The sequence below is a fragment of the Salarias fasciatus genome, chromosome 8, assembly GCF_902148845.1.
Source record: "Salarias fasciatus chromosome 8, fSalaFa1.1, whole genome shotgun sequence".
In the NCBI taxonomy this organism is placed as follows: domain Eukaryota; kingdom Metazoa; phylum Chordata; class Actinopteri; order Blenniiformes; family Blenniidae; genus Salarias; species Salarias fasciatus.
In genome coordinates, this window is record NC_043752.1 from 17811035 (window position 1) to 18094575 (window position 283541).

Below are 283541 nucleotides of genomic sequence, written 5' to 3' on the forward strand. Positions count from 1 at the left end.
CTTTGTCAAGCAGTGACCTTGAATACTTAAGAGGCCCCTGGGTGGAGGCTGGAGGGTGGAGGACCCCCCCCCCCCCCCACCAGCTCTCTTCACACATCAGTGCCATGGGACTGAGCGATATGATGGCAAAAGAAGAGGAGAAGAAAAAGACCGGGCGAGTGACAGCGAGCGCCGAGTTAAAACAGAGCAGGGTGGGGAGACGTGGGGATGCGTGTCGGACGCTCTCGGGGGAAATCTTATCAGAGGGGGAGGCGGCTCTCCACTGGAGTGAAAGATTGGGAGGGACAGATCAGAGGCAGGGGCCATTTGGGGATTAGCAAATGAACAAACCTGTTGTCTTCTCTTTCCCTTTCTGCCCCGTCCTGCACTTTTTTGCCAACAGGACATGCTCTATATATTCAGCGAAGTCCTTGTGTAACCTCGCCGGAGTTTTTATGGCCAGCGTGTCTTTTCACAAGACCTGTTATTGGATTACAGCTCGCTCCAAAGACTCTCTTCCCTTCTCTGATATTCTGACTCTGCGCTCTCACACATCTTTTCAGTTCCTCGTGTTCCAGGAATCCTCGTGTTCGCTCCTTCTCCCGAGGCACGAGCACGAACAGAAAAAAAAAAATAAAAAAAACCCCAGTAAAACACAGAAGAAGAAGAGCCAATCCGCTCCGGTCTTTCTGGATTGGCACACCTTAGGTCACTCCAGTGGCCTGATGTCGCCCATGATATCAAGTGACAGGCCCGCTTTCCACTTGGACAAGCCCGTGTCCTTAAAACGGCGGAGGAGCGGCAGGCACAGCAAAGACACGAGGAGGAGAGGCCATCAAAAAATAATCAACCAGTGGTGGTAGTAGACATGGAATTTTAAAAAAACCCAACCCAAAAAAGAGAGTAATGACGAGGCTCGGAAAGCAGTGCTTTCATTGGATCAATTCCAGCCTGCAGCGGCCCAGAGGTCAGCTGTTCTGTAACGGATCCAGTGACCTTTGAGAGCAAACTTTGATGTTAATGTTGCATGATTTGTTTGGCTGAGAGATCGGGAGGGAAAGAGAGAAAGTCAGAGGACTGTGTTCCTGAAACTAGGCCAGTGGCTGTCTAGAAATGCGGACGCTCCCGTTTCCAAGCGTTTCCCCGGAGGAGCGAGGCCGCCCGACGTCTGCCGGCACCGAGCGGCCGGCTCGCCGCTCGCCGCGCTGCGTTCGCTGGCCTCGTCTGCCCTGCTCTTCCTACCGTCCAGTGTTTAAACCACTGAACTGATGGAGAATTAGTCATAAGCACAAGCTCATATTGGATGAGCCGTTATGGGCGGAGGCTCCCAAACTCCCGATCATTCAACAATTATAGAGCTGCGACACACTTTGGTAGGCGGAGTCGAGTTATCAGACTATTTCATAAGGTCCGTCTGCTGCTGTCTGCGTGCTGCCTGTTTATTTCCACTGATTTGTTGTTGTTGTGACTCTATTGTTCATTCATGTTTTCTTTTTAAATATTTTTTCCTCCCTGGTGTTTTGCCAAATTCAGCATGACTCTAGCAAATCGTACCGCGGCGCTCGCATGCATGAGATTGCTCGCAGTTGAAAACCAAGACCCTGCAAATGACTCATTATCTCAAACGGACCAAAATAACACGATCGTGCCAACATTTGACCTCCGACTAACTGATGTAACCTCAGCCGGATGAATCAGTCGTCAGACTGATCCGCGCAGCTCCGACAGCTCGGTTAATGCGTCACCGCAACACGACCGAACGCACACAATTAGCACTAAACAGGCACGACGACTGTTTTTTTTTTTAACAAGTTCACCCTGTGTTCAGCTAAACAGTGAAGTAACTCCGTAGCAAATAGTCAGTGCATTCAAGGTCTAATGAAAAACAACCTCAACTTCCAACATTTCAGTAACTAACGTCAAGTGACGAACACATTGCAACAAGCCAGACATCCCCTCGTCCCTCATCAGTCTGATTCCACTGAGGTGATTTCGCTGATGTGATGTGAGTTTTTCCTGCTTTTGCTAAGAAGCGGCCCAAAACATCTATTCTATCTCAGAAAAACACTGGATCCTTCATCTAGAATTGTAGCTATACGCCACAGTACTTTCCTTTCCAAAGTGATTCGTCACGTTCACTTCAAAAGGGATTCAAATAAAGGTGCAAGTAAAATTAGGGAAAATAGCTAAAACCACAAGAAATGGGGAAAAAAGGAATAGAGCGGCTTAAAAAATGTGAAATGTCGAGAATTTTTTCAAGAAGAACATAAATTTGTTTGGGGGGAAAAAAGCGTGCAAAACTGCTTAAAAGGAGATAAAATGGTTTAAACTACTACAATTTCAAAATTGTCAACAAAAAATGCTTGAAAAGAGGATTAAAACTGTTAAAATCAAGTCCAAAAATAGGTTCAATTTAATAAAATGTTCACTATTTTGAGCCCTAACTTAAATGCATCATCAGATATAGTTTTTGTTTGTGCATCAAAACTATATAAACTTCCTGAGCTGCATTCGCTTCATTTTAAAGGTTAAATGTGTTTTGCGGCTCCAGAACAACTTGACTTGGCTGAAAGTCCCAAAAATGGCTCTTTAGATCATGAAGGTTGCAGAGCCCTGGGTTAGCCGAAGTTTACACACGTTTTAAAGTAGAAACCGAAAGCTTCAGACAGATTTTGGGTGTCTGTTTACACGACGACGCTGCTCAGAGACACAAGTTTTTGAAAACAGTTGCCATGGAAACGGGGGGAAACGGCCCTGCAGATGTGAGTGTTTTAACGTGTGTGAAGAAGCATTAGAGCCGGGTCGACAGCTGCCGGGCCGGCCTACCTCTGCCTGGCAGTGCCAGCCCATTAGCGTCGTGTAGCTCCTGGCGCACGGCCAGCTGGGACGGCGCGACCTTAATCCCGTCGCCTGTCGCTGAGCTCCGAACACATCTGGCCGCCGTCGGACGCGGCGTTGATGCCCACGACGGTTCTCCACTGCTTTCACTGCCTCCTCCCAACACCACTACCGGGTCAACATTTATTAAAGCGCTCTCCCTCATCAGCTGTGTCTCGGACATGTGGTGGATTACAAGGAAAGGCGGCGCTCTGAGTCACGGGCCTGATGTCCGTCCGTCCTGCCGTCCTGCCACTGACGGCTGTCATTTAGTACTCCAACTGGTGATTTATTGACATTGTTCCAGTTTATTACGTAGTTCCAGGATCTCTCACACCTAAAACGGTGGTTTCCAACCTTTTTGTGAAGTTTTTACCGTTGCTGTTCGTATTGTTCAATAATAGAATTAATCCTGAGGTATAGAGCCTGCCGAATAATAACTGTGCTCACAGAGTTGTTTCGAAATGGGTACTTTCTTTGAAAAGGTAATTCAAATTTCAGTTGCTCTCCACACACATTACTAAAATATCCTTTTAAAGCTTGTTTCTTTATTCTTTTCTCTTTTTTTTTTTTTTTGAAGCCCACACAAAGTTCTGCTTCCTGTTCTCATCACCCCCCGACAGACACCCAGACAAACCACAGTGTAGCTGGTAGAGACGACAGGAAAAAGCAAGGCTGGTGCTTCAGTGAATCAGCTCCACGTCGTTAGCAGAAGTGAAAAGAAAAAGAAAAAGAAAAACACTGTATAAAATATGACTCCTAAAATGGTTCAAATCACTTCTCCTCTCACGTCCTCGCTGTGATGTTCTAATATTTATGCACAGTTTTTGAGCGTCCATAGTTAAATCGCAGATTAAGGCCCAGGGGAGAAAACTGTTCTCTCGCTCATCGGTTTCAGCTCAGACCTCTTGGTTGTAGCTTCAGGCAGGTCTAAACCAGATTACCATCGTGCTGCTCTGGTTATCTCGCCGCTCTTGTGTTTTTCTCCCTCTTGCAGCGACTTCGAGGGCGGGAGTTTTCCCTCTCCGCCTCATTTGGACGGGATCAGTGGAAGGCTCCTCGTGGGTCGCGGGGAGACATTTGAGGATTACGGTCGCTCCTCGCTGGCTGTCTCTGTCCGTCTCCGTGCAGCCACTTCTGCATTTGCAGCCCTGGGAAAGGCGGTAGTAGTCACAGATGAGCAACATCTGATCCCCGGCCATCATTATATATGTGGGTATCGTTTCCCATTTGCGTGCCATTGCGCGATGAGTCATACTGACAATGAGTCAGCGCGCCAATATAGAGAGAGAAGCTCATGAGCGACATGTTTGAACTCATGCTCGCATGTATAAAATTGGAAATCAAGGCTTTTATCAGATATTTAGCACTTTAAAAATGGGTGTTGTATTTTTGTATTTCCTGTTGGAACTTCTCGTGTTGAGCGTTCCTGATAAAATCTGCCCTTCAACTGCAAAAAAACCCAAATAAAACTATGAACTACTAAATATCAAGGCACGCTGGATGGTTTTTCTAGAAGCTTTAACCTAATTGAGCAATGCTGCTGCCAGTGTGAAGAGTCTTTTAGGGCACATTACTATGATAGTGAGTTCAACAGGAAATCGGGCAGAGATGCACCAGATGATTTGGGCGGTGAAAAAAAGCTTTAACCTCAAACTTCCGTCGCCAGGCTTGTCTTGTTTTTGTCTTTCACAAAAGAGCTGCTTGACACTCACAGCAACAAACTCAGTTCGGGTGAACTTCTCCGTGCTGCTTCTCTTCCCTGAAACTTTTAAGTGCAAAGCAGCAGAAGTTCAGTCCGAGTCCGGTTAGATCCTGCTGTTTGAACCCGGGGTTGAACCCTTTATCCTACAATAAGAAAAAAGACAAAGGCAGAGGGTTGCAGAAATGACAACAAAAAGTAATATTTGATGCTGTTTTAATGACTCTGTATTGAACAACATGAAATTTGACATTGCTGCTACACGCTACATGCTACATGCTACATGCTAGAGTTTCAGTGCTCACACACCAGTGATGCTACATGCTAAACTTCATTAAAGTTACTAACAGAGAGCTGGAGTGTGTGCCTTAATTCTTCTCCTAAAATAGTGCAAACAGTGAATGAGAAATACCTTTAGCTTAGCATCGCTGTGGATGTTTCCTGACTTTGTAGCCGCATTGCTTTTGGCTTAGCTTCACGTGTGACGTGGGAGCGTTTTTATTGTTCTCGCTGACATTTGAACAAGGTGACTGAGCAGGTTCCAGGAATAACGGTGTGGAGTCGGTCTTAGAGGAAGGGAAGACGAGCCGGCTCAAGGTCAGGAGATACTCAGCAGTAATCTTAACCAGGAAGAGGTGTTGAAACCACCCATCCTGTGAGAGGGACCGGCCGCCGCCGCTTTACAGGGAATTCACACGCAGCGACCTCGCCGCTCGCGCTCTTTTCCACCCTCTGATATTTCACTGTCGCTCTGCGCCGGGGCCGTTTACGACGTTATCCGACAGAGACGCCGGCGCTCGCTCTCAATTACGGCCGCGCTCGCCGCGAGACGCGCACGGGCCTGACGGGCGTATCAGGCGCGTCACTCGACAGTTTAGACTGTGTTATCTGCAGAGGTGGTGGGAGCGGGACGTGTTGCAGGAATGACTTCTTTAGCTTTGTTTTTTTTTTCTTTGTCTATGCTTTCGGCTCCGTTTGTTCACGGCGCCTCGTTCTATAATCTCTTGACCCTGACAGACAGGCAGCCGGAGCAGATGTCTCCCATCAGCCGTGTCCACCCCCCCTGCACCATGCCAGCCTCCATGCACGGCTGCAGGGAGTGGAGGTGCGTACGGAGCGAATGCACATGCACCAGAGAGTATCTTTAATGTTTTGTCTTGATATTTTTGTCTTTGATGCTGTTTATTAGAGAGATTAAGCAGGGGAATTCACAGCGTGTGTGTTTAGATTTAATACTTTTCCTGCATTAAAAGCAGTCACTCACTGTGTCTGTGTTTTTGTATGTGTGTGGTGCAGGCTGGGAGAACGTACCAGCATGGTATGTTTTACATTAAAAGAAAGAGGGGGAGAAAAAAGGAAAAAAAAAAAAAAAATCACCATTTTTTTTTTTTTTTTTTTGAAGCCCAAAGACTCCCAGCTCTCCTCCGTCTCTCCTCTCCTCCTTTCTCTAACACTCCTCGCTTTTACAGGCTGCCATTTCCACTAAATTAGTGCCCAGGGTTTTAATTGCAGTTTATGAAGCTCATTTATTGGCGGGAGAGTCTGTGTTTGTGTGATGTGGCATCCAGCGAGGCGGGCTCGTCCGATCCAAGCCTCCCTGCGGTTTTGCATTTCTTTCCCTTTTTTTTTCTTTCTTCCCCCTCTGTTGTTTTCTTTCTCTCCCCCTTCCTTTCTTTTTAACACCAGAATGTTGCTGGGCTTAACAGTACATGCTGCTGTTTTTATAGAGAATTAGCACTTCTCTACCCGGCGCTGGCTGTGTGGCTCCACACTGGAAGTGTTGCCTTTAAATCAGCCCTCCCCTTGAAAAAACCGCCTCGGCACGTGCCAAGAGCCACAAATTCGGCGAGCGGGAGCTATAGCATTTTCTGCTGGCTTTAATCAACACACAGAGGGCGTTAAATAACGTTAAAAAGTCAGCGCTGGATGATAAATGCAGAATGTGCCCTACGACTGTGACGCACGAGAAAGGTTATCGCGCTTCCAGTCCGTACAAATAACGCGCCCGTTGCGTTTAGTGACCCACGATGAGCTTACTTTCTCTAAATTTCAGTTTCACTTCCTCTTTTCTTCCTCAACATCGTCCCCTCCGTGGCATTCCAGTGACACCCTGGAGGCTAATTAAGCCTTAATTACATTTGTTGGAATTGATTTGTGATTTAGTCTTTGCTCTGTTGTTCCAGCTCATTGGCCCCCACAGAAATGTCATTAATGCGCCATTATTTTCACGGGCGGTCTAATTAAAGGGACATACTCTCTGGGTTTCCTCTGATGAGACGCTGGGAAGGGGAGCATGTTGGCGACGGGCACCCCGATGATCCAAAATGGCAGTGGCGGCGGGAGGGCGCGCCTCACAACCTTTCGAGCGGGCATAAAGACGCTGTGCAAAACGGGGGGGCTGCCAGGTGGTCAGTCAGGGAGGGAGCGCCGCGCTCGCCTTGCTCGACACGCTCGTCTGGCCGAGACGCCGAAGAGGTGAGCTCGTAAAATCGCAATTTTCATTGCTCCTCTAACAGCTTTAACATTTAAAATCGCCGCCCTTCTGGAAAGGCTTCAGCTGCATCAGTTAAACATCATTCGAGAGCACAAACGCTCATAATTCACACTGCATGGATCATTTAAGGACATTAATAGCTGAGTGTCCCTGCAAAAAGTGAGCAAAACTCCACGTGTAGCTCAGAACATTTAGCAGAAAACCCAAAAGCAAAGCTGCTGAATTCACTCTAACCTGAACTCTCTTTATAGAATTTATTGAGAACTTAACTTCACAACTCTAATAACGCAGTAACCTCACGCTGAACGAGCAGGTGGGTTCGGTCGGTCGGTTTAGGGGGTTATGTCCTCCTCGCTGTGTGAAACCATACATTCATTTGGTGTGCACTGAGTGTGTGTTTGAGCGCCTCCATGCACTGTGACCTTGAACATGCAGGTGTGTGTTAATACATGAGAGTTTAACAACACTTTAAGCACCGCATTCAAGAGGTTTTAATCACATTTGTGCCACCAGGACATGAGCAGGCTAACCACAGGCCAGAGGTCCCACAGTTTCCTGCAGCTCGTCTGGCAGGCCTTTCCCTCTTGTACTGATAGAAGAAAACGTTAACCAACGAGCCCCGGAGGTGCTGAAAAGTATATTTTTGAACCCTGAGATTAGCCAGCCGTGAGGCTAGCCGCTCTCCCATGCTCCCGTTCCCTCCGCTTATCTAATTGAATCAACCTTGAGCTCAGGCTTCATACTTCTTGCACCAGCATGAGAGTTGCATCAATCTTCCATGTAATCTTTGAATGCCGTGCAAGAAATATTTCTTCTTTAAATGTTAAACGATTTCTCGGCCTTGAATTTACAATGGCTGTGCTATCGACGCGCAGGACTCTGCGTTCGCTCTCCACTCCTGCAGTTTGCATGTGAGAGCAGGAACGTCTGATAGTTGGGGCCAACTGAATGAAACATGTGGTGAAGTTTGATTTAAATGGGGCGAAAGTAGCAAATAATGCGTTAAAATTAATAAAACATGTTTTACACTCAGTATAATCATTGTGGATTTTGTTTAAAGTTTCCAAACATATGTGCAATGCAGACATTATTGCCATCTACTGCTCACATCTGGTTCTGCAGGTTGAGTTTTAGCGCCCCTAGTGGAGGCATTAGGAATAGCAGATATTTTCAACTAATCAAGCGAAAAAGGGGAAACTTCTGTTGCATTCTGGGTGTCTGCCGGAAGCACTGAATTCATGACCTGGTGTGCAAACAGCATCATTTTCAGCATCTCTTCTGTGTCAAACAATACTGCTTTCAAAACGTCGCTGTGAAAACGCGACACTTTCTGGAAACAAAATGCATTAACTGATGGGTTTTTCACTTGTGATTTCCCAGCGGCTGGATTAACTGTTTCCGTGGGACACATGCCTGAAACCCCCGGTCTTGTTCCTATAGGTCAGGAAGCCGGTTGAGTTTTAATCGTCGAGCTGCGTAAAGGCGTATTACAGCATGGCCCAAGAAGCGAAAACCAGTTTTCACTTTTTTCAGAAAACAAAAAGCAGAATTTGGACTTGGCAATTGTTTGTGATTCTTTTAAAACATTGGTCTTTCCTTGGGGAGGCTTGTGGGAGGGAAGCAAGAAGAAAAGAGAAGGGGGGGGGGCGAAGAAGGGGTTTGCGGTGCATTCACATGTGGAAGCTCGAAGCAGTAACAATCTTTCCCAGCCTGCTCTGGCCTCATATGGCCTATGGTATCCTGCTAACAGCCTCATAACACGAGCCTGTTCACTGCATCGCTCCTTCCCTCCTGCTCTCCTCTCACTGGCTGCTGCCATTCGGCCCTCCGTTTTACAGCAATTCTATCAGTTGTCTGCATGCAGCCTTTCTGTCTGTTATGATTGTATATAATGGGACTCAGTCCAGCGTGCTGGCTGGCTGGCTGGCTGGCCGGCCGATGGGCGTGTTGGACAACTGCTTCACAGTTGGCTCGGCTGGTGAGAGAAGGGGGAAGTACAGAGGGAAGGAGAGGGAGAGAGAGGAATGGGAGGGAGGGAGGGAGGGAACACATCAGAGCTGGAGATAGAGAGGGAGAGCAGGGAACAGGGTCACTTGAGTTTGTTGCTCATAGGATATCAAGCCTCTCTCGCTCTCTCGCTCTCTCTCTCCACCCGTTCAGTAGTCTGGCTCTTCTGCCTGTCCCATCAAAAGCGCCATCTTTGGGAGTGTGACTACAACAATACTGTCCGTCACAGTCCGATCAGGTGAAGCATTAAGCACGTCTGTGTTCCTCTGATAAGTCTTTTGAGAATCCCCAACTTCTGAAGCAAAATACGTGCTCCTCTTTACGGCAGGAAACCAGTCTGATGCGTCTGGGAGTGAACTGATCCGGGAGAATGAGCCGTCCTTCACAAAGGTGTTTTCCTTTGCTTTTTTTTTGGCAGGTCCCTGCTATTGCTGAGTCATCTGGAAAAAGCAGCACTCTCGCATTCTTTCTTCTTGGGTAATGCAGCATAAGAGAACTTCCATTTTTAGCCACACGGCAAATTACATTAAGCTACAGTTCAGTGAGCCCTAATGCTTTGAAAGTAACAAAAATCGACGGAAAGGGATAAAAGTTTTGTGATATTGCTCAGACTCTCCCGCTAAGGCCTCCTTTGCACTTCCTCCCTGCTGCCGAGCGGGAGGAGAATGGGTTAAACCCGTCTGCGGCCCACATCTGGGAATCATTTGAAACATTCCACAAGGCTTACCACATGTTTTCAGATGGACTAAATCCTGCAAAAGGCTCGCCTGTCAGAGGTTTAAAAAAAAAAAAAAAAAAAAATCATCTTTTTTTGCCAGGAGGGGAAAAAATGAGACAGAGAAAATTAAAACTGTACAAAGCTTTTTTTTCCTTTCTTTCTTTTTTTACTCTCTCTTTCTCTCTTGCAGGTGAGATCTGGCAGCGGAAACCCTGCAGTTTGCTGGTGATCGCTGCAGTGGAGGCGTCCGCCCCTGCATGCTGGTGGCACGTTATTCCAGCGGGTCCCCGGTGGAAGCTGGTTCTGAACAGCCAGTCGCAGTTCAGAAGAGGCCTGGAGGGCCGGCTAACCGTTTCCATGCAGGCCTGATAGCATCTCTGTCTTTCTTCTTTTCGCAGCCGAGCGCTGAGAAGTGAAGCAACGTGAAAGCTGCGGCGCTTTTCAGCGCTCTGGTCCAGACACACTTCAGGACCTGAGTGGTACATTCAGCTTCTGGCCGGGGAGCTCAAGTGGCATCGTCGTCTCATTGTGTTATATCCACAGAGACTCTTTCAGTAGCTCCAATCAAGTGTCCTTAAATCTCGTCCTGAAGTGCTTTTTTCGGCGGCTGCTGGATTCTTTCTTCATTACGCTCCTGTATGTATGACAGGCTCATAAACCAGAGCTGCACGGCGATACTCGGCCGGCCGCTCGGAGTTCCAAATAAATATTTGGTTTGAAGAAGGCAACCGGAGCCAGAACGAATTAAAGTAATAGACTCGGTGGATGGTGATCGACCATCAAGCCCTGGCACCAACGCCGGTCTCCAGCTCCTTGTAACGGGTTTCACATTATCCCCGCCGGCCCAAGTGAAGGCTGGAAGACTTCTACCCGGTTTTGACGTCAGGCCCCGGCGCTCTCACGTTGCTGTAATCGCCAACTGACATTTGGGAAAGTGGAAATGTTTCTCTTGGGCGAGGGTGACACCCTGAACAGCGGGGAGGGCCCCTCGGTCTCTTTCTGTCTGCTGTGAACCAGGACGTGACATGTGGTATGTGGCCCCTCGGTGGGTGGGTGGGTGGGTGGGTGGGTGGGGGGGGGGGGGCGACAGCGGGGTAGAGTTACCACCGTGTGATCTGGACGGTAAGTGGGAGTCCGGCGTTCGGGGGCGGAAACCCAGCACCTGCTGACGGGCTCACCGGGCGATCTGCGAAAAGAAAGGCAGGAGCAACGCTTTCACCAAGGCCCGGCTGTTATTTTCTCAATAAAAGCACATTGAATCAAAGCGCTTTTGTGAAAATTTTCAGACGCTGGTAACTGGACAAGAGTGCACCAACGAACACGCGCCGAACGCTGCGGTTCGGCCAAACTGTTGAGATGTTTCCTGATTACACTCGGCCTTATCTGCAGTCCTCAGAGTCCCCGGCCTGCTCGTCACACGGACCTCCCGCTGCGCTGGTTTCTCACACTCCCACCGCTTGTTATCGCCGCCGCTATCCAAACCGTGTGAAAAGCAGCATTTTGAAGCTTCCTCACAGCTTTCTAGCACCTGCGGCTGGCTCTTTGGCCCTCTGGTTCCACTGCAGTCAGGTGTCCAGCGCTGCCGTTCTGCTGTGCCCGATTTGTCTTGAAAATCACACTCTGATTTTAAGACAACCGCATGTTTACAGAACCATTTCAAGGTCAAAGAGAAGCTTGTCTGATATTCAGACCAAAGTTTTTGGTACTAAAACTCAAATCAGTGATGCCAAGCTCATTTCAGCTGAGAGGCCACAGACGGCCCAGTTTCTTCTTGAGTGCACGACAAAAATGAAATATGAATCTGTGGAAGTACAATACAGAAATAGTTTAGTATTTAGAGTTTGACCAAGGTCCAGCATCCTTTACTGACACACACTTTGAATTATTCCAAACGGAGAGCATGCATGAGGCCGGACAGGACAGGGTGGAGGAGGTCGTCCATCACAGGGCTGCTCTGGAGGGTCGTGACGGGTCGGGAGCCCCTCGTCTCCAAACTAGAGGACGCAGACTGGTACATCAGAGCATCACGAGGGTCCAGCCATGTTTAGGAGACCAGAAAAATACAAAGATCTGGAAAAGATCTGTACATGACTGAACAGTGTTTCCTCCGACTTCCCTCTTGGTGACAGTCAGATCGTGATACGATGGCGTTGCCAGATGCATTTGGTGGAGCTCAAATAGCTTTTCTTAATTTTCATAAGCAGCAGCATCGTACCATTTACAACTTTATTTTATTACAATTTAAAAACAAGTATCAAGGATAACCTTCTCTCCGTGAGGAAAGCGACACAGATGTAGCAGCAAAACTAATTTGGAGCTCACAAAGCTCCTTTTGAATAACTGGGAAGCATAATTCTCCAGAATGATCCGATGGCAAAGCACCTGATCGCTGCTGGCTCACTGATCTGAGTACAACACAGACTTCAGTGTGGTAAACAAAGCGAGACGTCTCTCTGCACCCGTGTTTCCCGGTGCAGGTATTTCCCTCAAAGACAGCATTTTAAAATATCTCATTTCCTCTCAGCTCTTGCAGTAAAGGTGATAAACAATTTGAAAATCTGGAAGCAAAACAAGAAATGTTTGTAAAATCAATTCAATTTTATTTGATCTGCTACAGGAAACGTTGAAAATGTTGAGAAAGCAGCATTATAAATGGAAGATCTCAGACGATTTCCTACATCTTGACTCAGATTAGTGTCAGGTCAGGTACTCCACAGCTTCCCTTTCATTCAGTCTACATAAAGCATGAAGTGGAAGAGGCGTTTCTCCAGGCTCCACATGTCCTCAGTCCTCAGATACATCCTGTATCAGCATCACGGAGCCAAGCTTCAGCTCCGGCAGCTTCCACTGGGAACCTGTGTACAAACAGGGAGCGCCACTGGCCTAAGGAGACCCGCGAGGCCTCGCCGTCCAAGACTCCGCGCTCCGGCTGAGCGAGCAGGGCTGAGTTCATCCGGTCTGCGCGAACACATGCTACACACACGCATGACGGCGCCGCCGCTCCACCTGTCAGGAGGCAGTGAAATCAGACGGCTCCATCGCCCCGGCCCCTCTGTTATGACAGCAGCTACTTCCACCAGCGCATACTTTCTTGCGTCTGACGACTCCCCCAGTCGGCGGACGCTCGCATGCCTGTGTGTCCCGTGTCACAACCGACCCCCCTCCACCCCACCCCCTCCTTCCACGCCGCACTGCATTCCTCACTCGTGTGGCGAGGTGACAACTGACACGGTTTAGTGCCACTCACGGCCTTTGTGCGAGGACGCCTGGAAGGCAACGGGGCAAGCAAGGAGGGTCGTGATGCTCGCACATCACTCGCCGGCGCTCCCAGGTAAAAGATGAGAAGCGACTGAGAAGGTGCCGCCGAGGCACGACGCGTCAGCCGCTGTCTCGTGGCCTTTCGTCCAATCGCATCGGACAGGGGCTTTCACATCCACCATCTGTCACAGAAACTTGACTTTTTCCAGGGTGGAAAGCAATTGAACGTTTCTGTCACAGCTGAGGGACGTAAAAGAAAACCCGAGGTTCTTCTGGCAGAGCGGCATCCAGCTGCCTGGGATGTAAACAAGCTCACAGGCAGGATCATTTGTCTACTGTACAACTGAACGGACGCATCCAAGCAACTGTGCTCACTGAGAAATAACAATTAACACAGCGTTACATGACTATTATAACAGGCTTTCTCAGAGACCAATGTACAATCCAGATGATGTGTCTGGTTTTAGAGCAGAATGCAGGCCAAGTGAGGACAAAGCAAGTCGACTTTGCTTTTAGCCGAATACATAATTTGGCTTTGCAGTGAGCGAGGACGGCGCCGCTCTCCGTGTGATCAGGTAGAGCTTTCCTCTCAGTTAGTGGATTAAACAGAAGCAGCTGACTGCCCAAATGCAGTGTGACAAAAGGGTACAGTGCAACCTGCGATGGAAGATATTTTAGAGGCTTTAATGGTGTTCTCAGCAGGACGGGGAGGCAGAGTCACGCAAGGCAGGAGGGGCCAGATTGTTAAAACTTTCATGCAAAAGATGCATATTTGAACAAAATCATGAAGCTGTACCGTGTCTCCAGTGGCCCGCTGTGGTTATATGCAGTTAGCTTTTTGTCCTGGAGCTTAGGAGAACCTTCAGTTCACATGGATGCAAATCCACACTCAGAAAATACAAAATTCTTGCATAAACATTTTTTTCTAGGATAGATATGTATTCATATGAATGTCTACTACTTTAGTGTCTTTTTGAAAATACAAAAATAATTTTTTTTGTATTGAACACAGTAAAAAAAAACCCTGCAATTTCACAAAAAGGGAAAAAGGTGACTTCCTCAGCAAAAAACATAAATGAAGCAAAACTGCTTTAAAAACAGATAAAATGGTTCTAATGACTAAAATGTCCTTCCTTCCTGAAGTCATAAGACTCTCTACCTCCTTCTGGTAAACATTGTTTGTTGTGTTTTGGTTAATTTCATACTTCCTCTGATTATATTAGTCACCTTTAAGCCTTGCACATAAACATATTTAAAAATTACTTATCTAATTGTTATACTGTGCTATTTGATATGCACCTTTCTTGTCATTTATTGTGTGGGCCAATAATTGCATTAATTTCCATCTGAGATTAATGAACTATTTCTATTCTGTAATAATAGGTAAAAAATTCTCCACAAAATGCTGGGAAAGAAGGATTAAATCATTAAAATCAGGTACAAAAACAGTTGAAAATGCAATGAAATGTTTAATGAAACTTTAGCAGCTGTTAGAATTATTTTAAAATCTGAACATGTTTTAATTAAATTTGATTTGGTGGGAAAAAAAAATCTGAAAATTATCTTTTGGTCATGAAGGTTGCAGACCTCTCCAAAACAGGACAATCAAAGAGAGTCTCACCTACATTTACACAGTTCTGAGACATCATTTAACCTCAAATATGTGCTTTTTTGGGCTGTCAAATTGAAAAATGGTGAAGATAATGATTAAAATCATAGTTTTCCTCTGTTATATATTTGGAAGGGACTAATTTAGACTGCTTTTCACTAGAGGAAGTGTAATTTCCTCTTATGCAAATTGCATAATGACACTGTTGACAATAATGACTGTGAAAGAATGTGTCTTTACTCGCAGGGAAAACACGTTATCAAACCAAAGTTACCAAACCCTGACCTTTTCGGGCGCACGTGATGAAGTTTTATTTATTTTTAATTTTTTTTTTTTTTTTTTTTTTTTTTTTTTTTTGGGTAGTGTCATCTGACTGGATTTGAGCACATCTGGGTGGGGTGGGGTGGGGAGGGGGGAGGACTGGCCCCTCAGACGGCGGGGCGGGGCCGCTGCTGCTGCCGCTGGAGCGCGAGCTCGAGCTCTCCGCCGCTGAACGTGACTGCCGCGATGGTTTCCTGCGACGCGCGCGAGCCGAACTTGAGCGCTCAGCGATAGGAGCCGGTCCGGCCGCCTCGCGCCGTCGGAGAGGAGAGCAGAGCCCCCCCCGGGGTGGATATTCCCGGCGACAGCCTCCGTTTTTTTGGGGAGCTTTTGAGAGCGGAGGGAAAACTTTAAAGAGAAGAGAAAGTCCCGCCGCGGAGAGCCTCCAGCTGCGGGCGCAGAGTCCGCGGGGAGCGGGGAGGAGGAGTCAACAGGTCCCAGGTACCGGCGCACACCTCCGGACACTGACAGCCCGTCAACACCTGTCAGCACACGGGTCACATGGAGGCATTTCCACCCGGCGTTGTCGGTGTTTCTTGCTGAGTTTGTAGCTGCTTTAGCACCCGGGCTGCGTGCACTGGATGTCTGCGGGGGCTAGCAAGGGAAGCTAACCCGGCTGCGGAGCGACGCTGCGGGGCTCACCCCAGCCCTGACAGCCGGCTCGGAGCCTCCTGCCGTGCGTGCAGAAACGCGTGCACCGATTCCCCCCCCCCCCCCCCCCCCCCCCGCGTTTCCTCTGCTATCCGCGCACGTTTTAGAAACTTTCTCGCGTGCACGTTTGGGTGGACGGGGAGCGACCACCGCTTGCATTCCTCCGCTGCGCAAACTTGATGACCCGAGACTCACGCGCCGCTTCGCTCCTCCGCCCGACAGCCTCGAGGTAGCGCTGCGAAAGAAGGAGAAACAACTGGCAGAGATCTCCCGCAATTTGTTAACACCCCTGATTATCCCCCTGTCAAAGATAATGTGGCGATTTAAAGTGTCTGCATCTCCTCCAATGACATGTCGGCGTGTGTGTGTGTGTGTGTGTGTGTGTGTGTTACGACATAACACACCCTGCAGCATGAGAAACCTGGAGTGTTATCTTGTAAATTGTTGTCTTGTAAAAACCGCAGATTACAGTGCTCGTTACCCTCCTCTGAAGGCTGTAACAAGGTGTTTCCCTGTGCACTTCATTCATTTGGCACACTCCTTCGTGCCGGGTGTGTGATGGTGCATACTTGATTTGTTTTGTGTGGAAGACTGGAGGACGAAGGTGCCTGACCTTTCCTGCGACAACCTGTGACATTCAGCCCCAGATGCACCAGAAAAAGGCTTCGCTTTTGCTTTTTCGATGCAAAAAAGTTTTGCAGACACTGAAACCGATGCAGTTCGTGAACCAGGAGCATCTGGACCGGGAGTCGTGATGCTCTGCAGGCCGCCATTGTTGTTATTGTCAATTCCTGCAGAACTCTCAGCGTTGTCGTGTGCACAGACTCCCCCGAGCCTCGCTCAGTGGGAAATCTGGTGTGTCTGAAGGTTTTCTCCCACCTCATCGCCTCCTCTCTTAGTGTGATTCACAGCTGAAATTGTCCCCTTGCCATAATTGGACAGTTTCAGGCGAGACGCTGTTTTCGTGCTTTACACCTGTGGTAATGACCTGTTTGATGTAAATGTTTTTAATCCGCTCTGGAGCCATCGAGCAGCACCAGATCCACTGTCACGCAGGTCACGCTCGTCTAAAAATAAAGCTGCAGATAAGATGTGAGCTTATCTGACAGGAACGGTCATGTTTTAGCGACCAGCCTTTGGAAATGGTGTTTTCTCTCTGTGAGACCAGCCAGCGCTGCAGTGTGTCGTAGACCAGGTATTACACAGCCGAGTGTTTTCTGTGAGCCTGATGAGCGTGGCCGGGGCGTGGGCGCTTCTTTCAAGTGAACAGTGGGTTTTGAAACCTTAACGTGTTTGGATTTTGACATGACGCTAAGTGCATCATTAGAGCAGCGGCACGCTCGCTCACTTCCCTCCACCCCCTCGGCGTCCCTCTTCTTCTTCTTGAAGTTCGTGGAAAGGATTTGCACGGCAGTCGTGACTCAATATGTTGAGTTTTTTTCTTTTTTGTATGTTTTGAAATTTCAATGACAGCTTTGCTTATCTGCCGTGGAACAAATGAACCTAGCAGATGAGCGGTGATGAGATTGTGAAGGCTGTTTGGAGTTTACACATTCAGAGACATTTCTCTGTGACTAAATGCTGAATTAAAACATACACAGGAAGGAACCAGGAGAAAAAAAATGGAAACAGATCAACAGTCCTCCAGGAATGAGTCTGAGAAAGTGTAGTAGATCATATGTGGAGGTAATTTGTTTTTCATACGGACATTCCTGCAGAGTTAGACACAGCGGGCTTATCTGAATCCATCGCTGATGACAGACCGTTGAAGAAATGTCCAACAGTTGGTCTGGTGAAGGCACTTAGTGGCTCTTAGCATGGATAAGCATCGACTCTGATAGAGAACTGTTTTTTTCTAATGACAGGCTCCTATTTCAAACTTAATATTTAGCATAAAACGGTTGTAATTATCTCATACCGTATCATTCATTATTTAATGGAGGGTTTTTAGGGGATCGTTTGCTCTGCAGCTCCATGTGGACGAAGCAGGACAGAGGAGGGACGGACAGAGGAAGACGGCTTCGTGCTGTGGAACCGGGGCTTTAGTAGATTGTTCAGCAGGACTGGCCCGTTCAGAAGTGAAAAGGAAACATTTCAGACTGATCTCTGTGACCTACCTTTCTCTGTAGCGAGTGTGTGAGGCGCTCCGGCTTGTAGCGGTCTCCAGACGTGCCGCCGCCGCCCCCGCCGCCGCAGCAGGCTGCTACCATGCTGTTGACAAGCCAGGCTGACTCACGAGGCTGTGGCGGTGCCGCACCGAGCGGCCGGGCTCTGACAGATGAGACACGCTCCCCACAATGGCAGGGCACCCTGTCCATGTCACTCGCTGCTTACTGAACAGTAAACACTTGTACCCAACCACACCCACACACTCTCACACTCACACACACACACACACACACACACGCTGCCACATTTATTTCTTTTTGGTTTTGTCTTCGGAGTAGGAAATACTTGAAGTGAAGAAAGACATAGCAGAATTCCAGTTTCGCCCAGTGGGAAGGAAACAGCAGCGTGGGCAGGATTTTTTAGAGCTTGTTGATTCATAACGCGTGTTGCCAAAAAAAGAGAAATTCAGTTTATTAGCAAGAAACTCGTAACAGGGAAACAGTAGAAGCGAGCAGGGCAGCTTTGCGCTAATAAAAGCGGGCTTGGCCCCAGTCACAGCGGCCCCGGATCCGACAGGAGGAGGAGAAGTGAATTTGGGATATTACAGTGGTTTTGCTGTGGTGCCCAGTGACGTAGCCTTCGCCTTGGGGACCGGGGCGAGTGTGGGAAAAGGAGGAGAGTGGAAGGGTGGGAGCCGATACCAGGAGAGTGTAGCCGAAGTGGAGTGGGATTTTTTTTTTTTTTTTTTTTTCCAGTGGGGTGGGGGGGGAGGAGAAGCCGCTGTGATGTTGGGATGTGGGAGCTCCACTCGTGTTGGCCAGCGGCAGTTAGACAGGCCGGCTTTTGCATACTGATTCACTTTCTGCCGCTTCCCTCGCAGCAAACTAGGCCTGCCAGTCACGTGAGGGGTGCCCCCCCCACCTCCTCCCTCCCTCCCCCTCCTCCATGCTGCCTCCCTTTATTCCTCTTTTTATGGCTTTGATGGTATTAAATAATCTTTACGTGTCAGAGTGCACGGCTCCCAGTGTTCGTGTTGGGAGAGCCAGAGAGCAATTAGGTCAGAGTGGTAGAATAACTCGGTTTCATCCCAGCCTTAAAGCGGCAGGGTACCTCGGTTCAACTTGCGTTTTATATTCACCTCAAGCCTTCAGAGTGAGATTTTCAAAGAGGTCCAAGGCCAGCAGAGTTATCAAAGCGCTCAGAGAAAAACTTTGTGTCTCTCTGTTGTAGACTCTTGTAATAAAATGTCCCAGAATGGATCATCGGTTGGGATATTTTCGGTTCTTCGCTATGTTAATTTGCCCGGAGAATCAGGCCACGTTTGTCTCCTTTTTTCCTAATGAGGCTGAGCTAAAGACCCATATAACCTATTATCCAGGTTATTGATTTGGAATGTGTTTCAAGCAGCAGATTGTTGATAGTCCTTGAAACCATTGATGTGTTTTTGCAGAAATGCAGCTCTGCTTTTCTGTTTTTTCTTTCTTTCTTTTTTTTTTTTTGAAAGAAACAAATCTTGGAGATCACACCAAACAGTAATGAGTTGAAGTGCTGTTTGAAGTGTCTGTTTGACATCATCTCACATGATCTGCTGTGTGAAGTTTCCCACAGCCGCCTGTCCCATGCCTGAGATTGCATTTCCACCGATTGGCATGTGAACACCCTGGCCCATGTCGGGGCGTTTCATTGCCCCCGTCACAGAATTTCATACTATTTTCCACACTGGTTTTGTACCTTGGCTTTTTGCGAAAGCGTCTCTGCCCAGTCGGACAGTCCCCCGGCGTGACGGCTGACATTTCCAGTGAAAGAGCGCCATTGTTGCTTCTTAATCTCCCTCCGCCCTCCTCTCCATAAAACAATGGTATCAATTGCCTCCGCTGAGTACATCCACAGCGCCGAGTGAGCGACGGGCTGGCCGGGCCCGCCGGCGAGGCTGCCAGCCGTCCTACCGGGCAGCCGGGCCGACCTCTTCATTCCCGCTGATAGCTCTGAGCTTTGAGCCACAGATTCCCCCTCAGACATCTGCACTAATATTATCTCTGCAGCGTGATAACCGGCTCTCCGCCGCAGCTGCACCGCCACCTTGTAAATGCACAAATAATAGCTTGTGTATATATTTATCTTCCCAGTGAGACGGTGGAGCAAACCGATGGCTTCGATACACCCCCCCCCCCCCCCCCCCCCCCCCCCCCCCCGTCCCTCCAGCCTTCTTAATGAAGGGTCTTCATTCTATTTTCCCTCATTTTCCCCAGGACACTGCCATTAACGTTGACAGATGATATGGTCTTTTACTGAGACGGTGATCCTGAGTGCACTGTCACTGGAAATTGGATTCGCACACACCCCACCTCCCTTTTTTTTTTTTTTTTTTTTTTCCCTTCCCTGCTCCTTGCCATTTCTCCTCTTCTCTCCATCCTCCTTTTTCCTGTTGCTGTGTCTCGGTCTGCACCGAGGGACATGCTGTTAATATTCTTCTTAGAGCCGAGCTGCCAAGTTAACCCTCTGCTGCCAGCAGCCCGACAGCCAGCGAGATAGCAGTGTCACTTACACAGCCGCCCGGCCGGCCCGCCTGCCCTTAAATGCTCCCTGATAGTAGCAGTCGTCATCCGAGCCCAGTGAGCGTCTGCTGTCAGTCAGCGTGCAGCAGTGAGTTTTTCTTCTGCATATTCTCCGGCTCGAACCCGGATTGTCTCGACGGCTGGAGGAAGGAAGCCTCCACCGCCGAGTCCAGAACAGCGTAAACACGGCATGTTGGATCGTTCCATATAATCCACTTTGTTTGACTGCAAAGGCGCATGATTGGAACGTGGTTGGCGCTTTCAACAGAAACGGCCACATCTGTACTCCGGGGTTTGTGGGCACAATTACTCCACCGCAGAGTAAAAATTACGCTAACTTTTACAAACATTTACAAATAAACTGCAGACTGGGAGAGTCCGCTGTGAGGGACTATTTGCTGGCCGCCGTGCTGCACATCATAACAGATCACAGCTTCCTGAGCGAGGCTCCCGACAGCTGTTGTGTCGGCTGTAGGGAACGTAACACGTGAGCGTGCTCTGCAGCGGCCGCTCCCCCGTTCCAAAACCTCCAAAACCAAAAGCATTTCAGCGCCGATCTCGGGGAAACAAGTCGTCTCCATTGTGCCTCCTGTGTGGGCGTACCAGGCAGTTGACAGTGCATCATCCAGCTGCTGCCGTTGCAGCTGCTTGCACATTAGCTCAAGTTGCCGGGGTCGTATTTATCAGTGTGAGAAGAACGCCACGGCGGAGAGATAATGGTCCCGAACAAAGATGATCCTGCTCTCGCCTGCTCTCGCCGCCGCTGGCCCGAACACCTAGCTCTGTGTTTAAATGGCTTGGCTCATGGCGTCGTTATCATGCTGCTCTGCTCCTTCGTCCAAGTCTGTGTAGTTAGTGAGCTGTTGCTGCTGCTTCTGCCTCCACGGGCTGTCGTCTCTGCGCCGGGAGAGCCGGTGAAGAGCCATCGCGCCAAATCACTGTCGGGCCGAAGCATGGCGGCACCGAGACTATTAGCTGACTTGATTTTTTTTTTTTTTTTTGTGTTTGCAGCTAGAGATCGAGACATAAACCCAGAAAAAAAAGAAGGGATTAAAGCAAGAAATGATCACCAAGTAGTTACTTGTGCAGGTTTATTGCCTTCTCGTTAATCTTCCACATCGTGTGCAGATAAAAGCCGTAGAGCCTTTCGATGTGCTGATAGTGTGTACATAAATAAACTTCATGGACAGTACATGTGGAGAGGGAGCTAAGAAATAACGGAGGACAGGAAGCAGAAAAAGAGGCCCCCGCACTGCAGATTTCTGATAGCGAGGCTGTAGGGCTGTGATACACATTCGCTCAGCGCGACTGCGAGGCGCCATCAATAACGGCGGATCCTCTGATTGGTTTTGTACTTCATTTCGTGTCAACACCATTTCCATTTTTCTTGGCTTTTTGTGTCGCAGTAATAATTCTGTAATATGGCGCACCAGGCAGCATATGGCTGCCATTTATGATCAACAGCCTCTGCAAGGAGGTGACTGGAATATGCAAATGTCTGCATGCTAATGGAATAGTAATGTAATGAAGAACGTCGTATATGGCCAATAATGAGCTGCGGTTATTGAGTGTTGATGGCTTCTTCTCAACCAGCCCTTTGTTGTTTCACAAGCTGCAGCTTTCTTGTTTGCTCTTTGTGGCACATGCACATAATCAAGCAAAAAGAAAATGCACACACACACACACACACACACACGCAGGCTTGGATACATGAACGTTGCGTTGTTATTGATTCATGGCATTGGCTGAAAAGCATATTGATAAATACGCGGAGTGCTTGCCCATTGAAACTGTGAAACTAAATTGGGCAGAACTGAGACAGATGCGGTGCAGTAAATTAAACAAGCAATCTTCTCTGTTGGGTGACAGCACAATGGTGATTAGGGTTTCATGTGAGCTGCCCTACATTATTTATAGCTGTGCTGTGGGCTGCCTGCAGTTGAATAGACCCACAGTCCATTGACTGGGCATATTATGGGAGGCCGGCTCGTAGCGAGAGGGGGAGTTAAAAATGGCTTTATTTCCTCCCAAGGAGGTCCATTTTCATCTAAATGAAGGTGGAAGCCCCAAGCGTGTTGTTTCCAGGCCCTGGGTGTGTGAAATGTGTTGACTGTGTTCCAGGAGGCTTCGCTGCACCACTCCGCTCTGATCCGGCGTGATTTCTGCTCAGCCCCTCATTTGTACACATCAGCCATCCCCGGTTGTCTTCGCCGCCGCTGCCTGCTCCGATCGCTGCGAGCTGCCAATTCACACATTGGCTGTGTTTTCGTCCACAGTCGTGTGTTTGGTCCCAGATGTCGTTTGCCACTGAGCGTCTGATAATTCTTTGTACTTCTCGACTCAATCTGTCAGGACTTTTCGCGGATGGGCTTCAGCGGTAGTTTCGCGGCGCCGTAATGGGTCGCAGTCGTTTTCTCCTCCATGCAGATGATTCCTCGTGGTTCGGCGCGCACGTGAACGGCATAGGAATTGCAAAGTTTGATTATAATAGCTTTGAGACAGCTGTAGCGCCACTGTTTATCGACAGTTTTAAAGTAATAACTTCCTGAATGCTAAGTTTCTGTGGAAGCATAAAGACAGAGCAGCTGTCAGTGATTTTTTATTTTATGACTGCAGAAGATGTTGAGGTTCATGAAAAATTGCACCAATCACTGAAAGAAAAAATGTTGCAATTTCTTTTCTAAAAACCCTAAAAAACCAAAAAAATAAAGAAAAACATCTATTCATATAGCCATGGCAGGATCTGCCCTCATAAAAAGCTGATAAAGTGGAAAAGCTATCCGATCTGAGGCCTAAAACCTCGAGCGCGGTCCGAACGGTGAGCTAGCGATCCGCTAAACCCCGCTAATGCTCTGTGGTCCACATTGTTTAGCATTGCCTCAGCGACAGAAAACCATGAGTATCTCCTGTGGCGGGGAGGTTTGGAAAGGATGTAAATATTTTTTCTTCATCCACAGCATGAAAAACACAGCTTCCAATGCAGCCCTTTAGCCAAACGCTGACGTTTGGAGGTGGTTTCTACCTGCCAGCTGGCTCCCAGAAGAGTCAAAACAACAGAATCTGGCTTTGTTCAATGTTCTGGTTCAGTGTTGTTCAACGTTTCCAATATGTTTGGAAGATATTAATTAAAATGGTCCAGCTGCTGCTTGTTTGGTCACAGAGCCTTCCAATTCACTGACTTGCAATGTCATTATGCATGTTAAATAATACCCTCCAATGTTTAAAGGAGGGTAATAGATTGTGATAAACAAATGATTGGAAAGGAGCAAAATGGGACGGGGCTTGACATAATTCATGAAAGATGGTTTGATTGCTTCAATTCCTTCTCTACAAATCATCCTGAGACGCAGCTGTTGCCGTTTATTTGCGCTGCAGCCTCTCCGTAAACTACCACATCAATGCAGTTTCAATATGTTTCTCTGTTTGTTCAACGTGAAACCCAATAGATTGTGTGTGTGTGTGTGTGTGTGTGTGGACTTCAGTGTAGTATTTATATTAATGAAATCTGTAAAAGAGTTATACACAGTGTGATGGAAGCCAAGGACGTTGGATTTCAGTGGTGTGTTCTGCTGTCTTTAATGCGTTTGGACGGAGGTTTTCTGCATCAACTCTCAAGGTGTTGAACCAACGTGCGTCAAAGAGTCGGCATTGTTCGACCCGACATAAAGAGAAATAGTGAAGAGATCTGCTCCACAATGCACGGCGTACAACAACACACGTTGACTCCTGTGTGGCTCCGGCTGGCAGGTACGGTGTGTTTACAGCGCTTCCAGATGGCCGGTGCAGCCTGGATCACCGTCAGTCCAGTCGACACACTCGCAGACGACGAGCTACTTTTCAGCCGTCACAAATGTAAAATAAAAAAAGTCCTTCCCTCCATTGTGATCTGGTTGTGAATAGTTCACAGCAAACATTCCGAAGTGAAAGCCAACAGTTGTGAAAGTAGGAATGTGAAAAATGAAAAGAAGAACTATTTGCAGACTGTTTGGAGCTCAGAGCATGAAAAGGCAGCGTCTTGGTTTTTTGATTAGAGTTTTTTTTTCTCCCCTCAACAATATGAAGCATTATGTTCAGTTAATAGTCGTTAAAGGAGCAGAAACATACGGTTCATATGGATCACATGACAAGGCGAGAGTTTCAGCCCTCCTGTGAGTTGGAGGCGTGGGGAATGAAAGAGAGGCAGCAGCTCTAATTTGTGTTATGTCTGTACATTTCGTCTTCAGTGGAATCATTGTCCACTTCCTGCCCATGCTCTGCTTATGAAACGTCCAACAAGAGGGCTGTGTTTGTTTTATTTGCAAAATCCTCTGTCATCCCCGCTTGATTGATGCGTGTTGCATGAGTGTGTCTTAATTGTGCTCCGCACAACAGCATGTTCTTATCCTCGCTTGGCCTCTGGCCCAAGATTCCCACTCAGACTCATGTCCGATTGTCCCGACCAACGAGACCGTCCCGAGCTGCCGTGTTTATTAGCGGGGACACTGTTGGACAGTCCTGTGGGGGCGGGGTGTTTTCTAATAAGTCCTCACCAAACGTGGCCTTTACAGTCAATTGCTCTTTTGTGATTCCCAACATGTGAATGTCAGTGTGGTTTCACGGACTCCGTGTCTTTCGATACCTTACACCCATAACCACAGGCTCTTCGTCCGCCGCCCTCTGTTGTCCTATCAAGTGAAGGTTATTTTTTAACTTGTCCCATGAAGCATGAAATAAAAGCCTTTGTATTGGCATTGGCAGGTATTTAAACTCCTGATTTGATCCAGGCTGTGCTCATTAAATTGTCAAATGATGTAATGTTTCACTGCCGCTACTGTGTGCCAGCATGGCATGTTTTTCCACTTAGGGATACTAGTATTTGTCTCTGTCATAAACACAAGGCATCTGGTTGCCAGTAGCGGGCTCAGCCTCCACTGGACTTGGACGTTGAAATGTGGCTGGGTTTCCCGAGAGACGAGCTCGCTGGTTTCTCATTTAGCGGCTCCTGCAGGTATGATGAATGTCACTAATCACCTATTGACCCTGGGAGGTCAAGCCTCTGCCCCGCTGCCCATCACCCTCCTCCTCCCCGCTGCCTCCGTGCCCTCTGGAAAGCATTTATCTGCTCAGGACATAATGTTTTCCCCTCACTCAGCTTGACCACCAACAGATACCAGGCAACACCACAGTGCACTTTTCCTTGTTTGCAGTCAGAATGTTTTCTCCTCCCAGATTTATCTTTCCAAAAGTATATATTGTGTGTCCTCTGAAATACATTTATGAGTGGATACAGAGAGAGATCCACGGCGATAGGCCCTCCTTGATGTGTTCTTGGCCTCAGCTTTGACCTTTCCACTTCTATTATCACAACCACTTTTTAAGACCGACTGAAGGGATAAGTAAATAAAGGAAAGCGTGAGATTATCTTGAAAATAATCTCTTTGAAGAAATGAATTTGGTTGAAACATCAAGGACAAGGGGGTTTATGTGCATGCACACACAATCTCACATCCACACACTCGGTATCTGTGTTAGATGGGGGGGGTTTCTGTTCCTTTTTTTTTTTTTTTTGTTCCACTGGCAGTGTAAAGAATAGCAGAGGAGCTTTTGTTCTTTTCAAAATCCACCTGATAATGTTGGAAGCTGGCTTCTTGCCTGAGCTGGTTGGCTTTAACAGGAAAAAAAAAAAAAAAATAGAAAGAACCTCAGTCTCTTGTGCCGAGCCCAGTGTTACACACTTCTACACACCCAGCACAGTGGCCCAGATTTTCTACAATCCCCAAGTGAAGCAGCTCTCATGTTTGAAGCCTTTAGAGTGGCAACTGTCATTTTTCAAGGGGTAACCCTGAGAGCGTGAGCGCTGTACAGGTAGGAATAACAATGAATGCAGCGCGGTAACAGCCCCGGGATGGTGTGCCAGGTTCTCGCCTCCGTCCTCTTCCCGCTGAAACGTTCCACACGAGACTGATTGAGCCGTTTCGTACCGCTAAGCTGCGTGAAGAGTGCTACTTCTACAATGAAAGAATACTACTAAATCAAGGCTTGACAAATCTACTTTCTCCATGTCCGCACATTGAGGGTTGGCGGATTAGGCTCTAATTTTAGTCCCACTTATCTCCTCAGCTGCTTTTAGGAATTAGTTCCAAATATAAAAAGAAAAGTGTGAAGAAATGCGAAGGGGTTTTTAGGGGGTCGGATGAGAGGAGGTTAACTTTTCATTGTCAGGGCTGCATAGTTGCAGCATTAGCGCTCAAATTTACACACAAGTTGCCAAAGAGAAAGCCTGATTGGCGTTTCCAGTCACCATCGGTCCCGCCGCAAAGTGCCTCGAGTGGCTTCAAGAGGTCACAGAGTTTTAAAACAAGCCAGACCATGAAAAATTCACCTATCAGCCTCTCCCTCTTTGGTTTTCCATAACAGAGAAGGAGATCCCTGGGCGGATGTGATTGAGGCCGAGTGTGTGATGAATGAACAGTCAGCCAGAAAGCCTCCGCGCGTGTGTGTCTGTGTGTGTGTGTGTGTGTGTTTGGCGCAGAGGTCCCAGAATTTAGCCCGTCGCCGCACGTCGGTTTAACTCCATCTCGTCTGAACAGAATGGCTTTTCTGGACGGATGTCCCAGAGACCCGGACACTCCGGGCCGTTCCATCTCGCGTGTGTTTGCGGCTGTGACGCGTCATCAATAGCAAACAGCCATCAATACCCCACTGCGGGCGGTTGCCTTTAAAACAATGGAGGACCCGGCGTCGGCGTGCATTCAGCACTCCTGAATGGCCGTCAGCGTATTGATTCTCCTTCAAGGTCGGCGTCGATTTCTCTCTGCCCGGGCCTTTTCTGCTTCTGACAGTGGATGGCAAATGCATGTTAAGAAAAAAAAACAACTTTCTGTTCAACTGAATTGCAGAGGCGAGGGGGAGAGGGGGGCAGGCCCATAAAAGCCCCCACGGCGGCAGCGTCCACTCAGAGCGCTCCTTGACGTTGAGAACGGTGTTTGGGTGTGATTATGTAATCCATCAGGGGATTACCATAAAGGGGGCGGGGCGCCGGTGTCACGGGGTTGGAAGGTAATGGCGGCGCTCCTGATGATCATCGTCTAGCAACTGCCCGGGGGCAGGAATGTTTTGTGCGCCGACGTGTCCGACAGGTGGCTCGGAGATGTTAATTGATTAATGATCACAGTGATATATGAGCCCCCACAGCCAGCCCCAACATAAAGGCTCCGAGCACCAGAGTCGCCCTAAATCATTTCCAACCAGGCCAGTAAAGCCCAAACAGTCCGCTCATTAGCATATGAAAGACCAATCGGGGGGGGGGGACTGTGCCTTCCAAGCCCTTTGTGGACCGCCTATTGTCGACACCGTGAGTCTGAATTAACAGGCTCGCATTTTATACCAGATGAATAATGACAACAAAGATGGTTTTATAATAAGGGTCACTCGGCACTAATGAATGGTTAACATCGCCTCGGTCCACGCCTTTGATATTGTGGTGATTTTTATACCTTTGACCAGAGATGATTACACTCATAAAGGCCTTTTTTTCCCCCCCTCGCTGTGTAAGATGTAATTTGTTGTTTTATTTATTATTATGGAGCATAAAATATTGCCGTAAAACCCCGGGCTGGGCGAATGAGTTTTCCCTGTGTGTTGTGGTAACTATAATTCCCAGCGCCGGCTGGGGAGATAATATACGTCCCTCCTTTACATGTGTGTTTTTGCACTCTACATCACCAAGCTGACATTTTTTCCATTCGAGCGGTGTCGGATTCTTCCTGAGTGATTGAACATTAGTGGAATTCACCTGTCCCCAGATGATCGTATTTTGTACTTGCTGTTCCGTATAACACTGTCATAGTGGATTAGATTCTCCCGATCTCTCTTTCTCTTCCTCTTTCTCTGCCTGCGAAACTGGCTCTGTCCTCTCTCTCTCTCTCTCTGGTCGTTTGCCAGCTCACTGGGGGCCTCGCGTGACCCTCCTCATTGTTTTCTTTGGATGACTTTGAAGGACAATGGCAGTCTGGAGCCTTGGCCGGCGCTCGGCATGTGTGAATCTGCATCTTTCCATTGGGAGTGCTATCCTACCATGTCAGGAGAGGTTATGTGATCTCTGTGTCACTGAAGGGGCTTTCCACCGCTGAGAGTCGGAGCCTTGAGAAGAGGGGTTTGTGTTTTAGAAATGTGTGTGTGTGTGAAGAAATTCCGCCAATGGAATTTTATAGAACAGAGCAAGTTAAAACAACACATTGTGTCTGTTTTAATATGAGCTCGTGACTCTTGCCCCAGGGCTGCCATTCCTCAGGAAACACACACTCGGAGGCTGCTGATCGTGCCGACAGTCGCGCTTGTATTTATTAGCCCCGAATCGTCTGCACCGCTGTCACGGCGCGGAGGTGAGTCCGTCCCAGGAATGAGTGATTTGACTTGAGAGATGGACCGCTTCCTGTCAGAACTTCTAAATCATCGGCCGAGCGAAGCGAGCTGGGACCAAAGCGCCGTCCCAGGCGCCCCGTTGCTCGCTCGCTCGCGCCGGAGTCGAGTCCCGGGCGGCCCTGCGGGACCGCCGCATGTGACCTGCCGCGTGTGCACCTGAGCAATCTTCTGTCTGGTAAATTGGGCTCCATTTGAAAAGCAGATGGACTTGTCTGGCAGCGCTCCAGCGGCGAGGGCGCCGTCCCGTCCCCGGGTGTCTGTATGTGTTAAAGGTGAGCGTCTGCAGCCAGTTGCTTCCACCCATCAGCAGGGATAAAGATGTGATTACCTGAGGCTACTCCTGTCCGCTCTCATCAGCGTATGGGCTCCAGGTCCGTGCGCACGTTTACGCACACACACACACACACACATGTGCATAACCTCTGTCCACATTCCACCTCATCGCCTCTCTCCAGAAATTAGACAGCTCTCAGATCCGTGGAACAAAAGAAAATAAAAAAGAATACACACAATTCAGAATTACAAAGTGAGGAAGTGAGGGCGTGCGATGAAAGAGGAAGTGACACGGGGAGTCATTTAGGGTCTCGGTACAGAACAGCCCACTGGCTGATTGTTCGTCTGCAGCAGTTTGCCACAATCATACACCGGGTGCATCAGTCGCAACTTATAAGCCAGTCAATGGTTTTATATAGTTTATAACAGTGACCCAGTTCTTTGTGTTTGTGCAGATTTCTTTTCAGTCACTGTATCCCACATGCATGCAAAGTTTGTTTTTGTTGCCTGGTATAACATTTAGTTTGTTTTTTTTAAGCTGCAGTTTTTTACAGTTGCTGTTGGTAAATGGAGCTGCTGTTTGCCTCTACTGTTCTATTACGTTCAGGAGCCGTTTGATTACGGTTGAGTGTGGAATTAATTTGCTGCTCGTAAAAAGGCGCAGTAAGGTCACGTCTGCCTGGAAGGAGGGTATTTTTTTTTTTTTTTTTTTTTTTTTTCCCCCCATTGATGTCTTGACCCTTGCAAAGAGCAGCCGTCCCCGGAGCTGCCAGGAAGGCTCTGCTCTGCGACAGCGCGCTCCTTTCTTTGTTAGCTCAAATAAAGAAAGTTGTTGTCTCGCAGAGACAACTGTAATGAAATAAACTCAAACAGACCGCAGTTTTAAATGTCACTGCTTTCTCTTGAGCGTGCTTTCGGAAAACCGTGTCCTGGTCCACAGTTGCACACAGTTAGTGTGGAGCTGGAGGGACGGTCTATCCAGGACGCTCGAGAGAGAGAGAGAGACGGTCTCTGTTTTCTCCACTCGGAGGAAGACAGGATGAGCTCACTGTTTGTAAGTGATTTTGACACAAACCAATTTTCTATTCAGATCTGATTGACTGTGATTGTTCCGTTTGGTGTTTGTGCTGAATCCGCGAAATCCAACAAAGTGCCTCCTTAACATGTGCAGACCGCCGTCCGGCAATCTTCGTCCAGTTGTTTTTGGTTAGAGAATGATCTCGCGCAACATTTTCCGAGCCTTCCAACGGCACAAATGTGCCGTTTATCAGATATCCTAAGTGCTCCGTGACTCTTTCAATTTGGGTCTGCGGCCGGACTCCCAGTAACGACGCAGCACGCACAAACAAAACGTCACTATTCACAAATAGCGCCCAGCCGGTGGCGCGAGATCGTTGTCTGCAGCGGCTATTCATCTGCACGACAACGGCCCGGCTGCTCTTCCTATGAGGGGATGACACGCCACTGTAGATTCGTCTCTCTCTCTCTCGGCAATGAAGGCGCCTCTGTGTCCCTATTTGTGCATCAAGCTGAGGGGGATTTCTGGGCCGCCACCTGATTCACATTGCCGTAATTGAGTTGTGGCCATAAGCGCTACTGTGCCTGCCGAGGCCCAAGGTAATCACGCACCACAAAAGCACTGTTTCACTCCGCTTTTCACATGATGTCTGGATACAAATGCAGCGAGTGAGAAAGTCCGATCTGCTGCAGAAAAAGGGTGGAGAGATTGCAGAGTTTGAGAAGGGGAAAAAGAGTGTCAGAGTTTTCATGTAGTGAAGCGTTTCTGTGCCAGAGAGGCGAGAGAGCCACTGAGTCTGCAGCACGTGGATAAGGACCACAAAGCTCCGGGTTTCAAATATCTCTTTCTCTCTCTTTCTTCCTCTCTCCTCAGAGCTTAGGAGCTGCAATTGATTCAAAGGGAGATTTCCTTGGCCAAGGACAGGGAGATTGACGTTTTTGGGGTAAGCCCGAATTTGTCGCTGCTGTCGACTCTGGGTAATTGGACTTTCCACGCTCGACTTTGTGCATGTGGCTACCAAATATAATCTGGCTGTATTTACATTAGTTGTTGTTTCTTGTCATGTCAGCTGCCCCGCTGACGGTCGCACTCGGAGTGGAGCTCTTGATTAGGTCGGAAGTCTTGTTTTATTTTATTTTATTTTCTGTCACGCTGCGTCTTTTCACCAGCTTTGTGCTGGGGTTTATAAACAGCTAACTGTACAGGGTTTTGACTGGCTTTTAAGGCAGTGCTGTGTCTCCTGTCCTGTGTCCTCAGCGCTGGGATCAAGCCTGATCCGGGGCCTGATTCATCGGGGTTACGGCTGGCAGCAGGTAGATCTGCTGTGTCATGTTAAAATGACAAAAACAGTTGTTAAACATTTGAAACTGGCTCCAAGAAAACATCTCTCTAAATGTAAACTGACGTTTTGGGTTCTGACTCGTCTCAGTTTTATCAGCTAAAAGACGGTTTGGCAGCATAAATAATACCACTTGACTCTGTTCTGCTTTCTTGAAACGGTTGAATGCTGCTTTAGCTGATTGTTGAAACTCCAAGCAGGAAGGAAAGCGATGGTTGATTCCTTGCAGCCAATCAAAGAGCTACATTTGGCCTGTCCGCTTCCATTTGGTCTCCTCGCGCGTTGCCTCCCCTGTCCTGTCCTTTCATGTCGCGTCCTGTCCCTTCCCGTCCTCTTCTTCCTGGCCCCGGCGGGGGTGGAAGGTGATCTCCCGCCCCTCCTCCCCTGGCGGAGATAAACACCTGCCCCCCTGTGCCAGCCTCCGAGTGGAGGCAAGCAGAATGGTATGCGGCCCGGCCGATACCCAGAAGAATGCAGACTCCCTCCACAAATCACTCCCCCGCCGCTGGATGCGAGCGCCGCGGAGGGAGCGCGCTCGGTGCACAGACGCAGATTCACACCCACGGAAGACGTGTGTGTGTCGTAAGCGGGGATGACAAGTGGTCTGGCCGACTCTCCCCTCTTGGCAACCAGTTGGGTGTTCGGCTGATCTGATGGACACAACCAGAACTGGCACTTTGGCCTCCTGTGTGTGTGTGTGTGTGTGCGTGTGTGTGTGTGTGTGCAGCTCTCTTTCCTCTTTTGTCTTTTCCCCACCGTTTGCTTTATTTTGTCTCGGGGAAAGTTGCTCCGCCGTGACGCCTCGACTTTTGTGAAGTCAGAAACTGGAGGAGGCAGCCAGAAAAACATGTAGGAATTAAAGTAGGTCAGTTTTCAGTTCGTATTGGCGCTTTCTTTCGCCTTGTTTATTCTCTCCGTCTTATTCACTTCTTCTCCTCCAAAAACGAAACGTCACACGTTTGGAAATCGTGTCATTATTCCATTAGCTGCTTCATTTATTCATCGCAGTTTTATTTTGTGAGCTGGCAGGAGGTACGTGCAGGACGTGCGCGCACTCATTTTCCCTCTCTTTCTCCCAGCTAGCAGGTTTGGGGTTTGGGTTTTCGTCTCCATGTAAAATGGTATTTAACCCCCTCCCTCCCCCTGTCGCTCCCTCCCCATCATAATTTAGATCCAGTCTCATAAGTGGGTTGGGAAGCAGCCCCGGCAGTTGATGTGGAACACATGCCTTTAATGATTCACACTCTGTGCGGTAGGTCGGCGGCGGCTGCCGAACTCTCTGCCTCTCCCTCCGTCTACAGTGGGACTCCGCTGGGCTTTCCTTTTTTTTTACACGGAAACTTGAGAAAAAAATGAAATGTGTTGTTTGTGTGTAGTTATTCCCCACCAAAGCTGGAACAAGCTGAGTGATCCACTCCTGACGAAGTGCTGTTTTTTTGCTTTGCAGCTTTGCTATAATTAGCACGTTTGACGTTTCCGTACGCTCGCCTCTTCTTCCTGAAACAAGAAAACACGACGTTTCAAGTGAAAACGCATCGTTTTGGCGTTCAGTTTTTGAGCGCCGTTGACACTCATGGTTGCCATTTATTGAGCCGAAAGCCTCATTAAGAAGCGCATCGAGCCTCTTCAGCGTTTTTACATTTCAGTGACTCGGGGTTCTTCGTCAGTTTTACACAAACCTGTCAAATTGGGAGAGTCACAGCTGAGTAACCTGCTTCGGGCTCAGCCGGTGTTTTCTCCTGCTGAGATCGTTGATCGGGAAGCTTTCCAATAGTGAGATTATGCTGCTTCTTCACTTCCTCACCGTCGACACGGTAGCAGAAGCAGATGCTCAGCCGGTTGAAGTTTTCAGTTTTGAGTGCATTTTTTTTATCAGCGGTGACCGGCGTTGACGAGACGGGCTGCGTTTCTTTTCTTCGCGTTGCCCTGTGGTGTGCGTTCATGCACTCAGCCGTCGGTTGGCCTTATTGTGTGTGTTAATGGGGAGTTGTCTGGCCGTACAGTGGAGGAGCAGCGAAACGTGCCAGCGTGTGATGGGGGAGTGGGCGCTGTCCGCCCGGCCGTCCAAACCGGCGTAAATTGCTTCCTGTTTTTTTTTTTTTTTTTTTTTGCTTTCACCCGGTACACTCAATCTCAGCCTACGTCTTTCCATCCGCGCTTCCATCTTTTGTTCTTCCCCTTTTTTTTTTTTCTTTTCTTTCGATCGCTTCCTCTGTCTCGCCATCCTGGGTCCCACGCCCCTTTGCGTGGCCTTGTCTGACCCTTCCTTCCTCTGCTCACTCACACATGCACACTGTACGCTACACACACACACACACACACACACACACACTGTGTAGACCGAACCGCCTTCTGGCAGCTCGGCTCCATCATTGAGACACGACTGTGTGTATTATTGGGAGTCGGAAAAGGCTTTTTCTCTTTCGCATTAGCGGCAGAGTAATTGAGATTTAGCTCCTATTCCCACAAGTGCTTGTACTGATGCCCACGAGTTTACCAGTCCTGTTTACTGTGTTTTTATGTGGTGGTGCTCAGTTTTTACAATACCCATAATCCACAGCATAACAAAGTGCCAGTCGTAAAGTGTTGCTTTAATGAAACTATGCCTTTGTGCTCTTTTATGTACTGGCATTTTCAGAAAATTGGTGTTAATCTGTTTGGGAGTCATAAATTAGGCTTTTTGTTGGAACCTGTTTTATGAAGTTTGGGGCTCTCGAAGCTGCTTTTTTCAAACAGCAGAGCGAGTGTTTTGGAGTGTGTGTGTGTGTGAGCGTGTGAGAGCGCTGAAATTGATGAAGAGACCTCCCTGGATTTGAGTGTAGCTGTAAAGCACCACCCGATACTGTACGCAGTAAACCCCAGTCATTCTAGGCAAGAGGGCGTAGCTAACAGTCCCGAGTAGTCTGCAGTTCCTCTTTGGGGCGCCTCCTGACAGGAACTTGGCAGCGAGGAAACATAAACAAATTCCCTGTGGTGGGCTGGCAGGCTGGGCGGCGCGCCCCCCCCTCCTTCAGTTACCATACATGCACAGCAAAGCGCCGCCCCGCTCCGCTCCGGCGAGCTTGCTCAGCTCCGAACCCACAAGTTGTGAGAAATAGATCTTAAAGGGACAGGTGCCGCCCGGCCCTCCTTAAAGGGGCGCAGGCCGGCTCACGCACTGGCGTGGGCCGAGGCGTCTGCCCTCCACCGTGTTGTTTCAGACTGACACAGATGTGTGTGACGACCTCTATCAGAGGTCCAGCGACGCCATTCAGACACGGCCGGCAGGAAAACGGCTGTTTGTGCTGAGCTAGGCCGAAGACTCGACCGATGACGACGTAATGATGGAGACACGGACTGAAGGTCGGCTGTTTCAACGCCGAATCAAAGACAGGGGACTTGGCAGTCGCAGCAAATACACACACACACAAACACACGTGCAGTATGTGCACAATCTAAACATACAGTTTTGTACACACGTCTTCTATTTTCTCTTGTAGGGTGGTGTACAGGCAGAAACTTGCATGCCTGCAGTTTTTCCTTTTCTGCCTCTCTCCCTCTTTTTCTCCCTCCTTCTCTAAACACAGTGGTGTATTGTGCAGCCTGACCTGGTCCCTGTCCAAAGGCAAAGAGAACCCAGATTGCTGAAACAGAGGGCCCACTGCTAACAGGCCGGCCAGCCTGTAGTTGTTATAGCCTGCTGTGGCCTTCCAAACCAACGGGGACTGCTCGCCCAGCCTGAAAACTGCGCTCATGCACACAAGCGCAGTCCTTTTGATCAGCCACAGAAGGATTTTTTTTGGACGGCACTTGCAGGAGCCGACATGGCACCTCAAGCGCAATTTCATAAGTGCTGGTAAAAGCATTTGCCTGACTTTTAATAGTCCTTCTTCTCCATAACATCATCCAAACGCACCATTTTCAACCGTCCTCTCAGGGCGGAGCTCATGGTGGACGGGGTCTGTAGAAAAGAAGGCAGTGGGAAGCAGGAGAGCCTTCTTTTTTCCCTCTTCTCACCAGGAAGATTAAACGCTTCAGTGGTTTCAGCCGCCTGCATGACTGGCTCATCTGTGTGCATGTTCGTTTGATTAGCAACTGTATTAATGTGGCGGAAAAACAAAGCTTTGGCTCTGGCTGCCTGTTTTTCCATTGTGTGTACTGGAACAATGGAATTTTTATTATCTGCCTGAAGTACCTATACAATTTGAAGTCTTTAATAATCCTGCATGTTCTGAGGTAAATCTGCCATGTGTGATAACATTGATGATGATGATGATGATGATGATGGTACTTGGACAAAGCAGTCATTTTAAAGAATAGGATCATTTTGGAAACTGTGTCTGTTTACACGGAAACAACATGCATGAAAACTGTGTAGTTAGCATGCCAGGCCGCTAGTGGGCGCTGTTGCATTAGCATGCAGGTCTTTGCATTATAAAATGGATTCAGCTCACTTGTCATTCATATGGATGTAACGGGCTGAAACTGCACTCAGTTAAGTTATATTACACCTCCATCAGCCCGGGGCCCGTCCCAACAGTCATCTCAATGAAATGCTTCAGACCGTCAGTAAACCTTTACGCAAAATCTTTGCAGACTTCTCTAGAACATGTAAAACGGGAAGTGTCGGGGGGATTATGTCACTGCCAGACATTTTGGTGGAGCAACTCAAACAGTGGTGTGTGTGTGTGTGTGTATGTGTGTGTGTGTGTGTGTGTGTGTGAGAGAGAGAGAGAGGATGGAAGAGCCTCTCTGTGAACAGCAGAGTTGTGGAGGATGAGACGGCGGTGACAGAGAGTCTTAGGATCAAGCTGTTCCACTGACAGAGCGCAGCGCCGGCTGCTCCGGTGACACTGCAGTGCTCCGTTAAAGAGACGAGGAGGAGGAGGAAACTGAGACGATGGCTCCTAAAGTGACTGAGAGAGGCCAGAGGAGCCGCCAACACACACACACACACACACACACACACACACACACACACACACCTCACAGGAAGATTCCAGATGAGGATGCTGAAAATAGGAGACTGAGAAAAGGAGACGGAGATAAGCACTCTTGGTGTGGCTCGGGTCTCCTGGGATGCCATTAGAGTGTGTGTGTGTGTGTGTGTGTGTGTGTGTGTCTTTTTAATTCACCGTGCTACACATGTTGAGATTTCTACCGTCTATAGGCGTCCCCCGCACTGCCGGAGTGAAAATCCCTGGCTGATGAGGGGAAGGTGTCAGGAGCCCCAGATGTAAACCCCCCCTACACCCCGTCCTCCACCCCCCCTTCCCACGTCCCAGTAGACACATCTCTGTAATGGCCCCTTATTGATCCTGAGACCTCCTTGTCCACACTCAGCGCTCATTGATCGGCACCTCGCTAACAGTCTCGGAGGGTTGCTACACACCCAGAAGAAGAAGAAGAAGAAGAAGGATCTGTTTATATATCATAGGAAGCAACCCTGCCTCTGACTTTGTAGGTCTGCAAATGTCTCTGCATGCAGGAGTGTGTGTGTGTGTGTGTGTGTGGATCTTGCTGCCATCCTTCCTGTGGACCATTAATGTAGCTGGAGACCTTCGGTGGAATTGCTCCTCTGCACCATGAAGCGAAGGCCTTCCTCTCATTAAACCATGAACGATTCAGGGCTCCGTGTCTGAAACCTTGCAGCATGAAGACATAAACACCCCACATAAAAAGACTCACTTACTGACTGCAGTCTCCAGAGAGGCAGGACAGAGAAACGGGGGGGGGGGGGGGGGGGGGGGGGGTATAAAAAAAGAGTTCTGCGCTTCCCTTGTAAAGGAAAAAAAAAACCTGATTAATCAGTCAAGCCACATGAAAACTTTGCTTGTTATTGTTGCTGCTTGATTTATTGAAGGCCTGGATTTGGGTCAAGCACCCCCCTTCTCTCTCACTCTCCTCTCTTCCTTCTTTTTTTTTTTTTTTTTTAGTCTCTGCCTTTTTTCTCCTACCTAAATAAGAACCAACCCCCCACGTCTCTTCCCTTTGTCTCTCATCTGGTTTTCTGTTTTTGTTAAAGGACACTTGATTAATGGTGCCACAGACAAAGCCCACAGTCTGCTCCGGGCCCGGGCTCAGATAGGGCTCCGCTCTAGGTAAACCAAAACACGTGTGCTCCGTCCGGCCCGCCACTGGAAACCCCTGAGGAAAGAGACAGGGGAGAGAATGGGAACAAAATTAACGGCGGTGGCCGTTGATGTATTGTATACAGTGATATAGGTCTTTCCTGCTCTCAGAATTGTGCAGCCAGAGGCTCCGGTACGGAGTGGCTGTGTTTAATATATCCAGCGCTGGCAGACACGCTCTCGGCTTTTTCCACTCTTTGTGTGGAAGAAAGATTCAGTTGCACTGCCTAACCTTCGCTGAAGTTATCCCACCCCCCCCCGGACCGGGCTCGGTTTCACCTTTCGCAGTGAGAGATTGCTCATATTTACCAGATTTTAATGCAGCGAGGAGACGTTTCCACGCCGGGGTGTGCGGTGGCTTGCCGGCAGGCTCCTCGGCAGCGACAGCCTCCTGGAGAACTGCCTCGCTGAATGATAACCACGCATGTTATTGCAGTGCATTGAGATGTTTATTGGTAGTAGTCTTCATAACGGCGGGGCCTGGCAGTCGCGTCACGCTTTATCGGAGCACACCTCGGCGTTTGTGTGTCGGCGCGGCATTGATGTGGTCTAATTGGGTGCGCTTGCTGCCGAAGGTAAACATGTTTCCTCTGGAGTTATTACCACATAGGTGCATTGGCTAATAATAGTGATGTGTTCAGCTAGATGATAAGAAACTGACTCCGTGCACCAGACCTCTGCAGACGGCAAACACTCTCCCCTGTACTGCAGATTTATATCTGAAGAACACTTGTGGCATTGTTCTGTGTCCACGCTAACGTTACACCTTGGGAGACGGGCTGTTGCAGAGAAACCCACCAAGTGATTTTAATAGTGTGTGTTTCAGTCTGATTGGAAATAAACAAGACAATCTGCATTTTGGAGGCTGGCTGTGTTTGGAGTCTCCATCCGTGACGACTCGCTGGCTAATTAGCCGCATATTCATCTACACATGGCTGTTTGTTTACATGCACGAGGCTGATTTCCTGGAAAATCAGCAGCCGAACGCAGCGGTGGATCACGCCTTTTGGAAAGGAGCGGGGGCTTCGGGACTGGAAGCGAGCTTTGTGATGCCGTCCAACATGGCGGGAGTGTGTGTCTTTGTACGTCCACGAGATGTTTTCCCAGAAGAATTAAAGCCTTTTATAGCCGTTGTTATTACTGACTGTGTATTAGTCGCATTAGAGCAGAATTATATGTATCCTTTTAGCATGAAGCACTTTGGGGACTGCTAAAGTGTGACGGTTCTGTTCTCCGGCATCATGGCGGCGAGGTTTCTGTCCAGCCAGTGCAGTCATCTTCCGCCTCTCTCCCAGACAGTATGCACTGCTGGGTTTCCGGTCCCTCCCAGTTTGCATACTGAACAATCCCCGAGCCTTCCTCCTGGTCTTGGAGGGATTAGTCGTGGCATGTGGACCTCCGGAAGTGGCGGCTGGCTGATCCAGCAGCTCTGTTGTGTAAAGCCATAAAAGGGTACGCGCGGTTTTTGGGTTTTCGGAGACTCTCAGTTCAACCTGGGACATTTCGCTCATTCCGCTGCCTTGTGGTTTGTCCAAAAAGCAGGAGGAGTGAGTGAAAGGATACTCTCAAGAATTTAACTGACAGTGAATCAGCATTAGGAAGTGAAAAGTCTCTCGAATAAACAGATGCATCCATCAACCTGCCGTCACATGAATCCGACCAAAGATGAAAGATCAGTTTGTTTTAGTCCAGATGAGCGAGATGGCAGAGATGTGCTGTGTTTTTAAAACCCATGATTTGGAAAACGGGCTTGATGTTTGTTTTGGGTGACATGTGCCACTTGTTGACTCTGCAGCCCGCCGTCGGGGCCTGAGCGGCTCATCTTCACTTTATTAAACCGAGCGCCTGTGAATAATTCCCCCTCCGCTCTCCGTGGAAGCAACACCAAAGGCTCAGCTGTGCCTGTCCGTCTGTATTTCTTGTCGCCGGACATTCAAGCCTTCTCCTTTTTTTGGATCACAGTTATTTACTCACTTACCCTCCAACCCCCACCAGGCAATGTGCACCTGCCTGGATGAGCAGACGATGCTCCGCCGCTCCAGGCGGAGAAGTTTGACTCTGCGCTCGCTGCTGTTTGATGGACTTGGTTTTTTTTTCTTCCTCCACTTGTTACCTGTGCTATAACTGTACATAGACGGTGTGTACCTGGAACCCAGTGTACTCTCTCCCCCTCCATCTCCAGGGAGTGTCTGTTCTTATAATTTAATGATTTTTGCAGATTTTTTTATTTTTTCTTCCCCCGTTGCTGCTCACCGTCTCTTGTTGCACGCCGGTGTCAGATTTGGTTATGTATGCCCCCCGCGCCTTTGATCCCCCTGCTCTCCTGTGTTGTGTTCATTGCATAACCTCCCACTGCTCAGCCTGGAGGTATACCTACACTCCCTCCCTCTCTGCCGCTCCTCTTTCACACACACTCATTCCTCTTTTACCCTGACACCACCCCCCCCATCTTCCTTTGGCTTCTTTGGCAGCAATCCAGGCCATCACTTCTTACCCCCCCTCCCTCCCCTCCCTCCTCCCTCCAATACCGAACCTCGAAAGTCTGAGCAGTCGGTCTCCTTGCCTCGCTTACTCTCCGGGTGTATTTGTCTTTTTCTCACTCACTTCTTCACCATCGCTGCTCCACTCCTTCTCCTCGCTCGTCCTTTATTTCCCATCCTCACTCTCCCGCTCTCCCCTCTCCCAGTGGTCTCATTAGGCATGAAGGAGGCTGCCTGATGTGTGTGTGTGTGTGTGTGTGTGTGTGTGTGTGTGTGTGTGTGTGTGTGTGTGTGTCTCTCTCTCTCTCTCTCTCTCTCTCTGTGTTTGCTCTTAGGCAAAGTCTCACTTGACTGAGCATGCCACTTGTACTAGTGAGGGCCCGGGCTCCATTATTACCACAAAGCTGTCACAAACAGTATATAAAGTAGCCTCCTGTTGCAGGGCTGTGGGTGAACGCAGGGCGCTCTCGGAACAACAGAAGCTGCCACTGTTCTGCTCCACCAGCGCCGGCGTGTACGCAAATAAAGAGAACCCGGCTACATGCATATACATAAACCTTCTGTGATTTTTGTCAGCACATGCTTCCCCCCACACATAAACCACATACCAAACACATCTGTCTCTTCTCTGTAATGACACCCCACCTATGTGGTCCAACCTCTGGGATGTCCTCTCTACTGAGTGAGTGAATGACTGATTATATGTGTGTGTGTGTGTGTGTGTGTGTGTCTGCCATTGTTTTGCTAGTGTCTAGTTACAGGGATGGGGCCCTGTGTGCGAGGATGGGCCCCTCCGCTGCCTGGCTGGCAGACCTGACCTCAGCAGGTCAGCGTCCATTACCACATGAAACCTAAATGTCAGGCGCGGCCCCCTGCTGCAGCCATTTGTCTTTCTCTGTGGGTCAGTCGGCCCAGGCAGGCGCAGGCATGCAAACACACTCACCTGCTCTCACTCCACCGCAACTATCCCTTCTGTGAATCATTTCCCGGCGAGGGAACTCGGGAACTCGAGAAAGCGCCCCGTTTGCAATGCGTTTCCGAAAAGTACAGCGGCAGAGACACAGACGACGACGTAGTTAGCATGTTGGACCACTAGTGGGTGCTGTTGTCTGTTTTTATAATGAAGCCACATGCTATAAACATTATATAAGGTACCTGTGGGAGGAAACTGGATTATGTGGAGAAATCTGATGTCTGCACAGGGAGAGCACACACAGAAACCTGTCCAAACAAAAAAACAAAAAAAGAGAACCAATCCTTCTGTTAATCAATAGCTGAATGACCTACTGACTCCTCAGTTACAAGGTCGCATCATGAAAATGAATCACTCACCTCTTGAGCATCAATCTTTTTTGGTGATTAACCATTTGGAGCGCCACCTCGTCTGTTCCCGCTCACCTCGGCGGCACTCGAAGTGGGGAAAAAAGCGTTTCTGCGTGCACTGACGAGCCCGACGACAGCTATTATCAGAAGGCTCGGGTGTACGCACTTACACGTGCACGTAAACATATGACTTGTTTACAGGAACCTGTCAGCCATGTGTCCTCATGATAAATAAACAGCGAAGCATCCCCTTTTTAATGATGGTGTATACAGGCCTGCACGCCGAATATTGACGGAAAGATTGAAAGCGCTCTCAAGGGCCTTTCCAGCATGACATATGGCTCTCACTCAGTATTTTTCCCCCCCCTGCCCTTCATTTTCAGCCCCCCTCCCCTCCTTCGCTCTTAGACTGCCGCTCGCAGACGCAGGAGATGCCAAACACATTCATCAGGGGGATTGACCAATCGGGAGTGCATCAAGAGAGCGAATTTGAAGAATGCGATGATAAACACAGAGGATTGCACAACCATGAGAAAAGAGGGGAGGAAAAAAAAAAAGTGAACTTGTGCAGAAGCAGAGGGCGTCCGGGACGCAGCGGTCCAGCAGATCTTTGGCAGACCCGAGGCTTCGGCGGTGGCATCTCAGGATAGCGCCGCCGCGATGCCCACCTGCATTAGCAGTCAGCCGGCGTCCCGCCGCCGTCGCTTTGATAAATGTTTCATTGTTTATGCCGTCTCTGTCTCTCTTCCTGCGCCCGCCTCCGTTTCGTTTCCCCCCCCCCCCTCCTCGCTTGCCCGCCGTCCCGCTCGCACGCCAGCGAGAGTGTTTTTTTCTGAGAGCGGCGAGCTTCTCGCCAAGTGTTGTTTCAGTGTTAGTGGCGCGTTTGATGTGTGTCTCGGTTGTTGTTCATCTGCCTCCCTGGGCCCAGATCACAGGCGGCGTTTATTAATCTGCAGGTTGGGTCTCAGAGCGGAGGGACTGCTCGCCCTCCTCACGCCTCCAGCTGAAAAACTATTAGCAGCCCTCCTTTTTTTTATTAATATTAACAATCGACCTACTTTATTAACCTAAGCTCAGCGGCATTCGTGAGTTGATCACTTTGCTTGTGAACGCAGAGGGAGTGTGTATGTGTGTGGTTGTGGTTGTGTGTGTGTGTGTGTGTTGGGGGTGTCACGGCGTTGTCGCTGTGCGGTTAATTGATGCATGCTTGTGTCACTGTGCTGATTGCTCGCCTCTTTGACCTGTTGTCTTTTTAAAGTTGCAGTTTAACCCCATTATCTGATTAGTTGGATGTGTGGCAGGTTGGTGCATGCATGTGTGTGTGTGTGTGCGTGTGTGTGTGCCTCATAGTCCTCTCACAAAGATGAAGAGCTCTCTCTTTACCTAAGGGGGATGGGGTTTGACAGTACTGTAGCGCCCTCCCGTCTCCCCCTCCCCCTGCTTGCTGATAAATGTGTTTTCCTTAAAGGAAGGAGGTGGTTGGCTTAGGAGTCTGTTTTAATGTAGCTTTTTTTTTCTGACTCTGAGGGTGTGTGTGTGTGTGTTTGAGGTGGGGGTGGGGGGGTGGGAGGGGGGGCGTCTTGCTAATGCAGTGCAGGGCTGTTCGGCGGGGCTTCAGGCAGGCAGACTCGGAGGCAGGCCTGCAACCTCGACCCCAGCATCATTTGTTTGGACGAGGGCCGTCAGCGGCTGTCACGCGGCCCATGATGAAGTGTCAGTCGGTAATTGTCCCCGCGAAGCATCCACATCTCAGGGGGTGATGGTGGAAGGAGGGAGGACGGGGGAGGCAGGGAGCTGACAGAGAGAGAAATGACACCCTGGGCTCCTCCTGTTCTCCCCCCGTTCCCTCTCACCCCTCCCCTCTGGTCTTTTCCTTTCTCTGCCTGCTCCACCTACAGCTGCACCTCCTGCGAGGCTCTGCTGCGTGCCTGGCCTGGACCGGCGGCACCCGCCGAGCCTCAGCTGCACCCCGGGGAGAACATAATGTGTGCATCTCCTGTAAATTACTGTTCCTCTACAGTCCTGGGCTCTGTAAGCTTCTGCCGCTTCACACGCTCCACATCCACAGAGGGCTTCTTTTCCTCTTCTCATCTGAAACACTTCGCTTCAAATCAGCTATTTATTTTGGTCACCTCTTCTGCCAAAACACCTTCCGAAGGCACTTCCCCCGATCGTTTTAAAAATACATACATATATCTCCCACCACTGGCCGTTTTGGTAATTAGATTTGTGGGAGGGGTTATATTGATCTAACAATGTCTCTATGTAATGAAAAGCTTTTACAGGACGCAGAGCGGCTATTTATAGTGCAATCCATAACGTGTTGCCATACTTGGAGGGCCCTAATGCACATCACCTGCACTCACGCCTGCATAAATTGTTTGAGGAGGTCTGAACTGCGAGCCCGATATGAGTGCTCCATGATAGAACGAGGGGGGGGGGGGGGGGGCACTGAGAACAGAGGGAGAGATGAAAGAAGTGTTAAAGAAAAGACAAAGGAGCAGGTGAAAAGAGGAAGAGGAGGATGGAGAAAGAGGAATGAATGATGGGCCCGGCAGGTAATGGAAATGCAGGAGGAGGTGAAGACAGACGAGGATATGGGGGAAACCACCTTGAGAAGCGAGGCCTGTACTTCCACTTCTGCAGGACTCACCCCCACCATTATTACCCCCTCCTCCATGATGGGATCTGGAGTGATCAGTGGCGGTGTTCTCCTACAGCAGAATGCATTTCAGTATCTGAGGACAAATGTTATTTCTTTTTCCTGCTCAGGAAAAAAAAAAAAAAATCCTGAATTAAATAAACTCTGGCGTCCTGGTCCACATCCAAAATACACAAGCAGATGCACAACGTACAGTTTTATAGTGCACATTACGCTACACAACAACTTTCATAATGGCATGAGTGTGGCTAACGTCGGCTGATTGGCCGAAGGACTGGCAAGAGTTTCACACAGACGAAGAGGACCTCACGTCTTGCGTTTGGAAGTCGATGTCCTGTCCTTCAGAAGCTGGCCTCAGGCTGCTCCTTTCTGCTGAATCGCGTCGCCTGTGCCTCCATGAATAAACTGCACTCGCACGGCAATCGGACCAAAGTTGATTTTAATCGAACCAAACTGTGCCAAGTGCGAATGCTTCCTGCAGAAATTATGACCGCAACCGAATAGCGAGCGGACAGAAGGAGGTCGTAATAAAGGATCGATAAGCAGAAAGCAAAGTGGAGCACTGTAACGTTTTGGTAACAGGCTGGAGGAGGAAGGTTGTCATTTCTTGGCGTGTGGCTTCCTGTGTCGCCCTCAGGACAGCAGGTGAATTAGGAGGAGGCAGATGGGAGGCTTCCCAGCCATCGTCTGCCTGTCTGTCTGCCTGTTGGCTTCAGGTGGACCACAGCCTGCCACTCCTGCTGTCTAAATGAGGAACCCCCCCCCCCCAAACCTCCTCCTCACAGACCCACTATCCCTCTCTCTTTCCCTTTAATGGGGCACTGGCCTGGGGCGCTGAACCAGCTCCCTCCAGAACGACACCCACACACACACACACACACACACACACTGATCATGCATTACAGACACTCCTGGATGCTCCTGCACATGGGGCGAAGCACACACACACACACACAGAAAAGAAGAGAAACCACAGCCCACCAAATTACGCCCCGGCCTGTGAGATGATGAATCTGGTTGGCGATTAGTCCGTTGAAGAGGGAGGCGCACTGCTTAGGCCCTTTAATGGGCCATAATTTGGAAGATAACTGTATTGTCCTATCTCTCTTGACATTTAAATCTAATCAGACCCCGCTGGTTTGCACTGTGGCCTGAGACGAGGGAGCCTGGGAGGGATGAAAAGCTGCTCGCTCAGTGGGATCGGTCCACGGCGGCGTAAGATTCCCCACTGAATGAAGCCGAGCAATAAGAAAACAAGGCCGAGGCATGCTCAGTATCTCACGCGTTCCTTTATTGGATTCTTTTCACTCACACTTCAAACCCTGCATTTCAGAGAAGCACGGCAGCTGTGTGTGAAGCTGTTTCCTCCCTGCTCTACACATGTGCCTACATGCACACAAACACCACCGGGGAGCCACTCCAAGGCCTCCCCTCTGCTCCTTATTACCGGCGAGCGAGATGCTCGGTTTGATTAACACTTCTCTTTCATCCTCTTCATTAGAGGAGGGGAGCGGCAGCAGCAGCCGCGACCCCTCGAAAAGAGGCCGTGAATTAGAATCCACTTATTCCATAGACTGCCGCTAATTCCGCACAATAGCGGTTAATGGTGGGGAGTAATAGCAAAACGGTGTTTCTAATTATTGCTTTGGCCGGTGCGGCGCTCGCTCCAACCAGCTGTTTCCTCCGGGAAGCGCCGGCAAAGTCCGGTCGGCCGCCGTCGGCCGCCGTCGGACGGTCGGACGCGACCCGCTTCGGCGGAGCTCGCCGGCAGTAAACGCGCGCAGACGAGCCAATTTCCCCCGGCGAAGCGTCCCGCTGAGTGGAGGAGCTGGGCCCCATTCAACGAGAACCACCTGGCGCCGGGGGAGGCGATTAGGGCTGGCACCGCGGCGAGCGGCGGGCTGAGACGCGGGGTCCGGCTAGAGAAATATTGACGTTAGGTTTTTGACAGCGAGAGATCTGAGCCGCCGTGTTGTTCTGTTGGTGCTCAGGTAGAAGGAGGGGGGGGGTTGGTTTGGCTGTGGCACATGTTTTGAGTTTTGACGATGGAGCTGATCGAGCTGCACATACAGAAGAGCGGCTAACCGTTCAGAAGATGAGCTCTTCAGCTGGAATTTTATTTATTTATTTTTATTGCATGGATTTGTCTGGAAATAGCGACGTTATCTGGAATCGTGCGGCCCACCCATACTGACAGGCTCTCTGGATAGAACTCCCATCAAATGGCATTCTGAGCGCTTTGTTACGGCAAGTCAGTGTGACATTAAATAAAATCGGCCTTTACATCGCTACGTAATACGTCTTGAACGCATTAGAACACACAAACCAGCCCTGGCTAGGTGATCTCCGCCTCTTTTCTCTTTTCCTTTCCTCGTCAAGAGGCCAGGAGTGGATGTACTCAAGGCCAAACGCACCATTTGTGAGTGCTTATTGTAAGGGAAATAACCCTGAAGAGAAAGAAAACGTACCAGCGCCAGCTAGCATTACCATGAAAAGCTAATCAGATCAAATAAGGGTTCATTCTTAATGGGCTCATTTACCTTAATCTGCAGGATAATTCCTGTTTAGGGTCTCGTTCTCCTCCTGTTGGCCTGCTAAAATAATAATGCACCTGTGAAAGGAGCACCGCGATATTCCCACAACAAAGTTGAAGGAACGAGCAGTCGGAGGATTCCTGTTGTTAATTAAAGACTGTAATAAGCGTTTGGTGTGGACAGTGCAGGCAGTAATTCCAGGTTTGGTTTGCCTTGTTTGAAGCTGCGTTATTGTCCAACACCTCTTTTTTTTTTTTTTTAATTATTGCCCCGATTATCTCTTTTATGTGTTTTTCATATGTAAGCATTTACCTTTCCTGTTATTATCCGGTAGAATTGATATTCAGGATCTTGTAATAAACTGGATTCAGCCTTCAAACTGTAACTATTACAGATAATTACAGTTTTTTCGAGATGCCACTCCTCTTCCTCCTCCTCTTCCTCAGAACTCCACACTGTTCTTTGATGCTTTTTTAATTTATTTGACCTTTCAGTTTCACAAGAAAGGTTTTCAGAGTTGTGTGTGTGTGTGTGTGGGAAACCCTTCCCTCAGGGTTTATCACAGCTGAGTGATTCTTGGCTCCTGGACAGTCGGTCTGATCACTTTTGATGATGGAAATACATACCACCGAGTGTGTGTGTGTGTGTGTGTGTGTGTGTGTGTGTGTGTGTGTGTGTATGTTTTTGCCATTCCATCTTCACTGACACACACACACACTCACAGGTCTGCCGCCTCCTGCGCTGATGGCCGTCCCGGTTCTGTCTGTTCTCTTGGCTCCTCTCTTCCCTTTAACTTCGTTTGTGTGTCTCCTTCAGAAACTCTCCAACTCGCCCAACTTTCCAAGTTCCGTCCTTTGTGACCTCTCCTGCCTTCCTCCTCCTCCCTGGCCCGGACTCATGCCCTCATTGTCCTTCTCTTTTTTGTTCATCTTTTAATCTCTTTTTATCTCCCCATCTCTCTCTGCCCCCGTCTGGATCTTGGCATTTAGGCCTCTAATTGAGCTGGCATCACTTGAATACTTCATGAAGCAGAACAAACGGAGAATCCCATCATTGTTTCCTGCGCTCTGCATTCACGGGGAGTAGACGGCGCTGCTCCCTCTGCGTTTGGAGGGATGGAAATAGAAAACGAGGCAGAGTCGTCACATCTCCTAACGCGTGTTGAGTGTACACTGCATACTTCAGCTGGTTTAATTAGCGCACACAGAAGATCTGTCCTGAGGTTTCGTATCCCTGAAGGTCCTGCAGTGTCTGATTTGAGGTTAACTGATCTCTCTAAAGTTTCCTAAAGATGTGAAAGTGAGTGTTGTTGTCTCTCCACTCACCCTGTGATGGATTGTCGACGTGTCCGCGGTGAACGCCGCCTTCACCCGCAGTCGGCTCCGGTCCCCCACAACCCTGAGCTGGATTGATGGAAATTGAACCTGGCACCCGCCGCTCCCGCCTCCCCATCGACGACCGCCCTGCTTGATCCCCACACCCAGTCCCAAACAGCATAATAAAGCCACAGCCTTCCTCCTAACAAAATGTGTTTGACAGGTGCATCGGGTCTTCACTCCAAAACACAGGCTGCACACACACACACACACACACACACAAACACACACACACACACACACACACGAAAATCCCTTTCTACAAAACCCCCGGCTGGTTCCAGTGTGCTGCAGAGGTTCTGATCTATCAGATTGATTATGTATGTTCTTCTTTTTCTGCTGCGGCGCACATTCCTCATATTTACTTTCTGGGTGTTGTGCAGCTCTGTGGAGACGTGTGTGAGAAAGTGAGACAGTCGGGTTGCTGTGCTTGGACTCTATCTTCCAGGGAGAGTGCTTTTTCAGGTGAGAGGCAGACGAGGAATGAGAGGTGTGTGTGTGTGTGTGTGTGTGTGTGAGTGTGAGAGAGAGAGAGATGGAGAGAAATGTTCTGAGTTCTCGAGTTGCACTCTGAAAGAGGACCCTCTGCAGGATGCCCCGCAGGCAACACACACACACACACACACACACACACACGCGCAGAAAAACAGAAATATGAAACAGTGGGAGCACACATCAGCACATATAGAACGAGATAGAGCACACACACACACACACACACACACACACACACTCTGACATCTGTGTGTGTGTGTGTCTTTGTTCTGTCTGGATGTCCTCTTGGCACGTAAATCATAATGGATCTCATTATCCAGCTGGGTCGGCTTGGTGGGGCCTGTCTGGCAGGAGATGATAGCTGGATGGCTGACGGGCTGCCGAAACACTCGCACTCTGACACACACACACACACACACACACACACACACACACACACTCACACACTCACACACTCACACACATACACACACAGTCTCACACACTCAGCGTTATCCATATATGCATGCTGCTCGCACGGCCACTGTAGGCGAATATATGTTTCACTTTCACTCAAATAACATCAGCAGAAAGCGCGGGCGTGCACGCTCACGTGCGCGCGCCCGCATCCCATCCAGACACAATGGACATTAGCGGCTCAGCTTGCCGTCAGACAGAAGGCGAAGCGATGCAGAGCAGAGGGAGGGACGGATGAAAAATGGAACTTATCCCCTCACTCCCCCTCTCCTGTCGTCCCCCTCCCTCTCCTCCTCTCCTCCTTTCTTCCCCGCTTATATCCTATCCGTCACTTGTTTGGAGGACACAGCAGATGCCGGCGTGTCCCTGGAGGTGAGCGGGGCTCTCGCGCTGCCATCTTTTCCCCCTCCTTATCGCAGCAGAGTCTGCGGCGCAGGACGCCGGCGAGGCGTGAATCACATGTGCGGGCCGCGCACAACACGCCGCTTGTGAGTCGGGAAGGAAAAGAAAAAGAAAGCATGTTGTGTCTCAGTAAATCACATGTTTTGTGAGTGTGGCACGCAAACACACAGACACGCCACGGCCATTTGGTGTGTGTGGGCGCAGCGCTGTGAGTACAGGCGGAGCAGTTGGTTGCTCGTAACACGGTTAGGGCCTCCGCCATTTGTCTGGACATGACCATTACCCCAGCCAATTACTGGCTGGTGTACAGGCGATTCGCCAACAACCTAATGTTTTCCCGTCATGCCTGCCTCCCCCAGCGAAACCCCTCCCTCTACAAACACACACACACACACACACACACCAGCAGAAGGAGGGGGGGAGATAGAGAGGAAGGATGGAGGGCCTGGGGCGAAACCCCCACCTCATCAGACTTGACTGACTGATACAGCTAATAAACTTTCATTTAAGCTAATGTTCCTCTTTTCTCTTTTTCTTCCCCCCCACCCCGCCTCCCGCTCCCTTCCCCACCTTTCCGTGTTTCCACACTCTTCATTTCCACTCTCGTCCTGCGCTCCATCCGTCTCCTGGTTTTTTTTCTGCCTTCGCGCCAGAAGACGGGCCGGTCCGAGCAATCGATGCCGGCCGTCCAGCAGCCGGAAGCCCAGTTGGCCGAACAGCGCACCACTCAATCAGTCTGAGCCTCAACACACAGCGCTGCTGGCAAACAACCCAGGTACACACACACACACACACACACACACACACTGTATATACAGCTGTAGATCCCGAGCCCGGCTCATTTCATAAATCATACACACCCACACCGCAACCGCAGTAAATGTCATACTCCAGAGTTTTATAGATCAAAACAAAGCAGAGTGAATCAACAAAGATACATCAAACATTCAAACCTGTCTGAGAAACGCTGCGGACGGAGCAGAAGGCTTTCGCACTGCGCTTCCTGTGAATTCTCCGGACAGCGCGCTGAAGTTAGCTTCGGTCTCCTTTCTGTTTCCAGCAGGTTGGAGGGTTTTGTTGACAGGAGACGGGCTCTGTTGGGCCGCGCTGTTTGTATGTCTTCTGTACGTTGACCGGTTTGGATGTGCAAGAGGCTGGACTGTCGCGTTTCGCAGTGGCATGTTTAAGATAGCAGCTCTTCGATGCCGCCGTGCACCTTTACTGAGGAGCTTCGTGAATCACGGGGCCTCTCGTAATTACTGGTATAATATGGATGAAAAGCTCAATGTCTGAATTTTCTGCTAGTTTTGGAATTATGTAGATGACTTGATAAACAGTCAAGGAGTTGAGATTAAAAGAAGCACGCATGCCGAAACCCGTCAGCCGTGACGGGACCGGAGTAGAAGTGTTGAGGTGAGGCTGAGATGCAGGATGCAGCAGCTGCATGTTTCAGCTGGGGAACAGTCTCACTCTTACTGCTCAAACACACGTTAAATGTTTGGTTTTGTCTGAAACAATAGGAGCAGTATTTCATCTTATAGCTGGAGATAGATACATAGATTCAAATATAACCATTCGTCTTTACAACAGTCATTTTCATGTAATATAATCAGTGCAGCCCAGTTTCATCTTCAGCGGGCCAGACCGGCTCGGTCGAGCCATAACAACCTTCAAGTTTTTCTTAGTTTTTATGCAGAGCGTGTGATGAAGACGACTATATTTTTGGCAAAACCAAACAATCACTAAACAAAATTACTACAATCTCACCATGAAGCCAGTTTTAATGAAACTTTGTGCAGAAAAACAGAGAAACATCCAATAAGCTTCTCCCACAGCTGTTGAAACAGGCATGTTGTTACAAACTGCATGGCTAACGGGCGTTAGCAGCGAGGTAGCTAGCGTTCATGTCAGTGGGTACGTTTACCCGGGACTTTAAATTCCTCTTTAATTCTGAATAAGAGTCAATTCGTCTTTACACTGACCATGTAAATGCCTGATAACTATTTCATCATTCATTTTTCCCATGTAAACACAAAGCTGATAAATATAATTCGGAATTACTAAATTTGGAATAAACTAATCCTGAATTAAAAGGACCATGTAACTGCGGTCAGTGTCTGATATTTCAGCGCAGGTCTCAGTGTTGTTTTTTTGTCCGCTGCTCTTGAGAAATTCCTTCAAATATTTTTGGGTGGACTGTATTGGAGCCTCTTGTGGGCCGCTTTTGGCCCATGGACCTTATGTTTGACACCTTTCATCTACCTGTTAAAGCTCATCTTGGTGGATCCCTCCATGAACCTTACAGCTAATATCTACACTTACTAAGAAACTACCAGAAATGTGATTTACATTGGGGAACTTTAACTACAGACTAATAAACTCAAATGGAAACGGGGGAAAGTTTTTGTGGAGAAAAGAATGATTTCTAAACGCTGTTGTGTGAACGCAACAGCGTTTTCACCTGAAACTCCTGTCTGTGTTGTGGTTTATTGACGGATCGCTTCATTCCAGAAGCTCGGTGATTTGACTTTTCTTTGTTTAAGACGATATATTTGATTTATAATCCGTTTGTGCCGTGCATCATCATTTCATCCTGATGAACAGAAAATGAAACAAATCCATTTCTTCTTGTATGCGAAAAAAAAAAAAGAAAAGAAAAAAAAATCAAAATAGATGTTTGTTTTCTGTGGAAGGAAAAATCCAATAAACAAGGAAACGGTGCCTTTGTGAGCCCGAGACTGCGTCTGTGGTTACGTGCGCCGCCTGTTTGAGCTGCACTGCGTTTCATTTTTTGGCAAATAAAAGTGTCATTCACGGTAATTTCCATGTGCAATTACGTTTTGGCAGGTGGGAAACTACAGGGGAAATGAGAAATTGGAGGGGGGAGAAAAAAAATGAAGAAAAAATAAAATTACACTTTGTCAATTGTGTTGTCTGGATGATATATGTTGGAAGGTCCAGATAGCACAACTTATTTCAGGAAGTCTCAACAGACTGAAAAACAAAAACCATATTGTCCTCATTTAGTAGATTTTCTTTTTTTTTAATGCATCTTTCCCCGGTGGACGGTTCATTCCCATCTAACAATAACAGGACGTATTTAAAACGAGCTGCGTTGTCTGGAAGCCCAGACCGACAAGAACAAACTAGCATTTAGCCGCGGCTAATCGCGGTTATCAGATGTCAGAGAGCGGAACACGAGGAAGGTATTCCCGACCAGATGCTCCGATCGCTCCGACAGCACCACCGTCTCGGGTTTTCTGTCTTGAAGACGGTCGTCTGGCTCGTCTCCGTCAGACCCGCCCCCTCCAGAGAGGAGACTGTGTGACGTGCGGAGCGCTCACAGGCGTTGAACCGGGGACCTCTTGGTTTTCGTCCTGCTCTGCGCGCCTCGTGGAGTGTGTTGGTGTTTATTCTCAGCTGTGTGTGTGTGTGTGTGTGTGTGTGTGTGTGTGTGTGTGCTTGAGCCCTGCCGGCTGCCCATCCATCCTGAAGGTGGAGCAGCTTCCCCTGGACGTTCTCCGGGTGGAGGCGTGCTACAGTAGGTGAGGCAGACAGGATTAGTATTTTTTAATAAGACAGGCAATAACAATAAATCCTACTGGCTAATCACCCGGTCGCCAATAACCCCCCCAACCCCCCAAACCCCCCCCCAAACCCAGAGCAATACGACATTACCCTGCCGCCGCCTTCAATTACGCCATTCATCATGCGTCTTATCTGGCCGCCGGTTTGATTGAGTGTGTGGTGGGAGGCGATGCAGACCCTGGCTCTCTGTACCTCTGTGTGTGTGTGTGTGTGTGTGTGTGTGTGTGTGTGTGTGTTGGGGTTGTTGACAGAAGTGGAAAACTCCTTTTCGGGGGTGGAGGGGTATATATATGAGTGGAGACGCTATGGGTGCGTGAGCCACATCTACTGGAGTGAATAAATCAGATATGATGGTGTGTGTTGCCCCCCCCCCCTCTCCTCCTGTACTTCCTCCTCTTCCTCCTCCTCCTCCTCCTCATCTCCTCCTCGGGAGCAGATTTGTCTGGAGGCCCACGTCTAATCTCCAGCAGGGCCGGGTGTTGGGAGACGGGGCGACAAATTTTAATAAGCAACTGGGCGCTGTAATTCGGCGGCCTGGGAGGGAGATTAGGCTGATTGATGCCGGGCTCACCTAATGGTCCAGCCTACGGCTCCCGGCCCAAATTGGTGGTAATGAAAGTTTTGTGCAAATTGAGATGGAAGAAAATCCGGCATCCTCTCATCTGGCCCCGCTCTCTCCGTCTTCATTCCTCCCGCTCTCCGTCTCCCTGTTGATTTTCTCCCCGGCTCGCTCCATCTTTTTGACAAGGTGTCTTTCTCTCCGTCTCCCTTCTTCTCCCCCGTTTTTATTTCCAATCTGTTTCACTCCCTCTGTTTCAATCTGTCCCCATTTTCACCAATTTGCATCTTTTGTCTTCCTCCCCGGTTCTTCGTACCCCTCGCTCGCTCGTCCTCTTTACCAAAATCGATTTATCGCTCTTCTGCCCTTTCTCTTTTTTTCCCACAGTCTTTCTCAGGCTCCCTCCACTCCATCCGTTACGTTATTTACTTTTATTAACTTTTATTCACAGCCTCATTTGTCCCCTGCCTCCTCTCTCTCTCTCTCTCTCTCGCCCTCTCTGTGCAGATGATTCAGGAGATGTTGTGTGTGTTGCTCCTCCGTTGTCAGGAGAAATACCTCCACACACACACACACACACACAGAGTTATGGGACCACGAGGCTGATGGCTGTGGGAATCCGACTCTTCGCTCTTCCCCTGTTTTACTCTTTCCACTCAGCAGAGCGATGGCTCAGTGCTGGTCAGGAAGCTGAGAAAGCGTCGCTGTCGCTGATTTAAAGCGTCTTTTCACGGCTCTCCTAATGAGCTGGGCGTCCTCGCCGCTGTCCTCCTGAGTCGTGGATCGCCCTGCATTTATGAAGTGTTTGGGACGCAGCTTTCCGGCCGAAATTCAAGAAGTCATGCGTGAACAATGTACTGTCCTTCCTGAACCGGCCCGTTCCTCCAGCGAGAGAGAGAGCGAGAGAGAGAGAGAGTGAGAGAGAGAGAGAGAGAGAGAGGGGGACAAACTCTCACACCATCTGAGAAAAATAACTGAGCGCGTGCTGCATGCAAGAAGAAGAACGTGGCCTTGGGGGAGAAAAAAAAATCAAGCAGCAGCCTCGTGTGTGTGTGTGTGTGTGTGTGTGTGTGTGTCGGGGGGTTGGCAGCACTAATCCACTGGTAATGGAAGACAACAGTTCTGTATGCAGCGTTTGATTTTCCGCCTTTAATGAAATCCCCTGCGAGCGGCCGAGACGTGGCGCCGTCACACGGGGGGCCGGGCGGCGGCCCCGGAGGAGCCCGTCTTGTGAAGTTTGTGCGTGTTACTGCAGAACTTGGAGCGCGTTCACGAAGACGTGCGCCGCGCGTGTGTTTGTGTGGGTGTCGTTCGACGGCCTCGGCTCCCGCTGGCCACAAACAGCACGGCTGTCTCGGGGCAGTTTTCAGCCGTCCCCGCCGTGTTGGAACTCCCACATCGCTCTCTGCTCAGTTTTTATTTTGCAAAGGCAAAGCTGACGACGCCGTCGTCCTCCTGACTGAAGGTTAGCGGGAGTTAACGGAGCCCACCCCTCCCCTGTTCCCCTTCGAGGCAACTGTGTTTCCTCACCCGTGTTGCACAACGCGCGTCTTTTTTTTTTGCAATATCCTGGACAAATGAGAACAAGAAGAGCGTCGATTCCAGAAACAAAGCAAAGCTCATCAAGGCGAGCGTCAGCCGTCAGAAGTGTGTGTCGGCGCGATGCGGCCCTTGTTGCATCGCTCACCAGAACGTGTGGCGGCGCCCCGGACGGCGCGGTGCGGTCGACGAGCCGAAGAGGGTAGTTTCAGATTAAAGACGCGGCCTCCCTCCACAGGAGCTCCGTCGGCTTCACGCTCGGCTCGCCGCAGCGGTCTGTTTCAGCCGATTGTTTATTTTCCTCCGGAGGACCGAGGGGGGGTGGGGGTCTCTGTGCGTCCCAGATGATGACGGAAACGTGGAATGCGGCTCCGACTGTAAACTCGTGGGAATGGTTCGTTCCTGATTTTCCTGCTCGCAGTCGGAGCTGATTTAAGATGTCCGCTGGTCAGGCGTGTCGCAGTCTGGCACCGCCGAGCGCGCTGGAGGAGCTTTCGTGTTAGAAGGCCGTTTTATGAAGCCCTCGGAGCGGCAGAAACAATGCATAAAGCCGGGCTGCTGCTTGTATTCCCGCTCTCTCTGCCTCACTGGGTCTTTTTCTGTTTTATTATTTAAGCACAGCTCATTTGAAGATTTCTTGTGAAGATATGGAGTGATCATAGATTATCTCCCTCCCATGATACAGGCCACTGCAGGGGCAATAATGCAGGGAGCTAAAAGCACAGGAGTAGTCTTGGTTTGCCGAGCGCTCTCCTCCCCCCTTATACTTCTTTTACGGGGGATGATACTGTGAGATATTAGATATTAAATGGGCTGACGGAACGCTTTGAAGTCCTTCCCTATATGATAGTGGGATGTGCCTGATAGTATGGGCTGCAGGGGATGGGAGGGGGGCGTCTCTCTCCTTGACTGGTTGCAGAAGATGTGAAGCAGGCGAGGGGGTGGGGGCTGGAGGAGGAAGGGAGAAGGGCAAGGTGCTGATGGGAAATAGACGAATGGCGTGCCAGTGTCAGAAGTGGTCATGTGCCGAGGAAAGAGTAGTGGGGAAGCAGAGGGAGGATGGAAGGAGGGCTTGACTGATTAACCTGTTTACCTCCCTGAAAATGCTCCGGGCGCCATTCTGATTAAAGTTCAGTCTTTCATCTATCATCGCCATGACCGGCCTGAGCTTTCACAGCTGCCGATACCCGGCACTGTCAAAACGATGGAGCCTCCTCCGACCTGCGCCGGCACCAGCGCCGCCGCACCGCACCCACCGGCGGCGGCGGCTCCAGCAAGCCTCTCACCCGACCTCATTTCAGCGCCATTTGCCTGTGAGAAACCCACCCTGCTTTTATTTCCTTCTCTTTTATTTTTCGCTCACACGCCGAGTGCGTCTCTCTTCATCTCCTCCGCCCACTCGACTCACCGCGCTGGTGTGTCTCGGCCCGTTTCCTCCGGTGACGCGCTTCCCCAACTCCAGGCTTTTAGCACCTCCAGCATAATACGATTACGCCCGTTTGGGGACAGGATATTGTCAACGGCGTTCTATAAATATCTCCCCAGTCCAGTCGCAGTCGCACCGGAGCACTACAAGTGGGCAGAGGCAGCGCCGCACGCACTGTTCTGGCCACTCAAGCACAAATGTTAGCCCTTTAAAAGCTTTTTGCTCATGCAGCGCGCGTGTGTGTGTGTGTGTTTGTGTGTGTGAGCGCAGTCAGAAGTTGGCCGTTAGGTTTTGTCCGTGGACCATAATGGTTATTGAAATCATCCAGGTGCAGCCAAATCCTGCATGAACCGTGTTTCAAGTGGACCAGCAGGTTTAGTGGCGGAGCAGCGTTTATTTAGACTTAAATGTCAAATGTGGTTTTGAGGAAGGGAAAAAAAAAAAAAAAAAAAAAAAAAATCACATGGAATCCTTTTTGGGCCTTGATCTGCTGGAAACTGTTTTGTTTATTCATTTCTTGTTCCAAAAACGTTCCATTCGCACACAGCAATGTTTTGATGGTGATCGCTGCACACACAGGAATGCAAAGAAAATAAAGCCGTGCCACTGCAGTTCGCATGCCGGGCCTCTAGTGGGCGCTGTCCAGGCATCCAGTGCGTGGACATCCTTCTTTTCTCAGTCACATCTCCAGGCCTCTCAGTCCCGCTGCAGGACACGGTGTAACCTTATTCCCCATCATCTCCTATAAGCCGTGTGAACGCTTCCTGCGACATCCCTCATCGTTTTCTGCTCTGCTTGTATCGGTTTCAAACGGCCTCCGAGCGTCACAAGTGCTGCTCATTAAGAATTAATGCATGAACTCGCAGTTGGAAGGCATGTTGCTCGTGTTTCAGCCCTCAGCGACTGTCAGCCGGAACGCAAATCCTGCCTGCTCCCATCATACAGCAGTCCTCTTTGGAAGTTTTCAGTATCACAGCGCTGGTTTTTTTTTTTTTTTTTTTTTTCGTATTCAAATCACATATTGTTGGGTATGTTGCCCTCCAACCGTGCACCAGGAGGCTTTCTTCACAGAGATGTGTTGGCCACCTTTAATTTCAGTCTATTCTCTCCCGTTTTGATCTTCCCCCTCTTCTCTGTCGGAGGTGGAGGAAAACCAGGTCAGTCTATTTGATCGTTCCCAACCAGTCGTTTTCGGCGATTTCACTCGAGAGAAGACTTCGCTCATTCCGCGTTTATTTCTCTTGGCCGCCGTCACTTCGCTCTCCTCTCCTGCTGTCAGTGCCAGTTGAGTGAAAACACATGAGCATCGCATGCTTAATCGCTTCTCTCAACACGCAATCCAGCTTTTATTAGAGTGATGTCTTTCTTCATATTTCCGATACGCGGAGGACCCTGTTGTTTCTATTTGTTTGACATTTTAGTGTTTTTCTCCATGATGAATAGTTTGATTTACCTCATATTAAAGCAGGGAAATGGGATCTCACACAGTATTTGAAGGCGTTTGGTTGCAAAAATATATTATTATGTTGTCCAAATCCGAAATGTACAATTTAATAAGCAAATTATAAATGGCCAGGTGAGCATTAATGAGCAGATCTGTTGAAATGACTTGAAAACCAGGCTGTCCATGAACGTCTCCCATCATGAACAACACCAACATCCTGCACACTTCAATATATATTGAAATGGTACCCCCACACTTTTCATAGAAATGGCATTTTCCACCCTCAGCTGACGGGTTAAGCAGGTGTTCCAGGCCGAGTGTTTTTCACTTCTGAGCAGATGAGCACATCTGTGTACACAGAATCAGCTCAGGGAGTGTTATTAGTCCGCCTGGACCGTAACCCCCGGGGGCAACAAGAAAGGTTTGGGTGATTTGACTTGAGCCCAGACAGCCTGTATGGTGTTACAGCCGCCTGTGATGGACTGATTTAATCCCACTGATGGGGCTCATAAGCAACAGGAAGAAGGACAGACATGTGTGCGCACATATACCCTTCAGTCATATATGAAGGCATAACAGGGCTGGTGTGTGTGTGAGAGTGTTAGACAGAGGTCAGCGGGGCTAACTCAGTCCCCTGGCTCTTCTCAAGGTTAATGTGAGACTGACAGCGAGCGCTATTAGCGGCCCTCAGATGGTTTCCTCCTCCCATATGCAGAGCTGATTTGTCCCGGTGGCAGCAGTGCATTAAGATGTAACAGCCTCACTCCCAGGTGTCACTCACCCCTTCAGACAGAGCCCACATCATAATTTTACGTTTCCTATTAACTCCTATTGTCTGCGCTCGGCCGCGATGGCCCATTAGAGGGATAGGTAGCGCCGTTACCGCCCCGCTCTCATGTGTCACTCAACTCTTCCTATATGTCATTATTTCATGTCGTCCCATTGTCTGTTAATTGAAATACTACAGGCACTGTCTGTATGGCCCATTAAAGGGAGAGGAGCCTTGTTCCTGAGTGTCGCCGCCGCTTTGGGTGCTAGCTCATTAATTTTGATAGTCTGTGTTTGACTTATACATGCACAGAGAGGAGTGTGTGTGTGTGTGTGTGTGTGTGTGTGTGTGTGTGTTACAGATACCACCAAGAAGAAAGGCACGCCGGCATGTCCAAGTCTCACCCAAACCATCGGCAGCTCATTTACATGTTAATGCAAAGACATTAAGCAGATGCTCCTGTCAAGCGCACGTTGATGTTTAGTAACTTGCTCAAGGACACTTCGGCGAAACAGGACCGCACCGCTAAGTGAAAACAGTCAGATGAAGCCGTTTCCTGCTTTTATAGCTTGCTGTCGCGTTTCGGTTGCGCTTCCTGTGGGCTGTTTCTGTATCTGTAATTTCAAATTTCAGCGTATTTCCCTGTAAACGGCATTCGGCTGCTGCGGCGCTCTGGTTGCTGCTGCACACACACCGACGGAGCGGCGGCGGCGGCGGTCATATGAAGAATGATGAGGTTCTTGTCTCACCACCGACTGAATGTCAATCAATCAATTAACCAATCAATAGTCATCTCGCGAGCGCCCGAGGACGCTGTGGGGAAAAAAAATCTCCCAGAAACCCTTGAATCGATGGCGTTTTGCACGAGGCGCCGGGCTGGATTCTCACTTGTTTACATTCCTCCGCTGGTGCGGTTTCTGCATGTATCCTTAAGCAACGGCCCTTCTGTGTCCGAGCCCCGCTTCCCACTGCACCACGTGCCCCGCCGCGCAGGCGTCGCGTTACACGGCGCCACGGGAGAGAGAAAAATGAGTAAATCCCCATTTTCCCCTCACTCCTCATCCCTCATCTCTCTCCCTCCTTTAATGGAAGGCGGCGTTCCCCGGCCGCCGCCAGCCGCCGCAGCGAGCCGCGCTGCAACACGGCTAATAGATCGGCCTGGCAGCTTATGGAGCCCATGCATTTTTAAATGGGAGTTTTATGACTCCTGGAGAGCGGGCATGGCGAGCGAGGCAGGAATATGCTCGATGTTTGTTTCTCCAGCGCGAGCGCCGGGGAATAGAGAGCGGGAGAGAGCGGAGGGCGGGAGCATTAGAGAGGACGAGCACAACGAGCTTCCTCCGCTGAGAGGTTTCCCGTCACCGCTGTTTTCCTCCCAGGTTTTCATGCCGTCGCTCGGAGCTCGTTTTGCCCGCCGAGCGTGCGATCCATCTGCGGGGTCAGTCTGATCACGTTAAGCAGGTCGCATTTACACATAAGCTCAATCCAGCTGTTATTTTTACATCCCTGCTATGTTTGGCCTGCCTCCAGATGTTTAATGGCTTTATGTGTGCGTGCAGAGTGTGTGCAGTCGGCTAATGTATTCTCCTAATCCCGCAGCTTTGGTATTCTCGCAATGACCTGTGGCCGGCTCAGTCATACACAAACACACACACACACACACACACACACACACTGCTGGGGAGCTAATGCATGTGTCCTACAAAGGTCAGAGCATGTTGACCACTGCTATTCATCTGGCCTGACCCACAAACCTCTGCTTCCACTCCACACACACACACACACGCAGTGGCGGTGATCTCACCGTGCCCCACATCCTGCCCTCGTTGCCCCGCCGGCCGGTGGCACGCTGCAGTGGAAACATGCGATTGCGCCGCAGGGCACAGACTGGCGTGCGGGGCTGCGGCGGCCAGAGGTCAGGGGTGCTGAACCCTGGCAGTCGCGGGCGCGGTCACATGACGTGCGTACAGTTGGCCGATGAGGAAGTGTCGCCATGGCGTGCGAACCTCTGCTGCTGCAGGACTGCAATCTGCTGAGGCGGAGCTTTCTTCGCCGCGCAGCAGCGAGCCTGTGACTCACGGGTTTGCGTTGGCCTTGCAGTTCGGGGAGCGTTGGAAGTTCTCTGGTTGATCCGAAGCTTCACATCCTTCGACGTTGGCCGCAACGTGACGGAGCGTCATCTGGCCGCTGTTGATCTTGGCCCGCAAGCACAAATACGGCCGCCTCCAAGTGAATGCAACATTTCAGCTGTTTACCAAATGAGATAATGTGGCCGTGCGGCTCTGCCTGTAATCAGACTAAACCACCGCGCTGCTCATGAACCGCCAAAAAGAGTTTTTAAAAAGAAAACTTGGACCCGTTTAATCGCACTCGATGTATCAAAGAAGCCCGAGGAAGGAACACGTCATGAGCGCGGCCACATGCGTCATTTACTGTTTCTGTGATTGCTCTGAACGGAGGCCAATAGAAACAACAAGTTCAGCGGCGCGCCGAGTTTCTGCAGCCTCCGTTTATTATTTTTCTTTTGCATTGTGCTGGTTGCTTCGAGCCGGTAACAGCGGTGGCGTAAACACGCCGTCCTCAGAGGTGTCTGTCCTTGACCGGCTTCCTGAAAGCACCCCCCTCCGGTTGGAAGCACTTTATCCCTGGATGCAGTTCATCCCTTCATGCTCTGGAGACTTCTCTGTGTCAGCGTCAGTATATGAATAGCAGATGAGGCCCAGCGAAAATGCAGAAACACACACACACACACACGCCGGTAAATCTTTCACGTAATTGAATTTCAGCTTTCTGTAAACAAGACACTAACAAGCCCTGTGGAAATACAGTGACATTTAGCGCGGTGAGTCAAACTGGCTTTTCGCCACGCGAGCACACGCGCGCACGTTTAACCTACATGCACACGGCGGCGGAATACCAACATGCTTCACACTTCCAGCGCCGCACACCCGGGTTGATACGAGTGCGGTTCCAGTCTCACACCTTCAGCAGGGAAATTATGGAAATGCGTGGAGCTTCCTCCCCCGTTCTGCATTTGTCTTGCCTTTAAACGCCAGCGTGGCGTGCTCGGGACCCGCAGACCGTCCCCTCAGAGAGGACACGCCCCCTGCGCGCGGCGGGTCTCGTTTGATCCTGCGGCGGGCCGAGTGGCAGTATAAACAGGAAGGGGCCCTGCGCGTTAGTGCGTCACTTGCTCTCCTGTCATTGGATCTTCTGTGCTGAAGTGTGCCCAAGTGTTGAGCATAACATTGTTAGGCCGATATCCTGGGGAGGTACACACACACACACACACACACACACACACACACACACACACACACACACACTTTAATGTGCGCTGACTTCCCTTACCAGAAAGCAGTCATGTAATCGCCTGGGCGAAGCTGCTCGCATGTAATCTGTCTTTATGCACATGAAATATGGCGGCCTAAGTGTGTGCACGTGCGCGTGCGTGTCTGCGGGAGACCCTCAGAGAAAATGTGGCCTTCGTTTGCGTCGGCCTCTCTCCCTCTAACTGGATCAAGACTGTTGGTGGACTGAGAGAGCGGCCCTGCCGGCAGACGGTCGGTTCCTGGTTCTAAACACACTCTGTGAGCTTCTGCCATGTGGAATGGAAGATAACGGTGTGTGTGTGTGTGTGTGTGTGTGTGTGTGTGTGTGTGTTGATTCTGTGTCTTATTCATCACCTCCATTGTTCCTGATTGCACTTGGACTCCGGACAGGCATTGTTTGATGCTCCGCCGGTCGGTCCGTCTCTGCAGCGCTTCGCACGGCGAGGGCCAATCGGGTGAAAGCAGAGTGCGTCCTGGAGGGGTCACCAGGTCATCACAGAGCTAATCAGGGCCGTTCACACACACCTGTTAACCTCAAACACATGATTCCAGGAAATAAACTGACACTTATTCTGAAAATAGAGAGACACTCGAAGTAGACGTCAGCTTTACTTAAAAACTTGACTGCAGCCGCAGTGCTCTGCAGAAACGATGCACCTTGAGGTCTGGTCCCATGAAGCACTGGGAGGACGGCGCTGGGAGGCGGGCTTGCCGGGACAGTGCCAGATGGCCGCCGAGGCAAGACGGAGTGAGTGGAAGCCACGTGTGACTGTTGGGAAAGAACAACATGCGCTGCAGACCCCAGACCGCAGGAGGCACGACTCCCTCACCACCAGGAAACCTCAGCGCTGCGCTGCTCCTTCTCTTTGCTCCTCGTTCGGTCGTCTGCACGCTCCCCTCTCAGATTCAGCGCTGCCTCATGACGGTGTTTGTCTTGGTCTCCCTCTCTGTGCGATAGCAGCGCCGCCGCCGCCGCCGCACCCCTCTCACTTGGCTCCCTTCCCTCTTTTCCTCCCGGCTCTCTCGCTCTCACCTCTCCACTCTCTTCATATTTCATATTAAGCAATCCTTTCCATGGAGCCAGCTGTGTAAACAACAGGGACCGGCCCTCTCTGTTTTCTCAGATCGGGTGAAAAATGCCGGAAAAACCTGGATACAAGGCGCTCGCCGCACGCCGTCCGCGCCGATGATCTATGGCCCTTTGTCTCCGCGACCCCCTTTGAGCCCGAGTGGGACTTTTTGGGCAGACATGTTGGTTTTTCGTGTGTGTGCGGACTGCATGGGAGTGTGTTTCTGCGGGTACGGGAGCTTTCTGTTACCATAGCCCCCTGCAAATATTGACCGAGCTGAATAGCTACAGTGAGTCGCTTAAAAGCAAACACTGCCTGTCATGCTCTGCCAAATGGGCCTCTGCTTTTGTCACCGGCTGCATTCTTACCGGAAATAAATTAACTTGCCTAATGCCTGCTCTTAACCAACGCGCCCTGTACCTTCCTGTGATTCATGCCTCCTTTATTTGGTTTTTTTGATATTGATTGCCGGGGAGCTGTTTTAGCTGTGCAGAGTTCACCCAGATGCGGCTGCGGCCTCGACCTCGGCGACTCGTCTATGTATAGCTGCATAATCTGTCTACCTGCGCTGCCAGCAGCCTTTTTTTACTCCCCTGTTCCTGGAAATTGCTGCTGTTCCAGGGATTTAACCGCCTTCATCTGATACTCTTTATTTAACAATGAGGTTGGCAGGCAACTTTAGTTGCAGGTTTTTACTGACTTTGGTTGACACAGTTAAGGAGTTTATGTGTGTGTGTGTGCACGCGCATGTGTGTGTGTGTGTGTGTGTGGAGGGGTGCATCTGTCAGGGTCTGGCTGTGCGTGCCTTTATGGGTGTGTATGCATGCATGCAGGTGGGCAGATGGTGCAGTTCTGCACGGACAGCCACACCGTGCTCATTTTGTCTGAAGGAAGCAAGCTACCGTCTTACACACACACACACACTCACACCCTCACACACACAGGCAGCTCATCCCTGGGTGTATTTTTTTTTTTTGCAGGTGCCGTGCTTGCTGGCATTTGAGATAATTAAAGGCTGACCTTTCTGAGGTGAGGCAGAAATGTCACCCAGCCCGCTCCTCTGACAAGTGGATTCGCCCCACAGGGGGCCTCGGCGAAACCGCCGAGGACTCTCGCCGCCCGGGATGTGCACTTAGCACCCTCTTTAGCCCGCTCGCACTCCTCTTTCTGACCGCCGTCGTGCAGTAGCTGTCACCCTGCGGAGGTATTCGGAGGTCATGAGTCTGCACAGTCGTGGAAACGATCAAACGCTTGATCAAAGGCGTCGGTTCAGTTGAGGCAACCCTCAGTTTATCGCGTAAACAAGAAGCGTTGTTGAGTAGTAGTTCCTGCGCTGTGAGCCTGAGCTTCCCTTCCTCTGCAGAGCTATGAGAAATATTTCAGCTGTGGCCTCTTCCTGTTGGCCTCCGCCGCCGCCGTGCGCGCCGCTCACCTCGTGACAGACTTCTCAGGTTATCTCAGGTGGAGCGGGCACGCACCGTGACCTCCCCCGACTCCCCGAGCTCCTCGCCAGCCTTATTGCGAAGCTCCCCGGCCTCAATAACTCACCTGGTGACCTGTCAGTGCGCCGTGCTGCCCGCCCTGCTCCCCAGGCGGAAGTACGAGCACGCACCGTCCGTCACCGCCAAAATAAAGCTGCACCGCTTTAGAAAGCCAGCATTAGCGTGCACACACAGGCACGTCCGCTCCTCCGCTCCTGACGTATACGTCCACCCACGCCGCCGTCCTCATGAAAATTTCAGTGCGTCGTACTGGAGCGGCGTCCATTATGTGCAGCGCAGCAGAAGCCGGAGTCAGAAAACCGCTGCGTGTTGTATAAATAAACCCGGAGCTGCCAGCCTGCGGCGACCCGGCACACGGCCTCCCTTACAGATCTAGGCCGATCGTGTTCAGGCCGTCACGGCCAAACCTAAAGACGTCACGGGGAAAACGGCGTCCGAGGCCTGTTCGGTGTGATCCTTCTGTTGACCAGCGGGTGTCCTTTCTGAGGTTAGATAGAGTAAGATAATACAATAATGAAATGATCCAACATTCAGTCCTGTCAGGAAAATAATGACACACACACACACACACACACACACACACACACAGTGGCAGATATCATATAACAAGATGGCAGCAATTGACCCGATGCTATGTTTATTGTTCTTCGATATTTGTGACCCGAGGCGGAGCTGCGTTGCATTGACAGCCCCCATAATGACCGGCTCAGTGCGCCGAGCGGCGATGGACCCGGGCGCTGGATGATGGCGGCGCAGAGCAGTAGTCTTCCCTCATCCTGACCCCTGGCTGCCGTGGCGGCGAACACACGGTGTGTCACCGTAACATACTGCTAATTCCGCCCTGCTCAGTGGCATCGGCAGCAGGTGGAGGCGTGGAGCGGACCACCAGCTGCTCCCGACACACACACACACGGCGCACAGGAGGGATGCAGATTAAAGACGTGTGTGTGTTTATGTGTGTGTTTGTGTGTGTGTGGGTGTGAAATGCCATCAAAAGGCACAGCACTGACAGATATTGTCAACAAGCAGTGTGTGTTTTCCTTTCTGGCACTGACCTCTCTGAGCTCTGCTTGTGTATGCATCTACAGATATCTGTGTGCTGAGCTGCACACACACACACACACACACACACACACACACACACACCAGAGTGTGTCACACGCAGCATTTTGCGCCCCCCCCAGCCTCCCGTGGCTGCTCGCTCTGTTGTACGAGCGCCCACCCTGACCCCGCGCTGTCGTTTCGCTGCTTTCTCTGATTATTAATTCAGTGTTTGCTGTCACAGCCAATTACGGTCTCTCATGTCCCGTGACCTCTAACCCCCCCTCCTCGCTGCCTGTTTGATGCCACACGGAGTTAGGAGCAAGTGACCCAGATTGTTTGTTTATTTTGCGCCCTACTGTAAGCGATCGCATGCATCCCCCGAGGAGCTGCTCCCCATACGGCACCTTGCGTGTGCGCTCTCCAGCTCCTCGAAGTGTATAGGTAGATACGGACAAGGAGTTCTTAGAAAATCCTTGAAAAGACGTCCGTTAATGGCTTGGTTTCAGGCCCCAGGGTCCATATGTGTTTCTATAGGCTGCCAGTGCTGCCTGAGAGCGGAGCTGCTCACTTCGTCCTCGTCTAAAGTGGCCCATATGTCAGCCACATCGCTGCCGATCCGCCGGCAAGCGTCCGTTAATTTTTCATGTCTTCTCGAAAGCACGTCTGAAGTTTACTTTTGTGTTTCATTCCTTTAAGAAGAAAGCATCTGTGTGTGAGATGTGTGTGTGTGTGTGTGTGTGTCGACCTTCACTCTGCTTGAACAAATATGAAATACGGCGAAGACCAACGAGCCTGCAGGACTCTGCATGCGACCGGGCTGCCTCGTATCAATGACCTTTCTGTGTCAGCCGCAGCGTATAGACCACATACATCATGCCGTGGAAGGAATGAAGCAGAGAGTGGTGTGTGTGTGTGAGTGTGTGTGTGTGTGTGTGTGGAGGAGATGGAGTGAAAAGAGAGGCGTGCTTGAGAATTGCGCGTTTCTGCTGTTGTCCTATTGATGTCAGCGTAAACAGGACGGTTGCATGTCGACAGGATTACAGCCGGTCCCGGCGACGTGCAAACAGCTGTTGGTGAGAATTCTGATTGGTCGGCGGACATTTGAGGGGTTTGCGTGTCAGCAGGTTTTACCCAGCGCCGGCATTACGGGCGCAGTTTCCACAGCAGATTATACATGTCCTCAGTTGTGCCTCCATTCCTCGTATAGCGGTGTGTGTGTGTGTGTGTGTGTGTGTGTGAGGGATTATACAGGTACTCAGCTGCATTCTGCTTGTTTCCACATTGTTGAGGCTTGCGGGCGGCCATGCACGGATGAGCACCAAAAGAACTGCTGATTGGATGCTTCTGAAATGCTTCAGCTGTGCCAATCAAATGTAGTTCAGATGCACCACATGTTTTGTTTTTTTTTCTTGTGGTTTTTAGCTTCAGACATGTGGGCTTCATTTGTCAGATGCTCCTTGGGGGGGGGAATAAAAACAACCCACACACACACAGAATGTATATAAAATGTGCTGTGGGATCCGTCCCTGTGCGGAGCTGCAGGACGGGATCATGAGGTTCAGGCCTCGCCGGCCACAAACACACGGTGGGGGGAGATTATTCACCGTCTGATCTGCAGGAGTTAACAGGTTAAGGTTCACATTTGAGGCAATTTTGAGCAATTTTTCTCCTTTTTTGTTGTCCTTTTTGGTTTTTTTTTTTTATTGTTATTGGGAAAAAAAAACCCTACGACCAGTTGTGATCGTTTTATTTTGACCGAATTCCCTGCCGGCTGCAGGCCCCGGGGTTCAGGGAACTATTTACATGTTTATCCAGTGGAAACATGAACGCAGACCAGAGGTCGGTGACACCCTTCTACTTCAACACGCGCGGCGTTTCTATTCACGGTTGGACTTTACTTTTTCTTTTTCAGTGTTCGTAGGACTTTATTGACAGTTTTTAGCCGTGACTCGGTCGTGGCAGTATGGAGGAGACGCCCGTCAGCAGCCGGCGGCGGCGGCGGCGGCGGCAGGAACACTCAACACTGTGACGGACTCTGCATGTTTGTTGTGGCATTTGGCTCCTGGCTCTTAGATTTTGACAGCATATATCAAAAGCAGTGACCTATTTTGTGAGCTGACTAAGAAGAAATCTGTGTATTTTTAACATTTCAGAAGAGGAGCATGAACTCAGCACAGGCCTGTTGAGAAACTGATGTTCTGTTTTTGTTTTTTTGGACCAAAAGAACAAGAGAAAACAGGCCTGGAGTAGAATAATTACACTCTCTGCATAACTTCGGTCCCTGGACATTTAATGGCTCGATCATAACACAGCGTCATTTGGATGGATGCTCGCAAATTTCCAGCGTCATTTCGGTAACTTGTTAGCCGCCGTGCTCGGTCCCGTTATGTCTGGGCTGCAGTAATGACCAGAGAGAGAAATGGAGCAGAGAAAACACACTGCGCCGACAACAATGTATTTTAATTTACCACGAACCGCTTGTGTTTTGGAATTTATGTTTTGTTTTCCTTTTTTTTCTGCTAATGAGAAAAATAAACATTTTAGTTTCCCAACAAACGCCATCTTCATATGTTCAATGAATTTCAACTTCCCATTTAAAGATGGCTGACGGTTTAGCGTCGCGCAGCCGCTCCGCTCTTTCTGTGAGTCCTCCACGGCGCCGGACGCCACCCATCATTCAGAACGGCCTCTTATGGCGCCCACGCTCGACGCCGTAATGGTAATGGCGAGGGAAGTGGCCCATTGTCCCGGTGAGTTGTAGTTCCTCGGTGAAAGGCCCGGTCCAGCGCGCGTGGCCCGTGGCCATCGCATTAAAACACATATACGGCTTTACATCGGCGCGCTGCGGCGTTCCTGACCGTCCCGATGCGCTTTGCATCATTGGACCAACGGGCGCTGTCCGGCGTATTGAAGGCGTTTCGTCCTGATTGTTGAGTCGTCTGCATTGTGCGAGCAGGAATAACATCCCGGAGGCTTTTTGCTGGGATGCGAGTCTCTTTCGGGTTAATAGGTGGCTGCTAAGAAAAGAGAGCGGCTTTAAAAGCAAATAAAACTGCGAGCCGGTCCCACGGGCTTTAAAGACATCTGTAAAAGCTTTCCGGCTAATTCACGTGCACAACACACACACACACACACACACACACACACACACCGCGGCTCCAGAGCACTCTTGGCAATGAGCAAATAAAAATCAGTCCGCTAATAGGGGGCCGGCGTATAAACGACCTGCGTCCCATCATGCAGCGGTGTCAGCGCTTCGTACGGCTGGAAACGGGCGCAGCGGCGTGTCCGGCTCCGTGGTTCACGCGCGGGCGCCACATTCCTGCTCCTGCTACGACACATTCCCAGCAGCCTCTTCGCCGCCGCGCGTTTCGTCTACTGACTCATAAAAAGGTCATTACAGAGGAGAAGACCCCAAAAAAAAAGTGATTCTCGTGTTCTGACAAGATGTTTTGAAGAAGCTGCTCCTCTTGCGTGCGTCCTGATGCTAATCCAGCGCTCTGTGATAATTGTGTTTTCTGGGCGCACGCTTGTGTCTTTTTTCTTCATGTCCTCTTAATTTAGAAGTAAACTCAGCAGCGTGAATCCCTGGTGGGTTCCAGTTTTTATTTTTTTATTTATTTTTCAGCCCAGAATGGCACCTTGGGTCTCACCTCTGGCTTCCTGCGACTGGAGTAATTAGCAAAGTTTTTTTTCGGTGTGTGAGGCTCCCTTCATTTCTGTTTTGGCTCGCCTCCCGCGGTATTTGTAGTCTGTCACTGTTAATGAGCGCGCGTGTGTGTGTGTGTGTGTGTGCGAGCGCACAGAGCTGTGAGGAGACATCACACACCCACTGCTCTCTTCACAGCTTTAACACTCCATTAGATAATTAAGGCGGATGGGGTGTTTTTGTAACATTTCAGATGAGACATTACCATTAATTAGCGTCAAAAGAAAAGAGCGGGTTTGCTTCAAGTACTTAAGTACAAAGGGAAGTGATCTCTTTACCTTGTCACTGAAGCACTAAACGATCTCTCTCTCGCTCTCTCTCTCTCTCTCTCTGTTTTCTCACAGGGGAAGGCTCTGGAGCGGCGAAGGGGGGTCCCGTCCAAGTGGAGCAGCTTTTCCACGGCGTCATGTGATCCTGGCCTCTCCGAGGAGAGGAGCGCCCGGCAGCAGCGGAGGGAAGCTGCACGTCCGTGAAAGCACCGCCGCCGCCGCCGCCGCTCACCCGCACCCGGGTCACCTCCACCCGCACTGCCCGAGTCGCCTCTTCTTGACTCAACTTGCCCTCCGCCCCCCCCCTCCTCCCCTCCATCTGGGCGATAAGGAATGGCCGTGCGACTCTCCCGCGGCTCCAACGCCTCTCGCAAATAAGGCCTTTTAGCCCGCCTCACAATAGCGGAGAAAGGAAGGATAAAACGCTGTGGAGTCCCCCTTTATCCTTCCTCCTCGTGTCTCTTTCTTCATCTTTGTTTCCTTAGTAACTCGACCCTCAACACACACACTCGGCGACGCAGCGGGGCCGTTTTTGTCCGGGTGACATCCACCGCAGCCATTTTCAGGACGACCTTTTCAACCTGGAGGAGATTTCTACAAACTTCATCTGGCAGTCTTTTGGAGTATGCGTCCTCGCGGGGGATTAAGTCGCCGCAGGAATCCCTGCTGACTCCTCCTCGGCGTCCGCACGTCCTGTTCGGGGGGATTTTTTTTTTGGTCGTTGCTGTTTGTGAGCGGAGGCGGACCGAGCCGCCATGGCTGGGAAGGGCAACCCCGTGCCGGGCCCCCACCTCAACGGCTTCCCCATGCCCACCTACTCCTACTTCTTCCCCCACATGCTGGGGAGCCTGTCGCCGCCGGCGCTGCCGGGCCTGCCCATCAGTGGCTACAGCACGCCGTCCCCAGCCAGTGAGTACGCCGTCCCGCCTCTGCCTCCTCCGCTGGGTCACGCCAGCTGTTCCACTTCCTCAGGATTCGTCCTCCTCTCTGTGTGTGCGTGCGTCCTGGTTTACCTGTGCAGCTGCGGCGCACCACTTCCTGTTCTGCCCCCCTGCTGAGTGTGTGCACGTGTGTGTGTGTGTGTGTGTGTGTGTGTTCGTACACTCCTGCTGGTAAAAGAACACTTTCATCTCATCCTGTTCAGATCATTCCTGTTTGAAATTTGTGTATTGGTAAACAGAGAAAATCAGCCACACACACACACACACACATCGCCTCCAGCGCTGTCCTTAATTTACAATCCCACACACATCAGCAGCACTCACACACACACACACACACATATGCGTGCACATGCAAACATCAGTACAGATCACGAGGAAATGAGGCAGGACAGCCAGAAAGGAGCATTGTTTATTTGGGGAACACAAATTCGTTCCAAAAATAAATCTCTCAAATGCAATGTGAGCCGACGTTCACGCTACAACTCCTTTATAAAGTCCATCAAAGGCTTCAGAGCCGGCTGCTGAAGTTCCTGCTTCTTCAAAAACACACTCGGAGAAAAGTTGTTTTTTTTTTTTTCCTCTTTTCCGAGGGAAATAAAAGCAGCGTGGCGGCGTTTTGATTCCTACACATGGAAATCAGCTTAACTGTCAGCAGCGGTGAAGGAATTATTCAGGTGCTTTGCTCACATAAGAATAACACCTGCGCGTTTCTAAGTTCTGCATTTAAGACTGGAGCAAAGCGAAAACACTAAACTGTGGAGCATTGCTTCAGCTTTCACAGATTTCACAGTAAAACACCTTGATATGATGTCGAGTTTGGCTGCTTTCATTAATGACTCCACCTCACTTCTCTTCCTGTCGGCGTCTTAATGAGTTTTCTCAGAGGAAGCGGAGTCGACCAGAGTTCGGAGACATCGGCTGCAGAACCGCCTCGAAACACAAACTACATCAAAGCACCAAGCAGCCTTCTGCTGTGTTTCCCCCAATCGGGTTTTCCTGTTTGCCACCGTTTGGATTTCCATGTGTGCACGTGCTCGGCGGCGCCGCTTTGAAGCCACGCAGAGACTCCGCCCCCGTCTATTATTGCAGGCATTTCATGAACTTAGAGGAAAGTCTCCCTCAAATAAACAACCGCGGCCTGTCATAACATTTGTTTTTGGGGGGGAAAATCCAACAACCTGAGCGTGTGTGTGTGTGTGTGTGTGTGTGTGTGCGTTGAGAGCCACCTGTGTGTGTCGAGGCACGGCCTCCGCCGCGCCGCCGATTCACCACGAGGAAGAAGAAGAAGAAGACGAGCGCCGGCGTTTCACTGTCCGACGAAGGTTTTATTCAGTAACCTGCAGTCATGAAGGGAAGCTGGATGTGGAGACATGTGCTCGGACGCGCCGCCCCAGCTCCGGGTGTGTGTGTGTGTGTGTGTGTGTGTGTGTTGGGGGGGGTCGGGTGGCTGTATTGACTTTCTATCTGGTGGAGTTTGTGTTGGCAGTGACTGTGGAGGGAAGTGAAGAACAGTCGGTGCCCAGCCCAGTCACTCCCACTTCCCCAATACCAGACCCCCCCCCACCCACAGGTCGCAGCTCCCGGCTCATTCCTCTTTTTGCAGTGTGTGTGTGTGTGTGTGTGTGTGTGTGTGTGTGTCTGTGTGCGTGCCTCCCCTCCCAGTGTTTGCCATGCGGGCCGGCGAGTCGTCTTCCCCTTTTCTGCTGGGACAAACATTTCCTGTCTGTAAACACCGGCGAGCCAGGGACACCGCGGTTTCCTGACGCGCACGGCGCGTGCGCACGCCACCCCCCCCCCCACCTCCACCACCCCTCCTCCCCGCACACGTGCGCAACATAAACACACTCTTTGCCCTTCATGCTGGCTCACTTTCTCCTACTGCCGCTCCTCCTCACATGCAGATAACTGCGGGCATAATTCACACACCGCTCCTTCCATACACCCCCCCCCCCCCCCCCACGATAGATCATTTCTCTCCCACATCTACACACACACACACACACACACTGAGAGGAGGAAGAGGTAGTGAGGGAGGGAGGCCTGAATGGAGAGAGCGGAGTTTACAGAATGTTCAGTTGGAAGCAGAGAGCTGAGTTCTGTTCTTGATGGATTTCAAACATGGCAGAGCTGCAGCCAAGTCTGAATGGGCAGGACTGTGTGTGTGTGTGTGTGTGTGTGTGTGTGTGTGTGTGTGAGATTATTACTTTTCCTTATAGATTTTAAGTACATGTTTCATTTCATTATAGTTTTATTCCTCGTTTACACAACAGCGTTTCAGGTGAAAAAGCATCGTTTTGTGTTTAGGTGTTTGTTTTTTTTTAACACCAAAACTTGCATTTTCAGTCAGTCCTGGCACCGTTACCGTATAAACACGACAAGAGTTTCCAGTTTTCACAAGTCGCTGGTGTGCAAACGGGCCGTTAATCACAGATCGGATCGTTTTTGTGTCGTTTTGTGAAACTTTTTCTGTTGCTTTAATTGAAATACCCAGAAACTGCAATAAAACCAGGAAGATTTCAGCACTATTTTATAATATTTCAATGCAATCGAACATGTTGAAGTGTGCAGAACTGACCAGCATCACACCTTTTACACACCTGACTGGATTTCTTTTAATTAACTGTTAAAGGAGAATAACCTAGATGGATAAAATGTGACGTTGCAAGTATTTCTCTGTATAAAAACTACGCATTGATTAGTGATGGACATGCTGTGTTTGCATCCTTTGCATCTGATTGGACGTCGCATGTGTTTACCTGAGCACCTGCTTTCATTTCTTCCGTTCCTTCTGACTGCAGTCCAATTATTTATGACGCCGGCGTGAACCGCAGGTGTAGAAGAGAGTTGTTGGCACTTCCTGAAGTGGGAAGTGTTGAGTAAACGATCACGAAGCCGGGCCCGACTCATCGGCCATCAAACCCTCCGCTCGGTACACTCTCCCTTTTGTGTGTCTCCTCTTTTCTTCCTGGTCTCTGTTTCTCTCCCTCCTCCTCCTCCTCCTCCTCCTCCTCCTCCTCCTCCCCTTTGGCAGAGCTGTCCAGCTCATCAGCCTCTGCCTCCTCCTTTAGCAAACCACAATAGACCAATTATTTGGACCAAGCAGAGCAGAAGGGTTAATCTAGGCCTTCAACACACACACATCTCTCTCTCTCCCTCTCTCTCTCTCTCTCTCTCTCTCTCTCTCTCTCTCTCTCTCTCTCTCTCTCTCTCTCCATCATATTATCTGTAAATCATCAGGTGAGGTGAGAGGCTGGAGCAGATCGGTTGCTGATATTGATATAACATTTATCGCCTGCAGCTTTATTAGTTAGCCAAATATTATCATGAATTGATCGCGAAACCGGTATTGACCGCCACCGGACGTCCATACCCGATGGCGTGCGCTCGTTACGGCCGCTCTAAAACAAGGATGCGCGCAACTTTCATTCGCGATTTCGATTAAAAAACCTTGAAGCCGCACGAACGCGTAACGGTGTGGCGATAACACCCCGACTATCGACCCTGTTATTATCGTTAAAGCCTCCCGCCGCCCGTCGCCGGCGCTGACGGCGAGCTGTTACATTAACGCCGCGTTAGAAGGGATCATAATAAATGGAGCCGGCCCCGCTACCTGCCGCGGCGGCGGAGGACTAATTGGCTTTTCCCCACAGAGCGCTCTTGTTTCAGCCGCGACAGTAATTGCTTGGTACGGGAACGCTTCCTACAACAGGTAACACACACACGCACACACACCAGCGCCTTCTCTACTGGCTTATTAGAGGCCAAAACGACGGCGTTTACGAAGGCAGCAAGAGGGACGTGAAAGGCTGTGTGTGTGTGTGTGTGTGTGTGTGTGTGTGTGTGTGTCTCACCCGTCCCGTAAAGAGAGCCACGGTGGAACGAACTGACCGTGAGCAAATATGGATATGGTAATGCTGGGAAGAGGGTTTGACAGGGTGTGTGTGTGTGTGTGTGTGTGTGTGTGTGTGTGTGTGTGTGTGTGTGTGTGTGTGTGTGTGCTGGTCTCTGGACAGACAGGTGGTTTCTCTCTGCCCTGGTGGTCTGCAGGGATCGGAGGAGGGGGCATGTCAGTACGCTCCATGGGTGGCGAAAACACACACATACACACACTCACACACACAGACACACACACACACTCACACGCACTCACACACACACTCACAGGAGGATGAGGATAATGGCGGTGAGAGACCGCGCTCTCCGCTGGCCGCAGTCCAAAGTGTGTGCGGATCAAGATGCTACTGCCTGAAGCACCTTCATGCTACCTTCATGCCAGACATTTATCTGCTTCAGAAACACACACACACACACTCACACACACACGGAGAGAGAAGCAGCTCCTTTGGGGACCGGGTTGTCGTTATCGGAAAGTCATTTGAGGAGTGCCGATACGTTGATGGCGAGGACGGAGGGTTATTAAACATTGTGTGTAAAACACATCTAGCATGACTGCGTGGCGACCTCGTCTCTAACGGCTTCGCTCCGGAAGGCTGAGAAATGAGCTCAAGGCCTGTTCTCCTCTCTTATTTTCAAAGAAGCGATTGTTTCCGACGCTACTCTCACATTCCTTCAGCTCCAGTTTTTCTCTTTTCAGTCGCTTCGGTTTAAAGTTCGGAGGATTTCAACTTGCGTTTCTCGTGTTTTTTTTGTTGCAAGTGAGAAAGCTAAAACCTTTGTTGCCTTTTGGGGTCATTTGACAAGACAACAGAGCTCCAAGGCACTGAAAACAAAGCTTCTTGAAGACGTTACGACTTCTGTTTCTGTGGAAATTGAAGAAGAGAAGCAGAGACAGAGAGGATGGACCAAAGAAAAAAGATTTAATTCAAGTTCAGGTTAGAAAGTACAGACTGTGAGATGTACTCCAAGACTAAAAGTAAAAGTACTCCCTGTTCCTGGAGTCAATACCTTCAAAGGTTTCTTTTGAATAAGAAATGGGTGTATGGGGAGCGTCTTGCTGTTTGGCTGTTACCTGACTCTCTTTCAGTCTCATCCTCGCCGCCGTTCCCCGCCGCAGACTTTCTATAGGGGCCGTTTCTTCAATCATCCCCGCTCAGTCGCTCTCTCCGCTCTCGTCTTTTACCTCCTTTTGTCTTGTGTGTATGAACCGCTCTGAGGGATGCACAAAGGATTCATCTTTCCTGTGTCTTCCTCCAAACTCAGGTTGAAATCAGTCGTGATGCAGGAAAAAAAAAACAAAACAAAGTAAATGGATGTTTCCAAACTGAAATCACGACAGAGTTAAGGAAAAAGATGCACGGTTGAAGGTTCAGGTTCGACCCGGCGTCATTAAAATCTTGGTTCTTGCCGGAAGTCGGAACGAGAACGATGACAAACACAAAACTTTCTGTGCCGGGGCGATCGCAGCGTCGACGGCTCACGTGGGCCGATCCCTCACGGCGCTGGATGGAGTCCAGGGCTTTTTACAGAATTGAAATCTGAGGTGCTCGTCTGCCAGCTCCACCTCCACACCCTCGCTCTCCTCCCGCTACAGAAAGGGCAAATGCAAATGAGGGGAACAGCAAATATAAACGGAATCGTGCAGAATGCTAAACTCCACCTCGCGTTGGAGATGCACGCTGCGGCAGTCATTGCTCGCTTGATCTACTTTACTGTACATTCCAGCTCCCTTCCACCAGAATCCGCCGCAGAGATGCGGTTAATTAAAAACTCTTCACGGACATTTAACGTCGCATTCGATTGGCGGCAGACGTCTCCGCGCTGAAAGGGCTTCTCTCTTTAACCACGACGGGAAAATTTCAAGGCTATTCATCATTTAAGTCTGATTAGATTACCGAGTTTTGATCTGCTCCCCGCATCATAGCGGCGGCGAATGAATCCGTCGCTCGCTACACTGAATGCGCCCGAATCTGGAGAGCAAGTCCAGGGCTCTCCTCCCTCCTTCACACCTTCACCCCCCCCCTCCTCCCTCCTTGACAGAGCTATCATTACCATGCCACCTATTTACCCGCAGCCTGTTATTTCCCATTTGCTTTGAGGGAACCTGGAGCCAAATCCCTGCCCACAACACTTGATCCCAGCCGCAGGATTTATCCCCCCCGAGTGGTTTGGCAAGTGTGGTCCACTCATCAAACCCCCCCCCCCACCAAACATCGCACCGCTCCTTTTACTTTCCTTCCTTGTCCTTCGTCTCTCTCGCTCTCTCTCTCTGTCTCTCTCTCTCGCTCTCTCTTTCTTTCTACAGGTTTTTCTCCTCCACGGCCGCTTATGCAAATACAGGCCCTCCTTTTCAAAGAGCTGTCTACCCATAATCCGATGGATGGCTCCATTTTCAGAGAGCGATGCACATTCTGTGCACCAAGAAGGGATCTCACACACACACACACACACACACACACACACACACACATATACACACACACACTGTATTAGAATAGACAGGACCGGCGCTATCTCCCATAAACACTCACAGCGATTGGCACGTCTGCATGCGGACACACACACACACACACACACACACACACACCGGGTGTGTGTGATGCCGGGAGAAGCAGGGAGAGCTTCCTGCTCTGCAGCGCGGCGGTTCCAGCCGGTGCAGCGAGCGCTCTAAGCCTCGCCTGGGCCACGGCGACTTCAAAAAACCAGCAGCAGGCTGTCGCCGGCAGCCACGCAGCACTCAGCTGGGTAAACACTGGCATAATCTAAATCTCCCTCTGATGTGCCGGAGCGAGCGTCTTTATTTCTGCTCTCTTCAAAGGCCCCTCAAGGAAGTCAAGACAAGGGTAAAGCGATAAGAACTCTCTTTTCTCCTTCTCTCCCTCCCTCTCCACGCGTCTTCCATCCTATCCTTCAGCCTACTCTCGCGCTGACCCCTTTCTTTTTTCCCCCCTTTTTTTTTTTTTTTTATCTCTTTTCCCCTCCCCGTACTCACACACTCACACACACATACATCTCTATCTTCTTATGCCCTTTTTGCGGCGCCCATCTCGTGCAGCCATAATTCACGGTGCCGCATACATTCAAATGTCAATGACTCTCTCAGAGGCATCATTCCTCTATTGTCCTTTGATAAGCGGCGGGAATGACAGCATCTGTAAAATATAGGACAGTTACCTAATGGAGGAGGCGAGGAGGCGAGGAAAAGGAGAGCGCAGGAGAGGCAGTGTGGGCCTGCCCCGCTCGGCCCGGAGAGTGATTGAATTATCAAGCAGCGCCTTGCTTGTTGTCCAAGGGGGGTTTCGGAGGGAAAGCCCTTTTCTCGGGAGCTAATGCGCTTTTTCAGCCCCGCACAATGGCTAGCTGTGTTGCGCAAAGGGGGCTAAGAGAGCTCTGCCGGGCCGGAGCTTATGGGGCCACCAGCTCGGCCTTGGCACCTCTCTGAGGGGCCCCCGGCCACACTTAACCTACAGCCTGTCCGCTAGCGTTAGCGCGTAGCCCCCTCAGAGGCACTTGTGACGGCGTTTTGCACGTTATCGGGCTTAGCGTGCCGCAGGCCGGCTAATGCAGACTCAATCGCGCTGTGTTTGGATAATCATTAGCATTCCAGAGGTTTTGCGGGCAGTTGCACTTAAACGCCGCCGCCGCCGCCGCGACCTTGGGAGAGTTTTCAGTGTGCTCCTCTGTGAAGCAGCCATCATTGCTGATTTCAGTAGTCTTGCTTCTTTCCCAGCCCAGTTTTCTCATGCAGTTACTCCAGAAGACGAGTGTCAGACGCATTTACAGCACCGGCGCCAAAATAGCCTACAAATTTAGACTTTAAAGGTTTTTTTTTTTTGTTTTTTTTTTTGCTGTGGCACGCGTGTTGGTGAACGAAAATCACACAATCTTTGGTTTTGGTCCACCGGCCTCATGTTTGACACCCCTGATGTAGAAGATTCAGATTGAAAGCTACGTCAGGGTCACGCTCATTACTATCTCAGTTATTTTGAATGAATTAACCTTTTCAGCGGCTCCTCCAGTGTCGTTCTCTAATTTGTCAGGACTGCGGTAAATCACAGAGGTTAAAAAAAAAAACTCTGCAGGAATTACCTTCGCTGTCAGTCAGCCCGCCCTGCGGTGACTTCATGAAAGTCTTAATAGCGCTCGTTCAGGCAGACGGCACATTTTGAGAGATCTGATGGCGTTTTGGAGGAGATCCAGCAACCTGTAATGAGAATCGACGCTACATTCAATCAACCGCTTGACGAAAATAGTAACATCCAGCCGGATTTGTTTATGTATCTTAAGCTCATATTCTTATTTCCTTTTTTTTTGCCTGAAGGATTTTTACAATCAGCTCAATGTATAACTTCCTCCGCTTAATGTTTTGAATGAGGAGTGAATGTTTGGAAAGGTAATTATGAGCGGTGTGGAGGGAGAAGAGACGCAGACATGTGCGCTCCAGACGGGACTGAAACCACAGAGCAGCACACGCGGTATTAAAGTCAATGAACCTCTCTGACAAAAATAAATTCCATCTGCATAATAAGTCCTGTGTGGATGCGCCGCGCGAGGCGCAGATGTGAGGTGTGAATTCCTCAATTATTCCGCGTCCGCAGGTGATCCGGTAGATTTACAGCGTCTCTTTTAGGTAAAATGATCAGAAGTAAAGTTTACGTCCTGCGTGTTTACGACGTGTGTGACGCTCTGCGTGCTACATGAGTCAGACTTTCCCCTCTTTGATTTACTGAAGGAATCCTTTTCATTTCATCTGTTTTTCCTTAATGTGGGGACTCACCGTCAACAGCGTACCTTGAGGACCTGGAGTCGTTTCTGGTTTGTTCAGACGACCGCGGAGCTGCAGGATAACCCGAGCGGGTCGTCTCCCTGTGTGTCGGGTCGTCAGACGCCCATTTCGCCGGTCCGGTCGCTTTCAGATCGGCCAGCGATCCAGATGTGTGGGTGTCGCGTCGGCCCCCGCCGGAGGCCGGAGGCCGGAGCGGCCGCCGCGTCTCGGACGGATCGCATGTAATCCTGCTGCGGTCTCCCAGTTCCTCCTCCTCCTTTACTTTTCACTGCTCTGCTTTCATTTTTCATCCCCCTCGTCTCTCTGATCTCTCATTCTGCACTGCGGCCGCTCCTCTTCTTTTCATCAGCAGAAAGCAGCTGTTTTCCAGCAGTTAGCCTGTGATTAGTGTTCAGCAGCACCTGAAACTTCTCTCTTCTTTTTTTTTTAAAGCCATCCTGTCCCCATTGCCCTCTGTCTCTCAGCTTTCCCGGTCCGGTCAGTCCCTCTCTCCCCCGTTATGTAAGTTCGCTCACGTTCTCAGGCCACTGGATGTGATTAGTGACACAGTTTTGCCCCCCCCCAGTTTCCAAACGGCCTCCTAAACAACTGCTGTGCATCACGCTTTGATTAGCTCCCTCATTTGATCGAATACAGCTGGCAGATGTTCGGGCCGTTCTAACCTCGGCCGTCGTGCGATCCTATACGCTCCTCGCTATAGGATCCTGTAAAATATTCAAGGAGAGATGAAATGGAAGCGGTGTAACGTGCGGCAGCCAACCTCAAGCGCAGAGAGGTAGGCTCATCGTGGATTACGCCTTAATTATTCTCTTTGTTGTTTCTGAATGCATTAAACTGTGCATGACTTTCTCTGTTGTTCTCGCCGGCGAGCTGCTGATGGTTGCGAAATGAGTCGGCGCCGAGGAATTCCGCCGCTCTGACATTGAGCGATCGGCCCAGATAACATCTCGGGCCGAACACGCACGGGGCTGCAGCGGCGGAACGTTCGCCGTGTCCCGACTTTACAGAACACGCGTGAAGAACGTCCAGGACGGAGAACGGCTTGGTGCAGATTTTTCCTCTCTGCTGTCGCTTCTGCGCCGCAGGGCTTTGATCAGCCGATCGCTCAGGATGCAGCGAGGATCTCAAACAGACCGAATGTTTCATCGGCAAGCGACAAATGATCACTTTACAGGAATCGGGGTGTTCTGATGAGAATAAAGCCGGTTCTGAAGCCTCTGCCCAGATCTCTCAGGTGAAATGTTACGAGGCTTCCTCTCTTTTTTTTAAATCTCCCAATAGTTTTCATATAAACGTCAAACTTTTCAAAACTCTGCTTTATTCCACATGCATCACTGCCAGAATGTGGTTGGAGGGCGCATGTTCTGAACTAGTTTGGTACACACACATACACATACACACACACACACATACACACACCCCCTGCTTTCATACTGATTGATATTCCAGCTCGACTTTTCATTTTGGGTTTGGATTTGGCATTTATTAGCCTTTATATCATTATTATTACTCATCAAGTCGGCCATAGAGATCTCACAGCACACCAGAGAGTTAAATCCTGTTAACACGCCAACATTTCCAGTGGAAAATGATCGACTTTAATAGCATCTCGGCCGTTCGTTTCCACGTTTTGAGTCGCGCTTTTTGAAACCAGCTAGCAGAGTTTGATCATAATTAACTTTCTGCACATGTGAAACAGGATCAACAACAATAGCATCAGTGTATTCCCTCGCTCTTCAGTTTCCCTCAACTGCTCTCTGCATTTTTCACCATTGACTACACCGTCACGCTTCCAGCGGTCTGGCATGGAAACTTCGGTATTTTTTTAATTTTTTTTTTGTTTTGCGGTGCCGTTGGTTGGCGATCGTTATCAGACCGGTGCCGTCTGCATCAGTTACTCTCCCCAAACAAATACAGAAAAGCTGAACCTTTTCCAGCAGATCGTTCCGGTGCCAAGGGGAGCCGACGCAGGCCCAGAAGGACGAGCGGAGAGAGGTGGAAGACGGCTACGATCCCAGCACCTGGGAGGAAACCAGGCCCCGATCAGCGCTCTCTGTGCAGACAACACCGCTCTGTCTCGGCTGGGTTTCTGCCTGTCAGGCTTAATGTGCTCCAAAAGGCCTCTTTGCACGATCTCCGAGTGTTTGGGAATACCCTGCCCAGTGTTTTTTGGTATTTATGGATCTTGTGATTTGAAGGATGATTATTATATTTGGACCAAACCGTCACCCAGACTCTGCTGGAGACCCGTTGATGGATAGTTTTTATATTTTCCATTCAGTGAGAGATCAAGATCAATTCTTCGGGATTACCTCTGAACTAAGGTCTTAGTTTTTAATTATTCTTGAACTTGCCGTTGTCCTATGCCCGTTAAGTCCGCTGGTCTCAGATGTCCTGATTCACTGAGCGGCTCTCTGGTGACTGATTACAGAGGAGCAGATCGAGCGACACGCCATACCTTAAGGTCAAACCCTAGACCTCGGTCTGTGACCCGGAGATCCCGCTAATCGCTCATTCTTTGAAAGCGGGAGACGGGACCGGAGAGGAGGGCTCGGGGCCGGGAGGGGAAGATCAAGAGAGGGAGAGAGTGGATGAATGAGGTTCCCCTCCAGGCGTCTTAAATCACAGCGGGCCCGGGCGGACCCCTCGCCGGGAATCGGGAGCACATTCACACTTTCTCCAAACGACTTCCCTAAGCGCCCGCCGCCAGATGCCGTTCGGCTTGATTGGCGACGAGGAAGTTTCCTGAAAGCTTTTCGGCTTTTCCACAACCAGCATCCGGCCCGCGTGTTTCTGCTTTTCCAGAAATCTGTTTACGCTGCTGGACGCAGTTTGGTTTGTGTCAGCGTGTTTACGCCCCAGAACTCAGGTAGAATGTCTGTGTTTACTGTGAACACAGGGAGAGAGAGGAACACAGGGAGAGGTCACCTGCTGCCAGCGATGGGTTTTTCGCTGATTCAATATTTACTCATCAAACACGACTATTTCCTGTAAGCACTTGGCTGAGCTCTGTCTCTCTTGCCGCCGCCGTCTTTCCCCTCAGTGTAGGTGTTTGGCCGGTGTCTTTTGAGGTGCCTCCCCCTGCTGAGAGCCCTCACAGGACGGCCGTCCGTCTCACTCAACACGTCTTCCTTCAGAGGAATCACATTCGTCTTTTTTTTTTTTTTTTTTGACCATTACAAATCCTCTTCTGTTTCTTGTGGGCATGTGGAACAGAGGCGTTTGATCAAGTCCAGGAAATGTTGACGCCTTTGTAAAAATGTTCTTTGTGTCTGTCTTTGTCGCACACGGCGAGAGATGTGGAGACAGTGCGTTTGAAGCTCATTGGCCCTGGCAGGTCCGCCGCCGGAGCCGCCGTCTTTTTGAAAACCAGCCTTTATGTCGAAACCAGAACACTTGGACTGAAAGCGGTGGACGAGCTCCAGGGGAAAACGCTCGGAGGGGAATATTTCAAGTCTTTATCGTGAAGGTAGTCGTCTGTCTGTCGACGCGTTTGGTGTGGTCGCCTGTGCTTTATGCCCGGGAGCTGACGTCGCTCTCCCTGGTGGCCGCGGCGCTCGCACATCTGGCCAGTCGGTGAATTCAGAGCCGTCCCACCCAGAGTTTCGGCTCCTGTGCCGCACGAACAGGACTTTTCACCGAGATATCTCAGTCTCACGTCCTGATCATGGAGCTGGGCGGGGGGGGGGTGGATGGATTCCCGTCCAGATTTAGGCTAAACTGAGCCTTGCTGAGCTGAAGACGTTGCTTTTCTGCACATTTGATTGTGTTTCCAGCATTTAAAGCCGCTTCGCTGGTAGCTATTCCTACAGAATGCCTCAGGTGTTGAGTTTGAGGACTTTAGGACTGCAGTGCACTGGATGTGAGTCTCTCTCTCTCTCTCTCTCTCTCTCTCTCTCTCTCTCTCTCTCTCGCTCTCCGCTCCTCCCTTCATAGACTTCAAAGCTCGCTGTCCCTTGAGGAACTTCAAACGCTGGGGAGGCCATTAAAAGACAAAAATTATTTTCTGTAAGGTCGTGATTTATTTGATTGAAAAATGAAACCACTAACCCGACAGACATTATTTTTCCTTTCCAGGGCCTGCTTTACCAGGCACAGCCTAAATTGCTACCAGGTGGGAATCCTCTTAAGAGCAGGGAGAGCCGGAGCTCTCCGCCTTTATTCTTTTCCTCCAGCCCCTCCTTTGACTCCATAACTCATTTTGTCTCTGGCTCTCCATTTTTCTTCATTAACAACTATCTGATTAAATGCACACACACACACACACACACACACACACACACACACACACACACACACACACCAGCTCGCCTGTTTTCGTGTGTGAGTGTAGGCCTTGCCTGCGGTGCTGGGAAGAGCCTCGCAAACCATTTGTCTTCAGAGGAAAGACAAAAAGAGCTGATGGAAGGTTGTGAGAGTGTTTGAGGGAAACGGCGAGGAGATGAGTGATGGGCCTGAAGGAATGTCGGCTGCGACGCTGAAATCTGCAAAAAATGTTGGACAGACTCGCGAGAGTAGAGAGAAGGAAAGGGTTGATCGGGCGCTCAGGTAAACGTGCGCGGTTAGGACTCCAGCAGCTCACGGAATTCACCTGCGCTTGTTTTCCAGGCTGACGTTGGCGCGATAAGAAGCAGCCTGTGAGAATGTCCTGAGCTATCCGGAGCGGTATGCGTTTTTTTCCAGCCTCGGCGAAGTGAAGGATTCTGGCGGCGGGTTCTGCAGCAGGGCCGACCGCAGGGAGCTGCTGTTTTCTTTGTGCGCTCCCTGAGGTTTCTGTGACAAGGAGTCTGGTCCTGGCTTTGTTTATCTGTGTGTGTGTGTGCGTGTGTGCATGTGTGTGTGCGGTTAGATGCAGAGATTTTCAACCAGCTGTCTTGTGATTTCATCCTTTTGGCCACTCGACTCATGAATCACTCATTTCCACCATGTCTGTTTGGGAGGATGTTGGGTCCCTCCATGTGGATATTCCCACTGTTTGTTTAGGAGTGTGTGTGTGTGTATGTGTGTGTGTGTGTGAGTGTGCAGCGCTGATGAAATTGCGTCTCATCCCCCTCCCCCTCCCCCTCCTAATGTTATCTCACTTCCTCTGGGCCTCTGACAAACCCACCAAACAGGGAGAAAATAGAGCGCTTTATTGGGACGCCTGTCAGGACTCCCCCTGGATTTATGGCCAACAGACAGCGTTTATCACTCAGCCGAGAGAGGGATGGCAAAAAAAAAACGAGGGCTGGAAGGGAGGATCGGGAAGGGGGGGGGCGCAGAGGAACATAGTGATCCTATTCCCCATTTGCATATAGAAGCGCTCAAACAGACTGGAACCGCTTCTGGAAAAAGCTCATCAAATTACTGCACGGCGAACATCTTGAACGCATTCGAAAGACAAACCGGCGCCTCCCAAGATCTCTGCTGAATTTATTATGTAAACTGTTCGAGACTGTTGAAAACTAATTGCACATTTTTAGCCGTTCGCGAGAGGCGAAGCCGGTGGAGTCAACACGAGGTGACAAGGCGCTAACAGCGAGGGAGGGAGGGAGTCCTGGACGACGGGTCTGTGTGTGATCAGCATCTGTTGGGTCTGATTATTGCATCTGATGGTCAGGAGATATATTTTCTGATGCACCTCATTCTGTCAGATATACTCCGATGGAGTTTGGCTCCTGTTTTCACCCGCTGGACAGATCAGATTATATGTCGGCCATAAAGCGGCGTTATTGTTATATTGTTCCGTTTTTATGCCCCTGCTCATTAAAAGACCGTAGTTCACGCTCATCATGTCTTCTGTTATCCTCCTTTGAGAATATAGAGCGTAAGTATACGACAAGGTCGTAGTATTTTCACAAGGGAAGCTTGATTTTGTGGGTCAAAGGTCGCCGTGACGAACACGTTTTGAGGAAAGGTTATCTGTAGGGAATTCAGTTCACGCGTTTGTTGAGTTGTGTTTAAAGGTGACGGAGACGACGGATTAGGCATGACAGAACCTCCGTGGAGGCTTTTAGTGAAGGGGGGGGGGCAGGTTAACGGAGTCATTAACACACCATGATTTAACCGGTTTGATTTAGTGTCGCGCTTCGTTTTTCTGGCATCTTCCGCCGTCCTCCTGTGGATTGGAGGGGAAAGAATTTTCTTTTCCCTTCCTTCCTTCCTTCCTGCCCCTGAGGAGTTCCCCTCGGTGGGCTCCGGTGCAGCTCCTCCCTCCCCCTTCTGCATCTTCCTCCTCTTCTTCCTCACGCTCCCTCCCCTCACCTTCGCTCCGATCACTCCTCTCATTTTCTCAGTTTCTCCATCACCTCTCCGCTGTTTGTGTGTATTAAGATTTAATGCCTTTCTGTGTCGACCCGCTGAGAGTCAGCGGGGGCGCTGTGTTGCCCTGCGCCGCCATTCGCTCACGAGCGAGGAAAAATAACACACACATGCAATCTCACTCACTTCTGACACACACACACTTCACCTGAAGACGACAATCAGGGCTGCATCTTATCAGCCTGGAGAGGTGCTCCATGCTCTGCAGGAGTGTGTGTGTGGTGTGTGTGTGTGTGTGTGTGTGTGTGTGTGTGTGTGTGTGTCAGGCCACATCCCGGCCAATCACGTCTCACCCGCCCCGTGGCTCCTCTCTCCGCGGGGGCGGGACTCCCCGCCTGACCGCCGGGAATCGGATCATGCGGCATCATGATTGGATTTGGCCTTTGATACACACATCCCCCGTTCCTCCCGCTGCTTCGGTAAGCAACCCCGGGGACTCACGCCGGCCGTGCGCGCCCGCGGCTCCGCGCGCACGCCGTGCACGCCCGTCTCGCAGCAGCGTCCCGCACACTCTCTGAAAAGCAAACAGAAACTCGGGCAGTTGTTGTCGCCCTAATCTCCCCTCTTTCTTTTCTCATATTATTCTCTCTGCTTTTTGATTTTTTTTTTCCCCCCTGAAGCCCTTAATCAGAGGAACCCCCTCCCCTCCCCTCCCCCCTCCCTTCACCACCACCCCCCCCTCTGCCCGCGGGCCGTCCCAGTTCACCAACCTGCTGAATAATTAATGCCGGCAGGCCAGGTTGATTAAAATAACACATTGGGTCTCCTTCGGTGAGAGGAGGCTGCTGCCGATGCGGCCGCCGCCGCAGCTGAGCCCGGACGGATTCCTCGCATCCGCTCACATTACTGTTTTATGGGCACAAGACCATACCAGCCCATATGTGGTGGGTTTTTTTTTTTCATGTTATGGTAAATTTTTATAGGAGGGGCACTTTGAAAAAAGAAAAAAAAAAGTGTGAAACCACAGCAGTTCCATGCAGTTGAGATCCCAGCATGCTCTGGAGCGACAGTTTGAACCCGATGGGAATAGGAAGACGTTTCAACGTAACTTTTTACAGTACAGATACAGAACTTCCGTTGTGTTTTGGATGTCTCGTTTATACTACAACGGTTCCAACGGAGCCCAAAGTGGTTTTGTTTCGTTTATTCCTTAAAGCAGAAAATGGCATGAAGGCAAGGGGGGGGCGGAGGTGGCGATTACAACTCTGTGTGTGTGTGTGAGTGTGCAAACACTTTTAATAAGGCATGTTCCCTTTTGATTTGCTGTCTTGTTCAGGCAGCGGCGGCTCGCAGTGTGTGTGTGTGTGTGTGTGTGTGTTGAAGTGGGCTTGTTTACCATTCCTAGCTGTTGTGAACAGCAAGAGGCTGACTGCTCAAACACTCCTAATGAGCTCCTCCTCAGCCCTTTTTCCACGTGCACGCACACACGTGCACGTGCGCACCTCTGCCCCTGTCTGGTCGGAGACATCACAGCAGCCACTGGGGGTCATTGTTCCCCATAGCTCTGTCTCAAACTGTTGTTCTCAACGTTTTGGAGCCACTGCAGGACGTGTGTGTGTGTGTGTGTGTGTGTGTGTGTGTGTGTGTGTGTGTGTGTGTGTGCGCGCTGGCGCGTGTGTGTTAGTGCACGTGTGTGTTTGTGCCACCTCTTTAATACATGACAACCAGCGAGGCTTAGAAGTGCCTGCAGAGGGAAACGGGATCTGAGGTTGTTGCTCACTTTCAAGGATTTATTCATTTATGACCTTGTTGCATTTTCAATTCTAGCGCGTAAGCACTTCACTCGTTCACTCCGAGCGCTGCCTCCTCTCCCTCCTCTTCTCCTCTTCATCTCTGCTTCATATCCCCCCCCCCCCCCCCCCTTCATCTCCGAGCTCATTTCAATGCGGCGTCTCACTGATCTCTTCCTCTCATCGCCGGTTTGTTTTACTCGTCCGTGTTTCTGCCTTCTGTTCGGTCTTCTCCTGCCGTTAGCCTTCGCCTCTCTGATGTTTTCAGGTAGCAGTCGGTGTTTAGCTCACCTGGTACGCTTGTTTTGCTCTGCTTGGCTCAGCAGTTTGCCCGAGTTACCTGACCCCACACGGGCTCGCACCTCCACAGGTGAGTTGGAAGTCTATACCGGCTATTAATAGGATTACCGCTTGACCTTTGACCCCCCCTCCTGGGCAAGCTGGCTAAGTATACAGCGTGCACATGATGACTGGCGGATTAATGCCTGATCCTGGGAGATCCTAAGCTGGTCGGGTCAAGAAAGCAACGCCGCCTGGGCCCCGCGAGCGAGCGAACGAACAAACCTACACAATCATGGAGATTTAGAGACGAGGCAAATAACGCACACCCGGCAAGTCGCCGGCCAGGACACTAACCGACACCGAGCGACCGCATGTTGTTTTTACAATTAGCTCTCTCTGGATTGCAGCTCCTCCAGTCCTCTGACGGCCTCGCTCTCATCACACAGAGCGGCTGGTTTACGAGGGTCTGGCCGCAGTAAAAGCCAAGGGTTGCAGGGGGGCACAGAAGGCTGTCAGAGAGGATGTAAATTACACAAATAAAACCCCACACTGGCACTTAGCCTCCCCCAAGAGGGACACAGAGACCTGGGGGGGGGGGGGGGGAGAGAGGAGATATATTTACTATAACTTCAGAGGGCGAGGCAGACAGAAGGAAGAGCGAAGGAGGCAAAGGTCAGGATCTGCACGGGGATCGGCGGTCGCAGACGGGAAGGGGAGACGTGTGGAAAGACCCGATTACGGCCGAAGATTTAACCGCTGTGGCTAGAGGGAGAGACGTGGAAAAAGTTCAGAGATAGCCATCATTCAGCGGCGTTCATGAGCTCTCTGACAGGTTCCCTCACTGCCGTGGCGCCTCCCATCCTTCCCTCAGCATCCCTCCCTCGCCTTTCCGGCCTCGTGCTCGTCGCTGCAGATGGCGTCCGAACAGCAGTTCCCGGAGAACTGTAGACACACTTTTTATTTTATTTTTACCTCCAGCGGCAGCGGCGGAGGGCGAGTGACCAGCAGTAGGAAATCGGCTGTGCTCTGTAATGGGCAGACGTTATTTTGTAGCTTGGCAACATTAACAGTCAGAGGAAACCCGACTCTATAACGGGGTTTCCGCTCGCTCAAACCAGGCAGTGAAGAATGGACGTTGGCTCGCCACGGATTCAGTAGTTCCATTGTGGCGACACGTATTTCTTCCATAGTTTTGTTCTTGAACAACAGTTCCAGGTTCGCACCTAATAGCTATCAAAAAGCCAAAGACAATCAATTAAATTTAAAATGTACCGGTATTAGAGGTGGATTTCTCGGTGCCACCGTCACCGTGTTTCAGATCCTTCTTTCCACTGCTCAACCGACCGAGCAGGAGTGTATGAGGCGGCGGCGGCGGCGGCGGGCTCCCGTGCTCCTGCCTTCCCGGGTCGCCGGCTGCGGCGCCATAAGCTTGAAGGCGTGCGGTCGTGTGACCGGTAAACCTCATGGCAGCTTGGCGTGGCGACAGACGGCAAAGCGGCTAAGTTGATTATATAGAGTTGTACGTTCATCGGAGAGCTGAAGAGACGCCGAGCGAGCAGGAAGGAGAGCGATGAGATACGTGAGAAAATGTTCAATTCAAGGTCTGGACGCTGGAAACACTTCAGGCTGCACTGTATAAACTCTAGAGGGACTCTCTGAGTCAACTCTGACCTCTTAGACCAGCGTGGAGACCTGGAGGACAGTGTGAGTTAACTCCTTCCTCCCTGCACGTCTCTGCTTTGAGACCAGACCAATAAGCTGAATTAAAAGAGCAGCTGCCGCCACGCTTCTCTCAGGTGCTCCTGACTCTGGCCTGGCGAGAGGAATAAACGGCCTCATTATTTTTATTATTATGATATCTTCGATGTCGCTCCGGAGGCTGCTCGTTTCAGCTGGACAGATTTGACCCTGTAGCCCTGGCGCTTATCCATCCATCCATCCATCCATCCTCTACACCGCTTCCTCCACCTTCTGGCCGTGGGCGGCTGGAGACAGCCTGCTTCATGTGGGCGTCAGCCTTATTGTGCAGGACAACAAAAATGCTCTTAATGATACGTCCCACTCAGCTCTTTTGCCAGGTGACTGAGTTTTTGGCAGAGAGAGAGAGAGAGAGAGAGAGAGAGAGAGAGAGAGAGAGAGAGAGAGAGAGAGAGGGGGCATGGTGTCTATTGTCATCTCTTTCTCTTTGCTGGAATGATCGTGCACCTGCATGCTGCTGATGGTGGGATTTGCCTCATGCGCTCCGATGGGCGTCGGTGTGACTTTGCCTCATGCAGCTCCGTTCTACCAGCCGTTCGACGCCCGGTCTGGTTCCTCCTGTGCGATGGCTCGGCGCTACTGTCCTCCCCGGCCGCCGACTGTTTGCCCACAACTATTGACTCAGCCTGTTTAATTAGTGAGATGCGACTGACTTTGTGTGTCCGTTTACAACCTGTCTGCATCTGCGTCCCACTCCGCAAACGGCAGGTGCACGCCGCTCGTCCGGCCATTATTAGGGCGGCGTCTGCGGGGGCCTGAACTGCGGCTGCGGCGATGCGCGCCGCCGCGTTACTGGCCATTGTTATTCAGGAGGAGCCTCTCCGACTCAAATGATGATCATCACTTCAAGTCCAGCCTGGAGCACTTTGGCTAACTGCCTGCATCTGACCGTAGAATTCAGAGCCGCAGTCGTTCAGCGATCTCAGTGACAGGCCTGCAGGGCAGCGCGCACGCGTGTGCATGCATGTATGTGTGTGTGTGTGTGCAGATATATCGAGGTATTCATACATGAAGACCTCATATCGGATGTGAATTCTCGGCAGACGCGTTGGTCTGTATTTACGAGCCTCATGCATGTTTTCTTTGTTGTTGTTGTTAAAAAGACACACATCTCCCGTGAATTTGCATCCTCCTTTGCGTATGAAGCCTGTTTGTTCACACCCCGGGACACAATTTGCCCTTGTTTAGCTGCCGCGCGTGTATTTGCATGCCGCTGGCGCTCTAACGGGGTTATTTTATGGGAATTTCATTTTGGGACAGATGAATGTCAGCAGATCCATTATCCTTTATCTGAACTCCCCAGAGCAGGGAGGAGAAGAGAGAGTGGATGAAAATGGCTGGATGGATGGATGGATTGAGCGTCTGTCCTGTGACACATTGCCTGTTAACTGTCATTTTCTGCCCTTCATGAATTATTCACACATAGTTTCTTCACTTCCTCGATGCTATCACCTCCGCTGGAAAAGCTCACACACTTGAGATTCCCTCACACGCCGAGGCACGTGGCTATAATGGATCTTCATCCTTCCTCTCCATCACGGGCATTTCAAATCCAGATTCCTGTCTTATTTTCGTTCCCGTTGTCAGTGTTTACATCTATTACGTTCAATCAAAGAAAGCTGTTCCCGCGTGTTGCATTTCGCAGAATCAAATGCATTTTAATGGTATTGTCAATAATAATATCACAAAGCAATGTACCATGCGATTTATGGTGCCATTACATCAATACGATTTGCAATAAATCAATAAGGATGTGAGCTCCGCTGGTTGTGGTAGTTTATTGTTATATTGCCGGGATGTGTTGAGGCAGAGAGGCTGTTTGACCCGCGCACTGCTGCAGCAGTTGAGGTGGAAATTCACACGAGAGGGACCACAAACAGCAGCGAGGTGTGACCCGAGCTGCCAGCAATCTGCAACGAAGGGAAGTTGCACCCAGCGAACGGAAGTGTAGAAACGTTGAGTCACTACTGTCGTATGTTGTTTTTTTTTTTTTTTTCAAACATCGCTTACTGTATTTTGCCGCTGGGACGGTACCGTGTTTATGTCGAAGGCGGCGTCGGTCGGTCACAGCTTGTTGCTCAACCGATTTCAAAACACATCCGTTACCAAAGCAAGCGGCCGGACCGCCGAACACACACCCTTCTGTGAACTCGGTTTGGTTGGTGGAAGAGTGATGGGGGGGGCTTTCACCTCCTCACTTAGGAAGGAATAACACAATCTCCATTGAGATCATGTCCGTATTTCTTTTTTTTTTATTTCAGTTCCTTTGTTTTATTCATCCTTCTAACCAGATCAGCCCTGATTGTGAGCCTCGTGTGTCGTAACATCCCTATTAGCGGGGCTAAAGCTGCAGACCGGGATGCTGTACGCAAGAGAAGAGGGAGGAAAAGAGTGATGAATGGCCCGTCTGCAGAGAGCGGAGATAAAAAAAAAAAAAAAAGAAAAAAAGAAAAAAGGAGTGGGCTGTTTGCCAAGTGGGTTAGAGGTTTTACTCTTGATGTCTGCTTAGCTGCATAGAAGCTGTTACAGAAAAACACACAAAGCTAATGTGAGCAGCGTGGTCAAACACTGTCTAGACAGCCTGATGCTCGGCTGCGAGAGCTGCAGCCGTTCCAAGTGACGCCGTCTGAAGTGCTGACGTTCCGCGCTTCTGCGTCACATGATGCGGCACTGGCTGGACAGAGGCTGCGCTTTCACGCCGCGCTCGCTCTGTGATTTTACTGGTGAAAAACACAACAGCGCAACTCGCAGTGGTAACGTAGTAGCATCGCAGCAGTCTACATGCTAACCATGTCCGTTTTGGCAATGTCGCCTTTTCCACGGAAACGGACATTGTTTTTTGAAACGTTGCCGTGCAGACATGAAACACACACTCTCTTTGGGGAATCTGGACTTTGGAGATGTGAGATCAAACCAGTATTTTTTGGGACTGGATTCGACTCACGCTACCAAGTGACCCACAGCCGCTCAACACAAACTGTTAGTCGTTAGTAAGCGGAGAGGAAGTTACAAATCACCGGGTTTGTCCAGATTTCAGCCACGTTTACGCGACAGCATTTGAAGTGAAAATCGTTTTTGTGTTTTTGTTTCTGAAAAACCTTTCACGTGACAACGTTCGAAAAATCTATTAAAGGAAACTGGAGAAAGAGTGAAAGAGATGGATGTATGAGCTTGTTGCTGGTCGCGGAGCTTCAGAGCAGAGAGGCGCATGTGGAGTGAGTGAGAGGGTATCGACGGGTTCTGCTGGATGATTCTGTTAACTCCTGATGAGCTCTGACACGGCGGGCCTCCCAGCAGCCTCTGGCACTCCTGTTCTCACCTCCACACATGAGCAGGCTCATCTGTGAACCCCCCCCATCCCCCCATCCCCCCTCCTCCTCCCCGCCACTGCACCTTTTTACACATTTTACTGTGGCACCTTTTCTCAGATTAAACATGCAAACCCTGATACACAGCGATCCATGCCAAAACACCCCAAGGCACGCATACACACACACACACACACACACACACACACACACACACACAGATAATCTCACACACAAGGCAGATGCACATGCGCACAGCGAGCTGCACTTTCTTACATCGCCACTGAAGCTTAGCCTTCAGTTTTTCTTTGCAGGGTCTGTTGGCAGCCGGGATGGAAAGACGGGGGAAGCTCCAGAGACGGACGAGTGAGGGAGAAAGAGAGGAAGGGAAGAAAGGGAGGCAGAATGGGGCTCTCCATCATGCTGTCAGCGAGGTGCAGCTTCAGACTTAGCAAGGAATAAAGAGTGTTTTAAAAGGTGCTGCGAGGTGCAGCAAAGATGAGTCGGATAAATGACTTCTCTTTCATTCAAAGAGCCCAGTAAAGCCCAAAGGTTCAGTGTGTGTGCGTGTGTGTGTGTGTGTGGACATAAAAAAAAAAAAAATGTGAGAGAAAACCTAATGTGTGAGCAAGTGATGCTGTTCGCCCGGAGTTTGAGCTTGAGAAAGCACGCAGAACGCAGAGTTTCGCCTCGGCCGGCCGACGTTTTTGTTGCCCCTGACACTATAACATATTATGTTTTTCTGGCTGTTGCCCCTCTCCTTTCACCACCGAGTGGGAAAAGTAATGTAGTTCGGAGGAGGCATGTAAAGTGGGACAATGGCTCAAAAATATTGAATAAGGGGTGAATGGGAGCCGCGGCCTGAATGACAATGGGCCAGAGCCGAGGCCGAGGACTGATGATGCTGGGGGGAGAGGCTCCAGATTGATGATAGATCTCCACTGGTTAAATATTATCAGCCTTCTTTTTTTATGTATCGGCCCCCTCCTCCTGTCCCGGTATCACACAGAGAAAGGCAAGATGTGGCCAGCTAATGATCTGCCTTTCTGGGCCATTCTCTTTTTGTATTAGCCGATCTACTTACTTTTCAGCGGCTCCCCTCTCCGTGGGCTCACAACGCAGATGGTTCGGGTCGCCATAGAGACTGTCTATGGATGCCATCAGTCCAAAGCCTAATCTGCGTGCCTTTATTTTCAGTTTTGAATGGTGCTACAGAGATAGGCCCAAGTACTTTCTTTCACCGAACTGAAGTCAGATGGATCGGAATAAGTGAAGCAATCCTTTGTTTACTATTGTGGATTCTTTTGGTTGCTGATTAAACAGAGACTAAAACACAACGCGTTGGAAAAAGTTCAAACCCGGTCCTGAATTTCGCTCTTCTCTTCTTCAACAGTCCAGCTTTCCTTTGTTGGTATGAAAGTTTCCAGTTTGTGAGAGTCGGGCAAGAAAATGTGTCACGCTGTTAAGCAAGAACACATCTGTAGCTCCTGTGCTGAGAGATGCTGACATGTGTTTTCATGTTGTATGAACAGTCATGTGGGACTGCTCATGTTTTCATTACTTCCCCCTTTTTTTTTTTAAGCCCTTGCTGGTGTTTATTTTTGCGTTGCCACTTGAACATGTCGGGGCCTGGAGGCCTGGAGGTCGACACTGATACCAGAGTTCGCAGCTGGTTCGTCAACCTTTTAACTGTAGAAATATGTATAAATAAATAACCACGGCAGAGGGAAAATATGCTGTGACCAGGCAGTTTTAATTGTCGGCCTTGTCCCTTTGTGCCGAAGTGGAGTTGACCCGTATGCTCCTCTTGGAAATTGGCTTTTATCCATCCAATTAACTGCTCTCTTTCATTCACCAGAACATATGTGTGTGTGTGTGTGTGTGTGTGTGTGTGTGTCATATGTATACACACACTGGGGTGTGTGAGGAGGACAGTAGCACAGAAGGTGAGAAAAGGCAGAGAGGGGGGAGTCGCCGCTCCATCTCTGTTCCCCTTCCTTTTGAAATGCTGATGACTCCTCCTCCCTCGCCCTCATCGCTCCGCTCCGGAGTCATCCATTCCATTAACCCTCCTCCTGCTCCGCTCCCCGGGTCCGAATGAGGCGGACCCCCCCCCCCCCCCACCCCCCTCCCCACCGGCCTCCACCACAACACCCCCACCCCTCTGTAAAAGGCAGGGCAATAGGGGGCACGGCGGCGATGACGGCGGGGGCATTTGTCACGCTCCGAGCCGTGGCGGTCTGTTGCTCTCCCCAGGGCCTTTGTTGTCCCCCTGCTCTGCAACTTGCTGGCTAAGCAGGGGATTTCACATGTTTCATTAACATCCGAACCGGCTCCACGCATTACAGCAGCTCACACAGCAATCACACACACGCACACACACACACACACACACACACACACACACACGGACGTTTCATGGATGCTCTCAAAGCGCCATTGAAATCCTGTTTATGGAGGAACGATCGACTGGAAACAACGTGTTTTTGAAAGGTTTCCAGGACATTTCAGGCAACTAGTCGGTGCTGCCTTTTCGGTATGCGGTCACACACACAACATTGAATTTACCAAAACCCAACACACACACACACACACACAGAGATTGAGAGGACAGAGCAGCCAGTTGCATGAGAAAGCGAGGTCGGGATTAAAGCTGTATCACGCACACCCCCGCCCCGCTCCACCCTCCCACCCTCGCACGCGTGCACGCCACAGTTTCAATGATGGTCTGAATACACATTCAGCCTGCAGTTGTCTAACCCCTGTGCGCTTGGTGGCACACATTCAGTCTTTGTACAACAAGCACAACAATGAGTGTGCCCTGCCCGGTGCCGGTGTTGGGGGGCACCACTCAAGTGGAGGTCACTCGCCGAGGCGTCATAATGCTCTGGGCTGGGCACAACAAGACCGAGGGCAATCCACTTAAAGCGAACCGCTAACCTCCCCCCGCCGCCGCCGCCGCCGCCTCTCATATCCCCTCCGGGCCACCATGAGTATCACACTTCTGAATGGAAAACAGGAAATTGGTCCTCTGCTGCTCTTCAAAACCAGAAGAGGCAGAGAGAAGGAGGGAAACACTCCGATCTCCCACAGGTCAAGATGAAACCGCAAGGACTGTGGAAACGTCGCCAAAAATGCGGCGCTTGAGAATCGGTTGAGTTGGGGGATTATGGCGCTCTGCGGCGCTCTCACGCTGTCTGTTGTTTTTGTGAACTCTTGAGTTAATCCAATGAGGGCAGAGGCTGCGGTGAGGAGGATGGATTGATGGATAAACAGAATGTAGGCTGACTTGTAATCACATCAGTGATGCCAATCGGACTGAGTTTTAAAGAGCACGGGTCTCACGCCGACGCTGCGGTCGACTCTCAGCCGGAGGGCCGCGGGTTCGATTCCCCATCTCCCCCCTGTCCACACGTCACAGTGTCCTTGAGCAAGACGCTGAACCCCGGACTGAGCGCCTTGCACGGCGGCCGCCTCCACTGGAGTGTGAATGTGTGAGTGAATGGGTGAATGTGATTAACAGTGTGAAGCGCTTTGGGGATCGCCGGAGCCGTAGAGGTGAAACCCATTTACCAGCTCGTTCTGCTTCCTCGTGGAAATGTTCCTCTTCTCACACAGTATTTTAATTTGATAAAAAGGCGAGAGAATGAATATAGAAATTTTTAATTTCCCTTCAGCTATCGGTGATTGTTGGGTTGGAGATGTTTATTTAGGAAAAATTTACATTACACCAACAGCAGACTAAAAAAAAAGGACTTTTTCCAGTGAAAACACACAACTTTCCTTGCATTTTGCGTGCTTGTTTATACAACAGTGGTGCCAATTGCAAGAAATTGTCTTCATTTCACTTGAAACATGGTCACCTAGACGGGACCGTGGTTCAGGTTTCTTGGGGAATGTAAAAAACGCTTGTTGTCCCCACTAATCACCACCGCTCTGGGCCTTAATAAAACCCCAAACCTCCCGACGCTCAGCAGGCGCAGCGCGCTGGCGGCTCGCTGCGATAACAAAACTCACTCGATATTTGGACATTTTCCTAGATTTAAAAAGTCCTTTTTTTTTTATCTTGCAAAATAAGTTATTGGAACTCCCTGCAGAAAGGACAAGGAGAGACAAAATGGAAATCATTACTGCTGACACAGCACATTAATAAATACACTCTTCTCATCCAACTGGCTTTCTGTCCGGCGTTGCATTAGCTCGTGAAATATGAGAGATGCACAGGAAATATAGAAACATTTATATTTCTCAGGGGACAAAGCTTCTCCTGGTATTTTTTATTTTTTTTTTATCCCGATCACTTTATCAGAGGAAACACAGCTCGATGCTTCACACTATGGCCGTTAGATGGGAATATATCACACAGGGCTTCCTTTACTTTCTTTTGTCTCATCTCGTCTTGCTCCCGTCCATCCTCTGTCCTTCTTGTCTTTCTTAATAGAATTAGTCCCGCGTCCATCTGTATGTACTGAACTTCTCCCTGTTCCTGACAGCTAATGGGGGCCATTCCAAGTGCGGGATGACTGATATTGAGATATCCTTCCTCCAGGGTAACATCCATAGCAATTTTCCCTTGATTTGCTGAGTGATGGACTCGGTGCAAAGGAACATATACCTAATGGTCATTGAGGAGATGGGCTCTCTAACTCAAGGCTGCAGTGTGCACGATTACAAGCTATACAATAAGCTAAGTCTCCTCACCCCCCTCTCCCCCGTCTCGCTCCCCCCCCTCTGCTGAGGTATTTCCAGAATGCCGCCGGCCACGATGGATTTACGGGCAGGCCATACTTTGGTAAACACCGATGGTGGGCAGCTTTGTCCACCCCCCTGTGATATAGTGAAGGTCCCCATAAAAAACGGGAAAACCAGGTTACGGCCACCATAGAACCAGGCTAAACAATAAAAGGCTTTATGGGCAGATATAGGCCTGTACCATAAATGCTGGAATCTCCTGTCGGAAGGACATTAAAGGGATAATGATCGGGGGGCTGCTTTCACAGAGATCCATGCAGCCGCTAAGACGGCCTTTTTTTTTTTTTTTTTTTTAAGAAAAGACATTCAGACACACACACAGATGCAGTCTGGGGAAAGCAGAGCACCAGAGCGGAGCTCTGTGGGTCAGGGTTGGTGTGTGTGTGTGTGTGTGTGTGTGTGTGTGTGTGTATCCAGCAGATTGACAGGATGAGGTGGAAGTGACGCGGCGTTCATCGATAACTGGAGCTTGTTCTCACATGGACGGGTCGGGCCCTCATTACACATTGGCTCGCTGTCGGGGAGCACAGCTGTTGGGTTTGGCCGGCGTTGCCTGTATGGGCTGCACAAAACCAGCTGTGCAAACAAGTACACACACACACACACACACACACACACTGAGAGTGTAAAGGCAGCGAGGGGAACGGAGTGGTAACAGACAGGCCGCGGAGTTTCAGGTAGACTTAAAGCAAACATGCACCTCGGCAAAGCACGGGCTCCAGCCCGCCGGAGGTTTTATTCCGGTTTGGGAGCGAGATGAGGACGTTAGCTGCGTGAGTTGTGGGAGGCGGGGATGTGGAGGATTACAAGACTGATCATCGCCGTGGTGGGATAAAGCTGCTGACAAGCCTGCGGCAGATTCTGTCCCACGGCGTTCCAGAGAGACGGGCGGACGGGATCGCCGTCTCGGTGTCTCTCCCTGCTCGTCAAATTAGGACACATTTCAGCCTCTTAAAGTGTTTGCCCTCAGAGTTTCTCCTCCGACGAACCTCCGTGCCGCCGCGGCTTTATTAGGTCACTGAGAAGATTTGAGGAAGATAGAAAGCTTTGCCGAGGCTTGCCCCAACTCCTTTATCGTCTGGGCATTAGCCATCTGCTGGCACATGTGCGGGAGTGCTCGGGGGGAGGTGTTGCGTGAGCGCCTGTGTTTGTGTAGTAGCCACTAAAGCAGACAGGAACTCTAAAATTAGGCCCGGGCCACTCTAACTCCAACGTGTCTGGCTGTATCGTGTCAGGAGATAGCGTTCACCCACGCCAGCGATACGGGGGGTCCGCTCTGTTTTCCCCTCCGCCCCTCGGCCTGTTTACTATCTGCAGGCCTCCAGAGCCTCGGCGGAGTTTTCCACCACTTTAGGACGATGTGATTCTGCCCTGTTGTGATTCGACCATCCGCTCCTATAAAGACAACACTGTGCAGGAAGTGCCGGAATCCAGGGGGGATTTCTAGAAGCAGGAGTGTCGGCGCGCCGCTGGCTGCAGATGTTGGCGGAATCGTCTCCCAGCGTTCAGCAAAGACTCACACTCATTAACCAGACGACGTTGTGCTCCGACACTGACGACGACTGTGCAGATTAGGTGTTCTTCCTTCTTTTATCATGCACAATAATCCAAATGACCAAACAGCCCATTGTTTGTTCTAACCTGTCGGACCATCTCCTTGGGGAAGGAATGGCGAGGCGAACACTTTTTACTGCTTCCTAATGGCCCTGATTGGACTGAGAAAGAAGGAGAGTAGGGGCAGTAAAAATAGTTTGACACCCTCAAGGTCCCGCCAGCAATCTCCTCTCCACCCTTGCTCATAAAACTCTTTGAATTCCCCCCTAAAAATCTGTCCCCTCACTCTTCCCCAGCCCCCACCCGTCCGCCCACCTTCCCTGCCTCTTCACTGGACTCTCGCTCACAGCTCAGCTGCAAATCGAATGTTTACCTCTTGCCCTTCATTACGTGTCGTTATATAATCCTGTATCCCTTCGAGCCGCCTGCGTCTGCTTTGATCGGACCCCTCTGTTGGTGCGCCCGGACTTTATGCGACCTCGCGCCGAAGCTCCGGCCCTCTGAGGCGCAGCTCCCGGCGGCAGCGCGGGCGATCGAGGCACAGTCTCATTTCTACCCGGCTTTGCGGGGCCAAAGTACTTTTCCATGTTCTCAGGAGTGCGGCGCTTGTTGATGCTGGAACGAGAAAAGCCACCTGGCCTGCTGTGTTAATGTTAGCTGAACCTCTTGTGGCTCTCTCTCTCTTTCTCTCTTTCTCTCTCTTTCTTTCTTTTATTTCGGCTTCACATGTCTATAAAGGTGCACTTGAGGCCATGATGTCCCTTTCTTTCCTTGTATTTGTGACAACAGTTTTCAAGGTGTCACTCACAGGCTGGACTGAACCGGGACTCATTTTTCCACCTTTGTACTGTATTTCACCAAACATCTTCCCATCAGAGACCCCTTTCCCAGTTTCTCTGGCTGCTTGTAAAAGACAGTGTGTATATATATATTAACGCCATAATAAGGCTGCATCTCTGCCTAAAGATAAATGTTTGGGGTGGAAAAAGCTGTGGGAAAGTGACTTTTTTCTCCAGTTTAATCTTGTATTCATCCCTCCCCTAATAAGTAATGATCAACAATCCGTTATCTCTTCGCTTGTTCCATGCAGTCGCCGGGTATTACCCGAGGATGAATGCTCTCTCCCCTTGGAGAAGGAAACAGAGCCTGGAAAATTAGCATTTTCTGACAGCCATTACTCATAGGGCTAATCCTGTCAAGGAATGTGTGTCTGCCGCTATCTAATGCAGGCAAGGGGTCGCCGTGGCCCGGGCCTGCTCGCCGCCTCTTATCAGACAGGGTAAACACACTGGGGCCTGCATTAAGTAAGTGTCGGGGTGGGTGGGGCGGAGCAGGCCGAGCCCCCCTGCCAGTCTCCATGCAGATAATCCCTCCGAAAGACCGAGCGGGTCGGACCCAGCTGTGGTCTCAGGTGTAGGGAACGCGGGGGAGGAGCGACGAGAGGCGGTGCTGCAAACAGAGATTTGGTTTTAGAGCCGTTTCTCAGTCCACACTGTTCAGATATGTACATTCAGTTTCCAGCACAGAGCAGAACATTGTTGGCTCTAGTGTTTTAATGGGTCATGTTTGATGTCTTTATTTTCAGTTCTGTCGCAGTGGAGACACGAGCCGCCGTCACAATTCAGTGTCTTCAGGCTGCTCGGCCTTTCATCGTCGTCATTAGGGTGCTTGTGAGCCAGCATCCATCCTCTGGATCACATGGCGATCAGAGCTCAGTGCAAGAGTGAAAGAACAACACAGAACAACAGGAACCTCGTGATGCGTTCGTGTGAAAAACGGGACGCCGCCGCCTCCTTTCAGAGAGTTACATTAGCACTGCCTGATAAGAGGCGTCAAACACATTGAAGAACATCTTGAGTGGGTCAGACTGGTAATAGAGCCTTAACAACCTTTAGGACACATTAAGGTTTTTTAGCTCTCAGAGATCCCAGCTCTTGGCTCAGGCCCTGTTTCACTCAAGGTTTTCAAGTGAAAACACAAAACCTTTGTTGCATTTAGGGCGTCCGTTTACAGGACAGCGGCGCTCGGAGTCTCTGGAAATGCCACTTTCTGAAAACAGCTCTGAAGGTAGAATTTCTTGAGGATGCTCTGACTTCATTTAAACGGTCCTCGCGCCTTATGTTGGACACCCATGCTCCTCTGGTAACCAGGGATGCCCCTGACACCGCTGCACGCTCACAACAAGTCACAGCAGCGCAGCGTGGAACGTGACGGAGCAAAGCCTGGGGTTCCTCCACTTCCCTCCAGCTGCGTGAACAGTTGAGCGCGAGGCAGTTCGCCTCGGACGGCTTCTCTTCGGCTCTCGTGCGGGCCGAAGTGAAGCCGGGAGCCCCCCCCCGGATCCGGAGCGGCACTCGAGGAACGGCGCGACTGTGGGCGAGCAAGGTGGGAAATGTTGGATAATGTGGGATGGGAGCGAGTCAGCCGGCGGGTCACCGGGAGGTGAGGCTGCCTACTTCCCTGGGTTCAGGAAAAGTTCAGCCGCATAGCATTAGGCAAATTAGGGAGACGGCGGCTTGGGGAGAAGGAGAAAAAAAAATCGGAGGGTAGGGACTGATGAGAACATGGGGGAAAAGGGTCAAATTAGTTGGAAGGAGGAGTCCGGATAATGCGTAAAGAGGACGTAGACGCGCGCTTCCATGAAAGAGAAGCGATGGAGAAGGATACATTCCGCCGCGGCGCTCATTATGTCCACGGAAGATGTGAAAGACTAATTACTGAGCTTATATAACTCAATCATGTCCTGAAATCCGTCCCTATTTAAAGCCCCCGCCGCTCGGTCCGGGGCAGAGAGGGAGATCCGCCCCCGAAGGGGTTAACCGGAGGAGGAGCGACGCGTGAAAGGCGCTGAGGGAGGAGGGGAAAAAAGGAAAGAGAGGCCGGTGGAGGCGGAGCCAGAGAGCCTCAGCTGCTGCGCCTTGTCACATTTCTGCAGAACATGAGAGCCGCGCGGTCTGGAGTGGGGATGATTTAGGCTGGAAATCCAAACACAAGGCGGTGCTGCGCGTTTCTGGACGCCGGAGCAGCGCAGTGTGAGGCCCGGGGCGGGGGGCGCGCGCGCACGGAGGAGACACCCGGAGGGGGGGGGGGGGGGTCACCGGAGAGCGCGTCGTTCCCGGGGGCTGACAGGAGTCCACCCCGCGGCGGGCGGCCGCAGACGGGACAACCCGAGCGCGACCCGGAGGACGGTCACTCCGCTACTCTCCCGTCCGCGTCCGCGTCCCCGTCAGCGGTCGGCTGGGAGCGGGAGCGGGGGGGGGGGGAGCCGTCCTCTGCCGGCCGGGATCCTATTCACCGTGTGGATACAGCCTCCGCCAGGCCGACGGGACCGAGATATATCCCTGCTGAAGTTCTTTTCTCATCTATTTCTGTGTGTGCGTGTGCGTGCGTGTGTGTGTGCGCGCGTCAGACACAATGCAGACTGTTCTTCTAAATTATGTGTTCAAATTGAGCGCAGCCGGTTAGGCACATTTACGCACCAGCGTTTCTTTTTCTTTTTCTTTTTTCTTTTTTCTTTTTTTGGGTTTGTTTTCGGTGCGCCCAGCGCCGCGAGAAGATGCCAAATGTTCGCACGGATTTCCCACTTTTCCCTCGATTTTGATGCAGTCGCCCCCCCTCATCTGGCCCCTCTCCACAGCCGACCTCCGCCGGTGGCGAGCTGAGAACCACACGGCTCGTGCGTAACAATAGTTGGCCGTATTTTCCTTCTTTTTTTTTAAATTTTTATTTCATTTTTGATCATCTCCCGTCGCGGTCGCCCTGCTTCGTATGATGTATGAGAGCGTGGACGTTGTGGGACTGAACCCCAGCCCGAACCCGTTTCTAATGATGGATTACTACAACCAGAGCAGAGGATGCTTGATCCCGGAGAAAGGACTGGTGCCCGGCGCGCCTCACCCCTACAGCACGTCCATCAGGAACCAGCACTGGAACGGCTCCAATCACTGTAGGTGCCTCGACCCCCCCCCCCCCTTTCCCCACTAACGTGGGGAGGGAAGCCTCCCCGACCCTGTCCGTGTTGTGCATCCATAACCCATACGTCCGTGCGTCCCGTGTCACCAGCCTGTTTATTCCCCGTGTTCTGAGCAGCCCTGCTGCCTCCGCCATCACCCAGCTCCACAACTGCAACATATAGACTTGACCCACTTTTCTGCTCTCATGTCTGCGCCCAGGTTGTTATTTTTTTTTTCCTTTTCCTGAGAAAAAAGCTCAGCTCGACTGCAGCAGCAGCAGCAGCAGCTCTGATCCAGGCCACGTTATCCCGAGCTTTTGGCGTTCCTGAAATATGCACTTAATACAAGCGAGGTTTTGCAAGCCATGCCAGCGTTAATCAGATCAAACTTTCCTGCCAGTGTTATCCCCGGTCCCCTCTGGTAATCTTGGATAGCTGCACCCACAGGCCACGCATTGGCTTTAGAACTCAACATCTTCCTGCTAAGATTAATTCATTTCCAGCCTCCAGTTTATGTTTCTCAAAAGCCGGGGAATTGAATAAAATGCCTTTTTTTAAATAATTGATTGTATTTTGGGAATATTTTATCAGAAGTGATATTTTTTTCTCATGAATTACCCGACGGTCCATGTGCAGTTTCATTATTAACATGTCGGCCTTTCATGCATTGATTTTCTGTTACTGATACAGTATCTGCAGCAATAAGCAGCACTTTTATTGCAACAACAAAATCCGGCAGGGGCCCTCTCTCCCTTCTCCGGCTGAAAGGATCTGCACGGCACAAAGCTCCGGCAGGCCTTTAGAGAACAGATAGCTCTGTTGTCCTTCACTGCAGAAGGAGCGTAAAGAAGGCAGGAATCTCCACCGGCTCTGAAGGGCCAATTTCCTCCTCGTCTCAAGACTATAGAAACACCACAAAGGGAAGTTTGAAAGAGGAATTTTTGATGCAAGAGCAAACAAAGCAAGCAGAAGTATTCTGTTTATCCTCCTTTTCTCTTTATCTGTTTTCACCGCTTATTTTTTCCAAGTTAGACAATATTAGGAATTCCTGCTGTCAAATCCAACCTGTCACGTTCTGTTTCTTTCTCTCTCTCTCTCTCTTTGCATAAGGAAATATGCAGCACACTTCATAATATTTATTGAATCGGTCCAGCGAGCGGCTCTAGTGGCAGCATTGATTCAAACCATGTGAGCCGGTCTGAGGGCGACTGTGGGGGTTTGGCCCAGGAAGAGACCTCTGATCCCTCACCCCGCTCCACATTGTTTTGCTCAATGGAGGAATTGCAGGGGGAGGCAGGGTGGGGGTCGCGCGGCCGCTCTCTGCCGTGCCTGCTCCGGTGTAATAAAAAATTTAGTGCACAAGCAGGGAACACGGGCGGCGAGGCTGTTGAGGTGGATCAGAGAGGCACAACATCCGTCGGCGGCGGCGGCGTCACGTGGCTCCGCCGCTCATCGGATCATCAGGGTGGGAAATGAAACAGACAGCAGAGGAAGATTTCTTCTTCTTCTTCTTCGCCTCCTGTTCTCAGGCAGGAATTCCAACCAGTCAGGCTCAGACGACCCCAAAACATCTGTTGGCTTTATCGTTTCTGAACTTCTTTCTTTTTTTTCCTTCACAGACACTAGTCTTCTGGTATGCTCCTCAGCACGTGGGTTTAGAAACAAATTGCTGGTCGGTGTGTGTGTGTATGTGTTTTTTTTTAAGCTCCTCTGTGCTTTTCTTTTTTTGGGTCTGCTGTTTTTTTTCACCCTCTCCACACTGGATCTAAGTATTCATTATAGGCTTTGCAGACGGGCGCTCGGAGTGCACTCAGTGACACTCTGGCAGGAGCGGATCTGGCCTAAAACGGCCTTCTGGACCCACTAAGTGGCCGGGCATAAATCCAGATCATATGGACGCTTCATCCCCGGCGTTGCTGGTTCTTTAAAGATACACCCCTCCGCAGCGAAGTGGTCTCCACGGCCTTCATCCTGGCTTGTCCGGTCTGAAGCAAACCGCTCGCCGCCGGTCGAGAGCAACAGTTAGGAATGGCGGACAGGGCTCCGGCCACGCAGATTAAATGCACTTGATTTTTTCCAGCGAGCGCCTGTCAGAATCCTTACAGCGGCTCTGGGCTCATGCATGAAAGAATGTGCATGGTCTTGTTCACATGACTGTCACACACTGAAAACTGGGGGTGTGAGGGAGAGCGGGATTGCATGCTGGACTTCAATGCTCAGTAGCCCGTAGGCCTCTTATTCTTCTTCTTCTTCTTTTCTTTTTTTTTTCCTCTCCGTCTTCTCAGGCTGTTCTCAGCATACAGACCCGATCACCAGGGATTTCCACAGAGCGCGGGGAAAGCAAGCTTCTCGTTAGTTTTTCTTCTAAAAGACAAGAGATGCCAAGTGGGCTACATGAGCGGTGTGTGTCTGAAGGGCGAGTGACTGGCAGCTTAATCTGACTCATGTGGTATTTAAGTGCGGAAGTCCTCCTTGCCTAGCAGGAGACGGGGCCCAAGAAAAAACAGATGGCGTTTTATTGTTTCTCGGTGCGGCGGACTGTAAGAGCGGGATCAATTTTCAGTTGTGTCGATGGGGGCAGGACGGAGGGAGAAAATAAGTTTGAAATTTGCTGGTGAAGTGCAAACCCATGTGGTTTTTCTTTTGTGGCAGTGGCGGTATCAGACCGTGAGAGAAACCTCTGAGGCAGCTTGAACATGGGTGTTTCTCTTCTGTCGATATGCATTTCTCATTTGACGAATCTGGAAAAACGGAGGGGAAAAAAGCTGGATTGGATTGGTTAATTTCATTAAAAGGGGGGCATCATCTGCAAAAGCTGAACAAAACAAACCAAATCTGGTTTTTTGACCTCTCCACGCTGGAATTTCTGAAAAAGCTACTTACAATTTCACTCCCAATTCAGTTATGGGATTTTGTTGGCGATGCCAGGCCCGGATTTGACTGTTCCTGAACACTCAGCGTCATTGCGTTGTTTCACATGATTGTGCCCTGATGTGGCGGCGGCGGCGGCGGCGGATGAGAGAAGCTCCTCTCTGCTGTGAGGCGGAGCAGCTGGACGAGGCGAGGTCCTCGGTTCTTCCAGGGGGATGGAAGCGTCAGGCAGGCCCCTTATTGCGCCACGTCTGCCCCCTTTCAGCCGGCGGCGACAGTGATTTAGTGGCCTGAACGCCTCACAATGCGTGTGTGTGTGTGTGTGCGTGTGTGTGTGAGGGAGAGGGGGAGAGATCAGTGTGTCCACAGGAACACGCCTGCTTTCACCTTCAGGTGAACATCAATAACACATTTTGTCATCAAGGTATGTTTGCAATGGCGAAGGGGTGAATGGAGTTCAGCGGCGCCGCCGCGGCTCTCCTGGGAAGGGCCGCAGGGCGGCATTTCACAACCTGCCATCACTCGCTCCCCAAACAGCACCTTACCACCACCCTTCAAAGCTGTGGCTGCTTTTTTTTCTTTCTTTTTTTTGTTTTTTTAATGCAACTCTTAGTTTACTAAATAGAGATGCCCTCAGAGCAGGATGTTCACCCTGCTGCAAGGTCACCGGGAGCGGCTGAGGCGCGGCGCTTCACTTGATGGTGCCCGCCGTTTCCCTCTCTGGTGAAGTGTAATGAATGGGTGTGGTCCGTCACCTTGAACACCAGGCCTTCTTTTTTTTTTTGACACACACAAACAAAGATACAGCCGGGCGGCGGCTTTGATCGCTGCGCGGCGAGCATGTTGAGTGCATCAGAAGGTGAGGGGTTGTTTCTGTCCGGGCCAGTTGCTTCTTTATTTTCCTGGTTGCGTGCACGAGCCCCGCGCTCAAACCCCCACCGATGGGCCCCGGCCTGTTTGTAGAGAGAATTAGCCGGAGGCATCAGTCAGAGTGTACTGTACACCGGTTTAGTTTGACACTAAATCCCCAAACAAGGGTCGGTGTTGCGCCGCGGCGCGGGCTTTGATGAACAAAGCGGGGCCGAGAGAAAGGATCCAGGCAGCGCCATTGATTCACCGGGGGCTTAAAGAAGGCAGCTGATTGCAGACGTTGTGACAATAGGGCCGTAATCTCGCCGTCAATAATTACGTTCTGCCCGTGTGTACGTCCTGTTAACGCGCTCTCTCGCCGCGGCGGGAGGCAGATCAGAACTCCCCGGGTTAAGGGGGGGTTCACCCCTCTAAAATATTCATAGCTTCTTCATTTAAATCAATTCGGCTCTGGAGGCGCAGTCAAGCGTCAACTGTCAGAAATTGAGCCGGGCCTGTTGTAATCACTTCTTTACTTATCTCTACAGATGGCTTGTTCGCAATGGGCTCTGCTTGGCTAGCTCACCAGCACCCTCTCTCTCCCTCTCTCTCTCTCCGTCTCCCTGCCCTTCCCATCTCTCCATCCCATCTCCATGTTTTATCCCCCCACCCTCCCTCCCCGTAATGGAACACACATAAATTCATCGGGGTATCGAACCGCGGACATTCATCACCCCAGAATTCATCTGTGAGGCATTTTCATTCCCAAAGTGTCTCCCCCCGTCTTTCTCTCTGCGCTTCGTTCTTCTCTTCCTGCCCGGCTCCACGGCGTGGCGAGCCCGGGCAGGGCAGTCAGTGTCACCATTAATCTTTAATGCTCGCCTGCCCTAATTTTTCCTCATATTTTACAAGATTTCCTGCCCTCCTGCCCCCCCCCCCCCACCCTTCTTTTATTATTTCTTTTTTTTTTTTTTTTCCCCAGCATCCGCTATATATAGAGTGATTACATGGAGTGGTGCCTTGTTTCATCAGTTGTGGAGGACTACTGGCTCTCCTGTGCACTCACACTCACACACTCACACACACACACTCTCTCTCTCTCTATGACCACTAGCTCTAGGTCAAAGCCCCGGATTGTTGCTTCCACCAACACACTCCTTCACCCAGTCTCCCTCTGGGGATGTGTGTGTGTGTGTGTGTGTGTGTGTGTGTGTGTTCACCTCACATGGATGACAGCCGTGCACACCTCCAGGAGCTGGTGCGCCACAGCCGATCGCCCTCTTATTTTCAGGATGGGACGGCCAAGAAAATAGGGTAGAGGTTAGTGTGCTAAAAATACAGGCGCTTGGCAGTTCCTCCTGGGCAGAAAATAGCGCCGTGTTGCTGTCGTCTCCGCGTTGTTGGCTTCAGAGCGGGAGAGATTTCTGCCCCAGCTCGCGTGTGTGTGTGTGTGTGTCTAATGTGAGGGAAAAAATGCGTGAATCAGTCGAACTGAACCTTGTTTATCTCTGCGTTCATAAACAACGTCCCTATGGTGACAGCCGTGCTTTTATTAACTAGCAGGGCTGCTCTTGAGAAGGACGGCGTCCTCGGCGTTTCACATGATCTCACTGTGAGTAATAAGTGGAGTCTTTCTGTTTTTTCCTCGCTGGCTTTCGTTTCACCTGGCGTGGGTGTCTTTGACAGGCCCCGGGGGGCCGGGGGCCACGCGGAGCTGGTCTGGAGGACGACCAGTCCTCTCTGGACGTCTCGGTTTATGGAAGTATGTTGGGAAACTGTAGATCTCCATATTGTGTGTCGTCTGCTCTCGGTCTGTTCAGTCTGGAGACGGAGCAGCTCGGCCCGTCTGGACGCCGCTCTCCTCTCTTTCCCACAGCCGCTCTGAGTCATTTCATATTCATTACGAGCCCGGCCGCGGCCCTGCCTCCGACATTTGACTCCTAAAGACCCACCTGGGACCGGGATGAAATGGCCTGCCGGCGGCGAGGCGGGAAGGACGGGCGGAGTGCTGGACGCCGATGGACGGGCGGACGGGCTCGGGTTACGGGTCGCCCGATTCCCCCGCCGTAACCCGGTTCGCGACATGTTTATGCACGGCGCGGGCGGAGAGGCGGCTCCGAACACGTGTAGGTTAAGAGAGGTGACCGGGGCGAGGGCCCTGAATGGAGGCTCTGTGTGTGGACGGGGGGGGGGGGGGGGCGCTCCGGTATCAGGCAGCCCCTTCTCTTCAAAGAGCCGTATTGTGTAACCTCTGCCGTGACCCGCCGGGTCTTATCTGGGCCATTGTCAGCGAAGTGCCTCGGCCGAGAGGGAGATAGCGGCCTGGCAGATATCACAATAATTAAGTGTTGGTGTCAGATGTCGAGGAGCGCTCATTGTTCTGCGTGAAATAAATGTGTGGCCGCCGCTTGTTCTCCGTCCTCGGCGGGGTTAAGCTTGATGACCTGCCTTTTGAGCGTCTGACGCGCCGCTTTCAAACCCCACAGAAACAGAAATGCGCCCGTCTGTCTCTGCTCGAAGCTCGCAGCGGTCGCTCCGTCGGGTCCGGGCGGTGCTGACGGAGAAGTATGCGGCCGTGCGGCACTTCGAGCGGAGAGGGCACATTCTGTTATTCCATGAGATTTCTGACAGGAACCTGAAGAGAGCTTTATATAGTCGACTCCAAACGTCAGGGAACTGGAGGAAGAGGGGGCGTTTGATCACAATATCTGTGCCAGGAAGATTAAACGGGCGGTTTTTATTTTAATAGAAGTTTTTGCGGTCCTGTTTCACCACAGTGGTGGAGTAATTTGGAAGCAGTGGGATTAAAAAAAAGGAAAAGCGGGCCGTCGCCTCCTCTTCCTGTGTCTGCTCCAGCTCTGCAGCTGACTAATGGAAAAGGTGACAGCAGTTTGAACCGGACCTGTCGAGCGGCGCGGCGCGGCGTTGGGTTGCGCCGGGTTACCGGCACCTCGCCGCTCCTCGCCGTGCCGCCGCCGCCGCCGCCACCGCCCGGCCCTGCCCTCGCGCCGTACGTGGGAAACCTCCGGCGCAGCGCCGCTGCCGCTGTGGCGGCTCCACAATAGAGCTGGATTATTGTGTCGAGGCTGTCAGCACCTCTCAGCTGAGAGAAAATGAGAGGGGAGGCGAGGGGAGCGAGGGAGAGAGAGGGCTCCGGGAGAGCTGGCATTTTCAAACAATAATCTCTGTGGAGCCTTTCAGGGGGTTTAATGTCATTTTTAGGCTTCAGATTTTTTTTTTCGTCCTTTTCAACCCTTTTTTTCCCCAAACAAAAAGCAGTGGAGAGAGAGGAGCACTGAACGGAGGGCTGGAGCAGAGGCAGAGGCAGCTTTGGCTCTGTGACTGATATTATTAGTGTTGTAGTGCAACTGATAGAGACTTGGCCTCCATCCAGCGGCTGCCAACAGGCCGGCGTTGGCAAATTGAGTCTGGTACAGAATGACCTATATCCCCGTCCCGCTCGACACGCCGCAGCTTCCTCTATCTCGCCCGTCGCTTCAGCCGCTCGCCGCCTTGCTCCTGTCGGATCAGCTGGATCTCCCGTTTCTTTTTTTTCCCTATATGAATATTCTCACAGAAGCCTGATCCCGTCCAGCCGCATCACGTCTCCGGGTCCGGGGAGACGGCGGAGAGGCGGCCGCGCCTCGTTTTCCTTTTCGCCGGGAAGCTTCGCGTGCAATCTGCATGGCTGCCCAAATTCGCCCCTCCTGGTGACAGGCCGGCGTGGCACCGCCAACCCTCCCTCTTAACTGTGAATTATGGATTGGATGTAATGCAGCGATTAGACACACATGTCCGTCTGCAGTGTGTGTGTGTGAGAGACCGGTGTCCTCCTTCTCTTAAAGAGGGCTTTTCCTGCCCTCATGTGAGCCTGTCCCCCATCTTCCTCTCACCTCTAATAAACCTCCACCGCCACGTTAGTCCCGACGCGAGCGGCAGAAGAGCTCTGCTGCCTGCTGAAGCGGGAGGCGTTCATGGGAATCTTGGTCAGCTGACTCTAAGAAGCAGAGGAGCTGTAGAGAGGTTGCAGTCCAGCTCCCGCTCCACCCCTCATCCTCCGCGTAAAGCCTGCCGGGATTCTCCTCGGGCTTGACGTCTCCAACCCCACCTGCCCCGGCGGCGCCGGGGGACGCTCCATCACCGGCTTCCCCCGAGCCGGCCCGCTCCAGGCTGTTTGATCTCGCCCGCTCGCCTGGCAGGCGGAGAGAAGCCTCTTGATGCGCGGGGTTGGGGAGGTGGAGCAGGCTTCAGTGGAGAGGCTTAATAACTGTATTAACATGGGTCGCTCCCCCAGGACGCACGCCTACACAGCTGGAGCGGCGAGGAGGGGGAACCTCCGCTCGCTCGCTCGCAGAGCTCTGGCCTAATTTTCTCTCATCACCTGATCTCTTTTCACCTCTTTTTACTGTCGTTTCTAAATCGGAATGTATGTTAAACCAGCAGATTCCAGTTTCCTCTCCGCCTTTTGTCTGCTCTGTATTGTTTCTTCCATTTCATTTCCACTCTGTGCTGCACGGCTCGCTCGTTCTACGTTCCTGCCTGCTTCTAATATCGCTCCATCTCTCCATCTTGTCCCCCTGCCTCTCTTTTATGTAATTGTTGCGCTCCTGCTGCTGCTATTCATTTCTGACCGACATTACCTTCTCTCAGTGTCCCTTTCATCACACCAGATTAAAAAAAAAAAAAAAAACTTGTAATATCAAATTAAACCCCAAAATTAAAAGTACGGTCGTCCCTCCTCACCTGTGTACGCCACTATTCATGACAGTCCCCCTTCATCTCTTGAATTATGCATTGAAAACTGTTGAATAATTGATGGGCCCCACTTAGCGTAATGGACGGCGTTAACTGGCATCGCCGCGCGTTCCGACTGCAGTGAAACTGGGTCGCAGCGGACGGGACCCGGTCACCGCCGGGGGTCAATAACGGGGCCCGGGGTCACGGGGCGGAGGGGCAGGGCGGCCGGCCGGGGTTAACCGGACCCCAGAGGGATGCGGGACGGAGACGGGGGGGGAGGGGGGAGGGGGGGCTCACCTGAGGGCTCTGCTCAGGTTTCCTCTTTGTGCATAAGCAGCACGCGCCCTTAATGTACAGGCAGGTCGACATGTTTTCCTCTTAACCCCCAGCATTCGATACACATGCCTGCACTCACAGATGAGGCGTGCTTAAGCCTCACACACACACACACACACACACACTGCGAACAGAGGAGTGTTTTGTTTGACAGATTGAGACTTTGGAGAAGTTGAAGCCGTTTATCCCCCAACCAGCCAGCGTGTCCACGCAGACACTGACCAGCCGCGCTTCTGTGATGAACGTGAAAGATATTTTATTTATACCGACACCGTGGGGAAAGATCAACACTGTCTCCCTGAAACCAGTCCGCTGACTGGTGTGCAGCCACATCACAGGAAATGATGTGTGTTTTGTGTGTGTGTGTGTGTGTGTGTGTGTTGTGATCAAATGGCTCCCCCCAGGCTACAGTGAAAGGTCAGGGATCCATGCAGGAAATTAGTGTCTGCAGACACACACACACACACACACTCGCACACAGAGCAGAGGGAGAAGCACCGCCCCAACCCGAGAAAGCTAAACATGTCCTCCATTAAATTCTGGTCCCGTCCCGCTGCTCCTCGGTCGACTCTGCCGGCTCTCATCAGCCGTTTGTCCTGAGCTCAGAGCAGCTTAATGTCCCTATTGACAAGCACCTCTGCTTTTCTTTTCTTTTTTTTTTTTTTTTTTAATTTTTTTATTCCTGCATTAGCACTGACACGCGAGACAAATGAGTCTGCCTCCTCCCGCCCACCCGTTCACCTCTCGCTCTGCCCAAATCTTCTGCTAAGGAGCCCCCTGACACTGCAGCTCCAGACATCTAAATCAAACCTGTGCCATCGCTCATCATTAGGGTGGGCATGAGCTGCAGGGCCGCGGCGAGGGATTCAGCGGGCCGTCTTCTGCTGTGGAGGAATGGTATTATTAAAGTTTGGTCTTCGGTCGCCGTTTCCTGTCTCGTCCTGGTGAGCAGAGCCCCACTCGGCCTCTGCTATTCTAAATATGTCGGCTGTCTCCGAGGCATGCTTTGGCCATTTTAACCCCCGTCCTGACCCAGTAACCCCTTCGGGTTCCCGCCGTCGCCGAGCTCTTTAGCGGTCTCGTGACAGGATAATAGCCCGCCTGCTGCCTCCTCCCGTCCAGATCCTTTCACTTACACGTCCAGCAGAAACCCCGGCGTTCGTACTCGCCGCTCATTTACGAGGGAAGGTGGTCATTGAGCTTCTCGGGTACAGTGGAGGAATGCACTTCAGTCCGCCGAGGCTCGGAGGCGAAGGTAAATTAGTTGCGAGTTCAACTATTAGCTCCGGCTCGTGCTGACGAGCACACGAAGTGACAGAGCTGAGGGCTTTCCGGGTTTTAGGAGGAACGGCTTGGTGCGAAGGCACATTATTTAGCATCAGTGAGCGCACACACATCCCGCCCGCTGCAGTCACGCACATGCTGCAGCCGCCGCCTCGCCCCCACTCCCACTGTCACGCCGCCGCTCTGAAGTGGAGGAGATCAAACCCCTCGTAATCTATTCCCCTGTGATTGACTATTGTGTTATCCTGGGAGAGGGGGGAAAGGGAGAACATGGGTCCAGAGCGGCGGTTTAACATGACAAAGCCGGTCCCCGGTGATCCTCCCTTTTCTGACCAGATCCTTGTGAGCTCTTCTCTTTCTTCCTCCTCTCTTGATCCCTTGTTCCCCTTCTTTCTTCTCCCCGCCTCCTCCTGGCCTCTTCAAGTCTACTTCGGCCCTCTAATGCAAATAGCCCCTTTTTTTTTTGCGCTCTTCATATTTATGACCCCCTTTTCCTCCACCCGGCGAATATGCGCTTAAGAACGGAGCGGCGCTGAATGCTCGCCAGTCACTTCGGATTAGCAAGTGTCAATGAGCAGATAACCTCTCTGTTAGAGCCAGCGAAGAGCAAACACTCCAGCATACGCATTCACGAAGGTCTGCTGGCCTTCAAACGCCGTGGGACGCTGTGTGTGGCGCCCGGCCCGGCGGAGATGAATGGGGTCTGGTTAATGTGTGTGGATGTGATCCGTGTGAAATGCATTTCCCATTATTCCCTTCACCTGCGATTGTTTTTAAATGCCCAGGGCGGAAATGTGTTCGCAATCCGCCTGCTAATTTAAATCATATGTCCCAAAACCTTTTGACTGTAATGCTCATAAAAGATGTCTGGCTTCTTTTTTTCTTCCTCTTCTTCCTCTTCTTCTTCTCTCTTTTCATGCTTGCTTCAGGGTCACATGACGGTTTCCCAGCCTCTGACCCCGCGACTCCTTACTACTGGGCTCTTGTAACGCCGTTGACCTTCATCTTTATGAGAATAGAGGGAATTAAGGCCCTTTTGGCCGTTGCACTCCTGCTAAGTGGCTTTAGAAAAGAGTATCAACACCGAGCTGCTCCAGCCGCGCCGCCTCGCCGCCCTCCTCACTTCCAGCGAGCGTGAGGACGACTCGGTTTCGCAGGTGGGAGAAGCACGCACGATTCCATAATTAACAGAGGCAGGCACTCCGTTAAGCCGAGACTTAATGTTTCATGAAGCCATTTTCACAGCCGGAGCGCCAACATTAGAGGACGGTTTGTTAAGGGCCCGCGCTTTCGCTCGCGTTACGACCTTGATCTTGAATTATGCGTCACGAGGCGTCGCAGCTGCGAGTTGCTCTGCTGGACGTATTAGTTCTCTGCCGGGGAGTTGACAGAGAGGGAGGCGACGCCGCGGCTCGGTCTCACTTTGAGCAGCGCGTCTGGGAGCAAACACGCCAGCACGCAGGACGTTTATTTGGGGCCTGCTTCTGAAATGTTTGTTTTGTATGTCACGCTCCTTCCCCGGTCCTGTCGCTCATCCCCGTCCTCCGATTGGCTCTCTTTATCAGCCTCTCTCTCTCTCTCTCTCTCTCTCCCTCCGTGCTCCGCCCTGCTCGCTCTGCCCTCTGTCTCCTAATGTAGGTCAGGCGTGATACTCAGCTGATGGCATGCATCTGCTGAATGCGTGTGATCAGCTTGTGAATAAAAGGAGCAAATCTACTGTGGGCAAACATTCATTATGTGGATTAATGTCCCGGAGCCCTCTTTTAGGCACAGGTCACACCGAAGCCCTGCTCATGAGCGTTTCTCCTCCATCAGGCCACAGTTACACAACAGCGTTTGAAGTGAAAACGCCTCGTTTCTGCGTTTTAGTTTCACGTTTGCGCCGCAGCGTTTTGAAAATGACGTCATTTTTCATGTTGGACCACAAGTTGGTGCCGTTGTTCGTTTTTGGAGTGAAACCACGCACAGAGGACAATACGCTGTGAATATTAACAATAGAGCTCCAAGTTGGACTGTTGTTACGGTGACGGTCAGCTGTAAAACTACATGACTCTGGAGGAAAATGCTATTGTCCATCTAAACGCACATTTACTACGACAGTGGTATGCACATGGCCAAAAGCTGCTTTTTAATTGACTCTGAGCATCATTGTCATGTAAACGCACATCCGGAACACAGCGAAAGTTTTGAGTTTAAAACATCGTCGTGTAAACGGAGTCTCGCTCTCTGCGTTCTTTATGTTGTTCAGTCACAAACTTGACTCTGCTGTTGGAAAACGGCTCCACATTTCCAACCACTGCAGATTTCACATGTCTTTAAACTGACTCGATAGAATGTTTTCTGTTAAAGATACGAATGTTTTTCTTATTTGACAAAGTGCTCATTTAAACTTGAATGTTGCTTTGTTGTAGCAATTATACAAATAGACTTGGTGTCAAAACCTCAGCAGATAGATAGATGTTGACGGTATATATCTGTTTGTGCATGCTGATCCTGTTTGGAATGTTTGTCTTGGAGGAATGCTGTGCTAAAGTTGTTAGCACAAAAGAATAAATGCCTGATATTGAATTGAATGCTTGCGCGCAAATATTGCAACAATTTCTGTAGTTTTTAGAAAAACGGTGTCTTTTATTTTCAGTGATTCGTGCATTCATTTGTTCCACCGAGACACTCCCAAGAGCTTCAGTAGAGTCTAACCTGTGCAGCAGTGTTTTTCTGACTGGAATGTTTGTACAGCGAGCAGGACGGTGGTGTTGTTTTAAGCGATCTCCTCTGGTTCGAGGCCTGGGAGCCTTTCTGAGTGGAGTTTGCATGTTCTTCCTCTGGGTACGTCGGGCTTCTCCAGGTTCTCCAGTTTTGGTCTCCGTATCTGTGTGTATGGAGGAAATGCTGCTCCTGCACATGTGCGCCACGGTCTTAGTAAATACTTCTTTTACACCTGCAACAGTAGATGGACGACGACTCATGACTCTCGGTCCAGATTCTCCTGGAACTTGGTGGTTTTAGCGTTGACATCCACCATAATAATGATAATAATGGAACCTGGTTGTCTGTGTACTGACTGTTATAGTGTATTAATAGCATATTGTTCTCATGTGTGAATATTTGTCATATAGTTCCACTTGCTTTTCCATCTTTGGATAAAACGCGTCCCCCTCCCACCAGCCCTTCACTGAATTCCCTGTGACGGAGCGCCGGCGTCCACATGACGGCAGCGCACGTGTCCCCTGTCCGCCGACGCTCCCCGTGGCGCCCAAGCGCCACGTCCTGGCACCCCACCCTCCCCCGGCTGACTCGGGCTGCCTCCTGCCCCCCCCTGTGCCCACCACCACGTCTCGCACCATCGGCTCATGCCAGATCTCTCCGGTCACCCCGGGGCGAGTGCCAGCTCACATCGTCCCGGCGTCAGTCAGCGGGCCCAGACAGCTGCTGGCTAGAGTTACACCCTGTTACTCACGCTCGCAGGGGTGCCTTGTTGCCAGGGATTTTGTGGTCCTGTGCAGTCAGACGGCCATCTTTGGATCCTTTCAGATATGTTTGTCTTTTGCTCAATTAGACCCTTCCACATTAGCGGCGCTTGCAGGGCTTGTGAAGTGCGTTTGTGCTGCACAAGCGGCTGCGGTGGTTAACGGCAAGTCTTCGCTCAAAGTCTATCCCCTGCAGGCCTCACCTTTGCCATCTGTTCAACCAATCGCCGCCCCTCCCCTCCCCCGCCCGCGCTCCAGTTTGTCCACACATGTTCTCAGTTCTGTCTCCATTTGCCGGGGAAGCGGTGATAGGAAAACCTGGTGTGCTGTTATTCCAGAGGCCTGGCGGCGTCCAGGGGGAAGTCGTCTCGGGGCCCCTCCGGAGGAGGAGGAGGAGGACCTGGGAACACGGCGGGGGCCGCCGTGCTGATAAAAACCAGGCCCGGCCCCGACGAGAACATGCTGACGTCCACAGGCCGAAGCCAAGAGATATCGCACGGCGTGTGCATGGAAATATGCGTTGTACGTTGATGTAAAGATCACATCGATTAGCCGGTCCTGAACGCAGCCCGGTGTTTTCCCCGCCTTAGTGCCAAGACAAACAGCAGCGTTTCCTGGTTGTTGAGAAAGCCCCGCTCCGCCTTGCCCTTCGGCCTCTGCCCGGACCCTCATCTATCACCGGCGCATGTGTGTGTTTTTCTTGCCGCAACACTCTGGATGAGGGCGTTATGCAGCCCCCAATTTGGAAGACTATCCATCAAAAGCCGGTCCTGGAGTCGCGGCACAAACGCCGCGCCGTCACATCAACGTCTGCTTGCTCTGCGAAACCAGAAAATCTGCAGCGGCTGCAGAACAACTGGCTGTCGTCGCTCTGAAATTTAAACCACAGCAACCTCCTCGGAAGTGTTATTCACTCCAGCAAATTATATTACAATCAGACTAATCTCCTTAAGTGTGCTCCGTGTTTTTTAACACAAGGAGAATCGCAAAAAAAAAAAAAACATCGACCCCGGTGATGGAAGTCATCCGTCATTCCAAAATGATTATTCTCAAGTGCTGTTGCACAACGCCGCGGATGCATCCCGATTATTTTTGCTTGAGCAAACTTTGAGATTTATCAGGGACAGAGCTCAAAATGTTCTGTCCCCGCTTCCTCGTCTTCCTCTGTGTTTACATGTTAGGCTGCGAGATTTATATGTTTCAGTTTCCATCCTGCACAGAATGACGGATTATGAAGTATCCTCGGTAATCCCACTGATTTATCTCAGGACTGACCCTCCAGAATCGGAGGCAGCGTCGAACTGAAAGTGTTTTTCTTCTTTCCTTCCTTTTCCATGTTGATAAACAGAAAACACGTACATGTGACATGCTTAGCGGGATCAACATGAGACGTTTTGGCCGCATCTCAGGCAGAAACCCGAATTAGTGGTATATTTAGTGATTATAGCTGGCTTTAGCAGCAGCTGTAGTTATGATTCGGTTTGTGAGCGAGCAGCGTGCTTCTCTCTCCATCACCATCGGGACGGATCGGATCTGACGTGCCCACGCTGACGGATGGCTTCGCGCCGGCTCAGACAGACCACATAAACACTCCCAAGAATGCATGAGAGCCTGTTTTGAAGCTGGAGGAGGATGCAGGTTGTAAAGAGCAGCAGGAGGAGGAGGAGGAGGGGGGGATGTGGGGCTCGGTGAGAGGAACTGCTGGGAATATGAAGGGGATCAAGGTGAAAAGTGTTGGTGTGGGGGAGGGGGGGCAGGTGGAGAGGCTGGATTTAGTTAGAGTGGATATCTGAAGGCATGAGGCTCGATGTGAACCTCTCTACCGCCTGTGTGTGTGTGTGTGTGTGTGTGTTTTCTCCCTCTCTTTCTCACACACTCTGTGTTTGAATACAAACAAGCCCCGCCACCTCCCTCCCTTCCAGCTGTCGGCCCGTGCGCGCCCGCTGGCGTGCAATGGCGAGCGCTCGCCCGCCCTCGCCCCGGCTGGTCCTCGGGATGGCGTGCGTGTCTCTCTGGCTGTCAGCAATCAGCGCGGAGGCGGCGAGCGCGGCCCGGTTTGTTTGGAGCGGGGAGCTGTTATGACGCTCTGTCAGAGAATGGCAGGATTTCCCTGTAAGCAAGGAAGCGGTCCCATTTCCCCTTTCGGTAATTGAAGAGTGCTGACAAAGCATTCCTCTACGTGCGAGTGTCACTTTCCTGACGCTTAGCCACATTCCTCACACGCAGTCTGAATATTTCTCAGAAGTCGGGCGCTTGCCCTCCTCTGCTCCCTCGTCGATGCTCCTCGGTCTCGACGCCTCGCGGCCTCGCGCTCCCTCTCTGGACGGGAAGACAAACGCTTCTCTATACGTCCCTCCATCAAGGCTACATACCGCTCGTGTGCACGTGCATGTGCAGATAATGCGATGGAGGCCAGGGAGCACGTCGGTCCGTGATTGAGGAGGATTCAACAATGTGGGAGATTGTCAAGGCTCTTCCTTTATTTCTCTGTCTGCAGCCGTTCTCCTTTCTTTTCTTCTTTTTTTTTTTTTTTCCTTCTGCAGCTCTCTCTTCCACAGTGCAGCCAGCCAACCGGCCAGCCTGCTAATGTAGTTAGCCTCCCCCTAATGATGGCGAAATCTCATTAATATGCTTCACAGCTGGGCCCAGTAACCAGTGGGGATGAAGGTAATCAAATCTCCGCGGACTAACCCGGAGCTGAACCTCGAGAGCGGCTTCAGCCGCACTGGGCCGAGACCGCCGCGTTGTCTGGAGGCCTGATGATAGCCAGTGGGCTCGTGTGTGTGTGTGTGTGTGTGTGTGCGCGGTTTGTGTGTGTTTGTGTTTGCCCGCCTGTTGGGTCTCGATGCCTTTGAAGTGCTGATGTTCGCCAGGCTATTCCACGTCAGGACTCCAGCCGAGGACGGTTCATCATCGGAATAGATTTCGTCGGGGTCCCGCGCATATTTGTCCATTTAAGTCTAGCCGTGCGGTAATTTGCTGGAGGAGGATGTGGCGGCGAGCGCCCGGCCATCGCTCTGAGTGCACTCGTGGCTCATGATGTATGCAAAGTGAATCTGAAGAGCGGCATTACAGACCACTCACACTTGAACTTAATTAAATCACTAATGCTTTGGCTCTGAGTCGGAGAACGCCACACTACATTAGGTTATTAAGACATCTTGGGGTTTTTTTTGGGAGGACACACACACACACACACATAAACACACACACACACACACACACACACACACACACACACATACACACATACACACCGTCGTCCTTTTCTCTGTAAATCAAAGCAGGATTAATTAGAGAATTTCCATGCTGTTGGATGCAGTGTGACTTGCTTGGCGGCGCCGCGGCGCCGGGCCTGTTTCTGCTGGTAACACCTGACATGCGGAGCGGTTTATTCCCGCTGCAGGGACTGGTCTGACCGCATGCCAGGCGGCACACTTTGATTCAGCATCGTGTCTGCTCAACAACAACTGCTGCGGCCATATGGCTTGTGTTTCACCCCGCCGCCGCCAAACTACAATGGATTTCTTATCGGTGGCCGCTCCGTTTTTTTTTTTGGTGCAGAAAGCGGCGTTTCCACGGCGGCTGCTTCCTCGGCCTGCATCCCCACGGCGAATGCTCTTACTGTCTATTCAGCGCCGCTCCGTCTTGGATAAAGGAATGATATTCTAGCTGGAGCTGGAGTATTAGTTACCGTGGCCGCTCTGCGGGCTCTGGAGGGGCTCGGGTCTGGAAACCCTGCCAGACGCACAAATTTCCAGTGTTAACATGTTGCAAGGACATTGAGGAACGCTCTCCAGGCGAGCGTGACTCAGATCTTCCACTGTTTGCCTGTACGATTTCTTTTTTTTTTTCTTCTTCTTTTTCTGTCTTCATGCAACACACAAAAGGCGGTCTTGTGAGATGGTTGGTGTTGATCAGAGCTGGGATGCTTGCTGGTGTTGAATAATGCCTGGGCGAGGGCCGCCGAGGGCCTAAGTAGCTCCGTCCTGCCCGCCTCGCCGTCCACAGGCCCGCCATTGTTTTGCTTCATGCCTCAGCTTGACAGGCCTCCAGAAGCTAGCCATTGTATTTAATTACAGTCGCCAGCCCCCTCACAGACTCTTGTCCTTGTGTCCCAGATTTCCACGGGTGTGCTCATTAAGAGTGTGTGTGTGTGTGTGTGTGTGTTTTCCACTGATGGGACTTCTTTAGTGGCTGCAGGGAAGCCCCCTTATCCTGTTTAAATGTCGGCAAAGATGCATTTTTTTTTTTTTTTCCAGTTTGTGTGGGTGTTTGTCTAATGAAGGCAGCTTTAACGTGGACGGCCGGCTCCGTGGCCGCCCTGATAACGGACCGCCGCAATCGCTCCGCATCAAGCAAGGCGGGCGGGCGCAGCAAACTCAGTGTTGTTCCTCTTTTTTTTTTTTTTTTCTTTTGCTAATGAGAAAGTATGCCCTGTTACGTAAGGAGCCGCTCTATTTAAGTTTCATTTGTTTGACATGAGTGTGGTGACTGCCTGGCCCAGTGGCGTGGGGCAGAGATGGCTCGTAATGACGCCAATAAAGTGGCAGTAAGCGGTGAAGGGCAGGTGGGCGCCCCTCCCCCCCCCACCTCCACCCCCGCCTGCACTCTGTCCTTCTCACATTCGCTGGGAATGACTCCTTCACCTCCAGCACGCAAACGCCGCGTCCTCACGTCCCTCCTGAAACACGGCGGCGCGACAAACACAGCGGTCCAGACGGCGATGAACTGAGGAGAAGAGGAAGAGTGTTAAAGTCTTAAATCCAAGCAGCCAATACGGTGTCCTCTCAAAGTTTGTAGTGTTTTGTTCTCTGCATGTGTGTGTGTGTGTGGTTTCAATACAAAAAAGAAACACCAGCGCCAACTAGTGGCCTGGAATGCCAGTTGGTTCTAAAGTTTGTGCCATTTCGGAAAATTAATTTTATAAATGGAACTTTTTGGCAAACAAAATGCAAAAAACGCTGCAGTTTCCCCCCCCACCTCGACTCACACTGACCTGTTTACCCAGCGAGCCTCTGGAGGCCGCCGCCGCCGGCGTGAAAGTGGCATAAGACATCTGCGCCTCATAAACGACACGTCTTAATGTCCCCGGCCTGATTGGGTATCGCTGCGAGGTGTCGCAATGCCGGCTTTATTACCGCGTAGCTTAACTGTCCCAGTCACCTGAAACCCAGTTGGACTGGCGGTTTGTTTCCCCTGACGGCGGAGATAACAGGCGGGCGCGGGAAGAGGCCGCGTTCTGCCGCCGCCCGCCGACGTCGTGTCTTGTTATTTTTCCAGGAAGCCTTGAACACGCGTGTTTGCTCATCAGCTCGGTTTATTTTGGTTGTACTGAATGTAATCTTTCCCTCGCGCCATCTGCTGCGTGCGCACGGAGATCCCCACGCACGCACAAACACACACACACACACGCAGTGTAAGAATGGCGCTGCTGAAACACTTGACGGCCTGCGTCGCGTTCACAGCTGCGTCCGAGGGCGAGCAGGGCGTCCGTCTGGGGAGCCGTCACGTGGGCCGCGCTCCTCCACGCCGCGGTTCTGCTGAACCAGCCCGCTCTGGAGATAAATATAGGTGGCTTATTTACGTGATGCAGGTAGCTCCTGAGCTGCTTGCCAGCTCTCCAAATCCCTCCTGCGTTGAGCTGATGACAGGAGGCAGAGCCAGGCACACTTCATATCCTGTCCCTGTTTAGATCTGTTTACTGCCGCGCCGTCCAGATCCTCCTCGAATGAAACTTTGATCCAAGCATCAATTTTTATCAATGCAGAGACAATAACAACAGTAACGTAATTACTACCGATAATGTAATAACTGTTTTCCTCATAAACCAGAACTAACTGTAGACTTTAAAGAGTTTGTGTTTTGTTGGTCCGTTCAGGACGAAAACCACCGTTTTATAATCGGTTAAAAGAAAAGCTCATAAGTCCGTTTTACTCAGATTAAGACAAGCAGATTGTGCGATTGTGTTTTCTATAGTGCAAAACTTTTAACATCATATGGATGCAGAAGAGAGTCAGCTTTAGTGTTGGAGCAATCTAAATCTCACGCTCAAGCTCCTTTTCTCCAGCGCAGAATGAAAATGTAAAGCCGAACAGGAGCCGGTCGCTCTCGCTGCGCCGGGATCCTTGTGTAAAAGGTTCTGAAGGCCGTGCATTTGCAAGCAGGGATTATCCACTTATTTGGTCAACGAAAGGTCACAGGGTGAAGGTCTGCCCCGTCGATGTATGTTTTTATATTTGATTAAAGAGCCGTGTTTTGTAACACACAGGATATTGAGGTCAAAGTCCAATACATATTGCATGAAGGCAGGTTACTTCCTCATAATCCCCGGGCACTTTGTTTACCACGTTGAAGCACACACGGCTCGGTTCGCCTCGGCAGGACGGCCCGGGCGAAGACGGAGTGAATAAAACCTGCGGTTTGTTTGTGTGATTTTGAATAAGTAAAAAAAAAAAAGAGAATTGGGTGAAAACGGTTTAAAAAGCCCCGGTTTGCCTGGTCTGAAGCGCTCCTCGGTATTTGCTGCTCTTGACTGCTCCAGATGATTCATCTTTTAATACTTTGAAGTGCTCCAACTTGAAAAGGCTGCTCAATTTAAAAATAAAGGCACAACTCCAGGCCTTGTATCAGAGAAACAAACCTTTCTTTGAACCCTGCTTGCATTGCAGCCTCTTTCTCTAATGCACACACACACAAACAAGACCTAATTTGAGCTGTAAATAGGACGCTGCCGAGGCTGGATTTATTGGCGCTTTGATGATCCCCCAGTGCGTCGGGAGGCGTTTGCTCTTTGAAGGCGTTTTGCCGGAGTTCTTCCTGAAGTGGCGGATCTGAAACCACCTGATCGAGAAGCGCCGTCCTCACGTTTTTATAACCGCCCCGCTAGAAAGGGGAGCCAGTTCCCCTTCTGGTGATCTGTTATTTGGTGTTGTCAGCGGTGTGTCTGTCCGGCTGGGCTGTTCAGATCTGTGTGTTCATCCCGCTCGTATCGATTAATGCTGAATGTCTGCCGGTGATGCCGTTCGCTAACCCATCCTTCCTCTCTCTCTCTCTCTGCCCTCTCCACAGCGATAGAGACCCAGAGCACCAGCTCAGAGGAGATAGTGCCAAGCCCGCCCTCGCCTCCCCCGCCGCCCCGCGTCTACAAGCCCTGCTTTGTGTGCCAGGACAAGTCCTCAGGGTACCACTATGGTGTCAGCGCCTGCGAGGGCTGCAAGGTGAGACCGCCGCCCCTCCTCCGAATCTGCCGAGCAAGCAAGACGCCCGTCAACCCTGCCGGCTTCCGCGCGATCCCAGAGGACGACGGAGATGACGAGTCTCGCCGTTTCTGAGCATTTCGCATCCCTGTGGACTTTTTCTGTGTTTGATGCCGGAATCTGATATTGGAAACGAGTCAAAAGTCACATTCTGTGGAGAATCATTCACCGGCGTAATCACAAGGCGCCGCGCAGCGGTCCTGATAAAGGCGCCGCCGAGGCCCCTCTAAGGTCCCACCTGTGCACGTTGCAGCGCGATAACGTACTGTATGGACGTGCAGCATGCGGAAATTTGTCGAACGCTGTTGCATCTGGTATCTGCTCTGCTGACGTGGTCGCGGCGGCCATCGCCGCTATCAATACCGGCGAGTTCCAGAGGTGCTGAGGAGGCTTCCTAACTGCCCGTCTGCTCCGTTATCAGCTGATAGGTGCCGTGTGCTTTGAGCATGCATGTTCTTCTGTCAGCCGGAGCGCACACACACACACACACACACACACACACACATACATACACACCTCTTTATCTGGCTGCAGCGGCAGAGCAGCCACGGTTGTGCAAGTTCAGGAGGAGGATAGAGAGATGAGGAGGGACGAACATCTAATGGCAGGTTGCTCTCAGGTGCAAAAGTCAGGAAACACAGTTTTCCAACGGAGGAGACGGGGAGGGACTGGATGGAGGCGGACGAGGGAGGGGAGGAAGAGAAACGCCGCGGAGGCACAGGCATGTAAAGGGAAGCGAGGAATGCAGCCGGAACGACTGAAAAGGTATAAAATAGCGGGAGCGAGAGAACAGCCTGTGCCCTGGGAAGCATGAGCGGGCAGCGTGAGAGAGGCAGCCATGTTTGGAGGGCCGGCAGATTAGGACGGGGGTGCAGGGGCCGCCGCTGAACTCGGTGACACCGACAAGAAAGGCCGTCGGTGGGAAAGAGAGCCGGGGGGGAGGGGAAAATGAGGAGGGAACGCACAAATGGAGGAGAGCGGCACAAAGCTAGCCTGCACACACACACACTCTGACTTATCAATGAAAGTTAACCCTCTGATTCTTTCAGCCTGTAACGTACAAGGATCTTGACCTTTGGCTGAACAAAAACAACAGTTCAAACACAATCGAAGGGATCCGCCGATGATGAACGCAGCTGCGGTTTTAACGCAGCGATAAGGAAACGTGTGAAGTGGTGTCAGGGGGTTTGTCTCTGCGCCGCTTCCTCGCCACACAGGACAGTGCAGAGCGACCCCGTTTACACGACGACCCTTCACCCGAATCGCTGACCACAGTTCGCGGCTCCCGTCAATGAATCCACTCTGACTTTGATCTCCGGCGGATTCAAGTCTTCGTCTGCTTTTCGTGCCTCCACTGAACACGGCTCCCTCCCGTCTAGTAGGCGTTGATTAAAAAGGGCAATAAGTGAAATAATAAGTCTGGATCGCGCCTCCCCGTGGCGCGTGCGTATGAAAGTATGATTGTTTTGCGGTTCAGTGTCGGTGCGGAGACTCACGCTGCGACGCCGCGGGAAGAGACGGACGAGCGCCTTTAAAAGGTTCCCCGCGTCGCAGCGAGCGGGCGTGAGGCTGAGCTCCTCCGGGTTAAAGTGATTGTTCATATAAATTAACGTTTTTTTTTTTTTAATCATTACAGATCGTTACCAGCTTCTTAAAACTAAATGGAGCAGGTGTGAGTTCGAGTCATAATTCCCTAAACGTCCAGGCTGCCATCGCCTGAGAAGTGGGTTTTAATTTGTTTGCGTCCCAGTGGCGTCTTCATAAGAAATGAAATATTTTGAACATGCTTTACACACACGCACCCTGACAGCTGCTAATGGTTAATAAAAACAGTATAACAGCGGGAGAATGACATAAAGAGGACAGAAAACACGGAGTCGACACTATAAAGACTTTCCTGCACCTGGGACGCTGCAGAGATTTTAACTCCTCAGCTTATATATTGAAGTTTTAAAAAAAAAAAAAAATCTAAATGAGTTCATTTCATTAAATGTTTCTGCGCAGAGCGGCCGAGCCGCTCTGATTGCCTCTGTAGATGAATAGACGGCTTCCCGGATGACCCAGGTCGGTAATAGTCAATCAGCGGGAGAAGACGACGTGCGTATCGACTGATTATCACGGCGGAATCGTTCCGTCTGACGAAGCTGAGAGAAAAACGCCTGGAATACACACATCGATCAGTAAAGCAAAAAGAACTGTCATTGTGGGAACTAAAGCTGAAGACTGAGGAGAATCGGCGCTCTGTTTGATATCTGTTATCAGCGGTGGCTTTCTGACCTTTGTGCGCTCCCAGTTTTCACATGAAGCGTCGTCCTGTAAACGGGCCGCGAGGCCCCAGAAAGCCTTGCTAACCGCCGCGTCTCCCGTCCGCCGTCCGGCTCCTCCGCTCCGTAGCTGCAGTGCTAATTTGAAAAATTCAGGATTCCTTCGCCGTATCTCCGACTTCAGAGGAGATGACTTGGCACGGCACACTCAATAATTCAGCACTACAGGCATGCGAACGTATACGTCTCATCTGAGACCGGGGTAAGTCGAGGGTTAGCTGCGCCGCCGCTGCTGCGGCGTGCCAAACTACAAAGGCATTTCCTGGGGGCTGCAGCGAGCTGAGGAAGCGGGGGGAGGGGAGGGGGGGGGATGTGGAGCCCTGCGACTTGGAGACAGCTCGCTCGTTTGTTGTTTAAGTTCCGCCGCCTGCACACACTCGCTAGGATCGCACTTCTTTCTCCCCGCAGATATTAACACTGAAGCATTAAATATGCATGCCCTCCCCCTCATGTTTATGTTTTTGTCTTGGAGGCACGGCAGCGTGTAGCAGGTGATATCTTCTCCCGTTATTCACCGTAATGGGAGCGGAGCGAGGCGTCTTTTAAATCCCCCAATCGCGCAGCACGGGCGCGCGTCCGCCGCTGCCTCTGCAGGCCCCTGCTAACGCTCGCCGCTCGCTAATAGAGACGGGAGGCGTGGGTGCGCACGTGCACGGGCGCAGTAGGAGGCTGGGAACACACACTCCTAATCTGGGCATAGTGTGAAAGTCACGTAGGAGAGGATTCCTTCGCCTCCCCGTGAACCCGGCAGCCCCGGACTCCCCCCCTCCCCCCCCCACCCCCCACCTCCCACTCCATAAAGCATTTCCTGGCGCAGGCCGAGCGAGCGCCGCTCCGAACACGCACCAGGTAGACGGGAGCGCATGACACCGTCATAAACGAGCCGTTAGCCTTGGCTCCGCTGCCCCCCCGCCGGCGGCTCTCATCTCCTGTGAGCGCCGCGGGGGGGCTGACAGGCCCGCTGAGGGCTCTTGTCGCCGGGTGGATTAAGCGGTGATACAAAAAGAGGCTTAAGGGCTGCAGGAAGCAATGACTCCTAAAAGAAGAGGGTGGGGTGGGGGGGCAGGAACAATTGAGCGGCGCCGGCCAATCAGGAGGTGGTGCAGGAGGGCACCTGAGCCTCATGGTGTCAGGAGGGAGCGGGTCAATCCCCCGGCGACCCCGGGGTCAGGGTCGGGGCAGTGCCGGATCAAAGAGGACATGATACACGTCTGCATGGAGGCCGCGGCGTTCTCCTCCTCCTCCTCCTGCTCCGGCGGCGGAATAATCTTCCACTGCAGGCACTCCTCGCTCTCTTTCGGCGTTTGTTCACACTCCGCCGGTCCCTGCTGGAAACGCCGCAAGAAAATCCATATTTTATTGAAAATGGTGGATTTTTTTCCCCACCTTCCCTTCACAAAACCGCTCTGGATGTGAGAGATTGCAGCCCGGCTGCGTTTCCCTCATGGAGGTGAGACGACTTGACCTTCACGCCGTTCGCACGCTTTAGGGAATCCGTCGTCGGTTAATGGGCGCCCGCGCCGGCGGACGTGACGGACGGCCGGCGCCTCCTCCCCGCGCTCCGTCAGCGGCCTGAATCACTTCCGCTGCGCCGTGCCGGACGGGGGAAGAGACCGGTGATCCGGGAAGGACAAATTGCGGGCTTAGGTCCACCGGCCATCTGTCGGCTAGCAGGGCTAATCCCCCGGCATGGGACGGGGCTCCCTGGCAGCTTTCTGCACCGCCGCCCCCCTCCCCCCACCCCCCCCCTCCCATCAGGACCCGCCCACCACAACACACCCCGCTGCGTCACGTCGACACCGACACTGACCTGCATCACACCCACCCAGCGCCCCGCTTGCCGGGGACTCGCTCGCCTGTGCCTGATTTGCATTAACCTGGTTTTTACTTTATCTCTTTTTTTTTTTTTTTTTTTTTTTTTTGGCTCACGAGGGATTCCGGAGCAATCAGGCCGCGCAGGTTGCCATCGATTTCGGCAGCGCTGCGCGGAATGAAAGGAAACGCAGGCTGTGAAGCGCCGGGCTCTCTCTCTCTCTCTCCTTACACAGAAAGACACAAACGCAGAACATTCAGTCCTGAAATTAAAGAGGCGGGATTACCTCTGAGAAACCCTTCTTATCCCATAATTCCCATGATCGTCAGCTTGAGCAAACACACAGGGAATGTCATCTTTTTAACACAACAGATCACATATTAAACAGCACATCACAACACTTGCATTACCCATTGCTCAGATTTGTGCGTGTTGGCGAACATCAGTGACTGTAGTGAATCTAATGTGGTCAACAGAAGCTCCGCCTCCCTCCCGATCCTGAACTTGGCCTGGATCTGGGATTGTGTGTTTCAGACTGTCTAAATTAGGCTGTAAATATGTGTCACCAGCTACACCCTGTGCGTTTTTAGCCTGAAGCCTTGGGAAATGGAGGGTCTCAAGGTGTGTGTGTGTGTGTGTGTGTGGCGGTGCAGCTGGAGCGGCGCTGACCCCTCCCTGATTCGTCTCTCTCAAGACTAAGTCAAAGGTTAAATCCTTGATGGACTTAACTGTGCGTACGTCTATTGCCGCTTCACTGCAGCACCATCGAATCCTGTGTATAATATTCTGTTTTTATTAATAAATAAGTTGAGTTTAAGGCAGAAATCAGTAACGCTAGGATGGACGCCTCTCCTCGCCGTCCATCCACCCGCTGCTCACCGCCTGCCGTCTGTCCTTCCGTCTCGCAGGGCTTCTTCCGGAGGAGCATCCAGAAGAACATGGTGTACACCTGCCACCGGGAGAAGAACTGCATCATCAACAAAGTCACACGCAACCGCTGCCAGTACTGCCGGCTGCAGAAGTGCCTGGAAGTGGGGATGTCCAAGGAGTGTGAGTGGAACGCTCTTCCGTTTTGTCCGAGGTTGCTCAGGTCTGGAGCGGTGAGAATCGTTCCTGAATAACGGCAGGGCGGAGCGTGTGTGTGTGTGTGTGTGTGTGTGTGTGTGTGTGTGTGTGTGACTGCTGGTGTGTGAGCAGACGAAGCCAGGCGGCGGTGGAGACGGGCCGCGGCAGCCAGGGTGTCGCCAGGCTTGGCAGGCCTCGCTGATGAATATGTTCTCACCTGCCGAGAGTGAAAGAGCAGGCGTCTGCTCCCATCACTGCACCCCGGGGGCTGTGTGAACACACACACACACACACACACACACACACACACACACACACACACACACACAGACATACACACAGACATACACACCCGCATGCAGTCAGATTTGATAAAGTAATTGGCAGAGGTGTGACCGCAGAGAACTCAGAGGCCAGCAGGCTTTTTTACCTCAACCCAATTACACAACACACACTGTTATATACACACACACACACACACACGCACGCACACACTCTCACTGCCTGCAATTTTACACGTGGCCAGATCGTGTGTGCGGCACATATTTCATCTAATAAGAGCAAATAAAAGGTGTGTGAGCGGAGCTGTATCAGCTGAGGGTGTGTGCAGGGCAGCGATCGGAGCACACACACCTGTTTAAACACACACATGCATATGAAAAGCCCCCCCCCCCTGTCGTCCCAGGGCTCTTTACCGCCTCGCTCTGCCCCGGCGGGGGCAGGGAGCGCTCCCCGGGCCACAGCACTGTGGCTCCAGTAAAAGAAGTTATCCTCTGAGCTCCTTACCTCTGAATGGGGCCATTAATCATGGTTAGAAGGATCCCAGCAGCTCCACACACACTCCTCCTCCAGTGCACACTGCAGCATTGGAGAGCCATCTAGTGGTCAATCATCAGAACTGCAAGTGGAAAGTTTTTTTTTTTTTTTTTTTTTCCCCCCCTGAATGGAGGTCAAAGCCTGGATTTTTCTGAACGATATGCAGATTTCCATCAAACTTTTCCTGAGCTGATTCTCTTTCAAGGGACATTTTTTTTCTCCAGACTTTTAGACGATTATGTGCAGAGTGTGCAGATTGTCCGTCTCGTGGTCACAGCGGTGACTTTGGCCACCGAGAGCGGTCCGGGCCGGCCATCTGGGGGCCAGCAGGGACTCCGGGCGCCGCCTGACACCGGCGCCCCGCGCTCGTCAAAACGCACGTTTTGCATAATGTCAAATTATGCACATACAGGGTGACAAACTGATCAAAGGCCCCGAACGGGAACAGACTCCGACAGCTCCGCTTAGAGCGGCAGACAGTCGCTGTCGCGCGCAGGCAGAAGGTGGACCCCCGCGAGCGGCGAGGGGACGCGGGGGTCACCTTGTGTCTGCCGGCGGACGGCTCCAGATGACAGCGCCAGGCCGGCTGCCGGGTGGCGGTGCCAAGCGAGACGGCGTCAGGGGGAGCAGGCGGGAGGAGGGGTGGGGCGCCGGGAAGGTTACGGGGGGAACGCCTGGGAGCCGGTTTACCGTCAGCGTCACGACGTGTGGAGCCACGCCGCCATGAAGGGGGAAGAGTCTCACTGGAGCGAATATTTAAACAGCTGACGGAGCGGATTCAGTGGATTAGGCCTCATTTTTATAGCTAAACTGGCTCCAATTTAAATATTAATTTAAATATTAGTCCTCTTCATGATATTTCAGGGTGACCTTAAGCTGAAAACAGGTTTATTTAATTTGTTATTGTGCGTTTATGTGATTCAGGATTTTCATGATGTTTATTACAAGCTTATGAACTGAAATGAGTTTGAGGCCTTTTTTTAGTTTTCTGTTTTTATTTTAACAGATCATCAGAAACAGTCATGTCAATAGAAATCTGCACTGAGTCTAATTTCAGCTCCAGCTAGTTTCCTCAACTGCTGATTTTCTCTCTTCTCCCCCCCGCTTGGAGGATTATCACACGGCTCGAGTGAACATCCTCTACGCTGTATTCATGTTGGAGTTCAGAGCAGCCTCCATCCCTCAGCACCCCCCCTCCACCCCTCCAACCCTCCAACCCCCCTTTTATCAAACTCACAAAGTTATCGCCCACGTTTTCCTGGAGGAAGGTGTTATGCCGCGATAGAAAAAAGTAATAAAAGTAAAATAAGATGAGGCGCAGAATGATGGAGAACAGCACAAAGGGAGGATAGCATCAGCCAGAGAGGCAGGATAGTGGAGAAAGATGAAGGCTGCGAGAGGGAAGAGTATTGAACCCACCGCGAGAGGGAATGAAAATGTGGAGTTGAGAAAGTCAGAGGGGGGAGGAGGAGGAGGGACGAGCGAGGCTGGAGGACAGAGGGAGAGAACGAGAGGGGGGGGGAAAGTTTCATCACTGTCGTCGGCGGCGCTGCGCTGCGAGGAGCAGGGGGAACATTGACATTTTTATCTTTCCATTGAATTTAATCTGTGTGATGGACGAGCTGCCAGCGCTTTAATTTTCCTCACACGAATTATCCCTGTCTGCCCACCTCGCTCTGTCTTGTACACAGACACGCGCGCGCGCGCACGCTCAAATGCATGCACGCCATCGAAATTGTCTATTAAGTGCACGCTGAAGCTGAAATCCACTATGAGAGCCCGTGATTGAATGGGCTGCGTGTGTGTGTGTGTGTGTGTTGCAGTGGTCCATGCACGTCACACACAAACCCCTGTAAATCATTTTTATGCAATGAATCTGCAACTGCAAACAATCCGGGATGCTCGCTCCTCCATTAGCATTCATATTCTCATGATGCATTCTGGGAGAGGCACGGCTTCGGCTTGACACACTCGCAAACAGCGAAACGTGCGTTCGTGTCCGCGCAACGTGCACGTGCTTGTGCACAATAAAACAAAAGGGGGAAAAAGAAAAAAAAAAAAACCCCAGCAAGGCAGTATTTCTTTCATCTGCCTTCCCCTCCGCCTCCACCCCCAAGTTATTGCATGTGGCAATTCGCCATGACAGATCGCCAGTCGAGCCTAATAGTTCTTTAATGACTTCATTAAATTGTGTTGTGCGGCTTATGATTGTGCTGCCAATTTGTCAGCGTGGGTAATGTCTGGGCACCGGGGATGCCCCACTTTTATTTGTGAATTAATTGGACATTGACTGTGATGCCGCCGCCCCCCTCCCTGCCCCCCTCCCTGCCCCCCTCCGTCCCCCTCCCATGGCGGACAGGACGCAGATTCCCCATCAGCACTGGCCCAAATACGCTCAGCAGCTTACTACAGTTTTCATGCAACCGGCCTGTGAAGCTGCTGAATAAAAATAGGAAAACTGGAATCGTAGTTTCAGTCTAAACGCGTGCGGCGACTCGGAGCGGCGGCCTGCACGACCGGCAGCGACGCCGCGGCCAGGAATAAGCTGTTGTGACAGGAGGCGCTGCCCGAGCGGCCGCTCCGTCTCCGTCTCTGCAGTCATCTGGACCGGAGCGCCGGAGGTTAAGCCGGGATTTGCTCTGCCGGGTCGCCGGAGGTCGCGTTCGGCCTAAATTTGACAAACCCCGCCGCCGCCGCCGCTCTGGAGGGACAGGCTGTCCGGGCCAAAGCAGCGCCCGGCGTCAACAAAATGACGTGACTCGCTCGGCCTGCTTCAGATGAAGAGGCCGCCCGGGCCATCTGCTGAGCGCACGAGGACGAGCGGGACGGCGCCGGCCGAGGCCGTCCAAGGTCAAAACCCAAAATAAACACGGACGAACGCCTGTGTTCTTATTGGGAAAGATGGCGGCGACCAGGACGATTCCTTTACTGCATTAAACATTAAATTGTGCTCTGTGCTCCACCGCTGCGTCGTCTCTTTTAATTGGCGCTGATGCGTCAGCGGCGTCGCAGCGGGGTCGTCTCCTCGTCCTGTCGCTGCTCAGCAGTAACTCCTGCGTGGCGGCGGCTGCCCCCGCCCTGCTCTCCGCCGTCCTGTTCTCCCAGGCAGGGAGGCCTGTCTGCGGCCTGATGGACGAGCGGCGGCGCCGAGCGGCGCTTCCCCTCCTTGGCCCCGCTCCAGACCCCCTCTGTCACAGGCACTGATCTCCCATCAGCCCCGGCGCGCTCGCCCTTAATGGTCAAGGTTAGGATTAAGACAAGGGAAGGCTGATCTGAGGTCAGCGGCTGGGGAAGAAGCGGGGGTCTGGAGGGGGGGGGTCTGGGGGGGCGGCTGCAGGTCGGAGCCGCTGATAGAGATGAGTTCAGGATGTAAAGCGGAGGAAGGCAACTGAGGGAAGGCGAGGCGGCGGCGTGCGGCGTCTGAGGGCGGAGCAAACCGGGAGGAGAGCGAAAACGAGTCGTATAAGCGAGTGAGGGCGAGAGAGTGGAGAGAAAGCGCTGGAAGGCCTTTTTTTTTTTCCCTGTATGCTCTCCGCAGCCGAGCCCTTTTAAAACCATTAGACGCAGGATATTTGTCATATTATGTTATTAGATTAGCTGGGACCCCTAATGAAAGCTGCGGCGATTTGTCAGCCTTATGGATAGCTCCAACCCCCACCACTATTTATCAACTCACACCCCATCCACCCCCAGCCTCAGCGCACTCACACACACACACACACACACACACACACACACACAGCCTCCATGCAGTCAGGCTAAGCAGCGGCGTGGACGAGCCGGGAGAAATGGCTCCAGCTCGTAATGGGATTCCGATGCTAAACACCCCGCCTGGTGTTTTTTGTCATTTGGGGTGAGCACACTAGTCTGGGCCAGATCGCCCGGAGGGAAACGATGGCGGATTATTTCAAGGCCCCCACCTCCCTCCTCCCCCCTCCCTCCATTACCGTAGTCCTTCCAGGATGGAGCCGTCTCCAGACATTCATCATGCAGCGCGGGAGAAGGGAAGATGAGCTCGCTGCGTCGCGGCTTGCTTTTGATCTGATCTTTACGTCCAGGTTGATGGGAAGCGCGTCCCACATGGGATCCCGAGCTGTGCGTGGAAATTCGCACGGCTCAGGAGTTTTTTTTCAACAGTTTGTCCCAAAAAAAATTCACGTCTCCCTCTTGTGTCTTCCTGTAGCGGTGCGGAATGACCGGAACAAGAAGAAGAAGGACGAGAAGAAGCAGGAGTGCACGGAGAGCTACGTGCTGAGTCCCGACACCGAGCAGATGATCGACCGGGTCCGCAAGGCGCACCAGGAGACGTTCCCGTCGCTCTGCCAGCTGGGAAAATACACTACGGTGAGTGGCAGGAAGGCCTCGGCGTCCCGGGTGACGCCGCCGCCGCTCGCCGTCCACACTGACCCGTGCGCCTCGTGTCCCTGCAGACTAACAGCTCGGAGCGGCGGGTGTCCCTGGACGTGGACCTGTGGGACAAGTTCAGCGAGCTGTCCACCAAGTGCATCATCAAGACGGTGGAGTTCGCCAAGCAGCTGCCCGGCTTCATCACGCTCACCATCGCAGACCAGATCACTCTGCTCAAAGCCGCCTGTCTGGACATCCTGGTAGGACCCCGCCCTTGGCCCCGCCCCCTTCGGCAGGTGACGGTTTTTAACCCGTTCCGTTTCCCTCAGATACTGCGGATCTGTACGCGCTACACGCCGGAGCAGGACACCATGACCTTCTCAGACGGACTCACGCTAAACCGGACCCAGATGCACAACGCGGGCTTCGGGCCCCTCACAGACCTGGTCTTCGCCTTCGCCAACCAGCTCCTTCCTCTGGAGATGGACGACGCCGAGACGGGGCTCCTGAGCGCCATCTGCTTGTTATGTGGAGGTATGACTTCCCCCCCCCTCGCCTGGCTGCGATGGCGGCCGCTGGAAACCGTCGTCACACGCTTCCTGGTGTGTTTTCCGGCAGATCGGCAGGACCTGGAGGAGGCGGACAAGGTGGACGTCCTGCAGGAGCCTCTCCTGGAGGCGCTGAAGATCTACGTGAGGAAGAGGAGGCCCCACAAACCGCACATGTTCCCCAAGATGCTGATGAAGATCACCGATCTGAGAAGCATCAGTGCTAAAGGTCAGTGTCCGCCGGATGAGTTCGGCGGCGTGTTCGACGCCGCGTTGCAGCGAGTGACGGCGAGTCTCCTCCCTGCAGGGGCCGAGCGTGTCATCACGCTGAAGATGGAGATCCCGGGCTCCATGCCGCCGCTCATCCAGGAGATGCTGGAGAACTCAGAGGGCCTGGAGAGCGGGGCGGCGGGCGGCCGGCCCGGCGGCGCCCCCCCGGGCAGCTGCAGCCCCAGCCTGTCCCCCAGCTCCGCCCAAAGCAGTCCGGCCACGCAGTCGCCGTAGTGGCGGCTCCCGCCTCGCGTCCTCCGTGTTCGTCCCTCACGGCGCCGCCCCTCTGCGCCCCGGCGGAGGAGGCGGGCCTTGACCGTCAAACTGCTGAACCCCGGAGACCGGCAGAGCCGACCCCCCCCATCGCTCTCCCCCCTCGCTCTGGACGCAGCGCCCGGACCGGAGGGGAGGAGCCGCCGGGGTCGAACAGGACGCCGCCCAGAAAACCACGCCGTAAACACTGCTGATGACTCCTCCCCCGTCCCTCCCCCCCCCCTCCCCCCCCCCCCCCCCCCCCCCCCCCCCCCGCCACGCTCCCTCCTGCGGGGCGCAGCGGGACGAGGACGATGAACACAGACTGACTTGACAAACACCAGACACTTTTCCTCGTTGTTGTTCTCTGAGGCGGACCGCAACTCGTCTGAAGACCCCGCTCCTCACAGACTCTGGGGTCTTTATTCCTCCTTTTTTTTTTTTTTTTTTTTCAATTTCAAAAAGCAGATTTCGTACAAAAGATATATAAATATATAGAGAAAAATTAAGGAACTATTGTGATGGACATGTCCGGGAGAGAATGGCAGGTTGGAACGAGGACATGTTTTCTGAGCTGAGATTAGAAATTGTTGTTACTCCTTCACCGTTTGAATCCTTTCATACCCATAGAGAGTATCGAGAGACCTTTCAGTTTCACATTTGTACATTATTCTGATTAAGAAGAAGAATTGAAATGTTGGAATTTCTCTCCAGTCCACACAGACATCTACACACACACACACACACACACAGACACACACATACACACAAATGTGCACAGAAAACAAGTCGCAATGAATATCACCTCCTATTCCAGGTTGGATTTGTTTTCCTTTTTTTCTTTGTTTTGTTTTTCTTCCAGGAGAACGGAAAAAAAAAAAAAATGATTGTATGAACTCGGTTGTATGATATGGTCACAGGTCCTTTCAAGAAATCAAATTAATGAAGATTCATTATCAAGGTATATTTTAAGTAGCCTTTGAGTTTGTGTATATAAGCTGTATTCATTTCTTTAAAACTATGAAGAGTTTTAGGCTTCACCTGATTTTTTTTTTTTTTTTTTTAAGAATACCTTTTATGTGTTTTGTTTATAGGGTTGTGATTCAAGAAAAATACATTTTTGAGCACATTTTACTGAAGGAAGTACTTTTTTTGTTTTAATTGTACGGCTGAAGAGCCGTACAGACCCTTCACCAATCACTGGCTGTTCAGAATATGGCTCACAGACAATTCCAAGCATTGCCCCGTTCATTTTGAAAACATGTCGTTGATGTACAGTAGAGAAAAAAAAAAAGCTTTTCGTGGCCGTGTAGCAGAAAGAGAAGGTGTTTGTGAAAACTGGTGAGTGAGAGGCCACCTGGCTCAGGTGAGTGACCGCCGCTCGGAAAGAGAGCGCTAATGTGAAGAAAGGTGTAAATACACACTCGGCGCTCTCCGAACGGACGGATCCGCGGCGGAAGGCAGGAGACCGGATCGCAGCGGCCCCCCTCCTCTCTCGTCGGCGCTCGGCCCAGTGAGATCCCAAATGTGATGTTCTGTCAGCTCGATCCTCACCAGTCCTCCCCCCCGGCGACCAAGAGAGAAATGTGACTTTGATACCAGATCCAGAGCAACCTTACGCCCTGTGACTCACTTTACACCAAAACGCCTTCACCATGAACACACGTCATGTAGACCATCATTACTGTACACCCACACACACACACACACACACACACACACACACACACCAATGTCTCAGGAAGGAATCATTCTGTATGCTTGGCCTGTTCTTTGTATATGTCCTGTGTTGCACCCCCGAAGCCTCCGATCACAGATGCACATGTACACACACTTCTGCTACTGAGCCCCTGAATTTTGTTTTGTTTTCCTCCCTCGCTCACCGCCGTTGGGCCTGGCAGACCGGGACTCGTGCGGAGGGACGCCGACCCCTGACCGCTCGACGCGACGCAGCGTAGGATGCCAGTGTGGAGTCTTTCTGAGTGGTTCATGTGTACTTTTTTCTTTTTTTTTTCTTTTTTTTTTTTTGTACGGTCAAAGCTGCTTTTCATCATTTAGGACTTAACCTGTCCAGAACAGCGCACAACGTTTCCCTCCACAGCTAATCTGGAATAGCAACAGACACACCGTCAGTTTGAGAAGTATGGAATATGTTGCAATTTTGTCAAGATTATCAAGCGACTTTGAAAAAAAAAAACACAAAATGATAAAAAAAAAATAAAAATAAAACCAACATTTAATAATGAAACGTGTTTGTGTTGTTAATGTGTTGTTGGATGTTAAATGTTGCCTGTGCTGTATTTCCACTTGGAATTCTAAGATGAGCTTTAGTGCAAAATGGGAAGTATACCAACAGTTGCAGACTTCAACTGAAACTCCTGGAGCTGCAGTAGCACAAGAAGACAGATTCTTTTCATCCATGGAGCTCATGACAGTCACCAGTCTGGAGGTGTGGAGTGTGTTTAAGGCCCACATCCTGCCACACTTAAAGAGGTAAACCTGCTGTATGCATACCAAGAACAAGTCTGGGGGATCATCACAGGATCGTCACAAACTTTCTATTGAAGTTACTGAAAACCTGTGACAGCCACTGGTCATCGGCCAATTGGTGGAGTAATTATTAACGTTCTCACATCCCTGCTTGAAGTCTGGACTGAGGAGATTTCTCTGTACTGTTTGCATGTTGTACCTATGTGAGGGGTTTTCAGTCCAAAAAAAAACTCACATTTGAAGTTAATTGGTGACCTTTGCCCTGCACCTGGATCTGGCTTCATTGCACCAAACGCTTATCTTGCAAAACTTGGTACAGGAGATGGATTGAACGTTCTGTAAATAACTGAATACTCAGCCAATAATCATAATGCACAAAGACAGATTCAAAATTTTAAACTCAAATGATCAAGTGAATGTACACTCACATCAGTACTCCCAGGATTTCTGCATGCAAACTGATATTTCTTTTTTTTTGTTGTGTCACAGTGCTTCAGCAGCCTCTGTCTCCTGGACCTTTCTACATGGTATGGCTCATGTAGAAAAAAGAAAAGTCATTTCCAGCAGGAAAAGGGCTTTGGATCAAGAATTCCAAACATGGACAAAGCAGGTATTCATGCATGGATCTACATGAAGAGGGTAATCATCGCATTTTCAGACTGCTATCATTAGGATGATTATAGGAAAATAAAACACAGCAAGTGCATTAAAGATATCTGTAAAATTGGTTGTCGGGATGGAGGGAGCAACAAAATCAAATCAAACAATGTGTTCTCCAGCCCCAAGCATCACGTGAAGTGTTTTTAAAAGAGAGCAATTAAATCTCACAATAACCTTGTTTTAATGTGTTGTTTTTCCAGAGAAGGTAAGATTAAAACTGTGTTTAGAGACAGAAATATAAAAGAGACCCGTTCTGCGGATGAGACAGATGTAGTTTTTTCCTCGACATTAAGTCCCGCCCCTGCTGTTGCTATAAGCCCCGCCTCTTACCGACTCAACCAATCAATATGCTTCGCGCGAAATTTCAAATATTTTTAAATCACACATCGACCTCGGAAACTGAAATCCTTCCGCTAAAAATGTAAACACAATAGTTCCCATCGTAAAAGTAACAATTTCTAAAGTTTATTTCATTCCGTAACGAAACACACCAACCGGTAATAATACATACATTCCATGGAATTTCACTGAATGATTTTAAACAATAAGTGAAGGTTTGTTTTGCGTGAATGGTTTGGCGGAGGGATAACACGCACGGCAGCTCTTCGGCCAGACAACAGACACACGCGAGTGTTCGGAGTAGTTTACGTTAGTCCTGCGTCGGTGCTGTGAAACGTCCGTCCTGCTTCAGTGTGATGAAAATATCGTGAACTTATTCCTTATTTCGTCGGGACCGGTGTTTATGGATTACCAGAAGTGGACTCGTGTTTGAACGGAATTTCAGGTAAGAGCCGCATAAACGGAAACGATGCGTATTTTTACGTTTCGGCTCGTGCAGTTTTATCCAGACCGTCGAGTTTTGACTTCGTGACTATTTAACACGCACGAGACTTAATAATAATTAATAGAATTAATTTACTGTTCGACTTGTCTGTAAATTTCGACATGGCTTTTAAACTGATTCGTCTACAATTCAGTCGACATTACACGTGGGACGGAGCTGAATCGGTGACTGTATCCAGACTGGTTTAAAACAATCCCACACAGTGACTTTGACTGCCCTTAAACCTGGTTTGTTGCTGTTTTCCAGGTAACGGTGAGAAAATGCCCCTGCGTGGGAAAATCGTGGTGATTAAAAAGAATGGAGAAGACGGGACTGAGTTCCCTCTTACTTCCTCATGCTTGTTTGGAAGGTGAGATTAAAGAACACCCGCTGTCTGTTTCAAAAGATCCACTTCAGGATCGAACTTCTTGTCGAAAGATTTAAATGGTGTCAGTTGTGAAAACATCTTAGATTTCCCAGTAGAAACATTCTGAGGTGATCAGGAAGAGGTTTGCCAGACACACTTCTGCTCTAGCTTCCTTTAAATCAGATCCTAAAACACTGTTTTACTTGTGTTTTCAATTAAACTATAGTTTATTATCTTGCTTTAATGTATTTCCTTGTAAAGTACTGTGAATGGCTGTCTCAGTTGTATGTTATAACATTTTCCTTGCATTTGAAAAGATATTTTTTTGCTTGATAACAGATTTCTTTATCACTATGCTTTTTATCAGTCTAGCCATCAATTCACAACTTCTTATTGATTCCAAGCCTGGGTGTTTTTACATGCCCACAAGGATTATTTCAGATTTAGATAGAAATTGATTTACGCACACGAGACCACATATCAGATTTAAAAATATGCTGAGTGATATTTAATGGCACTGAGGAGACCTAATTCCTGTGTTGTTGACACTGTGTGATCCTACAGGAGAACTCAATGCGATATCCGGATTCAGCTTCCTCAAGTTTCCAAGGAGCATTGCAGGATCGACTTGAATGAGAATAAAGAGGTGAGAGAGCAAACGGATCGAGACCATTTTAACTTGTTTGAATCCGTCAGTTGAAAAGGTTTAGTTGTAACACTGAGGGAATAAAAGATTTATCGTGTGTCCTTTTTTTCTTCCCTTAGTTTATAAAAATTTAAACTCTAAAAATGGGTTTAAGCGATGCCAAATAAAATGGATTTAATAAACAGCTGTTCAGACTGTCATATTGCTGCCCTTCCTTATTATCAAGCCACTTTTCTCAGGGATAAATTATGTTAAAGCGATACTTCAACATTTTGGCAAATTGGCCCATTTAGCGCAATTCCTTAGTCATTTGGACCAGCATACTTACTTTTTTTGTGAGGGCGAGCTGTTGTTTATTCAGAGGTGAGTCGGGGAAGGTTTTCGGGACGGACACAATGGAAGTGAGCGGTATTTTTGTTCCCCCTCGTCAAACTCATCAAATACACAATCCAACAACCCCAGAACACTTTGGTGGACACGTTATAATCGGCACATTCACTACGCTGTGAAATATTAATGCAAAATTACCAGATTGAGTTGTTTATGTGAAGTTTGCTAAGACGGAACTACTTACTAAACATGGCGTCTGGGCGTAGTGATCTCAAAAGAAAAAGTAGTTCCCAGTATTTGCTTCAGTGTCGTAACGCTACAATATTATTTGTTGGTGTTCCACAGCGTAGTGAATGTGCGGATTATAACGTGTCCACCAAAGTGTTTTGGGGTTGTTGGATTTTGTTTTTGATGAGTTTGACGAGGGGGAACAAAAATACTGCTCACTTCCATTGTGTCCGTCCCGAAAACCTTCCCCGACTCGCCTCTGAATAAACAGCTCTCCCTCACAAAAAAAGCAAGTACGAGGGGGTACCTAGAAGTTTCTGGAATTTGGTCATAAAATACTAATGAGTTTCAACTTCTGGCCGTCAGATGTGCTGCAGGTAAGCCTCGTGCATATCTGTGAAAAAGCTGAGCTCCCAGAGTGACACTGACGCCTGTCAGGCGCTATTTATAGTAACAGAGTGCAGCAGCGGTCTGCGCTTTTTCCAAAATGGCGACATTAACCGGAAAGCCAGAGCGGCGCGCAAACATTAAATTCTGCTTTTTGCTGGAAAAACAGCAGCAGAAACACTCAGCTTGTTGCAGCAAGCCTACAAGGATGATGCTCTGGGGAAGACTCAGGTCCATGAGTGGTCCGGGCGGTTTGAGAAGGGCCAGATGTCAGCGCGTCAGGTCCGCTCAGCAGTGGAAACAATGCTGAGCTGCTTCTCCGCTGTCCAGGGTATCGTCCACAGCGAGTCCCTCCAGGTCAGACTGTAAATCAGGACTACTACATGAAGTCCTCAGACGGCTCCGTGAGGATGTGAGGAGGAAGCAGAGCGTAGTGGCGGACTGGAGCCGGTTGATCCACCACCACAGAGCGCCAGCGGACACGGCGCTGCGCCTCACGCAGTTTCTGGAGAAGAATGAGATGAATCTCCTCTCCCATCCGCCTGATTCGCCAGATGTAGCCTCCAGTGACTTTGTCTTGTTCCGGGAATTTTTGGGTACCCCCTCGTATGCTGTTCGAAATGACTAAGGAATTGCGCTAAATGGGCCAATTTGAAAAAATGTTGAAGTATCCCTTTAAAGTCTGTATGTTGAAGAAACTCCTTCATCCGGTGCACGTACGGAGGACACAGTGCAGATCGTCTATTGATCAATATTAATCTCTGAGCCAGTAAGGCAGTAAAGGCCACCATGTTTTTAATGGGTTTGGAAAGTGAGGGCACAGGAGGAGCAACTGGAGGTCATTTGATCGTAAATCCACCACTTTACCTCTGATGAAGAGCTGAAAGTCCCCGTCCGGCTGTTCTGCTGGATGGGCAGCGCCTGACCACGTGCACGAGCTTCACCAGGGACTGTTAGACCTGTCTGAGGACGGGGACGCGTGCTTCATGGATGCTGGCCGGCTGCAATTCAGTACAGAGAATTTGGAATTGATTGAGGCTTTACCTTTTATGAAACCATTGTCCTGTCCCGGCGTGTCCGTCTCGCCTCTCCAGCTGTCGTCCGCCTTCCGCTTTGAGTTGGTTGAGTTATATTCTGCCGCGTTTTCTCTTCCAGGTCATTTTGACGAATCTGAGCTTGGTGGCTCCGACCCGTGTGAACGGCGAGGTTCTGCAGCAGTCTGAACGTTTGAAGCATGGAGACATAATAACTGTTTTTGATCGTTCTTTCAGGTGAGTGAATATAGTTTAAAAATCAAACTGAAATGTACTAACAATTGAAATATTTTGACACAGGCTAGATGTAGTTCAAGCCGATGTGTGTTGAATTCAGTAGAAACACAACCTTTTACATTTTTCCTTGATTTTAGTGTTACAGCTGAAAAAAATCTTGTTTCGTTGATGCGTTTGCAGGTTTGAGTATCCTCCAGCGCCCACGCCGAAGAAGAGGTCTTCCAGAGGAGGAAAGCCTGAAACTCTCAAAGTAAATTCAGTTCATGTTTTAACAGTATTCCAGTAATGCTCAGCTTCTTCCTGTAGAGTTGGATTTATTTATAAATTCGTTCATCACCTTTTGTCCAGGTTCTGCAAGATCAGCAATTGGAGGACAAAGGAGAGAAGAGGGTTTCTGAAGAGTCCACAGGTGAGGGTTCAGCGTCAAACTGCATTTTTTCGGGAAAAAATCCTTAAATTGATCATGTTGTTTAACGTCTCTGAAACCAGGAAGTGTAAAGCCATCGATCCCTCCTGACAGACGGCGCTAACCGACGTGTGCTTTTTGAAATTTCTTTAGATCTTCTGAAGGATGGCGCCAACAACAACGATGTTCAGCAGTCTTTGGAGAAAACCGTGGAAGAGGGAAGCAGCTCGAGACAGAGCAAGAGCTCCCCCTTCAGTGACCTGTATCACATGATCAAGCAGTCCCTGGAGGTCAAGACCCCTCGCAAATCCTCCATCAGCCTTCTTCAGACCCCTTCCTCTAAGTTGTGCACCCCGAAGCCCGCTTCAGTCAGGAAGAGCGACGTCAAAGCCGCCATTTTCACCGAAAAGCAGGATGATGGGAAAGCCGAGAGTGGCGGCACGCCACAGTCTGCCGGGAAGAAGAAGAGGAGGTCCTCCCAGGGCTGTCCTGCTGGCGGATCCAGGGACGGAGCGGAGTGTGAAGCAGCTTCTCCTCGGCGGAGAAGCAGCGCCGCTCCAGAGCAGTTCTCTGTGAGCGAGGTCATTGAGAAAATCACTCCAAAACCCAAGTCACCTGTGAGGAGGCGGAGCAAAGAAGCCACGCCCACAAAACCTTCTGAGGCAAAGGAACAAGCAGAGCAGCTCCAGGCGGCCGCCCCTAAGAGCTCCACAGGTTTTTACTTCTTTTATGAATGAACCAAAATCCCGTTTCCGTGAGACAGAGCTGCGACTGAGCCCAGTGTTGCGGTTTGTTTCAGGGAAGGAAGGCTCGAAGAAACGCAAGAGTGGAGAACTGGGCGCAGACCTGCCCGCCCACCTGCTGAAGAGGAAGAGGGTTTCCTTCGGGGGTCAGCTGAGTCCAGAGCTGTTTGACAAGCGCCTGCCTCCTGATTCGCCGCTGCGTAAGGGAGCCACTCCGCGGAGGAGCTTGTCCCTCCTGAGGCCCAAGCAGTCCCTCCTCAGACGAGCCTCTGCTATCGGCATGCTCCAGGTGAGAAACGTCATTTTCGGTAGTGTATTGCTCCGTAGCCTACTTTTGCTGATTGTCTTGTTTTTCCGTAGGAGTTTGACAGTCCTGGAAAAATTAGGAAGTCACCAGCTTCCCCTAAAACTCCAACCTCTCAAAGGAAAGCACAGAAAGCCAAGTCGCCTTCTACCCAGCCAAGTTCTCCAGCCATGAAATCCCCCAAATCTGCATCTTCTTCTCCAAAAACTGCAACTCCTACAAAGAAATCCCCAAAATCTGCATCTTCCTCACCCAAAGCTGCAACTCCTACAAAGAAATCCCCCAAATCTACTGCCTCCTCACCCAAAGCTGCAACTCCTGCAAAGAAATCCCCCAAATCTGCATCTTCTTCTCCAAAAGCTGCAACTCCTGCAAAGAAATCCCCCAAATCTACTTCCTCCTCACCCAAAGCTGCAACTCCTGCAAAGAAATCCCCCAAATCTGCAACTTCTTCTCCAAAAGCTGCAACTCCTGCAAAGAAATCCCCCAAATCTACTTCCTCCTCACCCAAAGCTGCAACTCCTGCAAAGAAATCCCCCAAATCTGCTTCTTCTTCTCCAAAAGCTGCAACTCCTGCGAAGAAATCCCCCAAATCTGCTTCTTCTTCTCCCAAAGCGGTGACCCCTGCATGCCGAACACCAGCAAGATCCCCAATAACCTCAGGAGTCCCGGCGCCGACCCCCCAGGGCCGTTTCTCTGTGTCCCGCATCGCCACGCCGTCGCCGGTCGCTGAGGGAGACGGCGGCGTCTCCGAGCAGGCGTCTTCAGTCACGACCACGCCGAGGCTGCGTCTGAAGAGGAAGAGCATGAAGAGCACTTCAAAGAAGACTCCAATCGTCTCCAAGAGTGTCATCAAAGTGATGCAGAGGAGGAGTGGGATTTCACGAGCATCCATGAAAGGCAGGTGAAACCCTGACGACGTGTGTTCCTGTTTATTCCGTTCCCTCAGCTCAGCTCATCAGCCAGAAGCACTGTTATTTTAGGTTTTAAGGAGGCGGGATTCCAGCAAGATTAAAATAGTTTTTTCTGCTCTCTTTACAGTTTCAAACTGCTGGGCTGATATTGTGAAGTTTGGGAAGCCGAAGGCTCAAGTTGTCGCCCAAACACATGCAAGGATCACTCAAAAGACGACCAAGAAGACTGCGTCCAAACCACGGGAGAAGGTACCGATGCTGCAAATTCACAACCTGTATTCTCAAATTAAAAAATCCGGCTCCAAATCGACCAACAGTAACTGATTTGAATGAATGTTTACCTTCTTAAAGTGAAGTATTCTGTCTCCCTCTCTCGCCCCAGACCCCGGCGAGGAAGCTGCAGGGCCATGTGAGCACCGGACACGCGGACTCGCCCGCCACCATCGTCGTGGGCCGAGCTCACAAGCGGACGGTGAACCTCCCCAGCGGCGCGGCGCCCAGAGTCATCACCAACATCGCTCTGTTGAAGAAGAACATGAGGATGGATGAGGACTTATCAGGTACTTTAGAGAAGATCCATTCTCACACTTCACTTCTTATTTAGTTTTGTAACAGTTTTCTTTGTGTTCTGCATTTCCAGGCATTTCTGAAATGTTTAAAACGCCCGTGAACAAAAAGAAGAGATCTGTGAGCAACGCCAGCAACATCAAGACACCGACAGGAAGTCAGGCGTCTGTGATCGACCCGTCTGTCCTGAACACCCCAGAGGAGACGGGTAGGTTGTTCAATTTGTCCCAATAGACTTTTTAAAAAAAAAAAAAAAAAAGACGTTTAGGTTAGTTATTGAAATATTGCCTGATCGGACAACTTGGCGTCTCTTCCAGGTGAGATGATGGTGTCGCCTCTGAGTGTCGCTTCAACAGTGAGAGATCGACGGTACAACAGCGAGGCGGTCCGGCGTCTGCTCAACGGAGACGAGGAGTCCAGCTTTGTTAGCGACACGCCCGCGCTGGAGATCGAACCCGAAGCCACTGATCGGAAGGCGGCGTCTGTGAAGACTCCCGAACAGAAGCCTGAGAGGCCCGAGGGTCTGACTGGAGTCAAGAGGGTCATGAAGACCCCGAGGCAGAAGACCGAACCCGTCGAGGACCTGAGAGGAAAACTGCTGAAGACTCCCAGACAGAAGCCTGAGCGGCAGGACTGTCTGTCTGGAGTGAAGAGGGTCATGAAGACGCCCAGGCAGAAGGCCGAGCCCGTCGAGGACCTGCGGGGGAAGATCCTGAAGACTCCCAGACAGAAGAAACCTGAGCAGCAGGAGTGCCTCTCCGGAGTCAAGAGGGTCATGAAGACCCCGAGACAGAAGGCCGAGCCGGTCGACGACATCAGGGGGAAACTCCTGAGAACTCCCCGACAGAAGCCCGAACAGGAAGAGTGCCTCTCCGCAGTGAAGAGAGTGTTTAATACTCCTCTACAGGAAGTGGCGCCGCTCCAGGTCCTGAAGACGCCTCAAGCCCCAGAGGCTGCTGGTTCAACCTCAGATGACGGGATGGAAGTTCAGGAGACACCGAACATAAAGATCCCCCCTGAGGAGTTCCTCACAGGAATCAAGAGAGTGATGAAAACACCCAAAGAGAACAACGCTCCGGTCGAGGATCTGGTCGGAGCGAAGAGGATCATGAAAACTCCCAAAGAGAAGGGCCAGCCTGTCGAAGACAGCTTTGGCATCAAGAGGCTCATGAGGTCACCGAGACTGAGGGGAAACGCTCCGGCGGACGACTTCGAGGGCCTGAAGGAGCTCATGGAGGAACCGCTGCCCGAACCCGCCGTGGAGCAAACCCAACCCGAAGAGGAGCCCGAACCCGCCAAGCACCAGCCGCTGCCTGAGCCCGAAGAACAGCTGATCGAACCCGCCGTCCAGCAGCCGCTGCCTAAACTTGAAGAGGCGCAGCCTGAACCCGCCGAGCAGCGGTCCGAAGTCGCCGTCCAGCAGCTGCTGCCTGAACCCGAAGAGCAACAAGAAAGGAATGAGGTGAGACAAAAGCCATTTTCACTTCTTCCTCTTTAAAAAAAGAAATAAAAACCAGGTTTAAGTTGAGCAGATGTAATCTTAACTCAATCTCTCCATGAGTGAACACTTTCTCTTTTTTTTTTTTTAACAGGATGGAGATCTGAAGCCTGTGGAGTGTGACGCAGGTGTGCCGGAAGGTGGGTTGGTTTTCCTCAGAGTTTCGGCCTCCTGTTGAATCAGAGTTGGCTAATGTGCTTCTGTGTCTCTTACAGAACTGGAATCCTCTCCAGTCAGTGATGGCTCCTCAGATGTGGTTAATATTTCCAGTGTTGACGTGACTAAAGGTCAGTTCGGTCACACTCTGTAGTTTTCCTCCTTTTGGGAATTGATTCATATTAAATTATGTAAGTGGGGAAGCTCTAACTGAAGAACTTGTTCGGTGTGCTGCAAATGAATGTCGATCATTAGAGTCAACCGTGTTTTTTTATTTTAACAGCTACTGAAGCCGTTGATGAGCAAAGTCTTCCTGCTGTGGAGGAAACTGTCCCTGAAGAGAGTCTACTTCCTGAAGCAGAAACCGCTGCTGGTCAGAGCGCTGAAGCGGACCCAGATCCTGTCCAGGAGAAGAAGTCTGTTCGGGGAAGAAGAGCGAAGACGGTTGCAGCCAAAGAGAAAGAGGAACCCCAAGAAACCGCAAGACCCGTGGCGCCTGCGCCGGTCAGAGGAAGACGGGGGGTGAAAACCGAAGCTCCAGCGGCGCCCGCTGTCCGACAGACGCGACGCCGAAATGCAAAGACAGCTGACAGCGTGGAGGCCGAGCCGGTCGAGGAAGAAACTCCTGAAGCCACGATCAAGCCAAAAAGAGGGAGAAATGCCAGGAAGGTTCCCGAACGTGAGGTTGAAGCAGAGAGCGAGCAGAGCCCGGCGGCGGAAGCTGAGCCCGTCGCCGCCGCTCCAGAGAAGATCTCAGCCAAACCGAAGAGAGGAGGAAGAACTAAAAAACCAGAACCAGAGCAGCAGGACGCTTCCCCGGCTGAAGGTGAGCAGTTTGAGAGCTGGTTCCACAGCACAACGAAGTTAAACCCATTTGAAGCTAAATTAATGGACAACATTCCCATTTTTGTTTTGACTGAATTTAATTTGTTACGCTTCTAATGTGTAACTGTATTTCTTTCTTTTTTCAGAAGCAGAACTAAACACAGACGGCAGCGACAAGTTGGAGGCGTCGCAAAGTGAATCAGATTTAAATCGGCCGACACAAGCTGCTGAAGCTGAGGCAGAAACGGCTGCAGCGCCGCAGAAATCCGTCCGAGGCAGAAGAGCAAAGCAAGCAGAAGCTGAAGAGAAGCGGGAGGCGGCCGAGGAGCCTGTCAGAGGAAGGAGAGGGAGGAGAGTGGAAGCTGCAGCGGCGCCCCCTGCTGCGAGACAGACGAAGAGAGGCAGAAACGCAAAGACTGAGGAAAGCACCTCCGACCAACCAGCAGAAGAAACCCAGCCGGAGAGCCAGACGTCCGAAGACGTGGAGCCTCCAGCTGAAGAAGAAAACACTTCCTCCAAACAGGCTGCTGTCAAGCCGCAGAGAGGAAGAAGAGGGAAGCGGACCCCTGCTGAGGCGTCTCAGCCAGAGCCCGAACAGAACGAGGTGGCTGAAGCTGAAGCTGAACCCTCCGCTCTCCCTCCTCCTCCTGCTGCTGCTGTGAAGCCACGAAGAGGCAGGAAGCCTAAAGCTGATGCTGCTGAACAGCAAGAGGCTGCTGAAGACGTCGCCGTGGAGACCAGCCAGCAGCCTCCGCCTCCAGCCAGGTCTAAGAGGGGCAGGAACGCCAAGCTGGAAGAGGAGAAGATGGGAGAGTCGCAGGAGCCGCTGAAGAAAGTGAGGAGGACGAAAAAATCTGAGCAGAAGCCTGCAGAGCCAGAGGAAGAGGTCCAGTCTGTGGAGCCGGTTGTTCCTGACCAGGCAGGAGAACTCGCAAAGCCAGAACCCGTCTCCAAACCAGCTGCGAAGCCCCGGAGAGGACAGAAAGCCAAGCAAGAGTCCCAGAGTGCGTCCGCTGAGGTCCAGGAGGTCCCTGCTGTCGTCCCCGCAGAAAAGCCAAAACGTGGCAGGAGAGTAAAACAAGCCGCCGAAGAGCAGGAAGTGGCCGAAGAAACCGGAGACGGCGAAGCAGAGGCAGCAGTCGTCAAACCCTCCAAGACCAGAGGAGGCAAGGCTTCTGCCAAAACTGAGCCTCCACAGGCCACCCCAGCCAAGAGGGGGCGGCGAGGAGCAGCTCCTCCTCCGGACAACACTCCAGCTGAGGAAGCCCCGGAAAAGGCCGATCCTCCCCAGGACGCCACCGTCAAGACGTCCAAGAGAACCGTCAGGTGGAGACCAGAACCGGAGGTCTACGAAATTCCCAAAGCCACCCCGGTCAGAGCAGGACGCGGCCGCAGGTCAAAGGCCGACTCCGAAAGCCAGAGTGTCCCGAAGGAGGCCGAGAGAACTGAAGAGGAGGACCTCTCAGCGAGCGCCGTGGAGGCTCCGCCCGTCAAGAGAGCCAGGAGAGGGGCGAAGGCTGCGGAGAAAGAGGAGAGTGCAGAAACTCTTCCGAGACCCAGAAGAGGAAGACTGGTCAAGAAATAGACCTGCCTGTACATAATATCTCATCTTTGTAGTTTTAGAGCTAGAAAATATAAAGCACTGATTTGTTTTTGCTCGTCTATTTCAACATTACAGCAGGGAAATCTTTTTTTTTATGTGCTTGTTTTTTATTTTGTTTTTTTGCATCGTTTTAAATCATTACTGATGTTTTATGATGAAAAAAATTGATTAAACTTTTCTTATGAATGGAAAGAATGTTGTGCTCTTTTGATTTTAATTCCATGTCTTTTAGTAAGATGCTGTATCTGCTTGTGAAGTAAGTTATTTATTAAAGTACAAGTGACTGTAAGCTCATGGATATTAACAAGCAGAGGATTTTATTCATATTGAGAATATAAATATTTTAGATGAAAGAGTAATTCTGTTAGCCTTTTTTCTTTGAAGTGCAGCAAAGACAATCAGCCACGATAACTGTTTGGAGGTTGTATAAAATGTGGAAGTACACAAATCACAATTTTGATGAAGAGCACAGACGGGTGACTTACTTGCTTTTAGTGAAAGAAAATTGATGTTAAAAGTGGAACGAAAAGTTGCAGGAGCAGATCAGTCTTCCTGTTTTCACATTTAGTTTTAAGTATTGGTTAAGTAAAAGAACTCACAGAATGTAGCAAAGTCCGAGATGAAGGCGCTTCAAAATGTACTTAGTTTTAAAACTGAATTTGTGTTTCCAAATAAATAAATAAAAAGAATCGCCGGAACTGTGTGACTGAAGCGCGGCAGCAGCCCGGACGTAGTTTGGGGACGGACGGCCGTGGAAGGCGCGCGGCCTTGAAGTGGAGTGGCGTTGTTTTTTGTGTGTTTATGAGTCAATTTTTGATTCATTCCCACCATGTCTTCAGACAAAGACATCCAGACCACGCCGAGAGGCTTCCGCTGCGCGCTCTGCAACGTCAACTTACCCAACCGTGAGTACCGGAAGCTAACCGGGCCACGCGCTTCTCACAGCTTCACTTTATACATTCTCTGAACTCCTCCAGTGTTAACTTTCTGAAGGCAGCAGCGTGTCAGACATTTATGTTTCATCACCAAACCCATGCACACACTCACACGCCTCAACACTAACTCTGGAAACGTCTTTCTTAGTGTAAATACGTTTGTTTTATGCATGTAGCGTCTCGTGCACAAACCCACGATCAACTTGGTGGAAGGTGGGATGGATGCAGCTGTTGGGTGTTTCGTTTGTTTGAGAGAAATGTGACTCGGGGCGAGTCAGTCAGCAGCGCTGCTTCTAAAGTATCATTCTGGGATGTCCGCCAGTGGCGAGCGTGGATCAGCACGTGAAGGGGCGGAAGCACCAGACCCTCAGCACCGTGCGGACCACCAGGAAGACCCAGGAGGAGCGCAGCGTGTTCGTCAGTGGCATCACGCCTGAAGTCTCCCAGAGCGACCTGGCTGAGCACTTCCAGCAGTTCGGCTCCGTCTCGGATGTGATCATGGATAAAGACAAGGTGAGGAGCCTGAGTGGCTTTTAGGGCTGTGCAAGATTTGGAATTTAGTAAATAACTCACGTGGAAAGCATGCATCATGTTTAGTGTGTGTTTCCTCTGTGACTGTGGCATTGTGCATGTTATTACTCATTATCTCATACATTTCATCAGTCGATCCTGAACGCAGAGCCGCCGCTGACCCGGTCTCCCGTCCCTCTGTGCTCGCAGGGCGTGTTCGCCATCGTGCAGTTCGCCGAGACGGGCAGCATCCAGGCCGCGCTGTCCTGCGTGCAGCACCAGCTGAAAGGCTTGAAGCTGCGCGTCAAGCCGAGGGAGAAGAAGGACTTCAAGCTGATCCCCAAGATGAAGGACGACTTCCAGAACCTGCAGCAGCTCCTGGACAGCCTGGCGCCCCAGCTGTGCCAGCTGGGATCGGTGAGCGGCCGCCGGCCTCCGCCCCGCCCCGCCGGAGGCTCTCCCGGAAGGTTCCTCTGAGGCTCCTGTGTTCTGCAGGTCGATGCTCAGATGCAGTACGTGGTGGAGAGGTTCCAGCTGGGGGAGAACGAGAAGAAGGCCCGGAGTCTGCTGGTCCAGCTCCTGCAGGAGGTTTTCGTGGAGTTTTTTCCAGGTGACTTTTGCCACCTCACACACGCACACAATACACTGGAGTAACGCCGATAATGTGTGTGATTTGTGATTTTTTTCTTCGCCGAGCTGCAGACAGCCAGATTCTGCCGTTCGGCTCGTCGGTGAACTCCTTCGGGATCCACTCCTGCGACCTGGACCTGTTCCTGGACCTGGAGAACACCAAGGTGTTCCAGGCCCGCGCCAGGACCGCCTCGGAGCAGGTCGGACCGCTTTGCACCTTTTGAGAATTACACTCCACACACACACGCATACACACACGCGGTGCGGTGCGGTGTCACAGCAACGGCGTCGCTCCCGGTTTCCCAGGCGGTGGAGGGCGGCGCGTCGGACGACGGCCGCTCGGAGGACTCCATCCTGTCCGACATCGACCTGTCCGCGGCGTCGCCGGCCGAGGTGCTGGAGCTGGTGGCGACCATCCTGAAGCGCTGCGTGCCCAGCGTGCACAAGGTGCACGTGGTGAGCAGCGCCCGCCTCCCCGTGGTCAAGTTCCACCACCGCGAGCTCAACCTGCAGGGCGACATCACCCTCAACAACAGGTGGGTCGGGATCGGCCGGGCCCTGCGGCGTCGCGGCGTTCCTGGAGGGACGGGTCGCTGCTTCACTCCGCTGCCTTCTTCTGCAGACTGGCGGTGAGGAACACCCGCTTCCTGCAGCTGTGCTCGGGGGTGGAGGGCCGGCTGAGACCGCTGGTCTACACCGTCCGCTACTGGGCCAAGCAGAAGCAGCTGGCCGGTAGGACTTCCTCAAACACACACACACACTTATCAGCAGTCATTAATTTCTGTTGTTGGAATAGAATCACAGAATTCTAAACCTCAAAGGAAATAATCTTGTCACATTTGTACAGAAAGCAGGTTAATGTGTTCAGAGCACAATGAGAAGCGTGTTTATCTGCAAACGGCCAGCAGAGGGCAGTAGATGATCACATGAGCCTTTATTTTGCCATGAAATGTTTAAATCTCACAAACATCTGAGTTCTCAGTGATCCCTCCTCGCCATCAGGAGGGTTTAAGTCCGTGTTCACGTGTCGGTCGTGGTCGTTCTGATCAGAGTCTCCTCTCGCCGTGGTTTTTTTCCAGGGAATCCCAGCGGAGCCGGGCCGCTGCTCAATAACTACGCCCTGACGCTGCTGATCATATTCTACCTGCAGAACTGCGAGCCTCCAGTGCTGCTCACCGTGGAGCAGCTGAAGGACCTGGCCTGTGAGTCCCGGCCGGCTGATGGATCCACATCTGAAAACTCACTGAATAATCCCACTTACTGACATGAATTTAGTGCTTTTTTGATTAATGTGAAGTGTTTCTAAGCCAAGTCCAAGCAGTACAAACACGAGCAGCAGCTGAGTCTCCAGCTGAGACTCTTAACGGCGAGGAGAGCCGGGATCCTGACGCCGAGCAGCCTGCTGTTCACGAGGTCGTCCTGAGAAATTGTGACAGTCGGTCTGGAAGTGAGGGGAAACAGCAGACCGGAGCTGGAAGCTTTATTTTGTTATCTGCTTTCCTCCGTGTATTTAAAACGGAAGAGTCTCCAGCTGTGACGTGGAGGCAGCAGCGCCTCCAACATCTGGCTCACACTGGGAAATGAAGATGATGCTGGTTTTCCTTTATCGATCTGTGTGGTGTCTCTCAGGTGAGGAGGAGGAGTGTGAGATCGAGGGCTGGAACTGCACCTTCCCCACTCAGCCCATCGCGGTTCCTCCCAGCAGGAACTCCCAGGACCTCTGTGAGTCCCCCGGTCCCCAGCGGAGGTCCAGGTCCTGATGGGAGCCTCGGTGACGCCATCCTCTGTTTCCTCCTCTCAGGCTCCCTGCTCGCCGGATTCTTCTCCTTCTACGCCAAGTTCGACTTCGCCAGCGGCGTCATCTCGCCCCGCCTGGGCCGGGTCCTCCCCGTCACGTCCTTCCTGAGCCCGGCCCGGGAGGACGAGGCGGCGCAGGAGGACCGGCCCCCCCGGCCCAGGCTGGGGCCCCTCAACCTGCTGGACCCGTTCGAGCTGTCGCACAACGTGGCGGGGAACCTGAACGAGCGCTCGCACCGCGCCTTCCAGAGGGAGTGCCGGGACGCCGAGAAGTACTGCCGCAGCCTGCAGTACCAGCGCAAGTCCACCCGGGGCAAGGCGTGGGGGCTGGTGCGCCTCTTCACGCCGCACGGCGACGCGGCGGCGCCCCAAGCCGAGCGGCCGTGCGTCCACGTCCCGTTCAGCCCGGCGGCGCTGCCCGACGCGCTGCGGGAGCAGCTGCACCGCGCCGGCGACGGCTTCCGCCTGCTCTGGTTCCACAAGGTGTGTTCGGCGGCGGAGCGCGTGCTGAGCGGCGTGCTGGGCTGTGAGCTCGCCTCCACCTCCTACTCCGCCGCCGGCGCGGCGCTCAGCCAGGAGGATCCCGAGGCCATGGAGGAGCCGGAACCCGCTGAGAGCGACGCCAGCCCCCAGGGCTCGCCGGTCGCCGGCGCCAAACGGCCGCCGCCGCCCGACGGCGACTCCTCCGACTCGCCCCGAGGCAAGAAGCCCCGGCTGGCGAGGAGGCGCAAGTCCGACTCCCCGCTGTGGCTCTGCCGGCTGAGGCACGCCGTGTGGGCCGGCCGCAGGAAGGCCCGGCGCGAGCTGACCAAGGACGCCGACGCCGCCGCCGGGCCCGAGAGCGGCTGCCTGCAGCTGGAGGCCCGGGTCACCGCCCACATCGCGGCCCGGGAGCCGGAGCTCAAGGAGCCGCTGGAGTTCCGGGTCAGGCCGCAGATGCTGGGCGAGACGGAGAGCAGCCGGGCGGCGTTCTGGCTGGAGCCCAGCAGTGACCGCAGCGGCCTCTTCCAGGACTTCTTCCACTTCCTGGAGGCCTTCCTGCCCAAGACGGTGGAGAGGCTGCTGGAGGAGGAGGGCGGAGCCTCCTGAGCGTCCAGCGTCTGTTGCTCAACTGTAAATACCAGTTTTCTAAGAGAAATAGGTTTTTAAGTGTTTTCATTTGAACTGTTTTTCAAAAGAGCCGTCCTGCTGTGATGTTTGAGACTTTTGTTCCAATAAAGCCGTTCGTGCAGGAAACGGCGTGGAGTAACGGCGTCTCCTCCATAAAGCATCCTCGGTGAAGAGATTTTAGGAGAGCGTGAAGGGTCTTTATGGGAGGCGTTTGAACGTCTTCCATCGCCGTTCAGCCGGACGGTCCTTCCTCCTGCGGCGGAGACAGATGACAGTAATTACCGGGGCGGGCAGCCCGCTTTATTACGGCCGGGCGAGCGGGAGCTGAGGGATGCTGGGAGCTCCCCGCCGCTGATTAACGCCGTTCATCTCGCCTCCAAGAGGGCCGGAAGGAGCTGCGAGACGCGGCGCGACACGTTGATCCGTTGGTTTGGTGTGGTTCTTGTTTGGAATGAAGGAGTTTTAAAATGCATTCAAAGCCCTTTGTGAGCGTCTCATTCAAGTCCAGTGACGTCCGGAGGGGTGTTTTCTTTAACCCGCACCCCGCCGCGTGGACGCCGCTCAGCCTCTGGTGCCGTCCGGCTCGCCGCCTGACGTCAGAGCAACAAATGGAAGGTGAGCTTTACCTTTCCTGACTGCAGCGGCGGTCTAACAGTCGCCAGACGCCGCCGTCTGGCCGATAATCTGCTTTATGAGCCAATTACACCGACTCGGCCCGTCATCACCGAGGCGCTTTACGCATCTGGAGGAAGCCGGGTTGGTTCCTGCAGTCCGGAGAATGAACCCAGCTCTCAGAACTGGAAGAGGTGCATTGTGGGATTGCAGTTATAAGTGGTTGAAAAAACTGCCGATCATGCAGCGCATTAAGACACATTAACACACATTCTCCTGCATTCTTGTGTCGGTAAGCTTTTACTTACTGCCTTTAATGTGTGGATTTATGATGAAATACAGTAAATAATGGATTTTTTCTTGTTTTATTTCCTGTTTTCTGCTTTTCTTATTTGTTCTGTCATTTTTCTTCCTGAGCCTCCACCTCTGACTGAAACTCCAGTCCATCCTGATATACGAGCCGTCACACACACACACACACACACACCTCAAAGCCGGAGATTCTCAGTGATTGATTCTGAACAGACCCTCACAAACACCTGCTCTTTTGCTGGAGTTTGGAAATGGACGGCGGCGTTCAGTTCCTGTGATCGATCGGCTGCCGATCAGGCAGGGCCGCTCCGCTGTAATGACCTTAAGAAGTGACTCTGGGAGGTATTTGCGTGCTGCAGGACGGCCGTTCGTCAGACGTTTGGTGTCATCGATTTCCACGGGGAGGGAATCCAGGGCCCGTCCCGGAGGAGGCCTGAAATCCCCGCAGCCCGAGGCCAGTATCAGCTGTTTATGGCGAGGATTCACACCCGGTGAGTCACTGCTGCGCCGACGGCAGGCTGGTTTTCAGGGCGACGCTGCTCGGGGTCGTCAACAGCCTGGATGAAGACCTCATACCGGACCGAATACTGGAACGCAGACTGGAACCAGAAGCAGGTTCAGTCTCTGATGTGACTTCCTGTAGGAAAAATACCATTTGATCTGACTAAATCTCACGTTTTCTGAGTGTTACACGTTTCCCCCCCAAGACTAAACCCCAGAACGACGTCTCTGCGATGCGGTTCAGTAAACCGCCAACCCCCCCCGGGAGCCTCCGGGCCTTCGCTCGTCATCCGCCCGCGGTGACCCCGGCCTGCTGCTGAACCGGTGCCGGTGTTGTCGGCCCCCCGGGGCAGACGGGACCACACGAGGCATCGCTGTTTTTCAGCCCAGACCAGGGTTGATCCTCCCGGGTGTAGAGCAGCCGGCCGCCGCCGTCTGCATCGCCCGTGGACGATTGTGCCTTGCTGGCGGGCTGTAATCAAACCCCCCACTCTGCCTCCTGAGCTGAGCAAACAGACCTGCAGCCTGAAAGGCACTCTCCTCGTATTAGCGGCTCCCCGACTCTGCAGATAAGGCTAAATAAAAGCGGCTAATCATTTCCCGCCGTTCAGCCTGTGATGGCAGGAAGGACTCAGACCTTCTCCTGGGAGATTGCTCTTACACCACGACGGCTTCTGCTGCGCGCGTGTGTGTGTGTGTGTAATCTTCATATTTGAACTGGAGAAATGAAAATGGCGGCGGTTTTAACCATGTAAACTGAACACAGATGTTGAGGGGGGGAAAAAAAGCTTTTAGTGGCAGATTTTAAAGGCGTCCTCGGTAAGTAGATTGAAGTTATGCAACGTTTCATTCTCAACCAAATCACAACACGGTGGGGAAAAGTAGTTAAAACTTCAGGAGATGTGAGGGTGAAGTTTGGTGAGATGGGTGTTATCTGGGCGCTGATGGCGGCTCCGGGCGGGAGGCCGAGCCGCTCTCCGCCGGTGCATTAGCCCGGGTTTATTGGACTGTGAAAACTTCACCTGCCGGCCCTTTCTCTCTTATCGGGCCGCGTTTTACATCCTCACTGTTTCCCTGCAAACACCGCGGCCAGCTAATGAGTTTGCCTTGTGCATGTTGTTGTTTCTTGCCATTGACTTTTATGGGAGGGAGGGGGGGCAGGGGTGGATGCTGAGAGGCTGATTGAGTAAACGTTGGGGTTAGCCACCGCCGGCTGTGGGGAAATGCGCCATTACGCCGGGGAGAGAACAAACAGCGCTTCCCTTCAACTCGTCCACGGTTTAATCACTCCTCGGCTCCCCGCGCCACCGCGCCGTTATCAGCCAGCATTTACCGATCCGGGAGCCGGTCTGGCTGCCGTGCATCTGTTTGGACGTCCTGTCCAACCGACTCTCGATATCGGGCTGAGTTACAGAACAGTAGTCGCTCTGAAAGGGTCAGTGTGTGACACCGGCTGCCTCCGTGGCACGGACACACACTTTAATTGCTTGTTTTCGTCTGCAGCTGCTTGTCAGCTGGGATTTATGTCTAAATCAAGTTGTGTTTTTGACAAGGGCTTAGGGACAGACAGAGGAGAAACCACTGGGTTTTTTTTTTATGAGTCTATAAACAACACGTGAGGGGAGATGGGAAGGGAAGGCTTCCCCCGGGACAGCGCGCACAAACACACACTTTCCCTCATTCACTCACACATTCACACATTATCCCTGGTTCTGTTCGGTTCAGGAGACGACACAAGACTTCATTCGTCCCCCGGGAAATTAGTTTTGGACGTATTCATAAAATACACACACGTCAACCGTCAGGACTGTAAATAAGATCAAACATAAAAATATAGTTTTTAAGATTCATTTGAAAGCAAAGAGCTGTTTGTTTCACAGTTGTTTATGTAGAACTCAACTGATCAAGTTCTATACTCAGCGTGTATGCTCACACACACACACACACACTCACTCACACACACCTGCAGCGTTGGATAAGAGGTGCTTTCAGGCGTCATGAGCTGAACAGCAGACCGTGAACATCCAAGACAAACAGGAGTCGCTGCGCCGGACATTAATGTGACCAATTAGATGGACGACATTGGCCCCTCATTCCTAAAAGCTGTGTGTGTGTGTGTGTGTGTGTGTGTGTGTGTGTGTGTGTGTGTGTGTGTGTACTCTGTGCTGATATCAAGCAGGCGTCATCGGACCACATCTGTGCCAAACGTCCAGCTGAACGGCGTCTGATGGGTTGATAACTGTGGTGTTTCATCAACCGGCTGAATTATTTGATCCACTCCTGAAAGGAGACGGCGCCGAGGCGGCGCCCTCCAGACCAGAAGAAAACCTGCTCAGCATTTCAGTCATGAATGAGTGACGAGGTTAGAAGGCCACAAGACGGGTCAGATAATGGTTAGTGTGACTAAACCTCTCCTTTTAAGCCGTTCACTCTGAGTTATCAAATGAGACGTGTGATCTGACGTTTCGGCTCTTCATTGAAATAATGTTGTGTTTGCAGCTGAGGTGTTAAACTACACACACATTTATCAAGACCAACCTGACATGAAGTTACAATCACAGCGTGCGTGTGAGGCTGAAAAAAGGCACATGAACATGAACATGAGAACATTTCAGTGCTTTTCAGCACCTGGTGAAGCTGAGTCTGGTTACATTCACCATCACCTGAAAAATAAAGATGAGAAAAGAGAAAGACTTCATTCATCTCATGTAGATTCACAAGAAATTAAAGAAAGAAAGAAAACAAGACAATGAGAATCAGAATTTACCATATAGTGATCATTTAATGATATAAAAACATGCATAGTGACAATATTGTGAACACTGTATGTGTGTTTTTAACTTCTGTTCTTATGAATTAAAGAGATGATTCTCCAGCTCTGCCTCCTACTGGAGTAGAGGGAGGATGAAACAGCTTTAAGTTCTTCCTCTTTTCAGACCTGTTGAATCTGATATATGTGTGTCTCTGTATTAATATGTGGATATAGATAATTTACTTTGTGCCAATGTATAAAATATAGTTTATAGATGTTTTTGTTAATGTATATATAAGCAGCAGATTTGTGTGTGGACTTGTGTAAATTATATTTGTATGGAATGAATTATTAATGATAATGAAATACTCCTCGTGCCACTCGAGTTACTTTATGATGCGTTACTTTCCGCTCCACTGAGTGCAGCATGTATCTAATCAATAGTGTTGTCCTTGTGATGGATTTGCCTCAGAGGAGTAAAGAGACGTTATCGCGCGCCGTGCGTAAAGTTGATCCAGGAGGAGGGGTGTGGCTGGCGCGCTGATGCGCTCAGTGCGCATCAGGTGTCCGAGATCCAGCGCATAAAAAGTCCCGGAGGAGAGGAGAGGAGCAGGACAGGAGCGCCGGGGAGGTGAGAGCATCAGGAGCACGCGCTGACAGTAAGTCTCCCGCTTCTCTCTCGCACCTCCGAGGAAACTTCGGCTTTCGTCTCACTTTTACGCGCGCGCACAGATGCTTTGCGGCACTTTGACCCTGACCGCCGCCCTCTCTCCTCAGATGACCAACATGCTGAGATCGTGGCTGACGCTCGCCGTGCTCGTCGCGTGCCTGCTGGTGTGTCTGAGCACGTTCGCGGACGCGTACCCGCCCAAACCGGAGAGTCCCGGGAGCAACGCGTCACCGGAGGACTGGGCCAGATACCACGCGGCCGTCCGGCATTATGTCAACCTGATCACCAGGCAGAGGTGAGTCCGGGTCCGGGTCCGGGTCCAGGTCTGGGTCCGGATCAGGGTCTGAGGTCAAACAGGCTCATTAAAGATTACAACAGAACCCACCGTGCGTCTCACTGAAAGACTCATCTTCTGTTAGTGGCTCTGTGGGCTCAGCTATGGCATTTTATTCTAAATAAGTTTGATGAAAAAATGAATATTTATTCTTAGTGCTTGTGTTTTGTTTTCAGTGAAAATGAACTAACTGGAGTGTTTGGATGTGTTGTGCACATGTAGGCTTGAAAATGGACATTATTTACCCATAAATATCACACTGTGCAAAGTATTTGTCTTATTCCCAATACTGTTATTTCACAATAAGAATTATGTTTGTTATATTTTTTATCTTCTTTAATTCCAAACAATATGCAATATATCAACAGACAATTAATCTCAATATTGTTCTAACATGTTTTCATGAACTGATTATTCCAGTTATTAGAAGCGGTGGGATTTAATAAGTTATTATTTTTCCCACTCCTTTGCAGACATGCATCCAGATTATATTGTTCTGCTGTTATTTATTCACTGTTTTACAGGATATCGTTTGGTTGATTGTTGAGAACTGATTATTTTATTTTGTGCATGTTTGAAGTAAAAAAAAAATCAAAAGAAATGAAATCAATAAACACAGAGTCAAAATGGAAAAACACATCTATTTTAATAAGAGATGATCAATAATTCAGTTATTTCAAATCTTAGAATTCAGATTCTCAGCACAAGCTGAACAAGCTGTTGAAAACGGCTGTTCGCCCCATGAAGAGGGAAAATCCTCAGCGCCGCACGAAGCTAAGGAAGAGAATCAGTCATAGAATGGTGACAATTTTGGTCATACAGGATCGAACTCTTTCACCAGATAAAAGTCTGTAATGTCCCCACATTGTGGAAATCCCTCCTCAGTCACAGCAGATGCTTCACACCAGATTCCTGCACAGCTCGTCTGGTTTCCCAGTGAGGGAGGCTGCAGCTCCTCTCCTCTCCGCCTCTCTTGTAATTAAACAGACCGAGTCTGTCGTTCCAGTCAGAGGACTGTGTGCTACACGACGCAGAGCCTCAGGAAAAGGCGGGTTTCATCTGTAAGTGGTCCCACATCGATTCTGGGTCTGCCTGCCTGCTGCCTGGCTGGATGGAGGGATGCTGGGCTCTGGGTTTAAAGGTCCTGCTGTTCTTCCAGATAAATGCTCTGCTGATTTGTGATTAGGCTGCAGAGACGGACAGGAGGGCAGAGTGAACCGGGCACGTGCATATGGACCTGTCTGGTTCACTGCTCGCTGAGCCTGGACGGAAAAGCGATTCCCCTCAGCTGAGATCCAGAGCGGAGCTGATGGGCTGAGGCAGAGGGTGGTCTCACATGAATGAGAATCCGGCCTGGCTCGGCCGCAGTCATGGCTCATGTCTGATTCCCTCTAGGTATGGGAAGAGATCGAGCCCGGAGCAGGCCGTGGCGTGGCTGCTGTACGGAGGAGACTCAAGCCAAGACACCGAGCCCCGGTGAGGGACACGAAGAGCGGAACTGAAATGATTTGGAGACACGGTTTTTTCTCTGTGGTGATGTCTCCATAGCTGCTCTCAGCTCTTTGTGCTGTAATTATATGTTTTATTCAGGTTAAATAAACGTATTCCTCTCTCTTTTTCAGCTCTGACTATGCTGATCAGTGGTGAACAGCCCCTCATCCTGAACCCGATCCTCCTCAGACAACCTGCACTGGACTTAGTGGCTCTGTATATTTGATTATTTCACGTGCATGTTCATCTCACACTCTTTGTGTTCCCTTCCCTCTCTCTCAGTGGACCTAATTGTTCTTTCAATAAAAATAATGTAAATAAATTTGTATCAGAATCAATGTCTCTCTAGTGGAATAAAGTCTTACTGTAGACCTGCTGGTTTCCAGCTTGTCATTTCCGGTCCTGACCGCCAGATGTCGCCGTTTCTCTAAGAAACGCGCGCGCCGCTCGGTTTGATGCCGCTGCTGTAGGGTTCACGCACACACACACACACACACACACCACAGCAGAGCACGAGCACAACTTCACGTTGGGGTACCGGACCGGGAGCCGCGTTTACCCTGTCAAAGCTCTCCTGGACTCCGTTTGGAAAACCGGATTGGAGCGCGCGCGCGCGCAGCGGCCAATTGGCTTTTAATCAATGGAGCGATTTGCGAGCGCACGCGAGCCGTTCCCGGTGCGCCGCCGTTAAACGGAGCAGCTCGTGAGGTTGTGTGGGCTGCAGCAGAGGACGCAGCTCCTCCAGCGCCTCCGTCCAGCCGCCCTCCCGCCGCAGCGCCCCGGGGAGACGCCTCCGGATCCGGGGGAACCGGACAGGTGAGCCGCCGCCGCCGCCGCCGCCGCCGGACGGCTCTTCACGGGCGAACCGCGGAGCCGCGGAGCCGCTTCACACGACCCGCGCTCATGTCCCTCCTCAGGTGGATGGAGCCATGGAGACTCCTCCACCTGCTCATTCAGCGCCACTGTGAGGACAGACGCGGGGATGTGAACCTTATTAACCCGCTAATGGCCGGAGCTCGCGAGGCGGGCTGAGCCCGCGGCCCCCGGTCGTTTAATTACCCCCGGACCAGGCGGCCCGCGGCCCCCCGGGGTCTGGAGTTTAACGTCTGGGTGAAATCGGTCCCGGTCCACAAAGACAGACGTCATGTACCTGCTCGCTGCCACTGCGCATGCGCACACGGTGTGGACACGGCGACGCGCGTGTTAATGCGGCGTGCGTGAGGAGACACAAAAAACGCGTTAAATAGCTAAATGTTAATGCAGTTTATGTTCCACATAAAAACCCGGGCTGCGCAGCGGTGCAGTGGTTAGCACTGCCACCTCACAGGGAGGGGTTCATCGGTATGAGTCCAGGTGGAGTTTGCATGTTCTTCCTGTCCTTGCATGGTAATTTAACCCACCAAATACAATACTGTATTCAGGGATGGAGATGCTGCAGCTTGTTAGGAAGAGTTTAAGGCTCAGTGCAACTTTCCTGAAACTAAAATGCAACAATCATTTTCACTGGAAAACATGTAAAGTGACCGTAAATGTCTGTTATGCTTTTATTATTGTATAATTTTCAGGTCTGCAGTAAAGTGATGGAATCAGTCATTCGATATCGGTTTTTATGGAATATGAAAACAGTTTGTCGGTCAGTGAAAATGAGTTTTAAAAAGAGCAAAGAGATACGATTCTGAATCCTTCAGTTTTTTTGTTTCTTCATCCATTCATAAAAATCAGATGAGTGCTGACACTATTTTTACACAAATAAACTGACTTGGTGCAGAAAGATTGATACTTTGGAGAAGTTTAGACATCAAAGGTCTTATCACAGGGACGGTTTTCTACAATTTGCAGTAAAGCTTCTGGTTTCAGTCATTTTTTCATCCTATTGTTGAGTTCTGATCTCGGGCTGCAGTAGAAAGGTCTGCAGGGATTAGAGAAGCTTCTGGCCTCTTATCAGTTTGTGTTTTGGAAGAAGGAGGTTTACCATAAATTTCCCTCAGAGATCAGCAGGTCTGGTTCTGCCTCCTCTCCCTCGGATCTCTACACTGTGGGAATATCCTCTTTATGCAGCGAGATCCAAAACGCACATTAAAATGTGAGTTTCACACTGAAACTCTTCCTTTCACGTTGGTTATTCCATCAAAAAAGAAAGAGAAAAGGAAGAGAGTTTCTTTATTAAGATTCAGACGTGGTGGGATTGTGAACGCTCCCCCGGTTCGCTTCAGTCCTTCAACCTCCAGTTGATTCATAAATGGCATTTAATTTTAATTAGTTGTGCGTTGGCTGATAGTGATCAGCTGTTTTTGAAGTTTTAAATAGAAGCATCCAGATAAAACGTGCATCACATTAAAAGATCCGATGAATCCCAGTCCTGAATCCTTCCACCTTGTAGCTCATGTGGTTAAAACCTCCAGTCAGTCCCGTTAATCATTTACTGTTAGATTCCTCCGGACCGGTTAAGATCGAGTTTCAGAGAAACCTGAAGGAGCAGAAACACATCAGCGCATGTCCGGTACGTCAGGTGTGTGTCCCTGCAGCAGAGCGCCGTGAAGAGATCCTTCTAATTTCAAGCTTAATAGAACAATGTATTGTATATTTAGGAGGAAAATCAACATATAAATCCAACTCTGTGGATTAAATGCATCCCCCGGAGGGAGTGAGGAAGTGAACTGAATTTACACTGACGACTCTCATCAGCGACTGTAATTTACTGGGAGGAAAACCCCAGAAACGCTGTTCTTCTCTTCGTGTTGCTTCTGAAGTGAAATAAATCTCGTCGGCACCAGTGGCCACCTCCAGCAGCCTCGGTGAGGCTGATGTTGAGGAGTTACGCTGTGCTCAGCTGCAGCACAGCTGCTTTAAAATGAAAAGAATGTGAGTAAAAATAAAGCGTCACGCCGTTCTGTCAAAATCTCTTCACTTCACCTGTGTTTCTTTTTTGACGGTAACATGTGGCGCCTGCGAGGACGTGTCGCTCAAACCTCTTATTAGACCCAATTTTAGCTCCAACTTATTATTATTTTACGCATTTTCCCTTGTTGCCATGGCGAAGCGCCGGGGAAAACGGCGAGGAGCTGCTGGTGGTTGTCTTGGATACGCCAGTTTTCCCTTGTAAAGTAATGAGAGGCGCTGAACCTGTGGGAGCACAGGGTTATTTTTAGGCCTGACGCCAGGCTGCATGTGTGGATTAAGACTTGTTTGGTTGCCGGTGCGCGTGCGTGCGTGCGTGTGCGTGCGTGACCGTGTGTATGTGTGACCGTGTTTACAGGCTTTAATGCATCCTCACTGCGAGAGCAGCTCAAGGCGTTTTACGCTTGGCGTACAAACACCTGAGCCGCTGCTGGTGACGCCGCTGCGGGCCTGAGGAGGACGCTATCTGCAAAAAATAAAAATAAAACCAAAAGAAAGCAGCTGAAGCAAGATGTGGGATCTGTGTGTGTGTGTGTGTGTTGACTAATGGCTCAGAAAACAGAAATGGTTTGGAAGCACGAGACGGATCAGCGTTCCAGGCAGTGATTACACGAGCGTCCGTCTTGACCTCGGCGACGGGTCGCTGATGGCGCCGCTGTCCGTCCTCAGAACGCCGCACTGTGGGACTGTTTGACGCTCGATTGTAGCTTGATTATTGGTTACACATTTCAGGCTCTTCTCTCAGAAAATGACGCCAATTAGGAGGAAAACTCCAGCGGCGGCGGTGACGGCACCATCATTAGCTCCGGGCTAATTCCCCCCCCCCCCCCCCCCCCCCCCCCCCCGTCAGCCCCTCCTCCTTCCTCCCAGCCCCGGAGTGTGTGAGCGAGGCCGGGCGCCGCTCCAATCGGCTTTGACGTCTTAGCTGCCGTGTGGCGGCTGCACGCTTTTAACAAGCTCTGCCGTTTCTCGGTGCAAACGCGGGACGGCGGGGATAAACCGGGGGGAGCGCCGTGCGGCGCTGACCGCCTGATCCAGGAGAGCAGAGGCATGCAGATGCTCTGGATCGCCGGCATCTGAGGAGCAGCTTCAGTGGAACACTGGTTGAAGCACTCACAGCTGAAACTAACTGAAATCAAGCCATTTAATTCAACGGTGAACCTCAGAAACGGAACAGTCTACGATTAGCAGCCGACAACCAGAAATAACTCCGATAAATTTACACCTAAAACACACGACAGCTTCTCTGAGTCACTTCCACTGGACTCAGGTGTTACTATTAAAAATATATCATTCATTACAGACGCTAAAGAGAGCACAAATCCAGAGGAGTGAGAACCATGGGAAGGATTTAAACAGAGCTCAATGAATTCAGCCATTGATAATATACTTATCATCAAAATGAATTACTGTGACACTTAGTCAGATGGAAGAGCTCAGGGTAGCAATCCCACCTTAATCTCCTGCTTTCCTGAGCTCCCCTCATATTGATGCTTCAATAAACGTGGCTGATGCTGCAGTGTGTGCCTGTGAAACGGGCGTAATGAGCCGCCGGGGTCAGACTGAACCGTGAAGCTGAGCTCGCTCTCAGAGCCGTGGGAAACCAGGATTAATGCAGAACACTGGAGTCGACCAGACATTCTCTGGAACACAATACCTCACCCAGCCTAAACATCTGCTTTCTGATTAAATGATCTTTCTTAATGAAATTGGATGAGCAGTAACACACATTCCCCGTGGCCTGCAGGTGTTTTCCAGAGGGAACCAGGTTTTTCCTTTGTCAAGCTGAGAAACGTTCCAGCACAGAACGGCCCATTACAGCACGGCTGAGCGGAGCTCGGAGCACACTTCATATGAAATACCGTTTGAATGAGTTCCTCTGCTCTGAGGAGACACTCTGTGGCTTTACACTCCGTCTCGGGGTGTGTGGCGGCCCGGCGCCGCTGCAGCTCACACACTTTCACACTGTTTGCTAGGTTTTTTTTTTTTATTGCAAACGATACACTCCGCTCCGACGGCGTCCATTTAGACATGAGATGTGAGGAGACAGAGCGGACGACGGCGTCAGCGCGGGGCTGCGTCGTCACGGCAACCAGGAGAGCATCCCTGGATACGGCGATCCGCCTCCCGTCAGCTTCCGCGCCCCTGGACTCCTGTCCGGTTGCGTTGAAGTCACACGCTGTGTGTGTGTTCTCCACGGTGTGTGTTTCATTCAGTCCAGCTGACCTGGAGGCCCCCCCCACCCCCCACCCCCCCGCCAGCCTCGCTACGTTTACCTGCTTCCCCGCGCTAACTGGATCAATTAGAGTCAACAGAGATCCTGACTGAGCTAATGTTAGCAGACCTGCCCACTCACTCACTCACTCACTCACTCACTCACTCACTCAGCTTTTGCTAATAGTATTCCTGGCGGAGATGACGGCTAAAATTGTTTGGATGTTTCCAGAGCGACCGGCTCTTCTATTTATAGACGTTAATAAAATTAGCCGGCGGCCGTCCTGTGTGGGAGCCTGTTTAGACCAAACCGGAGTGTTTCAGTGGAGACAAGCCCATTGACTGCAGTCCTGACAGAAAGGGCTTTGAATTCTTTGTCAGGGCTGGATTAAGCCTTCCACTGATCCCCCTGTGTTGAACTTCAACCCGACTGCTCGGCTCTCAGCCTCAGATCCGTCACACGGGCTCCACATCCTGAGAGTTTTTGCATTCTGAACCATTTCTCGCCTCAGTATGTTCAGCACATCTCTCTGCTCCCTCTCCCTCTTGCAGTTGACCTGACAAGTTCTGCGGTGGATCCTGGGAGCAGCCGATTTGTACCATGCCCGTGGCAACATCCAGCTCCGACTCCGGTAAGAGCGTCCGCCCGGCCGCGATAACCCCGTCTGCAGACGGCGGCGGCATGAGGAATGAGGCACGGAGAGGGAGGGAGGAGAGTGTGGATGGCTTGTGGTTCGTCCCGCTCTCGGGATACGTCCTTCATCTGCAGAGTCCTGATGTGGCTTAACGAGCCGGCTAACGGCGCGCCAACGCAGCCGGGCCGCCCTGGATTTGCAGGCCTCCCCGCCGCTTGGCGTGCTCGTCACTCCATCGCACTCAGGAGTGCGACCGTGGAGACGTAGACACTGACCCGCGGGCGCCACGCTTCACCGTTTTTATATCGCAGTGCTGTGAAAGTTTAGTTCGACCGCAGCTCGCCAGGCTGCGCCAAGGCCAACACACACACACACACACACACACACACACACACACTCGGATATTCACGCCGGCGGATATTAGAGTCACCAATTATCCTCAAACACATGTTTCTGGACTCTCAGCGGAAACCGGAGCGCTCAGTGAAAACCACGATGGACGTGTGACTGGAGGAGGAGTGAGGGTGAGCACAGCTGATCCTGAGGCCACTGAGACCATGGAGGAAGACAGAGCGCCACCTTTCTCTGCCTGCCGGTATTGAGGGTCATATTCCAGAATGTGTGCCGTGATGGTTTTCCAAACGTTGCCAAACTGGCCGCTTTACATTTTGAGGTGCAGATATTTTTTCACACTTTGCTGAAAGGAGGATGTTTATTCTTCATTTAGAAATGAAATGGATTCACGTTGTTCATGTGTTCATTTCTGAATTCGAACCCTCCACAGTGAGCTCATGAAACACGTCCCAGCAGGACAAATAGTTTGGACTATTTCTGCTTAAGATAACAAAAACATCCTGTGCAAATATTCCCCTGTAGCAGTTTGACTTGTGCAGGACTTTGCCAGTCCCATTATTTAGAGTCGTTTCTTGTTAAACTGCCAAAGAAGGTGGCAGCGTTAGAAGCTGTGAACTGGCACCGAGCCACACTTCCATGTATTCTCTGTCCTCTGAGAGCCGGGAACGCCCGGAACACGCCGACCACGAGGCGGGGAAATGAGTCTCGGTGCATTTTACCAAAGCCAGACTCAGAACCTGATTTTATCACATCATGATACGCTGCAGGAGTCAGCGGCCGGAAAGTTAGGGTGTGTGTGCAGTCTCTTCTTGTGAGTGTGTGTGTGTGTGTGTGTGTGTGTGTGTGTGTGTGTGTAACAGCCTGTCAGTCAGCCTTCATTTGTCCACCAGCCCAGGGTTGAGACTGGATGACTGGCGTTTTTAGTAACACTCGGTAAATTGTTTCTCAAACCAATTCATGTCTTTATTTATTTATTTATTTATTTATTTATTTATTTATTTATTTATTTATTTATTTATGTTTTTGAATTTATAAAGACATTTCTGCTCCGGCTTGGCGCAGGGTTACAGAAAGGTCGTTTCTGAAGTGAAACACTGAGATCTCTCTCCGCTCCCGTCACTGAAGCAGCTCACACACACACACACACACACACACACACACACACACACACACACACACACACACAGTCTTGTATTTCTATCCTTGTGGGGACCGTCCATTGACTCCCATTCATGTCTAGCCCCTAACCCTGACCCTAACCCTAACCCTAACGCACAACACAACAAAGCCTAACCCTAAAGAAATATTTTTGCACTTTTACTTTTTTCGGTAACAACAACATGGCCAAGAAAACACCGTTTCTCCTACTTAGGACCGGAAAAAGGTCCCCACAAGGCACGTCATTCCACGTTTTGCTATCCTTGTGGGGACATTTGGCCCCGACAAGGATAGAAATACAAGAACACACACACACACACACACACACATCTCCCAGAGTTACGAGCAGAAAAAGTAAACATGAATTTCCCGGGAACTGCTCAACACTCGCAGCACATCTGCACGGCTGCTGGTGTTTCAGTATCTGCTTGTGTGTGTGTGTGTGTGTGTGTGTGTGTGTGTGTGTGTGTGTGTGTGTGTGTGTGTGTGTGTGTGGAGGGCGATAACTAATATGCAGTCTGCACTAAGGCACTCATTCTTGAAGCACACCTCCTTCCTGCGAGCCAGCCTTCTGCTGCTCTTTTCCCCACTTGACCCCCATAGGGAAGCCTGAAGAGAAAACCGCCCAGCCTCCTCCTCCTCCTCCTCCTCCTCCTCCTCCTCCTCCTCCTCCTCCTCCTCCTCCTCCTCTCTCTCTCTCCTCCCACAGAAGGCATCATACCTCCCTCCCTCCGTCCTCCCCTCTTCCCCTGTGCAGCCAGCCCTCTCTCGTCCTCGTCCATTCATGCAGGGGAGACGACGCTCGGCCAGGCGGAGCTCACACACACACTCCCGTCAACAGCAGGTGGAGGAGAGCGGAGCGAGGGAGCCGCTAAGGCAGGAGGAGGAGAGAGGAAGGGACGGATAGTGAGGGAGGGAGGGGGGGAGAGAGAGAGCCGGTCTCTCAGGCTGCCTCTCGCTCGGGGTTGGGTGTGTTACGGTGAGTGTGTGTGCCCCGGAGCGAGGTGTTGTTCTCCATGGCCGGCAGCCGCTCTGGAAGACTCTCCCTGGAGGAGGGCGGCTCGGCCAGCTCCCTGGAGGGCCTGGACATCAAGCCGGGGGGGGAAGGTAAGAGCGCGGGTACCTGCTGGGCGTGCCGGCGCCGGGTAGGAAGGAGACGCGGGGCGGGAGCCCGGATCCCAGACCGGGTCTCTGAACGGGGATCTGAGGGCGAGCTGGGCTTTTAGAATTCGCACTGCACCTGCTCCCGATGCGCTGGTTCAACGCCCCGGAGTGTGACGGCGACGAGCACAGACAGATTAGGACCCAGGGCAGCATGTGATGTGCAGGAATTTGAGGAAGCGGCAGAGATAAAAATACAGCCTGATGTTTCTCAGTATCGATGGAAAAACATCCTCTGTTCCGTCTCCTCTTCTGTTTTTTAAATTCATAAAAAAGCCGATTGTCACTGTGGATTCTGAAAGAACACGAAAACAGAATGTAAGAAGTGAACCAGAAGAGGAGCCTCTCTTGAAGGAGGCGTGTTGAAGTGAGACATGGTTTGCTCACCGGCGTGGAGCGAGGACTACTATATATCTCATCCATAATTGATGGATGCAATTAAAATTTGATGTAGCTGCGTTTCTCACAATGATGTTATGGATGCATGTACATTTTTACACTTTTTATTTATATGCTGTCAGCTGTGCGCTGCCGTCCATGTTCAGGTTTCCTTTCCTGCTGAACTTCCAGGTGACGGGAGAAGAATTAGTTTGAACTCGTCGGGGTGAATTGTCGGCAGCTTGAAGCTCAGCTGTGACATTTCCACATGTTCCACAGCTTTTCTTTGCTTTGTTGTGTCGTGCAGTGACGGCCTGTCTGTCAGTTCACAGTGCATGGATGAGTGTGTGTGTGTGTGTGTGTGTGTGTGTGTGTGGTTGTTTTGGAGATAGAGAGAGGGATTAAAACAAAGAGAGAGCGAGCTCCGGTGCATTGTACATTCATGGTGAGTAAGTAGGGGGGTCATTCATATGCAACAGTGTTCTGATCAGAGACGGCACGCTTGAAAGTGTCAGACTGCAACCTTCAAATAACTCTCTGCTCTCTCACTTTCACCTCTTCCTCACACACACACACACTCCACAACACATCGGCCCTCCTTACAAATCGTCGGCCTATCGGAGGAGCATTGTGCGCGGACTAATGAAGCGGCGTTCAGATCCAGATGACGGACGGCTGAGCGGAGTGTGTCGGCAGGATTAGGCTGTCAAAGATAATCGCCGGGTTTCAAGAGAGCGGGACAGTTTAATTCTGCTGTGTCTGAGGGTGTTCGATAATGTGGTGACACTGGCAATTATTTCAAGCGTATCGCACCCCGATGATCCCGCGTCGCTCTTTCATTAGCTGCGGCGGTGAAAGCAGACGTGCGGTCGCCGTCAAAATGTTTCCCCTCGCTCCGTAAACTCCGCTCGCTCAAGTTTTTTTCCGCCGAACTTCGCATGAGATTATCTCCCGTCCGCAGCCGGGGCGAGGTGTGATGCGAGCCGCCGTCCGTTAGCAAAATGTCAACAAATATCAGGAGCGTCGTCTCCGGCGGTGACCTTCTTCCAGCTCATAAGGCGATGCAGCCCGCGTCCGTATCGCGCCAGCTTGGAGCACGCCATCGCCATGGCGATGCGGCGGCTTAAATGGCAGCTCCAGAGTCCCCCGTCCGGCCGATTGGCCGTCCAAGTCTCAGGAATCGTTGGCGATGGATAATGAGAGACTCTTCTCAGTCCGGGATCCGACCGCCAGGCCGTTTCTAACGGGTGCCTTCCTGCAGGTCTCTCAGGAGAACCAATCAGACGGCGGCTGCATTGGCGCCCGAACGCTACCGCCAAAAACTGTTCCGACATTTAAAGTTCGGACATTAAACCGATCAATCAGTCGGACTTTGTTTGAGAAACCTAAGCCAGGAAAACTGGTTCGCTTCCATCCAGGTCTGTCGGTTGTGTTTTCCTCTCCACTTCCTGGTTTAATAAAAGAGCCGAACGCAGAGGATTCTCCCACACGGGCGGCTTTAAGTGTTTTTTGGCCGGTTGGACGTCCTCTGAGGAGTGTGTGGGCACACACACTCTGCAGCTGACTCACTCCTCTGTTAGCCTAATTTCACCCGCACAATTACGCATTAATCACCGCCGCGCTGTGCGGGCCACATATTGTTAAATTACAACTCGCCCGGTCGGAAAGACGCGCCGCGTCGAAATATCTACACCGTGCGACCGTCTCCAACTTGGTGGACTCTTCCCAGCATGCAACAGGCCGGCTTCAGCCTGCTCAAAACACACCCGTGATTCCTAAATCTACAGATATGCCGACACACACAGACACAGATTGACCAGGGGTGTGAAACATGAGGCTAATCGTCCGGCGTCGACCGCTTGTTTAATTTGTATGATCTGCCCTCCTGCCGCTCCGCGCCGCCGTCTCGACCTGTGATGAAATATCTGGTTGTAATCCGTCTCGGCCTCAAGTTAGAGGGATTCATGAATCACCCGGCGTGAGGACAAATCAATGACGTACTCTGTCCATGAAATATTTATCGGCGCGGTTCACACCTCGGCGGAACACACTCCAGATATCGCTCTCCGCCGCCGTCTTAAGCATTCATCTTTCGCTCCCTCAAGGATTGATAGTAATTATATTTATCTGCCAGCTGGGAGCAGAATCAAATCTGAGAGCAACCTTAAAGTATTGGATAACGTCTGAGGAGCGTTTCATTGTGTCGAGGCGAGTCTGACATTTCGTAGCATTTTCAGGGTCGTCCTCGCCGTGCTCCTTTCTGTCACTGTAATAGAGTGACAATGAGACGAGGCTGCGGCGACTTCCAACGGGAGACAGCGAGAATATCAATGAGTCGTTTAAGACGGCTGCTCGGAAATCGGTCTCATGTTTTCACAGAACAAAGCTGAGCTTTACCGCCGCGCTGCAGAGTGACTCAGCAGAAACGCAAACATTTACCTTTTCCTGTTGAAAGCCCTCTCAAGGCACGTTTTTTTCTTTTTATTATCGCAGTTTGTGCTTCTCGCCATCTTATGTCAAAAGGTGCAGGTTGGTTACTCTTTCATTTGTTTTTAACCACATAAAATAACCCTTCTCGTGCGGTTTAAATGACAACTGCAATAAAAAAAGAACCGACTGCAAGCAACAGAAGAAGAAAAGGCAGTTCTACTCACAGGAGGAGAAACCCTTGTGAGATGCTCTGACACTGTCCAGCCAATCAGATGACAGTTCTCACACCTGTCCACATCTTCATGGTGATGGTGGATCTTAGACTTTTACATCTCTGAGTTGCACCAAACTCTGTTGATTTCATATTCCTTCCGTTGAGAGACTCACTGAAATAAGAAATGATGCCATTTACACCAGGTTTCAAGTGAAAACACATTATTTATGGGTTTGTTTTTGTGAGTCTGAACGATAAAACTCCCGGTTGAAGGAGAATCTGGACTGGGAGTCGGTTGGTTTCCTCCCACATTTGAAAAAAACATGCATGTGAGATGAACCGGTGTTTGAATATGAGTGTGTGCGTGCGTGCGTGCGTGTGTGTGTGTTTGTTTGTTTGTGTCCCGTTCAGGACCCAGTGATGGGCTGGCGGCCTGTCCAGTGCGGAGCCGTGGTTAAGCCGGGATTGGCCCCAGTGCCCCTCAACAGGATTAAACAGCGTAGGAGATGGATCATAGAGCTTCTTAACAACAAATGAGAGTCGCAGAATTCAAAATAAGATCAGTAGCCGAGGTTACAGGGACCATAAGTAATCCGATTAAATGCTGATCTAATTAACACTGCTTCGTGGTCACACTTCTGCCGCGCAGGCTCCGCCTGATCTGACAGGAACTACAACCGAACTGCAGGAGGTGGCGCGACCTTGTTCCATTGTGCAAGGCACCGGTGGTGGACGGAGCAGACGCCGCGGCGTTCTCTCACGATGATACAGTTACACAGTGTTTCTTCAGTGTTTGTAACTTCAGGCTTGATTAGTGGTGGGAGCGAATCCATCTGCAGTCCTGGAGGACGTCCAGGTGAAGCTGCATGTGGGATCGTCAACATCACAATGCAAAGCATGATGGGATTGATCCAACGGCTGAGTCGGATTATAGCGTATGTCAGTCTGCTCACTTTATTCAAACACACACACTCCCTACCTGTTACCTGCTGCTGATCATGTGATTTTTCTTGACTTAATCTGCGTGTCAGAGCAGAGACATTTCACAGCGACAGTCCTGATGTTGGGTCGCGGTCGCGGTCGTGGTCGGCGCCAGCTGCTGTGTTTAACTGTCCCGTGAGGATTCAGCACGGAGCCACGGCAGCACCACAGCGTGTCCAGACCCGGCACTCCCCGGCTCCTCTGTGCATCCTGGGTGTGTTTCCCTGGCTGCCGCTCCATAGCAACAGTACAACCTTCACTGAGTGCTGGCTCAGAGCTCCGAGCGCCCCGCCGCGCTCCCGCCGCAAACAATAACAGCCTGGATGCCTGGCCGGCCTCCGTGACATTGACTTTAATTGTGAGTCTCCTTGGAGGTGAGCGGGCTCCGGGATGAGCCTTTAGCGGAGAGGGGCGCCTCTAATGTGGTTTTGCTGTGATCACAGGTCCTCTGCTGTCAACAAGCTGTTATTCTGCTGTGCTGGGAAGCCGCCGCAGTGTCTCGTTATCGACTTTAGTGGAGGGACACGTTTCTGACTGAAATGAAGCTTCACCTTCAAGCGCTTACGTTTGGACATTTCCCAGGAAGAGCTGGTTTTGTTGAGCGCCCGGTCTGCACCGGCCCAGTTCGCTCTGCCGTCCTTCCCTTTGTGCTCCTCAACCTTCCCCTCTTGAACGAAAGTTGTCCAGCGGTGTGAAGTTACAGTGCCTCGTGCAGCCAATTTAGACCCGCTGAAGCGAGAAATGACTCGAGCCCGACTTCTCACCTGTGAAGCCTCGCTGGAGGAGGAGAAAAATCTGACTATAATATTAAGCAAATGTCTACATGCAGCGTTGAGCTGATATAAGTCGTGAGCAGAGAGGACAGACAGAGAGAAAGGTGCAGCTTGCTGCAAGGCTTTGTGGGAAGCGTGCGCAGGTTGATGCAGCCGCGGATCGCCTTGACAGCGGTGGCATACAAGCAGAAACATTCCTGCAGAATACTGAAGAGGAGGCCGTTTGCACATGAAATCTGGTGTAAAGAAAGGGCGATAAATACAGTATCTGAGTGCGACCTTCTGACCTGACCTTCGCCCTGCATGTCCACTGCCGAGCTATCCTGCTCTGGTGCATGAGAGGAGCAACTCTTCTTACAGGCCCACGCTTCCAAAGAAGAGACGACGGCGAGACCCAAGAAGGAGGACAAGTTGGATTTTTAATAATCTCCATGAATAATAGATGGTCTCCAGTCGTCCTCGGCGCTGGACCGGGTATTATCCTCCCGTCTCTTCACACCTTCAGACGATTTGTCAGCGACCAACGGCGTCGCTGAATGTGTAAAGGCAGATCGCCGCCACTTCCAGCTCCGCGGCGTTCCTGACGCGCCGAAGCCGAGCGGCCGTCACTCCCATCCGGCTCCACGAATTTAAATATGGAAATTCTGATCATCCCGGTCAACAGCGAGGAAGAAGAGGAAGCTCTACATGCGGCCAGGCGGAGACGAACCGGCGCGGGGAAAAGTGCCGACGAAGCAGCACCAGTGACGTACGGTTTGCAGTGATGAAAGAGAATTTATGCAGGACCTGTAAAGCAGGCCTGCTGCTCTGATGGCTCTGCCAAGCCAAGATCTGGCAACTCTCCTGCTGGAGCAGGGCTGGCGTTTGAGGGGGAATAGCAGAGAAACGAGAGGAGGGCTGCACAGGACTTGTGTAACCACATATTCAGTTCACTTATCAAATTATTGGAGGAGAGGGCGGATAAGCTGCAGTCAAGGCTTTAGATTTGCTTCTTTTGCATCAGTCCGGTGTGAAGGTCCTGAGGTGGACAGTCTCCTGTCCTGATAAACACTGCCTGCGTGTTGAAATGCTTCCAAAACACAGGAGGTGTGGAACAAAAATAGTTCTTTTTCCACTCTCAAAATATCTGTTACCTCAGCTTTTCTCTTTAAACAAAGACAAATGACTGTCCTGGATTACTGCCGAGCCGAAGAAACCGAAATCATCTCTCCGCCTTTTGACAGACATCAGAAACACAAGCGACTGGATGTGAACATCAACACTTACTGTATATCCTCTCTGTCCATCCATCCACCATGAGCATGAATAGTAGTTAAAGAAGAGGAAATATTCAGTCAGGTGATGGTGACAGGCTGTAATAGATGTTTAACGGCGTTCCAGACAGAAGGCGAAGGCACAGATGTTCTTCTTTCTCCTCCTGCTCATTAAGCACTTCTTCCCATGCATCCAGTCGCTGTATTTCTGTCGTCTCTCCGGCCGCCTCTCTCTAAAACCTCATCGCTGTTGCTCAGCATCGCCACTCAGACCGAGGCTGTGTTTAAAACCTGACCACACTAATTGCTCAGAAAGCGTCAGGAATGCTTTTCTTTTCACTCGGACTAATTAGCAGGCCTGTAATCGACCCGACCGGCGTCACCGTGTTGTGTGTGTATGTGTGTTTATGTGTGTGTGTTTCTTACGGAGAGGATGCTCTGATTTGGAGCACCAGTCTGCCTCTGCTGTGAACGCTGAGGCGTCGGTATTTTTAGCCGGGACTACAAAGGGCCTGGAGTTTGTAAAGTGAGCCGCGGCAGACAGATTCACCCCGTGAGTAAAAATGGCCGCTCGTGCGACAGCGGCGTCTGCTGTGATTAATCCCCGCCGCCGCCGGGCCACGCCGGTGTGTTCGCTACCTTAATGACTCATTTTTTTTGAGCGCGTAGCGACGCTCCGCCGCGGCGCTGAACTCGCCCCGACCTCCATCGAGCCGTCGACGTCACCGAGCGGCCGCTGATTGATCGGCTGTCATATTGAGTAATGCGCCTGGTTCTCTCCCTGGATTTTTACGTCTACATCCAGAAAATTGGTCTTTTGCCGAGGCTGCGGCGGGAATCAAAACACCATGCAAATAAAATGACCTGTGACTCGGAGCGCATTAAAATTTCATTTTATCAGAGTGCAGACACGCTGGAGTTGGTGCAATATTGATAGCAGATGGCGTGGGTGATATCTGTCCTGCAGCGCCGTGCGTCCGGCGTGCGTCGAGGGTTCTGCCGGTTTATGAACCCGGAGAGAGAGGCTGGGGTCTGTGGCTTGGAAAAATAAAAATAAAAGAACAATATTGTCACCTTGGACAGGCTGAAGAGCAGAGCAAGTGACGGAGGTGAAATTGCTCGGAAAGGACGTGAAGCAATTCCTGCTCAATTTTCAAGTCTTCTCTCATATAGCTGTGAAATGTGAACTGCACCACTCTCATTGTTTCTCTCTCTCTTCTCCTGTGTGTGTGTGTGTGTGTGTTTGTGTGTGTGTGTGTGTGTGTGTGTGCAGCCATGCATCAGGCCCTGGACACCCTGAGTGACAGTACAAGCTCCACAACAGCCAACGACCTGGACCTGATCTTCCTCAAAGGCATCATGGAGAGCCCGGTGGTGAGACTTCACTGTCTTTATTCTTTATTCACTATGATAAAAGGTGTGTAAAGTCTGTCACGTGTGTGTGTGTGTGAGGTAGAGAAAGTCCTCCGGCTTCATTCATTCACTGAAGCTTCCTGTTGCTTCCTAAAAAAAAAAACTGGTTGAATTACGATGATTGGTCATTAGTGCTGCTGCTGGTTATCTTGTTAACCAATTATGAAGGTAAAAGTTAGTTTCTTGGTCATTTGCATCCACTTCCTGCTCTAGAGTCACATTGATCATGTTTTAATTGGTCTAACTGCAATATGGAAACTTTTCCACATGACTAATAACATTTGAATTTTAAATTCTGCCACAGTAATTAAGCTTAAATCCATGAAGTTCAGGCACGTTTCCATCTTAATGATCTGTTTTCTTATCAGATGAAAATGCATATTGAAGGCGTCAGGCTGCAGAGGTCAGGAGACAATCTTATGAAAACACATCTGGAAAGCAGGGAACTGAGTCTCTTTCCCTTCTGTGATTTTTTTTTTTTTTTTGTTCTTTTAGTTTTAAAGGAAGCGAACTTTAAACATTAATGGTAGTTTCTCCCCTGTTAGTCACAGCGAAGCTGCAGAAGATGACTGGGGACGGATGTGCTGCTTATTAATCAGGGAGTGAAGAACGGCTCCTGATGTAGAACAAACTGAGACCCAGATGATAGACGCTGCTCGCCTGGTGAACCTGCAGCCTCACGCTGCAGCGATGCACGTCAGTCAGCACGCATTACACTGTCGCAGTCTATAAGACTGGAGAGGAAATCCACTTTTTTTTCCATAAGATTGATTACTTTCTCCTTTCACACTTGTCTGTCCTTCTAACAAGGCAATAAAGTATTTCTGTGAGTCATAAAATACGAACAGGGAAAAACATATTCATACTAGACAAGTGCAGATTGAACTGATTCCTCCTGATTTTACACAAAATGAAATATAGGACGAGTCTTTTTCTAATGACTCGCTTCCTTTCAGTGGTGAAGGTTTCAATTGAAGGAAAATGAGGAAAAAAAAAGACATCTGATGTGATGAAAACACAGATTGGGGCTCAGCACTGCAATGCAGTAACCAGACTGCAAGTCCGTTCTTCATCTCCTTGTAGTTTGAATAGGCTTATATAATTATAATTATGCATAATTTTCACTTTATGAAAGCTAAACTGGCAAAAAAATGTCCCCAAACTTGGTGAAAAGCTTCACCGTGCCAGCTAAAGCAACTCCAGGAGTAAACAGGAAGCGTTGTCAACGCCGTGTTCGATTTGTACGGACTTCCAGTGGATGTTTGTGCAGTCTTTGGACTAAAGCTTGTCCTCTGGAGGCATATTTGTAAACTTTAACCACGGCTGCCAGTCTCTGTCTAGACGGGATTAACGGATATTTACCATCAGCAGTCTGTGCTCCCGGCGTTTCTGTTGCAGCTGATTCCCCTCCAGCAGCACTGATCCGCTCTATGAAGCTCTGTTTCCCCACAATGCACCACTGAGGACCAGATCCTTCAGTTTAATATACAATCACAAGGTGTGCTGTTTATATCTGATCAGTCAGCTGAATAATCACTGATTTCTTCACTTAAAGCACAAAGAAATACATGAAAATGCTCTTTCCTTATATAAAAACAGTTCCAGCGACCTCCTAATGTTTACACGGCGAGGAGGGATGTCTTACAGAGTACAACTTTTCGGAACAAGCTTGTTGTTGCAGGGTTTTCATCCCACTCGGCTACATTTTATGTCTCTTTCTCTCTCTTATCAGTCTTCCTCTTCATTTCCTCCGCCTGAAAGCACAAATGTCTTTTTATCAAGGCGATCGGGAGAGAAGGGGGAAAACAGCTCTTGACTGCAAAACAAGAAACACACATAAAGTTCACTTCGTATTGTTTTTTTGGAGGCGTTTCACTGAAGCTTGTATGTTCTGTCCTGCTCTAAGTGGATATAACTCCCGTCCCTCTGCGAGCGGCACTGTGTGTTTAAGTACACCCTGCGATCTGTGTGTGTGTGTGCGTGTGTGTGAGTGGATTGGTGCGTATTTGTTTGTGTGTGTGTGTGTGTGTGTGTGCGTACTGTATCCTGTCTCTCGGCGGGGATTCTTCCTCTCTCCCTCCTGCAAACAAACAAACGCCGCTGCCAGAGTCGTACAGAGTCCCACCAGACAAATCCTCCCGGGGATCGCCCGGCGCAGCGCTGCAGAGTTTACTGAAGCCAAGTGCTTTTATGGTGAATGAAGACAATTACATTTGGTTTAGAGGAAATAAAAGAGAAGGCTTGGTTATGTAATTAGGTTATACAAGCATTACCTGTAGCGTCCGATGGCGCACAAACCGTACAAACTAAAAGCGTGCAATCCCTGTTTAATGAAAGATGTCCTGGGATGGAATCTGGGTCTGTGTCCGTGGGGGCAGAACACCGGGGGTCTGTACGTCTTGCCCACCCCTGTCCTTGGGAACAGAGAAGGAAGTGAAAAATTAATGTTGCCTGAAATATTGATGTCTCTCAGCGCTCGCAGAAAAACGTAGCCGGATCAAGATTTGAGGGACTTCTGCAGATTCCTGAGCGGGAGCTGGGCGCTGCTCTCAGCAGGGACTCGGTGGGACTCGGTGGGACTCGGTGTTACTGCTCCGGTTGTTTGTTATTGCAATACGTTTCATTACAGCCCAGCCCGGCACATTAACCGCTCGCCGCACTAATGGAAGAGAGGGTAATGGAATTAGCCGCAGCAGGCCGTGTTTCTTATTCCATCAGTAAAAATGCAGGGAAAAAAAAAAGAAAAAGAGGAGTAACGCGTTTCGTTTCCGCGGACCGCCAGGCCCACGAGCGGCTGGAGGAGCCCAAGCTGGAGGCCGTGAGGGAGAACAACGTGGAGCTGGTCCAGGACCTGCTGAAGGAGCTCAGTCCGCTCACACACCGGAGCCAGGCGGCCGACGAGCTGGTCCGCATCCTGAAGGAGCCGCACTTCCAGGTGGGTCCGGCGCCGCCGAGCGTTGATCCAATCAGCAGCCAGCCGGGCTAACGGCATCGCTGCTCTTTAGTGTGCCGCTCATGGCTGACGATGCTCGTCCTGCTGCGCCGTCTCACTGCGTTGACGACGTCTCTCCGGGTTTCAGCCTCGGTAGTCTGACGCTCTGCTGTCCAGTCAGGGTTGTGATTGATCCGGTTTGGTGTCTTGGTGCTCGCAGTCCCTCCTGGAGACCCACGACTCCGTGGCCTCCAAGAACTACGAGACTCCTCCTCCGAGCCCCTGCTCCTTCATGGACGCCGCCCTCAACAGCCAGCCCGTCCCGCCGGACGCCGTCCGCATGGTGGGCATCCGCAAGGTGTCTGGGGAGCATCTGGTGAGTCTCAGTCAGTCCCATCATGCATCTGGCCATCTATCCATCCAAAGAAAGGTTTTTCAAGTACATTCAACCTTATGACCATCAGTAAACTTGGTTTCACCCTCAATAAACCTTTTTTTTAACCTTATAACTCAATAATAACTAAGTAATGTAAAATCATATTTTAAGAGACTGAATGGAGAACCACGTTTTTCCTTGATAACCTGCACTGAAGAGTCTCGGTTCTGTAAATAGAGTGTGGAGAGGAGGTGGAGGAGAAAGGACGAAATGGGTGAGAAGCCAAACGGCACAGTCAGATCAGAGGCACGGAGGCTGTTTTCATGGATCTGGATGATCTCTTTCTACCTCTGTTGTGCTCTTTACTCTCTTCTGGTGCATTTATGAGCTGAATCCGTTTGGAAAGCGAACCGATCGTCCTGTGCAGGGCAGCGAGTGTCAGAATCAAAATCTAATAGGCACTAATTCCTCCTGAGCTTTATCTGCTTCGGTCTCATCATTCTTATTCTCTACAACCTCCCCGCCACTTGTCTCTTAATGTGCCGTTACGATGGAGGACGGTGGCAGACGGCTCTCTGGGGCCCTCTAGTCTACTTAGCCCGGCTAATGAAGCTTTGTTAAATCTGGCCCGTGTGTGTGCGCGCAGGGGGTGACTTTCCGAGTGGAGAGCGGCGAGCTGGTGATTGCCAGGATCCTCCACGGCGGCATGATCGACCAGCAGGGCCTGCTCCACGTGGGCGACATCATCAAGGAGGTGAACGGCAAGGAGGTGGGCAACGACCCCAAGGTGCTCCAGGAGATGCTGAAGGAGGCCAGCGGCAGCGTGGTGCTGAAGATCCTGCCCAGCTACCAGGAGCCGCACACCCCGAGACAGGTGCTCACTTCCTGCCCCCCCCCCCCCCCCCCCCCCCCCGCGCTCCTCTAACCTTGTGCTCGCTGCCAAGATTCATATATCTGGTTCTGCTGCAGCGTGGCGCCGGCTGTACTCCCCGCCTTTTGTCACCCGTCCAGATAAAGAGGAGCTTTTCTGCCTCAGCATGATGGAGGTCCTCATCAGCTTGAAAGAGGAGACAGTCTGCTCTTTTTCTAATTTGTTCACATTACAAAGATGTTTGTCGGCATATCAAATGTAAAAAAAAGAGGGGAAAAAAAGTCTCTTTGTAGCGGTTTTCTTTGGGCTACAATAAGCAGACGAGCGTTAGCTTTCTAAGAGCTCGCCTCCATGAATGCGTGACCCAGTTGGGATTTGGGGAGGCGCAGGGGTTATCTGGCGTTAGCGGTGGGAGTGGAGGATGACAGGAAGCGGCGCACGCAGCTCCGTGACCGATCGGCCTCGGCGGCAGAGAAAAGGAACAGTGGAGCAGAGGAGGCCGTGCGAAATGCATTCCCCACACCCGGCCGGAATATACTAGGATGCAGTCTGTGAGAAAAGCACATTTAAAGCGCTCGTGTGTGTGTGTGTGTGTGAGGATTATTAGCGATGCGTTTGAAGCATGTGTTGCTGCTGGGGGAGTTTTCCACTGGATGAGATTATAGTTTGAGCCACACTGGCAGCGCCAGTCGGTCCACCGCCTTGTGAAATGATGTTGGATACAGAGGAGGCGTCCCGTCCCCTCAGTGCCATCCCGCTGGAGGTTCCATCACACATTAATGCGTTTTTGACAGACTGCTGCATTAAGTTGTTACAGATGTAAAACATGATCATGTTTTATTAGTTTTTTTTAAACTGTGGGTAACAAAGTCATGCTGGAGTACGAAAGAAAAAACAAGGAAAGAACCATTCACCTTCCTTTTTCCCCTTTTCTTGTAATAACTGTAAAAAGTGAGGAGAGTTTTTCAAACTCACAGAAGTACTGTCAGGAAAACTTTGATGTTTTTCACTTCCTGAAGTCACTTATTGAAAAGAGGAGCTCCGGAGTCGTGACTTCGCCTTTCAGAAAGCGCAGACTCGTCTGTGAGAGGAGGATTTTTCATTATGAGTCGGCTGAAGCCCTCAATAGCGTCTGACTGTTGGAAGATACTGACGTCTGGTCTGTGCTGGAACACTTGAGAGGTGTGTGTGGGCGGACGCGCTGCGTCGCGCAGCGAGTGGCGGTGATCAGAGCCGTCCCCCAAAAGTTTCCCTCCAAATAGAATCCAGCTGTCTGTGTTTAAGGCCTGCAGCTCATTCGTCTCATGGCGAATAAACTCAGCTGACAGCTCGCTCTGGCTCAGGGAGACCATGGTCCTGTGTGTGTGTGTCCGTGTGTGTGTGTCCGTGTGTGTGTGTGTGTGTGTGTGGTGTGTGTGTGTGTGTGTGTGTGTGTGTGTGTGTGTGTGTGTGTGTGTGTGTGTGTGTGTGTGTGTGTGTGTGTGTGTGTGTGTGTGTCATCTGTCTTGTCCATACAGGGGAAGCAGACTCGGCTCAGTCCAGTAGAGGCAGGCAGGGTTTTTTTTCTCTCTCTCTGCGCTCATGTAATGGTTCAGTACCAGAAAAATGGCTTCGAGTGCAGGGGGAGGGATGGTTGCCATGGCGACAGATTTTGGCTCTCTCCCTCTCTGTCTGTGTGCATCGCTGCTGTTCCCTCCTCCTTCCAGCCTGCTCCGGCTCCGTCTCTCGGACCCCCGTGTCCTGGGGGGGGGGGGGGGGGGGGGGGGGGGTGGGGGGGGGGGGGGGGGGGGGGGGGGGGGGGGGGGGGGGGGGCTCTGCTTCACGACGGAGCGGGTTTGAAGTGACGGACGCTTCCTCACCTGGTCCACCTCCAACAGCTCGGCTGGCAGGAGGAGTCAGGAGACTAGATTCAGGCCGCATGAGTTTGCTTTGCTGACGTCTTCTTGTCCTTCCGGTCCGTCCAGGCCTTCGTGAAGTGCCACTTCGACTACGACCCCTCCCACGACAACCTGATCCCCTGTAAGGAGGCGGGGCTTAGCTTCAGCAGCGGGGACATACTCCAGATCTTCAATCAGGAGGATCTGAACTGGTGGCAGGTCGGTGCAGCGCTCGCTCTTCACCCCCCCCCCCCCGCGCTGTTTTTCCATTGCTGTGCGTCTCCTCTGGCAGGCCTGCCACATCGAGGGGGGCAGCGCCGGCCTGATTCCCAGCCAGCTCCTGGAGGAGAAGAGGAAAGCGTTTGTGAAGAGAGATCTGGAGCTCGCTACCACAGGTACCTGATAAGAGCCTGCAGCCGAGCAGAGCGGCTCCTCTCATTATGCAGATCCGACACAGGCTCCTCGCCGCTCCGACACCCAGGCAACAAAGACAACATCTGCTCCTCTCCGTATCATACAAGCACTTCATCTGGCGCCGATCCGGCCGCCCTTCCTCCACTCTCAACTGGTAATGAGCGTCGGTGCGGCCCTGATCCAATCTGCCTGCTATTAAGCTGCTGGGCCCGACGTCCACAGACCCCCCCCCCCCCCCCCCCCCCCCCCCCCCCCCCCCCCCGTCCGAGCCGATCGGCGATAAGACGCCCGTAAACAAAGGCCGGATCGGTAACGATCCCTCCTGCTCCGAGTGTGTTTTGACTCTCAGCAGCAGCAGAGCAGGTGGTGAGTCACGGCCGGCCTCGTGCCCTTCGCTGGGCGAGGAGGGGAAGATGACAGGCCCACTGTAGCGCTGCCCTTGGAGCGAGGGAAGGACACGTCCGCCTGCTCCTACGCTCTAAACACACACACACACACACACACACTGTGTGTGCATGCTCAGAGCGAGACACCGCAATACGTGGTAATGCTCGGGTTTGATCACGTCACATCCAGGGATGATTCTAATTAAGAATATAAATATTCATAATTAGCTGCATATCTCTATCACACACGGTGGCCCCGGTTTGTTGCGGCTTGTTGAGTTTGATTCGTCCGTCGGCGTAAAGCTGAGCTCGACCCTCAAGACCAAAATCATGTCCGTCACTGAACAGACTGTCAGCAGCTCACAGGTGTTCCCTGGCAGCAGCACACACACACACACACACACACACACACACACACACACACACACATACACACACACACACACTGATCGGTGCTGGTGCACGCTGCCACCTAGTGGCCGGCCCGCTGCCTCCTGGATTTATGGCCTGCCGGTGCTTTCTTTCACCTTGATGCTCCATCATTTTAACGGGGGCCTTGTAAAGGTGGCGGAGGTAAGCGCCTGGATCTCAGCCCTGATTGTGTTTTGTGTGCCGTTGTCCTCAGGTCCGCTGTGTGCGGGGATGGGGGGCAAGAAGAAAAAAAAGATGATGTATCTGACCACCAAGAACGCAGGTAGGCTCTGAGAACCATCCGGAGTCTCAGACGAGCGGACTGAGAGTGTGAGGCTCACGGTTCTGTCCTCTCTGAACAGAATTTGACAGGCACGAGTTGAGGATCTATGAGGAGGTTGCCAAAGTGCCGCCCTTCAGGAGAAAGACGCTGGTTCTGATCGGAGCCCAGGGGGTCGGCCGCCGCAGCCTGAAGAACAAGCTGCTGGTGTCGGATCCTCAGCGTTACGGGACCACCATCCCCTGTCAGTTTGCGTCACGTTACAGCTCGTCTCTCTGCCTGGTTTTTGTGAGAGCAGCTGGAATTCGATCCTGATCCTCTGTCGAATTTTTACCCGTCGTCGCCCCAACAGTCACCTCCAGGAAGCCGAAGGTGGACGAGAGGGACGGCCAGATGTACTCCTTCATGAGCCGCTGCGAGATGGAGTGCGACATCAAGAACGCTCGCTTCCTGGAGCACGGCGAGTACGACGGCAATCTGTACGGCACCAAGATCAACTCCATACACGAGGTGATCGAAACGGGCAAGATCTGCATCCTGGACGTCAACCCACAGGTAGAGGAGGCCCGGCGCACCCTCTCCACAGCGGCATCTGATCTGATCCGTCCTCATCCTCTCCGTTTGTCTCTGGAGGCCCTCAAAGTGTTGCGGACGTCTGAGTTCCTGCCCTACGTCGTGTTCATCGAGGCCCCGGACTTTGAGGTCCTGAAGGCCATGAATCGGTCGGCCATCGAGTCGGGAGTGGTCACCAAGCAGTTAACGGTGAGTGGAAGTCCTCCTTCATCTTCTCGCTTCTGCCTCTTTCTTGCAGAGGGAAACTCTGCCGTCACCATGAGGATAAACTGCAGCCACAGGGCGGATCAGCGCCGGCTCTCAACCCTGAATGTCTGTTCTGTAGATTCCCAGTGAAAGACGGTGATCTGACTTCTGCTCTGTGGAGCTCTGAGCGGTTTTGAGCCCCATACGACTCGCCTCCGATCGAGCTGCATTGATGTGACGCAACTGTGGGAGTGTGAATGCTGAATAAACAGAAAAGCCGGCAGAGTTCAGAAGCTCGGTGTTCTCCCAGTGTATTGTAACAGAATTACGTAACAGACACACTTCTGCACAGTTTATTGGTTGCTGGTGAGACGCTGAAGGCAGAGCTGGTCCAGGAGGACCAGACCCGGTCTGGGAGTGTCGGAGGACGGTTCTCCGTTTTCCCACTGACTGATCAATAAATGACCCGAACTGATCGAGTGTCTCCCTCCGCCCGCAGGACTCGGAGCTGAAGAGGACGGTGGACGAGAGCGAGCGCATCAAGAGGGCCTACGGACACTACTTCGACCTGTGCATCGTCAACGACGGCCTGGAGGCGGCGTTCCGGGGCCTCCGGGCGGCGCTGGAGAAGCTGTCGTCGGAGCAGCAGTGGGTTCCCGTCAGCTGGGTGTTTTGAGACTCCGCCCACCGCTCGACCAGCCGGGCGCCGTGAGTGGCCGGACGCTGTGGGGCTGTGTCTCAGGTGGGTGCGGGTGGCGTCATGTGACCAGCCTCATGTAGAAGCTTTTTGTACAAACTTGGTGTTCCTCTGTCGAGCCTGACGTCACGCTGTATTTAATTTGTCCGGACCGGGGTAATCTATCGGTGTCTGTGGAGAAGGGTTTAGATTTGATCATGAGGTTTAGTGCAATAGTGTGAGTGAGTGCGTGTGTGCGTGTGTGTGTGTGTGTGTGTGTGTCATCATAGACGTGGATCTAGATTTAGAGCGATGCATCCGTTTTGCCAGTACAGTGGAGGGTTTTTCCGAGGACTTTTTAGCCTTTACCAATCTTAATACTTTCTGTAGTGTAATGTTTACATGGGCTCCGTAGGACAGGCTGGTGGAGGGAAGAAACCAAACGTCACATTCGTATCAGCTTCTCTCTACTTTAACCATGTGGTCACGCTGTATGACTGTACGTGTTCAGAAATGTGCTTAATCTTGTTCGTCTTTACAAATTTGAAAAGGAAACAGCAATAGATAATACTTTGAAATCAACATGCAATACATCTGTGGACACTCTCTCACACACACACACACACACACACTCACACACACATACACACACAGACATGATGATAAACACAGAAAAAGAGCAAGGGAAGTAGAAACTGGGACCTCTGTTTCTCAGTTTGCTTCATTTCACCCGGTGTTGACTCCATTGGCCATGCCGCGTCCTGCGCTGGACGTCCAGCGTGTTTATCCCAGCGTCTGACAAACCGTCTGCTTGATTCTGTTGTGGAGTTGTATTTGTAGCACCGAGAACACGAAAAACCCAAATAAAAACAGAAGAGGAGCACGCCTGAAGAAGTAGCCGACAACGTGCACTGACTGTATAGTGAAGGAATTAGCAGGAAGAGTTCGACAGGCTGTGGAAGGTTTCTTCTCTCTTTATTTAATGTACAAATAGTAAAAAAAAAAAAAATATTTAACAGTGGCTTCTTATTCTTGCTTACTTTTGCCTTAACATGGTTCAATAGCCAAGGAGACACTCTATTTTTTCATCATGGAACATTTCACTTCTATCACTGTACATGTTCCTTCCTACAAATATAGGGGAAAAAATAAGGATTCTGTCAACTTATGTAATATTTATTTTATTTTCTCTTCAGATTGTAAGTACTGTATTGTAATAAAGAGTGTATAGTATAACACAGAGAGCGGTGTTTTCATTTTACAGCTGCCGTTTGACGCTGTAGTTTCTGTCTTCAGGAGTTTTCACGATAAAAAAATAGTATCTCTATATCTACAGGGAGCAGTACATGGGGGGCGGGGTCAGGGTTCTCCTGGGGGGGGCTGTCCGGGGCTGGGGGACGGCGGCGGGCTCGGCTCTGGGCTTCCTGTGGGCGTCTCCTCGTCATGTGACTCCAGAGGCAGACCGGTCAGCCGGAGGTCGTAGGAGGGCGGCGGCTCTTCTGGCCACGCTTCATTCAGCTTAAGGTCAACCTGCGTTAAAAAAAAAAGTCACATTTATAAGATAATATTCCAAAAACGTCCCACAATAGTTGGTAAAAAATGAGCTCCATATGTCACTGAATGAAAGCTTTTAACAGCTGTTCAGATCCATCAGGCCTTAAAATAAACCACACTCCTTGTCTTGGTTGCTTTTTAAGCATCAAATAAGTATCTGGTTATGTTCCAAATAAAAAATATAATAATATATACTGTTTTCAATTTAATAAATGAGCTTATCTGCAGTTTTTTGTGCGATTTGCTCGTCAGAATTGGGTCAGTGGGTCAGTCATTCATCCAGGATACGTGCTTTACAGCACTCTGTCATAATTAAGGCTGTAAAAACACCTGCCGCTACTTTACTGCATCATGCACCTTATTGGCTTTATTACAATTCAGAATGGACAATATAAGACATTATTTTCTGTTTCCAGGAGTCTTTCACCAACTTATGATTTTACACAAAAGCATTGTTTTAACTGATATCCATTCTAACTACATTGAATTCTGTTGCACAAACATGTGGATTAAGAAAATCATTCAAAGTTTTTCCTTCAACTTATTTTCATAATTTCTTCTTCACTATATTTATGATATATATACATTTACCTGCTTTCGTATCCCTGAAATACATTAAAATCCACTAAATTACACCAATAAATAATTATATTTTATTTTATTTTAGCTCTATCATGAAAACTTACTGAATTTGTTGCTTTAATTCTCTTTTTTTTCTGGACTTCACTGAGCAAAACCCACTAAACTCGCTCCATAAAGTTTCATAAACTGGAGCTGATTTTGTGATTTTGAGGCCAAAGCAACTGAAACGTGTGTAAGCAGGATGTATGAGTGGAAAGGTCAGGAGGTCAGAGGGCCTCCGGTCTGTCAGCAGGCTCGTACCACAGTGTACGGCGGCGGCTCCTCCACGGTGCTGTATCGAGGCGGGTGCGCGTCGTACTCCGTCTGGTTTTCTGGAGAAGAGATGACGTGTATTCCCGATGGAGCCTCCAGCGGCGGGCTCACGTCGTACGACGCCTTGGTCCTCTTCCCGTGAAGGTAGAAGCAGAGCATCATGGTCGCTATGAAGACCAAGATGAGGGGAATTCTGCAAAAACACAGTCACTGTTTAACATCCTCAACGTTTCTCTTCCTGTGGAACTGAACAAAACTGCTGACTTACAGATACTGAAGCAAATTCCCAGTTGAAGACATCGCTTTCTTTTTTTTTTTAAACTACAGGTTTTCACTGTAAGAAAAGGAAAGAGTTGATTTCTTTTAAATGTTAGTACAGTGATGCCAAAATACAAGTAGAGCAATTCATGTTAAACGAATAAATAAAAAAAAAACATTGTTTTCTGTCATTTCACACTGAAGTTTCGTCTTGTAAAACACTTTGATCACCACAATCACATAAACAAAAGATCAGACCTTCAGGCTTTCAGTGATTCCCGTGATTTATATTGATAAAAGTCGTTCTTACCTTATTCTGAAGTCCCAGACTGTTACCGTCTGATGTTCGCACTGCTTTCCTCTGACTAATGTGTCACTCAGTAACACGCCGGGGAGCTTTTACAGCATCACTGACTTGTTTAAAGACGCAGGGACGCAGAACTCAGCTGTTCACGTCGTTTCCGGTGTGCGTCGGCTGAAAATAATCAGTTTCACGTTCAAAGTTCAATTCCAGACAGTTTGAGGAGATGTTTTAAAAAAAAAAAAAGAGAGAGGATGTGATGATTTATCCACAACAGAAAATGTTGAATTTGTCACAGTTTTCAGTCTTTTTATTGGAAGCGAGCGTGTTGTTTTGATGGCCGTGACATATTTAATAAAAGCTGGGACGAGGCCAGCGGGAGCTTTATGAGCCACGCTGATAAAAAATAGCTTGAGGCTGATTTCATAAGCTGTCAGGTGAATTAACCACATGAAGAACGTGATGGGCGTTTCAGAACTGAAGGGTCTTTCCATGTACGGACTCAGCAGAGCAGAACAGGCTCTGAAAAAGTACATTTAAACCTGTTTCAGGAATATGTTACAGAAATAAAGTTAAAGTACTGTTGATTATGCCAATATCGATTCAGGGAATCTGTGTGTGTGAAAGGGCGGTGCTGGTCATATGTAGGTTATCAGGCTGGATTAAAATCAGGTTACTGGTCCATCACAGGACAGACAGCCACACTCACACCTAGGGGTTATTTAGGGTCATCAATTAATGAAGGGATTTGAACCCATGACCTCCTGAATGTGAGGGAGAGCACCGGTCACTGCCCCAACATGCTGCTCCTGTCCAGAAATTACATTAAGTAACAAAAAATCTTTAAAAGCTACCTTAGTCTGACACATTTTATTGCTTTTTTCTAATAAAACAAAACAGTTTGGATTCAAATTTCAACCCGATTTTATTCAAAAAATAAACTTGTCATGTGTTTAATTCCATTTCTTGCACAAACATTAATTTCGTACTGTACTGTATCAGCCAAATGAAGACTGATGATTATTTACAGGTTTATTAACCCGATGCTGTAATCAGTGTGGGCTGAAGTAACGCTGATCAGCCTTCAGACCTGCCAGGACATGTTTCACTCGGCACGCTCACAGCCCAACATAAATATCAGTTTCTCATCCAAACTTTACGAGGCTCCGGGGCCGACGAAGCCGGAGATGAAATGATTCCTGAGTCTTCTCCTCTGACAGGCTCGACAATCGAAAAGGCCCCGTGTTTGATCCCGTCAATCCGCCGGCCGATCAGAGGCGGGATCACTGCTGCTCCGAGTAAGCCGGAGGGTCTGTGTACGACGGCGGGGGGTCGGGATAGGCCGGAGGCTCGCCCTGGAAGGGAAAGGTCCTCAAGCTTTACAAGGCTTCACAGTGTGTGTGTGTGTGTGTGTGTGTGTGTGTGTATGTGTGTGTGTGAGAGCATCCTCCTGTGTACCGTGTAAGGAGGAGGCGGGCTGCCGTCCCTCGAGGAGTAAACGGGAAGCTCTCTCTGGAAGTAAGCCTCGTACTCGTCCTCGCCGCCGCCCTCCTCCTGGCTCTCCTCGTACATGGGGATGATGTAGACCGACGGAGACGGGTCCAGGCCGGGCGGCCAGCCCTCCGCCTCGCGCCGCTTTTTGGCTACATGGCAACAAAATATCCACAGAACCACACAAATACACAGAAGAGGAATCCTGGAAGAGGAAGGACAGCGTGGTCTTATGTGCGGCAGGGTTCCACACACATGAGGCTTCGACACACGGAGAGCGGGGCACATACTCACTCGATGGTAGGGTAATAAATCATTACGGCAGCTTTACTTTCACCCCTGAGTGAAAATTCGAGGGAAAAACAACAAAGAAACACTGACGATTCTCAGGTAAAACTCCAAGAGGGTAACTCCATTTCTCCGTTCGTCTCTCCGCTCAGCGGTGCATTCACCCACTCAAAGTTCAAAGGTCGCTCTTTATCTATCAGAACCCTCAAAGCACCAAAAACACACAGACAGCCTTTAAAGCTACGCTTTATAATTCATGTTTCAGTCCAGTTTTATTCAGTAAACACAGAGGATTGATACAGAACGGAGTGCAGTTCAGAGGTCAAGATCTGCAGTCGGAGTAGTTTCGACTGAGATTCTGATCTGAGTGACATGGAGGCAAAGAAAGAGCCTTATAAGGTCAGAATGGATCAATCGACTTTCTATTTTTGGGACCTTGCTCAATGAAATCAAACACAAACCGGAGTACAGGTGGATTGAAACCATTTGGAATGAGCTCGGGTTTCAGCCGGGGACATAAACAAGTCGAGAGATGTGGCAGGGCAGAGCGATGGCGGCGGGGTCGGGTGAAAGGCCGCCGCCGCCGCCTGTTATATGGCGACACTGAGAGATTAGCAACAGTGGAGCCGTGAAATGACATCTGAGGAGAAACAGGAGCACGCCTCGGGTTCAGGACGCTCTCTGTTTCAGCACGTTTTCAGGAATGCAGCCGAGGCGCTGTCAAAACACGCCTGAAGAATTCCTCCGCCGGGTTTCTGCCCGGGAGACGTCTTCCTCCGCGACCCGCAACTCAAAACCAGCCCAGGCCGAACCGATCCGGACCTTCAACCGCCTTTCATTCAGCTTCTTCACGGACGGACCAGAAAACCTGATCACAGTCCGACGTGTGCTGGTGTCACTGCATTAAAGGTGGGGGTGGTGGGGGAGGTGGTACAGCTCCTGATCCTGGTGGGGGTGGGGGTGGTGGGGGAGGTGGTACAGCTCCTGATCCTGGAGGAGGTGGGGGTGGTGGAGGAGGAGGGGCACCGCCGGCCAAAGGAGGAGGTGGAGGAGGAGGGGGGACAGCACCCGACCCTGGTAGAGGTGGTGGAGGCGGAGCGGGCTGGTAGGTACCGCTGGGTGGAGGTGGAGGTGATGGGAAGTCGGTGGGCGAGGGGAAGGAGGGTGGAGGAGGGAGGCTGCTGTCCATAGAGGGAGGGGGTGGTGGCGGGGGCAGGTTGGGGTCCGAACCGGTCGAAGAGGGAGGCGGAGGGTCGGGCAGGTCGCCGGCGCTTTGGAGGGTGGGGACTGAGGGCGGAGGCACAGCGATGCCAAAGCAGGATCTGTGAAGAAAACACAGATGAAAACATCTGGAACCTGCTGAGCTTCAGTATGATGTAAAGTCCGGTTGAGGACGGCGGAGACGGACACAGACATGTCTGCAGCGCTCCGGATGCTCTCGGCGGTCTCCGCCCTCTTCCTCGGCGGCGGCGGCGGCTCCTCGGTGACCTGCGGTCAGAGGACGGGTCAACGAGGAGAGAAGAAGACAGAACGAGAACTGTTCATATTAAACGGCTTAGCCGTTCAGTCTTCACCTGAAAGCAGTGTCCGATGGAGTCCAGGGCGGAGTAGGATATCGGCGCCCGAGAGTATCCTCTCTCCGGCTCCTTGCCCGAAGCCGGAGCCGTCAGTGGTTTGGTGCGAGTCTTCTTTTTGGGGGTGGTGAACGAGCCGATTTCTCTCCGGGCCACCTTCTCGAAGTGGATGGCAGCAGCCTGGAACAGAACGGCTACACTCAATAAACGGATCGCAATAAAGAGATGATGAGTGTTATTGATCTGCCGACCCTAAACCCCAACCCTAACCCCGACCTCAACCCCAACCCCGACCCTAACCCTGTCGCCAGGCTGGTCTGGACGTGATGCTCACCACCGACAGCAGGTTGACAGAGGACTCCATGTCGCTGATCTGCAGGCTCTGGGAGTCCAGCAGCCTCAGCAGGGTGCCGGCCAGGCTATTGATCTGGTAGGTCACGCTGGCCAGCGCCTGGGCCGCCAGCGCCTTGGCCTCGTCAACAGCCTTGGTGGAATCCTCTGCCTGTGTTATCAACGCCATTACAGTAACATCTGCTGATCTGTTTTGCTGAAGCTGCTGAGTGTGTGTGTGTGTGTGTGTGTGTGTGTGTGTGTGTGTGTGTGTCTCACCTGCAGATAGTTGTTCTCGCAGTACTCGGCCACTCGCAGCAGGTTACTGTGGTTGTCCACCAGACCCTTCCTGGCCGCTGGAGCCTCCTCCAGGATCTGGCTGATCACCTCTGAAAAGCTCTTCTGCTCCGTCATTCTCCCCCGACGACAGGACGCCTTCCCCCCGACTCCTCGCTGTGCGGCTCCTGAATAGTTTCTGGGGTGGAGAGAGGGAGGGGAGGAGAGAAAACACCACCCCAGGTTGCAGATGTGGAGCAGCGGGGCAGGGCAGGGCTGCAGGAACCTGCTCCACCCGCTGGATCAAAACCCCCAAGATCTGCTGTCCTGCTGTTTTCAAACCCCATTAATGAACAATTATATCATCAATCTAATAATATAAGATATATATCTTTATAATGATCTATCTGAGCCACTTGTGCCACCTTTAAACTCCACTAGAGGTCAGTGTGGTCCCAGTAGAGCTGCTGCAGCCCTGCGGTTATGAAGACATGCACTGAGAATGTGTTGTGGTTCATTTCCTCCTCTTCCTGCTGGCCGTGCTGTCATCTCTTTCTGGAACACTTTGAATCGTACCAACCTGCACGAGAACAACAGTACGGATTAGATATGATAGTCAGTGTGAGACTCTCAGACTTTCATTTCCTGGCAAGGCAGGAAGTGATGTCTGTTAAATATCACGCCAACAATAATGTTGATGGTTCTAATAACCGGCAATAAGCCTGTAACTCCACCACCACTGATCAGTCATGGAGTTAAAATGCCATTACAATGAAATGAGATCAATCGTCCTCTGACTGTTGGATCCTGAGGGTTTCTTGAAGCAGTTACACATTTAAAACATCTTTTTTCTGCACTTTCTCTGCAATTTTCTGGTTGATTTCATTTTAAAGTGTCTGTGATTGTAAAGCGAACGAACTTCCTGATATGAAGAAAAAAAACACACACACAGCTGTGGGATAAGCATAGAGAATGTGGAGAACCGGGTCCAATGGTGTGTGAGAGGGACAGATAAGACGTAGCACCACTTCTGCTAAAGGAAAACAATGATGATATCTACGAATACAGACCACGACCCACAGCAGAGCGCTCATGTTGTCAAATAATCATAACAGTGTTTCCTGCAGTTAAGTGGGAATTGGTTAACAATGATGTCAGCTTAAAACACTGTCAGTCTGATCGATCAAGAAGGGAAAGGTCACCGAAGCAGGGACTCGAACCCGACCTGTGGACCGTCTGCTGATCCGATCAGCGGTGAACTGTCCAGGACCGGAGCGAGCAGCCGGAGCTCGTCACCGACACACCGCTGCAAAAAGGCCGTGTGCGTCTTACAGGAGCACATCCACCAACAACTCAGCAAAATATTTGCTCTATTCTGTTCATATCTATATTTAAATCCACATCGTTATCCTAATCTATTCTCCTGTAAATGATCTGATGAGTGCTCCTCTGTGTAATCTAGGCGAGGCGGTGTTGCTGATTGTCACGCTCATCCTAAAAAAGGACCATCATTCCAGTTTTATAAGAGATTTTAGAAGGTTTATTTTTTATTGAGCGTTACGCAACTAACATTGTTTTCAGGTGTCATCTCTGGGTGCTGCTTTGATGACAGCTTTTATGCAATTGCTTTATTGTTGTAAGAAGCCAGTTGCTCAAGAGTTCCTCAGATTACTGCTGTTTATTACTGGAGCTTTTGGTTCCCGTTTAATTTGAGCCGACTCCAATTCTATTCAAGAAAAGACCATAAAGTAAAAATAATTCCCGATGCATAAACGGTTTCATTTCTGACCACATCCGATGGCGTATCTGTGCAGCGAGGCCGGCGAGACGGCAGCTCGGGAGAGGACAGCGCTCTATACTTATGTGACCGCCCTCCCACTGGCCTCAGACATTCTCTCATTTTCTCTCTCAGCCTCAAATGTGCAACAATGGTGTTGTTAAAGGTTCGCTCATTATTCCAAACTCCCGGCAGTGATGGCCTCCTCGTTCTCCTGCAGGAAAATTCACATTTTGTGTGAAGAGTGGATGATAAAGCCATTCTGGGTGCTTATCGCGGCTGAGATAGTGTATCTGCGTTTGAAGATTAGCTGTACTCACATCCCGATCCAACATGCGCCTCAGCAGGAATGGCACACTGCTGTTTTATGGCGTTGTTTACACGGTCAAACCAAGTGTGAAACCAGCGGTTTGGTTTGGAAACGGGACTCCAAGCTGCGAATTCACATTCAAAACGGAGGTAGGAATTAAAATGAGTCGCTTGAAGCAAATACTGCGTATGAGAGCGAGAGCCCTGCACTCTGCTCGTTCTGGTTCTTTCTTCAGTTTTCAGTCCGTGTCTGGTTTACGCTCCGTGTTTGTGTTCAGTTCAGAATCGTTGTTTCTGCTGCACCCTTTCCCTTTCCTCCCTGATTACCCCGGATTGTTGTCACTCGTGCCTTGTTTCTGTGTGTGTGTGTGTGTGTGTGTGTGTGTGTGTGTGTGTGTGTGTGTGTGTGTGTGTGTGTGTGTGTGTGTGTGTGTGTGTGGCTCCTCGGTGTCAGCGGCCTGTTTATCTCTCCCGGTTTATCTGTTTAACGTCGTCTTTGAGTCTTGGCCTTTTGAATCCTCTGAGTTTGTGTTTTCATTGTGGATCACTGGAAACACAGTTTTCATCGACACTTAATAAAAAACATGAAGAACATGGATCATTTGTGCCGTACGGAGACCTATCTAACATTCTGTATTTTATGGAAATGTGAATTCGTGTCTTCCATCGTGGCTCTCCTCGCCGTGGGGTCATGATGGCTGCAGCCAGTCCTGCTGGACGGTGTGAGGAAACCCAGACACAGGCAGAAGGAACGAGCCCAAACAGCAGCCTGGATCTTCTTCCTGTCTCCACTGCAGCGCAGCGCCGTCGCCGGTTCAGCCTCCTGTTGTTTGTGTCTGTTTGTCAGCCAGCAACAGTCCTCCTTTCATTTCTTTTCTGGAGTCCATTGCTGCATTTGTTGGCGTTTTACCACCAGTAGCTGTTAGTCAGCGTGAAGCCAAACCAACGGCAGCGTCTGAATACGACCGCAGACCGGTCCGTGTGTGTGTGTGTGTATGTGTGTGTGTGTGTGTTGCATCTCAGTTCAGTTCTGAAAAGTTACTGTGCCATCTTGTCCTCCACAGCAATCAAATACACACACACACACACACACGGGCGCGGCCCTGCCGGGTCCTCGTCCAGCGGTGTGCGACATGCGGCTGCTCGTGAAGATTGGATGTTGTGCGCTATCACAGCCTCTCCACACTTCACAGACTTCCATTAAAGGAAAAGCCAAATTCAATTATTGTGCCGGAGACGGCAGGAAAAGCCACACTAGCGAACACGCACACACACACACACACACACACACACACACACACTGAGCGGTTGATTCTCGTCGCGGACAGTTTTATTGTCTCCGGATACACACGACACTGAACTCAATTCCAATTAGTCTCCAGACACCTGATGCCCTTTTCCTCTCAAACTTTTTTTAGCCTGCGAGCCGCAGACTTAAAAAAAAAACTGAACATAAATCTGATGGAGGATTTCTTCTGTCTCTCATCGGGAGAATGAAATTCTTTTGTCCGCTCCGAGCACACACTTTCGACGTTCAGCTGTATCCGGACTCTGCTGACTGAGGCTTCTAATCCAGTCACCGTTATGAGAGCGAGCCGTCGCCAGATCCCACCTCTGCGGCGCCGGCGACACTCGTACGAGCACGTTCTCATCAGCAAGGTATCTGTTATCTGCTCCGAGATAGGAACCTGCTGGATGGGCTGATCGAGACAGAAATAACCAGGCAGGTTCACTCAGCGGCACATGGGTCGAGGACGACAACGTGAACCGGCTGTGACCCTGAACCACACACACACACACACACACACACACACCTGAGTCTTTCTGCATCAGCCTGAAAAAAAGCTAACTCTGCTTCACTCAGATTCAGAATGCAATGTGTGGCATCCGCAGACCTACCTATCAGTCTTTTATCGCCCGCGGGTCGAAGAGCCGTAAACAGCAAAGCATCTTTCACCCTGGGACCCAACATGTCACTGTGTGCTTCGGCGTAAACTCGCCTGACGTGCTTTATCTGCCGGGGAGAAGGCTTCCATCACCGCGACAGGGAGACAGGCTTCATCCCCCCTCAGATCCCGTCTCATCCCCACCTGGAGAAAACCGCCGCTCTGCACGGAGATCAAATCCTTCCCCACACTGATCCCACCCGGAGTTAACCCCGGGGTCGACCTCCGCCCAGTTCGTTCACCATCAAAGTGAAAACTTTATCATTTATTCAGACCTATAAATGAAGACGGTGAAGCTGATGAAGCGTTTATCTTTTCTCATCATTTGATTGCAGTTCAAAGGGCTTCATCATTCGAAGTGATAAAGACCAGCAGATAGTGTTGATTAAGAAGTAATACAGAAGTATCGGCTCGGATGAGTTGATTCTTAAAACAAGAGCCGCCGTGCAGATATAACTTCTTCGATAGCAGCATGTGTAATAAAAAATACCCAACAACAACAACAACACACAATTCCCATTTACTTCAGACCTTGACACATTTCTAGCTGCTAATAAAATCCCAAATTCTCCAAGGTACAGGAAGCGTCTTCAGTTTTTTGAGTCGTTTGTTTTCCCTGCAAGATTAAACCACATATATTAAAATGCACATGTTTTCTGGCCTCATTCAGTCATTCATCATCTATTCCCTGGTTTTGTTTCTGTGCTCAAAAATCATCAAACGCTTCTTTCAAGCCACCTCTCAGGTTTCTCCAGCTCTACACATTCATTCACGCTTCAGAGCGTCTTTGAGCTGAAAGGATGAGTTGGGATTTGGATGTGTTACATTTTGTCTTGTAGTGTTGACAAAAGACCCAAATACAGCTTAAAACAAGAATAAAACAAAACAAAAGTGAGCATAGAAACCAAAGCAAAGCATTTCCTCGGCTGGACAAACATGTTGCTGTAATTCTCTGACCGGATGCTTGAATTTTTTCAAAGTTAATCCACCTTCTTGAGATACACCATCTCAAAATAGTCATTCTGGATTATAGATACTGTAAATTTACCTTTATTTATCTGGCAGTGAGGAAATTCACAGTGTTGTCAGCGGTAGTCGGCTCAGAGATACACACACTATGAAAATACAGTGGAAATAACAAGTGTCATGTAAATATAACATTTATAAATGATAATTACTGAACTGTGTGTTTGTGAGAAGGAAACATTACTAATAATTGGTATGAAGACTGGAACAGATATTGAGTCCTGTTCAAAGTGCCACAAAGGTCTGAGTTCCAGCTTAATGATCAGCTGCTCAGGGTCATGAAAAGCTGCTGAGTCATCTGGTTTTCAGAAGCAACATTTGGTTTGTGTTTGACCACAAAAGCTTGTCATTTTTGCAAAGAGTATTCAGCTTTATTTATATAGCAGTGAATACAACAGTCATTTCTTGATACACCGACCGATGCAGTGAAGCAGAGGAGGTAAACTGACAAGTTTTTACATGGATGAAGTTAAAGGAGCAGGAAATCAGGTCTCTCACTGTTACGGTAAGAAAACACGCTGTTCAATGGCACTTTGTTCTTTAATTCACTAAGGGAGTCTTATTATTTAATGCAGCAACATTATTATTTTCCCACCAATTCATACCAACAAAAGATGAAAAGAAAAGCGATTGATTGATTTTCTGATTTCTCCTCCAGGACTATGCAGTGTGCCAAACAGAGCTAAAAGACAAAACTGAACACATTCCTTCAGTTTAACTCATTTAGACAGCTGTGAACATAAAGGTCTTTGATGGACAAGGATGTAAAATGTGTAACAGGACAGCTTATGTCTAGGATTCTGCATGATGGATGGATGGATGGGTAGATGGATGGATAGGTTGATGGATGGATGGATTATTGGGAGGATGAATGAATGGATAGATGGACGGATGGATCGATTGGTGAACAGATGGATAGGTGGATGGATGGGTGGATGGATGGATGTTGTGTGTATGTATGGATGGATGGATGGGTCTATGGATGGATTCATGGGTGCATGAGTGGATGGATGGATGATGAATTCAATGCATACATGGATGATGGATGAGTGGACGGATGGATGGATGGATGGATGGATGGATGGATGGATGAATTGGTGAACAGATGGATCGCTGGATGGATGGATGGATGGATTTATTCTATGCATGGATGGATGGGTGGATGCTTGGATGGATGGATTCATGGGTGGATGGGTGGATGACTAAATGGATGGATGGATGGATCGGTTGATGGTTGGATGAATCAGTGGATGGATGGACACTGATGAATGCTGTATTCTCACACAAACTGAGATGATCAGCTGAGATTGGATTGTGTCCGAGTCCGAGGACTGAGAGGTTTTGAAAGAGTGACTGTGGGATTGAAGAGGCAGTATCCTTCCTGAACAGGGTGACAGGTATACCCACGGATATTTACCTGCTGATTTCTTCTTCATCTTTGTCATAAATCATCATTGCAGCTTGTTTGTGCTGCGTCGAAGGAAACAGAAAATTGGTAAAAGCAGGTTGAATAAACCAAAAAAATGTAGTTTGGTCATTAAGGTGCATCCAGTCTCTGGTCCTGGAGGGTCAATGTCCTGCATGTTTTAGATCTCACCCAGTTGCAACACATTTGATTGCAATGATAGGCTCCTTCTTTATTGGACTTTGTTTTTTTACAAGCTTGGTGATGAAATCTTCATTAGATTAAAGTACGATGAAGCAATGAAACACAGACAACAAGAACCTTGCAGCCTGCTGTCGTTCCACTCACTCAGCCGCCCACCTGGAGCAGCTGATCCTTTTCAAACTCCGCCAGCTACTGGGAGACAGGGGGAGATCACTGATCACTGATTATTGATCACAGGTAGCCCTCCTTACCTGCCTCCCACGGCTTCCCTGAGGTCTGCTTCTCGACCTCTCCTCCACAGCTGGATGTTTAAAGAGCAGGAGTTAGGCACAAATCGATGAGCACCACCATCCCCATTTTGTGCCTCCATCTCACATTTGGAGGCAGTTAAAGCCCTCCGTCTTGAATCCTTGCACCCCCGTCCCCTCTCTCCTTCACCCCCCCTGCCTCTGTTACCCCCTCCCTCTGCTGTGACAGAGCCGAAGGAGGGAACTGAGAGCAAAGTATGTGGAGTCCCTCCCAGACGCTCCACTGCTGCTTATTGAGGAGCCACCGCTCCACAGGCAGGCGGATCAGGAGAGGCACGCTGCGCCGGAGTGTCATTTCTTCCTTCTTTCTAATCTCTCATCCTCTACTGTTAGAAACTTGGCTCAGATCAGATGAATCATGGCAGGTTGGTAATCAGGGAGCGGAGGGAGGGAGAGGAGACGGGGCTGAGGAGGGAGCTGGTGGAGGGGAAGTGTGTCCAGGTCTGTGAAGTGCTGACAGAAGGGAAGGCTGCAGAGAAGTGTGGGCTGGGTCAAACGGACACTTTAAAAGAGGCTCGCTCTGGCTCCTGTTCATTTCACCGGCAGCCAGCCTGGTAGGCTCAGGACGAGTGGATGAGACAGCAGCTCCAGGGGGAAGGTGTACTCTCACTTCACTGGAGCAAGAGTATTTTTAGCTCGTCCACCCAACAATTCCACTCTACGGTTTTTTTCTTGCACTCTTTCCTTGGCGGGAGACGGCCATGGCTGCCGGTGTGGGCAGGTTGATGTGGTCAGCTCTGGTGCTGCTGCCAGTCCTGAGGCTGTCTGAAGCTCTGCCAGCGAGCTGGCTGCCGGGAGAATACGTGAACACCAGCTCAGATGCACGGAGGTTCCTTGACAACTACAACAGCACCGCCGAGGAGGCGTTATTCTTCAGCGTCTCTGCAAGCTGGAACTACAACACCAACCTAACAGACCACAACTCCAAGCTGCAGGTAAGCCCAGGTCCTGATCCCACTGGGGGATGCCTCGGCATTTCTTCTTCTCTTGTTGATTTGAAAGTGTCCTGTTTAGATCAGTGCGAGCCAGTCCTGGCATCTCGTCACCACAAATACATGCAGGGTCAAAGGTTTCTGCGGAGCTTAGCTCTGCTTGACTTGGAGATTACTGCTATTCATCTCTCTCCAGAATTACATGCTCAGTTTCCTCCCAGCGCGGCCAACTCTGCTTGTGTCTTACTGGAAATATAAATGTGATCTGAATGCCTGCGGAGTGAGCGTCTTCAGTTTTGTGAAGCATTCCCATGGGGTCTCGCATACTTCAATGCGACATACTCTGCTCCTGAAAGCAGCAGCACCTAAACAATGGGGTTTCCAACACACTTCACGTTGTGTTTACTCACTAGCATGTATTTTTGCAATGATTTCACTTTTTTAAAATGTCTTTAGAGGCATTGCATTACTATCAGGCTGCAGTATGTTTCCAGCTGCTTCTCCCCACCTGCCTGAGCTCTATTTGTGTGAGCAGTGTTGCCCGACAGGAGATGGCAGGAGCCAATGAAACAGCAGAGGTGTGAAGTGTTTACTCTCCTTCAGGCACTAGAGCCACACACATATTCCAGGGTCTCTGCGTGTGCAATACGAGTTGAAACTCATAAAAGCCATGTGTCCATCCGACACAGTGAAGGGAAAGCCTCCAGATTTTTTTCGATATCTGAATGCTTGAACAGCTGTCACAACAGGAATCCAGTCCAGCGTCCAGGCTTTGAACAGCGCTCTGCTCTCACTCCGAGCAGGTGTAGAGATGGCCCACATTCAACAGGGTCAGGCTGCACAATGTGCTGTTGCTGCTCAAGATTGCAGTTTGTGGGGTTGTGAGCTGAGAGAAGGAAAGACTTGTAGTTTCCATGCAGTAGGACGTCTTCCCCCCTTGAACTGTTCAAAGATGTGATCAAAGTGAGCCGAGCACTGAGCTGCATCTGATCTGGCAGCCTGGGGGGGGGGACGGTAACTCAGCTCGACAGGGAAATTTTCCAAAGTCTGTATTCTCTGTATGCCACACCGTAAGTCAATTACAATAAAAGAAAGAGGAGATCATTCGTGCCGGGGGAAAATCATTAAATTCCATCTGCCCACCGACCGGCCACAACAAGCCAATATGCAAATGTGTGCATTCGACACACTCCGGCGTTGGCCTCGGAGGTGAGTGTGATTGAGTCTGAGTGCAAATGAGACTCACGTTGGACACGAAGAGGATGAAACAGAATGAAATCAAGCAGAATCAAAGGCAACGAGGAGAGACAGCAGTGACGGATGTCCTTTGAAATCAGAAAAAAACCCACCAGACCTCAAGTTTAGCCGTTGTGTTTACAGCACGCTGCCAGCCGTTATACACTGCCTCAGTCCGGAATTCACTGGGCTTTCAAAGCGAACTTAAGAATTTTCCCAAAACTTGATCTACGGAAAACAAAGCAAGGAGAGGATGTCGATGGGCGCCAGAACACAGCATGGCTTAGAGCTCGCTCTCTCAGGCTATTTTTGAAATGGTTCTCATTAGATCTGAGGGTGACGGCTTGGCTGAAACGACACAAGTCGACTGAATGAAAGTTCAGCTCCTCTGCACTCACACACTACGTATCCCAGCAGTAAATGAGTAAACAGACTTGTTAATGGACATGTTTCTGTTAATGTGTAGCAGAAAGACCTTGGCAAAAAAGAAAATCAGCAAAAAAAAAAAAGAATCATTTTATCCTTATCTTTATTGTGTTGCTGTGGCTGAGAATGTGATTATCCGTGTGGATGGGTGAGGACGCACAGGGCGGAAAAACAATCGAGGGGGAGGCAGAGATTGAGAGGATGAGCACAAAGGTCAGAGTTATTACTTCAACTCACTGTCACCACTTCCTTTCTTTAGCAGAAGGTTATTTTAGCGAGGACGGGGAGAAAGACGGATAAGGGAGGTTTCAGTAAAACCACAACTGGGACGAGGCTGCTGCTGTCACCTTTAACTGGGATGTGTGTTCAGCAAACGGTGACATTTGAGTGTAACTCACTGATCTATCACTCCGCAAATATTTTGCGGAAACACTGACTCCTTTTCCAGATATTTTCACATGACGCCTTACAAACCGCTCTTTTAATAAAAGCATATTTTCGGTTTCTTGTGCGCCGCGCAGTGCAGTAACAGAGCCTCGATCGCTTTGAATCGCGCAAATCAATATGCAGCGCGTACACTACGGCAGCCTTGACAGCATCCATTCCCGCAGCTCTGCCATCCTGTCCGTGACCTTCCACACAGCCATAAAGAAAAGCTCCGGAGGTTCGGCAGGGCCGCACACGAGCACACGCACCGCCGTGACAATGGCACTTTTTGAAAAATATTATCCCTGAGAGGCTTTTATTTTGTTGTCGTGTCCCTTCTCCAGAGACAGATGGGACGTTTTATTGATCCCGGAGGAGAGATGAGTACAGTGTGAAGTTGGGGTGGGAGATGTGGGCATTCGAGCTGAATGAATGAGGGTTCGGAGACAGACGATGAGAGAACCGCGCTCTGATCTGATGATGGCCTCGTGGAGAGGAAGGCCAGCGATCACCAGCGAGCAATGAAACCACAATCCACCAAACACAAGATATTTCATCATATTCCACAAAACCCAACCTTAGAGAAAGCATCATGAAATCACGGACTGAAATGAGGATGTAGCCGTCCATCATGAAGATCTGCTTTTCGTCTGAGACCCACTGAGCTAAAAACACCACCGCGGTGAAGGGAGGACTGCAGACTTCAGATGAGACTCTGGGAAGCTTTCGTTTTGAATCATGAGCGTTTAGCTGCAGCCACTCTGGGTATTCGGCTTGCTTCTGCCTGATGCGACATGCTCATCACCGCTTTTTAAATTCCCAGATCCTGGTATTTGGGTTCTCATTCATGTCTGCCTGGTCTTTCCTGCAGGTAAATGCATCCCTGGAGGAGCAGGCCTTCTCTGAAGCCTGGGGCATGAAGGCCAAGCAGGTCTTCTCTCGTGAGTTTCTCAACACCCTTGACCCTCAAGACAAGAAGCTGATGGAAAAGGTCATGAGTCTGGGTCCGGCCAATCTCCCCCAGAAGGAGAGAGAAGAGGTTTGTTTATGTTTCGCCGTTGCTCATGGGATATTTGCTGTGAGTCAGCAACCGCGCTTTCGTCACCACCGAACTCTTTTGATCAGAACTTGTGGTTTTCTCCCCGTCTCCAGTACAACACCATTCTCAGCACCATGGATAATATTTACTCCACTTCCAAGGTGCACCCGCAGCCAAACATAAGCTGGAGCCTGGAACCTGGTGAGTAAACAACACTGAGACTAAATGCTCGGTCACGCAGCCCGGATTTCATGCAAACGCATGTTTTTGAGCTTCACAAGAGAAATGGGAACGTAGCAGCGTGGAAGAAAAAAAAATGCAACATGCAACAATGTGGAGGGGAAGTCTGGGAAGAAAAACAAGTTGTAAGTGGTCAAGATCTTATCAGCTGTTGGAAGTAACAGGATGGGCAAAGTTACTTCTGAGAGGTCTCCACAGGAAGCGCTATGGATGTGTTGAGTGAAAAACTCAAGAAATGTTAGCAGCATTGAACAGACGGAGCATTTATTGCTGGAAACAATGGTTCCACGCGCTCTGTCATCACCAGCTACCTTAATGAGGAGTGAGAACGGACTGCCAACACACACAGTCCGGCCACAGAAACCAAAAACAATCACTCCTGTGAGAAAATTATAAACACGTTGACTTCTGATGTGAAGGTACATCCTCAGGCGATGATTAGTGGTCTGGTAATCTTGGGCGTAGCTCCCAGAGAGAGCAGCGTCACATTAAGACGCTCCACGTCAAAACAGTCATGTCACTATGATAACAGAGGCCTCCGGTCGTCCCGTTTCCCACCGTCTCAACTGTCTTCTGGGGTCTCCAACTTTCACCTTTTCCTCACCTTTGCTTCCTATTTCTGGCATTTTGGAGATAAACATTGTTTTAAGCGATTCCAAGAATGCCGCGGAGTGGCCGTAACTCAGAGCCAATCTGTCAGATAATGCGTCTGCGCTTTTCCTGCTGGGAGAACAAGAGGAGCATCAAGTCATCCAAACACCAGCGCGTCCAGATTGTTTCAGGGAAACTTTTCATTTGTACAGTTTGTTTTCCCTGTACACCAAATCACCTCAGGCTTCCTCTGTTTCCATGCCTTCATGACTGAGAAAGTGTGTTTGTGTGTGTGTGTGTGTGTTTTTTTTAAGAACTTACTGATATCATGGCTAACTCCAGGAGCTATAAGAAGCTGCTGTTTGCCTGGGAAGGCTGGCACAACGCAGCTGGCGTACCTCTGAAGGAGCACTATCCTCGGTTCGTGGAGCTCAGCAATCAAGCCTCTCAGGGTGATGGTGAGTAGCACAAAGCCTGAAGCGGAGGAGATGACCGATACACAAATGCAAATGAAATGAATATTTCTGTCTGGTTTTTAGCTTTTGCAGACACTGGTGAGGAGTGGCGCTCTTGGTATGAATCGGAAACCTTTCAGCAGGACTTGGAGGAAATCTACCGGACCATCGAGCCCCTCTACTTAAACCTGCACGCTTTTGTGCGCCGTCAGCTCTACAACCAGTACGGCCCCAAGTACATCAACCTGAAAGGGCCCATCCCAGCCCACCTGCTAGGTACAGCCTTCGCTCACAGCTTGAGGACTGTCTATATTTAAACAGTGGGGGCGGCAAAGCAGGGGGGAAGGTTTTATTTATCTTTGTGTATTTATTGAAACTTTCTGCATGATCTTTTGTTTTGGAGAAGTTTTTGTTCACATTGCCTAAACCCTGGAGTCTGCGTTTGGGAGGATTATGAGGAAGTTTCACTACATATTTTCCTTCACTAACCTAATATTAGCAACTCGCTTTTTTTTTTTTGTATAATTTTATACAGAGTAACTCATTTAGCGTGTGGTTATGCCAAAGGCAATGCGAGCTAAACAGTACCAGGCCAGCAGTGCACCCAGTAATGCTATGTTGTTCGTGGGCTTTTCCCCGAGAGTCTGGGACCGGAGTATCACGTAACAGGAGAGAATAGCTGCCTAAGTGTGTTTTCCTCCTCACCCTCAGGAAACATGTGGTCCCAGACCTGGAACAACATTTATGACATGATGATTCCATTTCCTGACAAACCCAACATCGACGTGACGGATGAAATGAAAAGACAAGTACGTTGGGTGGCCGGCTTCAGCGTAACCAGAGTCATGTTGGAATCACCACAAATCTAAACTCTCTGCTCTGATTTGCCAAATACCGCTATTACAAATGTTCAGAAATAGATTGACTGGGCCGTGTGTGACGTGTGTGACGGCTTCCTCTTCACAGGGCTACAATGCCACGTACATGTTCCAAGTGGCCGAGGAGTTCTTCACCTCCCTGGGTTTAGACAAGATGCCCGAAGAATTCTGGGAAGGGTCCATGCTGGAAAAGCCTGAAGGTCGAGAGGTGGTGTGTCACGCCTCCGCCTGGGACTTTTACAATCGCAAAGACTTCAGGTAAACACAGTTTAGTGTCTTTTTCAGGTGAACTCTGAACTCGACACTGATCACGTGCTCACGCCACGCTGCAATCAAAGTGTGAAGGCTGACCATGTGAGACGTTATTGTCAATGACCGTTTGGCTCCAAAATCAGATAAAACATTCACTAAGCTGTTTAATGAAGAAGAGGTTTTTATATCAACCTGCAACACATGTCAGTGTGATCATTCTTATGTTTCATGGTGATGAGTTTCAGCCTCCACCTCTTCAATCCGCTGACACTTGCTTCGAACCGGGAAGACTGATGGAAATGTAGATGAAATCATGAATTCTCCTCACTGCTCTGCAGGATCAAGCAGTGCACCACAGTGACCATGGAGCAGCTCTTCACCGTTCACCACGAGATGGGACACATCCAGTACTACCTGCAGTACAAAGACCAGCCGGTGGGCTTCCGCCGCGGCGCCAACCCTGGTTTCCACGAGGCCATTGGAGATGTATTATCCCTGTCTGTGTCAACACCCAAGCATCTGCATACCATCAAACTGCTGGATACTCTCACTTCTGACACTGGTAATAACACCGACGTAGATGAGAATACTGCAACAACCACAACGGCTGAATACACTAATGTAGAGGAGACTAAAGCAGGGAGGTCAAATCGGTCCGGAAAAAGTCCAGATCAGAACTCTGAACTAAAATGTGTTTGAAACCCCAGTCTGAGAGAATTTCTTGCTTTTTCCAGAAACCGATACCAACTACCTGCTGAAGATGGCTCTGGAGAAGATTGCCTTCCTTCCCTTCGGCTACCTCATCGACCTCTGGAGGTGGGGTGTGTTCAGCGGAAGCACCCCTCCAGAACGGTACAACTCCGAGTGGTGGTACCTCAGGTAGGAAGTCACTCAGAAATAGATGACATTACAGTTTGTCAATACAACTCTCGCCTCACTTCAGTAAATACGATGTGAAAGTTATTTTTTTACCTCTACAAAACCAACCTGCCATAAAAAAAAATGTGTCCAAGGTTCATTATTTTAGAACTACAAACTTGCTTACCTTTCCAAAACTATGAAGCAATGTAATAATTAAACTGAGTTTTGTGTCTTGACAGCTTGTAAAACGCTTCATTTAGTTGAATTGGTGGCGCCAATAAAAAAGCTGAGGTTTATCGTCGTATGACATTTTGATCCTGGCTTTGGATCCATGTTTAGTGACTCCTCCCGTATGAAGTCAACCTGCTGTGTGGTAAAAGCCGAGGCCTGTGGTTCCGCTGGCCGCTGCTCAGACTTCAGTGTGTCAGTGTGTTTGTGTGAAGTGAGGTATTACTGGAACAAACAGCAGGCGGCCAACTGACAGTTAATGGAGACAGAAATTTACAAATATGAATAACCCAGCAGAACTGGCATCTCAGTCACGTATCCCCCCCCTGCCAGCCAGCTGTGGCCTCAATTCGTCTGTCTCTGATTTCTCTCTGCAGAACTAAATATCAAGGCATCTGCCCACCCATCGGGCGCACCGATGACCACTTTGACGCCGGCGCAAAGTACCACATCCCTGGAAACACGCCGTATATCAGGTAGCGCCTGCACTCGAAACAATCGGCTTGAGTTATTGATATTCCTCAGACAAAGTGGGGTTTTATGTTCTTGTCTTCCAGTGCAGTGAATGACTTCAGCCTCTGAGGGTTTCACAGTTTTGAGTGTGTGTTTTGTGTGTTCCCTCCTCTGCAGGTATTTTGTCAGTTTCATCCTGCAGTTCCAGCTTCATGAGAAACTTTGTGAGGCGGCGAAGCAGACCGGACCGCTGCACACATGTGACATCTACCGCTCTGCAGAGGCGGGAGCCGTTCTCAAGTAAGTTACATCTCACAGGACATGTAAACAAGTCACCGGTGAACGGTGGGTGACTCCGCTGCTCCTTCTGCAGGAAAATACTCCTGGCGGGATCGTCCAGACCCTGGCCTGAAATTCTCCAAGACGCTATAGGCACCAATAAGTTGGACGCCAGCGCGTTGATGAAATACTTTGACCCTATAATTAAGTGGCTGGAACAGCAAAATGTGAACGAGACACTGGGATGGCCCGAGTTCAACTGGGTCCCGCCCGTCCCTGAGGGCTACCCCGAGGATATTGGTAAGACGACTCCGGAAAAGAACAGAACTCTTCTGTTTGACAAAGACATGACGGCTGTGTGGTTTTCAATAGCGAGGCCACAGTCTTCATTCCTGCTCATGCTCACAAAATGTGAAAAACGCCGTCATATTTACTGTTCTCCAACGATTCTCGTCTATTAACCAGACAAGAATACAGATGAGGTTGCTGCGAAGGCGCTTCTGGATGAGTACAACAGCACAGCGGAGGTGGTGTGGAACGCCTACACCGAGGCCTCCTGGAAGTACAACACCGATATCAATGAAGCCAATAAGCAGGCAATGGTGAGCGCCTCTGGAGACCACCGTAACCTCCCAGCGTCCGCCGCCATCAGGACAGACGAAAACAAGCACCAATAAAACCATTTTCATGATTTAAGAACGATAAGAATGATCAGCTGTTCCACTGACCCATCCGTCCAGCTAATCATCAGTCTTTCAGCAGCGTGTTAAGACCAAAGAGTATCCGTTATTGTCCTCTAGCTGGAGAAGAGCCTGGAGATGTCGGCCCACACCCTGGAGTACGGACAGAAGGCCCGGCAGTACGACACCACCGACTTCCAGGACGGCTCTGTCAAAAGAATCATCAAGAAGCTCAGCGACATCGAGAGGGCGGCGCTGTCCCCGGCCGAACTGGAAGAGGTGTGAAGGAAACCGTTCGTTTGAAAAAAACAACCTTAAGTCAGTCATTTAGTCATTGAAAAGGTCGGTTTAAGAAATTCTTAGAGGAGAGGACAGACAGCAAAAACTCTTTATGAAACTGAAAAAAGAAATGCTTTCTACCTGAGAAATCAAATGCATTGAAAATATTTCCATAGACTTAAGATTGTATGTTTTACCTCTTCAGTTCAACACCCTCCTGTCCAACATGGAGACCAAGTACAGTGTGGCCAAGGTCTGCAAAGACGACAGCACCTGCTATCCTCTGGATCCAGGTACGACCGTGAAAGAAAGAAAGAGGCAGCTTTACATCCTCCCATTTTTCAGTATGATAAGTTGGAATAAAGATGAAGGCGAAAAACTTGGTATTACAACAGAATTTATTATTAAAAATGAATTCACTCTCTATTGCTGATTTATCTGAAGTACCTCACAAGTTGCACACTGTAAATTGGCAGCTATAATGTGGAAACTTTGTACTTTCATGAAACAATGGGTGCAGCATTCATCACAATGTTATTAAGTATCTTCTGGAACAAGTTATTTACACATTGTTCAGGATCCTGCACAGCCCAGTCAACATCACTTCCAGCTATTCAGGGCGACTCAGACCAGACTGAAAACCCCCCGTTTACCACACAAACATGATATTAAGACTCTCTTTCCCCCGTCATTAGCCCAGCAGGCACACAGCATTGTTTAAACAAACCACTCCTTCGCACAGCGTAAAACTGGATAAAACGTGTTTCAGATCTGCAGAAACTCATGGCGGAGTCCAGGGACTACGACGAGCTGCTGTTTGCCTGGAAAGGATGGAGAGACGCAGCTGGAAAAGTGCTCCGTCAGGATTACAAGAGATACGTTGAACTGGCCAACAAAGCCGCCACACTCAATGGTGAGACATCTCTACCCCTCGTCTGCTGGGAAAACCATTTTCTTCAGGCTGACGAGTGTTTGTCTGCAGGTCACACTGATAACGGGGCCTTCTGGCGGTCCCTGTACGAAACCCCCACCTTCGAGGAGGACCTGGAGAGCCTGTGGAAGGAGCTGGAGCCGCTCTATCTCAACGTGCACGCCTATGTTCGCAGGGCTCTGTACAAAAAATTTGGTTCTGACAAAATCAACCTGAAGGGGCCCATTCCCGCTCATCTGCTGGGTGAGTGAAGACTTCTGGGAGAGCTGAGGCTGAGGTAGAAGGGGCAAAAGCCAACATGGCATCCAAAGTATTCAAGCACTACGGCCAAACTCTCCTTTTATGTTGGCGCATACCCCATTGACATTGTGTGGTTGGCCGGGGATGACTTTGGATTTGGGCGGGATTCAGTTTGCTTTCAGAGGCGTGGAGCGTGAGATTGTGTGTGACAGTTCCACACGGTGAGGGATTGGACCGACTCACAGTCACAAATCCCACTTAGTTCAACACCGGCACGTCCCCCTCTGACTTCTTTAGCGTCAGAAGTGCTAAATGTGAGCGCTGTCTTCTGTCCTTCCAGGGAACATGTGGGCGCAGACGTGGTCCGGCATCATGGATCTGGTCATGCCCTACCCCGATGCCACACAGGTGGATGCCACGCCGGCCATGGTGGCGCAGGTGAATAGAAGCATGCAACAGGCGGCACAATCACACATGAAAGCAGACAAAAAAACACATGCTGCCACTCATTTTCCCAGCTTTTCTCAGGTCACTTCACTGTTAAATTGGCTTCAGTCTAAAAGAAGAGGGGGGCTAAAAGTGCAGAGACGGAGGATTTGAGTTGTACTAAATATATATATATTTGTTTCAGGTGAACAGATGCGTTGCAGCATATGTTATTAAAAACTTGTATTGCATATTCAGTAGTCAGTCATGTTTTCTAAAAGCAGCCGTTAGTTGTGGCAAATGTTTAATATCTTATTGCCTGAAAAACATGTTTATAGGTGAAAACTGATTAACTGATTCTCTCTCTCTCTCATTCAGGGTTGGAACGCAACCAAGATGTTTCAGGAATCAGACAGATTCTTCACCTCTCTGGGTTTGGAGCCCATGCCGCAAGAGTTCTGGGATAAGTCCATGCTGGAGAAGCCGTCTGACGGGCGCGAGGTGGTGTGCCACGCTTCTGCATGGGACTTCTACAACCGGAAAGACTTCAGGTTAGACCACACCCTTTTCTACTCATTCAACACAAACAACGGATCAGACCACTGATACAAGTCTTGTTTTGTGTCTCCAGGATAAAACAGTGCACCGTGGTGACCATGGACGACCTGATCACCGTGCACCACGAGATGGGCCACGTCCAGTACTTCCTGCAGTACAAAGACCAGCCGGTGTCGTTCCGCGACGGCGCCAACCCGGGCTTCCACGAGGCCATCGGCGATGTGCTGGCTCTCTCTGTGGCCACCCCCAAGCATCTGCTGAGCATCGGGCTCCTGGACAAAGTCGAGAGCAACGCCGGTGAGCGTAGCTTTACTGAGAAAGAAGAGCTGTGGTTTCAGAGCGTTCACTCACGATTTGGGCCGTTTGAACTTGTCCTCCAGAGAGTGATATCAACTTTCTGATGAGCATGGCACTGGACAAGATCGCCTTCCTGCCTTTCGGCTACCTGATGGACCAGTGGAGATGGAAGGTGTTTGATGGACGCATCCCGTCCACCGAGTACAATAAAGAATGGTGGAACCTCAGGTGAAGACCACAAGCCAAATTCAGAATTTATCAGTTTGCTGCAAATGATTGACGGGGACGATTGTATTTTTCTATTGCCTTGCAGATTGAAGTACCAGGGTCTGTGCCCACCGGTGGATCGCACTGAGGAAGACTTTGACCCCGGGGCAAAGTTCCACATCCCTGCTAACGTGCCCTACGTCAGGTAACGACTCCTGAATCTGCAGAACAAACAAGACGGCGTGACATGTGACCACAGATAAAGTGATAATCCTCTCTGGATTGATAAGATAAAGGTTGTTAGATTCACATGCTGATTGCGTTTGGCATCAGTACAGAATTACAGTCGTGTTTTTTTAGTTCTTTTCCAGCCTTTCTGGTTTTGACTTTAGACTTTAAATACGTGTTCTGGGGTTTTTCTGCAGGTACTTTATCAGCTTCGTCATCCAGTTTCAGTTCCACAAGGCTCTCTGTGACGCAGCCAAGCACACCGGACCCCTCCACACCTGCGATATCTACCAATCCCAAGAAGCTGGGAAGCTGCTGGGGTCAGTGTGCGCACAGTTTAGCACTGGAGTAGCTTAGCACTTAGCATGGTGCTGATCGGCGTGTTATGATGACAGAAGCCTTCAGATCCTTCCTGTCTTGTGGCTGTTGAATCTTTCTCATGGGTTCAAAATGCTCTTGTTCGCAGTGACGTGATGAAGCTGGGCTTCAGTAAGCCCTGGCCGGAGGCGATGACCATGATCACCGGCCAGCCGAAGATGAGCGCCGAGCCGCTCATGGAGTATTTCAGACCCCTCATCCAGTGGCTGGAGGAGGAGAACAACAAGAACGGAGACATTCGCGGGTGGCCCGAGTACGACTGGAAACCTCTCAGTAAGTCCAACGCACTGGAGCACTCCCGAGCTTCAATACATACACAGAAACACGCGTCGATAAGTTTCCACTGTCAAAGCCAAATGTTTTTGAACTCCTTCCCAGATAGGAAGAGCTGAAAGTCTTCATACAGTCATTCAATTAGTTCAGCTCAGAGTGAGATCAACCTCCTGCTCTTCTTGTTTTACTGACGAAAACCTGCTGAAAGGCTGGACACAGAATGTAGTGATACGGAGAGAAGCTAGCAGAAAGCAGAACAAAAACAGAAAATGCTTTTGTTTTACTTTACATTTCAGATGAGGAGAAAACGAAATGTGTGTAAACTGATACATGACAGGAAGTCAGCGTTTTCAGACCTGTCTGATCCGCCCTGTGAGAAGAAACAACCACCGTCCCGCGTCATGTGTTACATGAAGACCAACAAGCTGTAAAAGCCTGCAGGTTTATCATAACAGAGGCGGAGAAACGTGATAAGTGAGGAGAGGTTTGAACAGACACTGAACGTGCCTGAACTCTTTCTGTTGTTGCACTTCGACCCTGAATCAGGGTCACAGTGTCAGAAGAGAGGCGTGGGATGCAGAGACTAGCAGTATTTCAGACGATCTTCACCTGGATGTCTTTAGATGTACAGTTTTACAGTTAACAGTTTATCTACAGACACTGAAGAAGTCGGTCAACTTCCAAATATGCTGAAAATGCCTGTGATTTATTTATTTATTTTTCTCCTCTGCGTCCACTACCACAACTGAAGCCCCGTCAGAAGAAGTGTCAGATGAAGTGTCAGATGAAGTGTCCTTCCTGGGCATGACCCTGGACAGCTCGGCGGCGGTCGCCGGGCAGTGGGTCCTCCTGGCTCTCGGCCTGTTCTTCCTGCTGTGCACCATCCTACTGGCCTACATGTACAGGAAGTCAAAAAGGCGCGACAAAGGCTTCAGCCTGTCCACGATGGAGCTCAAGCAGAAAGATTAGCTCCCCGCCCAACCCGAGGGGCTGAATTACTGTAACTAGCACATTACCAACCTCAATGTGAACATCAGTGTTTGTGTGTACTGACGTACATCTTTTAAAAGAAAAATCTGCTCTTCATTCATCCAGTCTTGTATATTTATTGTATACAATTAAACTCAAATTATTTTTTTGCCTATGCAATAGACCATTTCAATTTTGTAATTTATTTGTAATATTTGAATGTTAAGGGAGGAACTGTTTAAAAAATTAATGTTTGTAAAGCCATTCATGTGTAAGCTTCTTTTTTTTGGGGGGAGGGGATATTTGATTTTTTTTTTTCTGTTTATTGAATCCTCTGCATTTCTACAATAAAGACATGAAATATTCCTACTGCCTGTGTTCAGACGGGATACAATCGGACTGCAAAGCTTGTTAAAAAGGAATTTAATTACACTGAAACTGCACAGTACAAAAATAACACCACCACAAGAAAGACACGGTTTGTGCATCGGTTTCATTCAGCCCTTCCCTCCTCGCTCGCAGAGTCAATGGAGTCTCTGTAACGTCCGCAGCGGTACAACAGAAGGCCTGCAGGCTCTCAGGTAACACGGGCCGGAGTGGTAACGCAACACTGGTCCCGTCTGAGAGCGCTCACTCAGAGGTTTCCTCAGTCCGGTCCGTCCTCAGTGCTGCCGGTCGACAAAACGGAGGGTCGTGGCTTCTGCATTCATTCATTCATTCATTCATTCAATCAGTTCAGTCAGTTTCACTATGTACAGTTTATACGTACCCACCAATGCCTAAAGGATCACATGTAGTCGTTCCAGTGTCGTGACTCCCTGTTCATATTCTCAAGACATTCGGACATTAGAATCGTTCTTGTCCAAACCGGTGTAATATTCAGTGTTCACGTGTTGCTCCTCAACTCATTACCGATCTCTCCATGGAATTTCATTTGAGCCGTTACAGCTCGTCCACCGGGACCGCTGAATGTATCCGTCGCCAACAAGTACAAACACGAGTTCCTCGAAACCAGAGAGGAAGACGCTTTGATCCTGCCTCAGCAACACAAAGTAACCTTCGGCCGGCGTGACGGGCGTTTCCTGCATTTCAGGCGCTGGAATATGAGCGGCTCGTCCTGTACCGACGTGGACATGCTGATCAGCTCATCTCAAGTGCAGTTTGACAGTGATTCACTGAAGAAATAATGTTGGTTTCAGACCCTCTCTGAGCCAAAGTGGCGTCTGGGGACAGAGCAGGAAGGTCGTGTCCAATCAAGGAGAACATAAACAGGATTGTTCTCCTGATTACAGAGGATAATAGGCAGTTAGAGAGCTGAAAACTCCTCTCGGAGGACTCAGAAGGGGAACGGTTTGGTGAATTGTTACCTAAAACGTCAAAAGAATTTACAACTTACGCCTGAATGCGACCCAGATTTAAATTTACAGCACTGCATTCGACAAAAACACAATAATACAATCTCTGAAGCAAACCGTTCAGTATATTGCACAAAAAATTGAGGAAACCTACTAAAAAAAGAGAAAAAAAAAAAATGACACATTGAATGCACTGTCCGGAGTCGGTCCATGGAGCCCGGCGCTCTTTGTTCGTCCTGCCGCCAGACTGAAGTGACAGTGAGTGGTTCAGGGGTCAAAGCAAAGGCCTCAGTAGTAGTAATGCTGCATCTCGGTCCAGTTGGTGATCCAGTACTTTTTCTGCGGCTCCTCGGGCTGGAAGCCCAGGTTGAACTGATAGCGCTCAGCCCTGCGGATCTTCACCCCCCGGTGCTTCGGCATTATCCGGTAGTAGATGGTCCGCCTGAAGAAGCCGAGCTGCAGGGGGAGAGGAGCAGAGCGGGCATTAGGGAGGAAACGCTTTCACCGCAGGAGAGGCGGGATTAATGGCGGGCTGAGGAGATTTAGGATTTAAGAGGCTGAGGAAAACGAAGTTAGGCGACAGGGAAACTCACAGCGCCCTACTCAATTAAACGGGAAAGAAAGCAACAGTTTGAGAAAGAAGACATAAAAATGGTCAGCGGCACAATGCACAGCGTTAGCCTGGAAAGGAAGCAGAAGAAATATCGGCTGGATTAACAGCCCGAGGCTGAAAAGAGACAGAAAGTCAAGTGCAGACTAAATCACACCCCAAGCTGAGAGTTGTCATTAATGGCGTCTGAAGAAAATCCATCTGAAGGGGTGTTTTTACCCATAAGCCCCAATGGTGTGTGCTGCTGGGAGACACATGGGGGGCCTCAGTAGTCTTCAGTCAGCCTCTCTGTCTCAGAGGGCTGGATCTTCATCTCAGCCTTCTGGGCCTTGGCCTCATACATCTCCCTCCTACTGGCTCTCTGGAAGAAGCCACACTGGAGGAGGAGGAGGAGGAGGAGGAGGAAGAGGAGGAGGAGGAGCAGCGAGCATGGAGGAAGTAAGTCAAAGGTCAAACTAATGGTTCAATATGGAAGTTACAAATGAATCAAATGAATGAACTGACATGGTGTGAACATATCTTAACGGGACATTGGCAGAGTGAGACGTCTCACCTTCCACATGATGAGAATAATGATCCCCAGTAATAGGATTCCTGCCACGGCTGCAGAGATGATGATCCACAGGGGGAGCTCGTACGGCGTCTCCACCCCCTCCACCGGCTCGATGTAGACTGTGAACTACAAAACAGCAGGAGAACCTGAAGAACAAGACATTAAAACTCCAACATCGGCATCGCTGCCGTGACCTCCGCGTACCTGCGTGGTCTGACTGTCCAGCTTGATGTTCTGTTCGTCTGTAATGAGCTTCAGCGTGGCTTGACCTTTGACTTGGACTCTCAGAGCATTGGCGTAGTCCTGTAAAGACACAACACATAGCTCCACAGTGTCGCCAAAGACAATATGAATTCCCTAAGAGTAAGACCTGTCAGCGCTTTGTAAACAATCCCGGGTAAGTTTGGCTTCAATGCCTCATCTGAACCGATACAGAGCAGCTCGCTAGTTTACAACCACAGCAGAGGATCTGGCCGCAGATGAAAACACAACAGTGCTTGTAGCAGATATTTTAGGCTCTGCTTTTAGCAGTGGGGGGAGGCGGAGACATGTCGTCCATCTTTACACCCTGCTGGTCCTCATCAGTCGGCAACGTCTTCAAAGCATGAAGCTACAGCTAACTCACCGGACCCGCCGGGGCCTGGAGGACATGCTGACACGGGACGACACTGTCGCCATGTCGGATGATATCAACACAGAGAGATTTTTGAGACGTGTGTGTGTGTTGGTGTGTGTGTGTGTGTGTGTGTGTGTGTGTGTGTGTGTGTGTGTGTGTGAATGGAGCTGCTGACCTCTAACATGGTGCTGTTCCACAGCCGGGACCGGACGTGGACCTTCGCTGAATTCGACATGTTGAGCAGCGGACAGGTGAACGTCACACACCTGGCCGTCCCCATGGAGCAGTCCTGCAACGCACACACACACACACACACACACACACACACACACACACACACACACACAATATGACACGAATGAACAGAGAGCAACAATCACACTGAGTCTCTTCACAATTTTCAGGCAGGATGAAGGAGCTTTTTTAAAAACATGCGCACTGCAACAGACACCAGAGAAGATTTAAGGACATCTGGATCGTTTATCTGCGCTGAAGCCACAGGAATCGGTCAGTTTAGGAGGATAAGCGTGACATTTGGTGGAGTCCTTACCAACACGTGGTTCTCCTTGCGACCGGTGAACAGCGTGACCGCCGCCTGCGGCTCCACGCTCTTCACGTGCGCCAATTCATCGGCATCGTCGACGGCGATCTGCCGTTTGGCTCTCTTCGCTCTGCTCTCCGACAGCTGGAGGGAGACATGACATCAGAAGACTGCTGGAAATCGCTGCTCGTGATAAAGACATGACCAGTTTCTTCTGAGAGCAGCGTTGTCATTTCCACCGTCTATATGCAGCCGGCACGCATCCAGAGTTTCTATTCTGGGTTTTGGTGAGGTTTGTGTGGCGACGCAGACGTTTCTTTTTTTCTCCCTAAAATGTATTTTTGAACGGTGGTTTGGCGTCGGGACTATTTTCACACCACTGACATTTATTCGTTCGGCTCAGTCAGGCCGGCTGGGCGCACGCTGACGTCAGGATGAACTGCAGATCGTGAAACACGCTTCAGACACCCGGGGTCAGGCAGCCGGCTCGGAGTATCTTTGACCTAATGCCTGTTTCCACAACAAAAGACATTCCTGCTGGTGTGAAAGTACCCTCAAGACGCTGGTGGTTGTCAGTTTCTTGTGTTTATCTGGACATTCTGGCTCTGCAGGGTTAAAAAAGAAAAAAAAAAAGAGCCTCACAGTCAGATTGAGCATGTTGACGACGTCTCCGGGGGGATTACACTCCGTTTCCGACTCCGTTTCAACAACAATCTTGGTCAGGTACAGCAGCCACTTGCCGTTGAGGACCTCGAAGGGCCACTCCAGCTCCAGAGCCAGGGTGTCCAGGTCTCCCAGCGGCTCTCCCTCCACGGCCACCTGCAGACGGAAAGAGGTCGGCATGGAAATTGCAGTCAGAGTCCGCGGTTCCTCAGCGGCGTCCCGCCACAGACCGCGGCTTCAAAGACAGGGTGGGGCTGCAGGCGACGTGGCCGTGATGCTCAGGTCAGGAGGTGGAGGTGACTCACAGCGAAGGTGAACTCCACCAGGCTGCCCACGTCACTGGTGTTGACCATGGCCGACTCGCCCATCACCGTGCCGCCGAACTGCGTTTCCACCAACGGTTTCATCCTGAAGGAAGGCAGAAATAAACTCTGATCGCTGCTGGAAAGTAAAGTGATATTACGGTGCGTCAGTCAGCAGCACTCACACGGACAAAGAGGACAGAATGGTGTGTTCAATCAGCAGGGCCACGGGCACAGGCCTCAGGTCGTCCTGCTCGCTGTCACTGAACAAACCACACCGTCAACATTCTGCAGCGGGGAACTTAATCCACTTCATTTATCACTTTTAATATGGAATTAGAGCCTAAAACACTGAACAACTGCGTTTTCTCTCATGCACCCAGAGGCTTACGTGGACAGAAGCAGCTGCGTCTCGAGCTCGTGCGTGTACAGCGTGATCCTCTTGGTCTCGAACCAGAGCACCAGCGTCACCTGACGACGAACACGGAGCAAACGTCACGCGCTGCCATCCGGGTGGAAACCCAAGACGAGGTGGAAATCTGTGCGCGGTGATCAAACCTGCCTTCTCGTTGCCTTTCAGGGGGTTTCCCAGGTTGCACAGGACTGTACCTTCATACTGGGTGGCATCGCATTCCACAACATGGGAGCTCTGAGCGGGAACAATGGAAACAGTTAAAAACAGTTAATGATGTGAACGATGTGAAGCAGAGCTAAAGCTCCTGTGGGCGGCTGCTGCCCCCTGGTGGCCGTACCTCATATCTGACGGCAGAGTAGCTCAGGGCGCTGGGGAGGGTGACGTTCAGCTCGGCGTCGTGAGCGTCCTCCGCCAGCCTCCCGGGAGACTCGAAGTTGGTCACTTCCACCTTCAGCCTCAGTATCTTCATGTTTTTGTTAAACTGGAGCACCTGGAACTTGTCCTGCCTGAAACACAGATAACACGTATTATTATTACTGTTTCTAGATTGTCATTTATGTGAGGGCAGTAATATAATCTGTACTTGTAATGAGATTTGTCGATGTGTACTGAAGTGAATGAACATGGTTGAGGCTTGCGTCTGACCTGCGGAACGGCCTTTCTCTGTGGTCAACATACTGAGCTGCCACCTGCAGATTGCTGGTGCACTTGTTGTCGGTGCCACACTCCTTCTGGAACTGTATCTGCAGGGAAGACCTCAGGACTCAGGAGGATACAGTAATAAAGATATCAAGCGGCGCGTGGGAACGCAGCGAGCAGCACTACGTACGGTGGCGTGCGTGAGATTCTGCTCCTGGCTCAGGACCGGGTGGAAGTCCAGGTTCTGGAGCCGCTTGGACGTCGGCGTATGTTCATGTAGCGTCAGGTTGAGGGAGAAGACCACCGGCTCCAGTTTGTCCCTCAAGGGCTCCTGTGAATTCGCCCCAGAGTTTTATTCTCATTTCAAGATGCGAGCGATTGATCGCAGTAATAAGATTAATAAAGACTTTCTGACCTCGAGAAACAGCTCCAGGCGGCGGCAGCTGGTCTTGGTGGACTGCAGGCTCAGCTGGCCGCTGTACACGTCGTCATTATTACTCAGGAACCGAACGCGGTGGCTTCTCCTCCTCTCTATGTCGGCTTTCACCGTGAAGTTCACAACTTTGCAGAGTGAAAACACTTCGGTAAAAACTCTTTCTTGCACACAAGGATAAGGAAATATTTCTCAAACCACATCTGCTCTTTACACTATGGAGAAACGAGTCTTACTGATGCTTTTCTTGAAGTCTTTGTTTCCGTTGCTCAGGGTAAAAGACGTGCAGAGGGAGGCTGTGATGCTGCAGGAGGATCATTCAGTCAGGTCACTGTTAGCTGCACCGGGTTCAGATATTTAACTCCTGAGGAGACGTCTCACCATGGGGTCTTTCCAGGACACTGACTGGGGTCCACTACCTTGGGCTCCACATCGAAATCTTTGGTCAGGTGGATGACTGGTCGAGCTCTGAAAAAGAGGGAAAAAGCCTCCCTTTAAGACCAATACGTTCCAGTAGGGACCTCATCAGAATGCACATGTAGCTGCTGAGACGTGTGAATCCATGTTTCTATGTGGTTGTTTTATTACCTAAGCAGAGCAATGCGATCATCCAGAGAACCGACGAGGATGTCTGGGTAGCTGTTGCCGTCCATGTCCACCCCTCCACTGATGGAGTAGCCAAAGGTGTGGAAATGTGCTTTGTCCACTGACTTACCCTCGATCACCTGCAGGAGGCAGCATTGATACACGGGTGTCAGCGCAGCGCTTCTGATGCCAGGTTCTAAAAGCTGATTCACGCTGTCACCTGGCTGGGCTCCCTTGAAATCCCCTGTTTGTTCCCCGTCCAGATGTAGACCCTTCCTGTGTCCACGAACGGAGCTCCCACGGCGAAGTCTGCACACATGAAGAGGACAGAGTCAACCTCAGAGGACGTCCAGCGGCTGACGGTGTGTCTGAACCGCAGGTGGCAGCAGAGCACGTTTTACCAGTGTCAACAGAAAGGATTACACACATGAATGCATCAGAGCAAAACGTGGAGACAGGAGTTTTATTCTGACACTGTTCGTCACACTCAGACGTCAAACAAATGTTCGGGATCAGACCTTGGAATCCATCTTGGTTGATATCGCCGATGGCAGCCACTGCCAGGCCGAACGCCGAGCCGGAGGGGCCCTTCAGCACCACGGTGGCTTTGTTCTGGAAAGAGCCGTTCTCGTTCATGAAGATGTAGACCGCTCCGCCCTCGTCCTTCATGCGGTCGAAGTAGAAGGGAGCGCCCACGATCAGGTCGTTCCAGCTGAGGGAGAAGAGAAGGACACACAGTGAGATGCCTGGTTCTGAACGTTCAGGATCAAACGACAATAACAGTGATGCCAGAGGACTGTGAGCTCTCTAAAATCCTACAGTTCAGGTTCTTTCATGCATGAAAAGTCAGATGATTTCATCTTGTCTGAGCTGCACAAGTTTCTTTTCTGGAGGCACGAGAGTCATGCATTCTCTGAATAACAGAGCAGATCTTAACAAACATGAAACAGGTACAGCTGTCCCTGATCCACTGACACGGGAAGCACAGCACCTTGTTTTTCTTCTACTAATCTTTCTACAGGATCATTTGTGGCACAGTAACATGATGGTGTGGTCAGCGCTCTGTTTTTTGGCGCTGCAAACTTTTGATTTGCAGTTTTTCACAATAAAAGGTACATTCAGCTCTTATTTTGTCCATTATTCTATGTAACGCTCTTGTTAAACTCTGTTTTCACAGAATACTTTCCAATGTGTAAAAAAGTAATCAACGCAGTCGGAATCAGTTGTCACTGCTGTTTTTAACATGGCTGCTCTTTCTTAAAGGTGCAAAACTCACTCGTCATTGTTGAGGTCGGCAATCGCCAGGCTGTTTCCAAAGTAAGAGCCCACTTGCTCCCCGGGGATGATCTGCACCGGCTCGATCTCGGTCGAGGTTGTCCCGAGCACCACGGCACCCTTGGACTCATTCCTGGGAGACCCCGTCACCACCGTGTACTCGTCGCGGCTCAACACCTTCTTCTCCTCGAGGACGGAGTAACCTGTGGATGGAAGAAGCAGCACGCCATCGGCATTCAGAGCATTCTGTAACCACTTCCACCAGTGACAGCGCTGCTCTGAGGAGACGAATGTGTACTTACCCATGTAACTGTAGCGTTTCTTTAATGGGACGAACTGTTTTCCAGCAGACTCATAAAATTTGTCTGGATCTGGGTTTCTCCACATTATATGAACGTTTCCTTTATGACAAAACACAATCAAACAACAACATTTAAAACTGAGCTCGGTGCACATTGGACCGGTTTCCCAGGCAGACAATAATCCCAGTGTTAGGCCTTTTGCACACATGAAGAGAGTTTTAATCCCCCTCAGTGAAACCTGCCCATTATTTCAGCATTAAAGCAACAAAACACAGTTAACTCATCCCTTCCCACCTTTCCACATGTGGCTCCCCGGCGTGCCGATGTAGATGTCCGTCTCCGTCATGCCGGCCGACACGCCCATGGTGCACATGCCCTCGAACTCCATGTCATAGTTGGGGTCGCAGAGTTCGTAGCTTTCAGCCTGCCAAAGGTCATTGGGGTCGAAGGTCAGGTCGTTGCTCCTCACGTAACACTTCCCGATCATCCGCCGCTGCTCCTCGTTGCCACTTTTGATGATCTTCATGTAGCGGTGGCCGCAGGCCTGGACAGCAGAGAGCAGCGTTACCAATAGCACATGTGTAACCGGTCACTTCCTGTGAGGACGAGCGGGACTGACTCGGCAGTGCAGCGAGTCAGCGTGTGGACTAATGGGGTGCAGCAGGGTGTCGTCTCACCAGCACGCGGCCTCCCGGCTTCGCCCGCTGACTGGCCACCGTCACGCCCAGCCACATGCCCTCCACCATCTCCGAGGGATTGGCTGCGAACGAGACGAGTCGGGTCAGAAAGAGCACGTTTGGGGCCGAGTGGGAGATCGTTGTTCTGGCTGCCGACCGTCCAGCGATCGCTTCACACAACACAAACCCCGACCGACTGTCCCAGCCGGCGTTTAACGGTTCATCTGGACACTGAATGAAAGCGCGTTCCAGCGTTTGCTGCACAGAAGAGCAGGATCGTGGTGATTACAGCCACAGACAAACCAACTCCAGCAGAGAGGCTTCATCCAGCCACAATCATGCCCTGACAAATATACCAACCACAAAAATGTGCTGTGAGTGCAGCGAAAATCATCTTCAGCTCCACATGAAACGTGACGCAGAGCGTCTCCATTCCGCCTCCTACCTGCAGCCTGGAGGAGACGGCCGCAGGAGGAGGGGGGGGGGGGGGGTAGTCTGGGTCTATCAGGTAATAACCGCTAATTAAAAAGGGATTCGCTTCCAGAGGATCGTGGATCTCATGATGTCGGCACGGCGCTAAACGCAGGCTGGGAAACTGCCCTGTCTTCAGCGGAGCATCAGACAGGCAGACATGAAACTCAAAGGATTTTTGCCGCGTCGAGCTTACTTGTGGTGACCAGGTCCATCCGGGAGCAGTCCCCAGGGTTCGCTGTGACGGGGCAGGAGTAGACGGCCCCCGTCTCATTGACATTTGGTAGAGACTGAGAGCGCTCTTTGGGCGCTCCTGCGAGGAGCCTGCATGCAGGGAGGGAAGCAGACACAGAAGCAAAACGTGAGATCCTATCAGAGCCGTGACAATGTGCCTGACAGCACACAAAGCACAGATGAGCGACCCGATATTTACTGTAGACTAAACACTACGAGTGCACCTTGAAACCGCCCGTTTCATGACGTTTGGATTTAATTTCAAAATAGAAAATTGATTTAAAAACCTTGATCCATGCGTAAACCTAACAAGTAACAGCTGAGAGGCTCACATCCACTCAAACAGAGAGCCAGTTCACGATAAAGGAAAAGGAGAATCCGTCACGCCATGACCTCTGACATGTCCGGGCACCTCACACACACACACACACACAAAAGACACACACAAAACAGGTCCTTGGTGATGGAGCTGATCTTTGTGTCCACTCACCCTGACCCTCCCTACATCAGCACCTTCTAACACAACACAGAACTTTGAAGTAGAGGGATTACAGCTCTCCACAGCTCGGTGCCGCGGCACAATGTTTACCGTCAGCACAAGATTTATTAGCTCCACTCCGTGGGTGGAGAGTGCAGACAGTCTTGTTTGCTGTGTGTGTGTGTGTGTGGCACAGCGGTGTTGCTTTCGTGCACAAAACGTCACGTTTTTCAACCTTCAGCTGACATGTGGACATTCAGAGGTGGAGAGAGAGCAGCAGTGAGCTGTCACAAGAAGCTATGCTAATCGAGTTCACTTAAAAATCCATCCATGAAGGAATTTTAAAGATGTGAGTAAACATCATCTTTTTCCAGATGGAAAATGACAGAATGAATATCATTCCTCCTCACGTGTTAGTCGTAATGTTTTGTTGTGGCTTCTGCATTGATACACCTCCTTACATCAACAATATGCCCCCATAAACACCGGTAATCTAATCATAAGCACATCTCCAGAGCCAGATGTTCCCCTCAATATCAAGGGGCTCAGATACGCAAACCTAGACCTTGTGTTTGCATGTCTGAGACCTAATCTGTCATGTGAGCTGGCTTCCACTACTGATTTTAGATCAAATTACCCTCTTAACCTATTTGATGCTTGTTCATCTGGGAATTGACGTGAGGCTGTGGCACACATTCACAACCCAGGCCTGCTTGGTTACGTAAACCAGCTCGGCTAAGATGCGATAATAGAGGGATATCACTATCCTCCGCTGATGAAACGAACAATTCAAGGCTCTCAAGGTCACCTTAAATGCAGCGAGCAGCCAGAATAAATAAGAGAGGATTCATACAACAGAAATAGTCAAGATAAAATCAGGCAAAATAAAATCTTCATATTTATGTATGAGAGGGGATTTTAAAGTCAATGAGAAAACTGACACACAGACACAGTTTCGGCTTTGGAGTTTAATGTTCTCCAGTGGAAATGGTGTCATTACCCTCCCTCCTTATCAGCAATCAATCCGTTATCTTGCAGAGCGATGCTAATCAGGAAGAGCCAAGATGGCCTCCGAGGGCGGGCGGCTTCCTGTGTAGGAGCAGACCGCGGCGGCGCTTCATTCACGAAGGCAGAGACAGACTTCACTCAAGTTTATAGTAATGAGTGTGTGCGTGCGTGCGTGCGTGCGTGCGTGCGTGCGTGCGTGCGTGCGTGTGTGTGTGCGTGTGTGTGTATAACGAGTCTTCAGAGTATTTACATGGAAGTGGGTGTATCTCCCATGAGAAGCAGTGGTGTGATTAAATTACAACCCATGGCCATCCAGTGTTTTTCAGACACAATGTCACAAAACACTGATTTGCAGTGTGAGCACTTCTTGTGATAAAACACCATGCATCATGGGAGATTATCTAAAGTATTTACAGAGGAAAAAGAGAGAACAAGGTCAAGCCAAACAACTCAGTGCTGTAAATCCTGAGAAGGCAGTCGAAGTGAACTTTGCTCAAACTGAGCAGAAATTAAGCAGAAGTGGGGCACAGAGTCCAGCGTTAATCACCCGGGCTTCAGGATCGCGGCTAATCCTGGCGAGCGGCGTGCCGGTCGGAGTCAAACCAGAGGGAGAAAGGAGAAAAAAAAACCTGCGAAACATACTCTCCCTGTCTGACTGTCTCATCGGAGCCATGTGGGTCATCTGTGTTTGTTGTGGAAATTCAACACCGCGGAGTGATGCCATTAGGCCTGACATACAGCGGAGACATGGTTCCAAGGAGCAGGTGTTGCATTGTGGGTCTTAAAGAGTTAGTGAAACATCTTGGGAAACACTTTTATTGCCTTACTAGCTTGGATTACAGAGCCAGTGTAGCCTGGCACCAGTCCAGTCACTTTCTCTATGTACACTTTAAATGAGTATTTATAAAAAAACAAACAAACACTGAACCCAACTTTGTGCAATTACAAAACCCTCTAAATCGTGTTTTTAATTCAGAATTGTTTACTCCTAATTAAGTAATTCAGAATTATATTCATGAGGGTCGTGTTTACAAGGGAAAAAACAAAGGATTAAAGCCTCTCTGACGTCGGGGTCTGTGAAGCGTTCTGATTGGACGGGGCGGCCGCGACGTGCTGACGTCTCCCGGAAGTAAACAGCGTTTTTCTCTTCTTTCTTTCTCGATTAACTTTGACGCGAAATCTTTGAAAATGTCCGCGTTGTTAAGCGCACGTCAATCCGCTCGTTTCGTTGCATCCAATGGGCCATTTTCACAGCTCCACTACTCCCTGAAATTAACTGTGCACATTCATTTCCTGTCTTGCATTATTGGCCAAAATGATTAATCCAGGTGTGTCTTGTTGCAGCAGTCTAAACCAGACACACCTGGATTAATCAGTTTGGCCAATAATGCAAGACAGGAAATGAATGTGCACAGTTATTTGCAGGAAGTAGTGAAGCTGTGAAAATACCCCATTCTTCTAAAACTGATGTTAAATAAATCGTCTCCATACGAGTCGACACGCGGACCGCGGGCCGCCATCTTGGAAAACTCTGTCATCACAACGGAGCATGCGCAGAACGACCAGAATGAAGTCGCGCCTAATTAGCATATAATTCCGCTTCCAAAGGACAATAAACCCGCCGGTGTATTTGCATTTAAACTTAATTCTGAATACAGTTTTCAGGCGTTTACGTGTTCATTTTAGAACAGAATTAGGCTTAATTCGGATTTATACAGGAATAAAAACTCCCATGTAAACACACAGACTGACTTTAACCTGACTTTAAACTCAACTCATATTGAGGTCGCATTTGCAATGCTTCAATTAAAAATCATATTTTTAAATTTCCGTTCCATTTTCAGCGGCTCAGTAAAGTTCAGCGTTTCCTCTTGTGAACGTGGGATCAGTCGGGCTGCTGCTCCATCAGTGTTGGCTCTGCCGCCGTTTCCCTCCCAGCTCATCACCTCCTCATAAACAGGCTGTCAAAGGCCCGTCCACACGAAGGAGCGGGGGCAACCGGCAGCTGCATTCCTACTCAGAGGACATGTTGAAATTCGCCCCTTCTGCTTTACGAGTGATCCAAGCGACTGGCGAAACCAAACATTTACTGTAGCAAACACGCCCAGCTGAGGCGAGCAAGGCTGCGATCCTCACACCAAGAGGGAGAAATGATCACGTCGTCCTATCAGGTGGAAAAGCAAAGGACCAGCAAGAAGAAATGAAAGTGTCAAAAAAAAAGCAGGGAAGACAGAAACAAATGACAAGCAGAGGGTAAATAGTTCACTGGGCGTTCATTAAAATAAAGCCATGTTGCCCTATATTCTTACCCCGGCCCGGGGCAAATAACAGCAACCAGGGAGAAACTGAAAAGCTAAACTGATTAAAGATGACTAAACCCTTTTGGATGACATTTCCTCTCCAACTCAAAAACTTCTGTGGAATTAAGAAGAGACGATGAAGTGCGGGACGAGGCCGTCACGTTTCCGGTCTCTGTTCCGTAACACGTTCTCCTTCATCTGGATCCAGTCTGGACAGGACCGAGACGACTGCAACAACACCTGCGCTCAGGTGTGCAACCTGAGGAGACCCTACTGGGAGGTAGAGGCTTTTCAGTTCAATAAAGAAATCAGAGTTGAAGAATGAAGGAGAACTAACAGCCAGCAGCTTCATGGTCAACAGACTCTGTTCTTTCGGGGTTTGTAGCAGCTGAGAGTGTGAGCATGTTCCAGACCTGCACCTTCCAGACGCAGCCTGTCTGTCCCAGGCAGGGCGCGGCTGCTGCCTTCAGGGCAAAGAAAATGAGGTGAGCGCTGTACGGGTTCACCTTCACCCAGCCCGCGGGCCTGTTCATCCACTGAAGGATTGAAAATGGCGAGAAAAAAGAAAACACATACATCACGCCATTAACAGACAAGTCAGCAACCAACAAGTCATGACCGAACAAACCACTGCTGCTTTAGCCCTTCTATGAAAACTGGGTCATGTATGACCGGTACTAGTGGTACAGTGTCTGATTGAGTTGACTCAGTTATCAGCCAACAAGGAGATAACTCAACAAACAAGAGCAGAGCACAGCGTTCTCCGTTCTCTGTTTGTCTGCCGTGCTACAGGTAACTGGGATTGATTCCAGGGAAATATTACCACTTAGACCCACTAAGCAAACAAGTGGAGATGATATTGAACGCAGCAGCGACTCAATCTGCAGATTGAATTAAGCATGAAGACAAGAGGAGCCCAGGCCCCAGATCTTTTAATGCTCTTTGTAACGACGCCGATGAAAGAGGAGAAGATGGTTGATATGACAGACGGGGTCCGCTGCCTCTGTGCTCACAGTGGGAGAATGCAATGTCAGTTCCTTCACTGTATTAAAACACTGATTAATCCATTGATTCGACTTTCAGGAAACTCTCCCACAATGCAATATGAGGGTATGAGCAAGGCATTGCTGCCGGTTTATTCACTGTATGCACTCTTAGTTGGTAACAAAGTTCGATATGTTTCAGCACGCACAGCGCGTGAGTCACCTGTGGTCAAACAGTGACGCATCCACTTCCTGTGAGACTGTGATAAAATGGTAATTTAGTCACAAGAGGACATTTCAGATGGAAATGAAATGCTGCGCATGCAGCTGCTAATCAAAGGGAAGGAGCAGCACCGAATAACAGGATTGAATAAAGCGAAATATCAGACTGCACCTGTACACAAACAGCCAGAGCCTGCCGGGTGGAGCAGGGTGTCTCAGCTGGACAAACATCCTGTCTGGAGACCACCATCTGCCTTTGGTGAAACAGTAACAGGAGAGCAAACTCATTTACAGCCGGGCTGACAGATTAAACATGACAGCTCTACACTGGGTAATAAACTAACTCACTTTTCATTAGCAGTGAGCAGGAGCTTGTGCGACCAGCGCCGGGCTGCTGTGGCTTGTGGCTGTAGGCTGATCTGCTAAAACGCTGCGCCACACAGTCTGATGGTTAACATGCAAACTGACGCGGAAAACACACAACTATAGACAAAAAAAGGAGCAACTTTTTGCTCTGGGGTATAGAAAATGAGCGACTATGACAGTGAGGCTGACAGTCCCCGCTCCGTGCCAAGTTTCGACCCACACGTTACTCAGCTCATATAAAAGCTGAGCAGGTGTGTGTGTGTGAAACATCTGTTTTTACCTGCCGATGCGGGAAAAACCTCTAAAAGTACACATTTCGTCTGAACCTGTGATATGTTTCAGGAGGAATGTTTAAGAGCACACCGAGTGTAAGCCTATACGTCGGGATCGCTTCCCTCTTCAAAGCTGGAAAATGGCGTGCAGAAGGGAAGGCATTGAAGCATATAGTTTTTCTAGCTACAGGTAGCCCTCATTAGCCCGGAGGCCTGCTTCGCCTCCTCCTCCTTTTATGCTGTTGAGAGCATTTGTACAGCCAGAGGAGGAAGAAAGAGCAGGAGAGGCAGGGGGCAGGTGGTCTGCTGAAGACAGAAACGGGCCTCGCTGCAGGTATTTCCAGAGAAAGCCTCGCCGCCGAGCGTCTCCTCTGTGGAGATTAGCAGGAAGCCCGCCGTCCCACTGGGATGTGTTTTAATGTGTTATTAGAAGCAGCCATTCACTCTGCCGCTGCACAAAATGCAACTCGTGCCATTACCGACGGATTGGATGCAGCAGCGAAACACCTCAACAAGAGGGCAAAGCAGCCACCAAACGACTGCAACGTCTCGGCTACGCCGCTTATTTGTAGCTTATTTGTAAGAATCCAACTCACAGTATGAAGTTGTGTGTTCAGTTTTCGCCCTCTGAAGTTGACTTAAGGTCAAGTCCAGACCGACTCACATTACTGGCATTACATCCACTTTAACAAAGCTATAAAAAACTCCAAAATATTCAACTGCAAAGATCCTCCATCCAAAAATAGGATTTTTAAAATACTTCTAAAGACTTAAACAATAAGCACGGACACAGCCGCAGTGCAGGAAGGACGTTTATCAACTATCTGCACAGGATCCATTAAGCAACTTGATGCTGAGCACTCAGGAGCTTTTCGGAGCTTTTAGCAAAACGCAGAACGCTGCAGACATGCAGACAGATCAAATACGGTCTGAACACATTCAGAAAGGTTCATTCTGCTCAACTGGACGGAGAGACTGAGCTCCATAAGACAGACGTGTAACATTTATAAAGCATTTATTCTGATCTGCAGCAGATGAAAGGTTTCCTCGTCAGCAGCGTCAAATGATTGATTTCATTCAGGATTCAGAGCGATCAGACCGGAGGAGAAGCAGAGCGCCTGTTCTAACGCAGCGTCTGAGTCCGTCCTCATCTTCTGCTGCAGACAGATCAGTTTAATTTGCACCTGGCAGCGGAGAAGGGGGAATCCCCCCTTTAAATGAAGCGGCAGGATGTCAGACCCCGCGGCTTCTGCGGGCAGACAGGGATGAGCTGCAAAAGCAAACACACTGAATCAATATTCATCAGGACTGTTTTCAAAATGAAACAATCTGGTGCCGCAGAGGAGAACGAGTTAATAATCTGAGTTCTCCACGAATTCCCCAATAGTCCCCCGGACCGGATCATCATTCTTCCTCCTGTCTTGTCTCAACCTGAAACCTGGCAGGTTGCGGCGGTGCTGAGAAGGGTAAAACATTCCAGGCATACCATGGGGTCAGGGGACTGGAAGAGCCAATAGGTGGCCAGCTGACCGCCCAGTCCCTCCTCCCCGCTGCAAGAGCGAACAAAAAAAGCCTTCTCACAAAAAAAAAAAAAAAGTCTCTGTGAGAGTTTAACCGGGGGATCCAGAGAGGGGAGAGAGGGAGTGGCGAGGAGAGGTGGATACCCCGGACAAATTGGCCTCAGGTGGCAAAGACCTTCACCTACAAATGGATGTTCAACCCCCCGGCACTCAAGAAAAGAAAGAGAATAAAGCTCAGCCAAGAAATACTGCAAGATTCAGACTAATTAGATAATTACCTTCATCTTAAAAGGGTTAAGGAAAAACCGTAGGGAGTGGAAACCCTCAGTCTTGACTTTTTATCCCGTCTGTCTGACTCACGGACGCACAAAGAACGACCACTTTACACTCTTCACATGTCACGACTGGCTCCGTGCACTTCTCAGTGTGTGTGTGTGTGTGTGTGTGTGTGTGTGTGTGTGTGAGGAAACAGACAGGACCGTAAAAGCTCCAACCGGAGAGACACCATCAGCTCATTGTTGTGTGTCTGCGGAGAATCACAGAGTGTGGACACAACTACAGGGCTGAGGGCAGGAAGACTGTCTTTAGAGCGTATCGCTGCTTCATCAGCCCGAAATTACAAGGCGGCTCTAGAAAAGGACGCAGCGGAGAGTGGAGGAAATAAACATACCACACCAAAACACACAGAGGTGACTGGGGCCCGCTTCCACTCAATTACAGTGTTTTAATCAGATGTGGTGAAGCCTGAGAATCACCATTCTGCTCATATTAAAGAGAAAATAGCCATTCTTCCAGTTATTCCTCCTCATTCTGTTACGATGGGATTGATTTTTTTTTTTTACAACATTCAGTTTAAAACACAGTCAAGCCCTTGATTTTTAATTAATCTGCTGATAACATTATTTTTTGCTTGATTGAAATTATCTGGCTTTTAAATGACTTTCTATCATTTATTTTGATTTTCTATCTTCTGTTAACACTGAGAACTGGATGTTTACTTTAAAATTACTTGTCAAGATATTTAATCTCATTAGTTTTTTCAATTTCTCTTCATTTCATCTAAAGCATTTTGAACTGCACTTTGTGAATGAGGGATGCTGTAGAAATAAGTTTATTTTCACTACTACTGGTCACAGTAGCAGTACTAGTAGAAGCTACGCTACCCGCACATATTTATATATAAAGAGAAGTCGTGATTCTAGATGCACCTTGAAGTGAAAAGATATTTAATGTGTTATAACATGAAAACTTTATCTCTAATTACCTATATTAGTCAGAAAAGAGAATTTCCCTGCTGTAAGCGTCAATATGACTCAACAAGAGTAAACTAGAGCTTCATCAAAATGTCAGAGCAGACGTGACGACCTTCTCTTTCACGCCTCAGTAAAATGTGGAACTGTAGAAATTCCCTCTGTGTGGTTCCTGGTTATGTGTTCTGTAGCAGTATTGTCTTTTACTTTCAGCGTTACTTCTCCACTCTGGCTGAACCACAGACACACAGCAGCTTGTTACCTGTGTGTGTCTGTGTTTTATGTGTGATTATATGTTACTATAAAATGCATAATAGTAAAGTTCATTTGTTTGTTCATTCATCTTTTCGTCTCTGAAACCAGATCTATATCAGCTCCAGGAAACAAAACTCACTCTTTAAATCAGTTATGACTGAATGAATCATTTCTATATCTCCATGGGATCAACCCACGACTCATAAACCGCTTTTCTTCTCTACTGAAATTAAAACATGCTTTATATTCCTGAGAAAAAGGAGTAATTATATGAGATCAAGAGGAAAGTATTAGTTTACATGACTCTAACATCGCAGTCGGCCCCATCCATCCATCCATCCATCCATCCATCCATGAGCTTTCCTAAAAGTTACCATCAGACCAGTGAGTCCTCCCTCTAGCCCAGTGCACGTCCCCGTGGCCGTGCGCTCTGCTTCTTGGGTTGAGGTGACCGCATCTCTCTGGAGACGAGGCCAAGACGGCTCATTGATCATGTATCAGCTGGAGCCTGCCAACCGTCCATTCAGATGAGGAAGTCTGCCACGGTCACAGCCACAGGCGTAAACCTGATTTCCTGAGGAAGAGGACTGCATCTTCCTCTATTACTCTTCAAAGCAGAACACGGACACAGATAACAGCCAGCTCGGATCAGGCTGAGGGAAGAACACTGAACAGTGGGACAGTTTGAGGAGCTCAGTGCAGGAAGACGGACACTATCACAGTGCTGGACATCCACCAGCTGCTTTTATGGAAATCTGTTCAAGTGCTGCTAGCTTTACACTTGTTTATGTGTCAGTAACAAGTCTTACAAGCCAGTTAACAGCTTTACAAGGAGTCACTAACCTTCTGTCAGCCTGAAAGCCACAGCTGAGATTTAAAAGAAAGTCTGAACCAGCTTCAGCTACTTTCAGTCATATAAATCTAGCGCTGAGAAGTCACTGGGGCTGAGATTTCAGGTCATCAACCATGAACATTATGCTCGGTTTTACATCAACAACTCATTGATTAGAGATGCGCTGCTGATCCAGATTGGATGGAAATGATCGGAAAATAATGGCTGAACACAAAATAGGGGGAAGACATAGATTTTACTTGAGAACTGAAAATTGTATTTTAATAAAACTACACCTTGTGCGACGTGACTGGTTTCCTAAACCGGGTCACCACTTCCGCTCGCAGGTAAAGGTGTACAGACCACCTGTATTATGCGTAAAATGATGTTTACTCAGCCAGGTCTGGATAAAACTGCAGCTGGAGGAGGACTGAATAAAGGAAGCTTGTCCTGTAGAAAGATCATTTGATTTCTGGGTGAAACGCGGAGTTCAGGAGCGTCCACAGGTGTCGGACGCGGACTCGTCGTCATCGCGGCTTTTTGCGCACAAAAGCTTCCCCGAGGCGCAAAAGCAGGTCTTCATCGGCGTGTGCGCGCGCCCCGCGGGGCAGCATATTCAAATTAAATGTAAGACATATTCCGAAAAGTGCACGTCCGACTACTTACAGGTGTTTCCTGGAGCCCACGGTCTGCTCGTGCAGAGCCACGGAGAAGCCAAAGAAGCTCCCTTTGGTTTTCCCCACTTTGATCACGGGGAAGCGCTCGTCGATGTTAAATCCGCCGCAGGTCCGCGTCCCGTGGTACAGGGCCACGGCGGCGCAGAGCAGCAGCCTCGCAGACATGGTTCGGGCTGTGTCCTCCGCTCCTCGGCTCCAACAGGTAGGCTGCCGGCTCACTGAGACCTCCCCATCCACAGCGGCCTGTCCCCCCGGCGCGCGCTCGCTCCGTCTGCGTCTGAGTGCGTGCCTGCCGAGGTGTCGGTGTCTGCCCACCTCCGCCTCTCCGCCGCCCTCCCCTGCTCTCCCCTTCCGTCCTGCGCGCGCTCCACACCCATCTGAAACAAGTGCACCGACTGGGAGCGCGCGGTCTCTCTCCCTCCACCCAGTGTCGGCTTCTCACTTTCACTCAGGCCAGGAAAGAGGGGAAAAAAAGAAAGAAGAGAAAGTCCCTCAGTGACGAGAGGAGGAAACTGTAGAGGAAACTCGTATTCAAATAGTCCAACATGTTTCCAAAGCGATGCACTTGGTCTAAAACCAGCCAGAAGTCAGTCTGCACCAGATCGGAAGTCTAAAAGTCATCATTGAATATTAAACAGCACAAACCAGATGAAGGGGAGCTGATCCACTGCTCAGTCTGTAAAAACATGCATAATGCAACAGTTATAGAAGCAGTTTCAGGAGGAATTTCACTGTTTTGCACCAGAAGATTTCAACAACATCCTCTTCATGTTGAAATGATGGCCATTTTCCATCGTGATTGTTTGTTTTAGGAGCAGTTTTCATCGCAACAGAAAAAAACTACATTTAGAAATTTAAGGTTATAATGATCTGGCTCACGGAATTGAAGCCTGAACTAAATGCCCTTGGTGTAAACCCAGTTTTGACTGCCATTTAAGTTACATTGCCTCAAAAACTCAGTCCAACGAATTTTGATCCGTCTAAAATGAACCAAAAGTCAAAGTACACCAGTTAAATCAAGGCTGGTTCTATCTGGTCCAATCTGAGTTAACCAGATCTCTGGACGCTACCAAGTCATCAAAACTCGTCATGAAAGTACAAATAATTCAACATTTGAGTCAAATATCTAATATCAATAATCTAATATCTGTAAAAATTATTCTATCTTATATTCTTTGTTTAAGAAAACCTGCATGGATCAAGCAGTACAGAGGATGGATGGGGGGAATATAAATCTTCTGTTTTGTGTATTTTGTCTGACATTAGCAGGCCTCTGGTCTGGACCTCTGGGGTCCTTCAGGCTCATCCAGGCCGTCCTCACATGAGCGCTTCAGCCGTGCTCCACTGCCTGCTGCTCAAACCTCTGGCCTCCAATAGGCAGCTCATTAAAGCCTTAATCCCTTTAGAGAGTTCATGGAACGGGGCGCTGGGTTTTTCTTAAAGTATCCTTTCATTTTCTCCGTTCCTCCCAACACTCCAGGTTTTTTGTTTCCTGCCTTTTTTTGGAAGCGACCGAGTGCAGCTCCATCTCCTCAGTATAAAATCTGATCCTCCATCATCTTTAAAAAGCGGCGTCTTTCTTGACCTCTTCCAGTTGATGGACTGAGCTCCCAGGCTGCGTCTTGCCTCTCCCTCCTCGTCTCCAGAGAACCAGCGCTCTGCGGGGATCGTAGTTCACCGAGCACATTCCACACACCGACCTCGGAAACTTCTGCTCTTTCAGAAATATGCTTCATATTCTCAGAATCAACTTGTGGAGTTATTTTAGATTTCCCTGCATCACGGTCTCAACCACTTCCTTATTTTTGGGTTTTTCACATCAGGCAGTTAAAAAAAAAAACAATGTGTGTGTAGCAGAGAAAACACACACCAACAGGTTGAGGAGCATTCCACAGGCGGCGGCCGCCATATCAGCTCCCTATCGCTGTTCAGGGGTCAGACGTGCCGCGGTCAAAAGACCGTCGCTTTAATTTAACACCTCGACTCGGCTGACGCAAGCTTTGCATTTTAACAAGAAGGCAGCCCGTCCCTCGGAGAAGTGCACAACACGCCGGTGTGTTCAGTGTCAACATCCTGCCGCCTTATCGAGGCCTGCATCGGCTGCAGCGCCGACACTAAACAGATCGGGGCAATCATGCAAACAGAGTCCTGGACGGCCCACTCCGGGAGAAGATGGACGTCCCGGGAGGGACATTAGTGCAGGGGAATTTAAAGCAACTGAGGAACAACAGAGGAGTAATCGGACCTCGTCCTTTACTCCCGTCCCGGTTATAGATGCTGTACGTTTCCTTAATGGGCTCCAGAGCACCTGATCCTGAACCTCCAGGCACAGAGCCGCCCCTCTGGTAGGGAAGTGACAGATGATCGAAGAAAGCTCCAGCGCTAATGTCTAACAGGTTAATGTCAGCGGGAGCCAGCTGGAAGTCGCAGCTACAACAGTTTGGTAACAACATCTGTCCGGAGTGGAGCGTTTCAGTCCCCGCCCCGAATTACAGCAGGAAAAGACTTCCGGCCTTTCTGTGTATTCCCCAGACCCAACGGTAAGCCAACACCGGCCTCTGTGAACCCCCCCCCCCCCCCCCCCCCCCCCCCCTCCACCACCACCACCCCAGAGTCCTCCGCTCTGCAAGCCCGAACCCACGCAACACACATCCAGTGTAATTTACAATTCATCTCCTAGTTTCCTGTTTTTTCCTCACCAAACTGACCACCATCCCCTCCCCCGGCACCGCACTGCAGCCCCCCCCCCCCCCCCCCCCCCCCCACACACACACACACACACACACACACACCCCAAAAACCCCATACATCCACCCCTTCCCCCACATAGACCAGTTTAGATCCACTCTGGAGCATCTCTGTGCTGCTCTGTGGCTCCCGCTGGATCCTGGACGGCTCCGGACTCCTCTGAAGGCTCCTTTGAAGCCGAGCTGAGGGCCGATGGGACGAGGAGGAGGCTGAGAGGAGTTCACGATGTGAATGCGAGATAACAGGAATGAAGCGACTGTTGTGGAGAGCCGAGGAGTCCGCTGTGCTCCGTGATCGGCCCCTGAGAGTCCGCCGGCGAGACGCTCCAAAACCCAGAGAACTGCACAGACTGATGGCGATCATTTGAACTGCCAGGACACAGGAGACGGACATTTGGATTGTGTTAATGTGACTCATAGTCTGGAGGACTGAGGTACAGTTTAGGGTTAATGCGGCAGCCTTCCTCTGGTAAACAGGAGTTTAGTGAAACAACAATGCACTCTGCCCGCAAGAAGAGAAATATAGAAGTTATGAGTAAAATAATCAAAATAGATTTTTATGAGCAGGAGTGGCATTCATCCTCAGAATGAGTGAAGTCGGGTTGAGGGAAGAGAATCGACAGCTACACAGCACAGCTGTATTAATGAGTAATGAGCTTATTCAGCAGTTGGAACAGAGTAACTTATTCTGTAACAGTAATCAGTTACTCGAGGCCACAGCAGGGGTTCGTCTGCCTGCTGAGGACTGAACCGTCCGCCGCTGTAAACATGGAAAAATCCCAGCAGTCCGAGCGAGGTAGAGCTGAATATCTATGAATATTATTCCACATTAGCCGGCCTGCTGGTCATGACATACAGAGCGGGACATTGGCTGGATATGAAGCGCAGCACGCTCTCAGGCCGAGTCCTGGCTGCGCCGCCGCCTGTTGCCATGGAGCCGGGAGTTGCTATGAAGCCAGTATGTACCGAGTGTCTGCGGAGGACAGTGCGGCCTGTTGAAATCCCAGCCAGGACTCCCAGATGACCTTTATACGGGAGTAAATCCTGATCCGCTCGCTCCTCTTCACTAGACCGGGAGTTCGACAAACAACACACAACTTTATAAAAGTGCATCGTTGGTGAATTCTTACTTTCTGCAGGAGTGAGAGTCTGCACAGCTCAACACCACAAAAGACAATGAACTCTGTTTTCCCGCCGCAAATAAAACCGTCTGGCACAACTGAAATCAAATTGTAGAGCAAGACATGAATAATGCATGAGCAAAATCTAATAATGTCCCGTTTTGTTTCACGAGCGTTTGCCTGCATAATGCAGCCGACCTTCCATCCGAAACGACGGCGGTCCGGACTGTACAGGACATAATGAGGGACATAATGAGGACACACGGACACTTTTTCCTCTTTAACATCAACAACAGTGAAATATCTGACTCCAGCTTTCCAAACAGCCGGTCCTTAGGAGAACAAATGATTATATTTCTAAAATGTCCATCCGACAACACACCGCTGGCTCATTTTCTCATGTCAGCATCCACATATGGGCGCTGTGTCGGTGCGTGGCGAGCGGCAGGAAGGAAGTGCAGCAGGGGTCTGGGACCCACTGGAGGTCCGGCCGTTACTCATGTCTCCGGTCGGGGCTCCGGTGGAGGAATGCATGTCCCGAGGAGGAAGGCGTGTCTCTCAGCGCTCTCCACTGTCCACCTGTTTTTCAGCTCAGCTCTGGGACACGGAGTGATGGGAGACGGACAGACAGACGGACAGACGGACAGACAGACAGACGTGGACACTGTGTTGTGAAAACAAAACAGCTGCTTGGTAGACTGCTGTTAATAATTCAACACTCCAGGCGTGAAGGTTGTAGTGAAACCGCGCTCAGCCACCGTCACACCAGAGAGGTAAAAGTGCATCAGATGATTTAGCCGATTGTTCCTACTGGACTTATAATTTAGCTGGAAATCCACTCTATCTTATCGCAACTTTTAAAAGCACTTTAACTCAAGTTAGTCACAGCAAAATAAAGCTACAGACCCGCCTGAGAAACGACTTCAGGAAGCATTTTCTCCCTTCTCTGGAAACGCTGCATGATGGAGTTAATGATTCACTGAGAGCAGAGCGGCACTGAAGCACTCGCTGCGCCATGGTGGACTCGCAGCAATGTTTAATCATTAAAAAGGGAGTTTCTGGACGCGGCATTCCTTCCTCGGCCTGTAGAAACACTTCTGTGTGGATGAACAATTCAGTGTGGAGGAGTGGCAGGTGGAGAGAGAGAGGTCCGAGGGGAGGCCGGGTCCGATCTGGCTCTGCGCCCAGAGGCTTGATAACCTCGGGCATGAGCGCTCAGTCTCCAAGATAGAGAAGCAATAACCTCCTCCAAAAGGCCCCAAACTCCTCATGTGTTATTCACCGGGGAACAGAGAGGCTTGTGGGAGTGGGTGGATGAGGGAGGCCGTCTCTGCAGAGAGCGCCACCGGCATGACCTTTACCCAGCACTCAATCACAGCACGGCCTCGCTGTGCTCCTTTCTTATGAACGCACCAGTTAATAAGAATGGCTGTGGCGTGCATGTGTGTGTGTGTGTGTGTGTGTTGTAAAGGGTCAGCAGAACGTTTCACCTCAGCTCAGATCCCTCCTCCTCCTCCTCCTCCTCCTCCTCCGGGACACATTAACCCAGAACTTGAACGTTAACGACCTCGTGAATCCTGGCCGTCACTCAGCCGCGGCGTTGACTGAAGGCGGGACTCAAACGGCGACGGGCCGCGAAAACCTGAAGAAGAAACACGGATGAATGACCGTGAATTTTCCAAGAGCGTAACTCGATTGTCTGGAGCCTCGCCATCGGTCAGCCTGGTCAGCAGGTGAATATGGAGGAAACTAAATCTCCCGCTCGCTGCTGCGACCAGCGCTGATGTGATTCTGCAGACAGAGAATAAAGAGGGATGACACACTCTGGATGTAAATACAGCAAATACAACACCAGCCCGGTACCGCTGGTAAAGCTGCTGGCCGTGATTTACAGCGGCGCTCATAAAGCCTCCCTGCTGTCCGTTCAGGGCGACGCCGAGCGACCGCTGCCTCCTCACACTCCCTATAAACACTGACCCCGGTGTGTGTTTCTCCCGCAGTCGTCTTTTGATGGGCTGTTTGCAGTGGATGCTCGGTGAACACACGGTGCTGCAGGTTTAGGACTTGAACGGCCTGCAAATAAACACTGGAACACAAAAGGACAGTTGTTATTTTACTGAACTCATGTTGAAGCTTGTGCACAAACTGGCAAATGTTTTTATTTTTTGCACCACAGAGACAGAAAGCAAATCAGCTGGTTCCTTTTTCCTGATCATGTGTGGAAACACTGTGCCACTCTCTAGTGTGTGTGTGTGTGTGTGTGTGTGTGTGTGTGTGTGTGTGTGTGTGCATCGATTCAACGCTGCAGCCTTTTCTCTTTTTCGTCTTTCTTCCTTGGACAGGCGGAGCCGCGCTCCTCAGACCTGCACGTTTTCCACTCAATTGGAAGTCTCTCTCAGATCATTAAACCTCCATTCATTAGCGGGGGACGGTGGGAGGGACGGAGGGACGGAGCGGCGGGAGGGGGGCCGGTGCGAGGGGCCCGGACCCTCCCAGTGTGGCCCGCGCCACTGTGGGTGGCATCGGAGAGGGGCAGGCGTAATGAGAGGGTGTTCAGAGACAGGCGTGAACATTCATCCTCACACTCATTTACAACACTTAATAACAGTTTAAAGTCCAATATTAATCTGCTGTTATCGCTCAGACTTGTATGGATGGGTTTGTCGACTGGTTAAAACTGGTTTAAAGTGGTATAAGACTGGTTTTAGGTTGATTTTTTTTGCACCAGTTGGTTTATTCAAGCTCTGATTTTGGAATCAGAGTAAATAAATGAAGAGTGTCTTTTATTTTTTTGCCCACATGTTGTTGTACTCTCCTTCATAAGGACACCGGATCCCTCTCAGAAATCCCTACAGGAGACATCGGCGGGCGGATGGGAGGGAAATGCTCCTGTCCTGGGGCTACATATTTATATAGAGGCTGAGAAACCAGCTCACTTGGTTTCAGTGAGTTTTGCTTCTGGATCTGCAGCCCGGCCGTCTCACTCAATCCACATTTGATTTAGACATCATGAAGGTTGAGAAACTTTGTGGGGTTTTTTTTTTTTTTTTTCTTTGTGTGTTTCTCAGGAAGTAAAAGGAGATCGGGAACTCCCGGCGTCTGCCGTGCTCGGGCACGTCTGGAAAAATGACAGTTTTCTTGGCTGTGTTAACAAGCCCACCAAATAACTAGGTGGATGTCTTACACAAGACTTTTCTGTGATTTTCCTCCAGACGAAAGAGTCCCGCTCGAAGGCGCCGGAGATTATTTAAAATTACTTTATGCTAAACACATGGACCCTTTCATGTGGATGTTTCTGAAACTATTTGTATTTAATATCATGTCTTACACAAATAGTTTAGCTGGAGGTTTGACAGACTTGCACAACAGAAAAATGAGATCCAGCAGATCGAAGGCAGCGGTTTGATCCTCCATGCGTTTCAGTCTGAGTCTAAACAAACATGCTGGGATCAGGGCGGAGCTTCCTGCCGGAATCCATCTCCAGTCGTCCACTTGGGGCAGAGCGTCGTGGTGATAAGGCCCAAAGGGGCCGAAAGGTCAAGAAGAGTTCTGGTTCGTGGGTCATGGGAGACCGAGACGTTCGAGCAGAAATGAATGGTGGGAAGTGAGATTCAGTCCATGGCGTTAAAGCACAGGCAGACAGAAGCGCAGGCCGGCCGGTTCCCCTGGCTCGTGGCCCTCTCAGAGAGTTACTTCACTCAATAGAAAGAGTTTGAGTGGAAGGTGAACAAAGGCGTAGTAATCAAAGAGGTCTCTCTCTCTCTTTTGATCACTCCCTGAACAGCTGTTTCTACAGGCCGCTCTCACTCGCCCACTCTCAGCCAAGTGCTGCCAGAGAATAGCTGCATTCTTGTCGGGGAGGCCGGGGTTGCCCGGACGGGGGACGCTCGCAACCACGCTTCAGTGCAGCCTCTGCTTCTGCTGCCAGACGGGGACGGGCTGGATGAGCGTCCAGCACAAAGACGCTGAGGTGGAGACATAAGATTTATTCTGGAGGACGGGTTGTTACTTTGTGTGAGCAGAAGCAGCGAGCTGCCAAGTCTCCCTCTGTTGAACCACACCACACAGTTCATGCGGCGCCGCTTCCAAAGCTGAGTGACTGACAATGCCGTCCAGGTCAAAGGCCTGCTGTCCCTTTGCAGGAGGCGGCTTGTTTATACCCACACTCTCTGAAGGCCTATAGACTCAATGTTTGCTGAAGTAGCTTGAAATCATGCTGGGAGGTCTGAAGCAGAAGTGATGAAGTCCAAATTTACTCAGAAATACTGTGGGATTAATGAGCATTGCTTATCATATAGGGTGGAAGTGTTTCTGACTTCACACAGGGACTGATATGTTTTTGACGGAGAAATAAGTAGAACTTACCTCCCATGACAATTAGAAAAATCACTGAAATCGTGATTTTGATTAAAGGACCATCCTCGTGTGTATCGTTGTTGAGGGGAAACCAAGCATGAAACAAAGCGAGGCCCTGGATCGGAAGTGTGTCAGCGTGTGGTGTGACAGTGAGGAGACGAGCGTCATTAGTGCAGCAGATGTCCAATAGCAATAGATCCACTTGTCTCTGGCTCAGAGGGAAGCCGGGGGGAGTGGAAGGCGTCCTGCGGGGGGCCGTTTAACCATCGGAGGGCTTTTGGATATGTTTACATTTGTATTTGAGAGAAAAAGGTCTGCCCTTTAACATCTGGCCACATCTGTCTTCCATTTGTTCTTTGAGTCCTCTGGCAGCTGTGGACTCCGGGGAGCACATTACCCCGACTTTACCTGGACCTCTTCCGCTGGTGCCTTGCTCCGTGTGCGGCGCTCTCAGGGCCCTGACCCGGCGTGAAGCAGCACTCAGCTCCATGTCTCTGAGCCAGCTCACCACACCGCTGGGAGAGAGGGACGATCATCTGCTCCAGAGAGATCCCAGATCACGGCGGTATTTTTAGTGTGGAGGGATGGAGGCCCTGGAAAGGCCATCAAGTCAGTCCCTGTGCTTACAGGGGAATTTTTATTCCTCTATAAATCAGTATAAAGTCTAATTCTGCTCTAAAATGACCATGTAAACGCCTGAAACTTTACTCAGAATTAAGTTTAAATCCGAATAGACCAGCGGGTTTATTCTCCTTTGGAAGTAGAGTTATATGTTAAATAGACGCGACTTCATTCTGGCCGTTCTGCGCATGCTCCGTTTCGACTCGTATGGAAACGATTTATTTAACGACAGTTTTGCAAGAATTGGATATAATGAAACGAACGGATCGACGGGCGCTTAACAACACAGATATTTTCAAATTTTATAAAGTTTAGAAAAACGTTATTTATACGATACGTCAGCACGTCACGGCGCCCCCTGTCCAATCAGAACGCTTCCCAGACCCCGGCGTGAGAGAAGACTTAATCCTTCGTTTTTCCCATGTAAACACCAAGCTCGTGAATATAATTCTGGCTTATTTAATTCAGAATAAACCAATTCCGAATTAAAAACACCATGTAACGAGCACACACAAAAACAGGATTATCCTGCAATGGTGTTCTCAATGGATGCGGAGAAGGCGTTTGATACGATAGAGCCCAGTTTTCTTTTCGAAACAATGAAGGCCATGAATTTTGGTGAACATTTTCTTAGATTTACAACGACCATATTTGACGCTCAGATTTTGACGAACGGGGTTCTGTCGGACCCCTTTCCCCTGTCACGTGGCTGCCGTCAGGGTTGTCCAAGTTCACCTGCGCTGTTCTCTATTGCAATAGAACCTCTGGCCAATGCACTGCGTTCAACTATATCGATTAGTGGTATTAAAATTGGATTGGAAGAGCACAAGCTTGCACTCTATGCAGATGATCTTTTAGTATTTATATCTCAACCTGCCACATCATTTCCATCACTGATTGATTGCCTTAACAAATATGGTGTGGTATCGAGATGTAAAATTAATTATTCCAAGAGAGAAGCTTTCCCAATCAATATGACAGATCAGTTCATGAGTATCTTGCCTGTGGTGTACAGAGGGTTTCAGATATTTAGGAATCAATATTTGTAACGGATGTGAAAAAGTATATGAAAATAATTATGTCGCCTTACTTACCAAATGCAAAACAGGATTGCAAAGGTGGATGGCCCTCCCCTTATCATTAATCGGTTGGATTAACACAATTAAAATTAATATTTTACCCAAATTATATTATATATAATTTACATATAACTATATTATTTAGCTGCCCGGTTTCGTGCTCTATGGATGTGGTACAATTGATGAAGTAAAGTGGATAAGTCAAAAGGTTTGATATCTACTGTATATAAAACTGTTATTAATAATCTGCCATCTTATGATATATATCCAAATAAAGCAAAGTGGGAATCTGATCTCGGGTGTAATTATACAGAGGAGAATTGGAGCAGTTTACTTAAATCAGCACAAACAAAATTGGTGTCCACGAAGCACAGACAGATTCAATTCAGCATTATCCATCGAACATGCTTTACTCCTCATAGACTGAACAAATTAGACAGCAGTATTTCTGATCAATGTCAAAGATGCCTAGCGTCCGTCGGAACTCTGTTTCTCGTGTTATGGGGTTGTGTCCGCTTGGAATCATACTGGACTCATATCATCACTGTGACCTCTGCAGTTTGTGGACAGACCATAACTGCTGACCCAAAGACTTGGCTGCTCGGGGACGTTGTTCAGTTGAAACAGAACTCAAATAAGAAACATTTCATACTGTTTGCAGCAACAGCTGCAAAGAAGTGGAAGAGCACAGAACCTCCTCGCCAGAAACACTGGTCCAATGAGCTCTTGTCATACTGCACCCCAAGAAAATCTTGTACTCGATAAAAGTAAAACTAAATGTCTTTTATTTTATATTTTATTTTATATCATTGTTTTGTGGAGAGGGATTTTTTTGTGTGTATATACAATTTGTATTGTTCTTTTTTATTTTGTAGTTTTTCTAAAAGTGAAAATTATAAATAAAATTATTAAAAAAAGAACACACACACACACACACCATGTAACCACACTCTTTGTGAGTGATGCCTTCAGCAGGTGTTGTTCCTGCAGGAAGCTGCAAACATTCAGAGGAAAAAACCTGATGAAGGTTGGACCTTGAGAGTGGAAGTGGAAGGTGATTTTCTCTGGATGCACGCACAGGTCAACATCACACACACACACACACACACACGCTCAGTCTTGTATTTCTATCCTTGTGGGGACCGTCCATTGACTCCCATTCATGTCTAGCCCCTAACCCTGACCCTTACCCTAACCCTAACCCACACCACAACAAAGCCTAACCCTAAAGAAATGTTTTTGCACTTTTACTTTTTTCAGTAACAACAACATGGTCAAGAAAACACTGTTTCTCCTACTTAGGACCGGAAAAAGGTCCCCACAAGGCACGTCGTTCCACGTTTTGCTATCCTTGTGGGGACATTTGGCCCCAACAAGGATAGAAATACGAGAACACACACACACACACACACACACACACACACACACACACACACACACACACACACACTTCTCAAGGTTCGGGGTCTTCCTCGCCGTCTCCAGGGAGGGGGGCCTTGACGAGTTCAAAGGGAGATGAAATAATGCTGGAGGCGGGGGAGAAGGAAGCAATAAGCGGAGTTTGTTTTTGTGGTGTCACCGTCCCTCATAATGAGCCCAAACATCCTCTGCGGCGTAGGTGTGCACACAAGGAGCCATGTGCACATCCGCCATGCTGTTTGTGTGTGTGGGAGGAGACGTTATAATCCAGATTGAGGAGTTTGTGCGACGGTGATTCGTAATTGCGTGGCTGTTGTTCTGCAGGAGACTTGACTGGAGTTGCACAATAAGACATTCAGTTCCCAAACTGGCATTCTGATGGATGTGGAGCCACAGAGCAGCTAGAGGAATGATTAAAACTCTGATGACTGCAGCTGTTATCAGTTTATCAGCTGATGAGGCCGAGTCTCGTTCTGCTCCCTTCATCATGCTGATGACTCTCAGAAAGGCCTGAAAAATCTGAAAAGGATGAAAATTGCTTTCTCTGAGGCACAATTGCTCCGTTTGTAATGTTCTGTACAAGAGGTGCTTTTTTTTTTTTTTTTTATCTTCCAGTGCTGTGATCAGACTGAACCCGCTCGGTAATTGTGGGGTTTTCTTTGTGCCGTGCTGGACTGACGCCAGCTGCTCCACTTTTACACACTGCATTAGAAAAGCACAAAACACACTTCTGAGTGCTGTCTCACGTTACCGGGCGGCGAGGGGCCGAGTGTCTGACTCATTCCCAAATGTAGGAAGCACACAGCAGCCCTTCACCCACTCATCACATCTTCACATCAGACCTGATTCCAGGTTTGTCACGATTTGAATCCTGCAGAGAAACACGCATTAAAGTCTGAAAACTCATTTCAATTCAAGAACCACATGCAGCCAGTTTTCATTTCATTCTCTGAAATGTTTATCACTTGCTTGCTGGTTTGGCGGGCCGGACTGGAGCCTCTCTGTTGTTCCAGTTTTGGCCCACAGGCCTTATATTTGACAACCCCGCTGCAGCACACAATCTGTCTGTCACTGAGGGTTTTGGGAGTTTCATCCATTTTTAATCTTTCTTATTTAAAGTTTGTCCATTTGCACAAATCACCCAAATTCTTTCTGACTGATCAATAATATAATTTATTATAAAACATACTGCAGTCAGTGGTTTTACTGCCTGAAGTCTGCAAGAGAAAAGTGCGACGCCTTAAATCTTTAATGCATTTTGTCAATAACTCTGTAATCCGTTCGTATGTTTCAGATAAAATGTTAATTCTGCCATGCAGCTGCACTAAATGAGGGTTTGAAGGGTTTTGAGGGGAGACGTTTCTTTACTGGTTGTTCCATTGATGTCTGAAACTATTTGAAACAACCCCAGTGCTCCATCTAGTGGTTGTTCTGTGAAAGTACAACATCCCAACTCGGTCAACAGGAGAAGTTTTCACTCCTTGGAGCAAATTAAAAAGTTTGAAAAAATAATGTTATGTTCTTAAAATCATACTCAAGCGAAAGTGAAGTGGAAAGTAATCGTCTTACAACTAATCAAAGTCCTTACTTTTCAACTGTATTTAATTTTATTTTCAAAAACAAGTCTTCAAAAAAATCAACCTGTAGCCTATAAGATATTAAGTTTGAAACACAGTGTACAGATAAATAAGTAATGTAATGTAATGTTAAATTACGGCAATTATAGTTAAAGAATCTTGACATAAAGCACCAAATTCATCTGTTTGCAGGAGACTGATTGCTGATTTTTTTTTCGTTTCAAATTAAAATTACGGTACTAATGATTTAGTGATTTAGCGAAATAACCTCATTGGAAAAAGAAAAACACTCATGAAAATACAGCATTGACACTTAGCACTTTGAGATTCATAAACGTATAAATTGCACTGTAAATAAACAACTACATTATTATTATTTTCTTCTTCTTCTTCTTCTTTTTCTTATTTTTATTATTATTATCATAAATACGACTTGATTACAGTAATGTTGGTATTTTAGAACTTTACACATCACATCAGTAAATACGGTCCTGTTCGTTGCTGACTAAAGCACAGAAGCGACCCACTGACCTTTGCCACAGAGTACCTGGATAAACCGATGAGGCCTACAACACCCTGCCAGCAGTCAGCATGGTGGAGGAACCATCATGCTGCGGGGCTGCTTTGCTTTATCTGCTATCAGAGGTCTCCATCAGATCACAGAAATCATACAATCAGAGAAATAAATAGAGCAAATTGTCTTAACCAGCGTGAGAAAACTTGTTTAGAGTTGAAGATCATGAGTCCTCCAGCAAGACTGTTTAAAAATAATCTGCTGTGTTTTCTCAGTGTCTCTTTCTCATGAGCTCAAACTGTGTAATTTAAGACTTGACAGGTTAATAAAATCACAGAATGTGCTCTTGAAAAGTATCATCTAGACATGAACGGTCTCCTTCAGACGTGTCTAAATACGCCACCAGATCTGAGGATCACTTGAGAAATTAACTGTAGGGAGAAAAACATCTCACCAGATATTCTCAAATAACTCATTATTATTTTGCCACGAGGGAAAATCCAGATTTATTTTCACTTCGACTCATAAAAAGGAACTGCAAAACGATAGGGAAGATGTCAGTCAGCCAAATGACTCCGGATAAAAGCAAAATAAGAATATAACCGCGAAACTGTTAAAGTAATTAAACAGGGGCGGACAAGATTAAAAGATGGTTTGATAACTAGATATTTTATTTCACTTTTTTGAAATTCAGCTGTGAAAGAAAGAAATGTGTGTACAGTTGGTTATTTCATTATATTCTCTCTGACCTGACAGTGGAACGTTTCGGCAGATTGAACATGTAATACACATGTTGGCCAAAAGAGGGCGATAGATCCTCGCACATTAGAGACTGAACGGCCAGAAGGCGCTTTTAACAAGTTTCGCATCATTTACACAGAAAGTATTTATGAAATACACGCGGCACGCATCAGCTGTTGTTCTACTTATGTGTAATTACTTGTGGAAAATTCAAAATGCGTGTTTTGTGTAGATATATTCAGCTACAGTCTCACATGAACGCGTCAGATGTCGCTGTGCGCCACGTTTTTTTTTTTAACATTACACTGAAAGGAAACGAAAAAGTTTTAAGTTTCATTTTCAATTTTTTATAAATATATGCAGCAGAAAATCGTGCTTCATCTTTTTAAGAAATACTTTTTGCAAATGAGATTAATTTGGTGAGATTTTGGTTTAAATATTTGCCCTCAAACGTGACAGTGCTGAATTATATTTGCATTTTCACACACAAGCACAGACGCACATGCACATGCGTGCGTCCGTGTGTGTGTGTGAGTGTGTGAGTGCGTGCGTGTGTGTGAAGGAATTCACCCGCCAGCGGTGTGAGCCGAACGGGTGTTTTGCTTATCTCCTCCATCTCTAGAAGACAAAGTTCTCGGTGCGCCGTGAGATCTGAATGACAATGCGAGTCTCCGGGGGAGAGGGGGGTTCCTGGGAAGCTCTCAGGGCGCTGAATAAAGTGTGATCTGCGGCGCTGTTTTAAGAAAAACACTGCATAAAAACAGGAGAGACGGTCTGGCTGCAGGATTAAGAGAAGCTGCTATTGTCTTGTGGCGCAACGACGCAGCTTCTCTAATTCAACAAGCAGATATAAATATACCTGTGTGTGTTTTTAATGCCTTCTGTGAACAGGTAAAAGCATATCTTAAAAAAAAAAAAAAGAAAAAGAAAAAGCTCAGGGAAGCTGTGTGGAGGCGCTGAAGGCTGCTGGTTCCACTGGAGCGCGTGAGAGAGGAGGAGGAGGGGGGAGCGCGCAGGGCGCGCGGAGCCAATGGGAAGGCAGCAGCCAGCCTGAGTCTCTATAACTCTGTGTCACAGGAGCTGAGCAATGCCACAAGCAAGTTTCTGCAGCTGGAAGACTCTCGGTGGACTACGGGCTCAGTAGAGAGCGTGCGTCTCAGAGCGCGCATTACGCGTCGTTCGGGTTTTCTCGCTGCGCCAAAAAAGAAAAAACATCCACCAGGAGGACTTTCTTTCTTTCTTTCTTTCTTTCTTTTTCACCATGAGCGCCGGACAGACGTACGAGAAGAAGATCGCGAGCATTTTGACCGACCTCCCCGGATCTATGAGCTGCCATCCCAACTCCAAGGACTCCCCCACGCTGCCGGAGTCGTCTGTCACGGACATGGGCTACTACAGCGGACAGGCGGCCCACGGCCACCACGAGTACTACCAGGGCCAGGCGTACGGCCAGCCCGTCAACTCCTACCACCACCAGTTCAATCTGAACGGAATGGGCGCCGCCGGAGCGTACGCCGCCAAATCCGAATACCCCTACACGAACAGCTACAGACAGTACGGACATTACAACAGAGACCACCTGCAGGCCTCTCCTCCGGGCTCAGGTAAATGTTCAGAAGGCTTCTGCTGCTCTCGGTGCCAGATTTAAATGATCTCATTCGTTCTTGAAACGCGCTGATTCCTCCTGAAATGAAGCATCGTGGAAATATCTGACGGCCTGATCCGTTTTCTACTCCACAAGTTAATTTTAGGAAGTAATTTTTCTCAGAAAAGAGAGATGTCCTTAAATGTAAAACATAAAAATCAAATTTGTTGTTTGATTTAGTACGTATTTAAAGTGCTCATTGTTTAAGTTAATGTCCAGCTGTAACTGTTCGGGAATGAAGCTCCCATTAACCACTGACCATAAAACAGTGATGGTTTAATTAAACACTAATATCCACACCGTCACTTTACCGACTTGCTACATGTTAAATTTGATGACTTCACTAAAATTCAGTTTTGAGTGAATTTCACTGTTTTAATGGGTCCATGTGGGCTTTTCTTCTGCCACTGTGATGTTTTTACTAATAACTCCAAACTCTGAGACTCTGTCTGAACTCCAACACGAAAATTATATGCTCCATTTAAATATTTTCTGCGGTTTTATACTAACTAAATTTTAGAAATAACAGCATTGGCCTCGGATTTATTTTCCTTCCTCTGTGCGTAATGTTTCACGCTTTGAAGCCGCCTGTAGTTGTACTAAATCCTCATTTTTATGTGTTTATTTTTGGTTTCATTTGCAGTCAAAGAAGAGCCAGAGCCCGAGGTCCGCATGGTGAACGGAAAGCCAAAAAAGATCCGCAAGCCGCGGACGATCTACTCCAGCTACCAGCTCGCGGCGCTCCAAAGACGCTTCCAGAAGGCGCAGTACCTGGCTCTGCCCGAGCGAGCGGAGCTGGCGGCGCAGCTCGGCCTCACGCAGACGCAGGTAAGCCCGCCTGATCCCGCACGGATCTTCTAGTCCTCCTTTAAAATTCACGTGGACGCGTGACTCCAGAGTTGGCCAACAAATTGTGCTATATTTATACGCTTTGCGTAATTACGCGGTGGAGGAGTATTTAAACAGTTTTAGATGAAAATAGTTCAGACAAAGGCTGGAGGTGTTTCCTAATTTGATATAGCAAAAAAAAAAAAAAAGCCTATTGAATTACATTTTTAATTATGTGGGCTTTCATTCAATTTATTCACAGGTCAAGATCTGGTTCCAAAACCGGAGATCCAAGTTTAAGAAGCTGTACAAAAACGGCGAGGTTCCCCTGGAGCACAGTCCCAACGCCAGCGACTCCATGGCCTGCAACTCCCCGCCCTCCCCCGCGGTCTGGGACAGCGGCACCCCGCAGAGCACCCCGATCAGCAGGCCTCAGGGCCCGCAGCCGACGCACAGCTCGTCGCCGCCTTACCTGGAGGATTATAACAGCCACTGGTACCAGCAGGGATCCCACCTACAGCACCCGGGCACCGTGCACCACCCGGTCCCGCAACAGAGCGTGGGAGCCGTTTATTAACACTGACTCAAGAGCGAAAGATAAATGCCCCTTTAGAGTTTTTTTCTTTTTCCCCCTGAAACGAGGTCTCCTCAGTGACTCTGCAGAGCAAATGACTGGACCAGGAGAAGGCCTGACAAACCTTTTTTTTTTTTTTTGGATGATCCATATTGTTTCAGAACTGGCTCTTCATTCAACAGCACACGAGGGATTTCTGATCACTTGTGGCAGCATATTTAATGGACATGTGGCGTGTTTTTTTTTAAATTATTTATCGCTTCAGCTGTATTTCTCACTTCTTTTGTAAATGAATATGCAACTTTTTTTTTTTTTTTTAAACCAGAAGCCTAAACACAAACCGAATAATGACAAAACTGTGCGGATGATCCATGCTACGTTCAAATCGTGCATGTGGGTTTGTAGAGAGCGCTCAAAACACTCAGGTCATATTTATAAAGGATTTGTACAAAGTGTGGAAGGCTGTAAATATGTCTATACGCAAAACCACTATCATATTGGAGCGACGGCACTTCTGTGCTTTCAAAAACACTTTTTTATCCATGTAATTAGTCCATTTGTTGCCTTCTGTCAATCGAATAAAGGTGTTAATTACAAGTTTGGTGTGTAGCTCGGTCTTTCCTGCAGACGGAGGAGGAATCGAGCAGTTTATTTTACGCATCAGTCAATCAGAGCTCGTTACGCGAGCGGAGAGCAGATCCTCATCGGTCTGAGGTGGAAATCCATTCTGATCCGCGCCTGACTCGGTTTCAGGAAGCGTTTGTTTGGACCATAAAAACAAAACAACCTCGTGCCAGGTGATGCGGAAGAAACCCCATCCGAGGATGCGCGAGCTGAGAAATCAGCGCTTTGGAATTTGACCTTTTTTTTTTTTCCAATCGATCCTGTTCGGTCTGATTTTGTTCAACAAGTTCACGAAAAGATATTTTTATCTCTGAGGCAAAGCAGGCGCGCGCCTCGACGGGTTTTTCTCCAGCGGTGGCGCGCAGTGCGTCATGGCGCACAGCCGCGCAGACACCGTGGAGTCAGTCGCTTTTTACGACTTTTCTGCTGCCAGAAGACATAAAGAGAATATGGCGCGCGGGGGGTGGATGGGTTGGTTTTGCAGATGAGTGTGTAGGGGGGGGGGGGGGGGGGGGGGGGGATCTCCCACGCGCACGCGCAGCAAGAGTGATGAAAACCCTCCAAATGCTGAAGGTAAAGGCCAGCCATCTGTATTTATAGGAGCCGCTCAGTTTGCCGCCGTTTAACAGAAAAGAATCAAGACTCCATCCGGCTGGTTGCTGTAACGATTCAACACTTAGCAAGTTCATGAAAAAAAGTAAAAACTTGTTCAAAAAAAAGTTTAGAATTGTCTCACAAAAGACAAATATTCAACACGATGATATTTCTCCTGGTGCGTTCAAACTGGACATTTCCTCTCGTGTATCAGCAGGGAATTGTTATAAAATACACCAGAATGGTTTGATTCTGCTCCTGGAATGGCACACACAGGTAGGAAACGTTTCCAAGTCATTTCTGGAGCAGCTCTGCTTAATCTATTTCCATTTCCTATCAGCAGGTTCATTGATCAGTGCTAAATACTGGCCCCGTTGATGTTTTCTTTCCTTAATATTTCAGAATCTCACTACACTATCAAAACAGAAGTGGAAATAAACAGAGAGGTTGCAACAAAAAAATTCTAATCATCAAAATGAGTTTTAATTTTTTAAATTATTTAATGCATTTCAAAATTTTCAGTTTTCAATAGAATAGTTAATTTTGCCTTAAACTAGGTTAATTTATCATAAATAATATATCTCCCCCCCAAAAAATACATTATAATTGAAAATAAAAAGTGAAAAACACTTAATTATTTTCCAAAATGATCAGATTTCATCATTGTATCTTTCCCTTCCACAACTTTTCTTCCTGCTACTTTAAAACAAACGTCTAGTTTCATCTCCTGGTTCACAATATTTTGACTTTTCAATTTGACAAAAAGCATCTTTCAATCCCCCCATGAGGACACCTGATCAATGCTGACATCCTGGAAAAAAGAAGAAATTGAAAATGGGCCATGCTTGATCAGGTGACATAACGACCAAAACGTTCTTTACATCACTGGATATGAGCTAATAAAAAAAGCCTTTTTAAAACATCTTTAAAACAAGAAATGGCGAAAGAACTGAATTCCTTTCACACCAAAACATTTTTAAAAAATGCACAAAAGAACAAAACTAAAAGATGAAGCTCAGTGATCTGCTTTCTTCCAGTGTTCAGTAACACACTGACAGCAGTGGAATCTGCCACCAGGCAGACGTGTGAAATTCCTCCAGCACTATTGTTGCTGTGTTGTGATTAAATAAAGATTTTTCTATTTTGTCACATTTGGAGCCTGTGATTTCTTCGACTTTACCAGATTTCACACACACCCTCTGGTTTGGCTGCAGACAGTGGAGTGTGTCACGGTGTTTCCAGTGGCTCGCGGCCCTCAACTCAACACCAGTTGTCCTCGGCGTCTGTCGTCGCGGCGGCGCGCTGTGCTGATTGGACAAATGGACCATGATTACTATTGCCTTTTAATATCAATGAAATCTCATCACGGGGGCGCGCAGCCCCCCCGCGGCGGCTCCCTCAGCGTGTGTGGCCCTGGGCCGGGGCTGTCAGGGGAAACATTTGTGCCGAAGACAAACGAGTGTTCGCACTGGTGTGTGTGTGTGTGTGTGTGTGTGTGTGTGTGTGTGTGTGTGTGTGTGTGTGTGTGTGTGTGTGTGTGTGTGTGTGTGTGTGTGTGTGTGGGCCGTCAGATGGGTCCATAGATGTCATCCCTGAACATTAACAAGTGCCAGTAGGCGCGGAGGAGGCGCTGAACTCTTGAACTTGAATGTGATCCTGCGTGGCACGGCATCACAGCGCCCTGAATAGAGCCGGGTCCCGGGCCTCTGGGGTGCAGCTATATGGGTTCAGATGTTGAGATGTGTGCACGGAAAGACTGGCGGCAGCTGTCCAACGCCCGGCCCCAGCTCCGGGTCCGTCCACGGGCCGCATTAGGATCACTCAGGCTCTCCGTTTTTACCGCGAACGCAGATGAAATGAAGGCAGAAAGGCATCCTTGACAGCTGTGGACTGGTGAACCCTGGCTGACCCGGGGCCGGGGCAGGGCTGGACTGGACACTCATCACGTCCCCGTGAAGCTCCTCAACTGCTGAGGCCAGAACAGAACGCAGATCTACAAAATACTCCAAGTGTGTGTCCATGTTCAAACCAAATCATGCGTTCACTCTCTCTAACAGAGAAGCTGCTCACAATTACCCGAGTTGTCAGATCACTCAAGTTAATAACAATAATCACCCTGGAGACCTGCTTTTGCCTTTCGCCCATTCAAAGCAAGCGGGATTTAATAACAAGCTATTTTCCCTCTCATTGCTATCCTGCAATTAAAACCCATCAGACACCTCGTATCTGATAACCAGCCATCCGCAGCGCGGATACAGTCAGACCTGCCTTTATCATGAGCCTTCAACCCATCTCCCAGCCTCCCATCCCTCCCCTCAGCTTGTCTATTACACGAGGAGCCTTTTCACTTTCCCTTCAATCTGCCCGCGTGATAATTGGCCCCCCGTTTGAAAGGTCCTACTCTTCTCTGTCCAACTCCACGAGCCATTATTCTAATCTGGAGATGTGAAATTGCCTATAATTTTCCCTGATGCCCCGTCACTTGGTTCAGCGTTGCTGCGCCTCTTCTCCCCTCAGCCCGCATGTTTAACAAGGCACATAATCATCAAGAATGAGGAAAAGGGCACGAGGGTGTATATGTATATATATAAAGGAGACGTTAATGTAACACAATGCTTGTCGTTATGTGAGAAAATCTGCTCGGAGGAGTGAAAACACAGGGCTGTGATGTGGCTTTGTTCTTCCCAGAAAGACCAGTGAGGGCTGCAGAGCTCCTGAACAAGGCTGCGCTTCAGGTAAGACGCGCTGAATGGAGATGAATGGCTGAATGTTCTGGTGACTTTTCACAAGAGGGATTTCACATCAGTTCATGCTGCAGTCTGGAGGGACTGTTAGAGAAATCCCAACTTTAACTTTTAACATGGAAAAAAAAAACTCTTTCACAAAGTGACATTTTGACCCTTTTGGCAGAGTTTTAAAGTGAATCCATCAGGACAAATATCTGCAGCAAAGCTCCAGGTATGATTTGTTGTTTTATAAAATCACTTTGTGGGTAGATGATATGAGATGTTTTTTTTTTGTTTTTTTTTTTTTTTTACCGCGCAGCTGAGACAACAGGGTGACTCTGGATGTTTCTGTGCAGCTTCATTAATCAGAGAACTGTCCTAATCAAGAGCTTTCGGCGCAGATTGAGCCAAACTGTTAACAACTGTGTTTGAACAGGATAAGTATCAAAATGAGCAATTCAGGACAAACAACGATAAATCAGCACAAGTCCCTGTTCAATGGATTTCACAGCCATTTATCACTTTTATTATGTTTTTTGTTTGAACTTGTAAAAGAGGAGGGAATGTTGTCTGTCCTCATGTCACGAGTCCCAAAAGGAAACCGACAAAAAAGATCCTTTCATCAAAATAAAAATAGTGAAAGCTGAAAAGTATGTCTCCTTTTTAAAAATGTCTCTGTGTTCTGGATGTAAAGCAGACTTTAAAATTAAAATTTCAAGTTTCGTGCTGCCAATATTCTTCCTGTGCGTAAAACTTGCGCCGAAACGCCGTGCGTAAAGTTGGCACAGTCGTACATTTATTCCACCCATCTAGACAGAGAATATGTCCTCCAAGGCAGTGAAGGTTGAATTTGAACTAATTTTTCTAGGAAACACTAAAAAAAGAAGGACGTAGCTTTTCAGCCGCTATTTCGATTTTAAAATCTTTTTTTAACCAAATGAGTTGATTTTCTCAGTCAAACCAGAGTCAAGACATTACAACAAGTCAATATAGAAATTTTATTTAATCTAGAAATAAAGAGCTTATTCACAAAAAGCCAGTAGAAGAGACCTTTTTTTTAAAAAACAAATCAAACGACCGCGTGTTTTCCGTAAAACTATGATGTGAATTAATCGACTAATCTCAATCACGCTCAGAGCAGTTGAACCATGCACTAAAAACTTTTCTCCGATGAAGAGAAATCCTCCCTAGAAGAGTTTTTTGGTGAACTGCACACAGAGATCTGCGTCTTAGTGCAACAGCGTCGCGCATCTCAATAAAATGATTCTGAGGTTGCAGTGTGTTGAAAAATGCACACAGAGCACGTGTGGACTCGAACGAGGTCTGTTTATCTCGGACTTGATCAGAGTTCAGTTCTGGCAGTGCGCTGCGCACAGGCCGAGCGGCGCGCGCTCACATCATCTGCGGCCTGGGCAGCGCGTCCTGGTGCGGGTGGTGGTTCGGGTACCAATGGCCGAAACTGTTCATGTAGTTGGACGCGTGCACCGGCGCCCCTTTGTTCGCCATGGACACCTCCCAGAGCTGGGGCAAGGCCGGGGAGCAGGGGGAGATGGAGCTCGTGCTGTGGACGTGGTCTCCCTCCGGCCCGCTGCCATGCTTCATGATCTTTTTATATTTGGAGCGTTTGTTTTGAAACCATATTTTCACCTAAAAGCGAGAGGAGAAAGAACATTTTTCTTTAAATGTCAGCATTCAGACGTAATACAGGAAAATCTTTTAATCATCACACAGACGTAAATTAGACTTTCCACGTTGTTAATTTAAATCCCCGAGAAATTGATATTTTGGAGAGTAAATGAGTGAAATCCTCCTCAAGTCATCTCTGGCTGTTGTTTTTCTAAATCCCAGGATTACTCTCGGAGCACGATAGCCATTCATCTCCGCGGCTGAGCGGAGTTTGTGAGCCATCACAGCTGATCTCTCCCATTGTTTGCAGTTTTATAAGTCCAGCGGAGCGTGGATGTGGAAGCGCTGATCTGAGACCGAGAGGACTGGGAAACAAAAACACACACACACACACCGCACTGCGGTATAGGTTCAGCGGCATTTCTGAGTGGAGAACAATGATGTGAAGCTCTATATAAATTATTAAGCGAAAACCAGGCTGACTGGGAGATAATTACTCAGGAAAAACGCGGAGGGATTAAGGGTTGATGCTGGAGCTGCAATTGAGCTGACAGGGTGAATTGATTTCATTGTTTACCTCTTATTTTTTTAAAATGTAACGACTGAGATAATTATGACTTAGAAAACCAAAAGTGACACCGGAGAGGCTCGTCTGCAACCATCAGGTGACAGAAATATTCACCTGCCTTTTGTCTGCCAAATGTGCGCGCGTGCGTCTGTTTTGGACGCGCGCACATGAGATTGGGAATATCAAGTGTTTTAGTCTTTGCTGCGGTCATGCTGGATTCTGTGGACCACTTCAAGGACCCCAGCTGACAAAGGAAATGTGAAGCCGGAGTGAAGTACAGTAAATAAGGGGGCGCGCGCATTAAGGGATTGGCTCACGCATTTTCTTTTCATTCGTGATCCGCGATAATGCAGCAAATAAGAAGCTTCCGCTGCAGCCACGGCTGATCTAAAGCGCCATCCTTTACTGCGTTTCCCTTCGACCTCTTCACCCTAAATCCATTCGAGACGCAATAAAATATGAGAATAAAACACTTCAAACGAGTCTTTCACTGACGCACGTGTAAATGTCAGGCTGGGAGGATGTGATTTATTTTATTTCTATTTTATTTTTACAAGCCCAGCGAGATAAGTGTGAGTGTTTTACGATCTCGGCGCGCTAAAGGCCCACCTGCGTCTGCGTGAGGCCGAGCTTGGCGGCCAGGTCCGCGCGCTCCGGCAGGGCCAGGTACTGGGTCTGCTGGAAGCGCTGGTGCAGCGCCTGCAGCTGCAGGCTGGAGTAGATGGTCCGAGGCTTCCGGATCTTCTTCCCTTTGCCATTCAAGCGAATATCCCGGTTTTCAATCACCGTGGACTGGTCGCGATCTTGGGATGAAACAACACGGACAGGGTTTAAGGATTCTGATTGATGGCTTTGCATCTTCAGGCTGTTCCTCAAGACAGACAGTAACAGTCAGAGAAGTGCGAAGTTCAGGTTGAGTAGACGAAATATTTTTAGATGCCAGGAGAACAACAGACGCAGAGAAATAAAGTAACAGATTTCATCACTGCTCCACCTTGAAATATATTTGTGTGCTTGTTTACATCGCTGTAACAACAGCTGAGAGGATTCTGGATTATATTACATTCACATTTTGATCACGACATTTGTGGTTGCTTTCAGCAGAGACGGTCCAGCGCCGGTTGTTGTGGTAATCTGCATTAACGACAGGTTTTGTGTGAAGGAGTTCCTGGGTAGGCCCAGGCCGCACAGGCCGTAATTACATTTACCCACAGAAAATTATCCTCCATAAAACTAATGGAGCCGTGTGCTCTGAATGCGTAAAAAGTAACGGCCACGACAGAGTCCCTGCTGCACGCAAAGGTTAAAGTCACTCCTTTATCAGGCACATAAGAAAGAAATGAACACGGCTCATTTTAAAACGCGCAGTTTCCCTCGCTCTCCAGTAATTCACGAGCCTTTCAGTGTTGCCCCGCTTGGCCGTGCCACCTACCTGCGTGCTCCAGCCGGCCGTGCGCCCCGCCGCCGCCGCTGCTGCTGCTGCTGCTGTGATTGCTGTGCTGGTAGGACATGTACGCAGACGGCGGGTGCGCGCTCACTGCGCCCGGGTACGCGTAGCCCAGAGGGCGGCCGTACGACGCGTTGCCGGGAAAGGGACCGTCGTGCTGGGGATGCCCGCCAGCGTGCAAGCCGTGCACGGGGTAAATGTGGGAGAGTCCGGGGGAGTGCTGCTGGTGCGCCGCGTGCGCGTGGCCGAACTCCAGAAAGGCCGATTTGGATGGATCTGAAGCATTCAGACTGTCAGGCATGAAACCCACAGACATCATTAGGAGAGTCCATAAACCCGTCGCTCTGAAGAGGCTTTCATGAGTCCAGAACCTGCAACAAATCCACTCTTAAATCCACGAAGAACATCTCCCCTCGGCGACGCGCTGCAGCGTGCATGTTCACTAAAGTTTGGGAGGCAAACAGAAGCGAAAAGGGATCCTTGGTTCCAACAACAGAGGAGCTGACATGGTTGTTGAGACACCTCCTGCCTGCAGAGCCTCCAACACACTGCCTTCCGTCTGAGGGCTGTGATTGGTCTGCAGCAGCCGGCTGTCACTGGAGCTCCGCCATTACCTTCATTAGCATGTGATCCAGGACGCGGATCTGCGGCCGCAGGTCGCCTCCTCCTCCTCCTCACACACACACACACACACGCACAGCAGGGGATCAATAACAGCACATGCAACAACAACAACAACAACAACAAAAAATCAGAAATACCCTGATACATAATAATAAAGAAAAAAATAAAATTAAAATGCCTGATATTTACTAGTACTCTAATGAAACTGTTAAAAAATGCAGGACATGTGCAAATGTTAACGTTAATTATACAGTAGATAACCCATAAATACTTTACGCGCTTTCAACAAAGAAATCAATAATTATAATAGTAAAATAATGATAACGCTACACAATAAATTCGATTGTACATGCAATAGAAATAAAATATATAATTGTTAGTTAAACAAGGTTAGATTTAAAGAATTTACCTCTGGAATTAATAAATTCTATTCTATTCTATTAATGGGTCTGAAAAGTACTGAAAATGGGAAACATTACATTTAATTTGTTAGATAATTCCAATTGATTAAATGTTTAATTTTTTTTTTATAGAATTGCTGATTAGTTCCTGATTTCAAACATGTTGTCAGATAATGACATCTCCAGTATCTGAGAAGCCATTTGTGATACTGAAAATGTATTTTCTTTTATTTTGCAACAAGAACTCCACACTGCTTGTATTATAAAAAAAAAACATTTAACTGACACATGAGGAAGAGCTTATAGCATCATTTAGAAGGTCTTAATTTTTTTTAACAATAGTTAAGGAGTGCTGCAAGGTTTAACACTAATACAATAATGCTAAAATAAATATCCCACATATAATTTTTTGAACAATAGAGGAATTAATGAGGTGTGTCTGATTATGTTTCTATAATTAGAGCACGTGTAAAATACCATTCACGGCCTATTTTCTATAGGGTTACTATGAAAGTAAATATTAAATTTATTCACGTGAAAGGAAAATGAATGACCCCAAAGATCATAAAGTCTCACTGAAGGGACAGATTTTGGTTTTATGTAGGGCTAAAATATGAAACCACACACTTCAGTCATCATTCCTAACCAGAAGGTCACGTTGGTAAATAAGAACCTTTCTGGTGGTTCTTTCTGGGCAGAATTCTGCAGAGTCAGCAAAATGCACAAGGTGCATGTGAGAATAATGTGGGAGCGAGGAGACGCAGGAGGCCACAGGCTGAAACAGAATCCCTGCTCCCTGCCCCAGCCTGCAGGTTCAGTCTGGAGCAGCCCCGGCTCTGGGACGGCGTGTTTGACTCCCCTCTGCAGTGAGATCCTGCACTGTACTGCAGTCACATTCTGAACAGTGTTTGGTGGCTTGAGCGCGGCGCTGAGCTGCTGTCCAACCCCGTCATTTTGGTCATGTCCTTCCCCGTCTGCAGCTACTGGGAATCCGGCGGCATTAAAGGCCTGCTGGGGGCTGGACCGCTTCCCGACTCTCCCACAGGCCTCAGCCAGCCAGCTCCAGCAAAGCCACAGATTATTATCACAGCAAAGATCCAGGGACAACAAAAATATAGATCTATATATATAGAGTGGGAGCATGTTTGTGATTCACACGTTATTCTCCACAGCTGTGGGAATTATATCACTTCAGTCTGCAGCACTGCGGCTTGGCCTATTAATTCACTGCAACATTTTCAGTTTGTAAGCAGTGGTTTGAGTGAAGTGGGGGGTGGAGGGTGGAGGCAGAGCAGCGGGAGGAGTCTGGGGATCAGGGTGCTGCCTTTTCCCGACTTTTTTTTTTCTCTTTTCCAAATTTTAAATGGAACAAGTGTGGTTACATGGTGTTTTTTTTATTTTGGATTGGTTTATTCTGAATTAAGTAATTGATCTGATGACTTTGACTTTGTATTTGATAAAAACACAAAGAGAAGATGTCTTCTTTCTCTCAAATTATTTAACATTTTGAGGATGTAATAAAACTGATTAAAACAAAGGATTAACCCTAAGTGTGTCACAGTTATAAATAACTAGAATCAAACCTTTCAGGCTATCAAAAACTTCCCAGGTTGAAAACATTCATAAGTCAGGTGAGAGAGAGTGTCTGAGGTGTAAGAGCTGCAGAGGGGCATTGTGGGTAAAACTCTGTGAGGGCACTTCATTCTCCCAAACTGAGAAAAACCCTTCCTCTGATGCATTTGGACACTATCTGAAATGTGGTGACCCTGGCAGCACAGTTTGACTTCCTGAATGCAACAGAAGCCAGTTTTGGGAGCGCTGGAGGCCGGTGAGCGACTCGGAGCAGAGGTGTGGGTCCTGGACATGAGTCAGGGTTAAAGGTGGAGGCAGAGGAGCCGCACGAGGCACCGAGGGCAGGAGAAAGCAGGGTGAGGAGACTCTTCTAGGCTTGTAATTACGTCTGGAATAGCGGTGGAGAACAAAGGCGAGCCCTGCAGTCACAGAGCAGGGATGGGTCCTCATCGTGGCACGATTAATACCAGCAAAGGGATGATGTTAAAAACAGTCACCCTCCTGAATGCGGCCCAGACTTACTGGCGTCTTTTTGTTGCACACTGCGTACCAGTACACATCTGCAGAGGTGTGTTTGGCATAGGTGTGCTCTCTCTCACTTTCTCTCTCTCTCTCTTTCTCACACACACACACACACACACACACACACACACATGTCGAGCATGTCCATCACGCCGCTCTGACGCAGAGTGACAGCATTCTTTGTGTTCGAACCAAACGCACATTCCCAGTCAACTGCCGCGGCTGTGATCTTCCCCACTGGCACGTCATGTCGGACAAGCAGCTCTGTGTTGACTGGAGCCCAGAGGAGGCCGGACGCAGACTGACAGCCCTCCACCCCGAAGAGGACGCCACCATTCACTATCACAGGCCACGCTCAGCACGGAACCGACGCAGACAGAGACCCACGTGTCCTGTTTCAGCAGGAGAGGAGCAGCACCAGCCTGCCAGAAGATCCTGTCACACACCGACAAAAACTGAAGGAGCTGTCGGAGTTTGTGTTTGCTGTGTGTCGTCTACTGTTGCTTCCCAGGGTTGTTGTCATGCAAAATAAAAACTTGTCTTTTTACTGAAACACCTCCCGCCGCACAACGCCGCAGCGCTTCCAGCTTTTCGCATCAACAAAGCCAAGGCAAACAATAGGATTTACATTTTTCTATGACTGTTTTCTGCCCCAGGAGACGCGAGGGAGCACGAGGAGGAGCCGGAGCGGCGCAGAGGATGAGCGGCCTAATCTCTCCTCCGGGCGCCTTCACGGGAACACTCGTATCTGCAAGGCCCCAGTCTCATTCCTCAAGTGCAGCCATGTTGCCGGGCTGGGCTGTGCCTGTGCCGGCAGCATCTCCAGGGCCCCCAGAGTTCACCGGAGTCACGTGATCAGCAGCACTCAGCTTCTTGGCACATGCAGACCTGATGTTTACAGGCACTCCGAACTGACGCCTGTTTGAAGGATGATTTCAGAACATGTGCTTTTCTAATAATTTAGCTCTACTTCCACTGTGCACCCTTAGAAAGATTACACTGACTGATTTATTGGGGAGTGCAGCATGAATTATTTGTAAGAAATGTTACCTATAATTACACAGACAGGCGATTGGTTTATCTAAGTGTCTGACAACTTTTGGAAGCTAATATTTAAAACAGCGGAAGTGGTTTTTAAAAGGTTTTTTTTTCATTTAAATGATGAAATGCATCTGAATGGCTGAATTTCTTTGCAAATGCAAAATGGTCTTGTTTTCTTGAACATTTCCATATTATTTTAAATTCATTTAAAATGTTTTAATATGTTGATCTTTTCAAGTATGACCATTTGAATAAAGGTTAAATAATTTTTTTAAGAGTGTGAAGAAAGTCTGTATGCATTTTTTCTTGACTCTAAGAGAAGAAGAAGATATGATTTATTATCTCTGTTTGAAATCTTTATTTAGATCGTGTGATTTTCTTCGTTTTCCACAAAGGTTCACGTTTATCACGCGTTTTACGGGACAGTTAAAGCTACAGTAAACCGGGCCAGATTAACCAGATGTTTAGTCACGTATTCGTGTCACACAAATAAAAAGAAGAGAAGCGGAAAATTAGAGCGAGCTGGTGAGGCAACGCGGACAGACAAAAGTAAACAGATCAATAAAACTAATAAGAGAAGAGGGAAAGGGCGCACTGCAGTGTGCGTGGGAAACGCAGGAGTGCGCGCGTTCTGCTGGCCTCAGCGCTGAATTCATCATTTGGCGTAATTGTTGCCAGACAGCGGATGACAGCAGCATCGCCCGCTGCCGCCGACGGAGAGAGACTCCAACTCTTTCAACTGATTGGTTGAAATGTGGCGGCAAATAAAAATCCGCTATCCGTGACGCGCCAGAGCGCGCGCAGGCCGCCCCGGTGCAACCTGAGGTCCGTGTCTCATCCAGGTATACAAACGGGGGTCCCGAGCTTACACATCACACGCTGTTATTATTATAGTTTTTTTGTTCCCCTGATTCTCCAGAACTGCGGCTCAGATGCGCATTTGGAACCGATCGCGCCTTTGCGCGCGCCCCAGGACGCACCGGTCAGTGAGCGCGCTGTGCGGCTGCAGCTGATGGACAGGCGGGAGGACGGAGGACAGCGGTGGCACTGTGCTGCGCTGCAGCTCGGGACTTGGCCGGAGCTGTGCTGGAGCACACGCCTGCTCCACATCTGGAACAAAGAAGCCAGTCTGGGTCTACCCTCGGTGTTTACAGCTCTGTTGTTTTTTCTCACTCCTCGCAAAATCCTGCCCAAACACACATTCCAGACTCCTCGGCTCAACATGGGGGGAAAGATATACTATATTTTTCCGCTGTAAATCTTGCCCCGGGTACCGCGCGGGGAGGCGGGCATGGCACAACAAAAGCTTGCAGGCTGCCATGGATCATCCAGGCGACGCGAGGGTGGCAGCGGCTGCAGGAGCGGCCAGAGGCCGGGTGATGTCTCCGTGTGGGAATCCTGCATGGCCGGCTGGCTGTGATGGCACACACGAGTTGAACCGAGGTCACAAACAGCAGAGGGAGTGGCAGCACATGCTGCCAGGGCGCTGGGTCTGCTCACTGTCCGTTAGCAGCCAGTAAAGAGACATCTGAGGACGCATGCCAGCTCTGCCTACATAAATAAATAAACTACTCACTGTGTGCCTTTGAGAATAAAAAAGTGTAAACACTGCACAGAGTGTATCTCCAGGAGGCCATAATTGTTTTGTGGAAAGTAAAAAATAGAATTACAAACCCTATAAAGTGTCTGGAAACACAGGTTGAACAGGCTGCAGACGTTTAGATGAGAACACAACATAAGCAGGAAAGGTGCATTTAAATATATCTGCACATATAGTCTGTTTGTTTTCTCCCTCTTGAGATCCTGACCATTGATTTGTCCACATGAGGAGTCAGAGACGCACACCCGGCCAACACACACGGCCACGCAGGCTTCCACACTCGGTTCCGTTAAAGACCGGTTTACCAGGTCCATGGATTATCCAGCTGAAGTTACCTGCTCTCCTGGTAACGTGAACCCCTTTTGTGGTCTGCAGGGCAGCAGTGTGTGTGAGTGAGTGTGTGTGAGTGTGTGTGTGTGACAGGCATCAGTTGGACATGCCAGACGTGATGGGGACCACGAACCATAACGGGCAGATATCTGCCAGGCAGCAGCAGCGTGGCTCATCAAAGAGTTCCACCGAGAGAGGGTCCTGAGAGAATTACTGAAAAGAGACAAAACGTGTCAAAACAAGTTTCCAGCATATCTGAAGCACTTATGACGGGATGCCCGTCTTATCGGAAACAAATATTGACCCCGTGCGGAGCTCTGACAGTGAGGTCAAAGAGCTTTCTTCACTGGGAACAACCTGCCGGGATCAAGTTCAGCTCCTGGCGACGAGCCCCGGCTCTGCCAAGTGTTAAGTTCCATTCTGACCTACAATGAGACACAAAGGCCCCGGCGGCGCCCGGCTTCCACCACGCTGCCTATCAGATGACCGCCCCGAGAGAAGAAAACATTTCCATATCAATATCATATCAAACCCTCCTTCGCGTTCTCTGGATTTTTCTTTGTTTACATCAGGATATAATCTGAAATCGTAAAAGAATAATTAAAGTTGGTGGATTTTCTCATATAAGCTGAGTTCATCTAATTATACAATGAAGAACCTGGAAAAGACTGACAAATTCAAATTTTCCGAATTTCCACACATCTCATTCAGCCTTTTATGGATTGATGGAAGCTCCAAATGTGTTTCTACCTGATGCAAAAAAAAAAAAAAAAAAAAACATCTTTGGACTAAGAACAAGTGTAAATAAATGTAATTGTCCTGTCCTATTGATTGTTTTTTTCATATATAATTGCTCAGGGTTGTACAGACAGGGTGCAGCCAGCCGAGGAAGCCTATTGGCTGAAAACTGCTGCCTACAGCATCTGAAAGCAGCAGTGGGAGGGACACAAATCTAAAGCTGTCAGCCTGAAAATCAAAACAATGAGTCTGGGAAGGCCATAAATCTCCGCTGATGGTGGACAAACCGTAGCCGTGTTAATTTCCTGTAGGTTTGTTAATAATGTCTTCTGTCACACACAGCCGGTTATCATTCAGTACATCTAGAAGAACCCGAGAGCCGGTCTGAAAGACAATCTGGGCTCGCTCCCATGACCCTGGCTCGGCGGTGACGTTTCGCTGCGGTGCTTCAGGTAGTTCAACCCTGTCATTTTTAAAGTGTTTGTCACTGGAGGGCAAGACAACTGGGGCCAGGACGAGCCGCGGATTGAGAACGGGCCGATTCCAGATCAGCAGATTGTCAGAGGCTGCCTGAAGCCTGCCAAGAAACATCAAAGCCTCGGAGACGCACTCATTTAATCTTTGAACTTCAAACACGCCCTCTCTGCTCCCACCCAGCCTTATGTCACCACGCCGACTTAATAACTTCTAAACTGCGACTTGGCGTGAAGCAGGAGGTCCGAACTGTTTGGTCCGTGCGGTGGAGCAGCAGGCGGGTCACCCCGTTCAGGCGCTGTCGTCCTGCAGTCCTCTGCTGACGTCTGACGTGTTGTTCCACTGATCTGTCCAGGCGAAGAGACAGTCTCGGTCTGAGCAAGCCTGTTCTCAGAGGAAGCCGCCTCCCGTCAGTTCCTGGCCAAGATTGATGGCTGTGAAAGAGCTACCTGAGGCTGAGATCAAAGCCAGGCAGGCTGCCTTCGCCTCGGCGTTTAACTCTTTCTTCTCTCACCTTCAGCCTTTATTTCAACCGCAGAATAAAACTGAACTCGACTTGAATCATGGTTCAGGTTGTTTTCTAAAACTGAGACTCCATCTTTACGATCGTAAACAAATCAAGGAGTGTTTGTTTCATGGGAACTTCCTGTCTGGCACGTCCGAAGAGAAGCACTGCGGATGTGACTCCGTATCGTGCTTCAGTTGTTTTTAACGTCTCACCAAAGTAAGCGGGACTTTGCTTTCTTTTTTTCACAGCAGAGGCCAGTAGTGGAGGGCTATTTGCATTCCAGCAGTGAGAGCGCAGACAATTAAGCCATTTCCCCTCCAATCTATCTCCCTCCAGCCAGCCATCCGAGTGCAGATCAATGAGAGGCGCAGCTGTGTGCCAGCCTGTGAGCCGGCCGGGAGAAGATTGGGGTTAAAACCCTGCTGGCCCTCAGATTGGCTCCATACCTGTGTCAGAGCGCCGGACAAGCTCCCAGCTGTCGCCGGGCAGAGCGGAGAGGGAGAAGTTCTCACCCCATCTGTAAAAGCATTACATGCTCTGTAGCTTCGGCCCTCTGTTTATTTTCCTAATGATTTGAGTTTAAGCATCTGTACTCCGCATTTAGCATGGCGCACCTGAAAGGACAGAGCCTGAGTAGAAACAGGTTCATTTCCACACCTGTACAGCTACGTAGAAAAGAACCAACCTCAACATCCATCATCGTCCATCCCTGTGCTGTTTTTCCCCTGCAGGCACTCCAGACCGGCCACTCCAGAATCAATTAGCCAAATCACATTTCACAAAGGCAGCTGAGTTTTGCTTTCAGTGCCCAGGCCCCTTAGGTGTCACGGAATCAGCTTAAAGGTGCCGGCGCTGAGCATTGGCTTTAAATTGTGTGGGATTAGACCAAACAAAGAGCCATAGATATCTAGCTGCACCTGTGCAACTTGCTCCTCAAGGACCGCGAACAGATAAAGGCTTTGGTCCAAATGGCGGCAGCTCAGAACTTAATCTCCCAGCTCTCGGGCCACGGCAGGTATCCGTTTCCACCGTTCCCAGCAGCAGAGGCTGTATTGAACGTGTGTTATCGCAGAGCCATCGCGTAAGAGGGACATCCACGTCGGCTCCCCCTGCCAAGTCCAGGTGATCAATCATTTACATGTGTAATTAGGAGCGGGTGTCAAAACAGAAACTGTACACTCACCCGGGGACCCTGTGTGTGGGGAGCTGACATCAGACTTGGCAAGCGGTGGATAAACAGGGTCAGGCGGAAAGAGGCAGAGGCAGAGAAGAAGAAAAATGAGATGCTGAGATGTGCAGGTTTTCCTGACACTCAGCTTCTTACCACCCAAGGGCGGATCTCTTCTTTAGCATATCGCTTTATGTAAGAACACAACTCTGTTTATACGGTGACATAAGTAATGGCCTGTTGCTCTTCAGTGACTGTAAGATAATCCCTGTAACAAAAAGCACTTTGTTTTTCTTCTTTGTGAAGACCAATTAGTCTCAAAAGGCTTTCATAATCACACCTATACAATAAATCCATATTGCAAAACGAGCTCTGCAGTTTTCAAGTGATGCTCTTCTCCGAACGAGCCGAACTCCAGCAAGTCAAGTGGCTGAATGGACCTGCGAGCGTGCAACCAGCCGAGCATTTGAGGCCATAACAAGGGATTACACAGCAACAACAAACACACCGTGGTGTAATATGACGCTTTCAACACATCAGTGAGGAGAGTGGCATTCCACGGGCGGCAGAAGAATTTCAGAGAAAAATAACAGATGATGCTCCGTGGAGTTTTCCCGTGTGTTTACCAACCGGCCAATAATCCGGCTGTCACCTGAGGGGTGTAGGTGTGGTGCTGCGGGGCTAAAGGGGGGATCTGTGCAGGCCACCGTGACTTATGTGGACTCATCCAGCCTCCACCTCGGTGCCCAGGGGCTGAGTGGGTGTTTAAAAGAGCCTGTCTGGGGCCGGAGTTTAGAGTTTCCCCGTGCAGAGTGGCTGAGCTTTGAAGAGGCAGGTCCAGTAATGAATTAGAGTATTGTCTCCCTGGATGGAGGAGCCTTTGGGTGGGACGTCACATCAAAGGAGGTCTTCCTTTATTACCCACAGCGCTGGTTCAGGTATGCAACTGGACGGAGCAGAGGGCACGCAGACTGACCCCGAAAGAGTTAAAGAGGACTGCAGCGCCTGACGTCACGGGTTCGGATCCGAGCTTGTTATTGAAGATCAAATAACGAGGTCTCAGTGCTCATAGATATCATCAAGTCGAACCGCGTCTCTGGTGTTTACCGCTGTCTGCTGTTTGGTGGAGTTTAAACACCGCAACGACAAAGCTGGATTAGAAAACAATCGCGATCACTATGTCGAAGCATTTTTCATGCACTCGTATACTTTGACTGGTACAGATGATTAGCTGGAGATTAATTATATACACACCTGTGGTTTGCTGCTCTTCAAACAAATGATTAGAGTCTTCTAATGACACAGCTGTATAGCAATGGAAGGAATGATTGATTGACGGGTGGTTAAAAGCTCTAACAATGAATATGGAAGAGCGAGAAGGTGCGCTCAGTGTGGGATTGTTTTCCTCTGGATTCTCAGCTCTGGAATGATATCGTTCAGGAAATGAGCAATCAGTTGTGTAATATTAAACCAGCCATCAACCGAAATGCAAATAAACAGTTACATTCCTGAAGTACGGAGCCTGTCACTTCTCACATTAATCAGTCTGCAGCCTTGGCTTTGTGATAAGACGCCTGCGTGACACGGGGTTCCAGTCGGCTTCAGCTGTCTGATGTGTAGCCGGACCGTCTGAGCGCCGGCCCAGCCGTCCTCTGCAGCGGTGCGCGCTGTGCACGCTGCTCCGGTGGCGCGGCGGCGTCCCGAGGCCGCTCCGGCCTCTCGTGGGGTCACTCTCCCATGACAGCCTCCTCGGCGCACAGGGAGGGAACGACACGCCTCGGCTTTGATGTCGAAGTGGACGAGCTCAGAGGACGAGGCTGACGGCAGAGACACACACCTGGATGCAGCGGGACTGAACAGGAAGGCAGCTCTGAGATACAAAATCATCCAAAAACCGTCACGTAAAGTGAAACATCAATGTTTCTCACAGAAATGTTAAACTAACGTGAGTCCTCCTGTCCAGAGAGACGTCTGCGTCCACGAGGTGAATACATAATGACGATCATGCTGTCGTCTCATGGTGGTTGATGTCCTGCTGGGGAGGGCAAACTGAACGGAAGCCAGCATAAACAGCACTGATTGTTGAACTTGACTGAGATACAGAATTGTCAACGTCACATTATGGTGTTGGGTTTCAGGTCCTGCCGTGGAGCGGGCGCTCGGCCAGCCCGTCTGCCGAGACGTTCAGAGCTTTGTTTTGATTTGAGGTGTTGCTCACTTGCTCCTGTCAGTTACCAGAAGTCAAGCCCATCTGCTAACTTTGCCGTTAAACTGGATTTTATTGGCTTGGACAGGAACAGAACCAACTACCTGTCAAGATGTATTGTTCCACTCCGGATTAAAAGACTGATAAAACGTGCGCTGCAGGAAAACTACACTATTAGACCGTCGGGTTGCTTTCACAGAACAGATGAAACCCACAGAGGTCATTTTGGACGTCCAGCATGCTTTTTATTTACCTCTGCATTTCACTACAACTTATGGATTGAGAGGTATCGTGACAGAATGAGAAAAAAAAAACAAGACTGATGTAAATTACAGTGGGGTGAAATGGTTACACCTTCACCCCCGCCGGGGCGGCTCACCATCGCAGAGCCCCTCTGGCGGGGGCAGAGCGCGGCCCCTCCATGTGGTGGATCGCCTTCCTGTGGGAACAGTTGCTCTCCGGGCACCCATTCCTCCCTCCCGCTTCCCGCCAGCTGGGCCGGGTGCTCAGCCACCCAGCCATAATGTCATAATTGTCCTGTTCCCCTGCTCTTCTTCAGTAAACGTTACACAATGGATGGCAGCTTAAGCCCGGTGTTGAATGGGGGCCCACCCAATTTGGGTGGGTCCCAGATTATTCTCACACCTGCTGCTCTCGCCTTGGCACTGCGAGGGCCGGATCTCACCACGAGGAGGAACAGCTCAGCGCTACATACTCACCCTGACCAGCGCTGTCTTAAAACGCTGGCGCTGGTTTGAGAAGCGTGCATGTTACATACAACTGGATTTGAAGTATTAAAAATGTAATTAATTTAATTTAATTTAGTGATTTAATGCATTCAACGGTGATTTTGCTTCACCACGACACCAAACCACCTGAGCTGTAAATCACCCGTCAGAGGAGATCCCCAGCTCTCAATTAGCCCTGATGATGTACCTAGGGGGAGCTTGAGTTTAAATCAACAAGGATATTATTGCTGGGGAGACATAATAATTGATTCTTGGCCCCAGAACCACAAAACAATTACTGAATACTTATTTCTGTTTGCCAGCTTTGACAATAGGGGTTTAAATAAAGCAGCAGGAGGGGAAAACAAAACAACACGCAAGGGACGACAGCTCAAAACCATCAGGAGAATCACTTTGTCCAAAAACTAAATAGACAGAAGTGTTTGGGAAAAAAATATTTAAAAACAAAATCTACTTCTTGTGTTTTATATTTTCATCAGTCATTATAAAAGTGCAAGAAAAAAAATAATGAAATGTGGTTTTTTTAGAGATAAAACATCCCTTGTGAATAATCTGGAGCCTTGTTAAAACAAGGGCGCGTGACGCAAAGGCCCAGAGGACCAGGTGTGGTGGATTTACAGTAAGCAGCCTCACCATGGAAGGGAAACCGCACGGCCATCTGCCACAATCACGATATCACCTCCGTCAGACGAGGTGAGACGCCACGACAACGGTTCGTCGGTGAAAATCCGCTCAGTTATTCGCCACTCTGGTCTTTTTCAAGATTTCCTTATAAGTCAGTGCGGCTGGCTCTTCGGGCAGACGGGACCGGCGTCGACCGTGATGTATTTCCTGTGGGTTTGTCCCCTCACTCCAGACCGTGGAGAGATCCCACGATAAAGGTTTAAACTGGGGTCTGCTCCTCGCCAGCTGCCTCCTCTGGTCACGTTAGGTTGGACCTCATTAGTCATTATCTGCTCCCCAGAGCCCGCCTTGAAAAACCTCCGCCCGCCAACTGTGCAGCAATGCTCCCGGCGAAACGTCCCTCCGATGTGCCCGGACCAACAAAAACCGCCGCTCCGTCTTTTATCTCCTGACGGATGGAGCTCTGGCACTTTTCCTGTTTGAATGAGGCGTAAAGAAAGCTGCCTCAGCGTAGAAGTTCAGATCGCAGATACGGCTACTCCTTAAAATCTGCATGTGGAGATAAATACACCCTGTGGTGGGTGGGCAGCCTGTTAGAGCGTACTTAATGCACAGCATCAGCCCGAACCGAGCCTGCAAATAAAACAGGACGCAACAATTCACAGCTGTTTTAAAGCATATTACCTTCTTAAATGAGTGATTGTTGTCAGAATGAGGGCTGAACATAAGTATGTGAGGCTGGCCTTCAACCCTGAATGCTCCTGAAGACGTTCAGGACACTGACGCACAGGAGGATGACCTGAAGATAATCATCCGGACGTCTTCAGCGGACATGATGGAGATAAGACAGCAGAGCAGGTGATCCCGCTCAGACCCAAGCATGTACCCTCTTCATTGGCTTTGTAGGAGCTCGTACTTCAAACGCATCCATATTTCAGTGACAGAAGGCTGCAGGGTGAAACAACCCGTCTACCTGTAATCTGTTCTTAAGGCGGCCGCGGAGGAGTGCTGGGAGTCTGCGGCGCTCTGAGAGCTGTCGGAGGTGATCTGCCTCCAGAGAATGCGTCAAGAGCAGAAAAACAAAAAGATGAAGAGATAGGCAAAGCTTCATTTGACCATAGCTTGACCCCATTAGCTACCGCCAAGCCACTCCAGGCAAATCAGGGATTTCTGTCTTTACGCAGGTCGTTTGGAGGTAGGACTGGGAAAAATGTCCGAATGAAACCTTTAGGCAGAAATGAAAAGACTTTAAAATATGGGAAATGCATGGGAGATGATTAGAGAAGGGTGAAGGGTGGTGAGGAACTCTTTACTACGATGAGACCTGAACTGAATCAAACGCCAGGTGACGTGAAATATTTTATAAATCTTTTCTCAGGTGCTTTTTCTCACTTTGCTCAGTTTCTCTTTGCTTACTTTTCTCTTTCATGGCAGAAGGTCACAAACTTCCGCAGCGCCTCAGGGGCGGCCGGTCTTAGATTTTCACATTTGTCTTGTCATCTTTCCCCCTTCCTGCTGCCTCTCTCTCTCTCTCTCTCTCTCTCTCTCTCTCTCGCCGCCACTCGCTTCACGGCAGCAGGAGGAATGCAGAATTAAGTCCTACCAACAATGACAACAACAAAAAACAAAATTCACAAAAGCCAAAGGGCCAAACCCGACTCAGTCACCTCCCTCGGATATACAATGCCCGTACTTACCTCAAGGCTTCACCCAGCCCCTTCATTTGAGCCGGGCCCTGCCCCGGCCCCCCTGCCAGGTCAGGAATGCTGCGGGACAGTGACCCTTTCACCCAGCAGTCCCACCTTGGATTCTCGGGAAGAATAGGAGGTGGCAGAGGAACGGGGAGTGTCCCGTGAAGCTGGCTGCGGGTCCCAGCTGGAGAACCCTTTCGGAGAGGGACCGGCTCTGGGGTTCTCAGGTCTTGAATTTCATGCCGCACTGCCGCCGACTTGTAGGCGTTTTTACGCTCGGCTGGTTTGGCCGATCTTCAAAAATGTGAAACCAAACGCAACGGCTACACAGCAGTTTTCTATTACCGGGCCCTGCATTACGAATAACTGAGCGCAGCCTCATTAAAGGGGCTTGGTGGCAGCAGACTGTTAGCAAACATTAAAGTGTGATTGGTGATTTTATGAGCTCTGCTCTCAAACTCCGTTTCCCTCGACTTCCGCGTTGACGTCGCTCAAAAGCAGCGCCGCGGCCGTCTGCGAGGCTCCCGGGAGGACGGCCCGCGGGGGAGCGCCATCAGGTGCGTTTGTTGTGCCGAGGCGCTCATCAGGTGGCCCGGGGCTCGGCGGCAGCTGGCGGGCGGCAACAATGGGCCACCAACTGCTGGCCTGGCTGTTTACAGACGACGCACAACAGCAGGTCCACCGCATCTGCACCCCATTTGCCCCGTACGAATATTATCATATGCACAATTGCATGCTCGGAAATTCTGTTTACTGCAGCATGTTGTTAAAATTAACAAATTTCTACCCAGAGGAGTGACTCGAGTGCCAAACAAAACACTTTAAAGCAAACAACAAATAAAAAAAAAAAAAGCAGGTTTTGTAATGAAATCTACTGTACATCTGCACAGCACATTTAAGGATTACCTCAACCGCACCGAGTCACACAATGCTACGCACTGAAAAGACCAATCACGGCAATAGTAGCCAGAAAAGCTCCTGACGCACAGCGGATTTTAAGATGGCTGCAACAGCTGGGTGTTACCTCTGCAAACCAAACAACAAAACAAAAAAAAAAGAAAAGAAAAGCAAAAACTTCAGAGTTTTCCACAATTAAAGCCTTCACAGAGCACAGAGTCTGAAATTCCAGTGCCGGGATGAAAGCGTAATCCACATCGCTCAGTCTTGATAACCAGGGTTAGCAGCCATTATTACAAAGTGCTACCAGATGCTGCCACAACACAATCATCTGTCTGCAGGTTATCACATCTTCATGCTTTACTTTTTCCCTGCCGTGCTTCTGCACAGCACGAAAATATGCAACGAGCAATTCTCGAGTTATACGTGGAAAAAAACAGCGAAAATCTATATTTTCATTACCAAACAACTGCATTTACAGGAAGTCGCACACGGCGCTAAGAAGTAATGTATGGAAATCCTTATCCATTATTGATACACGGCACAGGCCTGTGATGAGCTGCGGTGAGGGAAAAGCACTTGAGTCTGTTTAATGGAAATTATGTGGTGGCGGTACCTGGAAATTACATGTAGTTTGGACGGGTAATAACTGTACTCAAGCTTCCTATCAAGCTAACCGTGCAGCCACTTTACCCCATCTTAAACTGTCTGGGAAGTAGCAATCATACACACTTGAAGAGAGCGAGTAAATAAAATATGTGTTTATGCCGTGGCAAATATTCTGAATCAGAACTGCACTTTTAAAGGCCCTTTATGTGCTGGATGTGTATAGAATTATATTTGTGTTATTTAGGGTTAGACTGCCAAGAGACATCAAAGCCTCCACGAAAAAATGTGTCTCGTATGCAGTGTGAAAGAATAACAAAAGCAGTGTTCACACTAATGGTGTGGTTCTCTGTTCCGGACCAACGGCCGGAAAAAAAAAAAAAAAAAAAAAGATTAAATCACTCAGTTCGGAGCAAAGCTGGACTGTTATTAGTTATTCAGCTGATTGTATGTCCCGACATTCAAGCATTTCATAGGAATACTGAGCGAAATTCTCCGCTTTTTAGGCCTGTTTGATGGTATTTTCACCCGCTGAGACGTCACTAACCAAAGGTGACGAGTGAAATATGTAAAATATGTCCAACAAGAACAGTCTGAAGCCTGTTTGTCCCTTTTCGAGGGAGATCCTTCGTGCACAATTTCAATGCGTTTAAAAATAAAGATTTCTGCATTAACACCTGATGATTTAAATACGCTCAGTGTCCCATCAAATCAGCGTATTCTCCAATAAACGCCGTCAGGCAAACTGATTGCCAGCCGTAATCAATACTTTCACACCTTGCCGGATCAAAGCCGTTGCTGAGTTGCAGCTTTTCATTTGGACAGTGAACCTGGAGGCAGGCCTGCCTTCAGCGCCCCTCTGATTTCCTCGCAGTCATTTATTTGCGCAGGAAACCTAACGTCTCATAATAGCCACCTGAAAAAGCCTAAGTGGCATAATGCATTGCTCTCAGGTGAATATCTACCTTGGCCCGCTCCGTGACTCATTTGTGCAGGAAGTTGCAGGTTTGGGTGCATCTCGGCGCAGCGGAAACCTAATCCATCAAGCCGGAGTGCGGCGGGTGGGCCTGCGAGGCCTGACGATGTCCAGACGCCGTCCTGACAGCTCTGGACTCACAGCTGACAGGAGAGCGCCGGGAAACGGCCAGAAACTTAAAACGCACCGACTCAAGTCAAAAAATTAGGAATTCAAATCATTTAAAAATACATATCAAATGATTTTCTCGTTCATTCGTCTGTGAGTGAGATGTTTACAGTAAAAAGTCATTTGAAATGTTTGACCTTCTCTCTCCAGGCCCATTTGCTAATCCACATTAGCAATCGAAGCTTTTCTAAACTTCACAGCTCCAGCAGGAAGGCCCCCTCTGCTGCTTTATTTCAGCCTCCATCTGACCACAAATCGCCCCAAATCGACCCAATTACTTACTGCTTCCTTAAATGCTGCGAGCACGCCGGGTGATGCTTTCCAGCGCCGCCTGCGTCATCTGTTGTCTTCTGGTGCATCCTGTGAGAAAACAGTTTACATTCTTGAGAGCGTGCCCACCGTGACACTGGGAAATCTCTCCGCGCCGCGACACACGCTCTCAAAAAGAGGCCAAACCAGCCATTTCTCCTCACGGATCCATTCATCTCACGTTTCAGCGCGGTCAGGGGAAATATTCAGGATACAAAACAGCATCTCCGAGCATTTCTTGAAGATATTTTCCAAAGTTCCGTCCACGATGAGAAAGAGCGGGGGGAGACAGTGAAGGTGACAGATGAGCCTCTCCTGTCGGAGTGGGCCAGCATATGGCAGCAATCAGGGAAAGTGAGGGTCTGCCGGCCCAGCAGTAATTAGCAGACAGCCTCATGTTCATGTTACTTTTAATAGCTGGACACGGCCCGCTGTGGACTAAAAATAAACAGGGCAATTAGAGGCGGCGAGGAAGGCCGTCATTTCAGGCTCTGACCTCTGAACCCGGGTCAGAGCCCATAGAGGGGTGTCCACGAGGACCACCTGCACCCCTCTGGGCCGCTGGGGAGACGCGCCACGCCGTGTTTACGTTAGGGGTCAGGCACGGAGGCAGGCCGCTGCGGGGCGAACGGGACGTGTGAGTAAATATTGTCTATTTATATCACGTAAGGAATCTCCAGGCTGGGCGCGCGGCTACGACGCGCGTCCGTCCGCCGGCTCTCCCGAGGTGGAAGACGACGAGCGTCTGCCAAGAAATGATTTGTGAATCATTCCGCTGAAATGCATTGTGTCGCATTAAATGGTTCCTATTTAAAGACTAATTGTTCCACCTGGGAGTGGCTGCTGGGCAGCTCCGCCGCCATCCACCTTTGTGCTGCTGAAGGTCCACCCGCAACGCCGAGGCACGCAAACTATGTTGTTTATCACTCCCGACGTGTAACCTGCAGATCGCGGTGAGCGCACGTCACTGCGCCTGATTGATGTGTCACGAGAGAACAAATAATTTATTACTTCAGACATGCAGCCGTAATCAAACAAATAATTCGTCTTCCTTTCTGAGAACATCAAACATGGCTAAACAACATCAGACAGCTGTTAGCTTCACGACCACTTCTTCCATTTTCTCAGTGACAAACCAAGACGGTGGCTTTACTGACAGGAGCAGGAGCATAAACAGGCTGATATGTTGGAAATGATCCGATAACTTCGTCTCTGTATGGCCATTGATGTGTTCCAACGTTCCGCAGTCACAGTGAAAACATAACTCAAGTCCTCATTTACAAAGAACCCCGTGTGATGCATTGTTTGCCTAAAACAACATTTATTCAGACGCTTTGTGATACACAACAGGATCGGCAGCCTTTACAGACATGCTACAAACTCAGTGATATCAACGATGCAATGATCATTAATTATAATGTCAGTTGTTATTAAACTGTTCACAATCAAAGACAATGAACGATGTTAAACGCAAAGAGTTACGAGAAAGCATTCGCCACAACAGGAAACAGGCCGGAGTATCAAACACGACTGACGCCTGTTTGCCTCAATTTGTTTCATGGTGGTGAACAAATCATTTCATTGTTTTGTCCTACAATTATCATTTCCAAACACTTTTTTTTGTACAACTCATCATTCGGTGATGCTGTTGTGAGAGTTATTTACTTTAACATTTAGTAATTATGTTTGTACTGGCCTACATTACAGGCTCAACCTCAAGATGCAATTTCTACACCCTTTATCCAAACAACGCTGAATTTTTCAGTCATTTCATTCATTTAACTTTCAAGTTTTTACTAAAAGCGATGAGTTTCAGTGGTGAAGTCCACAGTGGCGAGTAGTTAAGAGTGAAGAACAAAACGCCATTTGACAAAGACACTGAAGGCCTTTACTCATCAAAACAGTGACTAATAGACAGGACAAATACTTTTTCACTCGTAAAACTTTCTCACAATGAGAAGAACCAGAAAGGGCCTGTTTTTCCTGTGTATGTATGTGTGTGTGTGTGTGTGTGTGTGTGTGTGTGTGTGTGTGTGTGTGTGTGTGTGAGACTATTTGTCATTTAGACACCATTTAAATACATCTCATGTGAAAACGTCTCATTTTTGCATTTTCGTTGCAGAAAAGTTTCATTTACACAGCATTGTGAAAATTATGTCCGTTTCCATGGCAACGACAGAACCATACGAGGCCACTAGTGGGCGCTCTGGAGGCTGCCAAAGATTCATGGTGGGGGGGGGGTTTGCAAAGTCCTGAGCTGAGATATTGGTGATTTTGTCATGAAGATACAGTTGGTGAGTCTTTTAATTAATTTATCTCACTAATTTAAGTTGAACCAGTTACACTGAATGTGAACGCAGCAGGAGAAAAAAAATGGCGTCATGTTGGACTAAAGGGAAAGCTGAATCTATCCAAAGGAAAGAAAGGATGTATCAAAAAAAAGCAATCAGTTCAGCCGTATTTATAAAGCCAATTTCTAGGCTCTTTAACAGAGACAACTAAACAGATTCACATGAGGCAGCAGAAGCGACTGTTAAAAGGGAAAAACTCCCTTTTAACAGGAAGAAACCTGCAGAGCCAGGCTCAGAGGCGGCTGCGTTCTGCTATTCTGGTTGGGGTGAGGGGACGGAAAGAGAGAAAACGACGGCTTCACTGAAGCAATGGACAAAATTACAGCTGGAAAACTGGCAAGGAAAAGTTTGAAACTGAAAGCTGAAGCAGCATCAGACCAACAAGCACCTCGAGGCGGATTGTAAACCCAAAGACTTCATCCTACAGGGTGTGGTGGAAGGCTGCGGAGATTTACCATGGTAAAAATTTAGGTCACTGAAGAAAAAGGGGCTGGGAATCAGTGCTGTGGAGCAGCGAGGCGTCTGCAGAGAAGCATGAAGCTCAGTATTGTGTCGGTGTGTGCAGTAATTACCAGGGTGGCAAATTACTTTGGTTCATAAAGTGCAGTTTAGCGGCAGTTTGAGTCTTCTCTGTCTACGTTCGAATTGCAGTTGGACACATTTTGAAAAAAAAAACTTTTCTTTATTCTGTTTCATTAATCTCTAAACTTTATTTTATTTTTCAAGACACGCAACAATATACAGACATATACACTGAAGAAAACTAGAAATGCAACTGAACTCAAAGATCCAAGACTTTCTATGTACCGATTCGCTCAACTATAGATGCGTCTGAATGTGTGTTAATGAGAGCTTCCCCGAAGGTGAGATAATCCGTCCGACTCTCAGGTGTGGCAGATTAAGATGCTGATTATGCAGCAGGATTATCATACAGGTGTGTCTCAGGGCGGACAGAACAAAAAGACACTCTCGGTTTTATCGCCCAGCACAAAGTAAAGGATGTGACGAGTTATGAGAGAGAGGCGCCTGCAGGAAAGTCCTCCGGAGACGCTCATGGACGTTCATTTCTCCACCATCAGCCGTCCCCAAAGGCTTTCCAGATGATTTAGGAGTGCATCCAACTGGTCTCACTGCCGCAGATCACATGTAATGTGTTGGAAACGCTCAGATTCACCGTGTATGTTGCGTTTGAGGGAAACGGAGCGTCTGAAGCCTCACCCCTCCGTTCCTCGACACACACCCGTCGTTCCAAGCAGATGTTCACTTTGGTCCAAAAACAACAGGAACATTTTTCACACCTGGTAACTCTCAAACAGGACTTGGCACAAACGAGTCTACAAGGTTGTCCCGGGTTGAACTTTCACCTCTGGTGATGTCATTGACTGCCTCGGCCAATCAGACGCTGGACGCTGGCCTTGGACTTGCCGTTCTCCAGACATAAAGACAAATGATACTATCAGATTAAATGTTTTCTAATGGCAGGCAGAAAAGGCCGAGTGTTGGTCTTTCTCTTGAAGCCATGTGTGCAGTTCTTCGGTTGTCGTTCAGAATGAGGCGCATTTCTCACTGATACATGGACGAAAGACTCGGCCATGGAGAAATGAGTCGAATCAGGACTGAAAACAATTAATTTCCTCTTGACAACCTCCCTCAATCATCAGCGCGCTCTCCGTTTTGACTGGCTATGAAGAACAATTGGCGTTCTGAAGCGACACGGATTCATAAAGCGGAGCTTTGCGTATGAGGCGGATTGTGGGTAATATGTTCTGAGCTCGATCTGCCAAGAGAAACAGTGAGAGCAAGCCACACATCCAGAGTCCTCCCTATTTTTAAACCCACATTTGGACTCGGCGCTCAGCGCCTACCACAGCAAAGGCAGCTGGAGTCCTGATCAAACCCGGCAGGAAAACACCGTCTTCAAAGAGGGACGAGGTCAAACTCTGTACTTTTAATTGTTGCTTCTGGGCCACGGCGGAACGTCAGGCTGGTCATAAAGCGCTGTCCTCTGATCGCCCAGCCTGCTCCCCGTTACTCAAACAGGTTGTGGGATCCTTCACCTGCTTTAGGGTGACCTGGTCTCATCGGCGCACCCCCACTGGGCTGGCCCCCCACCCCCGAAAGAAGAAAGATTCCTGGACCACTTATGAAGTGTTTGTTCTTCCTCTCTGTCTTCAATTGAGGATAATTGTCTCTTTCAGATCTTGAGGGCCTGTGATCTGCCATCCATTGAGGCCAAGCGCAGGTTATGTTTCAGCTCAGGTAAAGGGGGGGGGGGGTGGAGGGGGGGCAGAGATCCCCCACAAGTCACTGCTTTCGGTGTTTCTGGTTTTCGTTGGTGCTTTCACACTGGTTTAATGCAGATCAATACTAAAGAAGAGGTGAAAACATTAATCACCTTCTTCTTCTTTCTAAATCCATACTGAGAAGCTACAGGAGGTACAAACAAGGCAGAGTGCAAAAAAAGCAAAATCAGTAAAACAATGGAAAATAAAGCAAAAAAAATAATGAAACAGGATCATAAAATTAAGACTTTGTATTTGATAATCATGACAGTATTCTATGCTTTCTTTTTTCTACCATTTAAAGAATAAATAGTGAACTTAATAATCCATATGTACATTAGCTCTCGTCAATTTTCGCTGCCGCTCGCCAAAAACATGTCTGTGGTTTGCAGATTCATATCTGGACGAGTGAAAGTAGGTGAGGAAGAACGACGTGGATTTAATTCAACCTTTCTGTTTCCGCATTTCTGGCTGTACTCTGCTCCTATGGCAAACACACTCACAAACTCCATCCCCTCCAGGCACTCTTCATGCCACGGATGACGCCCGGTACAACACCGACGCTTTAGGTTTGCATTTCCAGAGCCGCCGACATGAGAGCGTTTCCTGCTCTGCCTGCCTGTAGCCTTTACACCTGCAGCTGCTCGGGTCACATAATCAACCCCCGTCGGCGGTCCTCCGGCCGAACAGCTGTGAACCACTGAGGGACTGTGGGAAATTAGCATAAACAAAGCCCCTCAACCGGCCTGCATAACAACGTCATTTCTCAAAGTCTGGATGCAGCCTGGACGCCGCCTCGGCTCTGCGCCCACGCCAGGCGTAAACACGACGCCCCTCCTCTCCGCCTCTTTATCTCTCCATCGACACACTGTCTGGATTGTGGGTCAGTACCTCATGTGGCGACAATGTGTGCGCTGTGCTGCGGTGGAGGAGGCAGCAGCCAGTCTGTAAAAAGAGGAAGTGGTGCTGTGTACCCTGGAGGAGCAGGGTCCCGGGGAAGAATGTTTATCCTGTCCTCCGCCTTTGATCTTTTACTGTTAATCACTTCCTGCACACTGTGTATGAACCAGCGACTCGGCGCGGCAGCGACGGGAGGCCGGTGGCGGAGTGGGCAAAGGAGAAGGAGCAGCCATTTTGGATTTTCCCAACGGAAAATAAAGCTGCGGACTGAGATCGTGCGCTTGAATCGGGCATTTGAATTATCACGCGATGAACGCTCTGACCACCAAGAACAAAACATATTAAAGTTTAGAGCTGCCTAACTGTCTTTGGCCCGCACTGTGAGGCACTTCCAGGAAGAGCGAGCGCAGAGACTTACAGTAAAGACGCCGTCCTCCAGACTTACGAGGCCCTAAATGTGCACCTACCGCACCGCGCGGTTCGAACTGCGGTGACATTTGGTGGCCTTTGTAATTTGAAATCCCAGCCCGAGTTATTTCAACTAAAACATGCTCTTTTTTTTAAGAGATGAATCGTCTGCAGTGTGAGAGTTAAAACTGTCAGTTTCCATCTAAATACAAGTGATTAGTCCCATTTTTATAAGATTTAAATATGTATTTGAGTGATGACGAATGAGCTGCAATTACTATGCAGCTAAGAAATGATTAAACATAAGAGGGAAACGTGAATGACAGGTTAAAAATGTACCATGTAAGCACAGCATGCTGGATGCAACCCTCAACTTGACCCGAAGAAAGTCAAACATAAGCTGTAAAATCTCCTTGGCCCAGTTTACATGACACCGTTTCAAGTGAAAACTGGGGCTGTCAAAAGATTGTTTTCAATCACGATTAATCGCGCTTTGAATTACATTTTTAAAATTCTGTTCTTCTGCATTTCAAGGCAGTTTTTCAGTTCATAACGTAAAGCATTCATCAGTCAAAACAATCCGTTCAAAAGTTGAATTTAAAGTAATTGTTGAAGTTTCAGCACGGAGACTTCCTGCAGCCACTGATTTCTGACCAGAGCGTCTTGCTTTTTGTATTTTCTTTTAAAATAAAGCACCATGCAGACCTACTTAATGCAGTGTCTATGTTTAAAAATACAGTTTTAAAACTGAAAAAAAATCCCTAAGTCTAATTATGTGATTAATCATGATAAAAAAAAAAAAACAACTAATCTTTAGTCATTCCTACATTAATAATAATAACGTGACTACATCTGATAGCCCTGGTGAAAAAAAACATTGTTTTTGCATTTTCGTTTCAGAAATATCTCACATTTATGCGGTAATGACAGCTGTCCTGCTGTGAGCGGTGGTCTGCAGCAGCAGTGTGCGGCAGTCCGCTGTGTGCTGCAGGTTGTGTGTTGCTCTCCGAACCCTGAACCATCTGAGAGCGTTTATTCAGGTCTGGAATTCAGAGGGCCGAAGACCCAGAACCTGGAGCCGCAAACCAAGACCTGCAACCAAGGATACGTGGACTTCGGTCAGACCCCCACGTATGTGGGGTAAAACACACACGCGCGTACGTGCACGCATGCGCACGGAAAACACACACACAGTGACAAGGAGAGTGTGACAGGTTGAGAAGCCGCCGCTGCCAGCTGTGGCAGTCGCCTCCTGGCTTGCCGGGATGTGCCATGTGGGTGGATGCATTTCTGAGAGACAAGGCGTGAAAGCCTTTGTCTCGCCGCGATCACGGCGAATTGACGCTGCTACAATCGACTGCGCGTGTCACGAACCGCTCTGAAAACATGATTGTTGTGCCCATGAAATCAGCAGACAGCAAGTGTGAAAGACGGATTTGGATTTGACTCATTTGAGGCGGCACGTGCAACCTGATGTGTGTGTTTCATGCATTTGTGTAGGTGGAGGGGCGTGTCCAATGCATGCGTGTGTGGTGTGTGTGTGTGTTTAAAGGTCTCTTCTATCAGTCATTTAGCTGAAATGCCCTGAAGCCTGTTCTTTGCCTCCTCTCTTACATATATAAAAACTATGCGGCCCGCTCACAGAATCTCACTAAACAGCCGAAATGGCGCCACTGAGAGCCACTCTGTTTTGTTCTCGTGTGTTTCCACCACTCGTGACAACCCGCCACCAGCCGGACCAAAGCTTCCCCATTGATTTCACAAAGTTCTCATTTGTTCTTGGAGATTAAAACTGACAAAACGTGTTAATACAAAGAATAAAGGGATTTTCTAGATTTTCAAATCACCGCATTAACCACAAAAAGTCTCCCACAACATGCGAAGTTGTCCTGCCGAGTGTCTCCAATGACTCATTTTGTTTAAGTGTGCGGCTTTTGTGTTTTCCAGGGAGTGTGTGTGCGTGCGTGTGTGTGTGTGCGCACCTTTCTCTGACAGGGCTTGCGTGACTAGTGGGTAGTGCGAGCAGAGAGTGGAAGGTTCCTCTTCTGCCTGAGGGAAATAGCATTGCGTTGTGTGCATCTAACCTCATTTAATCCCACAGAAACTTTTTAAAAGGCCGTGTAAAACAGCAAGTCCCTCAGGTAGCTGCACACACAGGCATTAATGCAACTTCAACATGCGTGAACACTCCACTTCCTACAAAGCCTTTGAGTCTCGGTGTCAAACAAGTCTCCTCCCAGGACTTAGTGGATCAGAACGCCAGTTACAATTCTGAGCGGCGCAACCGAAAGTTAAGTTCAAAACACTTAAATTGAGAAGTTTGCGTGCAGCGAGGTACTCATCGCAACAGGTTTCAGCAGCCCGTCTGCGCCTTGGCACCAGGGCCGTGAGTCAGATGGCGCTGAGCGGGATGAGTCACTGCGTGTCATCCAG

At 49.7% G+C, this 283541-nt stretch overlaps 10 protein-coding genes across 18 annotated transcripts; 7 read left to right on the plus strand and 3 right to left on the minus strand.

Moving 5' to 3' along the window:
• The first annotated feature begins 15152 nt into the window (after positions 1 to 15152).
• Positions 15153 to 146860, plus strand: raraa (retinoic acid receptor, alpha a). 8 transcript variants are annotated; one of them, XM_030098319.1, is made up of 11 exons: positions 15153 to 15406; positions 30848 to 30917; positions 49805 to 49926; positions 69478 to 70311; positions 123281 to 123429; positions 128514 to 128655; positions 133670 to 133830; positions 133917 to 134093; positions 134163 to 134367; positions 134452 to 134610; positions 134689 to 137125. In XM_030098319.1, exons 4-11 carry the CDS (start codon positions 70158 to 70160, stop codon positions 134883 to 134885), a joined length of 1344 nt encoding a protein of 447 aa, XP_029954179.1. In that variant the 5' UTR covers positions 15153 to 15406; positions 30848 to 30917; positions 49805 to 49926; positions 69478 to 70157; the 3' UTR covers positions 134886 to 137125. The 8 variants fall into 8 exon arrangements, 7 of the variants coding, with proteins under 7 accessions (XP_029954179.1, XP_029954181.1, XP_029954183.1 ...); XM_030098321.1 differs by having other exon boundaries at positions 49808 to 49926; XM_030098323.1 differs by lacking the exon at positions 49805 to 49926.
• On the plus strand, positions 138720 to 149304 carry mki67 (marker of proliferation Ki-67). Its single transcript, XM_030098279.1, has 17 exons — positions 138720 to 138837; positions 139144 to 139246; positions 139808 to 139889; positions 141990 to 142105; positions 142286 to 142355; positions 142454 to 142514; positions 142665 to 143225; positions 143311 to 143543; positions 143615 to 144458; positions 144600 to 144721; positions 144855 to 145032; positions 145113 to 145247; positions 145357 to 146501; positions 146632 to 146677; positions 146753 to 146824; positions 146977 to 147519; positions 147665 to 149304. Exons 2-17 carry the CDS (start codon positions 139158 to 139160, stop codon positions 149101 to 149103), a joined length of 5736 nt encoding a protein of 1911 aa, XP_029954139.1. The 5' UTR covers positions 138720 to 138837; positions 139144 to 139157; the 3' UTR covers positions 149104 to 149304.
• A 567-nt stretch (positions 149305 to 149871) lies between these two features.
• Positions 149872 to 155050, plus strand: tut1 (terminal uridylyl transferase 1, U6 snRNA-specific). Its single transcript, XM_030098303.1, has 10 exons — positions 149872 to 150026; positions 150379 to 150569; positions 150777 to 150983; positions 151062 to 151176; positions 151269 to 151396; positions 151503 to 151732; positions 151819 to 151928; positions 152276 to 152398; positions 152826 to 152918; positions 152998 to 155050. The coding sequence occupies exons 1-10, from the start codon at positions 149951 to 149953 to the stop codon at positions 154080 to 154082; spliced, it is 2358 nt and encodes a 785-aa protein (XP_029954163.1). The 5' UTR covers positions 149872 to 149950; the 3' UTR covers positions 154083 to 155050.
• Positions 155051 to 158806: 3756 nt separating this feature from the next.
• On the plus strand, positions 158807 to 161763 carry pyyb (peptide YYb). The gene is made up of 5 exons (XM_030098921.1): positions 158807 to 158939; positions 159058 to 159245; positions 160680 to 160760; positions 161500 to 161591; positions 161693 to 161763. Exons 2-5 carry the CDS (start codon positions 159058 to 159060, stop codon positions 161761 to 161763), a joined length of 432 nt encoding a protein of 143 aa, XP_029954781.1. The 5' UTR covers positions 158807 to 158939.
• On the plus strand, positions 161368 to 186694 carry mpp2b (MAGUK p55 scaffold protein 2b). 2 transcript variants are annotated; one of them, XM_030098314.1, is made up of 13 exons: positions 161368 to 161591; positions 166440 to 166519; positions 176498 to 176598; positions 179420 to 179572; positions 179790 to 179945; positions 180592 to 180819; positions 182781 to 182912; positions 182986 to 183088; positions 184119 to 184187; positions 184267 to 184428; positions 184537 to 184739; positions 184818 to 184946; positions 185443 to 186694. In XM_030098314.1, the coding sequence occupies exons 2-13, from the start codon at positions 166489 to 166491 to the stop codon at positions 185617 to 185619; spliced, it is 1644 nt and encodes a 547-aa protein (XP_029954174.1). In that variant the 5' UTR covers positions 161368 to 161591; positions 166440 to 166488; the 3' UTR covers positions 185620 to 186694. The 2 variants fall into 2 exon arrangements, with proteins under 2 accessions (XP_029954174.1, XP_029954173.1); XM_030098313.1 differs by lacking the exons at positions 161368 to 161591; positions 166440 to 166519 and adding an exon at positions 168955 to 169141.
• A 3970-nt stretch (positions 186695 to 190664) lies between these two features.
• abi3b (ABI family, member 3b) lies at positions 190665 to 192772 on the minus strand. The gene is made up of 5 exons (XM_030098339.1): positions 192589 to 192772; positions 192314 to 192481; positions 191980 to 192159; positions 191820 to 191893; positions 190665 to 191727 (listed from the first exon to the last, which is right to left on the minus strand). Exons 1-5 carry the CDS (start codon positions 192721 to 192723, stop codon positions 191301 to 191303), a joined length of 984 nt encoding a protein of 327 aa, XP_029954199.1. The 5' UTR covers positions 192724 to 192772; the 3' UTR covers positions 190665 to 191300.
• A 7237-nt stretch (positions 192773 to 200009) lies between these two features.
• On the plus strand, positions 200010 to 213642 carry ace (angiotensin I converting enzyme (peptidyl-dipeptidase A) 1). Its single transcript, XM_030098291.1, has 25 exons — positions 200010 to 200495; positions 203452 to 203619; positions 203733 to 203820; positions 204765 to 204908; positions 204990 to 205181; positions 205617 to 205714; positions 205872 to 206041; positions 206374 to 206597; positions 206770 to 206914; positions 207502 to 207600; positions 207755 to 207877; positions 207951 to 208156; positions 208322 to 208458; positions 208657 to 208815; positions 209021 to 209108; positions 209585 to 209728; positions 209798 to 209989; positions 210327 to 210424; positions 210791 to 210963; positions 211044 to 211267; positions 211351 to 211495; positions 211581 to 211679; positions 211900 to 212022; positions 212169 to 212353; positions 213105 to 213642. Exons 1-25 carry the CDS (start codon positions 200262 to 200264, stop codon positions 213320 to 213322), a joined length of 3876 nt encoding a protein of 1291 aa, XP_029954151.1. The 5' UTR covers positions 200010 to 200261; the 3' UTR covers positions 213323 to 213642.
• On the minus strand, positions 213627 to 233464 carry itga3b (integrin, alpha 3b). Its single transcript, XM_030098292.1, has 26 exons — positions 233146 to 233464; positions 222956 to 223083; positions 222289 to 222371; positions 221906 to 222155; positions 221612 to 221710; positions 221311 to 221512; positions 220553 to 220746; positions 220255 to 220343; positions 220038 to 220174; positions 219831 to 219917; positions 219686 to 219753; positions 219432 to 219577; positions 219207 to 219347; positions 219023 to 219120; positions 218715 to 218883; positions 218525 to 218611; positions 218354 to 218433; positions 218148 to 218225; positions 217966 to 218068; positions 217640 to 217816; positions 217007 to 217141; positions 216632 to 216745; positions 216045 to 216143; positions 215841 to 215966; positions 215507 to 215663; positions 213627 to 215133 (listed from the first exon to the last, which is right to left on the minus strand). The coding sequence occupies exons 1-25, from the start codon at positions 233319 to 233321 to the stop codon at positions 215553 to 215555; spliced, it is 3177 nt and encodes a 1058-aa protein (XP_029954152.1). The 5' UTR covers positions 233322 to 233464; the 3' UTR covers positions 213627 to 215133; positions 215507 to 215552.
• Positions 233465 to 248432: 14968 nt separating this feature from the next.
• Positions 248433 to 251156, plus strand: dlx3b (distal-less homeobox 3b). Its single transcript, XM_030098346.1, has 3 exons — positions 248433 to 248935; positions 249620 to 249804; positions 250067 to 251156. The coding sequence occupies exons 1-3, from the start codon at positions 248593 to 248595 to the stop codon at positions 250379 to 250381; spliced, it is 843 nt and encodes a 280-aa protein (XP_029954206.1). The 5' UTR covers positions 248433 to 248592; the 3' UTR covers positions 250382 to 251156.
• A 4150-nt stretch (positions 251157 to 255306) lies between these two features.
• Positions 255307 to 262088, minus strand: dlx4b (distal-less homeobox 4b). Its single transcript, XM_030098937.1, has 4 exons — positions 258578 to 262088; positions 257949 to 258405; positions 257126 to 257319; positions 255307 to 255969 (listed from the first exon to the last, which is right to left on the minus strand). Exons 2-4 carry the CDS (start codon positions 258280 to 258282, stop codon positions 255715 to 255717), a joined length of 783 nt encoding a protein of 260 aa, XP_029954797.1. The 5' UTR covers positions 258283 to 258405; positions 258578 to 262088; the 3' UTR covers positions 255307 to 255714.
• Positions 262089 to 283541: the final 21453 nt, after the last annotated feature.

Coding starts and splice junctions, on each gene's coding strand:
- ace (XM_030098291.1), top strand. CDS start 200,262: ATGGCTGCCGGTGTGGGCAGGTTGATGTGGTCAGCTCTGGTGCTGCTG. Junction 210,964..211,043: donor TACAACCGGAAAGACTTCAG/GTTAGACCACAC, acceptor TTGTGTCTCCAG/GATAAAACAGTGCACCGTGG. Junction 211,680..211,899: donor GCTAACGTGCCCTACGTCAG/GTAACGACTCCT, acceptor GTTTTTCTGCAG/GTACTTTATCAGCTTCGTCA.
- dlx3b (XM_030098346.1), top strand. CDS start 248,593: ATGAGCGCCGGACAGACGTACGAGAAGAAGATCGCGAGCATTTTGACC. Junction 248,936..249,619: donor GGCCTCTCCTCCGGGCTCAG/GTAAATGTTCAG, acceptor TTTCATTTGCAG/TCAAAGAAGAGCCAGAGCCC. Junction 249,805..250,066: donor TCGGCCTCACGCAGACGCAG/GTAAGCCCGCCT, acceptor ATTTATTCACAG/GTCAAGATCTGGTTCCAAAA.
- itga3b (XM_030098292.1), bottom strand. CDS start 233,321: ATGTCTGCGAGGCTGCTGCTCTGCGCCGCCGTGGCCCTGTACCACGGG. Junction 220,747..221,310: donor GCCGACCTCAACAATGACGA/GTGAGTTTTGCA, acceptor CTTCTCCCTCAG/CTGGAACGACCTGATCGTGG. Junction 216,144..216,631: donor GGAACAGCACCATGTTAGAG/GTCAGCAGCTCC, acceptor GTGTCTTTACAG/GACTACGCCAATGCTCTGAG.
- pyyb (XM_030098921.1), top strand. CDS start 159,058: ATGACCAACATGCTGAGATCGTGGCTGACGCTCGCCGTGCTCGTCGCG. Junction 159,246..160,679: donor AACCTGATCACCAGGCAGAG/GTGAGTCCGGGT, acceptor GATTCCCTCTAG/GTATGGGAAGAGATCGAGCC. Junction 161,592..161,692: donor GATCCGGGGGAACCGGACAG/GTGAGCCGCCGC, acceptor GTCCCTCCTCAG/GTGGATGGAGCCATGGAGAC.
- mpp2b (XM_030098313.1), top strand. CDS start 169,051: ATGGCCGGCAGCCGCTCTGGAAGACTCTCCCTGGAGGAGGGCGGCTCG. Junction 179,946..180,591: donor AGGTGTCTGGGGAGCATCTG/GTGAGTCTCAGT, acceptor GTGTGCGCGCAG/GGGGTGACTTTCCGAGTGGA. Junction 182,913..182,985: donor AGGATCTGAACTGGTGGCAG/GTCGGTGCAGCG, acceptor CTCCTCTGGCAG/GCCTGCCACATCGAGGGGGG.
- abi3b (XM_030098339.1), bottom strand. CDS start 192,723: ATGACGGAGCAGAAGAGCTTTTCAGAGGTGATCAGCCAGATCCTGGAG. Junction 192,482..192,588: donor GCGAGAACAACTATCTGCAG/GTGAGACACACA, acceptor TTGATAACACAG/GCAGAGGATTCCACCAAGGC. Junction 191,728..191,819: donor ATCCGGAGCGCTGCAGACAT/GTCTGTGTCCGT, acceptor TTTTCTTCACAG/ATCCTGCTTTGGCATCGCTG.
- tut1 (XM_030098303.1), top strand. CDS start 149,951: ATGTCTTCAGACAAAGACATCCAGACCACGCCGAGAGGCTTCCGCTGC. Junction 150,027..150,378: donor CAACGTCAACTTACCCAACC/GTGAGTACCGGA, acceptor GATGTCCGCCAG/TGGCGAGCGTGGATCAGCAC. Junction 150,984..151,061: donor AGCTGTGCCAGCTGGGATCG/GTGAGCGGCCGC, acceptor TGTGTTCTGCAG/GTCGATGCTCAGATGCAGTA.
- raraa (XM_030098318.1), top strand. CDS start 102,482: ATGATGTATGAGAGCGTGGACGTTGTGGGACTGAACCCCAGCCCGAAC. Junction 128,656..133,669: donor AGTGGGGATGTCCAAGGAGT/GTGAGTGGAACG, acceptor GTCTTCCTGTAG/CGGTGCGGAATGACCGGAAC. Junction 134,094..134,162: donor CCGCCTGTCTGGACATCCTG/GTAGGACCCCGC, acceptor CGTTTCCCTCAG/ATACTGCGGATCTGTACGCG.
- mki67 (XM_030098279.1), top strand. CDS start 139,158: ATGCCCCTGCGTGGGAAAATCGTGGTGATTAAAAAGAATGGAGAAGAC. Junction 142,106..142,285: donor GTTTTTGATCGTTCTTTCAG/GTGAGTGAATAT, acceptor ATGCGTTTGCAG/GTTTGAGTATCCTCCAGCGC. Junction 144,459..144,599: donor TTCACGAGCATCCATGAAAG/GCAGGTGAAACC, acceptor CTCTCTTTACAG/TTTCAAACTGCTGGGCTGAT.
- dlx4b (XM_030098937.1), bottom strand. CDS start 258,282: ATGATGTCTGTGGGTTTCATGCCTGACAGTCTGAATGCTTCAGATCCA. Junction 257,320..257,948: donor CGGCCGGCTGGAGCACGCAG/GTAGGTGGCACG, acceptor TTTCATCCCAAG/ATCGCGACCAGTCCACGGTG. Junction 255,970..257,125: donor TCGGCCTCACGCAGACGCAG/GTGGGCCTTTAG, acceptor TCTCGCTTTTAG/GTGAAAATATGGTTTCAAAA.